The sequence below is a fragment of the Cervus elaphus genome, chromosome 17, assembly GCF_910594005.1.
Source record: "Cervus elaphus chromosome 17, mCerEla1.1, whole genome shotgun sequence".
Taxonomy (NCBI): Eukaryota; Metazoa; Chordata; class Mammalia; order Artiodactyla; family Cervidae; genus Cervus; species Cervus elaphus.
This window is the reverse complement of record NC_057831.1, coordinates 42,160,812-42,449,169: the sequence shown is the minus strand read 5'-3', so window position 1 is coordinate 42,449,169 and position 288,358 is coordinate 42,160,812. Positions and strand designations below refer to the sequence as shown.

At 39.8% G+C, this 288,358-nt stretch overlaps 1 protein-coding gene across 3 annotated transcripts; it reads left to right on the top strand.

The window, feature by feature from the left end:
* Positions 1-68,631: 68,631 nt before the first annotated feature.
* ADGRA3 (adhesion G protein-coupled receptor A3) lies at positions 68,632-193,031 on the top strand. 3 transcript variants are annotated; one of them, XM_043870819.1, is made up of 19 exons: positions 68,632-69,182; positions 102,923-102,994; positions 113,779-113,850; positions 118,517-118,588; positions 124,773-124,844; positions 127,649-127,809; positions 129,450-129,663; positions 134,123-134,287; positions 136,867-137,068; positions 138,316-138,471; positions 149,053-149,214; positions 151,845-151,970; positions 165,300-165,513; positions 165,722-165,930; positions 176,727-176,851; positions 177,899-178,022; positions 187,059-187,204; positions 191,225-191,320; positions 191,459-193,031. In XM_043870819.1, the coding sequence occupies exons 1-19, from the start codon at positions 68,944-68,946 to the stop codon at positions 192,699-192,701; spliced, it is 3,870 nt and encodes a 1,289-aa protein (XP_043726754.1). In that variant the 5' UTR covers positions 68,632-68,943; the 3' UTR covers positions 192,702-193,031. The 3 variants fall into 3 exon arrangements, with proteins under 3 accessions (XP_043726754.1, XP_043726753.1, XP_043726756.1); XM_043870818.1 differs by having other exon boundaries at positions 151,767-151,970; XM_043870821.1 differs by lacking the exon at positions 68,632-69,182 and adding an exon at positions 70,226-70,284 and having other exon boundaries at positions 151,767-151,970.
* Positions 193,032-288,358: the final 95,327 nt, after the last annotated feature.

Genomic DNA, 288,358 nt, shown 5'->3' with positions numbered 1-288,358 from the left:
GTGGCCAAAGTATTCGAGTTTCAGCATCAGCATCAGTCCTTCCAGTGAATATTCAGGACTGATTTCCTTTAGGATGGACTGGTTGGATCTCCTTGCTGTCCAAAGGACTCTCAAGAGACTTCTCAACACCACAGTTCAAAAGCATCAATTCTTGGGTGCTCAGCTTTCTTTATAGTCCAACTCTCACATCCATACATGACTACTGGAAAAAACATAGCTTCGACCTTTGTCAGCAAAGTAATGTCTCTGCTTTTGAATATGGTGTCTAGGTTGGTCATAGCTTTTCTTCCAAGGAGCAAGTGTCTTTTAATTTCATGGCTGTAGTCATCATCTGTGTGATTTTGGAGTCCAAGAAAATAAAGTCTCTCACTATTTCCACTGTTTCCCCATCTATTTGCCATGAAGTGATGGGACCAGATGCCATGATCTTAGTTTTCTGAATTTTGAGCTTTAAACCAACTTTTTCACTCTCCTCTTTCACTTTCATCAAGAGGCTCTTTAGTTCTTCACTTTCTGCCAAAAGTGTGGTGTCATCTGCATTTATGAGCTTATTGATATTTCTCCTGCAATCTTGATTCCAGTTTGTGCTTCATCCAGCCCAGCATTTTTCATGATGTACTCTACATATAAGTTAAATAAGCAGGGTGACAATATATAGCCTTGACGTACTCCTTCCCTGATATGGAACCAGTCTGGTTCTAACTGCTGCTTTTTGACCTGCATACAGATTTCTCAGGAGTCAGGTCAGGTGGCCTGGTATTCCCATCTCTTTCAGAATTTTCCACAGTTTGTTGTGATTCACACAGTCAAAGGCTTTGGCGTAGTCAATAAAGCAGAAGTAGATGTTTTTCTGGAACTCTCTCACGTTTTTGATGATCCAATGGATGTTGGCAGTTTGATCTTTGGTTCCTCTGCCTTTTCTAAATCCAGCTTGAACTCTGGAAGTTCACGGTTCATGTACTGTTGAAGCCTGGCTTGGAGAATTTTGAGAATTACTTTCCTAGTGTGTGAGATGAGTGCAATTGTGTGGTAGTTTGAGCATTCTTTGGGATTGGAATGAAAACTGACCTTTTCCAGTCCTGTGGCCACTGCTGAGTTTTCCAAATTTGCTGACATATTGAGTGTAGCACCTTCATAGCATCATCTTTTAGGATTTGAAACAGCTCAACTGGAATTCTATCACCTCCACTAGCTTCGTTTGTAATGATACTTCCTAAGGCCCACTTGATTTCTACTTCTGGCTCTAGGTGAGTGATCACACCATCATGATGATCTGGGTCATGAAGATCTTTTTTGTACAGTTCTTCTGTGTATTCTTGCCACTTCTTAATATCTTCTGCTTCTGTTAGGTCCATACCATTTCTGTCCTTTATTGAGCCCATCTTTGCATGAAATGTTCCCTTGGTGCCCCTAATTTTCTTGAAGAGATCTCTAGTCTTTCCCATTCTACTGTTCTCCTCTATTTCTTTGCACTCATCACTGAGGAAGGCTTTCTTATCTCTCCTTGCTATTCTTGGGAACTCTGCGTTCAAATGGGTATATCTTTCCTTTTCTCCTTTGCCTTTTGAGTCTTTTCTTTTCTCAGCTATTTGTAAGGCCTACTCAGACAACCATTTTGCCTTCCTGCATTTTTTTTTCTTGGGTATGTTCTTGATCACTGTCTCCTGTACAATGTCACGAAACTCCATCCATAGTTCTTCAGGCACTCTATCAGATCTGTTTTATAAATAATTTCATTTGTATCATTCTTTTTAGATTCCTAATCTAAGTGATATCAAGTGATATTTGTCTTTCTTGATCTAACTTACTTCATTCAGTATGACAGTCTCTAGGTAGGTCTATCCCTGTGGTAGAGCAAGTTATTTTTTATACTAATATCATTTGGAAATTTCTGGCCGATCCACAAAGGAGATATAGAACAAGCAGGACATGAACGTAACCCCTAGGATAGAAAAATCATAGACATTTTCTGAGTAGGGATCTCCCCACCACACCCAATGGGACCCCTTGCTGAACCTGTATTGACTTCCCTGCCTTATCAGTATTTTAAGTGGTAGAAATGGGACAGAGCACACAATAAGGTCATACTTTGGGGAAAATAGAGCAGTCTGTTGTTGTTGTTCTATTATCCCCTAGTGAGTCACTTAGTGGAATAACTGGATGAGGACAAGGAGCAGGGAATGAGACCTTGGGAAGCTTATCTGGGTATAGATAGAGTTTATGAACAGGGAGGACTACATGGCCTGCTGTGTGAACGTAGCCTTTGAAGACTTGGGGCCCCAATTTGTAGATTAGGCATGTAGGTGTCAGAGAACAAGATAAAGGTGATAGTGTAGAAGGATGATTTTCTGGGATGGAAGAATATTTGAGGCTAGCTCTCCTCAAGCTTGTCCCTTTTAAATACTACAGTTGGCTTATTCAAGAAATACAAGCTTCCTGGGTGTTATATAATTCTCATTACTTAAACTTTAATGCTGTGAACCTAATATCTTAGATGAGACATAACTGTACATGATTATTTCTTAAAATCATAAAACTGTAGTATTTAAATAGCCATTTCAAATTAGTTAAAAGATTGTCACTCTACTGGGCCAGATTCTCCCATTTATTATTAGTATATGCAATATCAAATAGGCACAGCTTCCATCTCTACATGAATATACTAATGCTAATCCTAAAAGTCTGATTTTCTTCAACACTTCTGTGCATGCGTGCTAAGTTGCTTCTGTCGTGTCGGACTCTATGCAACCCTATGAACTGTAGCCCACCAGGCTCCTCTGTCCATGGCATTCTCCAGGCAGGAATACTGGACTGAGTTGTCACGTCCTCCTCATCCCAATCCAGGGATTGAACCTGTGTCTGTTAAGTCTCCTGCATTTGCAGGAGAGTTCAAGGGCTTCCCTGGTGGCTCAGACGGTAAAGCGTCTGCCTGCAATGCGAGACACCTGGGTTCAATTCCTGGGTTGGGAAGATCCCCTGGAGAAGGAAATGGCAACCCACTCCAGTACTCTTGCCTGGAAAATTTCATGGACAGAGGAGCCTGGTAGGTAGTCCATGGGATTGTAAAGAGTCAGACACGACTGAGCAACTTCACAGTTCTTTACCACTAGCAGCACCTTGGAACTCTGAATCTTCTCAAGTTGGAAAAACATTATTTCACTACAGAAAACAGTGGTCATACTAAGTAAAACAGTGATCACTGACATCACTAAAAGAGAGTTATGCCACAGGATGTTATTTGTTACTCTGATGGGATTTGCTAAGCACAACTTTTACTTGTTACATCAATGATTTCATAACTCTATGAACAGTTAGCTCACTTTCACAGATTCAAATAATATACATGATCTAATTCTTCAGCCTACCAAAAGTTCCTGTATTTGAATTGGTAGATTTCAAGTTAAGTAAAATGTCTGTCTTCTTCCAACCTTAGAGACTTTGCACTTGATGGGATCCTGAGAAGTCGAACTTTAAATATTTTGGATCTGATGGCGCTTGCATTTTTTCATTCTTAGAACCATAAAATTCTTTGAAGTGTAAATATACATATATTCCCTGGTAGCTCAGCTGGTAAAGAATCCGCCTGCAATGCAGGAGACCCTCGTTCCTGACGTCGTTCGGGGTCAGGAAGATGCCCTGAAAGGCTAGGCTACCCACTCCAGTATTCTTGGGCTTCCCTGGTGGCTCAAGTGGTAAAGATTTTGCCTGCAATGCGGGAGACCTGGATTTGATCCCTGGGTTGGAAAGATCCCCTGGAGAAGGGAAAGGCAACCCACCCCAGTATTCTTGCTTGGAGAATCCCCTTGGACAGAGGAGCCTTGAGGGCTACAGTCCATTTGGGTCACAAAGAGTCAGACACGACTGAGCGACTAAGCATGTTACTTATACATTATATGATTGTATATTATGTATTGCTGATATAAACATATACATACACAATTTAATTTGAGTATTTTATCTCTGCTTTAAGGTCACAACTTTACTCATATTCCCTTTGATTCAGAAAATACATTTATCGGAAGCATTTGCATTTTTTGTAATGTTCTATCCTCTTGAACAGTATAACAAATTAGTCAATAACACCAACATGATTGAATAATAAGACTCAACACTTTAAGTTAAATTTTCTCTTTTGTACAAAATTATATACTAATGGTTTTTCAGATTTAATGGGTGTCAGTTGACCAAAGCCATTATCCTTTTTTTGGTGCTCAAATTGTCTCAAGTACACTTTAAATTGGTTCCTGTGGTCTTTTGACATAACACCATTAATCTTCAAAGGCTTCTAGCTTTCTGGCACAACTAGGTGCGCGAGCTTCTCACAGAACCCTCCAGCACAGACGTGGAATCAACCTTTTATTCCAAAAGGCTCCACGTTCCTTGGCACTAGAGCACATCACAGAATGACCTTGTTTCTGGGCCATGTCAGTGGACAGGGCTCAAAATGACATTTCCCCCACAGAATGGCATGAGTTCTTTTTTCCAGCTTTATAGAGGTGACCTGTTAACAAATTTCCAGCGCACAATGCAGTATTGTTAACTGTATCTAAACTACTCACTATGTCATACATTAGATCTCCAGAATTTATTCATCCTGAGTAACTGAAACTCCATAACCTTTGAACAATAATCTCCCTCTTTTCCCTTTCACCTCACCCCTGGCCACCATCACTCTACTCTCTGCTTCCATGAAACTATTTTGGATGTAACAAGTAAGTCTGATTATGCAAGTATTTGTCTTTCTGTGTTGGACTTATTTCAATTAACATAATGTCCTCCAAGTTCATCGATGTTGATGCAAATGGCAAGATTTTCTCCTTTTTTTAAAGCTGTATAATATTACATTGTACATAGAAAGGTATATAAATATTTGCATTCCCATATTCATTGCCTCAATACACACAATAGCCAAGATATACAAACAAATGTCCACTGATGGATGAATGCATAAATAAAATGAATAGTTTAAATAGGAATTCTATGCCATTAGAAAGATTAATACAAATTCATGCCTTTCACTATGGATGAAAAGGACAGACTTTTGTGGACAGCTAAAAGTCTCTGCCACAGTCCAAGCATCTGAACAATCATGAGTGAAATCATAGCTACTATGTAACTTTTCTTAAATTTAAAATAAATGATTCTTTAAGTGGGGAAATACTATATCCAAATATTGTTCTAATAGTATGAAAATAAAGGTAAGTAAATATTTCTGAAATGCTTTAATTTATACTTCTTTTACTAAACCAAAGTCTATTTTTCTGAAATGTTTATTGGAATATCCCTTAGATAATGTTCAAACTCTTTTCAGCTTAGTGGAAATTAAGTATCAACTGCAGAGATCTGTCACAAAATGGATTGCTTTCATACCTATTGAAACCAGCAAAACTAAAAAATATTTTAAAATTTCATGTTGACTAAAACAATAATTTTTTTTAATTGGCTTTATATGGGTAATATAATGTCAATTATTTAGAAAACTTTTATAGCCTATCATTTCCATGTAAATTGGTGAGCCATTTCACAAACTAAATATATTATACAAGTAAAAGAAGCAACAATGCCAAGATATGACAATGGAAATTGGTGACTGAGTACATCAATTCCCTAGGAGCCTTAAAAATGCCATTTCAATCTAATTCTGTTTCTGCAGCAACAAAAGTAAGTCTAAAATGAAATAAATCAAGAAAGGCTTAGGAATTTCCCTGGCAATTCTGGTGTTTGGGACTCTGCACTCCCAAAGCAGGGGCCTGGGTTTGATCCCTGATCAGGGAACTAGATCCCATATGCCACAGTTAAGACCTGGGACAGCCAAATAAATAAATATTTTAAAAGAGAAAGAGAGAGAAGGCGTAAAGATTTAATCCAGTAATGTGGTAAACTAAATGAAGGCACTGATTCTTTGATACCCTTCCCATAGATAGTCCAGTCCTGGTGGCTAAAGGCTGTTTGACCAATAAAATATGAGGAAAGTGACAATATGCTGATTTGTAGACCTAGAACTTAGCAGTTTCTACTTCCTGGTCTCTTAGAACTCTCATTTGTATAGCCTTGAGCTACCATGCAAGAAGCCTGATGCCTCTAATGGAAAAATTATGAAGGTAGGCCCTGAGGCTCCATGGACAAAGCAAATCAGCTGAGCCCAGACTTCCAGCTGTCCTTAACAAGGCACCAGGCATGTGAGTAAAACCCTCCTTGGACCGTCTTATCCAGACCAGACTAGCCTCCAAGTGAGCCCAGTTGGGACCGTACAGAGTAGAATTACTCAGCTGAACCCTGTCCAAACTCCTGACCCACAGATCATGAGCATAATAAACTGATTGTTTTTACAAACAAACAAGTTTGGAATACTTGTTGCACAGAAATAGATGAGGAGGAAAAGTAGATAAAGTCTTAGGTATTTAAAATGGGAAGTCTGCTTGTACTGTGCAAGCTACATATCTTATAAAACCTCTTGTTGCAAGAGGTTTGGCTAAAACTTTTCTAAAAGTATTTTAAATGCATAGCTAAGCTCACAAGAGAATACACATTCATAAGCGAAGGCGTCCACAACGGATCTGGACTAGTAAGTAACACTAAAGTTGGCAACTGCCCAAGGAAAGTGGTTCTAAAAAGCAAGAACCTTGGGTTTTAATGGCTGAGAGAAAGTTTTGGGCCATCACAAAATGGGGAATTAGAGCAGAGAGGCTGATTAAGCCAAGAGTCCAACAGGTTGCGCCTTGAATAAGAGACTGAATAGAAAAATGTCAGTCCTGCAAAGGGATATTATTGGGAAACTATTTTTGGCCTTCAGGGAAGGAAGAAACTAAGAAGATATTTATTCTGAGAATCTGCTAACAAAAGCAGTCCTCAAACGGATTTGGGATTCCAATTCAAAACTACCTGCATGTTCCAAAAGAGCTAAAAAATTAAAATGGTCTGAAATTGGAAACAGTCCTAGGTATCTAATTAAAATACAGGCTAGTCTCCTCTGAAGAATAGATTCCTGACATGATCAAGTTTGAATTTCTATAGATAAGGAAAGTAATGGGCTTGGAGCTGACTTGTGCCAACTCACAAAAGCCAAGTGTGTGCATTACTTCCAAACTCTGCATTCAACAGTACCAGGTTGATAGCCTGAAATTGGCTAGGGGTGTGGGGATTATTCATACCACAGAAATTAGCAAACACCACAAATTGGGGCTTTTTTCTTTTTTTTTTTTTAAAGTGTGCCACTTCATCAGCACAAAACTAGATAAAAGCTCCATAAACATGAGTTATTAGAAATATCACAACAAACCACAAACAGGAATCAGTAGAAAGCGGCACAATTCAGCTCCTGAAAGCTTCATATGATTGAACTGTAAGATAGGAAATACAAAATAAGAGTCTTTTGGATGCTTACAGCAAAGAGATTCACAAACATAGGCAAAAAATGAAAGATTATAAAAAGTGATTAACAGATTTTAAAAAGGTTTCAGGTATCTTTGTGAAGTATATTTATTGTGATTGCCAATCTTTTTTAGTATGATATAAAGATATGACTTTTATAAATTAAACCATATCTTGAGAATTTGCTGAACTTATTTACTAGCTCTAGAAACTTCTTGATAGATTCCTTTGGACTTTGCACTTTTAAGTTACCACCTACATGATTATGACATGAGACAAATTTCTTTTCTGATTTATATGCCTTTCCTTTTAGACTAATACTTTCAGTACAATGTTGAATCAAAATAGTAAGTAGATATTCTCATCTTATTCCCAGTCTTAAGATGCTGCATATGTGTATTTATTCTTTTACTATTAGTGATGTCAAGAGGTTTTGTTGTAGATTGCCTTCTATCGGGTTGAGGACGTTCATTCCAAATTTTCTGAGATAGGTTTAGAATGAAAGGGTACGATTTTCATTAAATTTTTCCCTATACCTAAGGACTTGATTATACAGCTTTTCTCTTTTGCTAATATGATGAATTTAATTGATAGATTTTTTTAGTATTAAATCAATCATGTACTCTTGCATCATACTATCTTGTACTTTTATATATTGTTAGATTCAATTTGCTAGTGATTTGTTGAGGATTTTCCTGTCTTTGTACATGATAGGTATGCTTAGTTGCTCAGTTGTGTCTGACTCTTTGCCACCCCCTGGAGTGTAGCCCGCCAGTTTCCTCTGTCCATGGGGATTCTCCAGGCAAGAATACTAAAGTGGGTTGCCATTTCCTCCTCCAGGGGTACATGATAAACACTGGCAAATAATTTTCTTTTTTATAATGACTTTGTGCAGGTTTGCATCATGGTAATGCTGATTTAATAAAATGAGTAAGGAAGGATAAGTGAGCCAATTCAGCATTTAGGAGTTGAATTGTGCTGTTTCCTACTGATTCCTATTGGTGGTTTGTTGTGATATTTCTAATAACTCATGTTTATGGGGACTTTATCTAGCTTTGTGCTGATGAAGTGGCTCACTTATTTAAAAAAAAAAAAAAGTTGATGAAGCCCAAGCTGGAATCAAGATTGCCAGGAGAAATATCAATAACCTCAGATACACAGATGACACCACCTTTATGGCAGAAAGTGAAGAACTAAAGAGCCTCTTAATGAAAGTGAAAGAGGAGAGTGAAAAAGTTGGCTTAAAACTCAACATTCAAAAAACTAAGATCATGGCATCCGGTCCCATCACTTCATGGCAGATAGGTAGGGAAAAAGTGGAAGCAATGACATTTTATTTCCTTGGGCTCCAAAATCACTGCAGATGGTGACTGCAACCATGAAATTAAAAGACACATGCTCCTTGGAAGAAACGCTCTGACCAACCTAGACAGCATATTCAAAAGCAGAGACATTACTTTGCCAACAAAGGTTCATCTAGTCAAAGCTATGTTTTTTCCAGTGGTCATGTATGGATGTGAGAGTTGGACTATAAAGAAAGCTGAGTGTCAAGACTTTATGCTTTTGAACTGTGGTGTTGGAGAAGACTCTTGAGAGTCCTTTGGACTGGAAGGAGATCCAACCAGTCCATCCTAAAGGAAATCAGTCCTGAATACTCACTGCGGGGACTGATGCTGATGTTGAAGCTCCAATACTTTGGCCACATGGTGCGACAAGCCGACTCATTAGTAAAGACCCTGATGCTGGGAAAGATTGAAGGCAGAAGGAGAAGCAGATGACAGAGGCAGAGATGGTTGGATGGGAACACTGACTCAACAGACATGAGTTTGAGCAAGCTCCGGGAGTCGGTGATGGACAGGGAAGCCTGGTGTGCTGCAGTCCATGGGGTCACAGAGAGTCAGACACGACTGAGCAACTGAACTGACTTAACTGAAGGAAGTACTCCCTCATTTTCTTTACTGAAAGGTTTTTGTTTTTTTTTTTACTGAAAGGTTTTTTATAAGATTGGATTTATTTCTTAAACACTTGATCACATTTGCCAATGAAGCTGTTCGGAACTGGAACCTGTGGTAATATGGAATTTGTCTATTTTCCCTGGGTTGTTCAGTTTATTGGCAAAAAATTATTCATAATATTCCTTTATTTTTGTTTCAGTGTCTGTATCCTTGTATTGGTATCTTGTTCTTTATCTCTTTTACCCTTGGTTAGTCTAGCTAGAGGTTTATCAATTATATCAGTTTTTGTTTTTTTTTTTGAAAACCAACTTTTGGCTTCATTGGGTTTTAACTTTTTAAATTAACTTTTACTCTTATCTTTAGTATTTATTTCCTTCTACTTTGGGTTTAACTTGTTCTTTTTCTTGGTTGCTAAGAGGATGCTTAAAACATTGATTTTAAAGCTTTCTATTTTCTTAATAACTATACGTATCACTATGAATACTGTACTGACTACATGTCATCAATTTTGGTATGCTTTTTTCTTTTTCATTCCATTCAAAATATTTTCTAATTTCTTTCATGATTTAGTCTTTGATGCATAGGCTGAATTTCCATATATATAGGGTTTTTCTGTATGTTTTTTATTATTATTTGCCCACGTAAATATCACTTTAATGCTTTTCATTTCCTTGTGTTTTTCAGATTTCTATAAGATACTATTTATCTTCCATCCAAATAATGTCACTTAACATTTTCTATAGTGCAGGTCTGTCTACAATGCATTTTTTTCACATTTTGTTTAACCAAAAATTTCTTATTTAGCCTTCCCTTTGAAGGAGATACTCACTGAATATAAACTTGTGGGTTCAAAATCTGTCAGTGTTTAAAAACGCCCTTGTCTTCTGTTTGGCAAAAGTTTCTGTTAGCTCTTATCTTTGTTCTACTGTACTATCTGGTTCTCTTTTGCTCAGCCTGCTTTTAAAATTTTCTCTTTTTCACAAGTGTTCAGCAATTTGATTTTGACGTACCTTGATATAAGTGAGGTGATAGGTTGTTTTATCTTTCCTTAGGTTCACTGAGCTTTTTTAGCTGTGTGTTAATATGATTCATCATATTTGGAATTTTCAGCCATCATTTTTTCCAGTGTTTTCTATCACACACACCTCTCTTTAAAGAGTCCAATTAATTAGATGGCTTGGTATTTTTTCACTGGCCACTGAGACATTGTTCATTTCCTTTTTTAGTTTATTTTTTCTCTGTGTGCTTTATTTTTTAGCAATTTTTTTTCCTAATCTTAAATTCACTGATCTTTCTACAGTTTTTTCTGTTAATCTCATCTAATGAGATTCTTAAAAAGATGGGAATAGCAGACCACCTGACCTGCCTGCTGAAAAATCTGTATGCAGGTCAAGAAGAGACAGTTAGAACCAGACATGGAACAATGGACTGGTTCCAATTTCAGAAAGGAGTATGTCAGGGCTGTATATTGTCACCCTGCTTATTTAACTTATATGCAGAGGACATCATGAGAAATGCGTGGCTGGATGAAGCACAAGCTGGAATCAAGATTGCCAGGAGAAATATCAATAATCTCAGATATGCAAATGACACCACCCTATGGCAGAAAATGAAGAGGAGCTAAAGAGCCTCTTGATGAAAGTGAAAGAGGAGAGTGAAAAAGTTGGCTTAAAACTCAACATTCAAAAAACTAAGATCATGGCATCCGGTCCCATCACTTCATGGAAAACAGATGAGGAAACAATGGAAATGGTGACAGATATTATTTTCTTGGGCTCCAAAAACTCAACATTCAAAAAACTAAGATCATGGCATCTGGTCCCATCACTTCATGGAAAACAGATGAGGAAACAATGGAAACGGTGACAGATATTATTTTCTTGGGCTCCAAAATCACTGCATATGGTGACTGCAGCCGTGAAATTAAAAGACGCTTGTTCCTTGGAAGAAAAGCTATGACCAACCTAGACAGCATATTCAAAAGCAGAGACATTACTTTGCCAACGAAGGTTCGTCTAGTCAAAGCTGTTTTTTCCAGTAATCATGTATAGGTGTGGGAGTTGGGCCATAAAGAAAGCTGAGTGCCGAAGAATTGATGCTTTTGAACTGTGGTGTTGGAGAAGACTCTTGAGAGTCCCTTGGACTGCAAGGAGATCCAACCAGTCCATCCTAAAGGAAATCAGTCCTGAATATTTATTGGAAGGACTGATGCTGAGGCTGAAACTCCAATACTTTTGCCACCTGATGTGAAGGGCTGACTCATTGGAAAAGACCCTGATGCTGGGAAAGATTGAAGGCGGGAGGAGAAGGGGATGACAGAGGATGAGATGGTTGGATGGCATCACCGACTTGATGGACATGAGTTTGAGTAAGCTCCAGGAGCTGCTGATGAACAGGGAAGCCTGGCATGCTGCGGTCCATGGGGTCACAGAGTCGGACACGACTGGGCAACTGAGCTGAACTGGTAAGATCTGTGTTCCTGCAGTAACTCCCACTTTTACTCGAGGTTATTTGTGTACATTTGTGTTCCTTAAAAAATAAAGAAGGAAGGGGAAGAATAAGAGGAAAAGAAAGAGGAGGGAAAGAAAGAGAGATAAAAAAGCTAATACTAGCATGGGCTTACTATGTACCAAGCTCCACTCTAACCTCTTTCTATGTAATAACTTGGACATATCTGTAAACAATGTGACATGAGATAGATATTATCATTTTATTCACCATTCAGGACATGAAGGAGAGCATAGACAGGTTAAGTAATTTGCCTAAGTTCACATAGTAAGAAATGAAGTGGACATTTTAATTCAGGCAATAAATCATCTGTTATCTACATTTCTAATCACATTATAGTCACTTTCTGCAAATATCGCTATATTCATCTGCTAACACTGCCATAACAAAACACCACAGACCAGGTGGCTTAAACAACAGAAAGGTATTCCTTACAGTTCTGAAGGAGATAAGATGTCCAAGAACAAAGTGTCAGCAGATTTGGTTTCTTTGGAAACTTCTCCTTGCCTTGCAGAGAGACATCTTCTTACTATGGCTCCATATAGCTTTTATTCTGTGCCCATGTGTACCTGGAGTCTCTTTCCAGGCTCCTCTGTCCATGGATTTCTCCAGGCAAGAAAACTGGAGTGGGTAGCCATCCCCTTCTCCAAGGGATCTTCCCAACCCAGGGATTGAACACGGGTCTCCTGCATTGGAGGCAAATTATTTACCATCTGAGCCACCACAGAAAGCAGTCACATTGAACTAGGGCCCCATTATTTTGACCTTTATTATCTCATTTGACCTTTATTATCTCTTTAAAGGCTCTATCTCCAAAGATAGTCATATTTGGGATTCCAAATTTAGGGACACAGTTCAGTCCATGCGTCTGTGCATGCATGCTAAGTTGTTTCAGTTGTGTACTATTCTGTGACCCTGTGGACTGTAGCCCACCAGGCTCCTCTGTCCATGGGATTCTCCAGGCAAGAATACTGGAGTGGGTTTGCCATGCCCTTCTCCAGGGGATCTTCCTGACCCAGGGATTGAATCAGGTCTCTTACATCTCCTGCATTGGCAAGTGGGTTCTTTACCACTAGCGCCATCAGGGAAGCCCAATTCAGTCTGTAAGAAGAAGAAGAAGTGAAGTCGCTCAGTCGTGTCCGACTCTTTGTGACCCCGTGGACTGTAGCCCACCAGGCTTCTCCATCCATGGGATTCTCCAGGCAAGAATACTGGAGTGGGGTGCCATTTCCTTCTCCAGGGAATTCAGTCCATAGCAGTCTTTAAATCTTCAGATGGAAACCAAATCTTGGAAAGCTGGGTTCACGATGCCAGAGTAAATCACTTGGGTAAAACAAATGCACCTGGCTTACCTGTAGACCTGACGGTTTATTGCAACTGAACTACAACTAGTTATGCTAATCATTGTTTTAATTTTCTGTTCGTTTCCAAATTGTTTACGCTTCGTGTTTCCCTGTTGCCCTATAACTTTGTCAGTGTTACTAGCTGTACTACTTATGTCCTGGCTATTTTACAAGAATGTTTGCTCTTATAGTACCCAATGTGTAATCAGACCTCCAAAAGACTGGTGATGGCTAAACATCTTGAGGAAATAGATCACATTTATGATTTTTACAGAATGATTGTAATAATATGGTTCTAGGTATGAGAAGGAGCAAAAAGGGAAAATATCTGCTGGGTCATAATTGACTAATAAGAGAGAGGGTCCAGAGAATCTTTAATTAGCAACAGGGCTTGATCCAGAAGTTGGCACCTGGAGTGGCATATCAAGAATTTTTGCTTGATCTGGGAAGAGACTCTCAGCACCGAGGGACAAAAATTAGTCATGAAATATCTCCCAAACACAGGTCGAATTTTGGACCAAGAAAAGGAACTGAGAAATAATATATTGCCCAGCATATCAGTAAGCAAAGGATGGTACAGTCAGCAATTGCAGCCCTCCAGGGCTCAGCTGGTGAGCCCTGAGGGAACTCTTGAAGGAATCCAAGAAGACCTGCCATTTGGCAGCCGTCAGACTACAACCACTGTCAATAGTGAGTCTTGAGGAAACTCAGGATATGAAGACACAGGATACAGCCCTGTAGAGCTGAGGCACATATCAAAGGAATGATTGGAGTGAGCCCAGACTCGCATCTTCCCACACATAGAAAAGCGCTGAATTCCTTTAGCTGAGATATTGTTTTCTTTTATTAAAATAATCTTTTGTTCCTACTACCTGCGCTTGATTGCAGAACTCCTGTATATTATAGGTCTCCTCTTGCCTCTTCAAAGCAGTTTTCTTGGGAGTTACTTGAAAGGCTGCTTCCTGGGCTTAAAGTCCTCAGTGGTGGTGGTGGTTTACTCACTAATTTGTATCCAACTCTCTGCGACCCCATAGACTGTAGCCCTCCAGGCTTCTCTGTCCATGTGATTTTCCATGTAAGAATACTAGAGTGGGTTGCCATTTCCTTCTACCAAGGATCTTCGAGACCCAGGTATTGAATTCATGTCTCCTGCATCGCAGGCAGTCTCCTGCTTAGTATGTCTGCCAAATAAATCATAAGTCTCAAAAAGAAATGCAGAAACTAATAGAAGACACACACACCCACACACAAATACCCTAATTCAGATGTCAGAGTAGATAATTTTAGTTATATAAAAGGTAAGACAATAAGCATCCACTATGTATGCTCTAATAACTTAAAAGTGGATTGAGGATCTTTCAGAACCTATAACCTAGAAAAGCATCCTTGCTCTATTTACATCAACATATTTTTGTGAAGATGAAGAATAATTAGCTAATGGTGGCTCAGATGGTAAAGAGTCTGCCTGCAATGCAGGAGACTGGGGTTTGATCCCTGGGTTGGGAGGATCCCCTGGAGAAGTGAATGGCTACTCACTCCAGTATTCTTACTTGGAGAATCCTGTGGACAGAGGAGCCTGGCAGGCTACAGTCCACGGAGTCACAGTGTTGGACAGGACTGAACAACTCAGCACACACACACACAAAACACATCTAACATTGTATGTCTTCCTTTATCCCCCATACTCCAGCAAGAAGCACTAATTTGTAACTGGACATTCTTCTATGCCTATAAGAAGGGAGAAAAAAAAGAAAGAAAAATTAATTTCATGGTCTACAAGATTTATTGCACAGAAAATTTGAGTCAAATTGTAAGCTTACAAAATTATAATAAGGTTCATAAAACCCTATTATTATCCTGAGTTATTGCCCTGAGCCTCAAATTTTATTTTTTAAAAATCTGTGAGGTATGAGGAATATTTTTAGGAATAACCTTAATTTGTTTATAATTTTTAAATATGTATACTGTACATATCCTAACTTTACCCATTGATTAGTAAATTAGTCATTTATACATTCCAAAATGTGCTTGCCCTAAGGGCTGACCTTAACACTTTGATCTTGTGAACCTCTGAATGTATCATTTTCAATAGAGATTTTATTTTAAATAAATGCATGATTTTCTATTATGAACAAGTAATGCCAATGTCCAAAAATGACAAGAAGAAAAAAACTCAATGCATCTATTTAAAGCCAAGTCTGAGAATATGTCATTTCAAAGTCATTTCAAGTAGCTAGTAACTACAATTCTAAAATTAAGTAAATTTACATAGTCTAACACATTTTCCCTCTTTAAAAGAGTTATACAAAGAAATTGACTCTTTGGAAAATGTCACGCTTTGAACAATCATTTAAATTAATGTTCCATAAATCACAATCTTATTTAGCATATTAGTTCAGATAATTAGTTTACATACACATGATTGAAACAATAAAATGTTCTGAGTTATATAATTGTTCATAATTAGAATATTAAATTACTGCCCTAGTTTTTAAATTTTCAAACAAATTGTCTCATCATTATTTGGTATTTATTTAGCTTATGTTTTATTGCTAAACTTGAGTTTCTACTTGGCAAGCTCAAATATAATTTGTTTAATGGAGTGAAGAAGATAAAACATTTAGGTAAATGTCAGTATAGCTGAATATGTAAATTTTAGAAATAGATGCAAAAGATTTGACTCCTTTCTGACAGCACCCTAAAATATAAAAAGGAAAATATATATATATACACATATATACATATCATTTTAAAAGGCTTATCCATGCCGAACACAGACTTATTACAGTTTTGTTTGAATCTGACTTTAAAATCTATGGTAATTCTATATCATTTGTCTGTGACAGTCATATCACCAGGGAAGAATTAATCTATCTGAGTTGCTGTCTGTTTCTCTTCTTTCTCTCCTCTATCTGCTGCTATTATTCTTTCTCCTCCTCTCTTACTTTCCACTTTCTTTTTATCCTTTTCTTTCCTAATGCCAAAAAAACTTATTTAATTAAGCCACAGCTACTATGCCTGACCTCCTAGAATTCCATAATTAAAAGCTTTATCGACATAGAAATAATGTGTCTTAGAACACATGGTAGTTCTAATCTAGAATGTTCCTAGCATCCAATAAGAATAATCAAATAACAGAATTGGTCATATTTCAACTTTATTTCATGAATAAGGATTAAATACTGAAAACATGGAGATGTCATTTTTAGGGTCCATTTTAAGGCTCTACATGAAAGCTTTAGAAAACAGTTTGATTCACTTCTCAGAAGATAGCTATTATGGAGTCAGTTGTGTCCTCCCACATTCATATATTGAAGTCCTAACTCACAGTCCCTCAGAATGTGACCTTATCTGAAGATAGGGTCTTTATAGGGGTGCTCAAGTTAAATGACATTAGGATGAGCCCTATTCTAACATAACTGATGAAAAGGGGGAAACTTGGAGACAGACACCACATTCACAGGGAACCCCTATGATATCAACACAGAGATCAGGTGATGCACCTATAAGCTAAAGAACCCTAGAGATTGCCAAGCAAACCACAAGAAACTCGAGGACAGATATGGAACTGATTCGTCCTCAAAACTCCCAGAAGGAAAAACCTTGCCAAAGCCTTGATCTTGAGATTCTGGCCTACAGAACCATGAGACAATAAATGTCTGATATTTAAGCCTCAGTTTGTGGTATTTTGTCATGGTGGCCTTAGAAAACTAACATAGTATCTAACTTTTGTTATTTGCACTTGGTAGCTTTGTGGCTTCTAATTTTGATAATGTTTTCATTTGCGTTGAAGACTCATTGATACCAGAAAAGAAAAAAATCAGAATGATAGGAAAAGTGAAAGCGTTAGTCCCTCAGTTGTGTCTGACTCTTTGTGACCCCATGGACTGTAGCCTGCCAGGCTCCTCTATCCATGGAATTCTCCAGGCAAGAATACTGGAGTGGGTTGCCATGCCCTCCTCTAGGGGACCTTCCTAACCCAGGGGTTGAACCTGGGTTTCCTGCATTGCAGGCAAATTCTTCACCAACAAGTGAATCTCAGTTCACAGTTGGATTATCAAATATATCCTACATTCAGACTGGAAAGGCTCAACAACCCATGAGTATAGAAAAAGTTCTACTACATTATTACAGCAACTAGTATTACTGATGATTCAGCACTGCAGTGACCAAAAAAACACAGGTTCAGAACTTTAAAACAAGACTTACCCCAGGTTGCAAGGTTGATGTAACATCGAAAAATTAGTTAATGTAATAAGCCTATCAATATAATTAAGGACAAAAACCAAGCAGGCATCTCCATAGACATAGAAAAGTCATTTGACAAAAATCAGCAATTTCTCATAAGGACAATCAACAAACTAGGAATAGAGGGTAACTCCCTTAACTAAATAAAGGGTACCTACAATAAAATCACAACTAACATCATACTTAATGATGGTATATCGAATCATCACACTCACAATTCCTAATTTCAAACTTATTATGAAACTACAGTGATCAAGACAATGTGACAATGTGAGAGTAGACATGTACGTTCTTGGAACAGAATAGAACGTCAAAATAAATGAACACCCATATTAGTGGTCAATTGATTTTTAATAAGTGTGCCAAGACAATTCAATGGACAGTGAATTGGATACCCAAATGTAAATGAATGAGGTTGGAACCATTCCTCACACCATATACAAAAATTAACTCAAAATGGATCACAGTCCTAAGTATAAGAGCTAAAACTATAAAAGTACCAAACTATAATGTAAGACCTTGGGTTATGACCTTGGGTTAGGGAGAGCCTTCTTAGATATGACATCAAAATCACAAGCAATGAAAAAAGAGATAAATTAGACTGCATTACTCAGGATTCTCTGGAGAAATATAACTGACAAGATATATACACATATGGAAAGAGATATCTATACATATATAGAAAGAGAAAGAAATGGGCTCATGAAATTATAAAGACTAAGGCATCTCAAGATCTTCAGTCAGCAAACCAGAGAATCTGGAGAATAGATGTGTTAAGTTCCAATAGCTCATACGCTTGAGACCCCAGAACATTGTTGTTTTGGTTTGAGTCCAAAGGCAGAGAAAGATTAATGGACCAGCACAAACAGTTAGGCAAGAGGAGTTCCTTTTACTCAAAGGAGGGTCAGGTTTTTTTGTTCTATTTAGGTCTTCAACTGATTAGATGAGGCCCACTCACAGTAAAGCTTTTCCCTGATAGCTCAGTTGGTAAAGAATCCGACTGCAATGCAGGAGACCCTGGTTTGATTCCTGGGTCAGCAAGATCTGCTGGAGAAGGGATAGGCTACCCACTCCAGTATTCTTGGGCTTCCCTTGTGGCTCAGCTGGTAAAGAATCCGCCTGCAAATGTGAGAGACCTGGGCTTGATCCCTGGGGTGGGAAGATCCCCTGGAGAAGGGAAAACCTACCCACTCCACTATTCTGGCCTGGAGAATTCCATGGACTATCCTTGTGGTCACAAAGAGTCGGATGTGACTGAGTGACTTTCACTTTCACTCACAGTAAAGAGGGTAATCTGCTTTGATCAGTCTCAGAATGTTTGACCAAATATCTGGGCAACCCCTCCACCATGACCTAGTTAAGTTGCTATGGTATTAACCATCACATAGACTTTATTGAAATTTAAAATTTTTGTGCTATAAACATTAAATTAAGGAAGTAAAAGATGAGAGAAATGAAAGAAAATTAGAGAAAATATTTGCAAATCATATCTCTGATAAAGGTCTTTAAATCCATATTAATTAACTCTATTATTACAATAGTAAAAAACAAAATTAAAAATAGGCAAAGTATCTGAACAGATAATTTACCAAATAAGATATACAAGTGTCCAGTTAGCACATGAAAAGATGATCAATAACATTAGCCATTAGGGCAAATGCAAATCAAAACTACAGTGTGATATTTTATAGCTACTTTTGTTGTTGTTTAGTTGCTAAGTCATGTCCATCACTTTTGTGACCCCATGGCAGGTTCCTCTTTCCATGGGATTCCTCATGCAAGAATACTGGAGTGGGGTGCCATTTCCTTCTCCAAGGTATCTTCCTGACCCAGAAATCAAACCCGCATCACCTACATTGGCAAGTGGGTTCTTTACTACTGAACCATTTACACCTGCTAGGATGGTTATAAAAAAGTAAAAGGAAAATAATAACAAGAGTTGGAGAGGATGTGAAGAATTTGGAACTTTCATAAATTGCTATGAAAGAGAAATTTGCTCAGTTGTGTCCAACTCCTTGCGACCCTAAACCATACAGTCCATGGAATTCTCCCAGGTCAGGATACTGGAGAGGGTAGCCTTTCCCTTCTCCAGGGGATCTTCCCAACCCAGGGATGGAACCCAGATCTCCCACATTGCAGGCAGACTCTTTACCAGCTGAGCCACAATGAAAGCCCTCAGGGAGTGCAAAATGATGCAATTTGGCATTCCTTAAAATTTAAATATAGAGTTACACCAGGTGACCCAGAAATTCCATTCCTAAATCCATTCACACAAATGTCTCTGGCAGCATTATTCATAAGAACATTAAATGGAAACAACTCCAATTTACATCAACTGATGAATGGATAAATGAAGTAAATACATCTATATGATAAAAGAGTATTCAGAAATAAAAAGGACCAGAATACTGACACATGCTACAACAGAGGAATCTTGAAAACATATGTTAAGTGAAAAGAATCAGTCTCAGAAGACACTTATTGCGCAATTCCATTTATATGAGATGTTCAGAACAGGCAAATCTATAGACAGAAAGTAGACCAATGATTGCCTAGGGCAGAGGTGGGTTGGAAAGGAATGGGAATTGATTGCTATAGGGAAGGAATTTCTTTCTAGGAAGACAAAAACATTCCAAAATTGATTCCGGGAATGGTTTCCCAACTCTGTGAACATAATAAAAGCGACTTAGTTTTGCACATTAAATGAGTGAATTGTATGATCTGTAAATTATATCTCAATAAAGTTGTTAAAAATTAAAATAAAATTTTAAGACATTTGAGGTTGATTTGTCCATTTCCAAGAATAGTATTGAAGAAGGAAAGTGCTCATCCAGGACCATCTCCTAGTTTTTGAACACACCAAAATTATAAACTTTTTTTTAGTACCTTCGTATGTCCAAGACCCTCTTCAACATCTGTCTTGTAGTCTGCAGGAGAGAGGGTCTCTGAGATACTCTGATGCTTATCAGGGGAAGGGAAAGTTAATCATATCCTCAAGAATTCTCTGATTTCAAAAGGACGATTTTAACATAGATTTGAAAGAAGTCACAGGATTTGTCCAGGGAAGTAAAATTGTTACTCTTTTTGTTATTTGAGATTTTCAAGTATTCTACTTGTAACTTTGTTGTTTATGAGCATTCTGATAACCCTGTCAGTCTCCCCACTGGAAGTGTACAGATACACATATTTTACCATATATTCTTTTTTTCTATATATTCTTTAACTGTAAATATGTCTTTCGAAGCACTGTCGTTTCTCACCATCATTTTAAATGTAGCTTGAGGAAATTGGGCGTGGGAAGAGGTGGTAGCGGCTAGGGAATGTTTCTGTAGGGAACAGCAAACTACAAATGCAAGCAAGGTAAAGACACGTCATGACATCTCCAGTGATTTTCTGAAGTAGTTGTAGGGGGCTTCTCTGGTGGTGCAGTGGATAGGAATCCACCTGCCAATGCAGGAGACACATGTTTGATCCCTGATCCAGAAATATCCTTCCGACCGCGGAATAACTAAGCCCTTGCACCCCAACTACTGAACCTGTGGCTCTGGAGTCTGGGAGCCGCAACTTCTGAGCCCATGTGCCGCAGCCACTGAAGCCCGTCTAGAGCCCATGCCCTGCAACAAGGGAAGCCACTGCAATAGGAAGCCTGCACACCACTAGGGAGGAGCCCCTACTCTCCGCAACTAGACAAAACTTCTTTGCCCGTGAGGCCAAGAAGACTCAGCACAGCCAAACATAGATAAATAAAATAATTTCTTTAACTAAGATTAAAAAAATAAATAAAGTAGTTCTGAGGTTAATTCTGCTTCATCAACAGGTAGGTCTTTGAAAGCTGGGCTAACTACCTGGCAGCCTTTCTTCAAGGCTAGAGCTATGTGCTACACAGAAGTGAAAACGTGGGGATTTCCCTTCCAGCACTGGCCTTAGGCCGGGGCAGTAGGACCCTTGCCCTGTGTTTCATGGTTTAGCAGACGGCTATAAAACACTCCAACCCATGAAAGAATGAGAGAGAACCCGGGCCCTGCCTCACTTAGAACCAGAGTCTTACTACTGCCAGATGCTCAGCAGCCTCTCTTGTGAGTAACGCCGCTCAGGGCCCAGGAAAACACTTTTCTGTACTTCCTCCTTTGTGTTCTTGGTGGTAGGGATAAGGATGAAAATTTGTGATTGTAAAGCTGATCATATTGAAGACAGGCAATGCTTCAGTGTGCAAGAAGGATTTCCTATCAGGGAATCAAATTAATCTGTCAGATTCTTCTTCTCAGTGTGAATGCCATAGATACTCCCATAGCAAAGTACCATTTCCAGTCAGTGTTCCAATATGTGCTTCAGGAAGTACCCAGGAATTAATTAGTGTAGTATTTGCAACATTGCAGAAGGCAGCTGATGGACATTTTATAATAGTAATTAATACTGCTCTCAAAATTGCATTATATAATTTGAGACTCAAATGTGTGAAGCTTGACAACTTTACATTAGAAATTTGGTGGACAGTGAACACAAGGAGTGTGAATAGTTTTATTTTTATAAATGTATTTAACATGATATATTTTCAAAAATTAATACACTTCAACTTTAGTAATTTTGAGTTAAAATATTGATGCTTATTATTATTTGGATTTGTATTTTGGTTTTAAATAATCTAAGCCTAAAGTAACTTTTTGAAAACTTACAAAAATTATTTAAAATATTTGATATTTATTTTTTTATTAATATGAAAATATACTGAAATGTATCCATTTTGGATACAATGAAAGTGAAAGTCGCTCAATCGTGTCTCACTCTTTGTGACCCCATGGACTGTATCCAGGCCAGAATACTGAGTGGGTAGCCTATCCCTTCTCCAGCAGACCTTCCCAACCCAGGAATCAAAGCAGGGTCTCCTACAATGCAGGCGGATTCTTTACCAACTGAACTATCAGGGTACAATAGAATTGCTTAATCTTTTATTTAACTGCTATTAATAGACTATAACTCAAGGGAGAAATAATGATTATAATAACAAATTATTGATATTGCTGAAATGGAGGCAAGAGAAAGAAATTTCATGGAAGAAGTATATAATAATTTATAAGTTTTAATTTATTCAGTCATCCAAAGTCACCATTCAATCAGCATAACACCTAGATGCATACAATTAATAGTTAAATTGAGTTGTCTTCACTCTTTGGCTAAAATCACATAAAAACTATAGTTTTACACATATATTTGCTTCTTATTATAAAAGTGTATTTATCAAGATATGTGACTTAGCAGCAGCAGCAAGATACGCAATTAGAACATGTTTTATATAATAGCTGGTTGGCTTAATTTAGGACTTTTACATCTTTAAACCTATGGTAAGTAGAACTAAAATTGTGCTTCTGGACCAGGGTCCCGAAATGTTAGGGGCAAAACAATTTCCTTCTAAAGTTTGGAGGTCATAAAAGTTACTTTTTATTTGCACATTGTTTTGGTGGTGGTTGTAACATGTGTGTGTGTGTTTAGTCGCTCAGTCATGTCTGACTCTTTGTGACCCTGTGGCCTGTAGCCCACCAGGCTCCTCCGTCCATGGAATTCTTCAGGCAAGAATACTGGAGTGGGTTGCCATGCCCTTCTCCAGGGGATCTTCCCAACCCAGGGACTGAACCCAGGTCTCCAATATTGCAGGTGGATTCTTTACCATCTGAGCCATTAAGGGGAGCCCAGTGGTGGCAACATAATTTGCCTAACTTTCCATGACTTTCTTGCTCATTACACAGAGCAGACTTTTCAATGACATTTATGCATCCACAGGCATGATCAGCTACACTATATAGTTCTGGGAGTTCATAGGGCCCAGCTGACTCAGGGCAAGGCAGGTATCTCTAGAATTTTTATTGACATATACCTTGGCTGCAGACATGTGTCAATTTGGAGTTCAGAGTTGGCCAACCCACTCACATGCTGAAAGTGAACTTGGACTGACAATGCATGTCTGACAGGGGCCACAACCTGCCCGCCAGTTGTTGGGGGGAAATAGTGGGAATACATGCTGAGGCCCCTCTGGTAATGACTTCATATAGTCTGAGGCCCATCGTCCCTTAAATTGCATTTCCCATGTTCACCATGTTAGTTGGAAGTACTTCAAGCCTTTTACAGTCTGGTTTTTGTGGGGTTTTTTTTTTTGCAAAGTTACTTTGTTTCCTATGGTTGCTATCATAAATTTGCAAAAAACTGTGTCATACAGCAGAAATTTCTCTCTCATGGCTCTGAAGGCCAGCAGTTGGAAATCAATAGCACTGGACCAAAATCAAAGTGTCTTCAGGGCCCTCTTCCCTCCAGAAGCGAGAGGGGAGAATCTGTTCTTGTCTCTCGGTTTCTGGTACCTGCTAGTACACCTTGTCTTGAACCACATGACCAGCTTTATGGCCAGCATCTTCAATGCCCTCTCTGCTTTGATCACACAGCTTTGTTCTGTGTGTAATAAAATCTCCATCTGCCTCCTTCTTTCAAGGGTATACATGATTGTATTTAGAGTCCACATGGATAATCCAGGATTCTCTCCTCACCTCAAGATTCTTCATATCATCCCATCGGCACGGACTTTGCTATAATAAGTAACATTTATAGGTTTCAGAAATCAAGACCTGATATCTTTGAGGAAAACAATTTTAACCAACAACAAGTACACAGTCCTTTCTTAATATCATTGTTTCTCTATTCTACTTTATCAGAGTTTTTAGGGTAGTATGAGGTTCAGTTCAGTTCAGTCGCTCAGTCGTCTCCGACTCTTTGCGACCCCATGAACCGCAGCACTTCAGGCCTCCCTGTCCATCACCAACTCCCGGAGTCCATCCAAGCCCATGTCCATTGAGTCGGTGATGCCATCCAACCATCTCATCCTATGCCGTCCCCTTCTCCTCCTGCCCTCAATCTTTCCCAGCATCAGGGTCTTTTCAAATGAGTCAACTCTTCGCATCAGGTGGCCAAAGTACTGGAGTTTCAGCTTCAGCATCAGTCCTTCCAATGAACACCCAGGACTGATCTCCTTTAGGATGGACTGGTTGGATCTCCTTGCAGTCCAAGGGACTCTCAAGAGTCTTCTCCAACACCACAGTTCAAAAGCATCAATTCTTTGGCACTCAGCTTTCTTTATAGTCCAACTCTCACATCCATACTTGACCACTGGAAAAACCATAGCCTTGACTAGACAGACCTTTGTTGACAAAGTGATGTCTCTGCTTTTTAATATGCTGTATACGTTGGTCATAACTTTCCTTCCAAAGAGTAAGCGTCTTTTAATTTCATATCTGCAGTCACCATCTGCAGTGATTTTGGAGCCCCAAAAAATAAAGTCTGACACTGCTTCCACTGTTTCCCCATCTATTTGCCATGAAGTGATGGGACCAGATGCCATGATCTTAGTTTTCTGAATGTTGAGCTTTAAGCCAACTTTTTCACTCTCGTTTTTCACTTTCATCAAGAGGCCCTTAAGTTCTTCTTCACTTTCTGCCATAAGGATGGTGTCATCTGCATATCTGAGGTTATTGATATTTCTCCCGGCAATCTTGATTCCAGCTTGTGCTTCTTCCAGCCCAGCGTTTCTCATGATGTACTCTGCATATAAGTTAAATAAGCAGGGTGACATTATACAGCCTTGACATACTCCTTTTCCTATTTGGAACCAGTCTGTTGTTCCACGTCTGGTTCTGTTGCTTCCTGATCTGCATACAGGTTTCTCAAGAGGCAGTTCAGGTATTCCCATCTCTTTCAGAATTTTCCACAGTTTATTGTGATCCACACAGTCAAAGGCTTTGGCATGGTCAATAAAGCAGAAATAGATGTTTTTCTGGAACTCTCTTGCTTTTTCAATGATCCAGCAGATATTGGCCATTTGAACTCTGCTTCCTCTGCCTTTTCTAAAACCAGCTTGAACATCTGAAAGTTCATGGTTCACATATTGCTGAAGCCTGGCTTGGAGAATTTTGAGCATTACTTTACTAGCATGTGAGATGAGTGCAATTGTGTGATAGTTTGAGCATTCTTTGGCATTGTCTTTCTTTGGGATTGGAATGAAAGCTGACCTTTTCCAGTCCTGTGGCCACTGCTGAGTTTTCCAAATTTGCTGACATATTGAGTGCAGCATCATCTTTCAGGATTTGAAATAGCTCAACTGGAATCACCTCCACTAGCTTTGTTCATAGTGATGCTTCCTAAGGCCCACTTGACTTCACATTCCAGGATATCTGACTGTAGGTGAGTGATCATACCATCGTGATTATCTGGGTCATGAAGATCTTTTTTGTACAGTTCTTCTGTGTATTCTTGCCACCTCTTCTTAATATCTTCTGCTTCTGTTAGGTCCATGCCATTTCTGTCCTTTATTGAACCCATCTTTGCATGAGATGTTCCCTTGGTATCTCTAATTTTCTTGATGAGATCTCTGGTCTTTCCCATTCTGTTGTTTTCCTCTATTTCTTTGCACTGATCACTGAGGAAGGCTTTCTTATCTCTCCTTGCTCTTCTTTCAAACTCTGCATTCAAATGGGTATATCTTTCCTTTTCTCCTTTGCTTTTCACTTCTCTTCTTTTCACAGCTATTTATAAGGCCTCCTCAGACAGCCATTTTGCTTTTTTGCATTTCTTTTTCTTGGGGATGGTCTTGATCATTGTCTCCTGTACAATGTCACGAGCTTCTGTCCATAGTTCATCAGGCACTCTGTCTATCAGATCTAGTCCCTTAAATCTATTTCTCACTTCCACTGTATAGTCATAAGGGATTTGATTTAGGTCATACCTGAATGGTCTAGTGGTTTTCCCTACTTTCTTCAATTTAAGTCTGAATTTGGCAATAAGGAGTTCATGATCTGAGCCACAGTCAGCTCCCGGTCTTGTTTTTGCTGACTGTATAGCACTTCTCCATTTTTTACTGCAAAGAATATAATCAATCTGATTTTGGTGTTGACCATCTGGTGATGTCCATGTGTAGAGTCTTCTCCTGTGCTGTTGAAAGAGGGTGTTTGCTATGACCAGTGCGTTCTCTTGGCAGAACTCTATTCGCCTTTGCCCTGCTTCATTCCGTACTCCAAGGCCAAATTTGCCTGTTACTCCAGGTGTTTCTTTACTTCCTACTTTTGCATTCCAGTCCCCTATAATGAAAAGGACATATTTTTTGGGTGTTTGTTTTAGAAGGTCTTGTAGGTCTTCATAGAACCGTTCAACTTCAGGTTCTTCATTCTTCAGCATTACTAGTTGGGGCATAGACTTGGATTACTGTGATATTGAATGGTTTGCCTTGGAAACGAACAGAGACCATTCTCATAGTTTAAACTTATCTTTTGGGTCTATGTGCATAGTTATGGAAAATTTACCATTAAAATGAGAATCTTGGTCTTGTGCTATGTTACAAGAAACTCTCCAGCATGTATTCTTGGAGTTGTTTTTTTTTTCCCCTACACTAAGGCATTTGCTTTTTGACAGGAAAATTCTTGTGGCCACTCAGAGAACAGGTACATGATAACTAGGACATGGGAGTATCCAACCTACTAGGGAATATTAGTCAAGTTAATCTGTAGGTGGACAAGGAATCCTACCTACCTTTCCAATGGTTTCTGCATAAGCTTTGGTCTGATCTCTCTGAGTTACACGCAGCAAAGTAAGGTAGCATGCACACATATCGGAAGAGCCAGGCCTGGATCCATCATCTTCTTCTTCTTCTATTGTCTTATCTCTGCCTATGGGTGCCACTAGCTTGAATGCCTGGGTGAGGACAGGAATGAAGGTCTGGGAAGTCATGGAAAGACCACGTGGGAATAGCCAGACATCCGAAAGGTAGACAAAACTGGCCTCAGACATCCAGGCAGCATTTATAAATCAGTGTCCATTTCATTCAATTATTCAGTGTTGGTTTGTTTGGGCTGATAAAACTCATTCTGATGGCAACCCACTCCAGTATTCTTGCCTGGAAAAGTCCATGGACAGAGGAGTCTGGTGGGCTGAAGTCCATGGGATTACATGACTGAGCATGTGTGCACAAGGGTGGAGGGAAATGGGTTGGTAGCAATAAAGTGGTAGAACTAAAAAAAAAAAAAAACAAAAACTCATTCTGTAGTAACTGTACTTACCACTATAGCACCAATAAATTTCCCAGTATTTTAGGTCAGATTTTGAAATATTAATATAAAACATATTTTTCCAAGTATCCAAAGTTGAAGTACTAGTTGTAGAAAATAAAAGAGATTCAAAAATGAGTCATTTAACCAAAAAGAAAGTTGGTTTGATTCAACACTCCCCTTTCCCTACCTTTTATTCTAAAATCTGAACTTCTTGCTATTAGGTAAGATGGTTTTCTCTTTTTTTTCATTTTTTCTTGTGGTAAAACACACATAACATAAAATTTACCATCTCAATCTAGACAAGATTTTAAAGCGTCATTTTTTCATTCCTTGTGTGACCCTGACTTTCAGTCAAACCTTTTATCCATTAGTTACTGTATGGTTTATTTTTAGCTGCCAAAAGTTAAATTTGTCATGTTTGAGTTTAAAATTCTGTGAGAAAAATAGAATACTGTTTTAAAAACAGTTTATTTCCTATTGATTTAGTGTCAGAGAAACAGCATCTTACCATGTGTGTACCTCAATTCACATCCCAGTTTAACACTTCAAAGCTAAATTATTTTTGTTTGTTTAGTTTTGGGGATTTTTCTAATACCCAGTGTATTCAAGAAGTCCCACTCCCTTTTAGATCTGCCTTGTAATCAGCAGAGGAGGAGACCTCATGACCCTCAGAAAGTTGAGATTTTGTGGCATTCAGCAAGGGATGGGGAAAGAACTTATTGTCATGAGCACTTTTAAACTTCAAAAGACCATTTGAAAGGAGTGTTGGCATATATTTGGAAAACTGTATAATACTTATTAAGTAAAACAGGATCTGTAAAGGGATTATAGTATTTGTACACTGAAATAAAATATTGAAGATTTAAGAGTTGCATGACTGTCCAGGGAGCAAATAATTAGGGATCTTTATTCTTTGAGTTTTTTAAATTTTAGAATATGTGACACCAAGTTTTTTGATTATAGAGTGGCTGATTTTCTCTTGAGTGTTGTCTGTTGAGTTTCACTTCTGCCATGCTGATTGTAACCTACTTAAAAGTCTTTGAACCCAAAGGCTTCCAACATGGACTATTAAAACCAACAAATGCAGGAGTATTCAAACAATGTATAACTTAAGTCTGATTCATGTGATATATTAGGTACTCAAATACTACATTAAATAGCGTCCATGAAAATACTTAGGGTCTTAGAATAAAAAACAATCTGGCTTCCCCTGTTGAGGAGTCCAACTCCTGGTTAAAAATCAGTGTGTGATTTTTCAGTTCTGATCACAGCCTATTATAAGGGTCCTACCTGGCAGGTCTCATGGGGGAGCGCTGCCTGCCCCATTCCAGACTAGGTGCACTGCCATCTTTCAAAGGAGATACAGTCAAAAACTCAGGCACCCTCTGGTTGGTCACGCTTTTATGTTTGTCTACATTCTTAGACCAGGCTCCTATATTCCTAGGCTTCTTTGTTTGAAGCCTTGGGCTGAGGTCCTTTTAGGGTGCCTCTTCCAAGGTCTTCTTAAGAAGCGAAAAAACAAGCCTTGAAGACATTTTATTTTATTTATTTATTTTTTGACATTTTATTTACTCTTAGTATTCAGTAATTTCCCCACTGAGGTCTATAAAAATGATAGAGCCTTTTTGTTCAGGGCTTCCTTAACAGTCTTCCGTTCCACTCGGCTCTGGACCATTGCACCAATTCATAGGGAAAATGGGACAGGAGAAGTTGGCAGTTTCTCTGAGTTTAGCCTCTTTGCTTACATTATCTCAGAAACTGGTTAAAGACTTAACTCTTTTATCTTTCCTTGCTGCCTTAAATTGGCTACTCTGATACCTACGAGCTCAGTTCTCTTTTACCCAGCTCAGCTGAGCTTCTGATGTCCCTCTGGGGCATTCAGATTATTATATAACATAAGCAACATTATTAAATCAACTTGAACATCCTTTACTTGAGTTTGTCAAGGGTGATTCTTCCTAATAAAGAAACCAGAATGGACACTGAGCAAGAGCTTATGATGAGCAAACCTGGCCACATAGTCTATGGAGTTGATTTCCTAGTGTGGCTTTATTACTTATCTTGCAATACTATGGATCAGACACATTTGTATTCAAACATAAATACCAAGACATATTTCTTGTAGTCACAGAATCTTACTTTCTCTGCCACACATTAATATGAATAAGTCAGAATGGTTTTGGTCTCAAGTAAAAGAAAACACAGGGATTTCCCTAACTGTCCAGTGGTTAAGAATCTATGTTCCATTGCAGGGGGTGCCAGTTCAATCCACATGCTGCACACAACACACACACACAAAGTGACCAAAGGACATTTTTTGACTGCTCTAAATGACAGACCATCAGATTTGCAGCCTGGAATATACAAGCCTGGACTAAAAATTCAGACAAACTAAGAATAAAAGCATGACTGAGTTCTTGACTGCAACTCCCTTCACAGAGTGCAATGGCCATGCACCAAGTCTGGTGTGTGGAGGGCAGCTCTCTCCCTGTGAGACCCGCTAAGTAGGACCTTTGTAATTGGCTATGGTCAGGCACGAAAAATCACACACTGATTTTTAACCAGGAGCTGGGCTTCTGCTCTGTCATTTAGAGTAGTTATGGTTTGCTTAAAATGTTATCAGTCTATATCTCAGTCTTACTGTGATTCCTTTACCCTTTCTTTCTCTGTATATCCCTCTTTACTTCAGATCAGCGTAGAATCTTTACTAAGGAAACAATATGGCTTCCAGAGTTCTAGACTTTGTATTTGTGGGTCATTCCACCCAAAGGAAAAGAAAGTCTTAGTTTTCCCAGCATTCTCTCTCTTTAATTATACTAGCTTTGATCATATGCCAACTCCTGAGCCAATCTTGGTGGCAAGGGGAGTGCATTATTCCAACTGTCTTGGTCAAGGTGATGTGCTCTATTCTTAAAGCTGATGGATGGAGTTATCATCTTTCCTAAAACTGCATGGAATCCCAAACAGAAATCAGGAGTTACTGAGAAGAGGTGAATGGGTACTGGAGAGGCAGCTGCAACTATCAAATAAATTGGGTAATAAAGAATTGACTGCACTTTTTAATTTGATCCAGAAATTAGCATAATAATCACAAATTCTCTTACTACTTCTAGCTTGCTTAATTAGTACATTGCATTTTGCACAACCACTATTTCAGAACCATATTTAAAGTAATGTACATCAAAACTCTTTTTAAGGAAAATGCCTTTGCCATCAACAAATTACAAAGCACATCATCATTGTAATTACTTTCTGGGGGGGAAAAATCTTTAAATTGTTAAAGTGTTATTGGATAAATTAATGTAAATAGGATTATAGCAACTTCAAAAGTATCTCAGTTGCTTCCATTGCTAAAAATAAGTTGGTGATGAGAGATGACTTGAAATACTCAATAGATGACAGTGTCAATTGTATGTGGATTAATCTATGTACAGATTTGAACAAAAATAAGTAGCATATGATATGTTTGCAGTATGTAAGGCAAGAAAAATTAAAGGAACAGCCTCAAGACCTCCATAACGTCTTTATAAGCTTGCCCTAAACACGGAGTACTTGCATCTCCCGCATTGGCAGGGAGTTCTTTACCTCTAGCGCCACCTGGGAAGCCCCATATGTAGATCTAGTTTCCAATAAAGGATATTACCAGCTACTTCTTCCAGTTAATGCTGATGGCATGACATTTAACCAATTTTAAGTTGTCTTCGGTATAAAATATATAACCAAATTATTATTCTTATTCAATCTATCTAATTCAAGGATTTTCACCTCACAAAAAGCTTCAAAATATACCTAACATGTCAATAAACAAGGACAAGTAATGCCATCCCTAACGAAATTGAAAAAATGTTGTCAACAGGTAGCCCCCTTTCATATAGCAATGGTTCACCTGTATATATATATTTTTAATCTGAATCAGCTATGTGAATGATTTTATCATTTGTAAAAGCAGATATTTATAAAATATCTCAATGCAGTAACACTGGGAATACAAAGATAAACAAGGCAGTTTCTGAGTTTAAAATTCTTATAATCTACTTTTAGAAGCAGAGATGTGAGTAGAAATTGGTCCCAAGAGCCCAGGAGATGAAGATACTAGTTTTACCTAAATTTATAAAAGCCACACAGAGGAGGTAACACTTGAACTAGGTCTTAAAGTATGGGTAAGACTTTTACAGTAAGAAGGGAGAAGGAAGGCAGGGCATTCTAAGAAGAACGATAAACGTAGGCAAAGAAAAGGGAAAGTCTGGAATTTCTGCAGCAAAGGATCCTTGGAGATTTCTGAACACTGAATTATGTTGGAGTCTGAAAAAGACAGGTCAGTTCAGTCTCTCAGTCGTGTCCGACTCTTTGCGACCCCACGGACTGCAGCACACCAGGCTTTCCTGTTCATCACCAACTCCCGGAGCTTACTCAAACTCAGGTCCATCGAGTCGGTGATGCCATCCAACTGTCTCATCCTCTGTCATCCCCTTCTTCTGCCTTCAATCTTTCCCAGCATCAGGGTCTTTTCCAGTGTCAGTTTGCATCAGGTGGTCAAAGAATTGGAGTTTCAGCTTCAGCATCAGTGCTTCCTATGAAAATTCAGGACTGATTTCCTTTAGGATGGACTGGTTTGATCTCCTTGCAGTCCAAGGGATTCTCAAGAGGCTTCTCCAACACCACAGTTCAAAATCATCAATTCTTTGGCGCTCAGCTTTCTCAAAGTAATGTCTCTGCTTTTGAATATGCTGTCTAGGTTGGTCATAGCTTCTCTTCCAAGGAGTAAGCGTCTTTTAATTTCATGGCTGCAATCACCATATGCAGTGATTTTGGAGCCTAAAAAAATAAAGTCAGCCGCTGTTTCCACTGTTTCCCCACCTATTTCCCATGAAGGGATGGGACCAGATGCCATGATCTTAGTTTTCTGAATGTTGAGCTTTAAGCCAGCTTTACTCTCCTCTTTCACTTTCATCAAGAGGCTCTTTAGTTCTTCTTCGCTTTCTGCCAAAAGGGTGATGTTATCTGCATATCTGAGGTTATTGATATTTCTCCCGGCAATCTTGATTCCAGTTTGTGCTTCCTCCAGCCCAGCATTTCGCATGACGTACTCTGCATAGAAGTTAAATAAGCAGGGTGACAATATACAGCCTTGACATACTCCTTTTCCTATTTGGAGCCAGTCTGTTGTTCCATATCCAGTTCTAACTGTTGCTTCCTGACTTGCATACAGATTTCTCAGGAGGCAGGTCAGGTGATCTGGTATGCCCATCCCTTTAAGAATTTTCCAGAGTTTGTTGTGATCCACACAGTGAATGGCTTTAAAGCAGTAGATATTTTTCTGGAACTCTCTTGTTTTTTTCAATGATCCAATGGATGTTGGCAATTTGATCTCTGGTTCCTCTGCCTTTTCTCAATCCAGCTTGAACATCTGGAAGTTCACGTTTCAGGTACTGCTGAAGCCTGACTTGGAGAATTTTGAACATTACTTTGCTAGAGTATGAGATGAGTGCAACTGTGTGGTAGTTTAAACATTCTTTTGCATTACCTTTCTTTGGGATTGGAATGAAAACTGACCTTTTCCAGTTGTGGCCACTGCTGAGTTTTCCAAATTTGCTGGCATATTGAGCACAGCACTTTCCAGCATCATCTTTTAGGATTTGAAATAACTCAACTGGAATTCCATCACCTCCACTAGCTTTGTTCATAGTGATGCTTCCTAAGGCCCACTTGACTTCACATTCCAGGATGTCTAGATCTAGGTGAGTGATCATACTATCGTGATTATCTGGGTCATGAAGATCTTTTTTGTACAAGAAAAAAAAAGACATCGAGTGTCAAATCATTAAGGCTTGAGACTTGATTTTATATGCAGTGAGGGTCAATAAAGTATTTAAGAAGGAAATGGTACAATTGGTTTCGCTTTTAAGGATGACCTCAGTAGAGTGTGACTGTCAACTGTAGTAAGAATGGAGACTAGCCAGGGCCAAGTTTTAAAATTTAGGTGAGAGATCAGCCAGTTTTGCATTAAGTCCATGGCAAAATTCAGCAAAGGGAGATTAGAATGCAGAGATACTTCTGAATTTACAGCTAATAATACTTGGTGAATGAATGAAGAAGGAACATTGAGTAGAAAAAAAGAACACTTGATTTGCAGCCTAGAAGACCTGGGTTGACTTCAGGTTCTGCCATTAATTTGTTTTTTGACCTCATATATTATTTTACCCTTATTACTTATAAGATAGATATAACCATACCTCTCAATGGCTTATTGTGATGATTAGATACAATATTTATAAATCTCCTTCATATCATTAGTTTTGTTATGATTATTAATCATAGTATGAGAGGGAAAGAAATTCTGAGATGCCTTCTAGGTTTTTGACAGAAGAATGAATGATAAGGTCGGGAATTTAAAAAGTGATAGAACAAGTTCTTGAAAATAAGATGGAATTATTTCCATTCTCTGTAGGACTCCAGGTTGAGGTGCCCAGGCATAGTTATTAACATGGGCCATAAAGTTGGGAAAGAAAGTGTGAGATTTAAAATACTGTTTCTAAAATTTATCAGTGTGTATATAATGTTTGAAGTGAAGTAGTGGATGAAGCTGGTCAAAGAAAGAAGAAATAGCTATAAAGAAGAACTTTGTGAATTAAGATTATGTTATATGACCTTGAGTCCCACCTCCTCCAAAAATTATCTGTGAAGTTCATAAGAAAGGTCTGTCACTTCAAAACTTCATTTTATATTAGCATAGGCTTGCTTTTGCCTTTAGGGAATCCAGACTCTCAGTTTGGGTAACTACTAGCTAGAAAAAATGCAAAAGTGGAGCCAAAGCCCTGTTCTGGTAGTTCAGGCCCTTGAGAAGCCAGACTGAACTGCATAATGTAAAATGTTGTCCTAGTTGGGTGCAAAGAGATGACTGCAGAGATAAATAGAGTGCCACATGGTCTTTTTCTTCAGAGGAAACTCTGGTGGAGGTCTGTAGTGGTCCTAAGTTGCAAATAGGTCATCTGACCTGGATATATTGGCAAAAGACTAATCAAAGCATCTAGTAGCTGGTTCCCCCTGAAGTCTCCCTCAGGATAGCTGGTGCTCTCGCAAGAACCATGCAGTTTTATCTGATTAAGCGAATGATTAGAGGTCTTGGGCTCCAAGCAATCTCAACCAATTCTCCAACTTTAAATGGGTAAGAAGCCTGGCTCACTGGTGTGGAGTTGGGCATGGAATGCAAGTGCCTAGTGGGCCACTTTTGGTCTTGGAGGACTCTTCTCATCAACTGAATCCTTTTGATATTCAAAGAGCCTGATATGCCACTGAACTGAAGAAGAGTCTCTCTTTGCCTAGCAAGTCTTATCTCTGGATGTAGGTGATGTGGCCGATGAAGTCTTGTTTCACAGTGACATGTCTAAGTGCTTTACAATCTTTCGGATAGTTTGGAAACACTACCTCCCCACCCCAAGTCGAATGAAAGGTGGGAAGACTTGTTGACTTAGAACGCACTTTGAGATAAGATACAGAGAGTCCCCGAAATAGCTCAAGTGAAACTGAGCCTCACAGGAAAGGGATTGAAGCTAGTATCAGGGGGATGTCCTAACTGACCTTCATGCCAAGGCAGCAACAACAGCTTCTTGAAAGATGATTATTGGGGGAAGGGTGCGCGCGTGCATCAAGTCTGTTCTGTCCATTCAACATTCAACAAATGGTCGGGGCTATGGGAGGTTCCGATATGGTTGCTGGGCCAGCTACTAAGGTGGTCTCCATTTTTCTCAGCCAAACTCACCCCACCCAGCCACCCACTCCTCCCTGCCTTCCTTCACCTTCACCAGACATGGTGCCTTTAAGGTGACTCTTATTGTAAATAGACGTTGCCAGGAAGATTTCTTCAGTCTGACCTGCCATTCCTATAACCCTGGGGTGGGGAGGGGATTATTTTTGTCCCCAAAGGCCTCAGACCTCCTCTTTCTCTGGACCCTCTGAATCCTGGCCACTGGACTTCATTCAACCGCCATTTAGTAAGGGGGTCATTCAAACATTCTTGGTATGGTAGGTATGCTTTCTGGGTGGGATGAAGCCTTCCTGCCTTCATTGCAAGCTTTAAAAACCAGATAAACAGACAACAACAACAACAACTAAAGGCAACAGTGTTTGCCACTTGGGGTATACCTTCCGCAGTCTCCAGTGATCAAGACACCCGCTTCACTGAGCAAATCCTAGGAGCCCTCACAAAAGCTCTTGCAAAATTCTTTGGAACCATCACTCTGCCAATCACCCTCAGTCATTAGATGATATGTACAGAACCGATGGAAAAATTGGACTCCAAGGAGAACAAGGATGACTTCCATGGGGATGGATGAACTGATAAGTAGGATGATAAAATGTATGGCTTTTTGTCTAAAATAGGGTTGAGTGTGAAAGCAGGGGCAGGGCGGCTAATTTAAGAGGTTGGGATGAACATATACGCATAACGATACATGAAATAGATAATCAACAAGCACCTACTATAAAGCACAGGAAGTATACTTAATACTTTGTATTAACCTATAAGGGAAAAGAATCTGAAAACCTGAAACTAACATGATTCTGTAAATCAACTCTACTTCATTTTTTTTAAATCCCCTAACCTGAGTGAAAAGCGAGAGAGGGACAGACAGACAGACAGAAGAAAAAGAAAGAGGTTGGGATGAACATATACACATAACGATACATGAAATAGATAATCAACAAGCACCTACTATAAAGCACGGGAAAGTATACTGAATACTTTGGATAGGATCTACTGTTAAATCTTTTGCTTTCCAGATACAAGGAAAAACAAATGACCAAAAGAATACAACTTTTAAATTTTTAATTTTGAAAGATGGACATCCATTTGGTCACTTAATACCCCTGGCAGCAGAATGGAATCATTTATCTTTTTCTCCTTACCTGGTCCTTCCAGACTTCAGAAACTCTCAGTGAAGATTCTCATCTCCTTGGCAATAGTTATTTTTATACGTTCCTTAGGGGCCCAAATGATGTTTCCATGAAACGGGGATACACACTTCTGAATAGGAGATTCTGGTGCTATTTGCTTTCCTTTGTGTGCTGTTCTTAACCTGAAAGCACGAATGTATCTTAAAGTTTTCCAAGTTCCCTCCAATATCTGGATACAATCTTCTCCATGCACATTTGCCATTTTCTCTTACCCTTCTGATTTGGTATCACAGAGAACTCAAAAGGCCCGGTATCTAAAGTCCTGCGAGTAGAAGCTAGAGGACCTGGTGAAATTTTCTGAGAGAGCTTCCCTGGTGGCTTACACAGTGAAGAGTCTGACTGCAATGCAGGAGACCCAGGTTCAATCCCTGGGTTGGGAAGATCTCCTGGAGAAGAAATGGCAATTCACTCCAGCATTCTTGCCTGGAGAATCCTATGGACAGAAGAGCGTGGCGAGTCCCAGTCCATGGGGTCATGAGGAGTCGGACATGACTGAGCGACTCACACTTCACTTTTGGTCTTTTTCATCTGTGAATTTATCATAGAAATGTTTTTCCCTAGGTTAGCACAGTCTATAGAACTTCGGGCACACACTCTGACTTAGTGATCACACCTAGTGTCATGGCTTTGAATACAATGTAAACAGTGATGACTTTCAAATTTTTATTTACAGTCCTACTTCTACATAAGCTCCAGACTCCTGTATCCCACTGCCAAATCAACACCTCACATGGATGTCAAAGAGGCATCTCAGAGTCAACATATCCAAAATCTGAGTCCTCAGATTCTACCTCTTGAGTCCTTTCTCCTTCAAACTCTTCTCCTTGCAGAGTCTTTTCCATTAATAATTCAGAAAATGATAAGTCCATCTTCACAGCGGCTCATACTAAAAAAGCCATCCTTAAAAAAAAAAAAAAAAAAGCCATCCTTGATTTGTCTTTCTCTCACAATCCATAGCCAATGCCTCAGTAAATATTATTAGCTTGAATTTCAAAATAAATTCAAATCTGCATGAGAAGCAGAGCTTTGGGAACTATTTAGCACCCCACACCATAAACTGCAGAAATATCAATAGCCATTAACAATGCAGCAGTAGCATCCTAACTGAACTCCTTGTGTCTGTCTCTCCTATGACAGCAGCTGCTGGTATGGCTCCAAATTATCCCACTTCCTGATAGCCATGCCCACATGTAACCCCCTTCCCTTGATTGTGAACTGGACCTACCGGCGTGCCCCAACCACAATAGATAAGCAATGGGATGGATTGCTCCTTCTGTGATTAGGTTACAAAGACTCTGACTTCCATCTTGCTGAGATTTCTGTCTCTGGCCCTTCGTGCTTGCTTGCTCTGATGGAGAGGACTCCCTGGCAAGGAAATGAGGATGGCCTCTGGCCATCAGTCAGTAAGTAACCCAGGCACTCATTCCAACAGCCCATAAGATACTGAACTCTCCTCACAGCCACTGAATGAGTTTGGAAGTATATCCTGACCCAGCTGACCTTGAGATTACTGAAACCCTGGCAACACCTCGACGACAAGCATGGGAGACCCTAAAGCAGAGGCCCCAGCTAAGCTGTGTCTAAATTTTTGACCCCTAGAATCTATGTGATAACAAATGTGTGTTGTTTTAAGTTGCTAAATTTTGAGACAATTTGTTACACAGCTAACAAATCTCAATGAAGTCAATTCTGAAATAGCAGCCAAACTGACTATTGTGAAAATCATGTCAACGCACTCCTCCCCTTAAAATCATTCAATGGCCAGAGATGGATCCACACACCTACGGACACCTTATCTTTGACCAAGGAGGAAAAAATATACACTGGAAAAAAGACAATCTCTTTAACAAGTGGTGCTGGCTGTTTACAATAGCCAGGACATGGAAGCAACCTAGATGTCCATCGGCAGATTAATGGATAAGAAAGCTGTGGTACATATACATAATGGAATATTACTCAGCTATTAAAAAGAATGCATTTGAATCAGTTCTAATGAGGTGGATAAAACTGGAGCCTATTATACAGAGCAAAGTAAGTCAGAAAGAAAAACACCAACACAGTATATTAATGCATATATATGGAATTTAGAAAGATGGTAATGATGATCCTATATGCGAGACAGCAATAGAGACACAGATGTGAAGAACAGACTTTTGGACTCTGTGGGAGAAGCCAGGATGGGATGATTTGAGAGAATAGCATTGAAACATGTATATTACCATATGTGAAATAGATCACCAGTCCAAATACAATGCGTGAAACAAGGCACTCAAAGCCGGTGCACTGGGACAACCCAGAGGGATGGGTTGGGGAGGGAGGTGCAAGGGGGCTTTGGGAAGGGGGGATACATGCACACCTGTGGCTGATTCATGTCCATGTATGGCAAAACCCACAATATTGTAATTAGCCTCCATGAAAAACTAAATCATTCAATGGCTTCCAATCTCACTTGGCATAAAAGCCGACATCCTGCAATAGCCAGTATGATCCTACCCGATTAGGCCTGATCCTACCAGACCCTCCTTCCTTAGCAGCCTTTGTTCTCTGACTGTCTGTGACTAAATCTCCTATGAGTCTTTCTCCCTCTTGTCTCTGCTTCACACTGACCTCCTGGCTATTTTTGAACATGCAAGCATCCACATTTATTCAGAGTATTTGCATTTGTAGTTTTATCTGCTTGGAAGGCTTTTCAAATATCCACATCCTTCTTTCCTTCAGTCTTTTCAGTCTCTTATTCAAAGGTCTCCTTACCAATAAAGGCTTCCCTGATGACCCGACAAAGTGTCAACACTGATTACCCTCCCCTGGCATGATCTACCTTTTTTCCATACTTAAAAAAATATATTATTATTGTGCTAAGGTCACATAATATAGAACATAGTATTTTAACCATATTTAACTATACACTTCAGTGGTACTAAGTACATTCACATTGTTGTACAATTCTCACCACCATCCATCTCCTGAATTTTTCACCTTCCTAAACTGAAACTCTGTCCTCATTAAACACCAAGTCCCCATTCCCCTTAACAACCCCTCACCCCTATACTGTTTGTCTACCTATTTATAACATGTAACCTATATCTTTTGGGAAGATCCCCTGGAGAAGGAAATGGCAAGCCACTCCAGTATTCTTGCCTGAGAAATCCCATGGACAGAGGAGCCTGGCAAGCTACAGTCCGTGGGGTTGCAAAGAGTTGGAGATACCTTAGCAACTAAACAACTGCCTACACCTTTACTTGTATATATCATCTGTCTCCCCTTAGTAAAATAAAAGCTCCAGGAATAAAAGAACTGATTTATTCACTGCCATATCCCCAGCACTAGAACTAGGCTTAATGCATAGTTAGCATTCGGTTTGTCAAAAAAGCTTCTGGTCCTTTTGCAGTAGAATTGGTACATTTGAAAGTTGTAAATGTTTAATGGGAGAAACACGAGGATGGCTCAGGGCTCTACTCAGGAAATGCCTAGCAAACAATACATAAATAGCCATAGGAACATGAATTGCTATGAACAACATATCACTCATTAGGATACAAAAAGAAAGAAAGTGTTAGTCGCTTAGTTGTGTCTGACTCTTTGCGATCCCATGGACTATAGCCCACCAGGCTCCTCTGTCCCTGGGATTTCCCAGACAAGAACACTGGAGTGGGTTGCCATTCCCTTTTCCAGGGGAATTCCCAACTCAGGGATCGAACCTGTGTCTCCTGCCTTGCAGGCAGATTCTTTACCTCTGAGCCACTATAGGCATTAATTTAATGCTATTACAAGCTAGTAATTTTTCACAAAAAGAAAAAAAAATTGGTTCCACAATCACAGACTGTACCCCTAACCTTGGCTAATCATCTTGCAAATGCCTGCGATTAGTCACATTAGGTAATGTGAAGGGGAGTGCCTGAGGTTCAGGCAGCACCATCCATCACCAACACAGGGGACATAACTCACATTTCGTGTCCTATTAATGGCAGGTCCGTTAGCATCAATTTTGTACCTGAAGGGCAATTCAAACCAAATTCCTTAAATGCACCAAAATTTTGATAAGTATTCTCTGCTAATACTAACATTATCTAGCAAAACTTTAACCTGGGAAGAATTTGTAGCTGTTGGGAAAGCAACCAAATTAAAAGTGTAAAAAAACAAATCACGCAAGGCAATCTTGCTAGTTGTTTTGATGGAACATCAAAATGTAATGGCTATTTAAGGGAACAGCATGTTATCAAAATGTCAGAAAATCTTACTCATTTTTTTTAATGGATACTAACAATTTGATTCAAATTGCCCTTCAATACAAATACCATATATCGAAAATGGGTCAAAAGGTATGATATATAGCCCTGTGTAGAATTACCATTGCATCTACTTTAGGGTGTAACATTTTAAGGCTGGTGGGTGAATATAAAAGAGTAAGAAGAACCTCTAAGAATACTCAGCAAGGTAAAAAACGAAGTGAATCAGGGTATCTACAGACATTAAAAATGACAGAAAGGAAGTTTTCAATTGTCGAGAACAAGAAAAAATGATGGGATGGTCTACTATTTAAAGAATGTAATGCTAACAGGTGATAGAACACTAAAATATTTCTATTCAGTTTCCTTCAACGTGGAAAGGTCCAATTTAAAGAAAGAAATTATAGCTCAAGATAGTTGAAAAGATAGTAAAAAGGGCATATAGGCACTTAAAGTGAATTTAAGTTTCTAAGACCAAGCAAATTACATTCTCAGAAGCTGAAGGAATTTGTAGATGAAATCTCAGGACCACTCTTTGACATGAAGAAAGGGGTAGAAGCCAGACAGTTGAAGGCAGCTCTATGTTGCTCTGTTTTCTGAAAAATGAGAAATACACACATATGTGTATAGACATATATTTTTTAAGTGGTAGACAGAGACACAGAATGTGGGCAAAATCCAAGAGTGGATTTATTAAGTACAGCCATTTTAAACCTGTAGAACATAATGCAGTGGTAGATGTGCTGTAGCCAGAGTTTATAAACCCATGATCCAAATTGAAGTGATTTGAATTATTGTTTTGCTTTTTTTCTTTTTTTTTCTTTTCAGAGGTTTCAGGTTTGCTAGAAAGAGTTTTGGAGGCAGAGAGCTGATAGTGGATATAAATGCTGGTTCTACCACTGTCTTCCTGGCATCTCTTGGGGAATTCTCTTCACTCTCTCTGAGTCTTGTTTACTTATAATACTGCCTCAAAGAGCTATTATGAAGATCTTCAGGCTATCTATTGCACCTTGCATAGAGGACTTAGTGTTATGTGTTAGTGCAAACCCTCCATTTCTGTGCTTCTCTATTTCCCTGGAGAGAGACCAGCTATAGCAACTTTCCTTGCCTCTCATCCTGTCCTTATTCCCCTTATTTGCATACATGGGAGAAGGAAGTGGGCCTGTCCAGTTCAGACACTTCTTTTTTCTCTTTTGGAATCAGAATATTGAAGGACACATGCATTCTGGTCGCCTTTTCTGCCAAGAAGAAAGCTTATTCAGGCAGGTTTGGTTTGTACAAAGGGGAGGCAGGTGATTATCCAACAATGCCTGTGACTAGGTGGGTACCATGACCTATTGTAGAGATTAGAAGACCTGGTGGCCGCAGATTAAAACACACTCTTTGGTTCAGTTTTTCCAACAATCAACTTGATATTCTGATCTCCATCTAAGTCTGATTCTTGTATCTCTGTCATTGGGGGAAATTTTTAAGGTTGGAGATGAAGAAAAAAGTGTTAGTTATCATCCCACTAGAACCTCAACAAGATGATGACAACAATGGTGAGAAAACAAGTCAATCGGGACACTAACTCTTAGGGGTTTTATACTTGGATCCCTATTCCTTAAATGACAAAATCACCTGCTGCATTTTGATGAAGAAAATTGTTAAATGTCTGTTAACTAGGTAAGTAATAATTCTACCATACCAAGAGGATTGATTAAAAATAAAGAATAGTTCCTTAGCACTTAAGGAACCCTAGGGACTAAGTTCTTCACATGTACCACCTAACTCCTCTCTGCAGTCACATGAAGCAAATATTATACCTCATTTTATAGGTGAAGAAAGGAGAGTTCAATGGTTAAATGATTTGTCTAAGGTCATGCAGTTAACAAGTAGAAAAATAAGGATACAAACTCAGATCTAATTCCCGAGTTCAAATACTGATCCAGGGCTTGGCAAAACCCTATACCCTGCAGGCCCAATTCAGCCAAGACCACTTGTTACAGATTGATTATGACTATTTTTGCACTATGATGACAGAGTTGAGCAGTTGTGACAAAAAGCATATGGCCTGTAAAGCAGAAAATATTTACTATCTGCACCTTAGTAGAAAAAGTTTGGCACTTCTGCTCTAGTATAAAACGTTGTGCAACATTCTTTCAATTTAAAATCTTGAGGGTTCCCATCTCATGCCAAAAACATGAAGTGAATGGTCCTTCACTTAACAATGGGAGACAAGGTTAAAGTTGAGACTCTCTGAGGTATACTTTTCTATTCAGAAATTTTAATTTAACAAAGAAATGCAATGGTCCTATAATGTTTTAACTTTTTCTCCCTAGAGCCTCAGCATTGTTCTTAAATCCCAATAAATCTCTTAGCAATATCTCTTGATTATACCAGATTTGACCTTTTCAACAAACGAAGATCATTCCTAAACAGTACAGCTGTTAGGAACAGCTTTCAAGTAGCAGGTAGAGTTTTATCTACTTTATATTAAAAAAATTTTTCACCTATATACAAAAGTAGAGAGAACAATACATTAACATTCCTTGTATCTATCACCCAGCTTCAAATTACCATCTTCAAGGCTAATTTTATTTCACCTATAAATCCTTCCTTCTCCCTAACTCCCACCAGACCATTTGAAACAAATTGCAGACATCATTATCATTTCAGCCACAAATGCTAAAAATGGTTTTCAACACAGAGGCAGGGAAAGTATGCTAATAGGATACCAGCACATAGAACCATATAATCCTTATATGGTTATATATGTAATTATAATTCTGCTCAAGTTCAGAGTTTAAACTAATTCTTTGCTTATAGGCACGATGTTTACTACATTTTTTTGGTCAAAACAAGATAACATGCTATTCAAACTCCATTAAGGAAAAGAGTTCAGGAACCATGATAGCAGTTTATGTCATATGGCCTCAGCTAATCGCAGTCATTCACCCAGCAGTGAATATTCAGAGGGTCATCAATAAGACAGAGTCCATGTAATAAATGAACATCAGGGCAAGAAAGAGGTCAACCCTGGTCATGGTATGCCAACAAAAATAATAAATATACTGCCTGCCATATATTCTTGAAAGATCCTCTACCAAGGTTACTGAAACCATTCATTATATATTTTCAAGATTACAATAATGCAACTGTTGCTGTTGGAAGCTTGCTTTTAAGTGTGTAGGGAGAAGCTATACTCTGTTGTTTAAAGAGGTCAGCACAAGTCAGTCATTTACAAATGTTCTTGAAAGCTACAGGTGTGATCTTACTCTATGCAAAACAACAGAAAAGAACTTGGTCAATGCGGATTCCTCCAGTGTCCCCAAATACAATTTGTGAGTAGGAAAAGCTGAGTATTTTGTTTACCATATTAATAGAGAACAGGCCTCCATGAAGTTTTGGTAATGTCTCAGTAGGCAAACAAAGTCAGAATTAATCAAGAATTGAGAACTGGAAGTTTAGTTCTTAAGTTTAGGTTTTTCAGTGCAAGAGGATTTGGCAAGAACTGTGTAAGAAGTAAGATGTAACAGTCCAGTATTGTTGAAACCAGGAAGGCAAGGATTTTTAAGGTATGACATTGAGAACATCTTAGAGTACAAACGGTCTGTTGATAATTTCTGTTGTAGAATGGATGAGTCTTTTGAAGGTCGTGCTGATGAAGGCAACAGAATAGTAAGGCCATTTTAAAGTAAACAGCTGTGGGGAGTGTATAGAGTAAGCATTTTAATTCCTCAACATCAAACTGTGGGTAAGAGTTGGTAGTTCCAGTTCTCAACTTTCATTTCCAAATTAGAAGTGTGCATGCGTGCACACTCAGTCATGTCCCACTCTGTGGCCCCATGGACTGTAGCCGACCAGGCTCCTCTGTGAATGGAATTTTCCAGGCAAGAGTACTGGAGCAGGTTGCCATTTCCTTCTCCAGGGGATCTTCCCAACCCAGGGATCAAACCCATGTCTCTTGTGTCTCCTGCATTGGCAGGCAGATTCTTTGCCAGCTGAGCCACAGGAGATATAGATAGTAGATAAGCTATGTAATGAGAGATACATCAAGAATCTTTATATATACATATTTGTTTTAATATAATGAAGTCCATATAGTGTTCTGTCTACCATCTGTTTAAAATGCCAGTAAAGAGACTTTGAATATGATTCATTAGGCATCTTTCTTCTTTATTTTGGAGTTCTGCCAATCATTTTTTGTCTGTGTGTCTCCAAGGGTGTAGCCATTAATATCCTTCATCAGAGGCTTCTTGCCAATTGGGAAGAACATCCAGTATTGACAGAAAACTTTCAAGTCTCTGCATCTGTACTTGCTCAAAGTTCAGATGTTAATGGAGATGCATCATCAACTGTAACAAAAGCTTGGATCTTTAATTTAATTCTTTCCTTCTAAAGTTTGCTCCTAGCACTGAGAACCCAGAAGTATATTTTTATTCCTTTGTGTTACACAGAATTTCTGAGATGTCATGGATATTAACACTATCAAACATTGTGCACAAACACAGCAGTTTAAGGCTTAGACCTCGGTACTTCTATTTAATATTAAGCCCATATTTCTACACTGAATTTCCGGTATTAACAGATGACAAATTACAGACACATTTGAGAGACCCTAAATCATTTTGGCATATCAGTTATGAATGGGAAAATTAAAAAAAAATTTCCAGGGTCATTTCTTTTAGTTAATGTTCACCCTTATTCAAGATTCATTCAATGTATATTCCACCTACCTTGAAATGAGAAAATTCCAAACTTTCCTTAAGTTGTTAGCATTTTGGTTTCAAGTCCAATTCATTGGCTTCAAGTCCAATTCAGCTGGAGGATTCAGTCTCTTCAATCATGAGAGAACTAACTCCTGAAGTGGGACTTTTACTGATTTCTGAACTAACTCACTCTACAGCCTCCAGTAAAGGAAGGTACTGCTTACTGCGAATGCCTCCCACAGCAGCCCCTTTCAATTGCCTTACCTGACTAACCCAGCTTCTAGCTTGATAATCTTACCCCCATTAATAGATCATACTTTCACAGTTATCGTGTTCTGTATTTATCCTGTACAACCTCTCAGTGTCCCTAATACTCAGAGCATGCTTCCAAATCAGTGACTTTTCCTTACCGATTGAATGGTTGGTCTTGACTTTCCTTAAAAGGAAAAAAAAAAAACAATTCTCCATGTAAGGAGACACCAACTCTATTCTTTTCTTGTGTAAGGAAACCATTTTTATTTGTAATAAAATCCAAATTCAGCTCACCTCAAACTGTTGATTTGGGAATAATATCTGATGGGGCGAGACAGTCATATCTCAGAGACTTGGGTCTTGTTCTTGGAGGTTTCTCATTAATTCCTCCTGCCACTTAATGAGAATGCTGCTCCCTCTTTGACATTTTCTTTCAGGATGGAATACAAGACTCATCCCTTAATTCTCCATAGCACAGCAAGAACCATGTTGAAAGATTAAAAATAATTTACTAAGTACTAAACAGGTACAGAAATACCAAAATTAACTTGGTACAAAATAATCAATATTCCACTATATAATCTATTTTCTACTGGGGCTTTCTTGTAGAAATTAGTCCTTTATTCATTCCTAGTCCCTGTCTAGCCCCAGATTTGCATCAAGGGAACAAAAGTAATTTTCTCCTTGTTTGTCTTGTTAAGTCACTAAGTTGTATCAGACTCTTTTGCCACCCCATGGACTGTAGCCCGCCAGGCTCCTCTGTCCATGGGATTTCCCAGGTAAGAATACTGGAGTATTCTTGCCATTTCCTTCTCCTTGAGATCTTCCTGACCCAGGGATCGAACCAGTGTCTCCTGCATTGGCAAGGAGGTTCTTGACTACTGAGCTACAAGGGAAGCCAAATTTTCTTCTTACTGCCTGGACAGATAATTCTAATGCATGACTATATTCTTTGGAGACCAAAGCCAAAGAAAGGTGAAATGCTCCTTCACACCTGTCTAAGACCCATCAAAGACAAAAACTGGACAAGCAGGGAGATTGATTTTATTCATACTATTGCAACAGGGAGAACAACCAGATCTGAAGATCAGAGCTTCTCATCAGGAGTAGTAATCAAGTATCAGAAGGTCATTTACAGTTGAAATTGTTTTATGGTCAAGGAAAGTCAATCAGGTGAACAGGGAAATGTTTCTTGTCCAGTTAGTTTCAGAGGATATACATATTTTTTTAATTGTCAATTTTTTTTAGAATATGTTTTAAAATGTGTTTACTTGACTGTGCCGGGTCTCAAATGCAGCACAAAGCATCTTTGACCTCCACTGCAGCACGCAGGATATTTAGTGGCAACATGTGGGATCTAGGTCCCCTAACCAAGGATTGAACCCAGGCCCCCTGCATTAGAAATGCAGAATCTTATCCCTTGGACCACCAAGGAAGCAGAGGATACATAGTTTTAACCTTGGCTAATCACTCCTAAGAAAAAGAATGGGAAGTTAGCAAAGAGGGCAAGGTCTGTGTCTGGCCTTGTTAGCAAGTTCAGACAACAGGGGAAAGTTGTGTTTGGCCTTGCCACACTTCTTTCCCCTCTTGTTGAAGACAGCCATAGATTGTCCTTAAATAGTTAGATCTGGAAACAAGGAGATAAGGAATGTCCAGCTCTATACCATTGTCAGTCCAGTTTCCATCCTGATGTATAAAAACTTCTCAGCTTCTGCATGAGAAGTCAGTAGGAAGTGGAGTTGTTTTTAACTCTGATAGATCATAATACACTGCTGAATTTTGTTTCAAGATGATGGCTGCGCGATAGTATTAGGACTTAGAACTCTGAACAAGATTCATCACCCAACTGCAAGGCATAAGAGTACAATCAAAAGGACTGATAATCTTTGCAACATACCTCAAAGCCAAGATCCTGCTTTCCATTTCCTGTCCAGGAGAACATGTTCTATTGGGCATTTGACTCAACCTTAGAGAGCTGAGTAGCCTTGTCATTCAGTCTAGTAATGGATGTCTCTACTTGGTCTGTGACGCTAATCCAAGTGCATCAGGAGGTGTTGGCCATGAAGCAGGCGCCTCACAAACTAGAAGGGAGAAAGTCAAGTGCTACGTGATTGTCTATAACACCGGCCAATGAGTTTAGACTTATCTACAGTGCTTCTACCTGTGGTCCTATCTGGGTTAAGGAGAGAGTTCTTTTCAAATTGTGTAATTTTGTACACAATTTTGTGTACAAATTGTGTAATTTTGTGTAAAATTGTACACCTTTTCAAATTGTGTAATTCCCAGAAAGGGCACAATGACCCTCACAGCACACATAAAGAGAGAATGGATGACGTTTCCTAGGAGTTTTCCTGAATACCCTGTAGTTTCCTCATCTGGAAATAATCATTTAAATCTCCAGAGGGACACATGGTCAACAGGTGGGCTGGTGATTTTGAATAAGTGCAAGTCCTATAAAAGAGTTCCCATATAAGGTAATGACACAGGAAAAACTGGTATATGTGGGAAAGGCAGGGATAGTCTTGCTGACAAACAGTAATATCTGGGGAGGAGGTGTCCATAGACAGTTTGGGGGAGTATAGAAATTATTAATAATACCTGGGGTTAACCATGGGGTATATCCCTCAGGAAGGCAGAGTCTTGCTTAGAATTAAGCAAAATTTGTAAGCCTGGCTGAAAAGTGGTGGAGGAAAAACTGGTTATTAGGGATAAAAAAAGTGTGTTTTTTCCTACATCCTGAGGAATTAAAGCTGTGAAGCTTGGAGACTTCAAGAGAAGCATTAATTACACTGGGAATTAAGTTTCAGTTAGTATCTACTGAGAGGTTGAGGTTGGTGATATGGGGGTAGTTGAAATGCCAATATGATCATTAAGGGGGAAGTCTCCCTGAGATGTGTTGAAGGGAATGACAACTGGGTGTTCATCCTGGTGTCAGGTGGGGGGATGAATGGAGAATGTAGAGATAGTTTGAAAGAACTGAGCCGACTTAACAAAGGAGTTTGCTGTTCCTGTGATGAGGATGCAAAGGAGGGAAAGGACAGAGCAAAGAATAGCAAAGTCATTGGTTTGTATATTTTTTAAATTATGAAATATGAACCCAAGATTATACTTCTTGTAGTTTTGTAGCAATATCGGTAATTTGGAGAACAAAGGTGAGTCCCTTCCGCCTGGATTCAGACTCAATCTTTCAGGGCTATCTTTTCTGGAAGACTAGGTCTCCAACCTGAAAGTCATGTAAGAGCTGTGGTGGGATGTCCAGGAGAAAGACAGAACTGACCTGAATGTATTGAATAAATATGAATATATGTAATAAGACCTTGGCAGTGTTGAAGTACAGTGGACCCTTGAACCATATGGGGGTTAGGGGTGCCAAACTTTCGTGTACTCAAAATTTCCTCATATAACTTCACATTTGGCCCTCCGTATCCCCAGTTCACGCATATGGATTCAACCAATCTTGGACTATGTAGTACTGGACTAGGTGTTTATTGAAAAATTCAGATTTCCCTGGTGGTTCCAGAAGTTAAGAATCCACCTGCCAATGCAGGGGACACAGATTCAATCCCTGGTCTGGGAAGACCCCACATGTCATGGGGCAACTAAGCCCTTGGGCTACAACCTGCTGAACCCGTGTGCCAGAACTAGAGAAGCCACCGAGAGTTGCCCCTGTTCGCTGCAACAAGAGCCAGCCTGCACACCATGTGGAAGACCCAGCACAGCCAAATAAATAAATAACTGAGAAAAATCCATTCCGTGCATAAGTGGACCCTCAGAATTCAAACCTGTGTTGTTCAAGTGTCAACTGTACCCTAGAGTCTCCCGAGGTGCAGGGTGGGAAAGGGATCTTCCTTGACCTGTTGTAATTACTTCACAAGGGCCCGAGCAGGAAAAGCAAATGATTATCAGGGCTAATGGCAACACTTTGAGCCAGGCAATTTGAGTTCCTCAGGGAATCTGAGGAACCACTGAGAACTGAAAACAATCCATTTACCAACAGAGACTTGCCAGAGGGAGCTGGCTCCCATCCTTGTTTCTCCTTTACATGTTTACCACGATTGTGTTTCTGGTGGATGACGCAAGTTGAGATTACCTGCCAATATGAGAGCTGACGCAATCTCATTATGATTTCTGCAGGAGACCTTTAAGATTTCCTTTGCTATACACGGTAATCTTACAGGGGTTTCCCAGGTGGCTCCAATGGTAAAGAATCTACCTGCCAATGCAGGACACACAAGAGACGTGGGTTCGATCCCTGAGTCAGGTAGATCCCCTGGAGGAGGAAATGGCAACCCACTCCAATATTCTCGACTGGAAAATCCCACGGACAGAGGAGCTTGGCAGGGTGTAGCCCATGGGGTCACAAAGAGTCGGACATGACTGAGCAACTTAGTAAACATGTAGTCTTACAGAGTTGTTGGTGTTCAGTCACTAAGCTGTGTCTGACTCTTTGCTAGCCCTTGGCCTGCAGCACACCAGTCTTCCCTATCCTTCACTGTCTCCTGGAATTTGCTCAAACTCATGTCCATTGAGTCAGTGATGCCATCCTACCATCTCGTCGTCTGTCGCCCCCTTCTACTCCTGCCCTTAATCTTTCCCAACATCAGGGTCTTTTCTAATGAGTCAGCTCTTTAGATGAGGTGGCCAAAGTATTGGAACTTCAGCTTCAGCATCAGTCCTTCCAATGAATACAAAGGGTTGATTTCCTTTCGGATTGACTGGTTTGATCTCCTTGCTGTCCAAGGGACTCCCAAGAGTCTTCTCCAGCAGCACAATTTGAAAGCACTCAGTCTTACAGAGGCTATGGGCTAGAGTTCAGCTGAGAGACATAAAGAGACCAAGCTGGTGTCTCCAAAGATCACTGACTGGATAAAAATCCATCCTGTTTGCAGGTAGCCTTTCCAGCTTCAGGTACTGACAGTTGTTATGCCTTAAATTCCCTAAGGAATTTAAGGAGTTTCTGTGATCAAAGGAGGTTGAACAAGGCGAATTATGTTGAGGAAGCGTTTTCTTGGAAGCAGTTCCTTAGCATATAGTCAGTCAAGGAGTTTTCCTTAGCTTCAGGAGCCTGGCTACTAGTCTGAGGTTCAATTTTATAAATTTTTCTTAGAAATTCTGGAAATTACAGATTTTTATTGTGCCCTTGTCTTCAGAGTCTGAGGACCTCTTAATGTTTTTGTCTTTTGACTGATCCTACTACAGAATTACTTTTGTAGAAGACCCCATTTTGGTCTATATCTCAAATTAGGTAAGGACTGGGAATAAGAAATAAAGACTTGATCCCAACTCATAAGTTATTTTTACATAAAGGATAAATTTTATGGAGAAATAATGTTGATTTTCTAAACGAGGATCATCAGATCACCTTTGGAGTAAATGTTCAAAGGAAATTTGAATGGTCTCATTGCTTGAATTTATGTCAGGTAGCCTGGAACAAGCACAGATCATAAAAAGACTGTAAAAAGAGATGAATCACATTCTATCCTACTTGACATTATATTGGCCTGAGGTCCCTTCAGGTTGAGGGCTCCGGAAGCATTTAAAATGCATTTCAGAGATCCATGTTGATTTTTCAGGCTGATACCAAAAGAACTTTCTGGGTTAGACTTCCTTCCAAAACGGCTCTAAGTGCTTATAATTACATTTCAAACATCTGCTGCAGCAATCAGCTAGTTTTTGCAACACATGGATTGACAGACAATTGTTCTGATTCAACCTCAGTTTGAGTGGTGAGAACTTGTAGTTAGAAGACCTATCTGAGCTGTCACCATTATGTCTTATCAACTCCAAGCAGATGACCATCCCTGGATGTTACAGACCACTAAAACTGTCTTAAATAAAAATGTTGGAAGAATTGTTTCCAACATTTGCCAGATTTATTTTTTTTGTCCCCTGGGTTTAACATTTCCATTTTCAACAACTGGAATTGAATTTTCTATATTAATTATTGTGGAGAGGGAGGGAGGTGGTGACAACTCAAGTTAAGACTTGCTGTGATGGTCCTCGTCTAAAGCAGAGGTCACCGCATCATCCAAATTTATGGTGCCCACAAGCTAAGGTAGTTTTTGCATTTTTTAATGGATGGGGAAAAAAGGATAACATTTCACAACACATGAAAATTATATGAAATTCCAACTTCAGTGCCCATAAATAGTTTAACTGAAACATGGTGCTCTTTAATTTATGTTATTTATCACTTTTTTTTTTCACCACAGTAATTGTAACAGAGACTATAGAGCAGACCCAGGCTGAGATATTTACCATCTGGCCCTTACAGAAAATGTTTGCAGACTTTTGCTCTAGTGTTAAGTCGCTCAGTTGTGTCTGACTCTTTGTGATTCCATGGACTGTAGCCCACCAGGCTCCTCTGTCCATGGAATTCTCCAGGCAAGAATACTGGAGTGGCTAGCCATTCCCTTCTCCAGGGGATCTTCCCGTCCCAGGGATCAAACCCATGTCTCCCACATTGCAGGCAGATTCTTTACCATCTGAACCACCAGGGAAGCCCTTTGTTCTATATTGCTGAAGAAAAAGACTCCTTCTGGAAATCAGCTCTAATATTGTTACCTACTTTTGTCCATAGGGAAAAATTTTGCGGGAGACTTGTAAAGGACTAGACTAGATATTCATCTTTAAAAGACATCAGTGGGCAAAAGATGGCCCTGATTGAATGATTGATTAAGTATTTTTCCACTATGGCTTGATGACAACAGAATCCTTAGAGCACCATCTGGCATGGAATTTTTAGCTCTGTCTCCAAAAAACGGAGTTGAGACACAAAGAATAGAAAATAATAATTCTTTTGATTCCTGCAACAGCTGAAGAGAAGCCAGCTGGAATTTCCATACTTGCTAGGGAAACTCAGAGCGATCTCAAAAAGTTGTACCACCAACAGTAAAGAATTATGTAGCACAGTGGTGGGGCTGGGGTGGAGGATAGCGTGCTGCTGGGTTTGGCAGATAGAACAGCTGATTTTCTGCTTTTAGTGTTGTTTTTTTTCTTTGGTATTTAATTTTGTGTTCTGGAAGGCAGTTTAAGAAGAGTTAAATTAAAATAGTAGATCTTGCTCCTGATAAAATTTTCTTCAAATCTTATCTGTCACTAAGTGATCACTTAGTAGAACAATAATTAAATGACCTTTGGATTTATCACCAATCACTTATGACACCATCAGTTTTGAAACGCCCACCACTTCAGTAAACAAAGGATATTCCAGCCACTAAGCCTTCAGCCACAGCTCCCCCTCCATGGTGTACCTCCAGGGGAATTCAGGATGTGGAAACACAGGATACTGGCCCTAGATGGTTAAGATACACATCAAAGGAACAATTTCAATGAGCCCAGACTCTTGCATCTTCCAATACTTAGAAAAGCTCTAAAGTCATTAACTTGAGGTGTCTGTTTTCTGATTACCAGTAATCTTTTGACATTTGACGACATATTTGTTTTCCCAGCAAAAACTCTCCTGTATCCTGGTTTCTCTCTTACCTTTTTGGAACAGTTCATCAGAGTTGAGAGGCCACCTTCCTGGGCTATGTGTTTGTTAGTTGCTCAGTCATGTCCAACTCTTTGCAACCCCATGAACGGTAACCCACCAGGCTTCTCCATCCATGGGATCTTCCAGGCAAGAATACTGAAGTGGGTTGCCATTTCCTTTTCCAGGGGATCTTCCCAACCCAGGGATTGAACCTGGGTCTCCCACATTGCAGGCAGACTACCGTGTGAACTACCAGGGAAGCTCTTCCTGGGCTATAGTTCTCAGTACAATCCCAAATGAAACATGAAAGTGAAAGTTGCTCAGCCTTGTTCAACTCTTTGCGACCCCATGTATTATACAGTCCGTGGAATTCTCCAGGCCAGAATACTGGAGTGGGTAGTAAGTAGCCTTTCCTTTCTCCAGGGGATCTTCCTCAAACCCAGGACTCCCTCATTGCAGGTGGATTCTTTACCAGCTGAGTCACAAGGGAAGTCCAAATGAAATGTAATTCTCAACTTTTAGATTTTGCATTTTTTTTTTTTCAGTACAAGTGACTTTCTCTAGTTACTCTGGTGCCAGCTTTTCTTATTCCTTATCTGCTGCTGCCTCCCCCTCTCCCAATATTTAAAAGCAGACTTTCTTTAGGACAGATGCCTGATAATCCCTATTCTTTTCTCTCTCTGACTTTTCTATTTAGGAAATCTCATCCTCACCTATGCCTCTAATAAAATTTATAGGCTTTGAGTTATGGACTTCCTTGGTGGCTCCAATGGTAAAGAATCTGCCTGCAATGCAGGGGTCCTGGGTTCCATCCCTGGGTCAGGAAGATCCCTGGAGAAGGGCATGATTATCTATTCAATATTCTTGCCCAGAGAATTCCATGGACGGGGAGCCTGGCGAGCTACAGTCCATGTTGTCACAAATAATCAGACATGACTTGGCATTCACACACATTCTTGCCTGGAGAATTCCATGGATAGAGGTGTCTTGAGGGCTACAGTCCATGAGGCTGCAAAAGGTCAGACACCACTGAGTGACTTACACTTTCACTTTCCCTTATGTTAAAAAAAAAAAAAAATCAGTGGGAATGACCTGGCAGTCCAATGGTTAGGACTCTATGCTTTAGTTACTAATGGTAAGGGTTCAATCCATTGTCAGGGAACTAAGATTCCCACAAGCCATTTCTTGTGGCATATATATATATATAATTGGTCTCTCCAGCCCTTGCTGAAAACTCCAGGTGCACATTCAAAGCACCACCTGAATGACTAAAACAAACCTCAGTCTCAACATGTCCCAACAGCACTCGGGATCCTCCCAGGCAAACTGCTCTGCCTCCAGGCTTTCTTGTCTTGGTGAATGGCATCATCACACACTCAGGTAAACCAAAACCTGGAAGGCATCTTTGACATCACCCCTGTCCCTCATATCCTGAACCAAACAACCACAGAAGTGAGTCCTGTGGTTTCTTAATTACAGTGTCATTCATATGTATCCTCTTTTCATCTCCATTCCCAACATCGTGGCTTAAGCTACCAGAATAATCTCTCACCTCTGGCTAAATCACCTAATTATTTCCCAGAATCTAGTCTTCTGCAGTCCCCCATTCTCCAAGGTGTAGGAGCCAAAGGAAGTACATAAAACTGCAAATTTTATGGTGTCTTCCCTCTGCATTAAACCCTTCAATGGCTTCCAAATGTTACTAAGGTGAAAAACAACATTCTCTCAATGAACAAAGCCTCAGTCCCTGCCAGATCTTACCTTTTCTTACCTCACCAGTATCATTGGCTGGCTCTCTTCCTTCCATTTGAGGCCCTGCTAGATTTGCCTTTTAAATTTTTCCAAATGTTCCATTTTCTTTCCAGCTGCAGGCGCTTTCCACAGGCAGGTCTCTGCCCTCTTAGTTCAGTTCAGTCACTCAGTCGTGTCCGACTCTTTGCGACTCCACGGACCACAGCACGCCAGGCCTCCCTGTCCATCACCAACTCATGTCCATTGAGTCGGTGATGCCATCCAACCATGTTATCCTCTGTTGTCCCCTTCTCCTCCCGCCTTCAATCTTTCCCAGCATCAGGGTCTTTTCAAATGAGTCAGTTCTTTGCATCAGGTGGCCAAAGTATTGGAGCTTTAGCTTCAACATCAGCCCTTCCAATGAATATTCAGGACTGATTTCCTTTAGGATGGACTGGTTGGATCTCCTTGCAGTCCAAGGGATTCTCAAGAGTCTTCTCCACCACCACAGTTCAAAAGCATCAATTCTTTGGCGCTCAGCTTTCTTTATAGTCCAACTCTTACATCCAGACAGGACTGTTGCAGGAAGGGGGACCCCTTCCAGGGCCCGAAACTGGGCTCTTGTCTAACACTCGGAAATGAATTGTCCGAGGAGGCACATGCTGACAAAGCAAGAGATTTTATTGGGAAAGGGCACCCGGGTGGAGAGCAGTAGGTAAGGGAACCCAGGAGAACTGCTCTGCCGTGTGGCTCACAGTCTTGGGTTTTATGGTGATGGGATTCGTTTCCGGGTAGTCTTTGGCCAATCATTCTAATTCAGAGTCTTTCCTGGTGGCGCACGCATCGCTCAGCCAAGATGGATGCTAGCAAGAGGGATTCTGGGAAGTGGATAGACACGCGGTGTTTCCTTCTGACCTTTCCCGAACTCTTCCGGTTGGTGGTGGCTTATTAGTTCCGTATTCCTTATCAGGATCTCCTGTCATAAAACAACTCATGCAAATGGTTACTATGGTGCCTGGCCAGGGTGGGCGGTTTCAATCAGTGTGCTTCCCCTAACAGGACTACTGGGAAAACCATAACCTTGACTAGACAGACCTTTGTTGGCAAGTAATGTCTCTGCTTTTTAATGTGCTGTCTAGGTTGATCATAACTTTCCTTAGAAGGAAAAGCATCTTTTAATTTCACGACTGCAGTCACCATCTACAGTGATTTTGGAGCCCCCCAAAAAAGTCTGTCACTGTTTCCACTGTTTCCCCATCTATTTGCCATGAAGTGATGAAATGCCACGATCTTAGTTTTCTGAATGTTGAGTTTTAAGCCACCTTTTTCACTCTCCTCTTTCACTTTCATGAAGAGTCTCTTTAGTTCTTCTTTGCTTTCTGCCATAAGGGTGACACATCTACATATATATGAGGTTATCTCTGCCTGTCTCTGTCCTCTGAGTTGCACTAAATACTACTTAAATGCCTGAAAAGTACCAAAGTCCTTTAGAGACTGAAAGCCTTTGAGCCTTGGAGAGGGGCTTCCCTGGTGGCTCAGATGGTAAAGAATCTGCCTGCAATGCAAGAGACCTGGGTTTGATCCCAGGGTCTGGAAGATACCCTGGAGAGAAGGGAATGGCCACCCACTTCGGTATTCTTGCCTGGGGAATTCCATGGACAGAGAAGCGTGGCGGGCTACAGGCCATGGGGTTGCAAAGAGTTGGAAGGGACGGAGCGACTAACATTTTCACACACTGAGCCTCAGAAAGGTGCTGGTCTTAAGAGCCTGCATCCCTAGGTGTCCAGGAATCTTCTTTGTTCCTATGCAGATTTACTCACCCTTCCCCGGTGACCTGATCTACATTTGAAGGGATATTTAAAACAGACCTTTTGGTCATAAGAAAAAGGCCTCCCTTAGGGCAATGGGTACCTGCTTGCTTTATAGTGTTTACACTTACATAATCATACTTTTTACATTTACAAAATTAAGAGGATTTCTTCAAGAAATTTTTACTGGAAAAAATAGGACATACTTTGATAATTTGCAGTCTACTAATATCAAAAAAACTGAATGAAAAGTATATTTACAATTTTTGCTCTCAATCTTTAAAAGCATCTTGCCTTTTAATTAAAGAGTAAACGGGTGGCAAAGTGGTAAAGAATCCTCCTGCCACTGTAGGAAATGCAAGAGACGTGAACTTGATCCTTGAGTTGGGAAGATTCTCTGGAGTAGGAAACAGCAACTCACTCCAGTATTGTTGCCTGGACAATCCCATGGACAGAGCAGCCTGGTGGACTACAGTCCATGGGGTCGCAAACAGTGGGACATGACTGAGTGTGCAAACGCGTGCACGCGCACACACACACACGCACACGCACACACACACGCACACACACACAGGTAGAGATTTTTAAAAAATCAAATAATAAAAAAAAGTATAATGAAATGTAAGTCTCCTCACCAACAGTCCCTTTCTGAGGTATTCCATGTACTCATAGTGCAAATAGACACACATACACACATTATTTCTAGAAATGAGGATCAATAGCTTCTTTCACAGATCAACACACAGAGATCTTAGTCTCTTTCCTCAGGTCTTCACTTAAGGTGACATGCCCCCCATTTGTAATTTGTTATAATTTATTGAACCCATTTTTCCATTCAACTTATTAATAGACATATTATTTCCAATTTGCCATTACAAAAAATGCACCAAGTTGTATCACTAATTTAGAGCATAATGATTATAGCTAATAATAATGTATCATAGATTATACAGCCAAGAGACTAAATCTTTAGCATTCTCGCTACAAAAAAAAAAAAGGTAACTATGTGATGACAAAGACAGAGGTAGTAGCTAATATTTAGTAATAATCATTTTGCAATTTATAAATGTATCAAATCAACATGTTGACACAAATGTACACAATGTTATGTGTCAATTATATCTCAATAAGTTGGCAGAAAACAAACAAACAAAAAAAATTGTATCAATTTGTATTGCCTCCAACCATGTAGGGAATTGTTCCCTTCTCCACACAAGGAAGTCATGATAAATTATTTTATTTATTTCAAGAAATGCTATTTAATTTTTTCCAATTTGATGGGTAAAAATTAGTATTTAGATTTTTGTTGGTGGGTTGGTTTGCTTGCATTTCTTTTTTGGGAGGCTGAACATCCTTCCATATTACACCTTTTATTTTTCCCTCTCTGAGCTAGCTCTTCTCTATTTTTCTTAAGTAATTGAAGGTTTTCTTACTTATTTGTAAGCTTTGTAAATATAATAAAGAAATTATTCCTCTACCATATACGTTGCAAACCTTTTTAGCAGCTTGACTTTTGAATTTTTTTAATAGTATTTGTTCAGGCAGTATTTGTAACCTTATGAGATAAAACTTACCAATTCAAGCTTTGTGTCTTGTGTCTTGCACACACACATATACATCTATATGATCATATATATGCATATAAATACAATGTTTTAAACACTTTGTGATTATATTTTTATATATTTAAACCTTTGATCTTTGTTGCAGAAGAGAGGAATTTGGTGATAAGCAGTGAGTAATAATAGCTGGTGAGTTTTAAATAGTAATTATCCTTTGCTGAAGGAATTTAAGGACCTTTACAATAGTAATTAAAGGATTATATATTTGTCCTCCCCATCTGACAACAAATGCCTTGAAGGTTTTACCAAAGGCTTTTTTGCACAATGCAGCAAGCCAGACACTGAGAAGCCAAGATTTGCCTCAAAGCGAGGATTTATTCAGGAGGCAATCAATGGAGGAGAAAGAATGCATCTCAAATCTGTCTCCTCAAAGGCAAGGGTCTTGGGGTATTCCTGGGATAAAGCTGAGGTGTGGGGAGAGGGGAAAGGTGATTAGAGTTAAGTAAAGGCTGAGCCAAACATTCTGTACAGGCGCAGCTAAGCTACCTGCTTCTCCATGGGTTTTTTCTACCTTTAATAACATATTTGGAGAGAATTCCCTGGCGATCCAGTGCTTAGGACTCCAAGTTTCCACTGTTGGCGGTCTGGGTTCTATTCCTGGTTGCAGAACTAAGACTCCACAAGCCTCAGGACACAGCCAAAAGAAAAAAGAATGTATTTGGAGAATTCAGCTGATTCTATACCTGTTTCCGAGGTATGTTTTCAATTCAGACCAGGCAGTCAGAGGACTTCATTGTCCCCACCCCTTCTTCAGGGATGCGTGGCACAGACAGGCCAGTTATATCCCCCACTGGGAGCCCTGTGTGTGGAGGGGGGGGTTGCTGTTTTTGTTTTGTTGTTATTTTTATCTTTTTGCTAGGATTTTACAATGTGAGGATGATGTATAGGGGAAGCTGCCTGTGACTCTCCAATTATGAGTAATTCTTGCCAGAGAACGAAGCCAATAAAGTGCTAAGAAATGAAGAGAGAAAACTGGGGACATCATTTCAGCTCCTTGATCCAGCTATGCCTGAAGCAACATTCTAGCTACATGAACCAATATATTTCTTTTTGTGTATAAACTATTTGGAATGGTGTTTCTGTCACTTTCACCTGAAATGGTTTTGACTAACGTAAGACTCGTTTTGATAGCATTTCATGGTGCTTTGGCAAAGGATCTATGAATGCCTGACTCTTGACTCCCTCCTTTCAGAGTTCAAGTGCAAGAAGGAAAGGAGGGGAATGAATATGCATAGAAAATGAAATAAAAGCAGGAAATATTCTTAGCCAACTGAGTAATGAGTAACCCTGCAAGGCTCAAGTGGGGTGAGATACAGTGTGGAACAAAATCACTCTCTCCCCTTAAGACTCTTTGTGTCTTGCATTATTTTCCAGATAAGCTGTTTTATTACATATGCCCATCAGAAGGGGCTGAGTTTTATATAATGAAGATTAGAGAAGCTAATTAAGTGAATTTAGAATTTATATACAAAGTTTTCACAGCCATATAGGCTTCATATAGATGAGTAAGTTTCCTGATGGTGAAAGACTGGAGTCAGACTGTGGGTTTTTTTTTTTTTTTTTGGCTGCGCTGGGTCTTGGTGGCTGCGCATGGCCTTTTTCTCTAGTTGCGGCAAGTGGGGGCTACTCTCTAGTTGTGGTACTCGGGTTTTTCATCGAGGGGGCTTCTCTTGTCACGGAGCACAGCTGCTAGGGCGCGGGCTCAGCAGCTGTGGTGAGTGGTCTTAGTTGCCCCATGGCATGTGGGACCTAAGTTCCCAGACCAGGGATTGAACCCGTGTCCTCTGCATTGGCAGGCGGATTCTTAACCACTGGACCACCAGGCAAGTCCCTGTGGGGGTTTTTAACATTTATAATCTATATCATCAAACATTCACTTAAGGAGTAAGTGCAAGTATGAGAAATTTCAATGCAGCCAATTGAGCCGAGAGATGAGTTCATAAACATAAGTTTTGCTTGACTTACCATATAGCAAATAAGTTATGGTTATTTGGCGGTCATGAAAAGACAAATTAATGAGTGGAAAAATATTATCTCTTCTTTTGTTCATTCATTCATTATTCATTCAACAAATATTTATGGAGTGCCTATTGCATGTGCGGCACTGTTCAAGGTGCTAGGATATAGTAATAAACAAGGCAAAAGCTTTCCCTTCATGGCAAGTACCTAAAGAAGCATCTTGATTATACTGAACTGAACTTAGAATATATATACACTAATCTGTATGTGTGTGTGCTCAGTTGCCCAGTCATGTCCAATTTGTTGTGACCCTGTGGCCTGTAGACCTACAGGCTCCTCTGTCCATGGAATTTTTTTAGGCAAGAACACTGGAGTGGGCTGCCCTTTCCTCCTCCAGGGGATTGAACCCAGTCTCTCAAGTCTCCTGCATCGCAGGCCGACTCCGCTGAGCCATCAGGGAAGTCCATCAATCTGTACAGTGACAGTTATTCACTTGCAGAGGGATGGGGATGATTGAGGTAATTACTGGACAAATAGAACTGTAAAAGTCGGGTAGGATGAAGAAAGTCGGCTGGCTTCCTCCTGAATTTTCTGTATGATTACCTCAATTCTCCATTTTGTCTTCCTAATAGAAGCATTGTCTGAGTGTTCACAGTGTTTATTTTGGAGGAATTTAGAGCTCCAGAGATGAAAGGAATTGATACATATATAATTGTAGTGTTATTAAAGATGAAATGCTTTTGTAGCTTCTGTTTATAACGATATGCTATAATTACATAGAACGTTTTTCCCAGCGATTTCCTTCACACATCACACATCACTTCTTTACATTTCCAATAATACTGGAATGTGTGTGTGTGTGGAGGGGCAATTATTAGTTTCTCAGTTTTGCAGGTAGGGAAACAGATATTTAGCAAGTGATGTTTAAATCATAACTCATGACCAGGTTTATAAGAAAGCTTGGTTACATGTTTACAAAGGAAACCAACTACACCTGCAAAGTCTTCCCAGCTCGCTGGTTTAGGCTTTCATGTGAACAAAGGGTTTGACCTTAGATTCATTTAATCTGCCTAGATTTCAGCTTCATCTGGAGTATGAGGCAATGGGCTAGATTCAGGATCAGCTAACCTTCAACAAATACTTACTATGTGCAAGTCGTGTGTTAGGAACTTTCAATGTAATCATAATAATTCATATTAAATTTTAAATTAAATCCTATAACAGGTGAAGAAATCTAGGCCCCAAGAAATTAAGCAGTTTGCTTAAGTCAAAGAATTAATTTGTATCAATAATGATTAATTTAAATCAAAACAATGTAAACTAATTTATTTAAGTATAAACTAAAATACATTAATTAAACTAATTAAAATTTATTAATTTGGATTAATAAAAATCCACTTGGATTAATATATTAATCCTATCTCCTGACTTAAAAAAATTAATGCTTTTCCCTCTATACTTTCACACTTTCCTCTGTATTTTAGCATTATATACAGTTATGGAGAAATGTATATGAGCTTTGATTTATTGATATATAAACTAAAATATTCCTATTACCCAAAATACACACAAGTAAAATAATTAATATATCTAAATTGAAATTTTGAAGTTTGACTGAGTTTATATAATCAAATTGCTTGACTTACTAGTGTTTGAGGTTTCTGAGTGACATGAGAATGTGTTTTAAAACATATTACAGAAATCCAAACAGCAAGATACTCCATGTGTTATCAACATACAGATTCAGAGATTGAGTCAAAGTAGTGAATTCTTGATTGAGAAATGCATAATTTCAAATATACATTCTCATTCTGTTCAACTCAATGAGTGGATTTTAATATGTTAACTGACCCTAAGAAGGAAGAAGACTACTATTTTTTAAAAAAAATTTTAGATGGAAATTTCATGATTGGTATATCTGCTATTGTGTCTGTCATTAATAATTACTAGTTGGTTGATAGATTTTAATCATTATATTGGCACATAGGAATACAATTTATAATAGCACAGCTGATATAACAAGACATACATCACATTTGGGAGATAAATATTCAGGAAATACTGCTATTTGGGAAAGCAATATACATCTCTGGTGTGGACTCTTATTTCTAAATTTCCCCAAAGTCTGCTGTTTCCTCTATTATGTACTGTGTTTTATGTTGTGCACTATGTTTTAAATATTTTAAAACATATAATTCTGCTATAAAAATAATAGGCAAAAAGGAAGGAGAATTGATGACACTAAGTAGAGAAGCAAAGACCGTGTCAGACATGGCACATACAGAAAAAGAAAGTAGAGTACATGTGTGATGAGCAGATAAAAATGATGGGACAAAAGAGAAAACCAGTTATCTAGAAAGGATGAAAGGATAAATTTTTATGATTCACTAAATATGTATATGGCATATGAGACAATATTTATCAGATTGAAAAACAGCTGCTCATTTGTGACATCAGATTTGACCCCCTGTTCCCTCTCTCCAGGAAGCACAAATAAAGTTCATAGCTGCTTATTGGGCAAGTTATAATCGTGGCCAGGTATAACTGCCCCTGCATCTCTAACAAAGCAGTGAGATGTTGGTCCTAGACATCTTAAATCTGTTTGGTCACCTTGCTTAGACTTCAGCTCTGGTCCTTGGAACTACACCAGCAGTGGGGAAAGTTGATGTGTCTGAGTTGGAAGAAAGGTAGACAGATGGACTAATTCAGTTCAGATGTGCATTGTAAATGTTGAGGTGATAGGTCTTTCATCTGTTTGCATCCTAATCCTTGTGGGTTAACCTAACTCAACTCTTTGCCGGCTTCTCACTGGTCCATATATTTTAAATGGATACAATAAACTGTGTGATTTGAGCATCTTAATTTGCACTGTGAGTCTTCCTGTTCCACCACCTCTGTGCTAACCTGCCTGGTCATGTACTTGGAGACTCCTATTACATCAAGGTAATTCCCCACATGGCACTGCTGGCCAATTTTTGCCTCATATTTCTTCTTTATATTTACAACTGATGGTAATTACACTGCAGTGGGTAGAGAATATACCATTTCAGAAAGATATTTGGTCATCTAAAAAGAGCATTTAACTGTCACAGTGATACATTTCAATAATAGTCTGGCTGCAGCAGACAAACAATAGAAGAATTCATGGTTTAGCAGGATAAAATCAGAGCACTTTAAAGCTGGTTCCAGTTCAAATTCTCATTTCAGAAAGACGAGATTTAGTGGCTTGCTGAAGGTCACTATTTCTAGTAACTAGTAAGCCAAGAACAGGAGCCAATGCTGTCTAAAGAGGCTATGGGGTTATTTGAGCTCCTGGTGTTTCTAGCTGGGTTCTGGGTAATAACCAAGCATGCATTCCAGTACATGCCATGTAATGACTAAAAATATAAACTACAGCTGTCACAACTAATAGATTAACATTAAATGATGCAAAAATAAACAGAGAATGTCTGTTTATTAACAGGGTTTATAGAGGTGTCACTGAGATATTTCAAGTGCTAAAAATTGCTGTTCTTTCCATGTCAGTTTAATCATGACATTACACATTTCCCTTTGATTCTGGAAGACAGGACATTAGTCAATCTTCTCAACACTCACTAGCTAATATATATGAAGAACTGTGTTAGATGTTTGCCACATAAAAATGAGTAAGGTATAAACTATGAGAATCAACACTTTAGACTCCCTTCCATGTGTCAGGCACTGTTGTAGGCACTAGAAAACCAAAACAACAGTGGCTTAAACCAGAGAACATTCATAATAAAAATAAGTCCAGAGGTTTGAGAGGCAGCTCAACCATGACCTCGGGGATCCAAGTGTTTTCACTGTCTTTCCATTTCCTCTTATTATTTGGGAATTTTCCTTTGTTCCTTTTGCCTTGTGGTTTCAAAAGACCTTGCTTCAGCTCCATGCCTCATGTCCTCACCATACCATTTCCAAAGCAAGAAGGATGAGGGTGGTGAGACAGATCTTCTCTTGTAAGTCCCTATTTATCAAAATTTATCAAAATTTCTCTCCTGAAGTTTCTCGGCAGACTCCCCTCAGATTGGTGTTGAAGAGTAGAACTTTCTGTGAGTTGAAACTCTTCCATAATTTGTGCTGCCCAAAATGGTATCCACCAGCCACGTATAGGTAGTGAGCACTTGAATTATGACTAGTGTGACTAAGGAATAGAATTTTTAGTTTTATTTAGTTTTAATTAATTTGAGTTTAAATTTAAATACATGTGTCTAATATCCACCATATTGGACAACACTGCCTTTGACTCTTTTTGGGTAGAACTACAATATGGCCACCAGTAGTTTCCATATTGTGTAGCTTTTTCAGCCTTCAAAGGAGAAAAAGTTGGGGAATGGCTCTTTGGCAACAACTAACAGAAGAAAGTGAAACTGTTAGTCACTCAGTTGTGTCCAACTCTTTCCCTCCAAGGGAAAATGACTGCGTAGCTTTTTCAGCCTCCAAGGGAGAAAAAGTTGAGGAAAGGCTCTTTGGTAGTAACTAACAGAAGAAAGTGAGTGTTAGTCACTGAGTTGTGTCCGACTCTTTGCGACCCCATAGACTGTAGCCCACCAGGCTCTTCTGTCCATGGAATTCCCCAGGCAAGACTATTGGAGTGGGTTGCCATTCCCTTCTCCCTGGGATCTTCTGGACCCAGGGATCAAACCCAGGTCTACTGAAGTGCAGCCAGATTCTTTACCATCTGAGCCCCCAGAGGAGCCCAGAAACTAACAGAGTCTGCCTTACAAAGCAAATAAGACAAAGTGTCATAGAGCTGGTATTGTAATGGGGGAGGCTAACATCATAAACCTATAAACACACTTTTAAAGGTAGCCATCTTCAGGTTGGAACAAGCCATGTTATCTAGATTCAGTCTAGATGACTGGTCTAGATTTTAGAGTGATGTAATAGGGAGTAATTGAAGGTGGGAGGGAGTAATTTAAGAAGGGGTGGGAAAAATCTCAAGAAGCTCATCGTCTGGTAGAAAAGGAAGACGACGGCCATATAAAATTAAATTGTTAATAAATAGGGCGGTATATATATATATATAAATCCATGTATTTATTGCATAATAAATATATATGCATATGTATTTACTCATGTACATAGCTAATACAGAGTCTATACCAGGAGGATAAACAAAGCATCTTTGAATGTTTCCGTGGTATCTCCTACAAGCTTTACATAACATAGCAAGACAGGATTCGCAGCATAGAAGCCTTGGAATGTGGTCCATCTACCATCCTTAAAGCAACAGTTGACACAACACAACTTTACGGGACTTTGTGTACAGGAATAAGGTTAATGAGTGATTTCTCAAACAGTTCCTATAGGATGTTCTAAAGTGGGATAATTAACAACACAGTGAGGACTTTGAAAGGACCTATTAAGTCCTGTGACTTCAAAAGGTATAATGTTCTTGATGCCTGAGCGGGGAATCAGCAGTAGGTAGACCTGTCTGACAAGACAGTGTCTGGGCTGGGGTAGCTTAATTAAAGTGAAGACTGTGGTGTGACTGAGGGTAAATGATGGTAAATTTCAGACAGTGTCATCCTCAGAGATCTTCATAACTGGGGAAAGGACCATTTACCAAGTCCTTGTGCACCCACGCTGGTACAGAATGGTAACTCAGGGTTGTGTGCTTTCCAAGGACTACAGGGTTGAAAGAGACTTTCTAAAGCCTTTTCCAGTTTTAACAAACTGTATTATTATTTTGTGATTTGTAGTGATTTATTTCAAAGACAGAGTTAGTGATTTCTGTGCCAGAATGGTTTTATTACATCATCCATGTATTAAAACCTGTCCTCCATATTTTTCCTTGGACTCAGGATATTACTTGAGATATCTCTTTGATAATTCTGTGCTTTCTACAGCTTTCTCAACTACAGTGAGGTAAAAAAGAGGATATGTATCAAACTGGTGTTAATACGGTAAACTAATTTCAAAACAGACATGGAAATTTATTTCAACCCTAGGCTGAAGTAGAGTGTGTGAAGATACTCACCGATTCCGAGTTCCCATGACAATTGTAGCTCTGACAACAGTAATATGGCTAATAAACTTCCATTTTGCTAAGAAGTTTTCATCTTTGTAGAGAAAACAGATGACAGTGATGATGATTGTGTTAGGGAATAAGAATTCTTTAAATAAATTCAAGAGAATTTATTTAATTTCACCACTTAAGTTTATTTATAGGTTTAAAGCTACTTAATGGTGATGATGATATCCCACTTTTTCTATCCATCAGTGTCAAGAACTGCACAGTTCAACAAGGTAGTCACTAAGCACCTTGGACTTGAAATCTGAATTAAATTAAACTGAAAAATTCTCTTCTGACCTCACACTAGCTACATTTCAAGTGTTAAATAGCCACCATACTGGACAGTGCAGATCTAGAATATTTTATTTCAGAATGCACTCTTAGCAATAGACACCTTCGGGTTCACGTCGTTGGTTTTCAAAAAACGTTGATCAAATGAAGCGCTATTCAATTTAACACAACAGTGTCTGTTAAATAGACATCATTTATTTACTATTGAGAAAGTTCTAGTCATATAGAGATTCCTAGGAACTGGTGCCTAAGATAGATTCTGTAAGGGCCTTAGTCAGTAATGACCTGAGACTTGGGGAAGAAAAACCCCTTTCTGGCTCTGCATGTTATTTTATTTTTGGCTTTATTTTTATTTTTTGGCTGTACCTGGCAGCATATGCGATCTTACTTCCCCAACCAGGGACTGAACCTGTGCCTCCTGCAATGGAAGCCAGGAGTCTCAACTGCTGGACCACTAGGGAAGTACCTGGGTCTGCGTTTTAGAGGGCACCAACCAAGCTCTCCTCCCCAAAGGGTGAAAAATCTCCAGGGCCAAGGGACTTGTTCCCTAAGAGCCCGTGTCTCCTTTCTGTCACTAGACCTTGTCCAAGGAGCCCAGGCCCCTGGAATTCAGTGACTGAAAATTCCCAATGCTACTTCCAGGGCCTGTGTGCCAAATCGCTTCAGTCTAGTCCAACTCTTTGCGACCCTATGGACTATAGCCCGTCGTGCTCCTCTGTCCAAACCATCCTCCAGGCAAGAATACTGGGTTGGGTTGCCATGCCCTCCTACAGGGGAACTTCTCCACCTAGGGATCGAACCCGCCTCTCACGCAGTCTCCTGCATTGTTGGCAGATTCTTAGCCGCTGCTGCCACCTGGGAAGCTCTATCAGGGCTTGAGTAGGCCTCTTTCCAGAATTTTCCTCTTAAGGGAGGGCCAAACTACTGGTATTTGCACTCCTAGGCCTGAAGGGCTGCCAATACCACTTGAGGGTGCGCACGCGCTGCTTGAGGGTGTGCATGGAGCTTTGTTGAGGCTGCGGTGTCCACAAGCGTGCAGAAAGCTCCTCTTGTTCATGAATGGAGCGGAGACAGGAAGTTAAAGTCACGTTAAGTGTTAGACCAAGTGCTGGGGTGTACTTCCTTCTTCTCTACCACTTATGAGGTGTAACTCCAAGGTATCTGCGAGCTTGGGACACACACCTGGCTTTCCAGGTTGTTATTGAGGAGTATTTCTCAAGATGGGCGCACAGAATATACATTTTTTGAAGGTTTGACATACTCCTTGTAAATATTTAAATATAGGGTAGGTGAGCCCCGGTGTTGCAAATATTAGCGCGGGGTTGGCAGCACTGCCTAGAAGAAAAATAGATTCCGCTTGAGTTTCTTGGCTAGTTCGCTCGCAGTTGATCTAACCGGTTATATCTGAGGTATCTTTGGATACCAGAGGGAAATTTCCTTTTCCAAAGGCTGCCGGTCCATCGAGGCCCCAATGCATCCTTTGCAGAGGTTATAAGTGGAATTGCTGAAGGCCAGAAACGGCTTTGGAGGGTCCTTTTTCTGGGACAGGACCCTGTTCCCAGCTCGGCTGTATCTGGGACAAATGAGACTACGCAGTACCTAGAGGAGGTTAGAGATCTCTGCAGAGAGGAGGGAAGGCGATTCCTTTGAAGTCTGTTGGTTTGGGGCACTCTTTCTTGGGTTCTCCAAAGAAACTGAGCCCTGCTCTCCTCCCCCTCCCCAAGCCCAGGACTGGGGCTCGCCGGGAGGAACGCGCGGGCCCCAGGGACACACGGGGCGCCTTTGTCTGGAGGCGGCGGAGAGAATTGCGAGAGTGACCACTGTGGCTGGAGTTTGGACTAGAACTTTCTTCCGCCCTCCCCACGAGTTACGGCACTCCCGCTGCCCCACAACTCCGGCCCGGAAGCCGGGAGCGCCTAGGTACCGGGGGTCCGGCCCCGCGGCGGGCGGCGCGGGTCCCGGAGCACGCCCCTCCTTCCTGGAGCCGCGGGCGGCGAGGGGAGCGGAGACGGCGAGGTAGTGGAGGAGGAGGAGGAGAAGGAGGCGGCGAGGGGAAGGGGCGGGGGCGGCGGGCGGGGAGGAGCCGCCGCGGGCAGTGGCCGGGGGAGGCGGCGGCGACTGAGGAGGCGGTGGAGGAAGCGGCGGCGCTCCCGCCCGGCCGTAGAGCGGCGCTGGGACCCACGCGGCCGTGACCCCGCGGCTCCCCGGAGGCCGAGCGCGGCAGCTGCGGACAAAGGAGCATGTCGGCGCCGAGGAGGGCGCGTCCTCCGGCCACCACGAGACTCCGGGCGCCGCCGGGCCCGCGCTGCGCTCCCGTCCTCCGGGCCACCGGGGCGGCCCGCTAGGCCAGCGCTGCGTCGCTCGGCCCGCAGGCCCCGGCCGGCCACCCGGCCCGCAGCATGGAACGGCCCCGGCGCCCGCGGGGCCCCCCGCCGCCGCCCCTTCTGCTGCTGCCGCTGGCGCTGCTCGCGCTGCTGGGCGGCGAGGCCGTGGCTCTGCCCCCGGGCTGCAAGCACGACGGGCGGCCCCGAGGGGCCGGGAGGGCGGCGGGCGCCGCCGAGGGCAAGGTGGTGTGCAGCAGCTTGGAGCTCGCGCAGGTCCTGCCCCCGGACACGCTGCCGAACCGCACGGTCACCCTGTGAGTAGCCCGCGGGGCGCCCCTCTGTCCTGGCGCCGGGTCTCCTCCGTCCCAGCCGCTTTCCGTCGCGCCGCTTCTCCCTTCTCGCGACTTGGAAGAGGGTCCCGCCGCCACCCCCGCGCCTTTCTGTGCGTGCAGTCGCCGGCGGGGGTGATGCTGGGGAAGCCCCGGGGGGGCTCTGCCTGGAGGCGTTTCTGTGGCTGGCGAGCGGGTGTGTGCCCGCGTCGCTCCGCTAGTTTGCAAAGTAAAAGTTTTAGGGTTCCCCCGCGCGGTCCCGGCGCAGTGCTTGTGAGCTGCGCGGTGCCACGTGAGGATGCAAGTAAACACGCAGGCGGCGGAGTTAAAGCTCATTCATCCTTTGCTTGGGCGGCAGGAAAACAGAGCTGGGCTAGAAGGGCCAGCCCTTCAGCTCCTTGCACAAGTTATTTGGACGCTAGTTTGCAGGATACTAAAGCCACACAGGGACTTTGAACGCCACTGTGTGTGATCTCCAAACTTCCAGACTGTTGGCTTTGCTTTTGCTAGCTGAGTTTTATTACATTAAAGAGCACCTTGGAAAATAAGAGTTATTTTTAAGGGCTCAGAAATATATTTGAGATGAAATCGTGCACCTTCGACCCCCGGGTTCTTGGGTATGAGAGCTTATCTTTACAGCCGAGAACTTCAGATTTGCAAACTGGGTTTGTTGAGTCTTCCAACTCAAGGGATTTGATTTTCGGATTGAGTTTCCACCTGGAAAGAAAAATTTTTGGTCTCCTAACTCTGTGCTACGATTCACTGTCCAGTTTTGCAAGCGTGGTTCTGCCAATTCTGGATGAACTCTTGGCCCCGGTGACTCTTGATTTTATTTTCTGAACGATGAATTGGTTTGGGACAGTTTAAAAGTGTTTCTGATGGGTACTTTGTGGAACTGAAATATGAGTCCCTCGGCGCCTTGTGTTGTTTTGGTTGGTTTCCTAAAAAAGAATCAAGGCTGCCACTATAAAAACATGAAGGCAAGAGGAACAGCGTGACCTGTGAAAGAACTTAAAATATGGTTTTTAATTTAGCCCAGAAATATGGTTTTTAATTTAACCCAAATTAACCCTAGCAGGATTTATGGGTAAGTACAGATTTCATTACTAACACCTTTGTTCTTTCCATTTGTTTGAATTAGGAAAGGTTTAACACAGGGAAACTGGTGTGTTTCTGTTTATGGAGGCCTGAAAATGGTAAAAGAGTTTTTGTTTTGTTTTGATTCCTTTACCGGCACTTGACCACTTGGTAGTGGCAGCAGCTGTATTTATTTCTTAGCCAGATTCTTTGAAGTGGAAATCTTGAGTATGGGCCCATAATTACAGCCTGGAGTCTAGTGGAGGAAACCTTTGTTTTGGAGATATCCCTTGTTACTCTGAAGAAATTAGTCATATATTTGGCTTCTGAATCAGTGACACTTAAGCTGATTCAAGTTTAGGTCGATTTTTCCTCAATTGTCAACAGTCCCAGCAGAATTAAAGCAGCTACTTGTAAATTGTTGATTTCGCAGGGGAAAAAAAGTTGATATTGTAGAAAATAACTTTTCAGCATATGATCAAACTATTTCATTGAATTTTAACGAACTGATTAAAATATGTGCCTTTGAAATGTCATTTTAATCCTTTTTTTTTTTTTGCACCCGAAAGCCCTTTAAAATAATTTAGTGAATGGGAAGAATTATAATTAAGGATCAGATCAAGTTGATCTGGATGAAGTTGGTTTCAGAATGGTGGGGGAGTGTTCTGGGCCAGTTTCCTCATTTTCCTAGAGAATAAATTAGAGGGTCATAGTAGATAAGTGACTTGCTCAAGTTCCAGTGATAAACTTATAGCGAGGGGGTCCGTGCCCTGGATTCTTGCCCTGCAGTTCGCATGCTTTTTCATCTTCACTCCCTGTCTTCCTTAGTTCAACGCAGTTTTTTTTTTAAATTAAATCATTTCTAGATCATTGGCAGTATGTTGAGGTTTGGACTAGGTGTTATTTTCCTAGGACTGTGGTAGATTAATCACTACTTTGATGGCTTAAGACAGCAAATTTCTTCTCTCACCATTCTGGAAGCCAGAAGTCCAAAAGCAAGGGTTTTAGCAGGGCCATGTTCCTGCCAAGGCCCTGGAGAATCCTTGCCTCTTTTCCGCTTCTGACTTTCCTTGGCTTGTGGCAGCTCAATTCCAATCTGTTTCTGTCTTCCAGTGGTCTTCCCTGTGGTGTCTTTCAAGTACTCTCCTTTCTCTTATGAGACACCAGTCTTTGAATTTAGGGGTCCACTGGAAGTCCAGGATGCTCTTTTCTCAAGATTCATGACTTAGTTCCATCTGCAGAAAAACCCACAAAAACCAACCCTATTTCCCAGCAGGGTTCTTTTCAGAGGTACTAGGGGTGAGAACTTGGGCCTTTGGTTTTGGGGCACACTCACTTTTCAGTTCATACAGAATATAGACAAAAACATCATCTTTCTTCTCCAGGAACTCACAGAGATTTGAGGAGAAAGTTTCATGAAGTCTCAGGACAGTATGGTAAACACTCTAATATCAGGGAGCACAATTAGCAAAAGGAACCCGTAAGAGGGCAACCGGGGTTCCTCTGGGGCATAGTGGGTGGGGTCGAGGATCTGAGAACCCATACCCAGTTTGAGAAGTATGAGAAAGATACTGTGGAGGAAATGAGGGGGTGAGAGGTGGGAGGCCCCGGCAGGCCCAGGGTAGTGGAGATGCTTGAGGAGTTGTGCATTTGAAGTTGCTGGAGTGTCAAGGACACATGTCTAGTGCTTGGAATGGTGGTGATGGTGGTAGGGGTTTGGGGCGCTGTGGGGACAAGTCAAGGACAGGTGGGCTCTCTAATTCCTTCGTTGTGGCCAAGCGTTTTCAGCTGAGTTGTGATGTGGCTGCCGAATGGAAAGTTGGGGGTTGAAAGGATGGCAAGAATTGACGTTTTCTTTTTCTTTAATAGTGAAAAATAAGGTTATTTCTTCTTAGTGGATGAACTGGACTTCAATGTAGCATAAAAAACTGCTTCTGCTGCTGCTAAGTCGCTTCAGTTGTGTCTGACTCTGCGACCCCATAGAGGGCAGCCCACCAGGCTGCTCCGTCCCTGGGATTCTCCAGGCAAGAACACTGGAGTGGGTTGACATTTCTTTCTCCAATGCATGCTAAGTTGATTCAGTTGTGTCTGACTCTGTGAGACCCCATGGACAGCAGCCCACCAGGCTCCTCTGTCCTTGGGATTCTCTAACCAAGAATACTGAAGTGGGTTGCCATTTCCTTCTCCGTTAGATCCTTCTACTATCTTAGTGAACAGCGCTTATTTTCATAGCCGTGTTTCTAGAGAGGTTTGGCAGAAATCCTCAGCTTGACCACTTTTGTTCCTTGTATCTTATGTAGCCTTTCGCATTAAAGGATTACCTTCTATTTATTATTTTTACGCACAAAGTGAATACAAATTTTGTTGGGAATCTGTTTATTCCTATGTTTCATGTGAAATTCTCAATGTTAAGTTTTAAAAAAATCTGAAGATGTCAGTGGTAGAAGGTTTCACAGATTTAGTCCTGGTATTCCATAGTTAGTGTTTTCCTGGTGATGCTACATGGTGATTCTAGATAAAAGGTTTCTTTTAAAAAAAATTTATGATTTATTAAGTAACTTTGGGACAAAATCCAGATTTTTTTCAGACTGTTTAACAGACTAAAATAATGCTCGGGTTTGGTTTTTACTTTTATAAAATGTTACGTTCTTTTGCTGTCAGAGGACTGATAATTGGACATCACCGGTATATGCAGCTCAGTGCCAGGTACACAAAAAGAAGTGCTGGTGTTGTTTGGAAACTTCAGTCTGGTTGGAGAGGGAAGATTTGCACCAAAGCAAAGCAGACATCTAGGGAACAATCTCAGAATGTCTGTAATTAAGTAATAAATTCTGTACTGCTGATTGCTTAAATGCTTTAGGAAGCCTGTTAAGAGGAGAGAGCTGTGGGGCCGTGGAGGCCTGGGAAGGTATTAAAATTTTCCTGGAGGAGTTAAGACTTGAGCACGGCCTGAGGGAAGGGAAAGGTTTGGGTTTTGAGCCAGGGGAGAGAGGGCGCTCTGCCGTGGTGATGGACTGGCCCCGCTGAAAAGCAGAGAGGGCCATTTTCAGAACCATTGGTCTGTCTGTGGTGTTTCAAGCACCAGTCTGATCGAGGTCAGTTAGGGGAGTGTGTCCGGATGGGAAGGAGGAGGGGCCCAGGCTGAAGTCCCCTGGAGCGGTGGAGGGGCCTGAGAAGGAAGGAGCAGCTGGTGAGGTTGGGGGGCAGCGGCTGGGGAGTATTTGGTCATAGAAGCCAAGGGGAGTTCAGGTTTGAAGACAGGAATGGGGGCGCCCCAGTGAAAAGATGCTGCGAGGTCGGGAACAGTAAGAACAAGCTAGACTTGACAGCTTTGGTGCCCTCGGCGGGCCAGAGGCTGCAGGAGGCAGGTTGGGGTGGATTAAAGGGAGAACTGTGTGAGGATGGTGGTGCTGGTACCTTGATGAGGAAGAAGTTTGGTGTGAGGAAAGAGAATCTTTGCATCTTGCTGAGTATGGTTGGGAATAGTTGGGGAGAAATGGGTGATGGAAAGTGAGATATGATGGGAGCTGGAGCCCAGGTGGGGTGTTAGGCTTTTAGATGGAGGGGGCTTGTCCCATTCCCAAGTGGTGACAGGAGGGAGCTCGGGCAAAATGGTGGGTGGGAGACCCCCGAGGAGGGCATGTGGGATGAAGAGGGCTTTCCTGACCCCTGGCATGCATTTTCTCAAAGACCTAGAGGCAGGGTGAGGGAAGAGGGTGAGGAGATGGTGTGAAGAGGAAGTGAAGGAAGAGTGAAGTGGCCCTTTTGGAAAGGACCTGGGGATTGTAGAAATGTCACCCAGGTGGAGTGGTGTCCGTTTTTGCCTTGTGATCCAATTCAGAGGGAGATGGTCAGCATGTTTTTTTTTTTTTCCTTCCTCTCCAGTTGCTTTCAGCTTAGAGATGAGAACAGTGGATATTAGCCAGGCTGCTTCACCAGGTGAGGACAACAGAGGACAAGAAGGAGCAGGGAGATTTTAATGAACATCACGGACAGCTGCTGTGGTCTGAATTCATGTGGATCAAGGTTTTTATCTTTGAATGAAAGGTCGTCTCTGTAGCCATATTTCCCCATTCTCAGCACAGCCTTTTTTCCCCATGCACATCTATTGAGACACTATTAATATTGTACGCACAACTCTGAGTGCCAGGGATGGCTCTGAGTGCTAGGGGTGGCTAGAATAAGCCATAGTTCTTTCACCTGAGGATCAATAATATACTCAAATTCCCTACTTCACCACAGCATGCATCTCATTGTCCCCTGAGCAGGTTTTTATGTATTTTGCTTCCTGTATGCCTCGGCTAAGTTTGCCACTCTTGCCTGATGCCCCCTTCCTGGTAAAAATCTGGGTCCTCATTAATCCAGCCCAATTGCTGTGGACTCTTTGGTGTCTCTTCCAATACTCTGATCCTTCTTTTCTCTAAACTTGGAAAGTGCTTCTTATCTGTGCTCTTGTGTCACTTTATGGGATTCTTGATGCCTTCCTAAAGCATGTCCTGTCCCCGAAGGAAGGGCTCTGAGACCTCAGTGGGTGGGGACGTAATCACTCTTTATTGATAAAAGTAATGCCAGCAACGATAGGACTGTGTGGTGGGAGGTCAGGACAAGCAGAGGGATGTGAATTCAAAATTTTACCCTTTTATGGCCAGTGAGAACATTTCTTTAGTTTAGGTCAGCATTTCATAGCTGTTGGGTCCCTGATTCAAGAACAGATATAAATATGGGCAGTTACATTTGACGTACATGATCTTATGTGTGTGGTAAGCACACATTGCCAACATCCATTGGATCATAGAAAAAGCAAGAGAGTTCCAGAAAAGCATCTGCTTCTGCTTTATTGACTACACCAAAGCCTTTGACTGTGGATCACAACAAAGTGTGGAAAATTCTTAAAAGAGATGTGAATACCAGACCACCTTACCTGCCTCCTGAGAAATCTGTATGCAGGTCTAAAAGCAACAGTTAGAACCGGACATGGAACAACGAACTGGTTCCAAATTGGAAAAGAAGTACGTCAAGGATGTATATTGTCACCCTGCTTATTTAACTTCTATACAGAGTACATCATGCAAAATGCCGGACTGGATGAAGCACAAGCTGGAATCAGGATTGCTGGAGAGATATCAATAATCTCAGATATGCAGAAAGTGAAGAAGAGCTAAAGATCCTCTTGATAAAAGTGAAAGAGAAGAATGAAAAAGCTGGCTTAAAACTCAATATTCAGGAAACGAAGATCATGGCATTCAGTCCCATCACTTCATGGCAAATAGATGGGGAAACAATGGAAACAGTGACAGACTTTAATTTCTTGGGCTCCAAAATCACTGGAGATGGTGACTGCAGCCATGAAATTAAAAGACGTTTTCTCCTTGGAAGAAAACCTGTGACCAACCTAGACACCATATTCAAAAGCAAAGAAATTACTTGGCAGACAAAGGTCCATATAGTCAAAGCCATGTTTTTTCCAGTTATGAATGGATGTGAGAGTTGGACTGGAAAGAAAGCTGAGCACCAAAGAATGGATGCTTTTGAACTATGGTGTTGGAGAAGACTCTTGAGAGTCCCTTGGACTGCAAGGAGATTAAATCATTCAGTCCTAAAGGAAATCAGTCCTGAATATATTCATTGGAAGGACTGATGCTAAAGCTCCAATACTTTGGCCACCTGATGCGAAGAACTGACTCATTTGAAACACCCCGGTGCTGGGAAAGATTGAAGAAGGAGGAGAAGGGGACAACAGAAGATGAGGTGGTTGGATGGCATCACCACCTCGATGGACGTGAGTTTGAGTCAGTGGACATGAATTTGAGCAAGCTCTGGGAGTTGTTGATGGACAGGGAAGCCTGGTGTGCTGCTGTCCATGGGGTTGCAAAGAGTCAGACACTGACTGCGTGACTGAACTGAACAGAAGCACATATGTAAAACCGTGTTTTCGCAGGTTGATCAGAAATACTGAAGAATTTTGGACAGACTTAGGCATTTGGTCTATGAATGCAAGTCTTGGTGGTAGTGGTTTAGTCGCTGAGTTGTGTCCGACTCTTGCGACTCCATGGACAGTAGCCTGCCAGGCTCCTCTGTCCCTGGGGTTCTCCAGGCAAGAATACTGGAGTGGATTGCCATTTCCTTCTCCAGGGGATCTTCCCAACTAGGAATCAAACCCTGGTCTCCTGCATTGCAGGCAGATTCTTTTCCAACTGAGCTATAAGGGAAGCATTTTTCCAATCTGGTGAGGTTTTGCATGACCCAGCCACTGAGTCCTGTTGCTTCTTATCTGCTTTGGAGTCCTCCATCGGGGGTATTTGATGAGAAGATGGTGGGTTTGGCAGTAAATCAGAAATAAAATACTAGAAAGAGACATAGGAACCTTCCAAGCCTATAAAGGTGTTTTTTTAAAATAGGTAAAAATAAAGGAAGTAAAAACTCCTGAAAGTAATCAGAAAATAACACAGGGTGAAGTTTCTTTGAGTAGTATTTAGGACTTTTTTTTCCTTCCTATTTAGTTGCTTCTCTGAAAATAGTTGTTTTCTGTATTGGCTGTCCTCCTATGGAGGAATTTTTTTTTTTTTTAATTATAGCAGCTCTATTTAGCTTTGTTAAGTCTTAATTGTGGCACACAGAATCTTCACTGCATAAGGCAGATCTTCTGTTACAGACCACTGGCTTCAGTAGTTAGGGACTCATTTGCTCTGCTGCCTGAGGGATCTTGTTTCCCCTGCCAGGGATCAAATCTAAGTCCCCTGCATCGCAGGGAGGATTCTTAACCACTGGGCCACCACGGAAGTACCTCGCATGGAGAAATCTTAAGTCCAGAGAACGTATCTAGTTCATCGTTGTCAACATTTTTCTCAAAAACAGACAAAAAATAGGATACAGGATTCTTAAAATTTTAGTAACTTATTAAGTCAGTTTTTCTTTTGCAAAAATTAGGAAGCTGTAGATGCAGACTTGCTCAATGAGTTTTTAATTGTTGCCTAACTAAATTTATTTTAATACAATTTTTAATGGTTTATGCATGGTTTAGCTTGTTTTTATGTTCACGCGCAGACAGTTTTAGTCTGAAGAGGGAGTTTTAAATTAAGCAATCTCTCCCAAGCTTTTTTTTTTTTTAATTTTGCATGTGTGGTGAGGGAAACTCCTGCATGTTGGATGGGACAGAACAGAGCTGTAGTTGTCACCCCACAGAAGGGACATGTCTGTCCTGGCCACTTTTAGTGCCATTGCACCTTGCAAATACTGGGCTTTTCACTCAGGTAACCTTTTCTTGTCCTCAGAGCCTGAAGGGAATGAACGGAAGGGATTGGTATGAGAATCATCTAGGACTTCCCCCACTCCCCTGTGCCCACTCAGCTTCCCCTCAGCACCCTTTGTCTGCAGGCTGCAAGCCCAGGTGTAAACCTGCTTTCCCACACACAGCAGGGGCCTTCCGAAGACCAGACTTTTGGTAATCCCTCTTCTCTAGTGGCTGTCTTCGTAATTCCTATCCTAGTTTTCAAAACTGCTTGCTTTTGTGTTCGCTCAGCAAATAGTTATTCACTGCCTGCTCTGCCTGTTATCCACGTAATTTAGGTGGGCCTGTGTGACTGTTTTTGGCCGTTAGACCAGTTTTATCCTAGTCTCGTGTGCTTGTATTCCTTTCTGGAACTCCACCTCTTGCCTTCCAGAAACACAATATCTCCCTGGCCTGCCTCTTTGTGACCCAGTTTAACCGGCATCCTCTTCCTTTGCCACACTTTGCAGTGAGAATTGGAGATAACAGGTTTGGGGGGGAGGGACTGGTGGACTTTCAAAAATTATTGTAGTCGTTGAGGTTTCTAAAGATATATTTGCAAGACTGGTTTAGGAACAGCGTAGCCAACGGGACTGATAGACCATGGTGGGCAGTGACCACCTTTGCTTTCCCCTCACATCTGCCTGCTGGGCACAGAATCTTTCCTTCACCTCATCTGTCTCTGATTTCCTGTAGCACGTAATCACCTCCAGTACTCAGAGCAGTTCTTTCTGAGGAGTTTCATGTTGTCTCTCACACACACACACACACACACACACACACAGTGGTAAGGTTTGTGTACACACACACACACACAGAGTTTCATGTTGTCACACACACACACGCAGTGGTAAGGTTTGTGTATACACACACACACACACACACACACGCAGTGGTAAGGTTTGTGTACACACACACACACACACACACACACACACACACACACACACACACACACACACACACACACACACACACACACACACACACACACACACACACAGTGCTAAGGTTTGTGTGGAGGGTACTGCAGGCGGGAGCCCCACTGAGCCACACCCTGCATCCCAGCCCAGCTTGGGGAGGGTTTGGGGGAGCAGTTATTTCCACTTTCCTGTAAGCTGGCTGCTGAGTTTGCTGTTGAGGCTTTTCACCTTGATTTGAATCACCTGGGAGGATTAAAAGCTCAGGTGCCGGGTCTCAGGATCTGACTTGACTGTTCCAGGATGGGGCCTGGAGGTTGGTATTTTTCACAGCTCTGCAGGTGATGCTCTTGTCACCTGGGCTAAGAACCTGTTTTCTGGGTGTTTTCTTCACCACGTGTCATCTGATACAACAAAAGAAGGTCTAAGAGCAGTGGGGCAGGTTGAGGATAACTGCCCCAAGGGGAAGGGGGCTGTTCCAAGTGGAGCAAGGATGGACGGAAATCAGGAGATGTTTTTAGGACTGAGAACTGAGAGCTTTAGGTTGGGGCCTTATTCATAAGAGAGGAGAAAAATGACTGTATGTAAAGTGGGGAATGATATGCTGAACTAGGATTTAATATCAACTCATGGGGTTAATGGCTTCCCAGATGGTTCAGCGGTAAAGAATCCGCCTGCAATGCAGAAGATGCAGCTTTGATCCCTGGATTGGGATGATCCTCTGGAGAAGGAAATGGCAACCCACTCCAGTATTCTTGCCTGGAACATCCCATGGACAGAGGAGTCTGACGGGTGACAGTCCGTGGGGTTGCTACGAGTTGGACACGACTGAGCACGTAAACAGCAGCAGCAACAGCGTGGGGCTAAGGGCTGTACGGTTGTGGAGACGCGTTGTGGCACTGGAAGGACGAACTGAGGGAGTCTAAGGGCAGCAAACCAGTAGTTGAGGGCCTGATGCTCAGGTGGAGCAGACAACAAAACGTAATAGCCCCTGCCTTGGTCTGCCTTTAATCCTTTCTGTACATTAAATTTAAAATAGATTTATTTCTGATAATAATCCATTATTAATTTAAATACTAACAAAAGTATAGAGAATCCATGAAAGGCCCAATTCCCCAAGTATCTACCTGCTGAGAATTTTTTGTTTGGTCTTTACTTGTCTGAGTTATTTAAAAGAGCTTATTTTAATTTACATCCTCATTATAAGTCAAGTTTCATATATTTTGACACATCTGCAGAAGGGTCATTTGTATTTGGCCGCCTTCTCTGTACATTTTTAGTTTCCAGTAGTTGTTTTCACCACCAGTTGACACTTAGATTTTTTGAGTGACCACTCATCATCTGAAAATGTAGTACTTTCCTTTTTTTCTTGCTGCTTTGGCTGGGACTGAGGAGGCAGGATTGTGGGTGCCTTTGTCATGTTCTTGACTTGATAATGGACAGACGTGTTGGGCAGATGAGGACAAGAGATATTTCCTGGCAGGACACTTGATTTTGTTGAGAGGCTAAATCCACTCATATAGCAGGCATTTGCTAGTTGCTTTTAGCTCTTTATCAATTCACATGACTGACATTCTTGGTTCTTAGGTAAATAAAAGATATCTTTTGCCCTTCTTTTCCTTCCCATATTTTGCCTTGTTATGTTAAATTATGTAATGGTTGAATTGTACACATTTGAAATCTCTTCTTCCTGAATAATCAGTATTGGGGGGGGAGGGCACGCCTGTGAAATGCAGTCTTAACACAAAGAAGGCTCAATTGTCAGTCATCCTCACTCTCTACCTCTTAGGCTATTTTTATTAAATTCTTTTGGATGACAGTGGCATGAGCATGAAGAAAATCTTTTGGCAGGATTGCTAGCTCTAAAAGCAAAAGCAGTGCTTCCACTTAGTAGTCAAGAATTGTACAGTAATCCTCCTTTATACTCAGTTTCAGTTACTCGTGGTGAACCGTGGGCCACAAATATTAAATGGAAAATTCCAGAAATAAACAATTCATAAGTTTTAAATTGTGCGCTGTTCTGAGTTGCATGGTGAAATCTCGCTCTCTCCTGCCTGGGATGGGAATCATCCTCTTGTCCAGAGTATCCTCCTGTTCGTCACGTAGTGGCCACCTGGGTTATATAAGGCATCAGATCGACTGTCCTGGAAGCTCAGTGGCTTCTGTTCAAGCCACCCTTATTTTACTTCATAACGACCCCTCAAGTGTAGGAGTATTGATGCTGGCGATTCAAAGGTGCCAAAGAGAAATCTGTAAAATGCTTTCTTTAAGTGGAAAGGTGAAAGTTCTAGATTTAACACGGAAAGAAAAATAATCATATATACTGAGGTTGCTGAGATCTACAGTAAGAACAAATCCTTTAGCCATGAAATAGTGAAGAAAAAAGAATTCGTGCTCATTTTGCTGTTGCCCCGCAGACTGCAAAAATTATTGCCACAGTGTGTGATAAGTGCTTAGTTAGATGCAGATGCAAAAGACCTTTTTGATATGTGCAGTGAGATATTTTGAGAGGGAAACCATCTGCATGGAACTTTGATTACAATGTGTAGTCGTAATTGTATTAGTTTATTACTGATAATCTCTTACTGTGCCTTCTTTATAAACTAAACTGTATCAGAGAATGTATATATTGGAAAAAAAATAGTAAATAAAGGATACTGAAGTTGGAGGCATCCCCTGGGGGCCTTGAAGGTATCCCCTGTGGATAGGAGGGACTCCTGTACTTGCAGGCCAAGATGTTTCCCCAGAATAGAAACAAGCATGTCCGCCACCCAGGCTGGAGTGGGTGGGTAATCTAAGCTCCCCAAGCTGCACCCCCACCCCGCTTCCCTGCATCCTCCCAGTATGGGACATAATATACAGTAGGTGATTGTGAGTTAAATTCACTCCCTATATGAAGACATTTCTGAATTAGAATACATAGTTCCATCTATGTGATCTTGCCTCCCCTAGATAATGGAGCTTGGAGACTTTTTTGTCCTCTCCTGCCACTCTCGCACCTAGAAGAGTGGTAGGCTTTTCATTGGCATTTCTGTGATCGCCTCCTATTGTGAGCTGGATAGAAAGCAGGTTATAAATTGTGTTGGGGATGACACTTCAGTCTAAACCCTCCTGAGATTTAATTGAAGAAAACTTAAAGCGGGCTTTGGAGATGCAGCTGTAACACAGATTCTATAATGCAGTTGTTAAACTTCTCTTTCTTCAAGACTGCTTGAATCTAAGTCTAATTAAATTGATTCATTTCCCATCAAGATAAGACTTAAAAGCATTCTTTGTTTTATTGTGCAATTCTTCCCAACTCTTTTCTCTTGAAAAGGCAAAGAGAAATTGACTAGGGGTGTATTCATCTCTAGTACCATGTTTAAGGCAGATGGGCTTTCTATTAGATTAAAATTTTTTTTTAACCTTCCTTTTGTTTGTTTGAAACAAGCCCAAGTGTAAACTCTCCCTTGCTGGTGAAGATTTGATTAGATTTCTAAAGTCTTTCCAATACCATGGTACTTGCAGTCCACCTTGGTAATCAGTAGTAGGCCGGCTTCTCCATTCCTTGTACCCACATCCTGCCTCACCTTTGCATGCATTACTGCAGCTGTCATACTCTTTGGAATTATTTATTTACAATCCTTGCTGTCTTACCAGATTGTGAACTTTTTTTTATTTTTTATTTTATTTTTTTGTGAACTTTTTTTTAAATTGATGTATGTATAGTTGGTTTAGTTTCAAAATGTCCAGCATAGTGGTTCAGTATTTTTGTAACTTTAAATGGAGTATGCCTGTGTATACTAAGCACTTCAGTCATGTCTAACTCTTTGCGAACTTATGGACTGTAGCCCGCCAATTTCCTCTGTCTATGGGTTTCTCCAGGCAAGAATACTGGAGTGAATAGCCACGCCCTCCTCCATGGGATCGTCCCAACCCAGGGATCGGACTCATATCTCTCACATCTCCTGCATGGGTTCTTTACCACTAGCATCACCTGAGAAGCCCTTAAATGAAGTGTAATTTATAACAAAATAATGGCCGTATTTTTCTGTGCTGTACAATATATATATCCTTGTGGCATATTTACTTTATACATAGTGGGTTGTATCTCTTAATTTCCTACCCCTATTGTGCCCCTCTGCCCATTTCTTCTCCCCATTGGTGATCACTAGTTTGTTCTCTGTATCTGAAAGTCTGTTTTTGTTTTGTTACATCTATCCCTTTGGAGATCAAACCAGTCAATCCTAACGGAAATCAACCCTGACTATCCATTGGAAGGACTCATGCTGAAGTTCCTATACTTTGGGCACCTGATGCGAAGAGCTGACTCACTGGAAAAGACCCTGATGCTTGGAAAGATTGAAAGCAGGAGGAGAAGGGGACAACAGAGGAAGAGATGGTTGGATGGCAGCACCGACCCAATGGACATGAGTTTGAGCAAACTCCCGGAGATGGTGAAGCACAGGGAAGCCTGGCGTGCTGCAGTCCATGGGGTCTCATAGAGTGGGACTCGACTTAGTGACTGAGCAACAATGAGTGATAGCATGGAGTGTTTGTCTTTCTGTGTCTGACTTATTTGTCTTAGCATGATATTCCCTAAGTCCATCAACTTTGTTGAGTTTCCTTCTATTTTGTGGCCTAGTAATGTTCTTGTATATATGTACCACATCTTCATCTATTCAACTGTTGTTGAACACTTAGGTTGCCTATCTTGGCAATTATAAATAATGCCACTACAAACGTTGAGTGCATGTATTTTTTTAAATTAACGTCTTTGTTTTCTTCAGGTGTAAACCCAGCTGTGAAATTTTTGGATCATGTGGTTCTGTTTTTTATTTTTGAGGAACCTCCATAGTGTGTTCATAGTGGCTGCACCAGATTGTAAACTCTTGATGGTGATATTTACCTCTGTATCCTCGGTGTCTATCACATAAACACTTAGTAAGTCTTTGTATAAATAAGGCCCATGTTCCCCGCTGTTTTTCTTTTCTTCCTCAAGTAGAACTAGAAGAAGAATCTTGCATTATTTTTAACACAGGATGATGAATCTATCACTGATAAGCTTCAGAGTCTTCAAAGCGGAGTACCCAAGCTACAAGGTCAAGGCTTAAACTCCCACTCTGTATTTGATAGTGAAAAGCCTTTCTCTCTTACACATATTACTTTGTTGTTTTCTCTCCTTTTCTTGATCCACTTCCCTTCTTCTTTTGGAGAGACTGTCACTTACCTTTTCTGTGTTTTACGCTTCTCCCCTCCTTTGTGATGTTTCTCCTTGGCACAAATAGCCTCTGTTCAAACAGACAGACAACAACAATCTCGCCTCCCTCACACCACCCTTGCCGCAGCACCGTGTAGTTACTCTTCTTCTTATTTCACAAATAAACTTAAAAAGGAACATGAGTTCAGCCTGGCTTTTTCTTACCTTATTTCAGTTTCAGTCCATTGTCTAGTTTCTATACTGCGCTTTGCCTGAAATCAGCCTAAACTCAAAGATCTTTCATTCCTCCATTGCATGTGTCGTCTTCTCCTGGTCACCGCCTCTGTTACCATGTTCACTTAATTATTAAATTTCATCAGTTTGACGTGGTTTGGGCTCAGCAGCTCCTATGAGGAAGTGGCTAGCTTGGCTGCCTGTTTTCCTGCCAAGATGACCACAGAGAGCAATACCTCCTTAGGGGATGGTGTTTTTTGAAGGCAAAGCCCTACGGAATGCATATCGTCCACCCTGAACCACCATAAACAGAGATTGTCTACTTGAGATTATTGCCTACTTAGAGAAACCTAGTTAACTGTCTGCCATGGCTTGATTTTTTTTCAGGGATCCTTACTAGGGGCGGGAGGGGAACTGTCTTTGAGTTCTTCCCCCAGGGATAAAGTTGAAAAACTTGTCCATCAGCTTAACTAGAACAGTTTAGCAACCACAGACTGGGGCCATGATGTAAGGACTTTGTCAGACTTTCCGTTTTTAAGCTTTGTTAGTGTTTCCATTATTTTTCCTTTTAGTGTTTCATAGAACTTTAAAAATTGCAGATGTTTTCTTGTCACCACATGGAGCAGAGATGAGGGGGGATTTTGGAGGCTTCCTGTACTAAGTCTTACTTACACTAAGTCTTACCCCATCTTAGAGTAGATGGTGACAGCTTATAAATGGAAAGAAACTATTTTTCTGTTGGGAGGTTGATAGTAAAGCCAATGTGAAGAACCTTCTTGTTTCAGGAGAAATAGGATTTCAGAAAACTCCTTAGCTTAGCTCTGTTGAGATTAATTTGGTAAACCTGTTGTTTCTACTTCTGTTGTAGCTGTAAAGAATCCATGATTGAGTAGCTAATGTAGGTGGTTAAAAACTTTTAATGCTTGTTCAACTTTCTCCCAAAACCAGCTCGATAATTGCCTTAAACTACTGTGAATAGCACAAACTAAGGTGTAGAACTCTGTAGAACTCCTTGGCCTCCAGAACTTTATATAGTTGACCCTTGAACAACAAAAATTTGAACTTTGTGGTTACACTTACGAGTGGAAGTTTTTCAGTAAGTACCATAGTACAATGTAGCACTCAACGTTCAGAAAACTAAGATCATGCCATCTGGTCTCATCACTTCTTGGCAGATAGATGGGAAAAAAGTGGAAGCAGTGACATTTTATTTTTTTGGGCTCCAAACCCACTGTGGACAGTGACTGCAGCCATGAAATTAAAAGACTCTTGCTCCTTGGGAGGAAAGCTATGACAAACCTAGACAGCGTATTAGAAAACAGAGACATCACTTTGCCAGTGAAGCTTCATCTAGTCAAAGGTATGGTTTTTCCAGTAGTCATGTATGGATGTGAGAGTTGGACCATAAAGAAGGCTGAACTCCAAAGAATTGATGCTTTCGAATTGTAGTGCTGGAGAAGACTCTTGGGGGTCCCTTGGACGGGAAGGAAATTGAACCTATCTACCCTAAAGGAAATCAACCCTGAATATTCACTGGAAGGACTGATGCTGAAGCTCTAATACTGTGGCCACCTGATGCGAAGAGCCAACTCATTGGAAAAGACCCTGATGCTTGGAAAGATTGAGGGCAGGAGGAGAAGAGGGTGACAGAGGATGAGATGGTTGGATGGCATCACTGACCCAATGGACCTGAGTTTTAGCAAACTCTGGGAGATACTGAAGAACAGGGAAGCCTGATGTGCTGTGGTCCATGGGTTGCAAAGAGTTGGATACATCTGACTGACTGAACAACAACAATAGAACTACATGATCTGAGGTGGGTTGAATTCATAGATGTGGAGGAACCACGTATAGTGAGAGCTGACTATAAGTTGGATTTTCCACTGGGTGGAGGGTTGGTGCCCTAACCGCCATGTTTTTCAAGGCTCAGTTGGGTATCAGTGCCCTTAACTGATGTCGGTTCAATTCAGTTGCTCAGTCGTGTCGTGTCCAACTCTTTGCGACCCCATGGACTGCAGCACTCCGTGATTTCTCTAGAGCTGGCTGACTCATGGAGAAATAGAATAACTGAGACTTCTCTTTAAGTACTTACTGTGTCCTAGTAACTCAAGTTCTAATGGCGATACTTATCATGTGCCGGGTACAGTGCCAAATGCTCCACATACACATCTTAGTTGTTAAGATAACTTCATAAGCTTGGCATTCTCCCCATTTTTCAGGTGTGCCATCTGAGCGTGGACAGGTAAATTGATCCTCTCAGGTTACATGCTGTGTAGGCTCTGGCCCAGGAATGTGGCCTTTAAGCTTGTAATTCTCACTCTTGTTCTGTTCATAAAAGTCACTGACTACCTAAATGCTCATAATGGCAGCAGGGGTTGAGGGGAAGCCTTTGCAGAACAAAAGAGATGGGGAACTTCTTTACTTTGAACCATTTCTTTAGAGTTGGCTGACATGGGAAAATGGAATAACTGAGACTTCTCCTTCAGTACTTATTGTGTCCTAGTAACTCAAGGACAAATGTAGTGTCTCGTTTTGCTATCAGCAAGTGGTTATGGGAATGATCAGAGCGTCATACTTAGGACTACATTGTAGTATTATTGATTATTAAATAGTCCTCTTGCCTGTGTTCCTGAGATCAAAAATTTTATCCTAGAGTGATATCTTCGAGTAATAAATGACCAACCTCAGGCGTTGCTGCCCTGTTAGGGTGAAAGGAATAATAACCTCATAGTGGGTAGCTGCATTTTTGACGGGTCTCCGTGGGACGTGAATCCGTCACACACACCTCTCAGGGAGCACTCACATCTACCTGTCAGCGTTATGCCTGAGTAAGCAGGGAGCTGGTGTGCCTATTCCATGTTTGACAAAAATGCCCAGAAAGCAGGAAACAGAGGAATTAACATCAAGACTCAAAGTGTTCAGGGGCTCTATTAGCTTTGCTACTGAGTAGAATGTGACCTTTTACACATCTTAATTTTTCTGGGTATCACTTTCCTGAAGAGTAAAATAAGATTTTGAACTAGGTTATCTTTAAGTATCTTTAACTGCTGAAATTCAAGATTATTGAGATATATTTTAAAATCCTCAGAGTTCATATGTACATTTGATGAAGCTCAAATTGTGTATTAGAAGGGGCTTGTTGCATTATAATAGTAACTAAGCGCAGGGCTGTTTTCTTGGCGGATGTTGGGTCTGTGCAGTCCTTAGTATTTGGCCGCATGCCTTTTCTCACCACTCTTAGGCTGACTGCCCCTCAGTTGCGGGCTGAGACCTGCCCTCGTTCCCTAGGGCTAAACCACCATGGAACTTTGTGCTTTCATCCTGTTAGTCGATTTTTTTTTTTTGTCTCTGAGTTAGATCTGAATCCTTGAGCTCTAGCACTGAACTCTGGCTATCTCTCAGTAGATCCTCATTCTTTTCCTCCTTTAAAGAAATAGAGATTATTAAGTCCCAGCCCAGTTAGTCTACCAGCCTGCTTATCAGAGTTTCTGAGTATCACAGGAATGTACAAGGTGTCCATAAAGTTCAGAAGCATACTTTTTTTTAAAGCAACGTGAAAATGCTTTTTTTGACTTTATACATACACAGACACATGGATATTTTCCCCTTTATTTCCAGACTGTATGGATATGCTGCAGATTTTGTATCACGTGATGATTTTTCTTGCCTGCATGCTCCCCCCACGCCCTTACTGCTTTGCCCAGTCGCCACGTATTTGTTTTGCATCCTCTGATGCCACTGTTCTGACCGATTCTGCTTCACAGCACTTCCCTGTCGGCTCTGTACACAGTTCACCTTCAGTGGGCAGGTCAGTTCCTGGTCACGATGCCTCCACCAGTTATAAAACATACGTTGAGGTCGTAATTGCTGTGATAGAGTTTCTGTTGTAGAACCAGTGCGGTAAATAGATGCCTTGAATGACAACATGTGTGAATTGGGAGCAGCCGTCAGGAGTGTTGCCTGAGCTCATCAGGAAAGAGCCAGTTCAGATGCCTGCTCTGGCACAGGATGGGGAGGTGGTGGCACACATGCCCTTTTTTGCCAATGGCCCCGGAACCCCAAAACTCGGTTAATGACTGGATTGTTTGGTTTTATAATCTTGGGGTCACATGGCTTTTTGTATATACCCAGGTTGTTTCCTGTTTGATACAGTTTCAACAGCTACATGGAAAGAGTGTCTCTGAATTTTACAAGAGTCTTAGGAGATTTCTTTTCTTTTTTTGAGGCATGTGGGATCTTTGTTCCCCAAAGTATGAAAGTCTTAGTTGCTTGGTAGTGTCTATCTCCTTGTGACACCATGGACGGTAGCCTGCCAGGCTCCTCTGTCCATGGGGATTCTCCAGGTAAGAATACTGGAGTGGGTAGATACTCCCTTCTCCCGGGATCTTCCGACCAAGGGATTGAACCCAGGTCTCCTGCATTGCTGGTGTATTCTTTACCATCTGAGCCACAAGGGACACCCCCTGCCCCAGGGATCAAACCCATGCCCCCTGTAGTGAAAATGCAGATTCTTAACCATTGAACCTCCAGGGAGGTCTTTCTTACCAAAAGAATTAGACAATTCTTTGCTTAGCAGCAAGCACTGTGCTTGTCAGAAATAATGATTTCACTCCTTGTAATAGTTTCCGAACTCTAAGTCTCTTCTAACAGAGACTGGCACCCAGCATTTGGGCCAGCTGCCTAAGAATTTTTGGAAGATCATATTGGAAATTGCTGGTTCCCATGTATTAAGAACCTCCTCCAAATTAGAAGAGACAGATAATCCATTCGAAATGTGGGCCAGTAATAATCGGTAATGTTTGTTGAGTGTGCCAGATCCTGTCTAAGTGTTTTTAAGGGTTGTGTTGTATTAGTTGATTCTCATACTTCGCTCATGAGGTAATTATTATTATGATCTCGCTTCTGTGCCTGAGCAGGGGAGGCATAGAAGCTCGTTAATTTTCCTGAGGTCACCCGGGCAGTAAGAGGTGGAGCCAGGCTGTGAGCTGAGGCAGTCTGACTTGAGAGTTCACACTTAACAACCAGTGTGTTATAGTGGTCAAAGGACATTTGCACACATTCACAGGAAGGGAACACAGATTCACAATGGGAAGTGGAAATTACAAGGTACCACTTTTTTTTATACTCAGATTGAAGCATGACTCTGGCAAGAATATTTCACGGGTGATGTGTGCACTCATTTCCCTCCTTCCCTCCACCCCATTCATTAACTTAGGGGCATCCCCTCTATAGGTACCCAGGTTCTCTGCAGCCAGCTCCCACCCTGAGCAGAAGACCCACACGCTCTGAGCCTGAGCTTCTGACCTGCAGAGCTGTGTGCTAAGTAATAGGTGTTGATTTAAAGCACTAAGTTTGTGGTAATTTGTTATGCAGCAAAAGAAAATATTACAGAGAGGTTATCTCTGTTTAAAAGGATTTTCCCCTTCCTGTCTGCACTTTGAATTCCTCCTCATTTAACAACAAAGTTCAGAAGTGTTTCCCTTATTCATTTGCGTTTCTGCAACATTTAAACTCTGTATTTTCTTTGAATCATACAGTCCTCTTGTAGCACTTTATACCAAGATTAATGTGTTGTATTAGTCCTTGAGACCTATTATTGTGTCCTTTAATGTAACTCCCAGCACACAATAGATGCGCAAATACACTTGATTAATGCATAGTAGGTTCATCGTGAATTTCAACTTAAAAATCAGACTCAAAATCCTAGAAGAAACTCATTCTGGTCCCAGGAGAAAGCTCTCTATTTGATTAAAATGCCAAATAAGCATGCTTTTATTGTATTCATAAATATTAAGTGTCCAGTGTTCTTTATGATGTTAAAGACACCTTGAAAAATAGGCTTTGTTTTCTCATTGAGCTAATGTGTTCCTAAGGTAAAATGAAGTATTATTTAATAAGCAGTTTTTCATTTTAGGCATTTTGGAAACAATCAGTTCAGTTCAGTTGCTCAGTCGTGTCTGACTCTTTGCGACCCCATGAACTGCAGCACGCCAGGCCTCCCTGTCCTGCACCAACTCCCGGAGTTCACCCAAACTCATGTCCATCAAGTCGGTGATGCCATCTAACCATCTCATCCTCTGTCTTTCCCTTCTCTCACCTTCTATCTTTACCAGCATCAGGGTCTTTTCAAATGAGTCAGTTTTTCACATCAGGTGGCCAAAGTATTGGAGTTTCAGCTTCAACATCAGTCCTTCCAATGAACACCCAGGACTGATTTCCTTTAGGATGGACTGGTTGGATCTCCTTGCAGTCCAAGGGACTCTCAAGAGTCTTCTCCAACACCACAGTTCAAAAGCATCAGTTCTTTGGTGCTCAGCTTTCTTTATAGTCCAACTCTCACATCCGTACATGACTACTGGAAAAACCTTAGCCTTGACTCGACGGACCTTTGTTGGCAAAGTAATGTCTCTGCTTTTTAATATGCTCTATAGGTTGGTCATAAACTTTTCTTCCAAGGAGTAAGTGTCTTTTAATTTCATGGCTGAAGTCACCATCTGCAGTGATTTTGGAGCCCCCCCAAATAAAAAGTCTCTCACTCTTTCCACTGTTTCCTGATCTATTTGCCATGAAGTGATGGGACTAGATGCCATGATCTTAGTTTTCTGAATATTGAGCTTCAAGCCAACTTTTTCACTCTCCTCTTTCACTTTTATCAAGAGGCTCTTTAGTTCTTTGCTTTCTGCCATAAGAGTCGTGTCATCTGCATATCTGAGGTTATTGATATTTTTCCTGGCAATCTTGATTCCAGCTTGTGCTTCCTCCAGCTCAGCGTTTCCCATGATGTACTCTGCATAGAATTTAAATGAGCAGGGTGACCAAATACATCCTTAACATACTCCTTTCCCTATTTGGAGCCAATCTGTTGTTCCATGTCTAGTTCTAACTGTTGCTTCCTGACCTGCATACAGATTTCTCAAGAGGCAGGTCAGGTGGTCTGGTATTCCCATCCCTTTAAGAATTTCCCACAATTTGTGGTGATCTGCACAGTCAAAGGCTTTGGCATAGTCAATAAAGCAGAAATAGATGTTTTTCTGGAACTCTCTTGCTTTCTTGATGATCCAGCAGATGTTGGCAATTTGATCTCTGGTTCCTCTGACTTTTCTAAAACCAACTTGAATATCTGGAGGTTCATGGTTCACATATTGTTGAAGCCTGGCTTGGAGAATTTTGAGCGCGTGAGATGAGCGCAATTGTGCAGTAGTTTGAGCATTCTTTGTTCTTGCCTTTCTTTGGCATTGGAATGAAAGCTGACCTTTTCCAGTCTTGTGGCCATTGCAGAGTTTTCCAAATTTGCTGGCATATTGAGTGCAGCACTTTCACAGCATCATCTTTCAGGATTTGAAATAGCTCAACTGGAATTCCATCACCTCCACTAGCTTTGTTCATAGTGATGCTTCCTAAGGCGCACTTGATTTCACATTCCAGGATGTCTGGCTCTAGGTGAGTGATCACACCATCGTGATTATCTGGGTCGTGAAGATCTTTTTTGTACAGTTTTTCTGTGTATTCTTGCCACTTCTTAATATCTTCTGCTTCTGTTAGGTCCATACCATTTCTGTCCTTTACTGAGCCCATCTTTGCATGAAATGTTCCCTTGGTATCTCTGATTTTCTTGAAGAGTTCTCTAGTCTTTCCCATTCTGTTGTTTTCCTCTATTTCTTTGCTCTGGTCACTGAGGAAGGCTTTCTTATCTCTTCTTGCTATTCTTTGGAACTCTGCATTCAGATGGGCATATCTTTCCTTTTCTCCTTTGCTTTTCACTTCCCTTCTTTTCACAACTATTTGTAAGGCCTCCTCAGACAGCCGCTTTGCTTTTTTGCATTTCTTTTTCTTGGGGATGGTCTTCATCCCTGTCTCCTGTACAATGTCACGAACCTCCGTCCATAGCTCATCAGTAGTTTGGCATTAAAAAAACCCTTTAGTTTTTCTTAATTAACCAAATGCTATTTGATAACATGCGAACTTACTGCTTAATGCAAAAACAGAAAAATAGATTTCCTTCCTGCTTATAAAACTACTGAATTAAGTGGAAGAAAGGGGAAGTGTTAATTTGCTCAGTCTGCTCTTGGCAGCCCCACAGATTGTAACCCACTAGCCTCCTCCGTCCATGGAATTCTCCAGGCAAAAATACTGAAGTGGATAGAATTCCCTTCTCTAGGGGATCTTGCTGACCCAGTGGTCAAACTCAGGTCTCCTGTTTTGCAGGCAGATTCTTTACCATCTGAACCACCAGATCACCCTTTTATTTATAAAAGTACTGAATAAAAATTGTGAAATAATTATAAGAAAAAGCAGGCCTTAAAATGTCAGATCTTTGATAGAAATGCCTGGAAACGTGAAAGGTTATTTAATGAACCATTTGAGTATTAAGGATGACCATGTGCCCGGGTTAACACCTGTTGTCTTGCTGTAATTATTAATGTGAATGTAAGCATCAAGTGTCTGGTGATAAATTATATTGTGACCCTATAATAATATGTTAGCTGGTGATATCTTTGACTTGCTGTTTAATTTTTAAAAATTATTCAGGGACTTCCCTGCCAGTCCAGTGGTTAAGAATTCGTGCTTTCATTGCAGGGGGCGCAAGTTTGATCCCTGTTCAGGGTATCAGATCTCGGTCTCCTGCACTGCAGGGGCTTGCCTGGTAGCTCAACTGGGAAAGAATCTACCTGCAATGCAGGAGGCCCTGGTTTGATTCCTGGGTCGGGAAGGTCCCTTGGAAGAGCGCATGGCAACCCACTCCAGTATTTTTGTCTGGAGAATCCCCATGGACCGAGAAGACTGGCGGGCTACAGCCCCTGGGGTCACACAGAGGTTTATAGGACTGAGTGACTAAGCACAGCACCTCACTGCAAGCAGGTTCTTTACCGTCTGAGCCACCAGGGAAGCCCAAATAAAGCCAGCGAGAGCTTTTAAAGTTGTTCAGTTGAGCTTTTTGTCTTTTACTAGTGGCCAGGTCAGGGAACAGAATTGCAGCTTCCCTCTGGCACCCCCTGCCCCCCACATGACTCCCCACCCTTGCTCAGCCTTTGGCGGTTGGATGCTGAACCAGATGGCTGTAGCGCTCACGGATGGGTTTCCTCAGCGACATCTGCCTGTTTACAGGGCACCTGGAGCTTTACCTTTGGTGGACGCATGAGGCATTGTTTTAAGCAGGTACCCTTGTGATTAAACGTCATCGTTCTGCTAAGTGAAAGGTGGTTGAGATTTTTCTATGGGTTTTGGCGACATAAAGGGAAAGGCTAGCCTCCCTGTGTGCGGGGCCGGGATGGGCCAGACAGGAAGCCTGACCCCAGTCAGTAGCGTCTAGAGAGGATGCAGGAGAGGAAGGGAGCCCTCCCCTCTTAGGAAATGACTCTTTTACAACCCCCTCAGTGGATATCCATTGAACCACACTTGTTTACTTTTTCTCCTTTCCTTCCAAAATTCTGTTGGAAACGACAGAAGAAACATGAAAATATGAGCAGGCCCATAACTAATGGGGCTGAAAACTGAGAAAGGTGCTGCAGTGCTCCGGGCGCACTGAGGATGCAGTGGAATAAATAAAACAGATGGGATCAGATTGATGGTGAAACTACACGGCGTGGGAACTTATAACCCAACAGAGACAGAAGAGGGAGTAACTACGCAAATGAATTTTTCTTCACAGGATCCTGGACGATTCCCAAGAATTGACACTCCAGGGAGTGGCAGCAGAAGTGAGGAGGAGAGTGGTGGCCAGGAATGAATAGCCCTGAACCAGCTCTCGCTGAGTTTGACTCAGCGGGCTTGGTGGTAGGGTTCGCCTCTGCAGCAGAGCCCTTTAGTGGAGTTCTCAATAAGCTGGGAGATTTGTCCAGGCAGAATACCAGCAGGTGACTGTAGCCAGAAGTTGATGTTTTTGTCATTGAGGACCCCAGGTTTGTGTCCCTACCTTCCAAGGATTATTAGACTTTGTGCCTTGAGATGAACGCTTTTTGCTCAGCTCCCTTTCCTGCTCATTCCCCATTATTTTCACATGTGCCCAAGAAACCGTCTGCAGCGGGGAATCTGCATTGGTCCAGACCCCCATTTGTAAAGATGAGCAAGCAACCATGGGTCGTCAGGCATGCGAGAGGAAATCAGCAGGATGATCAAGGAGAAGTTAATACAGGAAATGTCTAATTCCTAGTCTCAGATCCAAGAGAAGGACAAGTCTGGAAAGCAGCAGCTGTTGAGGGAAAGGAGTTGTTGAGAAAAGGAGGCAATTGGAGACGTTAACCCTGGGGTTGTAATGTTAGACTGTGGCGGCTGGGGGTGGCACATGGGCTCGAGATTAAAATAGGAACCACATCAGACAGAAAATTAGTGGTCAGGAAAACTGAACCGAGGATTTCTTCTAAAATTCAAAGCAGAAGGTTTAAGAATTATAAAGAAGAATTGAGAGATGTGAAGGATGGGTCTACAAGAGCCTGTATCCAACCAACTTGAGGAACAGATGGAGAAGAAAAAGCAGCCAATATTTGCTGCTAAGATGCCATCAACAGTCAGATGCCTGTTTCCAAACAGCCTTTTTCTAAGGGAGCTAATTTCTCAAAAATGTCAGCGTTTTTTCCCCACAGCATGAAATACCACTTCTTCAGTACTGAAGTGGACACCCAGCCATCTCATTTAGAGATCTTCTGAATCACTTGACCATTCTTGTCATGCATAGTATCATTTTAATACAAAACTTTTTATACTGTTCTTTGAAAATAATTTCAAACATGAAAGTTGAAAGAGTAAGAATAATGGGCAGAACCCTCATATTTTATACACAGATTTGCCAGTTTTGACTATTAATAACATTTTACCCCTATATCAGTCCCCTTTTCTTTTCTGTGTATAAATGATAAATGTACTTTAAGATATTGGACAGCATGGTGCATGTATTGTAAACTACTGAGCTTTTTATAAAAGTGATCTTGACTTTTTCTTTTGCATCTTTAGACTTGGCAGTATGATTTGGCTGTTTGTTAAGAATATTAGGGTTTTATTTGCACTTTTTATTTGGTTAATTTAACCAACTTCCTCCACCTCCATTGAATCATGTTTCATTGAAGTTTAACTGCTTCCCTTATAAATTAGCTGGCAGCTTATGAGAGATGTGAGCTGCTTGAGTGATCATTCTCCATGACACATGAATGAATCCCACCAGCCTCTCCTAAATGTTAAATTCTGGGAGATTTAACATTTCTGTTGCCTTTAATTATGCTGACTGTCATATAATATGCAGTCTCCCATTATATGACTTTTTATTTCAGTGCTGTATCGTAGTGAAACCTTAATGTATCAACATTAAGCCTTCATTAAGGATTCAGACTTCACATTCAGCCACAGTTTGTGTATTTGCCAGTAGGGACAGCAACTGATAACTTATTCCTTTTTCTAGCAGCTGGACATTTCTTTTGATTTCCATTTTAAGATGGTCCTAATTTTAGAAGGGTTAAAATGTGGGAAAAAGTATATTAAGACAACTTTTACTGCAATATTAAAAGAGGAAGGGGCTTCCCAGGTGGCTCAGTGGTGAAGAATCCTCCTGACACGCAGGAGATGTGGTTTCAATCCCTGTGTTGGCAAGTTCCCTTGGAGGGGGAACATGGTAACCCACTCCAGTACTCTTGCCTGGGAAATCCCATGAGCAGAGGAGTCTGCAATGGGTTGCAAAGAGTCAGACACAACTGAACACACATGCACACAAAAGAAGAAATCTAGGCATATTCTGGTAGATTTTTTTTTTTTTTATTCCTGGCCCCGCCACCTCCAGAGTTTTTTCAATAGGTCTTGGAGAAGAAGGAATGAGCATGGGACTGAAATTTGTGTCTCATCTGTATGACTAGGTGCTTGGATATTGTAGATGCTGTATCATTAATTCCTTATAGAGGGGTCTTTGAACACAGAACGTTAAAACCAGCCGTAATTTTATTTCCCTCATTTACCGAACAGATATTGTGGGTGTCTTGTCAGTTGGGTCCTCTGGGAAGCACATGCCGGAGTGGGGTTAGAAGAATAACTCCGGGAACTAACTCGGGAGGTCGGGGAAGAAGGAGATGAAGCAGAAGTTATGGAAAGCCTCTGGATTGGGATGCAAGTCTAGAACCTGTGAAAAGAGAGGGAAGAAAGGATGATTGGGTGGTGCAGACTCCCTGCAGCCATGGGAAAGTTTTGGCCGGCCCGGCCGGAAGCTCTGGTGCAGAGCAGAACCGCTGGGGACTCTGTACTGACCAGGGATGGAGAACCTGCTTATCACTGCGGAGCTCAGTCCTGGACTGGCATTGCCTCAAAGTGGGTGGCCTCTGCTCGGAACTGAGGCGGATCTTCTGGACAGTCGCAGCCGGAAGTGGTCAATTGCCTGCTCTTCTGCACAGGTCTGTCGGGAAGGGAGATCTTAGTACTGTACCCCCCTTAGCCCCAAGAGTCTCTAATGTATCAGGCACTGTTTGCCTCTTCAGTCTGCTACTTGGTCTGAATGTGAATCTGCGCAAGTTGCCCAGCTTGCAAATTTTCTGTTGTTACTGTCTTTGAAAAAACAATAGTGCCTGTTTCATAGTGTTCTTGTGAGGAATGAATGAGTGTGTATCTACATAGAAAAGAATGGCTGCAAGACAGACTCTCTCCAGTTGTTCACCATTATGATCTTTTTTGTGGGTATGTGGTGACAGTCAAGTTGAAAAAGATCCCCTGTGCTTTATGGATTTTACCTTGTCATGGGAGACATATAAATAGACCAATATCTGAGCAGAGTAATTTCAGATAATGAGAAGTGCTGTTAAAACAGGATAATGTGACAGACTGAGGACAAAACATTTTTTGACCACCCAGAATTTTTTCTGCAGGAATGAATGAATGCATCCAGTTAACAAAAGGATGCATTGATGAACAGACTGATAACATGCGGGGCAAAATGTGTGTAATTGCTGATGCCTTGCAGAATTAAATGTGATTTAAAAATAAAGATTATTCAGATTGATGGAGAGTTTTGAAATCCAGTAGATACTCTTATTCTTACTTGGTAGGAAGAATTCATTTAGAAATTAGCATTTCATTTGCCTGAAAACAGAGAATAAGCTGAGATAGGAGCTGGCAAACTTTTTCTGTAACAGGCCAGACAGTAAATATTTTAGACTTTTCCTGGCCAGCCTCCTTCAGCACTGCTCAAATCTGCTGTCATAGCATCAAAGCTGCCATAGACAATATGTGAACAAACGGGCATGGTCGTGTTGCAGTAAAACTTTAAGAACACTGAAATTTGGATTTCATAGATTTTTTTCATGTATCATAAAGTATTATTCTTTTGGTTTTCTTTCAGCCATTAAAAAACATAAAAAACCATTCCTAGAGCCCATGGGTTGTCAAGAAAACAGGTGGTGGGTTGTATTTGGCTGCCCCCAAGAGAACATGGGAAATAACCAGTTTTCATTAATGGGATAAATGAAGCAAAGTACTAAACATTCACTTTTGAGGAGTTAACATTTCTGATTTTAGCTTATCACAGGTGGCCCTAAAGGTTTAGGCAGTGTGCCCGTTGTGTAAGTTAGTGACTCAGAAGCGTAACCTAGCCATATTGTCTATTTTTCTTGGACTTGATAAAGATGTAGCAATAACAGGTGCTCTTCTACATGATAAATCTAGTAGAAAATCAATTTGTAGTATTATTTTAGCAAAGCAAAAATGTCAAGAGATGGAACCGTTTAATATGTAAATATATGCCCTCAGTCTTCAGTATGTCTGATCTGTGTGAATAGCTAAAAGCTTCCTTGCCACCACCTCCATGCCCCCACACCCCCATTCTGCATGGTATCCATTTAATGGATGACTTAAACCAATCCCATATTCCTGGGACCAACTTAAATATTCAGTAATTAGCTTTTATAAACAATAGAGCAATGAATAATTTTGTTATCTAAATATATAATTATATAATATTTAACGTGTACTATATTTTATACATTTGCAGCTTTGTCTTTTGGAGAAGGAAATGGCAATCCACTCTAGTATTCTTGCTTGGGAAATCCCATGGACAGAGGTGCCTGGTGGGTGGGCTACAGTCTCAAAAGTGTCAGTCATGACTTACTGACTAAACAACAGCAACAAAGAATGTCTTTTGGGTAAATTTCCAGAAGGGGAATTAATGGATCACATATTATATATGCGTTTGTACTTTTGCCCTCCATAGTGCTTGTACTAATTTATAGCTAAATAAGTGGCTGTTCCCCTCTGAGTCCAAATGTGTTACCACATTTTCCCCCGTTCTGATAAGTGATTATGGCGTCCTGTTTTAGTAAGCTGCATTTCTTTTGTAATTGTAATTCATGTGGTTATGATCCACCAGTGTCTACTTTCATGAACTATCTCTTGGCCTTTGCTAGATTTTCTATTGGGGATTTTTTTTTAAAGAGCTCTTTAAGTATTTGGGAAATTAGTCCTTTGTCTTTGATAGTGATTGTAAATATGTATCTTTTAACATTGCTGTGGATTTTAAAAAGTAAAAAAATAAGCTTTAAAAATACACTACATTTAAGAAAATAGTTTTGTTTGCACTTTTCCTTAGATCTGGAAAATCTTTGGTTATTATGCCTGTATATTAGGTATATCTGCCTACCTTCCATTTTCTCTTTTTCCTCTTTCTGAGGCTGCCCTTGTTTTCACATGCCCCTCTGAGTCCTCTTTTCTTTCTCTTCTGGGACACTTGTTACTCTGTTTAGAGCCCAGCCTAATCCAGGACTGTCTTATCTTGAAACCTTAACTTCATTGCAGATACCTTTATTCTAATTAAGGTAGCATTCACAAGTTCTTGGTATACCGTTTGGAGTCTTCCCTGGAGGCTCAGTATGTAAAGAGTCTGCCTGCAATGCAGGAGACCCAGATTTGATCCCTGGGTTGGGAAGATCTCCTGGAGAAGGGAATGGGCAACCCACTCCAGTATTCTTGCCTCCAGAATTCTGTGGACAGAGGAGCCTGGTGGGCTACAGACCATGGAGTGACAAAGAGACAGATGCGACTGAATGACTCACACTTTCACTTTCATACATTTTTGAGGAACACCGTTCAACCCACTCTATTGACTCTATTTATCTTTTTTTTTTCTTATTTATCTTTTTTGACTATCTTTTTTTTTTCAGGAAATTATGTTGATTTTAAGAGTTATATTCCTAATGTTTGCTCTGAATATTTAATGCTCTTGAAATATATTTTCAGTTCCTCTCAAAAGGAAAATGATTCTGTTGTCTTCTGCCATTCTGGGAGTTGAAATGGCATGCAGCTGAGAAATTGTAAGGCTGAATTTTTATTTCTTGCTGCTCCGTAACCTTTTGATTAAAAAAAAAAAGTCTACATTTTGTCTTATTCCTTTTTTCATGTTTCAGGCATAAATTACACACCAAACTAACTTGTTTCTGGGTTAGATGGTACCAGTGAACATCAAACTCTCTTTGTGTTTGAATTCCAGAGGCATGAACCCATAAAAGCATTCCTGAGTGTTGTCTGTAGATCATGTGGTGGTAACATCATTAGTATAGAACAGAAATGAGTATATATAAGCTTTATAACTCTGGTCAAGTTTTACGTTTTTCATTTAGTTACCTCCTAGAAAGTTTGAAATTTCAAAGGTGTCAGCAAAAATATTGATTATGAATAGGTTTTAGGTTTATAATGATACATGATATTATGCACTTGCTAGTTCCACAGTCCCTTTGTCTCAAAATTGAATATAAAAACTGTCTGCAGAGTAGATTTATTCATACTGATCCTGTTTTCTTGCAAAAATCCTTAAACACATCAAATAATATGTAGACTGAATATATTAACATGAGGTTGTAAACTATATTTTTAAGGTTACAGTTATAACTTTTTAAGTGTGATAAAATATCTTCCCTTTTACTCTCGTCAGTAAAGTCTGTCATTTATCGTACTAAAGCCTTTATGACTGAGCAAGTGACAGGCCTTTTGCTGAAGCAATACCAGATCTCACTGAGAGTAATTCAGTCCCCATCCTGGCAGTTTTTCCCAAGCTACTTCAGTGTGTAGGTTTCATTCTCCATTCAGAAACAGCATAGTGGTGGCACTGAGCTTGGTAGCTTTGTGTAGTTTTCCTTTATTTCCTTACTTTTGGTTCATTGCTTGTAAATTCTCAGTTACCATCAATTTCTTCAGCTTTGCTTGTTACAACATAAATAATTATAAAAAATTAAAAGAAGTTAGAAGGTGCTTGGGGATCATTCTTGCCTAATCTTTTCTGTCTTAAAAATGATGAAACTACGTAGAAAACTGAAGTCTACATAGAAGAGTGAAGTCTACGTAGAAAAGTGAAGTGACTTGTCAGAGACTGAGTCATTTATTACTGGTGAGGTCTCAAAAGCTTGAGATAGCAACCACGTTGTTCTTTGCACTGCTTTTACTGCCTTTTAAGTTGCAGTCACTACATAAACCTTTTTTGAATGTAATGTGAGCTTTTAATCTCAGCAGAAATAAAGTATTCCTTACTTCAATGTTTATTTCTAAGATATACTCAAAATTAGCTCAGTTTCAAGCTATACTTGGTAATTAAGATTCTTAGGTTTATCATCAAAGTCTGTTTCAAAGAGAAGAGTCATTCTAGCTATTTCAAAATACTGCAAGAATATAAAGACTGAGAGAGAAGTAGGAGCCTCATCATCAAGATAGTAATCATTGTGATATATTTCTTCCAAGTCTTTTTTGTCTCTACATTATATTCATTCCAGTCAATAGTGTCAGTTTTGTTCTTTGCTTTTTAACTGATTATAAGCATTTTCCTTTTTATCAAGTTTCCTTTAAAAGGATCATTTTTTTAACGGATGTGCACAATTTTGTTGTTTGGTATACCATCATTTGTTTACCTCCCCCTCTTACAAAAGCTGAACTCTTTGGTATAAATCATGCTTAAATTAGATCATTGAATATATTTCTTGTTCGATTTGGTGACTTATTAGCCCAGGACCCCTGCCTGTTTAGGAAGGCAAGGTTGGTAGCTCTTGGGTGTGGACTGCCGGAGAAATGCTGTTACAGTGACCTTTGTGGCCCAAGTCCAAGTCCATGTTTGCTTTTGCACATGCCTACTACTTTGCTTAAAGTCCTTTTGCAGCTTTAATTAGAGAAAATGATGTTTTAATTGGCATGTTCTTGATCACCATGTTTTTCTTGGTTCCAGTAGTTCAGGCCTTATCCTTGCTTTAGGAACAGGTTGGAGGAGAGGGGAAGTACTACCTAGTGATATGCTTTGATTGCCAGATACATTTTGACTTCAGAAACATTAAAATGAGGGAAGATGTGTGTCTTAGAACCAAGGAAATAGAATCTGAAACATTATACTCATTGAGTGTGTTAGGTGTTTTCTGCTTTCTTTCTAGAATTATATGAGGTATCAATAGATACTATTCTTCCCATTTATAAATGAGGAATTGTATTACAGAGAAATGGAGTGACTTGCTCATGACCAGTGTAATTGAACATGGTAGAGCCGGACTTCAAGCACACATAGCTTGACTTTATCACAAAAATGCCGTGAAATGTTAATCTACATTAGCTTTTTTTTGTTTTTAACTTCAAGCTAAAGAAAATCAGTCAAATGGCTGTTTCTTTTTGCTTGCTTTCATACACCTAATGGACTCTTGTTTTAAAGAAAGATGAGAGTAAACAAAATGAAAATGAGTGCCTGAAACCTTTTGACCCAGGGGTGTTCTGTTAACATTTGTATGTACCGTGTTGCCCGTTCTGGATGGGGGCAGCCCTCAGCCTGTACCCAGTGTGAAGGGTCTGCCCCTGAAGTTGTACAACACCTTGTGGGATGGAGAGTTTTCTGCCTGAAATGCCAGTAAGGGTGTCTCTTGACCTGCACTGGTGGTGTATATTGAAGAACAGGGGGTTTGGAGTGAAGTGTACCAGGGTTCCTGTTCCAGCTCTGCCGTTTCCTAGTATGGTCTTGAGCCATTAATTTAACTCTTCTAAGGCTGGTTTTTTTCATTTACTTTATCTCATTGTTTCCGCTCCTCCAAGTAAGGTAGCTTTAACATTTTCCCCTTCTATGTGGAAATTCCTTATTGGCATTCTAGATGCAAAAGGAGCATAGTTACAAAGAAAGACCATGTGCACACTGTCTGCTCTTAGGCAAGTTGTGCCATGGTGGTGGCTCGACCAGGACTTCTTTTAAATCATTTTTTTCTTTCCAGTTTTTTAAAGAACATCATCGTAATCCATGAGTTGTAGTATTGCAGCACAGCTGCCTGTGTCTGTGAATGTGTGCAAAAAGTGTAATATTTTCACACATACAGATATGTACATAGTTAAGTTGCCAATAATATTCAGTATTATTGAAACGGCATCTAGAAGATGTTGTATTTCTCTTTCTAAAATGGTTTTTATTTACTTACTGTTATTGGCTGTGCCGGGTCTTTCTGTGCAGGCTCTTCTGTAGTTGCAGTGAGCAGGGGCTACTCCGGATGCGGTGTGTGGGCTTCTCATCGCGGCTGCTCTTGTGCGGCACGGGCTCTCGGGCACGTGGAGGCTCAGGGGTCGTGGCTCATGGGCTGAGCTGCTCCACGGCATCTGAGCTTTTCCTCCATTAGGGAACAAGCCAGTGAGTGTCCCCTGCTTTGGCAGACCGATTCTTTACCAGTGAGCGACCAGGGAAGCCCTGTATTTCTTTTCAAGTCAGTACTTGGTAGAGCTCTTTTTGTATTAAGTTTCCAGTTTTTAAGTAGGTATTCAGTTTATATAAATTAATTTTGTAAATGTATATGACATTCTTTATTCTTACGCTGGACTTAGAGCTATTTTATGTTGACTTTTTATTTCAAATGTCTTGATTTAGGGTGACGAGAACAATTTAAGATGTGACAAGATGTGCAAATTAGCTATTTTGGGTTATTTCTCAAAGAGAAGGAAGCTTCCATTTTTTCAGGCATCTCAAAAATTCTTTGGGTAATAAGTGACTTCTTAGACTACCTATAGTAAAACGTAACAAGCTAAGTTACTTTGATATTGATGATGTACATATATTAGGCAACTTACCTTTTTTTTTTTTTGTCATTTTTAGGATTCTGAGTAACAATAAAATATCCGAGCTGAAGAATGGCTCATTTTCTGGGTTAAGTCTCCTTGAAAGATTGTGAGTATTCTTTTATTATCATCTCTTATTGGTATTTTGTTTACTACATTTCCAATGTAAGTCTGTTACTAAGCTATCAACTTTTCAAAATAAAATTGTTTTCCCAATCATGAAACATCTCAGAATTTTTTTTTTTTTTCCAGAATTGAATTTTAAAAAGCAATACATTAAAGCAGAGGAGGGCAAGCTTTTGGTAAGGGCCAGATATTAAATAATTTAGGCTTTGTGGGCCGTACGGTCTCTGTCACTGTGACCCAGTTATGCCACTGTCTGGAGAAAGCAGCCGTGGACAGTGCATACATAAATCAGTGTGGATGTAACTTTGCTTACAAAGATGGACTCTGCAGCATAGTTTGATGACCTGTGGCTTTTATTTTATTTTTTTAATTAATTAATTAATTAATTAATTTTTGACCTGTGGCTTTTAAAGCCTCAGTGCTGTTTTGAAATTCTGTCATGAAATGTGTGTACCTTTTAAGTTAGTTCAGTAGAATTAAAAAAAAACCTCATCCAAGGGGAAGTACTTTTGTATAAACTTACTATTTTATTCAGCCATCTTTGAATATGATCCTTTTGTTTTGCCTAACAGTTAGGTCTAGTTTTGCTTCTGACCCAGATGTGTGACAGGTATCACTTATTTTTTGCCTTGGTGATTTTGCACAGTGGATCTTTAATTTGCTTGTGTGCTGAATGCTACTCTAGGATCATGTTTCCAGTTCCCATGTTACTCATACCCTTCAGATAACGTTTCAGATACAGCAGGGAACTGGTCACACAGTGAGCATCTCCGTTTCTGTTGGATAACAGACTTTCCTCATTTTCTTAGTTCTCATTTCTTCCCTTTCTCTATTTCCGTGTGGCCTTTCCTTGACCATTTCACTTGGTGTCTTCTCCCACAACTGATTCCCACAGGACTTTATTGCTTTCATCTCAAATGTGTTATTTAAGCACATAGCATCTAAAATTCTTTGTCTTTTTGGATATGTCTCTATTCCTTTCATTGAGATCAAATGTCTTTAAATTAGGTTATATTAGGGCCTTCCAGCTCCCCTCTACTCATTTACATATGCATATATAGCAATGTGTTTACATTAACCTAACAGTGCATTCATGTGTGCATATAATTGTGTATATACACACATATGTGTACACATACACACCTATGAAATGATCTTTACACAGTAGTGCTTAATTCTCAGATTTTTTTTTTTTTCCTGTTTTCATTTGAGGCTTCCTGTCTTGTTCCACATTGTCCATTTGCTTCCAAGGATGCTAGCCGCACCTCGTGTCCAGGCCTTTCCTTGAGAGAACCATCCACACACATTTCATGGTCACTGGTCCAGGAATGGGTATCTGACCCAGTTGAATCCAGTTGAGTTTTGCTTGGGGCTTTGGGGAGAGGCATTTCCTCCCCGTCCTCAGAAGGATGGTTGTACTTCTGGTACAGAAGCCGCCATGCTGCGGGCTTGGGCCAGAGCTGATGCACAGAGAGTGGGGTCTGCCCGTTGGGTGAGCGGAGGGGAGCTGGCACGACCTCCCTAAAGCGGGACTCCCTCTGGACTGTTAAGAGTCGTAAGAGGCGGCGTGATCCTGTTTAGTTTTCTGTTACTTGTAAGAAAAGTCATCGTGCCTGACGGATACCCTGTCTCCCACGGCACAGTGTCAGGCCCTGTGTATGGGTGCTCAGTGAGGCGGGGTCTGCGAGGTTTGCCCTTTCCAAGGGAAGGGCGATGGGCACTCCAGGGTGCTGTGGTGGGCCTGTGTTCAGAAGCACGAGTTACTTGTGGCCCCAGGATCGCTGTGGTGGTTCATGCACATCAGAAGTGTGGACAGCATTGTGGTACCGGGGGGTTTGACCTCAACATAGCAAATCCGGGGGTACACAATTCAGCCTGTGACAGTGATGTAGTGTTTTAGATTAACCCATGTATATTTTCCTTCCTTGTTTCCTAATTGCTCTGCCTCAGGAGAATGGATAACAGAACAGAAAAAAGGACTGTTCTGACCAGTGAGTTCCTGAAGTCCTGGTCCAAGTGTAGAAAAGAAGTTTCAAAAGATGTGAAAAATTATTCCTTACCTTGATGCATACTCTGTGGGCTAACTGGAGAGTTAGAGGGAGTGTAGGCAGAGCTTACATGTTGGTGGGTCCCCAGGAAAGGGCTCTGTCTTTGCCTTCCTCCCTGTTCCTACCTGGGATGAGGGGGAGACAGGGAAAAAGATCATGTGAAGTCAATATAAGGTTCTGGATCCAAAGGGTCATCTGAGGCCTCTTTCCTGGGGAAGCAAAATCCCAGATTTTCCAGGATCCAGCATGATGTGGAGCAGGAGAGCTGGTCGTGTAGCCACTGAAGTGTGTGGGCTAGGACCATCTTTCTAAGGGTTTATCGAAGGGTTTCCCCAGGGAGCGGCAGGATAGGTTTGGGGTTTGTCAGCAGAGAGAGGGCGCTGTCTCTGCAGAATCCTGCTGGTTGCCAGGAGGTACTTTATTTTATTTTATTTTTTGCCAGGAGGTACTTTAGAGGTGTCCTGGGCTGCTTCTGGGAACCCAACTTAAGACCGAGCTAGCTGGATAAATGACTTCTTGTTTGTATAAATGACATCATTTTCAAATCTTTCAAAAATTACCTGAAAACACTGTAGCAGACTTCTTCCTTTAACACTTCCCAGAATGGGATGTGGTGTAAAAAGCAAGTGGTAGGTCAAGGAATTATTCAGACTAGGGCCAAAACTGTAAAAGTCTGGCTTAAAATTCCTGTAGCCAGGCCATGCAGAATAAGAGATGGGCTTAGTAGCGCTGGGTAGGGTGCATGGGGTAGAATAGTAGGGGCTGGCTGGGTTGAACTAGCTAGCATGTGTGCCCCAGAGATGGAGTAAAACCTGCAAGGCAAGCCGTCTTGGCAGTTCTTTTGGGTTGAAGAGTGGATTTCTTTAAGAGGATTAGTTTTCTCTTTTTTTTTCCCACAAAGTAAAACTGGTGTGGGTGGACACACCCCTTCCTACAAACTCCATCTAGAATGGAACCTTTTTCTTTAGGCTTACCAGATTGTTCTTCCAAATGCTTGGTTTCCGTTTGGGAGCTTTCTTGTTTTCCATCATTTGTATTTGCTTTTGTCCCTCATAAGAAAGTAGCAGAGTGTGTGGTGTGTGTGCTTTTCTTTAAACATTTTTATTTGAATATAGTTGATTTTCACTGTGTTAGTTTAAGGTGTACAGCAAAGTGAATCAGTTATACATATACATACTCTTTTTTTTTTTTTTAGATTCTTTGGAGTTTTTCTTTAGGGCTTGGGGTTTTTATTTTTAGGACATAATACCTCTTTATGACATCTTGGAAACTAGTTTCCTAGTTATGATCTACTTTTTTAAAAGATTAATTTGCATTCTTTTAAAAGTGTGTGCCATGGATAACTGATGTAGATTGATTGTATCATGTTAATTAAAATCATTAAAAAGGTAAATGGTCTGATATCAAGGCTTGGTACAAGTATTGTCTCAATCATTATTCTTTCCTGAGTAGCTAATCTAAATTTGTTCAGCAGATATTTATTAATTGCCCACACTGTCTTAGGATTGGGATTGTTGTCAAAGGTCCTGTCTTTAAAGAGTTTTTGTTGTGATGGGGAGAAATAGAATAAACATAGCAAGCAAATTAATAGCATAAGTATAGGTCCCCCTGCTCCAGGTTCCATCCTGCATGGTATGGAGGACTGACTCTACTATACCATTTTACATGAAGGACTTGAATGTCTGGATATTGGTGTTTGTGGGGGTCTTGGAACTAAAGGAATGACTGTACTATGGGTAAACAAACATACAACAGGGAGTGGCATTTGCACACCTATGCACTATGTATGTGAGTTTTGTATGGTGATAGTGTGAAGGCCTAGAGCAAGTGATTGAACCTTGAGGAAAGAATATTATAGGCAGCCGGACTTTTAGGTGCAAAAGCTGTGCTGTGAAACGTGTTGCTTGTGTTTGAGGGGCAGCAAGGAGACCAAAGTGAGGCCAAAGACGTATTGGTGTGACAGATTCTAGAGGGTTATTGTAAGGACCTTGGCTTTTACTATGAGCTACTGTGAGCAGTAGTCATGTATGGATGTGAGAGTTGGACTGTAAAGAAAGCTGAGCGCCGAAGAATTGATGCTTTTGAACTGTGGTGTTGGAGAAGACTCTTGAGAGTCCCTTGGACAGCAAGAAGATCCAACCAGTCCATCCTAAAGGAAATCAGTACTGAATATTTATTGGAAGGACTGATGCTGAAGCTAAAGCTCCAATACTTTGGCCACCTGATGGGAAGAACTGACTCACTGGGAAAGACCCTGATGCTGGGAGGGATTGGAAGCAGGAGGAGAAGGGGACTGCAGAGGATGAGATGGTTGGATGGCATCACCGACTCGATGGACATGAGTTTGAGTAAGCTCCGAGGGTTGGTGATGGACAGGGAGGCGTGGCGTGCTGCAGTCCATGGGATCGCAAAGAGTCAGACACGACTGAGCGACTGACTGTCTTCCCAGCCCCAGAGGGGCTTCCCAGGTGGCGCTGGTGGTAAACAACCCGTTTGCCCGTGCGGGAGACAAAAGAGATGCAGATTTGATTCCTGGGTCCGGATAGTCCCTTGGAGAAGGGTATGGCAACCCACTGCAGCATTCTTGCCTGGAGAATCCCTTGGATGGAGGTGCCTGGCAGGCTTTGATTCATTGGGTCTCAAAGAGTCAGACACGGCTGAAGTAACTTAACGCGCACACACTGTACGCAGAGGATGCTCTGGCTGCTGGAATGAGGGGTTGGGATAAGGGGGAAGTAGGGAAGTGAATGAAAGTCACTCAGTTGTGTCCGACTTTTCGTGACTGTATGGACTATACAGTCCATGGAATTCTACAGGCCAGAATACTGGAGTGGGTAACCTTTCTCTTCTCCAGTGTATCTTCCCAACCCAGAGATCAAAGCCAGGTCTCCTGCATTGCAGGTAGATTCTTCACCAGCTGAACCACAAGGGAAGCTCAAGAATACTGGGGTGGGTAGCCTATCCCTTCTCCAGCAGATCTTCCCGACCAAGAAATCGAAACAGAGTCTCCTGCGTTGCAGGCAGATTCATTACCAACTGATATATCAGTTCAGTTCAGTTCAGTCACTGTCCAACTCTTTGCAACCCCATGAATCACAGCATGCCAGGCCTCCCTGTCCATCACCAAGTCCCGAAGTTTATTCAAACCCATGTCCATTGAGTTGGTGATGCCATCCAACCATCTCATCCTCTGTTGTCCCCTTCTCCTCCTGCCCTCAATCTTTCCCAGCATCAGGCTCTTTTCAAATGAGTCAGCTCTTCGCATCAGGTGACCAGAGTATTGGAGTTTCAGCTTCAGCATCAGTCCTTCCAATGAACACCCAGGACTGATCTCCTTTAGGATGGACTGGTTGGATCTCCTTGCCGTCCAAGGGACTCTCAAGAGTCTTCTCCAACACCACAGTTCAAAAACATCAATTCTTCGGCGCTCTCACATCCGTACATGACTACTGGGAAAACCATAGCCCTGAGTAGACAGACCTTTTTGTTCTTGAGCTATCGGGGAAGTGTTAAATCTAAGGTAATTTAAAGCCCATAATCTCTGTTTAGAGACTAGTGCCCTCATTTGGACTGGTGGTTGTCCAACTTTGTGTGCAGTAGAATCACTTGGGAGGACTTGATAAAGCACAAACTAGAGCTCCTGATGCTGTGTTGGTTTTTGAGGTGGCTGTGAGATGTCCAGGTATAGGTGTTGAGTCAGACTGCTGTGTATGCAATAGGGAACTCAAGGGAATGGTGAGCTTGGGCTGCAGATACAGTTGTGAGCAGAGAGAGGGGTGGTGATGATTGCCTCAGAGAAAGTAGTTGTGGCACCCAGGCTTTAGTTGCCCACGGGGTATGGTATCTTCCCAACCCAGGGATCGAACCTGCGTCCCCTGCATTGGCATGCAGATTCTTATCCACTCTCCCACCAGGGAAGAAAGACTTAGCTCTTTTAACAACCATTAAGATAGTCCTTTAATTTTGTTTATGCAATTCTTGTGTGCCTTTTCATTTATATTTTAATGAAGCAACAGTCAGATTTAGCTGTATATCCCCAACTTAAACTCATGTTCACTAGGGAAGTTGTGGGTTGGTAAAGGCAGGGAGGAGGAGGGCAGTATTAAAGAATTTGACTATAAATATCTTTTGGCAATGCCTGATTAATATGGCTATTATTAAATATTATATAATATGTCAAGGATTTTTTATTATTGAAGAAAAAGTGCATCTTTAAATCATATTATAGTCCTTGGTTATTCATGAGAGGTATTTTGTAGAAACACATGCAGTACATCATTGACCATAAATTTATGTACTGCTTTAGCTAAATCACTTCCTGTTGTAGATACTCTTTAAAATCTGATAAACGAAACATATGTTTTAAAAAAAATAGAACTGACATCGTATATTTCTTTTTGCAGAACTTTTTTGCTTATATAGGTCAAAAACATTGATTCAGTTTTTTCCTAAAATCATATTTTTGCAATAAAGAATTGGGGTCAGTTGTGGCGGGGGGCTGGGGCAGGGAGATGAGAACTAATAAATTGAGCCTGAGGACTAGTTGTAATTCATGGGACTAAAAATAGTGGGAACAAAATTTGTTTTAAAAATTTCAACATACAGAAAATTGAAAGAATGATGTAGTAATCTCCCACATTACCAATTTACCTACTCAGTCATTAATAACAACATGCCATTATTGTTTTCCTTTATATTGGAGTGCGCCTACATATACATGTTTGCTGAATTATTTGAAAGTCAATTGCAGACATCATGACCTTCTACTTTTATTGAGAAATATTAGTGCTTATGCTGTGAATATCCTAATGATTTTGTGGCTAGCTCTAATTGACTGAAACGGCTCTATGGTGAAGGTCAGGTAGTGTAATCCTGTCTCTCAGCCATGGTTGACTTTTCCATCCATTTATCATCTGTCTCAGCCCGTTCTGGCCGCTGTAACGAGATGTCATGAGCTGGGTGGCTCATGAACAGCATCTCTCAGTTCTGGAGGCTGGAGTCCAGGATCGAGGCTCTGGTAGGTTTGGTGTCCGGTGAGGGCCCACTTCGTACTTGGCCGTCTTTTTGCTGCAGTCTCTCTCATGTGGTGGGAGGGGAAGCGGGAGCTGTTTGAGTCTCTTTTTTACAAAGGCATTAACCTCACTCATGAAGTCTCTGCTCTTAATGACCTATCCACCTCCCAAAGACCCCATCTTTGTGGAACATAAAATCTGAGTTCTGATTAATGAAATACTTATTAAGTAATGGTAACCAGAATTGACCCTATACTATGTTTAAAGAATGTTTCCTATCTTTATAGAATTGCAAGGTACTTGGGGGTTCAGTTTTATTTAGAAGAACCTGGCTCTGATTTGTAGGGTGGGTGGAGTGGGATTGCAATTTTGCTGCTAGCTTGCAGAAGAATATTTAATGCATAAGGTTGGGAGTGAGACATGGAGAAGGCAGAACAGGGTTTGTCGGCGGATGTTTATGTGCCCAGGATTCACTGGTTGTGCCTCCAGAGAAGCGTTCTTGAGAATTTCTGGTCAACCTCCGTCGCCTGGTATGAAACAGAATGGAGAGCGCAGGAAGCCAGTGTGGATGGCACCTGGGGAGCGCTGGGTTTGTAGCAGGGGCTGACCAGTGCTGTGAGGGGCAGAGGGCCGCTTTCATCAGGCTGTTTTGTGAAATTGCCAGGAAACATGCCTACGAACCAGTCCTAGTGGTGCAGCTTTGTCTATATTGATAGTTAGAATGAGCCATTAAGGAAGAAGAGCATGTTATGAAGTAGGCCATACAACGGTGAGTTTTCATCAGCCTATGTCAGTAAAATTGAATGTGCCTCCCTCACTGGATGACAGGAAGCACATGGATCTGAGTCCACTGCAGTAAGACTTCCTCGGTGTCCTTTTCTTCAGCACCAGTAGACCAAGCAGGTCAGATGCTTGAGGAAGTGAACTGAATATTTTTCTGTTGAGTAGTTTAGGCTGCTTCTCACAGGCTAGACTGCCCATGATAGGGCAGGAGTGACAAATGATCCCAGAGACATGTCACCTCAGTGTTGTGATAACAGGCGGCACCAGTGGTCCAGGATCTGCTTTCAGGAAAACTTTATTTCTCAAATAAGTAAGGTACTAAAGGACCCGGGAGGTACACAGTACCCTGGGTTTGTATTGCCCTTTGCTCTGCATTTCTGCATTGTTTCACCAACTGCGTGTGTGCGTGTGTGTGTGAGGGGGTGCTGTGGGTGGGTGTAAGTCACTTTAGTCTTGTCCAACTCTTTGCGACCCTATGGACTGTAGCCCATCAGGTTCCTGTGTCCATGGGATTCTCCAGGCAAGAATACTAGGGTGGATTGCTATGCCTTCCTCCAGGGATCTTCCTGACCCAGGGATCAATCCTGTATCTCTTATGTCTGCTGCATTGGCACGCGGGTTCTTTCCCACCAGCGCTCCCTCGGAAGTCCAATTATGAGAATAATGATGGATATTTAGGAGGGTTGATGTCAGAAGCTCACACATACATGGAAGGGGGAATGTTGCCTTTGTTTGGGAAAGACTCCCAGGTGAAGAGAAGTTGGGAGGGTTTCTGTTCACAGTCTGACCTGAGGTGCTCTGAGAGATGACCTGAGGCCACACAGGCCTCCCGTGGACAAGGTTATGAGTGAGTCCTGATGAATGGGCCCACTTTGGGTGTGTAGTAGAGTTGAACTGCGGGCCAGCCATTGGCTGGCCTGTGGGAAGTAGGCCACGAGGATTGCTCTCTACAGATGTTAGCTGGACGCTAGTGTGGGGTGACTGGAGAGTTTCAGCTGAGCCCAAGCAGAACCTTTGAAAGTGAAAGTCGCTCAGGTTTGTCCAACTCTTTGTGACCCCATGGATTATACAGTCTGTGGAATTCTCCAAGCCAGAATACTGGAGTGGGTATCCTTTCCCTTCTCCAGATCTTCCCAACCCAGGAATTAAACCCAGGTTTCCTGCATTGCAGGTGGATTCTTCACCTGCTGAGCCACAAGGGAAGCCCAAGCAGAACCTTCAGTGATAGGCCAAATCTGCCCTAGAGGAAGGCTCTGGCTGTGATGCTCACTGCTGCCCCTAGTGGTCATGTGCTGGCATGGAAGGGCCAAGCATCAGGGGAGAATGGGGATACAGCAGCCCCCGCCCCATCCGAGGTTTCGGTTTCCACAGTTTTATTTACTCATGGTCAACTACAGGTGGAAAATATTAAATGGAAACTTACAGAAATAAACAATCCGTGAGTTTTAAATTACACACCGTTCTGAATAGTGTGATGAAATCTCACACCATCCCACCCAGGGCGTGAATTAACCCTTTGTCGTGCATATCCTGCTCCTCAGTCCCTTAGTAGCCATTCCGGTTATCAGATCCACTGTCAGGATATCACAGTTTGTGTTCAGGTCACCCTCATTTTACTCAGTAACAGCCCCAAAGCATGAGAGTACTGATGTTGACAGTTTGGATGTGCTGAAGAGAAGACCTGACACTTGATTTAAGTTAAATGGTGAAAGTTCTTGACGTAATAAGGAGAGAAAAAATCTGGATGCTGAGGTTGCTAAGATCCGTGGTAGGAATGAATCTTCTCTCTGAAATTGTGACCAAAAAAAATTGTACTAGTTTTGCTGTTATATCTCACACTGCAGAAGTTACGGCCACAGTGTGTGGTAAGTGCTGAGGGAAAAGGCATTGCGTGCATGTTAAGTCACTTGGTCGTGTCCGACTCTGTACAAACCTATGGACTGTAGCCTGCCAGGTTCCTCTGTCCGTGGGATTTCCCAGGCAGGAATACTGGAGTGGGTTGCCATGCTCTCCTCCTGGGGATCTTCCTCACCCAGGGATCAAACCCTTGTCTCTTATATCTCTGATATTGGCAGGTGGGTTCGGTACCACTGGGAAAATGGAAAAGGCATTGCATTTGTACAGTAAGATATTTTGAAAGAGAAAGACTGATTTTATGAACTTTTATCCTATGGTTATATTTGTTCTATTTAATTATTGTTGATCTCTTACTGTGCCTAATTTATAAATTTTGTCATAGATATGTAAGTATAGAAAAAAAAACATAGTATATAAAGGATTTGGCACTATTTTCAGTTTCAGGCATCCAGTGGGGGTCTTGGAATGTATTCCACATGGATAAAGTGGGGACTCCTGTCAGTTGTGATTGCTCTCAGATGCCATTGCATAGAGGACTGGTGGATGGATCTTGGTTTTGAGCTATATACCGTGAAATAACACACTGTTTTATAGAAAGCCTAGCCGTAGAAGTCTTGGGAGGATAAAATATTAACAGTGAAATGACATGAATTTTAGAGTGTATAGTGTTGAAAACGATTTGAAAGTTTTTAATTTAATTATGCTTGTCACAAATACAGTCTGATTTATTTTGATAGCTAAAGTGTAACATACTAAGGAAGAGACTATAAAAATAATGTATGAGATTGTCATTTAGTCATAACTTTGAGTTGGAGTAATATTAGGATGCACATCTTTTTGACATATACCTTTATTCTATATTGCCCAACACAAATGGCTGCAGAACCAGATTTCTTGATTTCGAATTCTTGCTTTGCCACTTACTACTGGGCTGATTTTAGTTAGTCTGTTTGGCTTCAGTTTCCTTTCATTCCTTTTACTGTCGTTGCTGTTTTCTGTATAGCAGGTAAGTGCAGTATGCCTCAACAGTGTTGAGATGTAAGTAACTTTTATTTTGTCTTTAACAGGGACCTCCGAAACAATCTTATTAGTAGTATAGACCCAGGTGCCTTTTGGGGACTGTCATCGCTAAAAAGATTGTAAGTGTTTGAATTGCTGGCTTATGAATTTGAACCATTCCTTTTTAAGTAACTGTTAACCTACTTCAAACTTTAACATGATAAAAAAGTGGCTTTTTAATAATTTTTAGAAATTCATCTAAGATAGAAAAGCAGACTGTTTAATGTAAGTAGCTCAGAAGGCAGTTTATTTATACAGCAGTTTGATTTGTTGGTGGTAGATGGTTACATCCCTCTTATGGTAATAAAATCATTATGGTTGGCTTTGCCAGCGGGCATAATCTGTAGATGACTTTCAACTTACGAATGCATTTAAACAATCTATTGTAAATGCCCTAAAAATTGAGACCTCTTTGTATTTTTTTTTTTTCATTTATTTTTATTAGTTGGAGGCTAATTACTTTACAGTATTGTAGTGGGTTTTGTCATACATTGACATGAATCAGCCATGGATTTACATGTATTCCCCATCCTGATCCCCCCTCCCACCTCCCTCTCTACCCAATCCCTCTGAGTCTTCCCAGTGCACCAGGCCCGAGCACTTGTCTCGTGCATCCAACCTGGGCTGGTGATCTGTTTCACTATAGATAATATACATGTTTCGATGCTGTTCTCTCGAAACATCCCACCCTCGCCTTCTCCCACAGAGTCCAAAAGTCTGTACATCTGTGTCTCTTTTTCTGTTTTGCATATAGGGTTATCATTACCATCTTTCTAAATTCCATATATATGTGTTAGTATGCTGTAGTGTTCTTTATCTTTCTGGCTTACTTCACTCTGTATAATAGGCTCCAGTTTCATCCATCTCATTAGAACTGATTCAAATGAATTCTTTTTGACGGCTGAGTAATATTCCATGGTGTATATGTACCACAGCTTCCTTATCCATTCATCTGCTGATGGGCATCTAGGTTGCTTCCATGTCCTGGCTATTATAAACAGTGCTGCGATGAACATTGGGGTGCATGTGTCTCTTTCAGATCTGGTTTCCTCAGTGTGTATGCCCAGAAGTGAGGCCTCATATTTCTATTAATGATTTAAAAATCTTGCCAATTTCCTATATATTTTATCTATATGTTATTTCAAAACCTGAAGACCAGTTTTTATTACTTCTGAGACGAAGCACTCTTGCTTTCCTTATCGTGTTCTGGTCACAACTGCTTTGTGAGAGTGCTCATATTTTAGAGGTCACCCGGTGCTTCAGCCATGTGGACTGCCCCACTACCCTTGATTCCTTCTGAATGCATTTATTGAGTGCTGACTGCTTACTATGCTTGGACTTCCCCGGAAAAACTCACAGACTCTTAGGGGCAAATAGATAGTGAAAATGCATCCTAAATAATAATAATAATATTACTGCCAGGGAAAGGAGGACCACCTGAGATAGGAATGACCTGCCATGAGAGCAGCCAGCCTTTTGACTTGACCTTGCTCCTGAGGGGTGAACATGTATTGAAGAATAACAGAAAGAGCTCTGTAAACAGAGTGGACACAGGTGTGAAAGAACAAATGCTTTGACCAAAGCATTAAGTAGAAAGGGGAAAAGAACATTGGAATGTAAGGTCAGTCAGGAAGAGACCAGGCTTTTGATGACCTCCTGCCATGTTGAAGAATTTCAAATCTTTTAGACAGTGGGGGACTGGCAAAACTTTTTTTGTTGACGTGATCAGATTAGTGACATCAGAGCTGCAGTGGATCAAGCTAGGTTTAGACTTCAGTGAAAGTATTATCAACGTATAGAGATGTCACTGAAGTGGAAAGACAGATCAGCATCAATTCAGTTAAACAAACATTTATCAAGTCCATCCTCTGGGCCCAGGAGTGAGCCGGCCTCCAGAGATACAAAGGGAACTAACTCAGGAGCCCCTTGGAAGGTTTGCAGTCTAGTGGAATCATGTATACCAACCAAGATCTTGGATATGGGTTTGGAATATACTCCCAGAGAGATAGGGCAATCGCTGGTGTTCAGCTGTTACGGGTCTTTGAAGCAGTGGGGACTTGCCAGGAGCGTGGAGCGTGGACCAGGGCCATCAGCAGGCTACATGCATCTCCAGACACAGTCCTTAGGGAGTGGAGGGCAGCAGCTCGCTGAGCTTGATTTGTAACAGTGAGTCATTTTCTCTGTGCTTCTTACTAGGACAAACTGATACCTTGTTTGGATGGAATGTGAGTCCTCACATAGGGAGAAGGAGTAGGAGTGTAGCTGCTAGAGCTGCCCTATCAAACTCTGGGGCTGAGGCCAAAGCATTTTTGTTTCAACTGTCCCTCCTGGTGATTCTGATGCTAAAGCTGGAGAATTACTAGAACTAGTTTTTGCAAGAGGAGGGAGGAGTGTGGTATCATGGCCAGACAAGTCCACTTATTCTCTCCTTCTGTGATCCACGTGACCGTCCATGTTCTGTTTTCTGGTAATAGGGAGCTTAATATGATAATATCTGCACATTGAGGTAGGGATTGAAGGAAATTTGACTCTTAATAAAAAGCAGCTTCATCAGGATCTTTCAAGGATACTGCAAAATATCCTACGTTCTCCATCAGTTCTTTATCCTTCAGTAAATAATTTTTCACATATTGCTATCCAAAATAAAATTAAAATTTTCTTGTTCAGTAGCACTTAATTTAATTACCATGATTGTCCCAGATGTTGCCTTGGCATTTTTTCATTGCATTACACATTAAGTAGTCTTTGGTGTTCATGCCTAGGAAGGTAATTGTCATTTATAATCTTCCCACTAGAAAATTCGTTCTTAATTCCAAACAGCTAAGTTGGCATACAGCTTGCACGCTGAGAGAGTTCTATATGAAAACTCAATGAGATAGAAAGGTATTCTGCTAGTCACTTCTTAACTACAGGCGCTTTTTCCTATGAGGCCTTAAATCATTCAGTTGTGCATCTCACTCAGCAACCACATATAAAGTGTTTTTGTAAGTGTCCCGTGCCTTTGCCTTTATTTTATAGATAATTTGGATCAGGAAGATTAAGTCAGTGGCTTTCTGAAGAATAAACTACCAGAAGTAGGTAAAATCTAGACCCATTCAGTTTTTCTTTTGCTTTATCAACAAAATTCAAGCTGATTCTCAATTCAAATGAAAACTCATTATCAGTACCTAAATTCCATTTTAAATAGGTATAACTATAATGAAATTGTTTCCCAAAGAATCAATGGTAATTACACAATTTAAAGCTCAGAACTGAGACAAGATAATGAATAGAGCTCAGAAATGCTTGTTTAAGCAACACTTCGCAAGATGATGCCTCATTTTCTTAAAATAGTAAAGCCCAGAAATAGAAGGAAAATCAGCCAGAATAAAGAAAAGTCCCACACAATTAAATACTTAGTTTTAATATTCTGAGGAGCTAGAGCATAATGAATGTAGTTAAAAACTTGTATTGCTTAAGATTTTTTTTAAATCAAAAGTTGCCCTAAGAAAGGGGAAACAGGGCTATGAAATTTTTGAATTCCAGGGGTTACCTAAATTAGCTTTCAAAATACCTAAAGGAAAAAATTAATGAGTCAGTACTGAATTCAAATATGAAGTCTTTGTAATTTCTATCAGACTAATACCCCACCCCCCATTACCAAGTGTATAATTTAGAATCTGACAGTTTTAGTTTAGAAACGGTTGGTATAAGTCTCTAAAGAGTAACTCAGTGAATATGTCCTGGTCTATTACAGAGAATAATATGGACAGTGAAGAAAATATGATAAAAATATTTTTTAAAGTTTGGCTTAGAAAGCTTGTTTTACTTCTTCTATTGAAATTAAAAATGACCAATAATCCCAAATCTTAACAACTGATAAAAACAAAGGTTCATTGTTTGAGGGCTTCCATACTAAATCCACTGATGGGAAATGATGAAAGCTATGCTCTCTTATTTGAAGAAATAGTCAATTATCTCCTAATTAAAATAAATCTAATTGAAGTGTAAAAGTGTGTTCACTGTGCTTAGTGTGAAGAAGTATAGTGTAGAAAGAACAAAATACTAAAATTATTACAGAGAAAAGGAAAAAAGTTACATACGTTGAGGAGGAGAAAAAAAATGATTTCAAAGTAGCATTTGATAGGAACTATAAGAAGTTTAGGAGTGACTGAAAAAAAATGGGCCATTACCTAGATATTGTTATAAAGTAATTTGGCTTGGAGCCTAAATGACAGATTTGTAAAGTAAAAGCTAACTCAGTTGTTTTTTCATTACAGTCAAAACTTCTGAGTATTTAAGGAATGTAACAAGTTAGCATTAAGTTTCACTTGTTCTTGAGGAAATAAAAGTTTTGGCATTGTGATAATGTACCCTTTTACCCATTGTCTCTTGGATGTTGCCTTATATCAGCCCTATTCCCTAACTTACCCAGAGTGATTAGCTGTGTATATCATCACAGGCAGTAAGATAGATTGAGTCTCATTTTTACTACTTTGGTTTTATCTTGAGTCATTTTACAGGAGTAAATGCTTTAAATATCGAGGGCACTGTAATTAAACAGCGTTTAGTTTGTATGTGCCAGAAGTAAGTGAAAGCAAGGATTATTTCTTCTCTCAGCGCTGCACTTGAGATAAGTGAATATTTTAGAGATGCTTAAAAGAAAAGTCTTGCATGATACTTGGGTGCCATTCTTGAATATCAAATGTATGAAACCTTCATTAACCAAGAGAACTAATTGAAGATACTTTTCCCCTTTCTTCTTAGGGATCTGACAAACAACCGAATAGGGTGTCTGAATGCAGATATATTCCGAGGACTCACCAATCTGGTTAGGCTGTAAGTACCTCTGTCTTTTGTATTATAATACAAGGAAGCATTTGAACCAGTACCCAGATTTTTATGACCACTTATATGTTTAAAATAGCAACTGTAGAGGTTATAGAACTGGTAGGGGGATAGTTCAGTTCAGTTGCTCAGTCATGTCCTCTCTTTGCGACCCCATGGACTGCAGCATGCCAGCCTTCCCTGTCCATTACCAGTTCCCGAAGCTTGCTCAAACTCATGTCCATCGAGTTGGTGATGCCATCCAACCATCTCATCTCTTATCATCCTGTTCTCCTCCTGCCTTCAACCTTTCCCTGGGAAAGATTGAAGGTAGGGGATAAGGAGCTGGAAATTTAATCATGGAGATATAATGTCATCAGAATATAATAATGCATTACATCCACTGCTCCACACGTACATGCACACACGCAATGTAGAGAATAGGTCCATATTGAGACACATGATCAAAAGCTTTGATGGTTTGGGAAAATTTCTTTGAAGAGGTGAATCTTGAGCTAATGGTCCAGATCTTTAGAAAGGAAAAGAAGTCAAGCAAATGATACAGGGAGGTAGGAATCAGAGCGAGGCCAGTTTGTCAAGGTGAAGGCAGATAGTCTTATGCGTAGATTGACTGTTTAAGTCACTCCTCTGACCTTGTGGTTATAGGTGACCTGTTGAGCTTTTCTGTTTTTCACTTATACAGTAGGATTAATAGTACCTCAAAGTTACTATAAGGATTAATTAGCATTTGAATTATCTATAACTTTGTTATAATTTGTATCTAACATAAATGGAGAACTTTGTGTATACCGTCAAATATGTTTTAGTGTTATGTTAAGAATCTGAGAGTAACTAGAAATAAGGACAGTTACCTGTAATAGAGCTTTATACAAGAGTGTATGAAAGGCAGACTGAAGCTTAGAACTGATTCAGTCCTAGGAGGCCGCTGGAAGACGTTGATGTGGGGAAATGGCATAAATCATGCTTTAGAGAAGAGCAATCTGGAAATAGGGTATAGCATGGAAGGCAGGATTTTGAGGTAGAAGTTCTAGTTCTGAGATGGCCTATGCTTGGCTCTTTCTCTCTGTAGCTTTTTATGGTGTTTCATCTGTTTTGTTCAAGTTAACTTTGAAGAAGCCATGTGGGCTTAAGTACTGAGATTATCTCATCTCTGCAGTAAGTGAGGGGTCTCACTTGTCAGAACAGAGCTAAGTACTCCTGCTTCTCAGCCAGCAAATTGTATTTCTCAGTGTGCCCTTTAGCTCTGGGGGAAAGATAGATGGCCCAAGTTTATGTTTTTAAATAAAAGATTGATTTGGTGTACAGCTTTACTCATTGCTAGAAATCAGTTAAATCTATTACGGTTTTCTTTTTTTGTAACTGGATTATAAACAGTTTTGTTTCAGTGCTTTTATTATCTCGAGATTTTTTTATTTTTGGTTTTGAGGAATATGTAAAAATTGGCAACCTGAGTCATTTATGGAGAAAAATTTGTTATGTTTTTGAGTAGTGATGAATCAAATAGTGAAAGAGGGAATCTGAAGTTTACCATTTTCTCGACTTTAGTTCCAGATGGATTTAGAGCTTTGGTCTAGGGATTTTTGACCCAACAACAAAAGTTCTTTAGGCAAAAGTGTTGTTCTGGACATTATATTAAACAAGGTTACTATACACTTATTTTTGGTTTTTGCCTCCTGCCTTAAAATCTAATGTTTTTGCAAATTTTAAAGCCTGGATTGTCTCTTACATTTTTACCAATTCTCTGATACCTGTTGTGAGAATTTACAGGACGTAGAAGATAATGGACATATATCCAGGTGAATCATTAAAGCATAGAAATAATACTACCAAGTTTCCTACTTTGTGGTTGATTGAGATAATTTTGTAGTCCATGTAGTAGTAGATGATAGCCCTCTTAAATGCAACAGTATGGCACATATAGAACCATACCTGACATATCCTTTAAATACTGTTCTAAGAAAAATTAAGGCTTCCCGCGTGGTTCATTGGGTAAAGAATCTGCCTGCAATTCAGGAGACCCAGGAGACATGGGTTCAATCCCTGAGTCGGGAAGATCCCCTGAAGAAGAAAAAGGCAACCCACTCCGGTATCCTTGCCTGGAAATGTCCATGGACAGAGGAGCCCGGTGGGCTACAGTCCATGGGTCGCAGAGTCGGACATGACTGAGCGACTGAACTGAACTGAAGAAAAATTACCAGTACTAAACATAAACACATAAGAAAAATTAGCAGTTGTGGTAGCTTCTTAACTTTCAGGAGTGCACTGCAGTGGAGTTGCCCGTGATCATCTGGGGGGACATAGTTCTCGAGCATTGGATCAGGAGCCTTTGGATGGGTGTTCTGTGTGGGCCACACAGCTTTCTGGGCTCTCTCAGCCAGGTTGTATGTTGCTTGTAAAGGCTGATAGCATTTGGTATTTCACATATGGAGAATAGCATCTTCATTCTAGCAAGTGGAAAAGAGAGTCTGATTAGTTAAGGGACAGGTAGTACATTTTTAGGTTAAGAGTCAGAGAAGCTCTGTGTTACTATTTCCCACCCTATAGAGTAAACGTGCAAAAGAAGTCCGTCTAGAGTAGATTACTGTTCTAGCTCTTTCCTCTGCTACCTCTTCCGCTCAACTCTGTGGGTTACCCTGGAACTTTGGACCCTCAGACTGACTTGGCCTCTTAGCCAGGGAGTCTGGAGACCTTGGCAGAAGGCCTGTGGTGTTCCCGCCCAGACCTCTCATTGTGCTGAAACAAGTCTGGGCTTTGGTGATTTAGTGTAAAAATTGAAAAATGACTTTGTAAAAATACGTCAGAGTGTTCAGTGGACTTGGGTGTGGTAGGTAAATTGATTGAATCTGTGTATTGATCTCTGCCTTTATTGATGGAGAACTTCTGGGAAGTGAAGCCATCCTCCCAGAGGTTCCCACTCTAACCCTGGGAATAACTGGCAGAAAAAAGATGGAACTAATAATGGACTTTGGTGAAGTCTGTATCCTTCACTTAGGAAGTTAGCTTGCAGAGTAGTTGTTAGGAGATCAAAAAAAAAAAATCAAAACTTTCCTTATGAATTTTGATCAATTTAAAACCTGTGTTTTCCCCCTAAGAATTATACCTTTAATATTTTTCTGTCAGTTGAGTGATATTTATAAGAACTTCCTTTCTATAATTTAAAAATTATTGATGTTGTTAAGTAATAAAACCATATAGAAAGGTATGCAGGAAAAGTTAAATTTCCCCTTCATCTTTTCAAACACACCCCTCTGAGATAGCATATACTGTCCAGTGTATATATTCTGATTTTTCTATTGCCACTGCACATGTATAGGCATCCACACAGGGCTTTAAAAATGTGCTCTACTCTGGACTTCCCTGGTGACCCAGTGGTTAAGACTTCACCTTCCAGTTCAGGGGGAATGGGTTCGATCCCTGGTTGGGAAGCTAAGATCCTACATGCCTTGTGACCAAAACCCAAAGCATAAAATAGAAGCAGTATTGTAACAAATTCTGTCAAGACTTTAAAAATGATCTACATCAAAGAAAATCTTTAAAAAGTGTGTTCTACTTGACAATTTACTTTAAAAAAATTTACCAAGGTACCATTATCTTTTTAGGAGAATATTTTTTTAGTAGAATACCATTATCTTTTCTGGAGAATGTTTTTTTTCATGCTTCTGACTGGCTAACAGAGTACTCCACAAGTATAGAGCAGTGTGCTGTGCTTAGACGCTCAGTCGTGCCCGGCTCTTTGCGACCCCATGGACTGTAGCCCTCCAGGCTCCTCTGTCCATGGGGATTCTCTAAGGCAAGAATGCTGGAGTGGGTTGCCACGCCCTCCTCTGGGGGATCTTCCCAACTCAGATTGAACCCAGGTCTCCCACACTACGGGCGGATTCTTTACTGTCTGAGCCATGAGGTGAAGAACAGTATGATTTAGTCAATTACTCCTGGGTGAAAGGAGGTACCGTTTGATTCATTACCTCCTCCTTTAACAAGTCTGCCCTGGTAAACACGCCTGTATATACACAGATGCTGCATCATATCCATTTAACTCACAGGAATGCAAATATCTATTTAACAAAAAGTAAATGAAAATTAAGTGAGAGAGTAAGAAACAACATGAGTGGGAGTGGGTGGGTAACTCACCTCTCACTCCATCGAGTGAGCTGTATTAGGACATGAGAGAGTGACTTTGCTGTGAACATTGTCATTCTCAATTCCATGATGCTTTTTTTGGTATAAGTATCTCAGAGTTGGAATGTGATTTTAATGTTTAAAAGTATGTGTGAATTTTTATGGTCATCAGCCAATTACTTCACTTGGTGTCTAGCCAAACAGTAGTTTGTTCCAACACCGGAGGAAAAATTGGTTTGTGTTGGGATTTACTGGGCGGATGGCATGTCTTTCTCCAATGTGATTCCTTCCTCAGTGATTTCCAAGGAAAAACAAATTAATATACCTAATAATTACCATAAAGTTACCTAGCAATTAGAATCTAATGGTTCCTGTAAGATACAGTCGTTTTATTTATACTTAAATCCTATACTTGTAGTATATATTTTTATTTCCAATTACTACAGACTCTTTCAGACATCTAAAAAAAAATTACAGATAATTGTACAAGGAATCTCCCTGTACCCATCAGTCAGTTTCAGCACTTAGCAACTCATAGCCTATCTTATTTTAGTTCCACATCACATCTGTCTTCCCACCTATATTATTTACAGTAAACCCCAGTAATCTTATAATTGCACATAGGGTACCTTGATAAAAGTACAGTTGTTCATTTTAATTACATCCAGGTTACTTTCTTAAAATGTTATGATTTGTACTCCGTCAGCCATAATACCCTTTTCATAACCATATTCAGTATTCACTCTGATAGGCCAAAAAAGAAAAAGGCATTGCTTTCATGATTCTTTTAATGTGCAAGTATTCTTTTTATTTTTTAAGTTCCTTGGCAATTCTTTTATGAAGGTCAAAATTATTTTACCCAGCCTCTTTTCTATTAAAAAAAAAAATCCTAAGATATATGTAAAATGAATTCAGTAGTGTTTTTACTGAAGTCCATTATATACTACTTTTGAGGGACTGGTGTTTGTGCAGTGTTTAGTCTTCCCATCCAGAAATATGTCGTTGCAGGTGTCATGGAAACAGCTGACCTCTTCCCCCTTCAAGTTTCTTCCCTCTCCCCACTGGGGAATCCTTCCACCCAGTTGTCACTTTCTTCCACACTTAAAGGATTTAACTCAGCCTCTGGAGGAGAGGCAGGCCTCCTTGCGGGTCTCAGGACTTCTTTCTTGAGAATTCTAGGTCCAAACTATAACATTCTTGATACTATAGCAGGCACTGAACAGATCTTGTGGTGGTTGGGTCATGCTGCCATTTTCCTGGAGCCCTTGGTAGCACCTCCTAAAGCTAGGGTCCATATTCTGAACAGCCAGCCACTGCAATTGAGCACTTACTGTATACCCTGGCTTGCTACCGGCTACCAGAGGTACCCAAGTAAGTAAGACACACAAGTCCTTTCTGTCCTGGAGCTTATGAAAGTCGAGCATGGAAGAAATCACAAAAAATGATTTGTTCGAACTACTCATATAGTAGCATAAGGTGTTCTACAATTTATAGCAAACTCTGCAAGCATTTATGTACTTATTAAAGCCACGATACATGGGGAAACCAGAGAGGTTAAGTAATCTGCTCAAGGGCAACACTGAATTCTATCCCAAGTCTTTGATTAAACCCTGGCCCCATTTCACTCTTCCGATATATTTTAGTGGGTGACTGTCAGCTGCTGCTGGTTGTTCGTACCATCCTTTTCTTCGTTTTTTAATTTTTGTTTCCTTAAATGAAACTGAGTGAACTCCTGAAGAACAGTTCTAGTTGCAATGAGAGCATGATTAAAAATCAGGTTCAGGAAGGTAACTTGGAGGTTCTACGTGTTATTTAACAGAAAAATCCTTATCCAGCAGTAGTTTTAAGTAATGTTATGTATTGCTTTATATAAGGTTAATTTTCTTCTTCAACTTTGGAGAAAATATTTATTAGATATTTCTTTCTATGAGGTTTAAAACAACTTTCATAACTTCTTAATAACAGTATTTAATGATAGGATGTTTTAGGAATTGTAATATAAAATGATATATAATTGTTTGCCTTTCTTACAGTGAAGTTATTTCCTTTTTTCCAGAAACCTTTCAGGGAACTTGTTTTCTTCATTATCTCAAGGAACTTTTGATTATCTTGGCTCATTACGATCTTTGTAAGTAAGAATTTTTTCTTCCTGTTTTTGTAAATGTATCTTAGTGTCTGAAAATTAAAAACAGTTATTATACGGCTTAAGAGACTTCATGGGAAAATCTTGTGATTTTGCAGTAATTAGAATCTCACTTGAGAGTTGGCATTCACATTGAAAAACATACCATAAACCTTTATAATGTGTGTCAGGAAAAAAAAATAATAATGTGTGTCAGGCTAGAGCAACCATTTTCTTCTTAGAATACTCTTATCTCTCTAATTTATATTTAAATAGGTTGGTAATTTTTTTCTTTGTGTTTCCAAATTAGAGAATATTTTGTTTATGTAATTAAATCCCCAAAGTATAAAATAAGCCAACCTTCTTATGAAGAGTTTATAGTTAAGACTTACGTTGTGCTTTGAGAGCTTTCCTGGTGGCTTACGCGGTAAAGAGTCTGCCTGCAATGCAGGCGACCTGGGTTCGATCCCTGGGTCGGGAAGATCTCCTGGAGAAGGAAATGGCAACCTGCCTCTAGTATTCTTGCCTGGAGAATCCCATGGACAGAAGAGCCTGGAGAGTCTCAGTCCGTGGGGTCACAAGGAGTCAGGCACCACTGAGCAACTAACACGTCATTCATGTTATGCTTTAGAGATTAATTCTATCCTGTGACTCCATCCCCAAACTGAATTCACAACTTATTACTGCTATTTTTGGTCATGCTTACATAGAATGCTTGCTTTATGAAGTCAGTGTATGGTCATATTTACACAATTCTCTGTGGCTTTAAAATTGGCTGAGTTTTTTTTTTTTACACCCAAAACCAGTTTTGTTAAGTGAGAGATTAGATTGTCTAGGAGTTACTTTTGAAGCTTACTGTATTTTCAGATAGACCTTAATATGTCTCAAAGCATAACTTTTACTGATTCCTATTGGAATTACAGTTAAATACAATGGTTTTTCAAATTTTTATTGCATGTGACATACAGACTTGAGTCTCTTTTTCCAGTGAAAGATGTCTTCTCTGCCAGATGCCTGTTTGATGTATGCTCACTTCTTATCTTTCCTCCCTTCCCTGCCCCTTTCTTTTTCCTTTCCCTGCCTTCCTCTTCATCTTTAGTTTTGTAAATTTATCATTTCAGTCTCATTTAGCATCTTTCATTGGAATAAAGCCAATAGGTTAGGTGCTCAAGGGGCTTCTCACCATCATGGCAGATATATGTATGTACTTCTAGAATCCCTGCGTCAAACTTTTTTTTTCTTTTTTTAAATTTAAATTTAATTTTATTTTTAATACCCAAAGTATTTTTTTTTATTGAGATATACCTGATTAACAGTGTTGTGATAGCCTCAGGTGAACAGTGAAGGGACTCAGCCATACGTATACACGCGTCCATTCTCCCCAAACTCCCCTCCCATCCAGGCTGGCACATAACATTGAGCAGACTTCCATATGCTTTACAATAGGTCTTTGTTGGTTATCCATTTAAAATATAGCAGTATGTACATAACTTTCCCAAAGTCCTTAACTATTCCTTCCTCCCAGCAACCGTGAGTTCTGTTTTCTAAGTCTATAAGTCTCTTTGTGTTTTGAAAGTAAGTTCATTTGTATCATTTCTTTTTAGATTTCACAGTAAGGGATGTCATGCGATATTTCTCTTTCTCTGAGATAGATAATATATTTTTTTGACAGATAATATTTTCACATGCTTAAAAACTTGCAGTCATTTTTCAGATCAAAGTAAAAGCCACTAACTTGGCACAGTGAACAAGGCTTTGGATCATCTCGTTCCCTGATCTCAAGTCCAGTCAAGTCCCCCTCTTCCATAGTAATCCTCCAAGATGCCAGGCAGACATGCTTCTTCTGCCTCAGGGCCTTTGCAGTTATGGGGCCCTTGGCCTGGAAAACTCTTCCACCAAGTATCACCTATGGTTCTGGGACTTCCCTGGTGGTCCAGTGGCTAAGAGTCTGTGTTCCCATTGCATGGGGCCTGGTTTCAATCCCTAGTCAGAGAATTAGATCCCACATGCCACAACTAAGAGTTGTGGCTCCTGCACCCTGCATCAAACTCTTACCTGGTCTTTTTGGTACTATTAACGTTCTTACCCAGAAAACTGCTTTTTAGTGAAAACATCTCCTTATAGTGGGCTTATGTCAGCCATTTCTGTGAAGTTTAGGAGATAAAGACTGCAAAAATGGTCTGACTTTTGAAACTCTAGATAGCAGGAATGTAGGAAGTATTTTCATGCAAAAGTTGAGCAAAATTGTCAGTGTTTATAAAAGATAAACTCACCAGAAGGTGGTTCTTAGGAATTAGAAGTTAGTCATCGTAGTCAGACAAACAGAAGGTGACCATGCGAAGCAGTCATATGTTGCTGTATGCTGTCAGAATTAGCAGAGTTTGCAGACATTTAAGCCAAGAACATGGCGGTGATGCTGGAAGAAAGGGGGAAAGCTTCAGTTTCCAGTAATAGCGCCATAGACTTGATGACAAATCCATAGAAGTTTGATAGACAAAAGGAACGTGGATGTGATATTCCAGTACCCTGGGCTTCAGAAATGTGTTTCATAGACGAAGAATCGATTTTGTTCACATACCATCTTTGATTGAAAGCAGAGTCAGTCCAGGATCAGGTGGGAAGGGATCTTGGGGTCAGACATTCGACATCCTCTCACTGGGAAGGAAACCACAGCCAGTTGATGGTACTGTATGTGCTCTAGGAGAGATTGAGCAGCTGTGTGCTTCCACACAAAGGCTGAGCCAACGTAAAGCAAAAGTGCAGTTTAATTCACTTGCCATCCTGTCTAAATTGCATTTTGTGTGCCGCAGAGAATTTCAGACTGAATATCTGCTGTGTGATTGTAACATACTGTGGATGCACCGCTGGGTAAAGGAGAGAAACATCACGGTGCGGGACACACGGTGTGTTTATCCCAAGTCTCTTCAGGCCCAGCCGGTCACAGGTGTGAAGCAGGAGTTGTTGACATGTGGTAAGGAAGAAAAACTGAGAAAGGGTCAGCTGTGTTTTACTTGCTGCCATGTGCTTCCTGACAAACTTCAGAATTCTTTTTATACATTGGAACTGATTGTAGCCATCAGTCTTCATGAATTTGATAATATTTAGTTTTTGTCAACAGTTAAGTCAGTTGGATGAAAAAATGTTTTTTTCAATTGGTATTTAAAGTTCTTAGGTTCTGAACAGCTTTCTTAATGAAATTCAATTTCAGTAAATAGTATAGATCTTCATACTTTCTAATAGCAAATCAGTGATTTGTTGATAGTACTAAAATCTCAGGATGCAATCATGCATTTTATTGATAGGGTATGAATTGATACAGCCTTTTTGAAGGGTGGCTTGGCAGTATATATCACTATTCTTAAGGAATTGATATAACTTGATAAAGCTAATTCTGCATGTAGGGCTTAATTCTTCAGAAATCATCAGCTTGTATGTAAATCTTCAGATTTTATATATGAACATATCTTAAATTCTGAAAAAGAGGGCATTGGCTTACTTATGGCAGTCCATTCAATGAAATAGCGTAAAGCTGTTAAATCATGATTTTTTCAAGAATATCTAAAGACTTGAGGGAAATAATACATTTACCATGTGTTTAATGAAAAACAAAACCCAGAAAAAACAAGAAACAGTCCTTAAAATGATAGAGGGAGCTTCTAGTTTTGTCTCTGTGCTTGGAAATAAACAACCCTATCAGTTTTTTCCTTTTATTGTCATCATTATTATTGTTGTTTCACATGTGAAGTGTGCTCATGGAATTAAAGTTTTATGAAAAGAAATAATGTGTACACATATGAAATCACCTTGGTGTATACTTTAAATATCTTATAATTTTGTCAATTATACCTCCATAAAGCTGGGGGGAAAAAATGAAAAAACTAAAAGAAAAAAAACAACATACTTACATTCTTATCACTCATAGGTAGCAAAGATACCTTGGTGTACATAACAGTTTTCTACCTTTTTATTATGTTTTATCCAAAATACCATACTCTGTTATTTTGTATTGTTTTTAAACTTGAAATAATGTAAACTTATTTCCTCATCATATTGATATGAAAGATGTATACCAATTCATTTATATATATATATATGTAGCCATAACTTTTATTTTTTCATTATAGGGATATAGCCACAATAATTTCCTTATTACTGCATATATAGGTTGTTAATTTCTCACTCCATAAACATGAACAAGATGAATTTCCTTACGTACATCTTTACGTATTAGCTATTTAGGATAGCTTGCTACTAAAAGTAGAATTATTGTGTTAGAGACTGAATATTTTAAAGGCTTTTAGTGAGCCATGATATTTGTGTACGTTTTTGCATATGTAGTTTAAGATTTCCCTTTTATTTTTCTTATTGGGAAGAAATATATCAGCTTTGTAAAAGTGACATGAAATGGTTTAATTTTAATTTTAGTTAATGGTGTTTCCATCTTGGATCCTCTTAATTCAGCAACATCTTTGTTGATGGTAAAACTAGAATGCTGGTTATTGAGGAATATGTTTTTCCATTTTTAAGATTTCAATTAGAACTTCTATAATTTTAAGTTCTGTAGTGTGAATATAGGATTTGTTTACTGAGTCTTTATTCCACTGTCTCCAGATCCTCCCCTTGAATTACCATCTTTCTACATGACTCCGTCTCATCGTCAAGTTGTATTTGAAGGAGACAGCCTTCCTTTCCAGTGCATGGCGTCATATATCGATCAAGACATGCAAGTGTTATGGTATCAGGATGGGCGGATAGTTGAAACTGATGAATCGCAAGGTATCTTTGTTGAAAAGAACATGATTCACAACTGCTCATTGATTGCAAGGTAAACTTTTTTAGATGAGGAATTGTCTCTGTAGATTTTATTTATCATCTCAGGAATTGTAATGTTTAGTTGGAATTTAATATTTTACCTTTTTGCATTTAAAAGGCAAATGTCTGACATTTCTTTTTCTGATTGTTATTTATTTTCAAAAGTTAAATAGACATCTTTTCCATCTAGTTTTGGAGGGGAAAAAAGCATAAGGTAGAAGGGAAACACTTTATAAGTTGGAGACATTTTGTTTAAAGTTTTAAGAGGAAAAAATGTAAACTTTTTTTTTTAACCAAACTTAATTTCCAATAATTTCCTGCTGCTTTTAATAAGCTCGGAATTTCACTTTTAGGAATCAGCTAATTTTTACTGTCTTATGATTGATGTTGCATTTTAAGATACTGCCTTTTTTCATCCTGTTAGTATAAAACAGTATACCACCTGTTAACCTCATGTTTGGTGCAAGTGCCACAATAGTTAGTTCGAAGAAGTTAAAGTACAAAAAACAGGATAAAAATAAATATGTTATCACTCATTGTATTTTATTTTGGTGATATGTTAATCTGCAGGCATTGAATTTTCTTTTTCCTTCTTTCTGCCTCTGTCTCTGATTATCTCTCCAAGCCTTTTCTGTGTTTCTTTCTTTCCTTTTTATCAATTTGATGAAGTTAGACCTCAACTTGGATATTTAAGGATAGAGCTATGATTTCTCAACTTTCTACTGAGGCACTTTGTGTAGTATTACCAAAGTACCATGAAAAACAACCAAAAAACTAATAGTTCTCTGAGTTCAGACTCAGGTCTGGGAATTTTGAGGTTTGAATATTGTATTTCATAATTTCTCTTTCTCTTCTGAGATTTTCTTAGAAGCATATTTTGATTTATGCTTTGAACTTTTATAGTAGAAACCCTTAAATCCTTGCCTCTTATTTTAGTATCTGGGTCACATGGGGGTCATCACCCTGCTTATTTTTTATGAATATGGTTTATATTTTCTACTTTAAAAAGTATTATTTATATGTCTGGTAATGTGGGATTGTATCCTAGATAATGTGAATGATTTGCTGTGGAGAAGCTGACAAAGTACACCTTATGGGACAAATCTAGCCTGTGAATTTTTTTTTATAGTTTTAAATAGTTACCTTTCAAATGGTTACACAGATACCTTCAGTATTACTTCTTGGTCAGCAAAACCTGAAGTATTTACTTTGTGGCCTTCAAAGAAAACGTTTGCTGAACCCTGACTCTGAATTCTTTTGTATTCTTCTCAATGAGCAATTAACTTTCGGTTAAGCTCAAACTCCTAGATCTGGCTTTTGTATGGTAGGCAGCCACTGAAATCTGGGTGGTGTTTGCCCTGTCTGCATGTAGGTCAGGGATCAGTTAAAAACTGGGTAAATTGTATATGCACAAGTTTGGGCTTTTAGCCAGGCTCCTTTTACCTCTGTCCTTTGATTTTTTAACCACTCAGATTTTGAGTTTCTATTTGAATAATGCCTGCCCTTGGGCAAAAGTCATTAAAAAAAATTTCCTGGTTACTCCCCAGTGCCAGTCTCTTCTTCCTAAAGTCAGTTTCTTTTTGGCTTCTGCTGGCTTTGGATCACTCGCCTGTGTTCACATAGTTGCCGTACTGTAGTTTGTCTCCAGCTTATAGCTGTTAATTGTAGGGAGTGTGGTTTGATAGGAACCAAGAAAGGAATGGCAGTCCACGCCAGTATTGTTGCCTGGAGAATTCCAGGACAGAGGAGCCTGGAAGGCTGCAGTCCATGGGGTCGCAAAGAGTCAGACATGACTGAGTGACTTCGTTTTCACTTTCACAACAGTAAAGCTTTAAAAATGTCTGAATAAAAGCTTTAATTTATTTTTTAAAATTTTACTGTAATTTATAGTGCTGTGTTAATTTCTGCTATAGAGCAAAGTGCCTCAGTTATATATATATATGAATATACTTTTTCAGATGCGTTTCCATTATGGTTCATCACAGGATATTGAATATAATTCCAAGAGCTTCAATCTAGGCTTCTTAAATTTTCTAACAAGTAACAAGATTTACTTTATAAATTCATTTCTGTAAGTCATGTTTAACTTAATCTAAATTCCTTTAGCATTAAAAAAGAATGAATTCAAAGGATAGTAACTTCGCATAACATTTTTCTGTTGGTAGTAATACTTACCAAAGTGAAAGTCTTTCGTATGAAGACTGGGAAGTCCTTTACCCGGAGTTAGCTCCAGAATAATAGAAAGTTGTAGGAGAAGGAAATATGTGGTTCTTGGATTGGTTAACTTCATAGACCTCTCGATTCTTCATTGGTCTTTGCATGTCGTTGGGCCTTCATTAGTGAGAACTGGAGTTTGTATTTTTACTGCTCACTGAAACTGAAGCTACCCCTGTCCTTAAATCTCCTAACGTGTTGTGTTGAGGATTCTTGAAAAGTTTATTCTGCTAATTGGTTTTAGACATTGAAGGTATTGCTGAAAGTTATCTTTAAATAATGTTAGGATCATTTTCCCCAGAGGGTGTGCTGACATGCTCTGGGATACTGCGGTGAGCGTACAGAGGTGCTGTGGGGTATTTTGAGTGTTTGAGCATAGTGATAACTGGACATTTGGGGACATCTCACAGCTACCAGCTCCAGGCAGTTAGGGTGTTGACATTACATCATGCTGCATCCCTTTGGTTTGTGTCATCTTAGATACTGGTATTTTGACAATTACTGTGGTGCAAAACAAGTACTGTATGAAAATCATTTTGGAACAAGAAATAGAGATATCATTGTCTGATCTGTATCTGATTAATTTTGGAGTGCTCAGTAAGCATGCACAACCCATTAGGAAGCAGTTGTGATTATGTAAGAATGAAATATTTATTTTAAATTGATTTTTTTTTTAATGGCTACTAAGGTATTAGGACGTATATACACAGTTTTAGGACGTATAGTCATTGCAGTCACCGTAGGTGTTTCTTTTAGGCTAGAGGCACTGTGAAAGTTATTCTAGTTATGAAGGTACCATGAACTGAGAAAATATGGGGACTTCTGGTTTAGAGAATGCTTTTTATTGCCCAGAATTTTTATATACTTTTTCTTGGTTCAGTAGAGTCATATAAAGTAGAATTCCAGTTGACAGAGTTTTGGTTATTTAAATTTAATGTCAAACTCTGCCGTGTCATTTTACCTTGAATATATTTATTTCAATGTGTTAATTTGTTTAACTTAGTAAAGATGATAAACATTTTATTTGGTTCAGAATCACAGTCCCTCAAAGTCTTTATTAGAGCATTTATTGTTGTGTAAGCCATTAATGATTTAAGAAGCTACAAAAGTGTGTATTAACTTCAAGGCATTCTTTAGTGAGTTAATTAAAATGATACATGCTTTATGTGTAATGATTTATCTGTATCTACATAAAAGCAAAGTATAGTAGATCATGTTGGGTGGAATAAAGGCTAATTGAAGATTCTGCCATTTGCTCTTTAATTAATAAGTTTTATATTAGAGAATTATGATGTCATCTTGAAAGTTGAATTTTCTGACAGCTGTTCAGAAATATAGCTGTTATTATAAGTTGAAGTATACTTTTAAATGAAAAGATACTTTTTTAAAAGCCTTAATTGGTAATTTATTAAATCTTTTTAGAGACTTGATAGCTTTTCACCCCTTTTCCATATTTCATTTTAAATATTAATTACACATTTTATATTATTCTACTTCATGCTTGAATATTTTCCTTAGAATCTGAAAAGGTAGATGTAACTTGGAAACTTCTCCATTAGTTTTTTTAATTGTTTTATCTTTTTTCTTCTTTTTTTTATTGCAGTGTAGTTGATTTACAATGTTGTGTTAGTTTCAGGTGTACAACAAGCTGATTCACTTATACCTCTGTGTATATATATATATTTTCCAGATTCTTTTCCCTTATAGGTTGTTACAAACTATTGAGTAAACTATTGCTATACACTAGGTCCTTGTTGGTTACCTGTTTCATGTATAGTAGTAGGTATATGTTAATCCCAAACTCAATTTATCCCTCTTCCCTCCTTTCCCTTTGAGAACCAAAAGTTTGTTTTCTATGTCTGTGGGTCTGTTTCCGTTTTTATCCCTCATATGTGAGATCTAAAGGAAAAGATAGGAACGAACTTGGACGCAAAGCGGAAAGCACACGGCCTCTCCGTTAGTCTTGCTGAAGGCAGTGCCGTGATGCTTCTGTCTGGCTCTCGGTTTCCCTCCGTGGCGTGGCCCGCTCTGCCTTTTCTTGGAGTCTCGGTGCCACTGCCCTCCATTCATTCTTACGTTACAGCTCTTGACTTGGCTGAAGCACTTAAACGGAGGGATCATTTTTTTAATTCATTTTTATCTAGCAAGCGCTTAGCCTCCAGTGCACATTCATGTTTGCTAAATGCATGATCGAAGAGCACGTTGTCTCCCTTCTTGCCTAACCATATTTTCTCTCTTTAAACTCTTTCTTCATGCAGTGCCCTAACCATTTCTAATATTCAGGCTGGATCGACTGGAAATTGGGGCTGCCACGTCCAGACCAAACGTGGGAACAATACAAGAACCGTGGATATTGTGGTCTTAGAGAGCTCTGCGCAGTACTGTCCTCCTGAGAGGGTGGTGAACAATAAAGGGGATTTCAGGTCAGTGACTTGGAGAGTGCTGAAAGGGGCTGATTTGCCCCAATTCTTTTTATTCTCAAAGGCATAGATGTAGGTAATTGGTCTCCTGTCGTCAGTAAGAATTTGAGAAATGTATTCACATGTATATCCTTATATATCTAAGGACTACTCTTTAAAATGGTGATTTCAGAATCATTTATGGAGACTAAAAGTAAAAACAGGTGCCTGAACTTTATCTCAGATCTACTGATTGATGAGTCTCTGAAGGTTGAGCCAGAAGTGTTTATTTTTATTTTGTACTTTTGTTGTAGTAGTTAAGAACCACGATTTTAGGAAACATTTTGGAAATTCCACTCAAATAGTGTGAAATTCAGACGGATTAACAGCATTTCCTGTTTCTAAGGGGATTTTTTTTGGATGGCCTTTGGAAGGTTTTGTTGTGTTAATTCAGTTTTAACTGCAGACAGTTGGTAGACATTGTACTTAGCAGAAACACACACCCAATTTCCCTCCCCTGTTTGGTTCTTCTAGCAATTAAACAAGGGGACTTTGAGAAATGAAAGCTGTTGGGTGGCCTGAAAGCTGGGAAGCCACTGGTGCTGGACTATGTTAGGATAAGCAGACTGAGTTAAATGCTGTGTTTTTGTTTTTGTTTTTGTAGTAGAAAGTTTAGAATTTGTAAGCGATAACAACTTTTACTTTAGACTCCCCTTACTTTCAAAGTTGCTTTAAAAACATTATGTTTAAACTTATTTATCTAAAATGCTTTATGTTCAGAATTTTAATAATCAGTTTATAGTTAATATAAATGAAGAGAAATATGTAGCTCTTTAAAGCAGCATAGAGATTTTTGAATACACAGTTTACACTGTCTGTGATTGGTATCACTGCTGCCTTGTGGCTGTAAGTCTGATTTTTAAGGATAAGAAAAAAACTCTTTGTTGTTATTCTTTCAAGTCCAAGGTGAAGAAACAATAACAACTTTAGCTCAGCTAGTTCTTCATTGATTTTTTTTTTTTAAATTGCCTTTTGACATTCCTTTCTCCTCCCCCATTTAAAATTTTTCTGGATATGAGTGTGTGGAAATCATAATTTATTGTTGCCAACAGGTAAGTCTTTTATGTGGATTAACTGTTAACTTGTAATACTTTTGCAGTATACTTTGAAGTGAAATAGATACCATTTGTTAATTTTGTTACATTCAATGCCTTTATTAAATAATCATAGTATATTTTCTATTTATGCTGTATTGTCTGTCTTTACTCGTAGTTTTGGAGTGTTTTCATTTTTAAAAATAGAAGAAGGATTTGTTTAACTGATTAATGAATTATTTATTTTTTGACACTCCTTAAGATATAATACAGTTAGAACTTCCACTGCATTAATAAGATTTAGTTTAGCATTGCTTAATCTATTTATAAAGTTTTTGATAATGCATTCCATTTTGGTGTGGCTGATATTATAATTTAGAAGTTCATATGTTGTAAGTCATCTGTAGCTTTTATTAAATACATTATTTTCCTTCCCAGTTTTGGAGAAATAGAGCTCAAATAGCAAAGATTTCTCCCAGTCCAGTTAGTGCTGATTTCACGCCAGCAGGTTGGTGTAGTCACTTGCCCAGTACCTATGCAATTTATCTGGGCTTCAGTCAGATAAATTCGGTTGTATATGTTATTGGAAGTTTTTAAGACCACCCCCAAGTGCAAAAGTTTGTTGAAAGGACTCACAGGACTCAGCATGCAGCTGTGGTCACAGCTCAGATGTAATGATGTAGTAATATACCTAGCCGGATAATAAGGGAAAAGACACAGATGGATTCTGGGGCGATCAGTGTGGAAGTTCTTGATTATCTCTGCCTCCCAGGAGGCTCATGCAGAGCTTACTCCTCCTCCAGCCTTGAAAAGGCAGCAGCCTCTGTATAGTGTTTCTGCCCAGGGAAGCCCATTCGAGTCTCAGCATCCAAAACTCCTGTTGGGAAATGTTCGTAAAGGCAACCTCTGTCTATCTCATTCCAAAATTTCAGACCCCCAGGATGAAAGCAGGTGCTCAGCGCACACCATATGGCTTTCCCAGACTGTCTAGGTAAAGTGAATCACTCTTACCAGTTAACTGTGAACACAAAAAGCCCCAAATTCCTGGGTGCCACCGAAGGGCCAGCATTGCCGGCAGGCCTCTTTAAGGATGTCAGTCCTTTCTGCAAGTATACTAACTCTCTGTGAAAGGCCAAATTCTATTCATATTGGAAAAGATTCTGACCTTATATACCTAATGGTTATATAAGCCAATGATAAGTAACAGTAAGTAAAGAAACAAGACCATTTGGTGCACCATTTTTCTTTTCTGCTTGATAAGGTACAATTTCCGTGTTTATATTTGGAATATTTTAGGAAAATATTCTGTTATGGCATTAAAAAATTTATTCAGCGGATAGCTTACAATGGTTTTAGTTCATTTTAACTTTTTTTGTTTTTGTCTTTTTTATTAGAGGAGTATTGTTTCTCCTTGATTTTCCTCTGAGTCTGCGTGACGTGTCCTGATCCTTGATTTCCCCTGCTGTTACTTATCTCAGTGTAGGTTCTCTTGTGTCTTCGTCTCCCTAGGTGGCCCAGAACGCTGGCGGGCATCACCGCGTACCTGCAGTGTACTCGGAACGCCCACGGCAGTGGGATCTACCCTGGGAACGCCCAGGACGAGAGAAAGGCCTGGCGCAGATGTGATCGAGGGGGCTTTTGGGCGGATGATGATTACTCCCGCTGCCAGTATGCGAACGATGTCACTAGAGTTCTCTATATGTTTAATCAGGTAACTGGAAAGTCTTCAGGTCTGCTGAGGTTGCTAATAAGACGTGGTGCTCACACCAAATACATACTTTTTTTTTTTTTTACTACTAGTGTAGCGTAAGGATTTGGTGTCTGTGCTTTCCTGGACTGTGCCTTGGGGATCAGACCTATTCTTCTCAACCAGTATCCAGGGCCCTCTCCGGCATTACTCTTCCTTTCCAGGCATGGCCTGGCTTTATGCCTTTACTTGAATGCCTTGTCATCTGTATCCCCAAACAGAATCCCAACCATTCTTCAAGAGCACCCGGGAGGCCCCCTCTTCAGTTCCTTTTACAATCTCTTTGTCACAAGAGATCCCTGTTATGCTGTCCGTTTAGCACGCCTTGTCTCATCTCTGCTTCTCTGTCTTTTTTTAAACCTTAGCCGAATATAAGCACCTGGCAGGTGGTTTCTTTTACACATTTTCTGACGCCTCTTTGCACCTGATCTACACTTTTTGTAATGATTGGTGCTGGGTTGTGTTTAAGTCAATAATAAACAAATGTAAAACATCACAGGCCGTGCATGGCAGTACAGATAAGTACTAAGTAAGTGGTTCGTACTCCCAAGTGGCAGGAGTTCCAGGGGAAATACTGATCCCTCCTGGCTGGAATACTTGGGAAAGGTGTTACTAGGCAATTGGAATTGAATATATATAGGATTTAGATAGATAAAGATGAAGAGATGGTGCAGGCTATGTCCCTGATTTTTCTTTTTCTTTTTAAACGTTTAACTTTGTTTATTTTTATCTTTTGGCTGTGCTGTAGCATGTGAGATCTTAGTTCCCTGACCAGGGATCAAACCCACATCCCCTGCACTAGAAGCACAGCCTTAATCACTGGACCACCAGGGAGGTCCCTCCCTGATGTGTTTCTATGTATTGTTTTATTTCATTCTAAGTTAAAAAATGAAAATTCCTTCAGTTAGTTTCCAATAAAATTTGTCTTCTCAGTTTTGGAAAAAGCATTTTAGAAAGGTCATAGTGAATCGGTGATAAAGAGTTTTGAAATTGCCATGTTTTGAAATGCAAAGGTGAAATGCAATGTGGGAGACCTGGGTTCGATCCCTGGGTTGGGAAGATCCCCTGGAGAAGGGAAAGGCTACCCACTCCAGTATTCTGGCCTGGAGAATTCCATGGACTATACAGTCCATGGTGTCCCAAAGAGTCGGACACGACTGAGCGACTTTCACTTCACTTGCTAAGTACTTCTTTTTGCCTTTTTAATACAGATGCCCCTCAATCTTACCAACGCTGTGGCTACAGCCCGACAATTATTAGCTTACACTGTGGAAGCAGCCAACTTCTCGGACAAGATGGATGTTATATTTGTGGCTGAAATGATAGAGAAATTTGGAAGATTTACCAAAGAGGAAAAATCAAAAGAGGTATTTTCTGGTTCAGATTTGTAGCAGATAGTATGTCAGCAAGTGGTTGTGTGATAGAGCTGACTCTATTTTTAAAGCTTATTTATGTTTCCTGTATTTGAACTAAATATACCTTTTAATTTCCAAAATTGTCATTGAGAAACCTATGCTCCCATCTGTCATGTGGACTTGTTGGGAGAAATAGAGGTGGATTGTTATTTCTTGGAAATAAGGTACCAGGGTAGGGCAGAACCAGCCCATGAGAAGGCAGCTTTTTCTGCATCCATGGTATGTGTGAGTCAGGCTGCATCTCTCAGGCTGCCTGGGATTTCCCTTCTCCCCACTGGTGTGTTTTCATCCTTCTTTGTTTTTTTTTAAATCACCACTTAAATTTATTGGTTGAAGAAATCTTTGTATGCTTAACAATTTACAATAAGTAGAATCTTTTTTGTTCTTTTATTTATTTTTTAAATTTAATTTTAAATTAGAGAAAATGTAAGACTATTTTAGCACTTTTAAAACAAAATTCCAAATGATTAAGATACACGAGGCATGAAAATTTATAGTGACTTTAAAAACGGGCCATGTTAAAGCTATGAATTCCTGTCCACATGATACCCTTTAGGCGAAGACATTGACAACTACTGTTTTCAGAATGAGTGAGCAGCAAATAATGTTTTGAATAAGTTTTTAGCTGCAGATTAACATATTCTTAAACTTTATTTCCAGCCAGGTGAGAGCTTTATATAAACTGTTTCTCTTGTGATGGAATCACATAAAAATGAATTTTAGAGCTAGAATAAACCTAGATTAGGTCATACACTGAAGCCTAAAGAAAATTAAATAATTTACCTAAGGTTTTAGAGCTAAATTGTGCAGGGCTGAAAACAACCCAAGAACTTTGGCTGTCTAATCCAGCAGTTTTCAACTGTATTACATTTACTTTCTAGAAGAGCTTTGCTCTGTCATGGTATTCCAAAAGTACTGTGGGGAAAACACTTGACTAAACAAAGTCTTAATATATTTCTTTATGTGGGGCATCTCAGATTCATCAATGTGCTAAAAGATGATATTGGTTTGGCCAAGAAGTTCATTCAGCTTTTTACGCACAGTGGTATGGAAAAACCCAAACAAACTTTTTGGCCAACCCAATAATATCCCTTGTTTCTCTACATAATTAAACCAAGGGAATTTTTCGCATGTGGTATCTATTAATACCTTGCATTTTGGTGATAAGTTTTGAAATTGTGGCTCTAATACATTAGGCACTTTATTTGATGTAGTGTAGCTGATAAAGAAAATAGTGACATGTTTATAAATGGCATTCAGGACACCAGACCACTTAATGATGACATGGCATTTCACAGTTGTTATCTGAACTTTGGACCTTAATTTCCTAATGAATTGTTCCCTTGCTTGATTGTGTCCTTGGGCCATAGCCCGCTTCCCATGATGAATTTTTCTGGTGCTGGGAGGAGCCGTGTGAATCCTGGCCCTGTGGTAATCCTGCTTTCCCTTGTTGAGTATAATCACATGTTGCCACCCACTTGATTAGAAGTCATTCATGGAGCCGGATGTTTCAGGTCACTAGAGTAATTGGAATGGGATTTGGAATTTGGACATAGGGAAAGGTCCTATCATCCTGTGATAGACTGAAGTTTATCCCCTTGCCGCCCTGTTCTGCTGTGAAGGACTTCTGTACACCTCCCAGCTCGGGAGCAGCAGTGTGATGCCCTGAGGTGTACATTTCATTGTGTTGCTGCTGTGAGGGAAGAATGGTCTGGATCTTTGTTGCTTTGTCATATTCTTAGGGGGAAGCATCTTGTTGAGGATTGGAAGTGGACCTGGTTTGTGAGTTACTAATCATGGACCCTTTATTTTTAAAATGAGACATGATGCTTGCCCTGTTTAACTTGCAGAGTGTACGCAAGTGAGAAAATATAGGTGAAACTATTTTTATCATTGCAAAGCTAGGATATACTTTTTATAGGGTTAGAAAATTAGCATTCTTTTTGTGCGTGTGAGGAATTTTGTGCGTGTGAGTTATTTATTTATTTTAATTGAAGTTGAGTTGATGTGCAATACTGTATGTTACAGATGAACAACATGCAGGTGCAGTTCAGTCACTCAGTCGTGTCCGACTCTTTGCAGCCCCACGGACTGCAGCGCGCCAGGCTTCCCTGTCCATCACCAGCTCCTGGAGCTTGCTGACTCATGTCCATCAAGTCAGTTAGGCCATCCAAACATCTCATTCTCTGTTGTCCCCTTCTCTTGCCTTCAGTCTTTCCCAGCATCAGGGTCTTTTCCAATGAGTCAGTTCTTTGCATCAGGTGGCTAACATATTAGAGCTTCAACTTCAACATCAATCCTTCCAATGAATATTCAGGACCGATTTCCTTTAGGATTGACTGGTTTGATCTTGCAGTTCAAGGGACTCAAAGTCCTCTCCAACACCACAGTTCAAAAGCATCAATTCTTTGGCACTCAGTTTTCTTTATGGTCCAACTCTCACATCCATACATGACTACTGGAAAAACCATAGCTTTGACTGTACGGACATTTGTTGTATATATGCAACACAGCCATTCACAATTTCTTTTTTTTAAAAAAAAGACATTTTTATTTATTTGGCTGCATAGAGTTTTAGTTGTGGCATGTGGGATCTAGTTCCCTGACCAGGGATCGAACCCAGCCCCCCTGTATCAGGAACGCAGAGTCTTAGCCACTGGACCACCAGGGAATTCCCACAATTTCTTTTTTTTTAATTTACTTATTTTAATTGGAGGATAATTACTTTACAATATGGTGATGGTTTTTGCCATATATCAACATAAATCGGCCATAGGCTTACATGTGTCCCCTATGAAAAGTAATATTCTTATGGTCTCAGAAGCTGAGAGAGAAGTCCTTTAAAAAAAAATCACCAGACTGCTTTAGTTGCTTATCTAAAAACTTAATTTGAAGGAGATTGTTGTCACTGTCACTGGCTGACGTAGAAGGTGGAATTTTAACTATCTTTGGAAACAAATGATGGAAACCCATTAAGTATAAATAGAAAACCAGACAGTCATTCAGGATTGAGCAATCGAGATATAAATGTGCTGCTACCTTTGATGCAGTGACAGACATTTGATTCTTTGGGAGCTTAAAATTGCAGGCCAAAGGTTTCCCTGTTTATTGCTATGTTAAGAAGAAATCATAAGGCTTAAGGGCTCCATTTTAAGTTAATTAACACTGCATAAAATTATGCTAAGGTATCTTAAAATGCATATAGCATAATTGGACAATTAAATTGATTTTTTGTATTATATCCAAAAAGTTGTTGTGCTGTGGAGTTTTTCATAAACAACCTGTGATTGAGTCTGGCCAACACAAGCTGGTACTCTTGTTGTCTTAGCATGGGTGCTGAAAACTATCAAACTGCCAGATCTAAATGAGGTATTTACCGGGTCTTTTAAAAAGAGCTGAAGGTTATCTGTCAGGTAGTGTGTGTTCCATATTTACTGTAGTGATTTCTCTTATGAAAACAAACATATATCCGTTTTAAAAGATGAGAACATTTATGAAGATTAGAGTTAGTTATGTGTTATACTTTTCTTACTGTGCTCCAGTTTTAAATTTGTAAGGCATGCACCTCAGATTTTTATGTACAGAATTTTTAAAATTTAAAGTTCTTTCATTTTTTCATTTTAAGGTATAATCACGTCTGTACTGGTGAGTTTTTTATTTTCAATATTTTTTAATGTTTTTTTCCCTTGATCTTACTTGTTAGACTTCCTGATATTGTTAACATTTTCAAAGACCCAGCCTCTGGCTTTTTGATCCTTCTGAGAACATGGTTTCTCAAACTTGCATGGGGCCCATGAATGCTACCAGGTACCAGATGCGGGAAGCCTGAGGCTTCACATTTCCACTAAATTCCAGGTGATACTGGGCAACGTCTTTGGCACAGGCTTTGAGCACCACTGTGAAGTGAAGTGAAGTGAAAGTTGCTCAGTTGTGGTGTCCAACTCTTTGCAACCCCATGGACTGTAGTCCATGGAATTCTCCAGGCCAGAATACTGGAGTGGGTAGCCTTTCCCTTCTCCAGGGGATCTTCCCAACCCAGGGATCGAACCCAGGTCTCCCACATTGAGGGCCGCTGTAGTATATTTCTTTTCTATCCTTACCTCTTTTTAAAAAAAATGTTCTGTTTGGGTTTAACTTTTTAAGAACTTTTCAGACACTTCTTTTAAATTAGAAAATTCCTAACGTGTAGGAGAAGGAATATTATTATTAACACTTTTGTTTTACCTTTCATTGAGTTTCAACAGTTCTCAGTATTTACCAGTCTTGCTTCATCTCTCCTGTCCACTCATTTTATGTTTTCTGTCCCTCCTTCCTTCTCTCTTCCCCTCTCCCCGCTTCTCTGTGTGTGTCTCTGTCTTATTCTGTGTTTTTCTGTCTTTCAATGCTGGAACATTTAAGAGCACATTTTAGGTGTCATATTTCATCCATAATTTCTTTTAAAATTGTAAGCAACTTTAAAATAGAACCATGATATGGTTATTATATCACCCAAATGAACTCTAAGTCCTTAATATTATAAAATATCTAATCCGTGTTCAGTTTCCCTTGATTATTGTTTTAAACGTGGACCTTGTGTCTGGTTTCCTTATGAAATTCATTCATATAATTTTCTAGTTGGTTTTGTGGGATTTTCTAGACAGACGGTTTTGACTGTAGACAGTAGATAACAGTTGGCTTGTCTGTTCCCGTATAAAATACATCCTGTTTTTCTGGTTGTACATCGGTGGGGACCTCCAGAACTCTGCTGATTCGTGTTGGTGACGAGTGGCCTTCATGAGAATGGTATGATGTGTCATTACTAAGTGTGATTCTTATGTGCTTCTGCTAGGTGCTGGGGGTCTATATCAGGCTTAGAGGGAAGTAGTTCTCACATTGGAAGTAGTTCTCAGCTTGAGGTTTCTCAGACTACAGAACTCTGTTCTCAGTCCTGTGTGAAGGTCGACTTGTGTTGACAGATTGACAGGGAAGAGATTTTTTTACCTCCTACCTTGTGCCAAAGTCAAGATGAGCAAGTTTCAAGTTTCCTTGATGTTCCCTTCCTTCCAGGAGGCTAGTCTAATGCTGGTTGGCCCTGACCCTGTTGGTGTCCCCTTTGGCTTATCGGCTTTATGCTGTGGTTTTTTCCTGTTAGCCTGTGTTGGCAGGGACTGGGTCTTGCATGGAAGTCAAAGCATCGTCTGTGGTCAGCTGAGCTCAACCTCAGAGCTCTTCAGATTCCTGTTGTTTTGCTGTTGGTCTCTTGTGGAGCCTTTGTTTTCTGAATGGTCAATGGTGCATTTAAAAGGTAACTTTTTTTTCCTTTACCATTTTTCACTTTTGTCAGGAGAATTGTCCATAGTACTTAGTCCTCCATACTTCCAGAAAGGGAGATGCATGTCCATTTTTGTCTTTGGAAAAAACAAGATCTGCTTCCAGTGGGAGAGTTGGAGGGATCGTAGAAATTAAGCCTTTCCGTTTGTTGTGAAGGTATGGCTGAGGGCGTTGCGCATTTCACTTGGTATCTCTTTAATAGTGTTCTTCACGTGTTCTAAGAATTTTCTTTATGAAAGTGACTGTCTACTTGGAGGAAATATTCTCCTTTTCGTTAGTAATTGAACAGTTGTCTTCACTGCCTTGACTAGAAACATGTCAAGAATCAGTTTTTCCCCAGTCCCATTAACTCTGCCATTGATGTGTATTTTAACTCATTTGAGACTTTTATTAAGCCTGTATTTCCCAGCAGGACTTCCCTGGTGGCTCAGACAGTCAAGAATCTGCCTATAGTGTAGGAGACTGTGATTCTATCCCTGGGTCATGAAGATCCCCTAGAGGAAGGAAATGGCAACCCACTCCAGTATTCTTGCCTAGAGAATTCCGTGGACAGAGGAGCCTGGCAGGCTGACATGACTGAGTGACTAACACACTTTCTCACTCTCTATGTATGTTTTAATTTAAAAAGAATTATCTTTTAAACTTTGCTAGGCTACTTCAGATACTTTCTGTAAGGCAATAGAGAATAAATGCAACTTTTATTCCCTGTGACATTATTTTCAATCCTTTCCGCTTCCCACTTGTTTTCCCATTGTCATCCTCTTTATTTTTGCACCAGAGTGACATCAGAGCTTTCATCTTTACCATAGTCCTGATGACCATCACGTTTGGACCTTTTGAACACTGACTGCTTATCAAGTTGAGCAGGGTTCAGCCTGGGGTCCCCAGGCCCTCAGGATGCTGAAGCTGGTTACTAATGCCATAAGCACAGTCTTAAAAGTTGACTTTCACAACAGAGCATTTCCTTCGTTAACGTAATCAGGGCAATATAGCATACTTTGAGATGGGAATGATATCAATACGCTTATTCATAATTAGGAAAAAAACATGAAGTTTCCTTGAACTAAAATTATGACATCAGCTGAGTTATTATTTAGTCAAGTTTGAACTGTGTGTCAGTTCTGTACTTTCCCTCTCCATCTCGGCTGTCCCCAGACAACTTCCCAGCTTACTGCCCTGTGGTATATGTGTCTCTAATTCTTGCTTCTCTGGTTATTAGAATTGCCGAGGTACCCCCTGCTGACTTTGTGCTTGAGACAAGAATGTGGGATGGGGACTAGATTTCTTGGCTTTTCTCAAAAACTGTATGTATTGCTTAATGAAGATATTTGCCTTCTGTTCTTTCTCCTCTCTCTCTCTTTCTTTAAGTTTATTCTGAAATGAGACATTCCATGCAGTTTTCTTGGTCTCATTTTGCAAATGGGCAAACAGAGACTTGGAGAGGATAAATAATTTGCTATGGACATTTAACTTGTAAGGGATGGTTGAACTGTTAACCCAGGAGAACTTAACTTCAAGGCACATAAGCATTCCCGCTGCAGTGTTATTTTATACTCCTGTTACATTAAAATCAAATACCATCAAGTTGAGTTTATGTATTGTGTGTTTCGTGAACCAACATCAGACATTCATGAAATTTACAGGTGATTTTAATCTAATTTTGCCTGGGATTGCAAACATAAATATTGAAAAGAGCATGAAATATTTCTGCCTCTTACCACAGATGACATTTAATAGTTTCATTGTTATCAATGTGGTGTTTTCATTTCGTTTCCCTTTTATCCTGGATGAAGTGCGTTCACAGTGTTTTCATTTGATCCTCACCCTTTGGTGTGACAGATGGCAGAGCAGGTGCCTGACTCCTCCGACCCTTCCGTGGCAGGCATGGCCTTCAGGGAATGTGGTCGAAGAGAAATACAGTGCTTCCCAGCACACTGGTTGCAGTTATTAAACTGTACCTGCGTGTCACATTTCAGGGGTGCTTTTTTAATCCAGTGTGATTTTTCATGCACTGTTATCCTTTTTGTGTCCTTTTTTGCCACTGTGAAGGGTTCAGAACTACTTCCATAACCAAGCTCCAGAAGCATGTGTTGTTTCATGATTGCTTGCTAGAGGGTATATTTTGGCTACAAAACCGTTTCTTTAATTCATAGCCATTTATAATGAAATAATGGGGGACAAAAAAAAAGCTTATCTGCGACTAGGGCAACCACTTATATTAGCTCTATACCTTCTTAGAGATACTTCCTTTTTTTCTTTTTTTAACAGTTATTGACACATGTCAGATTCCTTGGCTGGCATTAGCTAGTGACCCATAGCTGTAGTTCCTTGATTAAAAAATAAACAGCTTTTCAAAAGAGATGATGTATCAGTTAGGTCTCATGCTGGATTTTCATAAAGCCCATACATGTAGAACTTGTAAAGAAATTTCCAAACTAGTTGTAAAATTGCTGATTCTTTTGAATAACTTTGTAAATATTTGAGGAGTGCCTTGGAGAAGAATTGGTATTTTCTTGTATTTTATCTTTTAAATTTTTGCAGGCAATGGCCATTTCTTTTCTGATAGCTATAGAACATACCGTACAGTGTCATCCCTTATTTATTTTGTATACAGTTTTGAAAATACAGATTTGAAAAGTAAGAATAAGAGGTAAAAATGTAACCAAATTCTCTAGCTTCTCTGAATTCCCATTAAGAGGTGGTAGTTATTGTTCCAGTTGCTGTGTAAGTGGCTGATTCACACATGCAGGGGTCACCACCCATCTTCATGACTCCAGAAATAAGCATTTCTGTTAAAAGTGAAATTTACCCCCATACCTATTATTTTTAGGAATATATTCTGAGGTGCTGGTGTTTTCATGAAAGTGAAAAGAAAGTGAAGTTGCTCAGTTGTGGCTGACTCTTTGTGACCCCATGGACTGTAGCCTACCAGGCTCCTCCGTTCATGGGATTTTCCAGGCAAGAATACTGGAGTGGGTTGCCATTTCCTTCTCCAGGAGATCTTCCTGACCCAAGGATTGAAACCGGTTCTCCTGCATTGTAGGCAGACGCTTTACCATCTAAGCCACCAGGAAAGTCTGGTGTTTTCATAAATTGTATCAAATGAACAGACTCAGGATTCTACATAGTTTGATTATAGGTTCTTCTTAATTCTTTGGCAGCTGATCTTGTTCATGTCTCGGGTTTGAATGAGTTGCCTCTTGAGAGAATATGTGAGTCCATTAAAATTGGGTTTTGCAGTTAAATTCTATCTGTCATTTATTACTCTGTTTATTTCATCTCTTGCAGGTATCACAACCTAGTCACTTAAAAAAAAATGTATTTACTTGCTTGTTATATATTTTCCTGATAGATATAGACTCCAAAATAGACCTTTTATGTTTCTCTCACTACTGTATCTCCATTGCTTGGGATAGTGTCTGGCTCACCTTGGTCCTCAATAAATATTTAGTCAGGGAGTGAATGGGTATTATATAGCTATTGGCTTTTATACGAGGAGTTACACTAATGAATGAGTATGAATATAAGTAGAACATTGTGCTGTCCCTGCCCCAACATGTTTATATTGGAATTAAAATAAGGACAGAGTTGTGACACATGATGGTAACGGCAGTATGAAGTCAATTAACTGTATTTGAATTGGATGAGGTGATGGGGCTTTACAGAGGAGCAAGAGGCAGTTTTGCCAGGTACATTGTTCCTCTTTATACATGAACATATAGACTTTAAAAATGTACCCCTCTTAACACTTCTTCTAGAACCTGTCATTCTCAAAGAGACTTAGTTTGGGATGGAAATGAAAAAAAAAGAAAAAGAGCAGTAAAATTAGAGCTGTGTTTTGAATGCCTGCCATGTGCAAGGCATAGTTTGAGGAGCCTTATAGTTATTAGTGGAGCTTAATCTTCACAACATTCAGAAAAGACAGGATGGTTATTATCCTTGTTTCACAAATAAAGCAAGAAGGTATGGGAGGTGCCAGCCCTGCTCCACGGCTCGGGGGTGGAATCCGGCAGATTTCCGCAGGCTTGTCTCCTTCCTGAAGTGAAGCATGGGTGGGAAGGACTGATCTTTTTCCAGACCCACCTGAGCCCTCATAATTACACACCCCCGGAAGAGTATTGGAGGCAGAACAGGGTGAAAAGCTCAGCTGGGCTCTTCTGGGGTGATGAAAAGACATCTGCTGAAATGGCCTTGGCAGTCTGGCTTGGCTTTGGGGCTTTTGAGGCTTTTTTCTTGGTTAGAGGACCTGCCAGCTTGTCAGTCCTCCAGCGCTGCCTCCAGAACGCTGGTGTGCTCTGGCTCTCGTGAACATTTTGCTCAATAGGAGACCCTCCCGGCAACGGGCTGCCTCCTTATCCTGGACTGTTCAGTGCACTTCTCTGATACGAGACGGACAAGTCACCAGCAACGGCAGCCCATCGATAGTTCACTGGTGTTGCCTGACAGATGTTTACATCTGTAAGTTACGAACTGAGCTAATGAAAAGAATTCAGGAAATGAAACAAACAAGCAGTGGGAAAGTGGACACTTTTGGGGATTCATTTCTTTTTGTGACCATCTGAATCTAAAAGCATCCCTTGAGTTGGGAGACAGGGAAGAAGTGGCTCATTCAAGATAAAGAGAAGGGGAATCATGTGTGCACAGACTCATGTGATGGCCCAGCGCATACAGAGAACTCACAGTAGTTGGACAGACCTAGAGTTTTAAACATGACAGGATGCTAAAGAGGTCGCCAGTATATTCTTTTATTTTTAGTTAAATTTAATTGAAGTATAGTTGATTTAATGTTGCGCCAGATACTTCTTGATCGTATTAAGTAACACTTATGCAAAAAGAAGGTAAGTGTTTTTCCAGACAGAGTTGAGATCTGTTTATTCTGAGAATCATGTGATTTTCTTCCCCTTGATTAGTATAAATGCCTTCCCCCGACTGCACCCTCCACCCTCAACCTGTCAATTTGAGTACTACATGTCGCTCTTTTCACTGATGATTTGGTGGTTACGTGAGTACACTGTTTTGAGCTAAATATTACCAAATGGTTATAATGACTGTGCTCTTCCTGTCTGAAGATGCCTTAATGAGAAATGAGTGAAGTGCCTGGTGGGTTTTCCTGTGAAAATTTAGACTGAATGCCCATCTTGGTGTCTCATTAAGATTTTGATGATGTAAAGCCTCCTGTGTGGGCATTAAAGATCTTCCTTTTCTTTCCTGCACGCCTGCTAGCTCGGCGATGTGATGGTTGACATTGCAAGTAACATCATGTTGGCTGATGAACGTGTCCTGGGGCTGGCGCAGAGGGAGGCCAAAGCCTGCAGTAGAATTGTTCAGTGTCTGCAGCGCATTGCCACATACCGACTGGCAAACGGAGCTCATGTTTATTCAACAGTAAGTGTCACGTTATCCTTGGTTTCTAAGGATAAGGTTCATTGAAATCAGCTCTAACCTCAAAATAGATAGGTCTCATCCCCACTATGGGGTGGGGATTTTGTTACTGCTGATTATTACAAAATTTCCTGTTTTCAGACATTTAAAAAGACAGTTTTGCTTCTGAATAGTCTGTTTTCTTGGTAACTGGGCTTAATTTGTAATTTGAACAGTTACCACCATCTCATCCTCTGACACTTTCCGCAACACAAATAAGAACTCCATAGCCTTGCCCTCCTATCCTAGCTGATACTGACTTCAGGGCCCTGAAGGATGTTTTGAGACAGTGCTTGATTCCTTGCCCAGGTTTCAATTTCAAAGGGAACTAGGATTCCCCCCAACTCTTGTGAACCTATTGACATTTTTCAGTCAATTCCACTTTGGGGGAAGTGAGTTTTTTATATGTAATAACCACTCTTGGGCTTTCCTGGTGGCTCAGTGGTAAGGAATCCATCTGCCAATGCAGGAGATGCAGGTTCGATCCCTGAGCTGGGAAGATTCCCCTGGAGAAGGAAGTGGCAATCCACTCTAGTATTTTTGCCTGGGAAATCCCATGGACAGAGGAGCCTGGCAGGCTACGGTCCAGGGGGGTTATAAAAGACTTGGACACAGTTTAGTTGACTAACCAACAGCAATGATCACTCTGTTAAATAATCTTAAATTTTGTTTGTGCGGAATTTCTTGGTGTACTGCTTACTTTTTTGGTTCTAAAATGTAGATATGATAAATGTGGGAACTATGATAAATAATGCTTTATTTTATTCTTTTAGCAGTCATACTCTGCTCTGGCCCATGCTTTTCATTTTCTAACTATTTTAGTGGGTTCGTTGAATGTTTTCTACCTCCTCCTATGATTTTATACAATTCAAAATTACTGTCTTTCCATTAATTGATGGAACCTTTTTGATGAGGCTGTGTTTTATTGATCCTTTTGTTCAGTTAAGTTTAGTATTACTTTCTTGAATAATAAACAGGATGGAGGCCTAGACTGGCTCCTGTGAGGACAACATAGTATAGGGTAGGTGCTCTCTGTGACCTTACTTGAAATGAGCTTGCCAGTTTGAGGGCCACACTTGGTCCTCCCAGATCATTTAAACCCATTTTCCATCCTGTGCTTCAGCCTTGCTTATTACTCAGCACAAAGAGTTTCCTTCATTCTCCTGAGAACCCACAGGTATAATAGAGGTCATAGTGGGTATTTTCACACCATTTCAAAGTATAAAAAAGTTCCTGAGAAACAATATATCTGCTGATGACATGGCTTTAAGGGCACTTCAAAATGGCAGTTTTCTTTCAACTGAGGTTTCACATATTTATCATAATCATAATGTGTCTTTGAGTAATAAAAAATTTCAAATACAATTTTCAGGTAAGTATGATTGAATTTAGTAAGATTTTTCACACTGTGTCATCTGTGGGGCAAAACTAAATGCAAAGATTTCTTAATCTTAAAAATTTGGGGAACCGCCAGATATTCTCTACTATATATATGGTACTTGAAAACATTCTACCTTCTTATATTTAAAAATTTTAATCTTCCTGATAGATTTTGGACATCTTACATGAAAGTCCTATGTTTAAAAAAAAAAAATGTTTAAAGGAGAACTTTGTCCACATATGGCACTTAGATTGGTGCCCTGCCTCCATAGTAAACATAGAATTCACCATCCTTAAAGGAAGGAGATGCCATTTTGTCTGGAATTTACAGCACATCCTGTCATCTTGCTGGATGTAAGAGAAACCGGTCAGCCTGCCACTTCTCATGTTGGCTGGTCGTGGTTCTGACGGGTGGGAGCGGTGCCGGAAGCTCCTGGACATGGGCTGGATGGTCGGTTGTATCGGCAGACCACAGGTTTTGGTAGACTGTCAAGTTCAGTCACACTCTTGCATTGCTTAAAATTGTCAGGACAGGTGCCATCTTTTTCAGGTGACTTTTCTGGCCTAATTCGCCCTTCAAAATCTGTTGATTCATTTCTATTTGGACTAGCACCTCCCTTCCTCTTCTGAAGAAAACTTTGCCATGAGTCTGTATAAAGATTTTATTGGTGAAACTTAATGCCAAGTGTTGATGTTCCTGTGAAAGGAAGAAGTGTAAAGATGTTATGAAGCGTTGAGTAAGGCAGCTTTTAAGTGTACTAAGATCATTAAGGGGGTCCACTGATTTCTCTAGCTGTTTTTTTTTTTTTTTTTTTAATCAGGATACTTACATTTTCAGCTTATAGATTCCTGCAACTCCTTTTCAAATTATTAATCGACTTCTCATTTATATCTGGCCTTCCATACTTCGTGAGTTACTCTTTTCCTCTTCGTGGGTATCTTGTTATTTTAGGACATCCTTCTGTAGCTGGCATCTTTTTTGATTCTGCCAGTTACCTGCACAGTGTCTTTGTTTAGTAAGAGCTCAAGCTTTGTCTTCTAGTTTATGTAGTATTTTGTGTTTAAAAGTCTTTGAAAGTGCTTTTTCCCCCCATGTTATAAATCTTTTGTAACTCCTGTTTGATTGACTTTTGAAGTATTCACCCAATATTGCTCTGGAAGCTTATGTCATCAAGGCTACTGGCTTCACTGGGATGACATGTACCGTGTTCCAGAAAGTGGCCGCCACTGACCGGACAGGCCTGTCCGACTATGGGAGGCGAGACCCCGATGGGAACCTGGATAAGCAGCTGAGCTTTAAGTGCAACGTTTCCAACACGTTTTCAAGTCTGGCTCTGAAGGTATGTTATATTCTGTGGTCATTTAAGACTTTGTAGTTAGATTAGAATACAATACCTCCATATAACCCAACTGCAGATTGAAAATATCCAATTTAAAAAAATATCCTGAGAAGTTCCAAAAAGCAAAACTTAAATTGCTACATGCTGGCAACTATTTGCATAGGATTTACAGTATATTTACAGTTGTTTGTATAACACCTGCAGTAGGTGTTATAAGTAATCCACACATCATTTAAAGTAAGTATACCAGAGGGTGTGCCTAGGTTATATACAGATATTATGCCATGTTAATTAAGAGACTTGAGCATCCACAGATTTTGGTATCCGAGAGGATCCTGGAATCAGTCCTTTGAGGATATGGAGGGTGACTGCACTTAAATAAATGCTCTGCTTTGCAAAAATAATTTTATTAAAGTTTGTTCGGAGGGAGAAGTGTATTAGAATTGGCCTTTGTTCTTGTTTTGAAAGAAATTCAGACCAAGAAGGAACACATCATGGCCTTCATGGACCTAGGCGTTTTTGCCCTCTGGACCCGTTCTGCATATGAATGTATCAAAATTTAATTTTATGACTGGAGTCTTAAAAGCATGAATATATTAGTTACATATTAAGACATTTTCTTTGACTTTAAAGTTCATTTTTATGCTGCTGATTTTAAAGACATGAAGACATTTTTGTAGACTTCCTAAAAGTATTCGGTGCCCGTGGCTCTGTGCTCCTGGGCCTAATGGGAAAGTCCAGGCATTTAATCAAGCCAGCTGTATATCAAGATTTTTTGCACAGAAGTGCACACACGTGTGTGTTTATAAATTGGGCCTCCCCTGGTGGCTCAGAGGGTAAAGCGTCTGCCTGCAATGTGGGAGACCCAGGTTCAATCCCTGGGTTGGGAAGATCCCCTGGAGAAGGAAATGGCAACCCACTCCAGTACTCTTGCCTAGAAAATTCCATGGATGGAGGAGCCTGGTAGGCTACAGTCCATGGGGCTGCAGAGTCAGACACGACTGAGCGACTTCACTGCAGCAAGCAAAATTAAAAGCATGTTTATTGGTTTTTACAATTGGGGGTTTAGGCGTGTTTTATTAAACTACATTGAAGCAAATGGTGGAAGTACAGTTTTGACACCCTAATGGAACTATATTTTTTCATTGAGTTTTTTGTGGCTATGTGTAATTGTGTTCTTGGTGGTTTTTAATTACACAGTACTTTCTTTTTTTATAGTTCGTTTCTTAATTATATTGCAAACGATATTCTAGGCATTCCAGTCTTGATGCCTGCATAGTAATCAAATAGGTCTTAGGTGTCCTGGAACACAGGAAGCACAATAAATACTGAATGGATGAGTGAATGGATAAATGAAGAATTAGTATATTTTATCATACTTTAGTGGTTTAGTATGGTGGTGGTTTAGTTGCTAAGTCGTGTCCGACTCTTGCGACCCCGTGGATTGGGAATCTACCAAGCTCCTCTGTCCATGGGATTCTCCAGACAAGAATATTGGAGTGGGTTTGGAGTCATGCTTTACACTTGTGACCTCCATAAGGAGAGCCAGTTTGCCTAATTTAGAAATAATCTTAACTTCTCCCACTGCCCAAGACAGCTATCTCAACTGTATCAGGATGTCTAATGATAATGTATTTACTTGATGCCGTATATTCAGAGGAAAATTAGCAAGATATATTTATCACTCTTGGCTCTTGGATAGTGTCTGCACCTAGCCGTGCAGCTCCTTAGTGTCTCCTCCTTTGTTCAGAGTGTAGTATTGGCAAAAACATAGTGCAGAAGGCGCCCACAAGAGAGGGGTGTGTGTCTTTGAGGAACACTTAAAATTGATGAACCCTTCTATCTTAGATGATCACAGTTGGTAGGAACGGATTAAAAATGATGAAACTCAACATTTCATCAATTTCACAACCTACCCCTCTGGGTAAGGAGAGTTTACCTGCTGAAGTAGAAAGCTTTAAATGAACACTCTTAAATTTGTCAATTTCATACTGTTCCATCATTTTAAGATCATCTTGTGGCCACAAACCAAGGATGCATCACACTATTATTCATGCTTCATAGATGGACATGCTTACACCGAGTGAATAAGGAACATATTCTTCATGACGCAAAAGTCAGTTAAAAAATTTTGCATTGACAATGCAAAATGCCTTAGCATTTTAATGGAAAACTTTCACATTTTAGACTTTATATGATGGCAGTTTTTACTCTTCTTTGCTTGTGCTTTTTTTTTTTTTTTAATGCCATCAATGGACTAACTAGACATCTTGAACATGTCATAATTGATTGTATTGCCCTTGGATGGAAGAACATGCTAGCATATAAAGTTAAACCCATAAAAAGGCAGTCCTTAGCTGTAGGAGCCTGACTGGAGTTGTTTTCTGCATATTTTTTGAATCCCTATTGTCCTGTCTTTACTTTCTTTATTACCATCACAGCCCAGTTTGGGCTTTCATCCTGTATTGCCCATACCATCGAGAGCTTCTGTTTAGTCTCTGTGTCTCCAGGTTCTTCTTAAAAATCTATGCTTTTCTGAAGCAGGGCACCCAAAACTGGTGCTCTGTGACAACCTGGAAGGATTGGGTGGGGATGGAGGTGGGAGGGGGTTTCAGAAAAAGGTGGGTAGGCATGTATGCTACTGCTAAGTCACTTCAGTCGTGTCTGACTCAGTGCAACCCCATCCCTGGGATTCTCCAGGCAAGAACACTGGAGTGGGTTGCCATTTCCTTCTCCAATGCATAAAAGTGAAAAGTGAAGCCGCTCAGTCGTGTCTGACTCTTCATATATGACAGAATCCATCAAAATATTATAAAGTAATTATCTTCCAATTAAATTGATTAAAAAAATATCCATGCTTTTCTTACAGGTTGGTCTGCCTAGGGCAGTATTCAGCCGACGCACACCAGTCCAACCATGGCAGTTAGTGAAATGTTGACGTGCTTCCTTACCCTTCAGCGAATAGCTGTGCCACCCCCCACCCCCCATCCCCCTGAGTGCCTCCACAGCTGACATTCTGGTCCTTTTTCTGGGAACACTCTCCAGTCTGTCCACCCTTTAGCAACTGAAGGCCTGCAGAACCAAGGACCTTTAGGACCTTCCCCTCTGTTCACACTGTTTGATTGTGAACGTTATCCCTGGATCTGTCCAACATGGAGGTGACCTTGTAGATCCCACGATAAATTCTTCATGTCGTTTAGGAGGCTGGCTGTCAGTTAACTTAATAATTTGGCATTTATCTGCTCTTGTCTATAAAAGAAAGCTTCCTTTATTGTCTCTTCCAACCACTGACCAGTTTTACTTAGGCCAGGCTCATGCTAATTCTTCTACTAGAATCCCTGCTCCTCTATGCCCCTCCCTTCCCTAGCTGCTTGGTTCTGTGATAACACCCAGCAGAAAGATGTAACCTTCGAGAATCCTAACTAAGTCCATCTGGTCAGTCCTTGCCTCTCCCATTCTCATCTCCATTTCTCTTCCTCGCTTTGCACATAGCACTCTGCTCATCTCTCTGCCATCGCATGTTACACACAGGGGCCCAGTGGGCTTCTTATTCCTGCCCTGGATTGAGGGTTGCTTGAGGTCAGAGCTGCTCTTTATGTCACTGATGACCTCCAGTGCTGGCCCACAGCCATTCAACCATTTGGAGATTGAATTAACCTGTGGTATGACTCTTTCAGCACCCGATCTAAATTTTTTCTTTATCAGATGCTTCCTTCCACTGTTGGTACCATAAGTCAGATTCGTTAGCATCACAAAATATTGCCTTTTTTTTTATTAAATATTAAGAGCTTTTAGTAACTGTTGGTGTTTTGAATTCAGTAATGTAGCCAGAAGGAATTTGTTTTTCAAAATTTTCTTGGCAGGAATTTGGAAATCAGGTTTTCTTTATGCATCCCACGTTTCTGTCATCCCATCGGGGGCTTTAGCCCAAATGAAATCCTTTTCATTTCCAAGCCAGTCATGTACATTCTCACACTTCCTTCCTTCATATGTGCCCCTTTTCATGCCCTTAGTCATCACCCTGCTCAGGGAGATACCTGTTACTCTCTTCTAAGAACCAGTTCAGATGGCAGCTTCCTTTTTTTTTCCTCAGACAGAATTCATTGTAGCCGTTAGTTCCATAGTGCTTTGTTCATTGTCCAGAATAAATAGAAGCTGATATGCTGGTGAGTTGAGTTATAGTGAGAAGCTAGAGGATATGGCTACTAAAATGTGTTCATGTTCTGCTCCCCCACTTAAAAGCTGTGCAAACTTGGGCAAGTACCTTAACCTCTTTGAATGTCAGTTCCTTTCTCTTACATAGGGATCATGAAATGGTGTTAAACTCAAAGGGTTATTGAGAGGGTTTAATGAGGCAAATATGTAGACATACACAACAGTGCCTGGTACAGGCAAGCACTTAATACATGTTAAGCTTGTATTGGTTTATCATTGTTGCTGTCTCTTCCTTGCTAAATTTTGAATATTTGAGGTCAGGGACCATAGCTTATTTCATTATCTCCAGATTCTGCACAGTGCCATGAGTAGAGGAATGAAACATCCAATAAACATCATTGAATAAAAATTAACAGCCAAACTTAATTAGTAAAGTCAGTTAAAAAAAATTCTAAAAGCAAGCATAATCCTTGTTAATCTTCAGCAGTGAGACAATCAAAAGGTAGAATGCAGTTAATAACTAATTATACATAAGAAAATAATTAGGATGTATCTGAACATCTATCTGCTTAAAATCCGGTGAGTAGATAGTCAAGAAAACATGAACAAATTACTGTTTCAGTCAGCTAACTCTTTGACCCATTCTAATTTTATTGCTAAAATTCTAGAAATTTAAACAAAATTAGGATTTCAGAAAATTTTAAATTATCAATTCTGTAGTTTTCGGAGTCCAGGTTATTTCACAAGGAATGATAAAATCTAGTGGAAATATTTGAGTTAACACCCCTTAGGATACTTACCATGTTATTCTTAGTGTCATTCTAAATAAGCAGAAATGCATGCAAATAAATTCATGATAAGAGCTCAGTGATGACATTAATTTCATGTGTGTTTATAGTTTGTCAGTTTTGATTATTTAAGTTAAAACTAATTCTGAACTGTGGAAGTCAGAACATGAAGTTCTAGATGGTAATTCAGTTACTTTAAGGCATTTTCTCTCCCCAGGCTTCAGATAACACCTGCCACCCTACAACAGTATAGGCAGATCTCCGAAATATTGTGGGTTCGATTTCAGATAATTGCAGTAAAACAGATATTGTAATGAAGCAAGTTATATGAGTTTGTGGTTTCCCAGTACATATAAAAGTTACATTTACACTATACTTGGTCTATTAAATGTGTGATTGATTATGCCTAAAAAATAGTGTTGTTCTTCAGTTGCTCAGTCCTGTCCATCTCTTTGCAACACCATGGACTATAGCATGTCAGAGTCCTCCCCTATCTCCTGGAGTTTGCTCATATTCTTGTTCCTTAAGTCAGTGATGCTATCTAACCATCTCATCTTCTGTCATCCCCTTCTTTTGTCTTCAGTCTTTCCCAGCATCAGGGACTTTTACAGTGAGTTGGCTCTTTGCATCAGGTGGCCAAAGTATTGGAGCTTCAGCATCAGCCCTTCCAATGAATATTCAGGGTTGATTTTATTTAGGATTGTCTGGTTTGAGCTCCTTGCAGTGCAAGGGACTCTCAGGAGTCTCATCCAAAACCACAGTTCAAAAGCATCAAGTCTTTGGCGCCCAGCCTTCTCTATGGTCCAGCTGTCACATCCATACATGATTGTTGGAAAAACTATAGCTTTGACTATACAGACCTGTCTTAGTAAAGTGATGTCTCTGCTTTTTTTTTTAATATGCTGTCTAGGTTTGTCACAGCTTGACTTCCAAGGAGCAAGCATCTTTTAATTTCATGGCTGCAGTCACCATCCACAGTGATTTGGGAGGCAAAGAAAATAAAATCGGTCACTGCTTCCACTTTTTCCTCTTCTGTTTGCTATGAAGCGATGAGACCAGAAGCCGTGTTCTTAGTTTTTTGAACGTTGAGTTTTAAGCTAGCTTTTTCACTCTCCTCTTTACCGCTCATTAAGAAACTCTTTAGTTCCTCTTCATTTTCTGCCATTAGAGTGGTATCATCTGCATATCTGAGATTGTTGATATTTCTCCCAACAATCTTGATTCCAGCTTGTGATTCATCCAGCTTGGCAATTTTGCATGATGTACTCTGCAGAGACGTTAAATAAGCAGGGTGACAGTATACACCTTTGACATTGTCCTTTCCAAAGTTTGAGCCAGTTCATTGTTCCATGTAAGGTTCTCACTGTTGCTTCTTGACCTGCATACAGGTTTCTCAGGAGACAGTTAAGGTGGTTTGATATTCCAGTCACGTTAAGAATTTTCCATAATTTGTTGTGATTCACATAATCAAGGCTTTCATGTGTTCAGTGAAGCAGAAGTAGATGTTTTTTTGGAATTCCTTTGATTTTTCTGTGATCCAGCAGATGTTGGCAATTTGATCTCTGGTTCCTTTGCCTTTTCTAAATCCAGCTTGTACATCTGAAAGTTCTCAGTTCACATACTGCTGAAACCTAGCTTGAAGGATTTTGAGCACCATCTTACTAGCATGTGAAATGAGCGCAATTGTATGGCAGTTTGAACAGTCTTTGGCATTGTCCTTCTTTGGGATTGAAATGAAAACTGACCTTTTCCAGTCCTGAGGCCACTGCTGAGTTTTCCAAATTTGCTGGCATATTGAGTGCAGCACTTTCACAGCATCATCTTTTAGGATTTGAAATAGCTCAGCTGGAATTCCATCACCTCCACTAGCTTTATTTATAGTAATGCTTCCTAAGGCCCACTTGACTTCACACGCCAGGATGTCTGCCTGCAGGTGAGTAATGACGCCATCATGGCTATCCAGGTCATTAAGATCTTTTTTGAACAGTACTTCTGTGTATTCTTGCCACCTTTTCTTAATCTCTTCTACTTTTTTTAAGTCCTTATTATTTCCTTCGTGTATTGTGCCCATCCTTGCATGAAATGTTCCCTTGATATCTCCAGTGTTTTTGAAGAGATCTCTAGTCTTTCCCATTCTGTTGTTTTCCTCTGTTTACTTGCATTGTTCATTTAAGAAGGCCTTCTTATCTCTCCCTGCTCTTCTCTGGAAATCTGCATTCAGTTAGATATATCTTTCCCTTTTTCCCTTGCCTCTCACTTCTTTCCTCAGCTATTTGTGAATCCTCCTCCTGACCACTTTTGCATTCTTGAATTTCTTTTCTTTTGGGATGGCTGTGTTCTCTGCTATGGCTATACTCCTGTACAACATTAGGAACCTCTGTCCACAGTTCTTCAGGCACTCTGTCTCCCAGATCTAATCCCTGGATCTATTCATCACCTCCACTGCATAATCACAAAGTATTTGATTTAGGTCATACCTGGAAGGCCTAGTGGTTTTTCCCACTTTCTTCATTTTAAGCCTCAATTGTGTAATAAGGAGCTGATGATCTGAGCCACGGTCAGTTTCAGGTTTTGTTTTTGCTGACTTTATAGAGCTTTTCCATTTTCGGCTGCAAAGAATACAATCAATCTATTTTTGGTATTGACCATTTGGTGATGTCCATGTATGAAGTCGTCTGTTGTGTTGTTGGAAGAGGACGTTTGCTATGACCAGTGTTTTCTCTTGACAAAACTCTGTTATCCTTTGCCCTGCTTCATTTTGTACTCCAAGGTCAAACTTCCTGTTACTTCAGGTGTCTCTTGACTTCTGCTTTTGCATTCCAATCCCCTGTGGTGAAAAGGACATCTTTTTTTTTTTTTTAAATGTTAGTTGTAGGTTTTGTAGGTTTTCATGGAACTGGTCAACTTTAGCTTCTTCGGCCTTAGTGGTTGGGGCGTAGACTTGGATTACTGTGATGTTGAATGGTTTGCCTTGGAAACAAATGAAGATCATTTTGTTGTTTTGCGATTGCTACTGCATTTCAGGCTCTTGTAGACTATGGTGGCTGCTGCATTTCTTCTAAGAGATTCTTGCCCACAGTGGTAGGTAGGTTGTCTGAATTAAGATTCACCCATTCTCGTCCTTTTGGTTGACTGATTCCTAAGATGTTGTTATTCACTCTTTCCATCTCCTGCTTGACCATGTCCAGTTAACTTGGGCAGCCTGGCATGGTACAGTTCATGGGGTCTCAAGAGTTGGACACAACATAGTGACTGAACAACAACAATGAACCTAACATTCCAAGTTCCTATGCAATATTATTCTTGATGGCATTGGACTTTACTTTCACCACCAGATGCATCCACAGCTGAGCGTTGTTTCTGCTTTGGCCCAGCCTCTTCATTCTTTCTGGAGCTATTAGTAATTGCCCACCAGTCTTGCCCAGTAACATGTTGGACACTTTCCGACCTTGGGGGTTCATCTTCTGGTGTCTCTTTTTGCCTTTTCATACCATTCATGGGGTTCTCGTGGCAAGAATATTGGACTGGTGTTCCATTTCCTCCTCCAGTGGACCACATTTTGTCAGAACTCTCACTATGACTCGTCCATCTTGGGTGACCCTGCACGACATGGCTCTAGGCTTCATTGAGGAATGCAAGCTCCTTTGCCTTGACAAGGTCATGATCCACGAAGGGGAAAAAACAATGTGCATATTTTAAATGAAAAATACTTTTTTTTGCTAAAAAATGATAACCATCTGACAATGTAGGATTGCCACAAACATTCCATTTGTTAAAATCAAAGCAAACAACTCCTCCCACCCCCAAAATGCAGTGTCTGTGAAGTGCAATATAACAAGCTATGCCTGAAATGATGATAAAAACACCACCTTTCCTTGCCTTTCATGCTTGTCATGGTTGTGATCCCACTTGGTCCTCACAACTATTGGTTAGGAAGGTCATTAGGTATATGTAACAAATGCAACTCAGAGGGTAGACAAAATCTTGCAGTGTCTAGCCACTACTTCCTGGTGACGCTGCGACCCAAATTCTGGTTTCTTGTTTCAGATCCCGTGTTCCCCCCCAACCCCCCAGGGGTGGCATATAGTCTTCAATAGATATTGTAATAGACACCAAAAACTTGTCTTTCTGAAAGAGTTTTTTTTTTTTAATTGAAGGATAGTTGATTTATAATTTGTGGTAATTTCTGCTGTTCAGCAGTCATTCAGTGATATAAATATATATATTTATATTCATTTTCATATTCTTTTCCATTATGATTATCACAGGATGTTAAATGTAATTCCTTGTGCTATACGTAAGACCTTGTTTACCTAGTCTGTATATAAGGTTTGCATCTGCCAACACGGAAATCCCAGTCCATCCTTCCCCTAGTCCCTTTGGCAGCCTTAAGTCAGTTCTCTTTGTGTGTGTGTCTGTTGCTGTTTCGTAGGTAAGTTCATTTGTGTCCTATTTTAGATTTCATATGTAAGTGATATCTATGATATTTGTCTTTCTGACTGACTTCTCTTAGTGTCGTAATCTCTAGTTCCATCCTTGTTGCCACAAATAGCATTATTTTATTTTGTTATGACTGAGTACTATCTCATTTGTGTGTATATACCACATCTTCTTTATTTATTCATCTCAGTGGACATTTAGGTTGTTTGCATATCTTGACTATTGTGAATAGTGTGCTATAAACATAGGAATGCAGGTATCTTTTTGAATTTTGTTTTGTTGGATATATGCCCAGGAGTAGGATTGCTGGATCATATGGCAACTCTATTTTTTAATTCTTTAAGGAACCTCCATACTGTTTTCCATAGTGACTTCATCAATTTATATTCCCACCAACAGTGTAAGAGGGCTTCCCAAGCCTTTTGAAAAGAAACTTTTCTAATTTAGTAGCTATAATTTATATGTTTTGTATCAATTTCCATTTCTGTAATCCATACATTTTATTTTATTTTATTTTTTTTAAAGTCACTCTTTTTTATTTTAATCCTTTTATATTGTATTAGGTATATATACATTAGGTATATATTATATATACATTATATATATAATATTATATGTATATATACTATATACATTATATATGTAATATATATTGTGTGTATATATATATATACACACTCTACATACATTAGGTATATATACATTTTAAAATGAATATATGGTTAAATGAAAATATTACCTTTGTGTTTTTGTTTTCAGGCTAAGTGGCAAATGTATAGTCACAATAAATGTATCAAATATGTCCCTTAGTTTGGATATGCCACATAGCATGTGGAATCATAGTTCCTCACCCAGGGATCAAACCCTCACCCCCTGCATTGGAAGCACAGAATTTTAACCACTGGACTGCCAGGGATGTCCTCCTTGGTGAATTTTTTCATTAGATTTACAACCTTTCTATAATAAATGATCAGTACTTCTTTTAGAGAGATTAAATATGCAAGTGTTACATATCTACTATAAAAATATTGTTGATACAGATGAAGTTTGCTTTTCCATCTCCCCTAGGCTACCCCAAGGGACCTATAATTATTATTTGGCAATACTCTTTACTGGACTTTGAAGGTTATCTTATAAATTATAAACATGTAACAGCCTTGAATTTGTAGCTCTCATCTCTCAGGGATTTTTCCTTACTCCAGAGTTTTTTAGATTTTGTTGTTGGGTTGGTTTTGCCGGTTTAAATTTGTACAGAAAAAAAATTGGACTTGTAGAAACTGTAATTGTCATTTCCTTTTTCAGCTCTCTTTTAGAAAGTAAAGTATGACTTTCTTTATTAAATTAATTTGATTTATCATAAGGAATACTTTCCCAGAGAACTGTGCTTTGTTTTCAAGTTATTTTGTGTTCATAATAGAATTATTTTATGGACTTTTAAATACTTAAGTTTTGATAAATGTCCAGCATGTAACATTTCATCAGGATTTTGACCTTCTAATTAAATCGATCTGTTTATGTTTTTCTTTGGCATGTATCTTCATATACTTAGGATAAATTTATATACTTAATAGAAATTTACTCTGTTAGTGAATGAATTGGTAATATCTTTGTTTTCCTATCAAGCTGTATTTGTGAGAATAGTAGAAACCTTATTATATGTTTTCTTAGATGTAATATTTCTACTAAATGTTTTCTTGTCATCTGCAATTTAAAAGTAATGTTCACCTATCAATATTCAAACTTCAAAAATGCTTTCAGCAGATATTTATGGTTATCTGCTGTGTTACAACACTGTTTTAAGCACAGTAGTTAAGAACTAATTCCTAAGTCAATCATTTGCTTCAGTAGAACCCTAAAAATGCCACACAGACTTTCATTAATTTCATAAACAATGGGCTACTTTTATTAATGCTAGTGCCAGGAACTATTATTAACATAGGCAGTCCCAAAATAAATGAGATTATCTACATTCGAAAGTTCTCTCACCCTGGTTAAGAGGAGTAGACAGTCAGTTAGACTGCAATACTTTAGGGCTTTAGTTATGCTATGCTGTGTGCAGAATGCTGCCCGAGTCCAGAATAGGGAGCAGTACCTGGAGTAGTGATGTAATTAATCACCCCCAAAAGCCCTATTAATAAAACCTTGCAAAGACCTTCTCTTCTTGGCTGCCAGCCTTTCTCATCCTGATCCATCCTTTGCAGGAGCAGCAGAACTAACTTACTAAAAATCAGAATCTGAGCAGTTTGAGCTTACCAGATAAGAGAATCATGGGGCATTTCAGCCAGAGATAACTGGCACGTGCACGGTGGCATTTAGGAATCAGGGGATGGGGCTTCCCTTGTGGCTCAGTGGTAAAGAATCCGCCTGCCAATGCTGAAGACACGGGTTGGATCCCTGATCCAGGCAGATGTCACATGCCATGGAGCAGCTAAGCTGTGTGCCGCAAGTATTGAGCCTGTGCTCTGGGGCCCGGGAGCTGCCAGTGATGAGCCCGTGGGCGCCAGTTACTGAATCCTGAACCTATAGAGCCTGTGCCCGGAACGAAGGGAAGCTACTGCAGTGAGAAGCCTAGGCACTGCAACTGAAGAGGAGCCCCCGCTTGCCACAATGGAGAAAAGCCTGTGTATCAGTGAAGAGCCAGCACAGCCAAAAATAAAGTAAAATAGAAAAGGAAAAAAAGCGGGGATGTCAAAAAGTGATAAACTCGAATCATGTGTATTATCATATATGAAACAGATCGCCAGTTCAGGTTCTATGCATGAGGCAGGTGCTCAGGGCTGGTGCACTGGGATGACCCTGAGGGATGGGATGGGGAGGGAGGTGGGAGGGAGGGTCAGGATGGGGAACACATGTACATCCATGGCTGATTCATGTGAGTGTATGGCAAAAACCACCACAACATTGTAAAGTAATTAGCCTGCAATTAAAATAAATAAATTAAAAAGTATATATATTTTTCTGTCAATGTGACCCCCACCCTCCCCCAAAAAAGTGATAAACTCACTGTGGCCCAGTCATAGGTTATGGTGTAGGGAGTGTTAGGAGATGAATTTGAGGCAAGGATTTTAGCCAAATTCTATGGCATTCTTGAGAATTTTTGGCCGTATTTTCTAAACATTTGGGAGCCAAGGTGTTACTTGAACTGAAATAAAAACAGATTTGTTGAAGAGGAAATTCTGTTGGCATCATGAACATTGGGTTGGAGAGAGAGGTTGATGCCAAGAGAAAGGCTCTGTGATGAGTCCTTAAAATAGGGAAGTTTTTAGATTATTATTTGCCTCCTTGGGGTACAGATTTATTTTTCATTAAATGCTGAATAATTTATAACTTAAAAATCCCTAATAAAGAAATCTGAAGAACATTCAATGCCCAGCCAGCATTTTCACTTGTTCCTCTTTGTGACTGTTTTTGTAAACCTAATGTATTTCTGAGTCTAAAGTTCTGTTATGTTTTTGTGTAATTTCTTCTGTTCTTTGACAGTCGGAATCTATCATAAATCACCTTAAAGTTTTCATAAGCCCAAATTAATTATACTCACATTTGTGATATGCTCCCTTTGTGCTCATTCACCATGTTTTGTCATTGTAAAATTCATAGGCAGAGTGATCGCTGAGATCTTTTTCTGTTTAATGCTGTTTACTTCAGCAGTATACAGTATCAGGGGAAAATTCACTTTGAAATAATCCCTTGCTTACTACTTTAATGCTTTGAAATAGAGTTTGCATTTCTCTTGATTTTCTACTTCTTTTGTTCTGCGCTGTTAAATGATCTTTACGCATTTCACTTAATGAATAAATTGTTTTAACTACTAAATCTCACTCATATATTTAAGACCTGTATTCAGCATATAACTAGACAGTATTCATAGCTGTCTAAAATGTTTCTGGTTTTAACCTACTAAGATAGCAACTTTTCTGTTTTTTTTTTTTTTTTAATATATTTTCAGAACACTATTGTGGAGGCTTCTATTCAGCTTCCTCCTTCCCTTTTCTCACCAAAGCAAAAAAGAGAAGTCAGACCAAGTGATGACTCTCTCTATAAGCTGCAGCTCATCGCATTCCGCAATGGAAAGCTTTTTCCGGCCACCGGGAATTCAACAAATTTGGCCGATGATGGAAAACGGCGTACAGTGGTTACCCCCGTGATTCTCACCAAAATAGGTTTGTCTGTGGCATATGTCTTCCTGTAGTCACTGGACAGCACGACTCGATCATTCCCTGCTCCTAAAGATGCTTATTTTTGTTCCTTCTCTTTTTAATGAGTCACTAGAGGAAAAAAGATATTTGCAGAATGCCCATTCGTGTATGTTGACATTTAATTGTTCATGAAATTTGTTTCAGAAATATTTTTATTTCCCATTTCCTCCAGATGGTGTGAACGTTGATACCCACCACATCCCCGTTAATGTGACGCTGCGTCGAATTGCGCATGGAGCAGATGCTGTGGCTGCCCAGTGGGATTTCGATCTGCTGAATGGACAAGGAGGCTGGAAGTCAGATGGGTGCCATATACTCTATTCGGATGAAAATATCACCAGCATTCAGTGCTACTCCCTTAGTAACTATGCAGTTTTAATGGTACGGCAGTTGTTAATGTTAATGCATAAACACTAAGCGTTCGAATTTCTTCCCTATGCACAGTTAAGCTCAAATGATTTTTTTTTTAACTTTTAACGTAAATTGCTGCCTTTAATTAAGGAAGAGGTGACATTTGGTATCATTCTGATTTTAAAGGGAAATTGAGTTACTACTAAGTGAAATATATGGGATTGAATTGGGTATGGGAATTTTCAGTAAACTTTAAGCCAGTCAATTCAACTAGACCTTGACCTTAAAATTGGGAGACATGCTGTCCAACTCTTAATCAAGAGCGATTCATTTGCCCAAAGATACACAGTAAACTGGGCTTCCCTGATGGTTCAGCTGGTAAAGAATCCGCCTGCAATGCCTGAGACCTGGGTTCGATCCCTGGGTTGGGAAGGTCCCTTGGAGAAGGGAAAGGCTACCCACTCCAGTATTCTGGTCTGGAGAATTCCATGGACTGTATAGTCCATGGGGTCATGAAGAGTCGGACACTGAGCAACTTTCACTTTCACTTTCTTCACACAATGATGGGGCTTCCCTGGTGACTCAGACGGTAAACAATCTGCGTGCAATACAGGTGACATCGGTTTGATCCCTGGGTCAAGAAGATCCCATGGAGAAAGGAGTGGATACCCATTCCAGTGTTCCTGCTTGGAGAATTCCGTGGACAGAGGAGCCTGGAGGGCTACAGTCCATGGGGTAGCAAAATCAGGCACAACTGAACAGCTAACACTTTGCTTTCACACAATGAATAGTGAGAGATTCTCCTACTTTGCTATTTAGTGCCTCATCCCACTACACATCATAATTTTTTAGATTCCTTTTTTGTATTTAGAGTAATGGTGATAATTTCAGTTTAGTTGCTGCAAGCAGCAGCACTGACACAAATGTCTTCAACTTTAATGCTAATCAAGTTAATGTTTTCTGTTATTTACTATTTTTGTGTTTATTAATCTTTTGTGAAATAGCTACTTATTAACATATCTTTTTATTAATGGATCATTTATGTGAATCTGATCTCTTGAGTTGATAATTATGAAATTAGCTGTGCTAGTTTTTATTGCATATTGTAGTTATTCTAATATACTAACATCCTGAAGCATGTAGGCATGCATTTAGAGCAGAGTGGAAGAAATTACTGATGAACATGAAGGACATTTTTTAGCAATGGCTTGAGGCTAGCCTGGGAGTAAGGACGCTTCCATTTTGATTTCTGCCACCAGCTCTGAATCTGTTATCTAGACAACATTTTATCAAAGCACCAAGTAATCTTGAAACATGATATTTACTCTAAGTGAATTTTCTTTTCTTAAAACTACAAAAGAGCATTTTCACTGGAAATGGTCTTGAAGCATGCTTTAATTGGAGTAGATTTTCTTCAGCTTTATATTTTGGTTTTCTCTTTGCTCCTCAAATTAGGCTACCTACCTAGTGTCCCGAACAGGCAGAGGAGTAAGTAGATTATCAAGCAGGGCAGAAAGATTAATGTGTGTGTTATTTAGCCCAGCAGACAGTGGGTGGGGTCTACACTAGGAAAGGACTCAGCTGTGTTGATGTAAGTCATCTCTCCTTTTGGGTTTAGTGTTAATAGTATAGGACTCTCTTCACAAATAGATGTTTGAGTTCTTTAAGTCTAAGTCTGGTTTCTGTAAGTTCACATTTTATTGTTTTATAGTCAGCTTTCAAAGAATGCTTGAAGCAGTAATTAAAATATGAAGCATTTACTCTTTCAGTTTGAAAGTATTTTCTCATTCAGGTTTTGATTATAAAATAACGTGGAACCGAGAAGTACTGAAGGAGAAATAAGAGAGATGTAGCATCATTTGCCTGGAGAATCCCAGGGACGGAGGAGCCTGGGGTTGCACAGAGTCAGACACGACTGAAGCGACTTAGCAGCAGCAGCAGCAGCATTTGAAATTTTTTTAGTAGTTAACTAGAAAAAGTTGGGCAAGAGAAATGAAATGCAGACACACAACGAAAGGCATTTTATAAACTTCAGTGTTTAAGACATGATAATGTACCATGTGAAACTTTTATTTTTATTTAATACCAGTTAAAACATCTATTTTTGAACTTCCTAGCTGTTCTTCTCCACAGTTTAAATTAGTATAATCCTTTTCTTGAAGGAATAAGCTATTCTTTTATCTTTCATACTTTTAATCTTTTAAAAAATGTAATACACAATTCTTAAAGCTAAAATACAGCACTAGGTTTTTTTTTCTATTTTCAAAGAATATCCTTTCTCTTTTCTTAAATATAACTGTGCCACCTAGAGGTAGCAAGGTGAAAAGGATTTGAAATTGTTGACAAAATTGTCAAAGTTAGTATACGGCATTTTTAGAGTTGCTGATGAAACATGAAGGCAAAGTTAATGAAATCATACCTACTCTTAAATAAAGTCATGTCTGAGTTAGAAAACATAGCTTTAAAAATTGGAAGTCAACATCTTTTTTTCTTTTCCTGACACCGTTTTGAATAATAGATAAAATCCTATTTTTTTTTGAGAACTGCTTTAATGTAGGATTTTATTTAGCAAGTGTAAATTCCTTTATTGGCAGCTAGCTCATAAAGCTTTTCCTGCTGTGGTTTTTTTCAAAAAATGTGTATTTAGGAAATGAAATGAAAAGAATATATTTGTTTGAAAATCTCAAATAGATATTCATAGTTCTAGACAGATAACATAGGTCAGTAGGCATCCTGCAATAACCATGTATATTCCAAGTTCTCAGAGGAAAAAGTTAGGTAGAAATTGAGTTTGTTTGAATTACGTGATCAGAAATAACCAGTTGACCAGAGGTCAGTAGGGAACAAAAAAACTTAATGAGGAGGGCCAAATTATTCTTGGTAGTACTTACTATTTAATTGATATTAATAGTGAAGATAAAATAACCACTGTATCTTGATTCTCCTTTGTTATTATATTCACCTAGAAACACATGAAACCAGAGAGCACTCATTTGTTTTTACATCTCTAGTTTTTTTTCAAGGCAAACTGTGGTTTCATTTACTCTATAATTGAACATGAATGTTAGCATTGTTTATATAATTCTTAAGTAGGTATTATACTCACATGGATCAAATGTTTGAATTATTTCTAACTAATATACAGTGAGAAATTAAACTGACACTCTTGTCTCTTCTCCACAGAATAGATAATTGTTTTTTTTACACATTATTGAAGGACTTTCACATATATTACAACAAAATGAATACATGATCCTGTTTTCTTGCATTTTTATATGAAGGTAGCATGCTACAAACATTCTAAACCATGCCTGTGTCCATGAAGCAGTATATCTTACGTCAAGGATGATGATAACCATGGAACAATATATCTTAACACTGATGACGCTGCCTTCTGTTGGTGATATTCTTAGGATGATATGAGGGTAGTGATGGCAGTGGTTAGTTTTTATTAAGTACTTAATGCACTGGGTTCTCTTAAATCTTCACCTACATTAACCTATTTGGTCATCATAACCACATCATGAAATGTGGCGCTACTATTATTACCCCCCAGTTTACAGATGGAGAAACCAAGGAAGTGAAGGGCCATGACCAGGTTGACAAAGGTAGTTAGTGTGGAGTTGGAGTTCAGACTCCACAAATGTCTTCTTAATCCCACTACTGGATTTCCTTTCTGAAAACTTCAGTGTTAGAGAGCTTTCTCATTCTTTTTTGTCTCTGAATATTACTTTATGACCTCACCATCATTTATTTGGGCATTTCTCTATATTGTTTGTTTCTAATAATGTCTGTGTATAGAATGGTTTTACACATTAGAAAATCTGTATCATAAATTATCTGAAGTAGAATTAATAAAGGGAAACCAAAACTTTTCCTTTTTTCATTAAATTGAGCTATTGATTGATGTTCACAGATCTTAACTATATAGCTTAGTGGTATTTTTACCTGTGAACCTACATGTTTAGCTGCCATCAAGATAAAGACTTTTATTTGAGCATTCGGAAGCTCTGGTATGTTTCTTTCTAGTAAATTTTCACTGTCATTTCAAGAAATAGCCTTCTGATGTGTATCACTAGGTAAGTTTCATCTGCTCCTTAATTCCATATAATTGGAATTGTATAGCATGCACTCTTTGTATCTGGTTTCTTTCCCATCATTATGTCTGTGATAGTCATCTTTGTTTTCACATGTGGTAGCAGGTTATTGTTTTTTCTTTTTCCTTCATCATAGCCCATTTTGTGGGCTTCCCAGGTGGTGCTAGTGGTAAAAGGACCTGACTGCCAATGCAGGAGATGTAAGAGACATGGGTTCAATCCTTGGGTCAGGAAGATCTCCTGGAGGAAGGCATAGCAACCCACTCCAGTATTATTGCCTGGAGAATCCCATGGACAAAGGAGCCTGGTGGGCTATAGTCCATGGAATCATAAAGAGTTGGACACGACTGAAGCGACTTAGCATACACACAGGCCATAGTAGGAAGATATCAGAATTTGTGCATTGATGGATTTTTGAGTTGTTGCGAGGTTCTGGATATCAGGAAAAAACTGCTGTAAATATTTGTGGACGGTGACTGCAGCCATGAAATTAAAAGATGCTTGCTTTTTGGAAGTAAAGCCACGACAAGCCTAGACAGTGAGTTAAAAAGCAGAGACATCTCTTTGCTGACAAACGTCTGTCTAGTCAAAGCTATGGTTTTTCCAGTAGTCAGGTATGGATGTGAGAGTTGGACCATAAAGAAATCTCAGTCCTGAAAAATTGATAATACTTTTTTTTTTTTTTTTGATAATACTTTTGAACTGTGGTGCTGGAGAGGTCTCTTGAGAGTCCCTTGGATAACAAGAAGATCAAACCAGTGAATCCTAAAGGAAATCAACATTGAATATTCATTGGAAGGACTGAAGCTGAAGCTCTAATACTTTGGCCACCTGATGTGAAGAGCCAACTCATTGGAAGAGAGCCTGATGCTGGGAAAGATTGAGGGCAGGAGGAGAAGGAGATGACAGAGGATGAGATGGTTGGATGGCATCATTGACTCAATGGACATGAGTTTGAGCAAACTGTGGGAGATAGTGAAGGACAGGAAAGCTTGGCATGCTACAGTCCATGCGGTTGCAAAGAATCAGACACGACTGAGTAACTGAACAACAACAACATATTTATGAACATGTTTTTTGATGGACATGTGCATACAGGAGTGGAATTGCTAAGTTGTAGGCATCTGTATGCTGTGAAGTAATGCCATGCAAATGATCAAACTGGTTTTATTGGGTTACAGTCTCACCAGTAATGAGTGTTAATTGCTCTATATCCTTGCCAGTGCTTGGTATTCTCAATCTTTAGTTTTGGTCTTCTCGTGGCTGTGCTGTGATAGATCATTGTGGTTTTAATTTTTTAAGTTTTTTCAGTTTTTAAATTTTTAAAAAATTTAAGATAATTAAAAAAAATTTTTTGTTTTTCTTTGGTAACTGGTAATATTGAGTACCTCTTCATTTTCATATTATGGCTTGGGTAGCCCTTTTGTGAAGTTATTGCTCAAATCTTACGTACTTTTAATTTGATTGTCTGTTGCTTTCTTACTGGCTCATAGGAATTCTTCACGAACTCTGAATAGGAGCTCTTTGTTAGATGTATGTGTTGCAAAAATCTTCTCCCAGTCCATGACTTGTTTTAATCAATTCAGGCTGCTACAACAGAGTATCACAGTCTAGGTCATTTACAAACAGAAGAAATTTTTTTTTTTTCTCATAGTTTTGGAGGCTTAAGTCCATGATCAAGAAGCCAGCAGATTCTTTGTCTAGTGAAGGCCTGCTTCCTGCTTCATCAATGCTGACCTTTCTCTGTATCCTCTTGTGGTGGAGGGGGCAGGGGAACTCTCAGGTGTCTCTTTTATAGAAGGAAAAAGGACACGAATCCTGTTTATAAGGGCTCCACTCTCATGACCTAATCACCTCTCAGAGGCACCACCTCAAGATAATATCACATTGGAGGTTAGGTTTCAACATGTGAATTTTAGCTGGGGGACACAAACATTTAGTCTATGGGCATGCCTTTTTCCTTTTTTTCTTAATGTTGTCTTTTTATAAGCAGAGTTTCTAATTTTTCTAACATTTTTTAGTAGTTAATGGTTTTTTGCGTCCTAATATTTAAGAAGTCTTTGCTTACCCCCAAATTATGAATTTATTTTCCTTTATTTGCGTTAAGAAGCTTTAAATGTGTTTTATCTTTCACATTTAGGTCTGTGATTCAGCTGGAACTGACTTTTGTGTATTGTGTGTGTTTTAAGGATTAAAATCTTGAAATTATTCCTTGTTTCTTAGGGGAAAAATTAAAAGAAACAGAGACATGGTCTCAATTTTTTTAAAGACACTTTTTATTTTAAATCTATTCTAAAATTTTATTTTATTGTCAAACTCTTTTTAAAATACTTATACTCTGACAGACAGAGGGAAACTGAGATGTTTTTCTTTGTCTTCCTTCCATTGTTCAGATCCTGATGAGTTTAAATCATAATTAATTTATAATTATTATTGATATGATGCCAGTGAATTATTTAAAACTGCTGGTGATTTTATATTTAGTAATTCTCAGGCTAATCTATTGTAAATGTATGAATCTTTATCAGGTAAATAAAAATTTCAAAAGCTCTTCTTCCATTTGTTTGGTTCCTTAATAATAAGTACTTCTGCAGTTTTTAACACACTTTTACATGTTTTAATATTCTCTGAATTGGTGCAGTTTATTTTGGTGACCCTTACTTTCCACTTCCTGGCCTGTTTTCTTAAACTTAGTAGTAGTAGTAATAATACTTCATTTGTGTCCGACTCTGCAACCCCACGCACTATAGCCGACCAGGTTCCTCTGTCCATGGGAGTCTCCAGGCAAGAATACTGGAGTGGGTTGCCATGCCCTCCTCCAGGGGATCTTCCTGACCAGGGATTGAACACTTGTCTCCGCTTTGCCCACTAGCGCCACCTGGGAAGCCCTTTCTTAAACTCTGCACCATGTATAAGAGTGACTAAGATCACCATTTAGTGATGGACTGTGGTTTAATAAGCACCAGAGGCAGACTTTTCCTCTGTTATGTATCACTATATTGCAAATGTGAATGCCACTTTTTACTTTTCTTCCATGGGTGTCTCCTAGTGGCCACTGATGGACAATGTGTTTGGTAATTTTTTTGTGATGGAAATGATTTGATTTATAAAAAGAGAATAAAAGCAAGAATCATGGGTTTCTGTGAAATTAAAGAGCTTGAAGTCTTTTGATATGTGTCTCCCTGAACAGGTAGATATTTTTTCAGTAGAGGTATGATTGGCATACAACATTTTATTAGTTTCAGGTATACAATGTAATGATTCAGTATTTGTGTATGTTACAAAATGATCACCACAATAAGTCTAGGTAACATCCATCAGTATACAGTTACAAGTTTTTTCTCTTATGGCAAAAACTAGCTTTACTCTTTGAGCAGCTTTCAAACTTGTATATTATTAGTAACTGTAGTCCCTTGCTGCATCTCCAAGGCTTCATTTATTCTATATCTGGAAATCTGTACTTGTGGACTCCTTTCATCTATGTTTTTGTTACAGTATCACAAAGCCTCTATTTGTTGATGGATATAATTGAAAATAATTTTGACTTAAGATTTCTACTTTACCTCTTTTGTTGTAGTCTTTAACTTCTCTTAACTTCTTTCCTATCCTGATCTTCTCAGTTGTCTTATACGGCCTTAAATTCTCTTATATTTTGTCGTCAAGATACAAGATCAAGTTTTTATTAACTTGATTTGTCTCCTTTACACCGGGCAGGGAGTCTGCAAACCCTGGCAAATATTTGATCCACAGGCCTGTTCCAGTCAGCTCTCTTTTGTTTGTTTGATACTCTAAATGCTGGAAAGCTAGAAGTGGTTTCCACATTTTAATGGTTATATTTTAAGTGGTTAATAAGTACCTGCATAATAGCCTCAATTTTGCTTTTGGCCTGCAAAGCCTGAGGTCTTTATTCTCTGGCTCTTCACACCTTGCCAGGGGTTCCCTTTCATTTGGAAAGGTCTGTTTGTTGTGACAACAAAAATGCCCCCACGCAACAGTCAGTAGTACTTGCTCCTTCCTCCAGGACTACTTTGGAGTTTTAACAGTCTGGGTACTCTGTGTCAACATCCAGCTTCCTGCTCGTGCTATGTCACATTCATTGCCTTTTGAAAAAACTGAATTCTTTTAACCATGCGGCTGCTGCTGCTGCTGAGTCACTTCAGTCGTGTCCGACTCTGTGTGACCCCATAGACGGCAGCCCACCAGGCTCCCCTATCCCTGGGATTCTCCAGGCAAGAACACTGGAGTGGGTTGCCATTTCCTTCTCCAGCGCATGAAAATGAAAAGTGAAAGCGAAGCCACTCAGTCGTGTCCGACTCACAGCGACTCCATGGACTGCAGCCTACCAGGCTCCTCCGTCCATGGGATTTTCCAGGCAAGAGTACCAGAGTGGGTTGCCATTGCCTTCTCCGTTTTTAACCATAAATATTGTATAAGATGTAAGAACTGAACTGGCACTTTGTCTGATGTTTTGCTGGATAATATCCAGCTACCTGTGTTTTGCTATTCTCTACAAAGGCCTGTGGAAGGCAGGCATACACAAGTTCTGCCCCTTCCCCAGGCCCTGCCGGATGGGATGACTATGATGTCTCCATTTTACTGTGGGGTAACTGCCCCAGATCATATAGCTAGTGGTGGCAGAGTATTCTTGAACATTTCCTGAAGGACTGGAAAACAGGCAGTGCATAGAAGGAGTGAAGAGACCACATCCTAGGCACTGAAAGTTTGTCCTCAATTATTTGGTCTCCATGGGAGTAGAAGCTTTTCATAGAAACGAGGGAGAATCTGTCTACTCCAGCTAGTGTCTAACTGGCTCTCATTGCCCCAGTCTTCTTTGAATATCTCTTCTAACATTCTGGATTTTTAGCAGAATGCAAGTATTGATGCGTTGAAACTGTGTTCTATAGACTAGTCCCATGGGCATCTTACAAGGACAGGTTGTTGAGAATGGTGGCTGTAGGTTTCTGTCTTGTATTTTCCCTTTCAGGTCTTAGTTTATAGACCGTCAGCCCCCAAGGGATCCTGTGTTTCCCTGAATACCCGGTACTTGGCATAGTGCCTGGCCATGGTGGTCACCCAGTTGGCATTTAACAAATACGTAGATGAAGTGCAGGCTTGTGACTCCTCTGACTGTGGGCTGGGGTGGAATTTCCCCTGTTGTACCTCCAGTTTCTCATTAACTCTGACTTTTGTCAGGCTTTGTGGCCTGTGTTAGTCATTTGTTAATGGTGAGGGACTTGTGAAGGTGTTCTGATAGATCTTTCTGGGTGTGTAATTATGCCCTGTTGACCACTGATTCTTCCCAGGAACAGGTTCTGCTTCCTTCCCTTCTTCTTCCGTGTTGAGCCATCCTCAGTGTCCTCTTGTGTCTGTCACCCATTCCTTCCTGTCTTCATCATCTTGGTGTTTTTAGTTTCAAGAATTATCTTAATAACTTCATGACTAGACGTGCATCCCACTGTGAACTGCTTCCCACGTCCAGCTGTGATTTTGTAGCTTTCAGAATCAGTTTAGAAGGAGAATTTGGTGACAGGGCCTGGTGAACCTGCAGCCCTGGTTGTCTGGCGTGGTGTCCGGGGCCCAGGGAGAGACATCTTCCAAGCCTGCCCCAGGCCTTTGTCAGGAAGGAAGCCTTCAGGTGAATGATGTTTTCATTTTAGGAAGTCACTGTCTGGTTTGTTTTAGGAAGCAGAGCCTTGGCAGCCACGAACTCTTTCAGATCTGATCTTCCCAGCCATTAACCTCTTTGTGCCTCAGTTTTTCAAGCTATAAAATGGGACTAACAATATACCTAGTTTATAGGGTTATTCTGTGTAGGGTGCTGGCATGGTGCCTTGTTTATGATAAATGCTCTGTGAGTGATCTGCTGTTGTTATTATTTATTATTACTGATATTTGATCTCTTAAGTTCTCAGTCACAGGCCTGCCCTTATGTTGATCAAACAATTGTTGTGATCTCATTGCGTGTCTGAGGACTCTTTGACTTCTCAGCTCTTCTAGAGCGTAAATCATGGGTTAGTGGGTTAGCGTCACATCCCTGTCCTTTCCACAGTGTCTGGCCCATTCATATTTGTTGAACTTGACTGCGGGAGGTTAGGCTTTATTGACTTGGAGATACTGCTGCTGTCTTGTACCTTATTAGCTGGTGAATGTGCGGAGTGATACGTTGGGTGAGAATGAAGTGTTAGTCACTCAGTCACTTCTGACTCTTTGCAACCCCATGGACTGTAGCCCACCAGCCTTCTCTGTCCATGGGATTCTCCAGGCAAGAATACTGGAGTGGGTTGCCATTCCCTTCTCTAGGGGATCTTCCTGACCGAGGAATCAAACCTGGGTCTCCTGCATTCTTTACCGTCTGAACCACCAGGGAAGCTGAGGGCATTAAAAAGACTGTAGTCTCTGGTTGACCTTCTAAATCCCTGCTTTCCCTCTCCACTACCCTCAAAGGAGAGTCAGTGTTCACATTTATAAAGCAGATGGCCCATGGTAAGAAGAGTGGGTGTGTATGTGTGCATGTATGTGTATATACATACTACATGAGTAGTGACACAGTGCAAGTTAGGAGGGCATAGTAATGTGTGAGGAAAATAGCGTGAAACATAGCCCTTGGATACAATGAAGAGATCCAAGGGCCAGAGTTCTCTTTATCGGTATATTTTAGTCCCTGAGGAAATCCCAACATCTCTGTCCAGAGAAGCACTCCTAGAATAATGCTTTCGTTCTTCCCTTCAGGATCTGACGGGGTCCGAGCTCTACACCCAGGCGGCCCATCTCCTGCACCCCGTGGTCTACACTACGGCTGTTATTCTTCTCTTGTGCCTCTTAGCGGTCATCGTCAGTTACATATACCATCACAGGTAAGAACGAAAACTGACTGCTGAGGCCTGTGGACATCATTTCACATGTAATTAGGATAAAATTTTATTCTAATTTAATACCATGCTGTCCTTCCAAAGTAAGGGCAGTTACTTCAGAATACCCCCAGGCCTTCTTCATGCAAGTCAAGACATAAATAATAAGTGCATGTGGTAATAAACTCATCTTCTGCAGCATTCAGTCATCCTGCTGGGTTTGTACCTGGCAAAGAACGTGGGAAGTATGTGTTGGGGAGTGGGGCATGGGGGTGAGGTAAAGTGGAGCCTGGTTACCTGCAGAGGTGTCTTCCAGAACCAGACTGTGGTATTATTTCTATTTCATAAGTTTTTGCCTGTTGTGATAGTCTCTTTTACAGATGGCATTTAAGAAAGCTTGTGGCATTTAAGTGTGGGATATGGTTTTTGTTAATTAGAGGCAAAGGTACAGAAATTTTTATTTTATGGTGAGATATAATGAACTGAAAGGATTTGCTAAGCAGAAATACACTTTCAAGAGGTTTTGCTAGAATGTATTTTCCTCTTTAAGCTGGACATATATGACATTTCTTGACATTTAGTTAGGAAACAAGGAGATTTTGATATAAAAAAGAAAGACTTGAGCATTTCATTATGAAAGGCCACGAGGAAATGCATTGGTTGTTTAGACCGTGTTATCCTAGTAGGTCAGGAAAAATAGAGATTGGCATCTTGCAGAAATTTCTGGGAAGCAAAACAAGTAATCCATCTGTCATAAGACATCATAACTAACAAAAGTGGACATATTTCTTATTATGGAGAATTTGTGTAGCCTTTAGTGGATGTAGTAGTTCCATTTAACTTGTCTTTTTTAGTGTATAAAGTTAAATGTTAAGAAACTGTATTGTGTTGAGGGATTTCTCAAAACCCGTGTGTGTGTGTGTGATAGTATGTTTTAATAAAATGTTTACACATTTACATTTGGCTTTGTATGAATTAGGTATGTTAACTTGGAGATGTCCAGCTTCAAGTATGTTAACCTGAGTGTTAATTTTTTCCCTTTTCTTTTAACAGTTTGATTAGAATCAGTCTCAAAGGCTGGCACATGCTTGTGAATTTGTGCTTTCATATTTTTCTGACCTGTGTGGTCTTTGTGGGAGGAATAAGTCAAACTAGAAATGCCAGCGTCTGCCAAGCAGTAAGTGAAAAACTAAAATAAAAAAATATAAACTGGTATTAAAAAGTAATTTCATATGTTTCATTAACTGTAAAGGGAAATTGTTTCTTTAAAGCTTTTTTTCTTTAGCTAATTAAAGTTAACCTGAATGTTACTTAAATAATTCAGCAGTATACTTCAGGTTCTGAATTATCATTTCACAACTGCATATATGACTTATGGAGCTTGTCTTTTTATCTTTGGGAATTTTGTGCTACTTGTTATATCTGTTATAATGACAAACATTGAATTTTAAAAATTTGTAAAATTCTGATATAGCTGAAAGAAGTAACATTTTCTGACAGGATTTTAAAAATTATTCTATCTATTTATGGAAATAGGAATTATAAAAATTTTAACTGTAAGATATAAAAACAAGAAACTTCCTAGGTGTGGTAAATACGAAGAATTTAAAAATCTTCAACTCTTATTTTCAAGTAAATGATTACATATGTAGCATTAATAAACAGTATTCTTATAGTTTAAGTATAAAAAGCAAAACTTCTTAATATATGAGTAGGAAATACATAAAATTATATTTATTTGCATCTTATTTTCTATATGTATCATAGCAAACAGTCTCACATAGAAATTCAGAGTGCAGACTACCTGGATTTGGATGTCAATTCTGCTTTTTCCAGTGTTTTTATGGGCAGTTTGTTTAACTTTTTTTAATCGCAGATAATGAGATCTACCCTCTTAACCAGTTTCTAAGTGTGTTGTATGATGATTAACTCTAAGGACGTACAGATCTTTCGAACTTACACATCTTATGTGGCTGAAACTAGACCCACGAAACGGCTACCTCCTGTATCCCTTCCCCTCACCTCCTGGCCCCACCATCTACTTTCTGTCTTTGTGAGCTTGACTTCATAAATACCTTATATAAGTGAAATCATGCAGTACTTTTCCTTCCATGATTAACTTATTTCATTTAACATAATATCCTCAAGGTTCATTCATGGTGTGGGATGTGACAGGATTTCTTGCTTTTTAAGACTGAATACATATGTAATTGTATATATACACCACATTTTTTTTATCCATTCATCTATCAGTAGACATTTAGATTGTTTCCAGCTCTTGAATGTTGTAATACTGCCGTGAACATAGGACTGCAATTTGATCCTGATATCAATATTTAATATTTCAGTGTCTCAATTTTCTCACCTGTAAGTTGGGAATAATAATTGAGTTGTTGTCAAATGATGTGACTATTTACATTAGAAAAGCTAAAGTAATTTACAGATAAATTATTAGAAAAATAGGAAAACTTAGTTTCCAATGTATGTATTTTTTTTTAATGTAGTTTAATATACAGAAATGTGCTTCTAGTATGCAGAAATGTAACCAAGAGAAAACGTAATTAATGAGAAGGTAACATTTATGTAATATCAAAAAATATCAAGTACTTAGAAATGATAAAAGATATTTAAGATTTGCAGGTAAAATTTCAATGCACATTAAAGAACACCTAAATAAATGGAAAAATACTCTAGGCCCAAGGATAGGAAAAGTTAAAGTCAGAGAGGTAGCAGTTCCTCCTAAATTAATCTGTAGATAAGAGAATTTTTCATGAAACTCAATAAAATGGTCCTTAAATTTATATGAAAGTAAAGAAGGACCAATGATAGTTAGGACACTTCTGAAAAATAGTAGATTAGGAAGTCTTCTTATCACCAAACTGTTGAGTCTGTTGGAATTAAAACTGTGGAGTAGAGTAGGGATAGATAAATTGACCAACACAGTGGAGTAGCAGCCGTGGAAGCAGACGCATGCAGAGCTTTGGTTTGAGACAGATGTTACGTGTCTCATGGCTAGGTAAAGACAGACCACTGTCCAGTTAAGGGAGCTGGGGAAAATCCATGTGGAAGAAAGATTAAAGTGGATCTGTACTTCATACCACGTTAAAAAAGTCAGCTTTGGGTAGATTAAATATTACAAGTCCAAACGAAAGTGTTAAAATTTCTATTAGAAAATATCATAATCCTTGGGATAAGGAGGGATTTCTTAAATATGACTAGAAAAGAAAGGATGTACTCTTGACTAAATTAAAAATAATATCTTTTTCTTAAAAAAGTGAAGATTCCTAAGGAAAAGGAAAAGACAAGTTCCACATCAGAAGACACTAGTCTCAGTACATATGGGCTTTCCTGGTGGCTCAGATGGTGAAGACTCTGCCTGCAGTGCCGGAGACCTGGGTTCAATCCCCGGGTTGGGAAGATCCCCTGGAGAAGGGAAAGGCTACCCACTCCAGTATTCTGGCCTGGAGAATTCCATGGACTGTGTGGTTCATGGGGTCACAAAGAGTCAGACACGGCTGAGCGACTAAGCACATCACAGCACAAATTCTCAATACATAACCACTGACGGAGCATTAGAATTTAAAAAAATACATAAATATATTAAAAACTAATCAGTGAGACTGCCACAAACAGCCCAGGTAGAGAAGTCGTGAGAGTGACAGGCATTTCATAACAGAGTAGACGGAGGGCCAGGGTACATGGCATTGGTGGTCACGGAGATGCAAGTTCAGATCGCTATCATATTATGCCTTTTCTGCCAGCAAAAATTAAGCCCAGCAGGGCCACGTATGGAAGAACATGTGGATCCACATATTTTATACATACTGGGTAGGAATATAAGCGGATGACTCTGGGAGGCTTTACCTTCTACAGGTAAACATTCACACAGTCCCACTCCAGGGCTTAGGGTGAGTGCCTGTGAATATTCATAGCAGCACTCTACACGGTAGCAGAAACCTGGAAGCCACCCAAGTGCCCATCACCGAGAGAGTGAATGAATAAATGGTGATATTATGCAAGAGTCAAAATTAATGAATTACAACAAGGCATAGCAGTGCGAGTCAGTCTCAGGAATATAAGTGAAAAAAATTAAGGCCCATAAATTACATTCACCCTGATATCTTTCTTTATAAAGTTAAACATAACTAAAATGAAACAGCATACTTTTAATGAAAATATGTGGGTGCGGTAAAACTGTATAAGAAAGCAGGCAAAGGGATGATAAACATAGGATAGATGGTGATGATTACCTTGGGTGAAGGGCTTCTTACGTGCTGATAGAGGCTTTTGTCAAGATCTTACCTTTTGTCTTATTGATAGATTCGTAGCCACTAATTATTAATAACAACTATTTAAGTAACTAAATAAAGGCAGGCCACGCTTGCGTGCTTGGCTCAGTCATTAGAATGTGTCATTAACCTACGGCTGTTGATGAATCCAATATTTTCTTCATGTAAAGCAGTTTCAAATATGTACGTGTATATATAAGAATTGTTGAGAGAATTAAATGACTCCAGAGTAGCAGGTATACAGTAAGTGCTCAGTAAATGTAAGCTATAACTACGACTGTTATTGGTATAATTATCTCTTAGCTGTGCAGAATATTCCCCTGTATTAGGGCCATTACGATACATCTGTAATCAAATTTGTTTGAAGCCTACGAGAAGTTAGGTAATGGATCCCAAATCAACTTAATACGTGTACAAAAGATAGTGCTTCTCTTAGTATTTTCTGCCTTCTTCACCTGGGTGACTGCCAGTTTCTTTGTAGGTCTCAGTTTACTGTTTTAGAGGTGCAGTCGCTCCACCTCTTCCCCTCATTATCCTCTGCTGCTGATTAACATTCCATAGTGCCTGCAAAACTTTGTAATTGACTGGCATTTACCTATTTGTTGTCCCTGGACTCGGAGCTCTACAGGGACGGGGATTATACCAATTCAATTCACCACTGTTCATCCAAGAATCAGTATAAGACCTGACGAGTAGTAGGTGCTCAGCAGATACTGACTGGGTAGATGAACAAAAAAGGCCTCTGTTTGCAAATAGTAGAACTCATTCAACCCTGGAGTTGTTTTGAACATAGACTATTAGTGTACTCAACACACAATGGTGGTAATAGTCTCAATTCTGTCTAAAAATACTCATTGATTTCTGGAAGTAGACACATAAATTTATTTCACTAAGGAAATGAACAGAAAGAGGCCATGGTAGAAATGACTGCCTTTCATCATCCTGAATGGTATTTTATACCTTTTCTAGAATGAAAAGGATAGGAAAGTACACTGAGTTTTCAGGGCCTCAAGAATGAATGTCTATTAGGTAAAGAATTACCTGAAAAATGTGGGGTGGGCAGACTTCTAGATGTTTTCATATGTTGTTTTCTTCTGTTTTTTTTTTTTTACAGTGTTCTTCCTCTGTGAAAGACATAGCATCATTCTTATTATTTCTGACTCGGAGATGGCTTGCTTCACTTTATTTTTCTAATCCTTATTCAGTTAGTAGCCAGCTGTGTCTGCCAGAATGGCCTGTGTGACTCGTCTCTTAACCTCGGTTCAGTTCAGTTGCTCAGTCCTGTCCGACTCTTTGCGACCCATGGACTGCAGCGTGCCAGGCTTCCCTGTCCATCACCAACTCCCAGAACTTGCTCAAACTCATGTTCGTCATGAGCAAACCTAGAGGTGGTGGCTTGTTCATTCAGTTGTGTCTGGGTGTTTGTGATGCCAGTCTCCTCTGTCCACAGGATTTCCCAGGCAAAAATGCTGGAATGGGTTACCATTTCCTTCTCCAGGGGGTCTTCCCAACCCAGAGATCAAACCTGGGTCTCCTGCATTTCAGGCAGATTCTTTACCTACTTAGACACCTGGGAAGCCTCTTAACCTAGTAGGGGCTTCATGTTTCTTCTGCAAAATAATGGGGTGGGCTCATCTTCCATCTCTAAAACTGAACCCTGAAGCGTACATCTTCTACATGCATTTCATATGTGCACATGATCAGTGTCATCTTTGGCATATCTCCCTTTTAGAGCTCATGTATTTTATGAGTGGTGTCTATAGGTTCTAAATGCAGTTTCTTCCCTGAAGTAATTGGCTGAGGTTATTAATGGCCCCACCAGCCAGACACTTCCCACTCTGGTTCTTATGTCATCCTTTCTGGGTGGTGCCAGGGGTGCATGCTGTAGCCTTGAACTTTCTTTTGCAAAAGGAGCCAAAGGGGACCTAAGAAGTTGAGTGATAGCGTAGAAGAGGCTGTTGACTCAACAGGGTTTGGAAGAGATCCGGGTTCTGGGTCAGGATGTACTGCCAGATTAACTGTGTGATCGTTAGTTTTCTGGTCCTTGGTTTCCTAGCTAAGCAGTGAAAGGATTTGGCTGCAAATATTCAGGATACTGTGTTGCTCTACCACTCCATGATTTCATCTGTTAACTATCGTGCCAGCTGACCTTCTCAGGTGTCTTCTGCTCTCTGTTGTCCAGAGGACTGCTGCAGGGGCACATAGGATACACAGGGAAAGATTCAATCCATGGATGTTAAGAGCTTTCTACTTGCCAGCTACTGCAAGTGTGTTATCCTAACTTTCCCATTAACCCTAGGAAGTAGTTCTTACTCATATTTTATTAGTACAGAAATTGAGTCTTAGAGAATTGAAATAACTTGCCCCAAGTCTAGGGCCTTTGGGTGGCAGAGCCCTGATTCAAATGACAGTCTCTCTGAGTATTCCTTGCCAATCCCCACCCTTAACACTGCCTTCTTGTTATTGAGGACCAGGATGATGTAATAGAAGAGTCGCAGGCTTTGGGTTTGAGTTGCTGCCCCACCACTGACCATGTGACCTTTGGAGGATGATTTAACTTCTTTTAGCCTCCATCTCCTTGTCTGTAGCACTAAACAGATGGTGACCCTAAGAGGATAAAATTGGAGCACATACAAAATTGTCCAATACATTTTGGCGTACATTTCAGGCATTCAGTAGTGGATGCTCTTAATTTTTATATATATTCATATCAGACTGTGAGTATTAAAGATGACTTTTTTGCACACTTGCTGTGTATGCTGCACTGTTGTAGGTTTTGTTGGTGGTTAAAAACCCATCTGTTAAAATGTCTGGTCTCTGATATGTGAATGTTTATGGTTAGGTAACATATAAAGTCCAACTCTTCAAGATAATTTTTTGTATCCATTTTGCAGCTTTGAAAATTGATGTCTTGAGGTAAGGTGACTTTCTTAAGTTCTCATCTGTTGCATTTAATGAATCGTTTATATGCCCTATAAATTAGATTATTTCCAAACTATTTACAAATTTTCCACATGTATCTGATTTATGTGGCAGAAATTGTGACAGTGAGGTTGTATTTCAAGTATAGCCCAAGTGTCTGATGGAGAATAAAATAGGAAGCATGTATGTGTGCTCAGTTGCATCCAACTCTTTGTGACCCCATGGACTGTAGCCTACCAGGCTCCTCTGTCCATGGGATTGTTCAGCCAAGAATGCTGGAGTGGGTTGCCATTCCCTTCTCCAGGAGATCTTCCCAACCTAGGGATCAAACTTGCATCTCCTGCATTGGCAGGTGAATTCTTTACTGCTGAGCCACCTGGGAATCCCAAAATAGGAAGGAACTCCTTCCAAAAGATAGGAACACCATTGCTGCTAGACTAGATCTCAGTGCCTCCTTTATTCCGTCTTATGGAACATTTGGTGATTTGCTTATGTGACTACTACCAGGTGCTGTCAGACCCCTAAAATTTCACTATTGGTAATAATTGTTTAACTGGAAGGCTTTAGTATTTTTAAAGTATGAACACTTCTCTGCAAATTTTGAAATGCCATAGGAAACACTTCAAAATCTAAAGGTTGAGTTTCACCTCTTAGATCCAAAACAAGAAAATTCTCCATCTTGCACCTCCTGTGTTGAAAATATTTTTAACTTCTGTTTTGAAGCTTATTTACAACCTTGTCTCATTCTTTTGACTTCTACATCAGAGAAAACTGTAGAAACAGTAGAGGATACCATTTTGAATCAATATCATTGATTGGTTTTGAATGTTTTGGTTTTTATGCACCAAATCCAATTATACTATTTTTATTTACAACATTTGATGTGACTCCAGATAGCTCAGAGAGTTATTTTATGCTTTTTGTTCCACTTACATCTGTAAGCTTTGCTTTTATAGTGCAGTGAATAAAACTAATAGGAACCACGGAGCAAGTTTTCTGCTTAAGAAGAAGATACTGTGGGGACCTGCCCGGTGATCCAGTGGTTAAGAATCCATGTTTCCATTGCAGGGACGTAGGTTCGGTCACTGACTGGGAAACTAAGATCCCCTGTGTTGCACAGCACTACCAAAATATAAATAAATAAAAATTAAATTAAAAAAAAATTGTTTAAAGATGAAGATACTTTGACCCTCTGGTTCGGCCAGGCTGGATCACCCTCTAACCCTTTCAGTCATTGAGAGGACAGTGACTTCCCTGGACAAGTGACCACCCTAGTTTTTGCCCTGCAAAATAATCTGTGTACTTCCATGTCCCCAAGTTTGAGGTTCATGTCTTATTAACATGAACCTTAGACAGCAGTCTAGATGCTTCTGTTACTTACCTAGGATTGATGATGTCGATCAATTTGATTTTCTTGAGATTGGAGAGTTATCCTTTTTGAATTAAAGTTTTTTTTTTTTTCCTTGAAAATTTTCGTTAATAGAATTTTACCTGTAATCATTGTGTAAGAAGAAAGGATCAAAAGATAGAATTAGATAAGAAAATTGAATTATGTCCTTGCTGCTCCAATGACCCATACATTTATTTTTCTTAAAGTAGATTTTAAACCCCTCTTACCCCATATTTATCTTTATGTAGAATTTTATCTTTAACTGCTGTTGCTTCAGACACAGTTCACAAGGTAAACATGCCCCCCGTCATCCCCCTGGGAGGGAACTCAGTGTCATCATTTACCTGTATTGCAGTTCTCCATCGTCTTTCCAGTACTTATTATGTCCCAGATATTGTGCCCTTTCAGTCCCTACAAAAACCCCTAGGGATGCTTATGGATAGTCTTTCTACTATTCAAATGAGGAACATTCATTTCAAGAATGTTGACGTTATTTTCTTAAAACCATAATCCTAATAATAATAAAAATATTGCTGTATTTTTAATCACATATTATGTACCAGATTAAGTGCTAAATGCTTCATATAGGGTGTCCTATTTAAAGCCTTATGGTACTATAATATTATCCTCAGTTTACAAATGAGAACAGTGCTTGAGATATTCTGCGAGTTTGCTAAGGTGTCACAAGGGGTAGATTCTGGTTTTAAAACCAGGCAAAATTGTTAACTCCAGAGCTCACTCATTTCAAATAATCACCAATCTGTTACACTGCTCACTTGCCATCCAGTTTGGTACATAAAAGCTCTGAATTAGAACTATTCAGGTCTGTGACTCCAAAGTTTATTCTCTGTGTGCTGTGACTTTTGCCCTCCGGTTATCCTTGATGTCCGCCTGATAGCTCAGTTGGTAAAGAATCCGCCTGCAATGCAGGAGACCCCGATTTGATTCCTGGGTCGGAAAGATCTGCTGGAGAAGGGATAGGCTACCCACTCCAGTATTCTTGGGCTTCCCTTGTGGCTCAGCTGGTAAAGAATCCACCTGCAGTGCGGGAGACCTGGGTTCAATCCCTGGGTTGGGAAGATCCCCTGGAGAAGGGAAAGGCTACCCACTCCAGTATTCTGGCCTAGAGAATTCCGTGGACTGTATAGTCCATGGGTCGCAAAGAGTCGGACACGACTGAGCAACTTTCACTTTCACTCTCACTTACCCTTGACGTCTTCATTCCTCCTTAAAACAGACTTTAGGAACTCACCTCTAATTTATAACATAGCATCTATGGGAAACATGGCTTTGGTTTACTGTTGTCCAGGAATGAATTCTATGGCATGTTTAGTATCATCTTAGCTATAAGTTGTAGTCCATGGGCCTCCTATATTCAACTATAGATTCAGTCCTCTATTATACGTCTCTCAGAGTGCTTTTTTTGTTCATTAGCAGGCAAAGGAATGGATCCTTAGAATATACCTTCATACAGTTTTCAAGCCATATATTCAAAGTAACTTACCAGTCTTTTTGAGGAAGCTTACTGGCAATTATTGTATTTTGATTGTTAAGGGGAATTTTTTTTTTTTTTTTAAATTTTAGTTCATGTATTCTTCAATCTTCTCTCTAGGTTGGAATAATTCTTCATTATTCCACTCTTGCTACAGTACTATGGGTGGGAGTGACAGCTCGGAACATCTACAAACAAGTCACTAAAAAAGCTAAAAGATGCCAGGACCCTGATGAGCTGCCACCTCCACCAAGGCCAATGCTCAGGTATCTAATATCTTCGTGTACTATCTTCTGTTAAATGTCCACACATATTAAATTAAATGAAGTATGGTCATAACAAAAAATTGCTGAGTGAGCTTTGGAACGAGAAAGAGTAGACTTGTAAGCAGCCTTGCAGCTGGGAGTTCTTTGTGAAGGTCTGTGTCCTCTCTTGTCTTTCTGTCTCATCTAGAAGGCGACAGTGATTCTCTTTAGAGTTGTTGTGGGGCATAAGTGACTTAACGTGTAAAGCACTTCAGATGGACGGCACTGGCCGTGGAATAGACTCTGAAAATATTCGTTGTTTTTATTTCCTTGAGGTCATGTAGTAGATTTCAATCTTCTCAAGTACGTGTCAGTGTTATTCTCCATGAAAGAAAAAGCAGTTTTGGTGTCGTGCCGTTCCTAATATCATAATTTAAATCAGTTGTCAATGAGTTATTATTCTGGATGAGTAGAAGTCAATGGGTAGAAGACCTGTCCTTGAGATCTTTACAGTTTGAGAGGAGACAGGTGTGAGAAGAACTGCTGCAACTGTGTAAGAGCTGGAGTGGAAGTACATTCTCTGAAAGCGCCAAAAAAGAACTGGAATTCTGAGGGGTCAGGGAGAGTGGGGGGCTATTAAGAATTGCCTGACTACCACATAAAGGGCAGAGGTGGCACTTTAGATTCAGGATCATATGGCAAGCTGAACAGATCTGAGAAGTGCGGTTTGACTGTGGCTGGAGCCTAGGCTTTATGGTGTAGAGTAGCATGATTCAGAGGGAAAGCTGAGTGTCCGGCTTTAGAGGGCCAGGTTAAACTGTGGGCTATGCATTAGAATGCCCGAAGGCAGGAGGCATCTACAGATAACTCCTCTGAGGTCATTAGGAGAGCCCCATGAGTACTGCTTAGGGTCTTCTACTCATTTCAAAATTGGGAAAGAAGTACTTCAAGGCTGTGTATTGTCACCCTGCTTATTTAACTTATATGCAGAGTACATCATGTGAAATGCCAGGCTGGATGAAGCACAATCTTGATTGCCAGGAGAAATATCAATAACCTCAGGTATACAGATGACACCACCTTTATGGCAGGAAATGAAGAACTAAAGAGCCTCTTGATGAAGGTGAAAAAGGAGAGTGAAAAAGCTGGCTTAAAACTCAACATTCAGAAAACTAAGATCATGGCATCTAGTCCCATCACTTCATGGCAAATAGATGGGGAAACAGTGGAAACAGTGGCAGACTTTATTTTCTTGGGCTCCAAAATCACTGCAGCTGGTGACTGCAGACATGAAATTAAAGATGCTTGCTCCTTGGATGAAAAGCTATGACAAACCTAGATGGCATATTAAAAAGCAGAGGTTTTGCCAACAAAGGTCTGTGTAGTCAAAGCTATGTGTTTTCCAGTAGTCATGTACACATGTGAGAGTTAGACCATAAAGAAGGCTGAGTGAGAAAGAATTGATGCTTTTGAACTGTGGTGTTGGAGAAGACTTTTGAGAATCCCTTTGACTGCAAGAAGATCCAGTCCATCCTAAAGGAAATCAGTTGTGAACATTCATTGGAAGGACTGATGCTGAAGCTGAAGCTCCCAATACTTTGGCCACCTGATGTGAAGAACGGACTCATTAGAAAGACCCTGATGCTCGGAAAGATTGAAGGCAAGTGGAGAAGGGGATGACAGAGGACGAGATGGTTGGATGGCATCACCGACTGGGTGGACATGATTTTGAGCAAGCTCTGGGAAATGGTAAAGGACAGGGAAGCCTGGCGTGCTGCAGTCCATGGGGTCCCCAAGAGTCGGACACGACTGAGTGACTGAACAACCAGCACAGTGTCGTGGACGTTAGAGAGGACATGTGTTCAGAAACTTGGGGCAGTTTCTCTAGGAGTGTTGACTGGCTGCATCTGGGAACTCTGTACGGGAATTTGAAGGTGGCTTGCAGGTTGTATGCTCCAGTTCGCTAGGGTCCTTCTGCAGATGGTGCATCCGTCAACTGAGAAAGTCACAGAGGAAAAGTGGGTGGGGGGACCCAGGGAGGGTATGCACAGGGGAAGTGGGCTCACCCATACTTTCTCAAGGAAAGTTTACATTTTGGGAGTCTGGTGCTCAGCAGAGAGGACACAGCATGTGCCCTTTGGACGGGACAGGAGATGTGTTCACATGTGTTCACTGAAGCAGTGATAAGGAATGAGCTCTCCCAGGGAGAAGTCAGTTAAGAATGATCCCTGGGCATATCAATGTTGAGTAGATAGGCCATAGCAGATAAAGGGAAGAACCAAAGAGAACAGTGAAGATTGAGGGGAGAGTGGTTCAGTGAGCAGCAGGGGACAGCAGGAGTGCTCGGCCACAGCCAGAGTCTTGGATGCGATTTGATACCCCTGTCCGTGGTGTTAAAGGGCCTGAGGGGGATAGTGTTTGGCTAAGAGACAGGAAGAACCCCGTCCTCATGCAGCTGTTCGTTTCTGTTGGGTTTCCTTTCTGTTAGGTGATTAAAAGCACAAAGGCTTTAGTAAAAGGCAGCCTCAGCTCCAAAGCCTGTGCAGTCCCCCATGGCCGGCAGGTACGCCCTTTGCTTTAGACGGTCAGGTTTACCGTGTAGGCCGCCCTCCTTCCCCAGGCTCTGAAACTTAAGGAAACTCAGCATCCGGGCTGCGTGGAGGATGGGCAGGGACTTGTCTTGAGCCTGCTGGCCCCAGAGAGGGCAGTTTCAGTAGCACGGTAGGTTGGATGCAGCGTCATCTCACAATAAAGGGGAGGCACATACATGTTGGTGCTATTGTTTCCAGGTGTTTGTCACCAAAGGGAGCAAGAAAGAAGTTGGTAGTTGAAGGAAAGTTTTAGAAGATGGAGAAAACGTGAACATACATACAGGCTGGAAGGAAGAAGCAGTGGGGAAGTAGATTTAAAGCTTTAAAATAAGGATGAGTTGGTAGCAGGCAGTCCTGGAATGGAGGTGGGGAAGGAGTGGCAGAGAGTACTGTGGAACGCGAGACAAATGTGGGTGAACTGATGCTTCTTCGTCAGGTCAGAAGCAGCTATGAATTAGTTCAACAGGAAGAACGGCAGGGTCACAAATGTTGGCCTTCCTCTAATCTGTGGAATAAAAGACATGACTATCATTTTATGGGAATAATTAGCTGTCTTTTTCAGCAGTAATATCATATTGAAGATTTTTAGTACCCGTAAGCATGATTAAGAAGAAAACATATGGAAAAATACGTTGTGGACATCGTCCTTTATCCAGCCAATTCAGCATGTGGACTGTGTCTCTGAATCTGGCAAATGCAGAGTTAAGACTGGCTGTACCCAGGGGCAGCTCGCCAGGCCAGGAAGTTCCCTAGGATCTTTTCAGAGAACTCAGAGAAGCTGCTCCCCTCTGACCCAAAAGTTGTTCTTCAGAGGACCAGCCAACACTCTGTCTCTCTCAGCTCCTCCCAGCTGGTCTGTGGGCAGCTGGTGAGGAAGGGCCCAAGCGCTGTGGGCAGCTGGGATCCAGGTACCTTCCTTACCCCCATTTCAGCTGACTGAGGATAAGCATACACAGCAGCAGGACATTAGATCTAGCAGGTCCTACTAAGCATTAATATGCAGGTCTAGCCGGGCATTGATGAATAAACGACATTGTTACATTTTTAGTGTGAACAGTGGCACAGTGGGATCTTCAAGTCCATTTTGCAGTGGACAAACTTTCTGCTCCACTGGCTGAATCTAAAAGAAACAAGTATAAATTAAAGCCCTACCTGCAGGAACTGGGTGTTGCGTCGCCTGCCCACAGGGTGGCAGAAGCTGATCAGCTTTGCTTCGACTCAAACTTGGTAGATCTCCCGCTTTTTTAAACTAAAGAAATCAAGAATAAATACAAACTTAAAAAAAAAAAGTTACTGTTAACAAAGGAGCCTGCAAATGTTAACCTCTCCTGAATTATTGAAGTAGTGATTAATCTTTAAGGAACAACTTCTGCAGAAATGAGATCCTACAGTGTGTATACCTAAACAAATTAGATTGACGAGCTGTTCTTTCCATCGTTGCCCCTACTAGGTTCTACCTGATCGGCGGTGGTATACCCATCATAGTTTGTGGCATCACTGCAGCAGCAAACATCAAGAATTACGGCAGTCGGCCAAACGCGCCCTAGTGAGTATTCAGTGTTCTCTTTGTACCTGAGTTGGTTGCTTCCCCTTGAACTGTTTCCCAGGCACTAACGCTTACTGCAACTTAAACAGTTTCTTGACACGTGGAGCATCTGAGCTGGTTCTCCATTTTCTTTCCTAGTTGCTGGATGGCGTGGGAACCCTCCTTGGGAGCCTTCTATGGGCCCGCCAGCTTCATCACTTTCGTAAACTGTATGTACTTTCTCAGCATATTTATTCAGTTGAAAAGACACCCTGAGCGCAAATATGAGCTGAAGGAGCCTGCCGAGGAGCAGCAGCGGCTGGCAGCCAATGAGAACGGCGAAGTCAATCATCAGGACTCCATGTCTCTGTCCCTGATTTCCACATCAGCCCTGGAGAATGAACACACTTTCCACGCCCAGCTTCTGGGGGCCAGCCTCACCTTGCTCTTGTATGTCGCCCTGTGGATGTCTGGGGCCTTGGCTGTTTCTTTGTATTACCCTTTGGACTTGGTTTTTAGCTTCTTTTTTGGAGCCACGTGTTTGAGCCTCAGCGCGTTCATCGTGGTTCACCACTGTGTCAACAGGGAGGACGTCCGGCTGGCGTGGATCATGACGTGCTGCCCGGGACGGAGCGCCTATTCAGTCCAGGTCAATGTGCAGCCCCCCAGCTCCAGCGGGCCGAGCGGGGAGGCGCCCAAGTGCACCAACAGCAGCGCAGAGTCTTCATGCACAAACAAGAGCGCTTCGAGCTTCAAAAACTCCTCCCAGGGCTGCAAATTAACCAACTTACAGGCTGCCGCGGCCCAGTGCCACACCAATTCCCTACCTTTGAATGCCACGCCTCAGCTCGACAATAGTCTGACAGAACATTCAATGGACAATGACATTAAAATGCACGTGGCGCCTTTAGAAGTTCCATTTCGAACAAATGTGCACCCGAGCCGCCATCATAAAAACAGAAGTAAAGGGCACCGGGCCAGCAGACTCACGGTCCTCAGAGAGTATGCCTACGACGTCCCCACGAGCGTGGAAGGCAGTGTGCAGAACGGCCTGCCGAAAAGTCGGCTGGGCAGTAATGAAGGACACTCTCGGAGTCGGAGGGCGTACTTAGCCTACAGAGAGAGACAGTACAACCCCCCCCAGCAAGATAGCAGTGATGCCTGTAGCACGCTTCCCAAAAGCAGCAGGAATTTTGAAAAGCCTATTTCAACTAGTAGTAAAAAAGATGCGATAAGGAAGCCCACTGTAGTTGAACTTGAAAGTCAGCAGAAGTCTTATGGCCTGAACTTGGCTATTCAGAACGGACCAATCAAAAGCAGTGGGCAGGAGGGCCCCTTGCTGGGTACGGATAGCACTGGCAATGTGAGGACTGGGTTGTGGAAACACGAAACTACTGTGTAGACTTGGTGGGCTTCCTGGGTAAGAAATCCATATAAACTGTGATAGTCACATTCCTTTAAGCTATGAACGTGTAAAAGCAGACTGTTTACAGCCACCTTAGGGATTCAAAAGAATTTTGAATAAACTTTTAAGTTTTGGATTTTGTGTATTTTATATCCCCCAAGTGTTGCTTTTTTATGAATTTTGGAAAAAGCCTCTAAAACAATGTTTCAGTTGTCAAAGCACCAGCAAGACATTTTGGGAATCTGAAGTGTAATTTTCTTGAAATCTGTAATATCTACTTAATGTTTCAGGCTTGTATTTAATATAATAAATAGGTGTTTGTCATTGTGTCAGTCTTAAATTTTTACATTTTACAGTCCCAGAAGCATTTAGTTCTAATTTAATGAAGTTTGTGCATTGGGATGGTTTAGCCAGAATTATACATAAATCAGTTATCAGATTTTTTACATGATTAGCTTCACTGATGATGGCATGTGAATCAAACGGCTTCTGGAGTGATGTATTTTGTAAATACTATTTTGAGTACTGTAAGTTTTTTTTTTTAATCAATTTTTTTTGAAATTGCAAATGCCTAAAAACTTTTCCTAAATTACATTATTTTCACCCTATCACTTTGGTCTTATTAATACTTTTTTTAAAATATTTTTGTGGCTTTTCAGTGGTTTATATATTGGTTTACTTATTCTGTTTTTTCAAATACAAGTTATTTTTTTTCTTTTTTTAAAAATATTTATTTGGCTGTGCTGGGTCTCAGCTGTGGCACGTGGGGTCTTTGGTTGCTCTTTGGCTTCGCTGGGTCTCAGTTCCAGCATGCAAGATCTTCAGTTGTGGCATACAGACTCTTTAATTGCGGCATATGGGGGTCTAGTTCCTTGACCAAGGATCAAACCCAAGCCCACTGCACTAGGAGCAAAAAGTCTTAGCCACTGGACCACCAATGAGATCTCTGTTATTTCTTGTTAATTGAAGTATAATTTGACTTACAATATTGATTAGTTTCAGGTATACCACATAGGGATTTTATATTTTTATACATTGCAAAGACAATGATCACCACAGTAAGTCTAGCTACCATTTGTCATTATAAAAGCACTTAAAATGTTATTGATTTTATTCCCTATACTGTACATTGCACCCCCACGACTTACTTGTTTTTTAACTGGAAGTTTGTGCCTCTTAATCCCCTTCCCATTTATGAAACTCAATGAAGAAGAGTTATCATATAAGGTTCACATTCATTTATTTTGGATTCTTCAGTGTTGGCTCTTTTGTGTTGGCAGTTACTTTGTCCTTAAGCAGGTAAAGTTCCTCAGGTTCATGCTAAAGTGCTAATTTCTAAATTCCATCCCAAGGGCAAAAACAGGTCTGATGCAGAAGTTATCATTGGTTGTTGATGCACCCCGGTCCTTAATTGTCTCTTGTCTCAAGTCTCACTGCAGTCCTTCTTGCAAAAGTTAGAGGGTCTTCTCTGACTCCTTTGTACATGGGCTTCCCCCGATACGCAAGACATGCCTAAAAAGATTGGCATAACTTAGATCTGTTTTTGGCAGCAGTCTCAAGGTTTGAATCAGATTAGATTAAAAAGTATTGGGTGAGCCAAGAAGTTCCTTTGGTTTTCAAATAAAAATATAAGACATTTTAAATTTTCATCAAGAACTTTATTAAACAACATATTCACTGTTTTGTTCTACCACCTTCTGCCATTTTTCTGGCAACTTCACAGTTCTATCTTCTTTAGAAAGATTTTTTATCTTCTTGAGCAAAGAACTGTTGCAGGTGCCTTTTGCAGTCTTCCAGGGAATGGAAATTGGGATCCCACTCCTGGGCATACACACTGAGGAAACTAGATCTGAAAGAGACATGTGCACCCCAATGTTCATCGCAGCACTGTTTATAATAGCCAGGACATGAAAGCAACCTAGATGCCCGTCAGCAGACGAATGGATAAGGAAGCTATGGTACATATACATTATGGAATATTACTCAGCCATTAAAAATTCATTTGAATCAGTTCTAATGAGATGGATGAAACTGGAGTCCATTATACAGAGTGAAGTAAGCCAGAAAGATAAAGACCAATACAGTATACTAATGCATATATATGCAATTTAAAAAGATGGTAGTGATAACCCTATATGCAAAACAGAAAAAGAGACACAGATGTACAGAACAGACTTTGGGACTCTGTGGGAGAAGGCAAGGGTAGGATGTTCAGAGAGAACAGCATTGAAACAAGTATACTATCAAGGGTGAAACAGATCACCAGCCCAGGTTGGATGCATGAGACAAGTGCTCGGGGCTGGTGCACTGGGAAGACCCAGAGGGATGGGATGGGGAGGGAGGTGGGAGAGGGGATCGGGATGGGGAACACATGTAAATCCATGGCTGATTCATGTCAATGTATGGCAAAAATCACTACAATATTGTAAAGTAATTAGCCTCCAACTAATAAATGAAAAATAAAATAATGAAAAAAAAATTTTTTGTAAAGACCAAAATAAATTGACATTTGAAGGCGCAATGTCTGGTGAATATGGTGGATGAATCAGAACTGTAGCAGTTTTTGCCTGATTATCAGTGCTTGATTTGGATATTTTGAGTGTGTTGGTTATCTCTCGCATGGTATAACATTGATTGTTTTCTATTGATGTCTCGATTGCTATCAATTTCAACTGGTCTACCCGACCGTGGGGCATCATCTTATCAGGAAATCTCCAGCGTGAAACTTCACTAACCACTTTTGACACAGTCAGTCACAGCGCCTTCTCCATACACTACACAAATCTTGTTTTGCATTTTAATTGCGTTTTTACTGTTCTTGAAATAATAAAGCATAATATGCAGAAAATGTTTCTTGTTTTCTTCCATCTTTGATATTAAAATGGCTACACAAAAATCCACAAATTTTGATAGGTTTTTGTAAAATGCATGCTGATAAGACGGCTGTCACAATACAACCTACAAAATTGTTTCGAATGAGGTTAAAGACAAGCACTACTGGAGCCATCCTAGGAAAAAACTGAACCAACCTTTTGTCCAACACAGTATATATTCAAGAAATGCTAAAATCAAGCTTGATAAACCTCAAAACCTAAGAGACTTAATATTTTCACGCATCAAGTAATTCTCAGAGGGGACGACAGGCGATCACTCATTATGGTGAAATGTTCACTTTTCATTGAGCTACTACTACATTAGAAATAAATTATTTTGTCTTAAAATAACAAAACTGGTAGTTCTAAATAGGCCTTTTGCTAGCTGTTGGTTTTAAAAGCGTTCGTTTTGGTGGGGAAAACAAGGCAATTGAGTGGATAAAGTTGGCACCTGCTCATTTAACTACTTCCTGGCCCAGGGTCTCCAGGTAAGTTGATAAATTTGTGCAGGATGATGTTTAGAAATGACCAAGACAAACTAATAAGAAATGGAATAAATCTTATTTATTTGAATTGTTATTTAAATTTTGCTCTGTTATTTTGCAATATGTCATTCCAATGTTTAATCTGTTTCTTTGACCCATAGATCAAATAGAAAAACAAACTTTTTTCTGCTTTTTCCTTCCTCCACAGGAAGTGAGGAGTTGCCCTACCTGCAAGTGTTCACTATTCAGTAAGCATGTTTTAATTTAAACATAGCTTTTTGTAGGTAACAGAAGAAAGAGAAGCCTGGAACTTGGAGAGTTGGAGACTGGAGAGAATATTTAGAATGAAATGAGGATTCCACTAAAAATATTCAGTGTTCTGATGCACAAAGCATAGGTGATGAGCAATGACTTACTGCCTTATATTCTTAGTATTTGAATTGAAATTTGATGTTTACAAATAGGAAGCAAATAAAACATTGCATCCTCCACGTATTTGTCTTATAAAAGACAAATCTTTGACTTCTTGCTAGTTGAGATTTCTCTATTTTTCATAGAGTCATAAACTCATAATGTTTCAGTTTTCTTAAGAGATCAGGTCATTCATTTTCCTCATTTAAAATTTTTAGCAACTGAGGCTGTAAGGGTTTGTGACCTGCTGAACATGCCAGTAGGTTATGCCACATCCAGGACCAGGTCTATGTTCCCTGATGCCGTGGCCACTGTTTCTGCGCGTTGACTGCTTCTGTGAAGGCAAATACTCTTGCTCTTCACAGTGTCTATTAGCTATAATTTTACTAGACTTCTTTCTCATCCCGATTATTTTGAGTTAATTTCATATTGTGAAAGTGAAAGTTGCTTACTGGTGTCTGACTCTTTGCCACCCCATGGATTATACACTCTGTGGAATTCTCCAGGCCAGAATACTGGAGTGGATAGCCTTTCCCTTCTCCAGGGGATCTTCCCAACCCAGGGATCAAATCCAGCTCTCCCGCTTCTCAGGCAGATTACCAGCTGAGCCACAAGGAAAGCCCCATAATAAGGTTTAATTGGTTATATTCAATTTAAGGAAACATGATATATTTCATAAAAGTTTTTTCTAAAAATCTGTTATGTAAGGTGTATAATAGGCACATTATATATATATATATATATATATATAAAAAATGATGTTTTATGCTAGTATGTGCTAATCTATTTTTAGGCAACAGATTTGTGTGTGAGTGTTTTTGTGATTTATGTACATGTGTAAATGATAACATTTCAGGTTGGTATTATGTGGCAACTAATTTCTAAATCTCAGGCTATTTTGTACATGTGTCTTAATGTAACTACATCTATGTTTAATCTACTTATATAAATAGGTATAATCTTATAAAGAAGGCAATTTATGTGTAGATGCTAAGGTTTAGGTTGTATTCTTTATTGAGAAATAACAATGTTAAGACATTTAGACTGTGTTTCAGGCATTTAATTCAAATTCCCAAACTGAAGTTGGTTGAGACCATAAAATTGAGGAATTAAAAAAATTAACTGAATGTATTTGATTCAGGAATTAAGCTAAATCATCAAGGAAAGTGATGCATACACAGCAATCAGAAGTTTAAAACAAATGTTAATTCTGTTTTTCCTTTCATATTCCCAGAATAATTTAATTTAATATTCAATTCAAAGCTCTTAGCTAAGAAATGAATTTATTATTTATAACTACTTATGATATTTTCCAGACTTAAGTCATTCTATCAGTTTTGCCAATTTTGACATATTTTCCCTAAGTTTACATTAATACCATCATCTGGGTCAACTCACATTTTCCCACTGAAATAAAAAAATAAACCAAAAGATTTATTTGTATAAATAAAGCACTCCTGAAAGAAATGTGTAACTTTATAAGTTTGTTGGTAATAAGAAATCTCTGACTGTTGCTTGATTTTAGACAAAGATGAGATTGCAATAAGATTTTCTTTTATAAGTTTATATTAATTGAATCTTCTTCCCAACCTACCTGCAGGTTTCCAGTCTAGAACTATCCATTAGAGGCTTCAAGCCAGTGGTAATTTTGAAATTCTGGAGGCATCAATTGAGAAACACAAGTGGTGTATTAACTTAATCATTGTTGGTTAATGGGTCCTGTCTTTCTAGCTTCTCTGGTATACTCTTCTCTGTGTGTGATGAAGTCTCAGGCAGCCTGTGGTTATAGATTTCTTCCAGCCTCTTCACTGGGGACGTCAGTGCCTCAAAGGTGGATACTGAATGTGAACTTACAGAACCATATTATTAAGAAACCCCCATTTATATGGTCAGCGATGGACCCCCACCTTTGTTTATAGAGTTAGATGCTTAGAATTAATTCCTGGCCAAACCCTTGTTAAACTTTTGTTTGAAACCCATACTGTCCTTCTGTGTCCTGTATAAAACAGTTTTCAATAGAAGGAAACAGTTCAACCTGTTACTACCATTTAGTTTGAGCAGATACTGATGAAGACTTTGATCAGAGTATTCCAAGTATATTCAAAAAGTTCAAAATCTTTTCAGAGGGCTCTTCATATTCATTTCCAAAGAGGTTGTTTAAACAAGGTAAAGAATTTTTCAGTTTTGCAATCATTGTGTTCATTCTGTCTTGGCATATACTATTGATGAAATTTTGTGTGTGCAGATAAATTGAATGTTCTATGTGCAGATATATGCAAGTTATGATTGCTTCCAAAGCCAGGTATACTCACATGTACCAATTCAGGCTGAAGATTGTGGCCAGGAAGATACTTCACGTGAAAGCAGTGAACTTGAGTTCTAAGCAGGTATTTTGTTAGCAGTGTTATGAAACTGAGTAAAAATGTTAATTTAGTGGTTGGCTATGATTAACAATTTTTTACTGCTTAGTTTTTTTAAATTTTCATGTTGAATCTGGGTAAACTTTTTAAAAAAATCAACATTTTAGAGGCTTAATGCAATAAAGATTTCTTGCTTAGTAGTCTGGCATGTATGTTCCTAGTATGGCAGCTCTCCCGGGAGTTCTCACCCAGATTTCTGCCCTTCTCTCAGGTAATTTCTCAGAAGATGGAGGATAGCACATGGGAGGATTTTAAAGATCAGGCCTGGAAATGGGATATATTCTTTCAATCCACAAGTCATTCACCAGAACACAGTGTGGCCATACTTGACTGCAAGGAATCCAGAACATGTAGTCGAGGTATGTGTCCAGGAAGGAAAGATAGATGGTTTGGTGAATGATTAATCAAATTGCCACAGGGATAAATTCCTGGTATGCATAACAGTGAGGTTTATTCCCACCTAGTCTTCATGCTTTTGTTGTTGAGTTGCTAAGTCATATTTGACTCTGCAACCCCATGAACACCAGGTTTCCCTGTCCTTCACCATCTCTGAGTTTTCTCAAACTCATGTCCATTGAGTCAGTGATGCCATCCAACCATCTCATCTTTAGTCACCCCTTTCTCCTCCTGCCTTCAATCTTTCCCAGCATCAGGGTCTTTTCCAGTGAGTCAGTTCTTTTCATGAGGTGGCCAAAGTATTGGAGCTTCAGCTTCAGCACCAGTCTTTCCAAAGAATGTTCAGAGTTGATTGCCTTTAGGATTGACTGGTTGGATCTCCTTGCAGTCCAAGGGACTCTCGAGTCTTCTCCAGCACTACAGTCCAAAGTATTAATTCTTCAGTGCTCAGCCTTCTGTATGTCCAACTCTCACATCCTTACATGACTACTGGAAAAACCACAGCTTTGACTATATAGACCTTTGTTGATAAAGTAATATCTCTGCTTTTTAATATACTGTCTAGATTTGCCATAACTTTACTTCCAAGGAGCAAGCATCTTTTTATTTTGTGGCTACAGTCACCGTCCACAGTGATTTAGGATCCCAAGAAAATGAGATCCTCTGACAGTTTCTGCTTTTTCCCCTTTTGCCATGAAGTGATGGGACCAGATGCCATGACCTTAGTTTTTTGAATGTTCGGTTTTAAGCCAGCTTTTTCACTCTCCTGTAGTTTCACCTGTAGTTCCTCTTCGCTTTCTGTCATAAGGGTGGTGTCATCTGCATATCTGAGGTTATTGATATTTCTCCTGGCAGTCTTGAGTCCAGCTTGTGCTTCCTCCAGCCCAGCGTTTCTCATGATGTACTCTGCATATAAGTTAAGTAAGCACGGTGACAATATACAGCCTTGATGTACTCCTTTCCCAATTTGGAGCCAGTCCATTGTTCCATGTCCAGTTCTAACTTGCTTCTTGACCTGCCTACAGATTTCTCAGGAGTCAGATAAGGTGGTCTGTTGTTCCCATCTCTCAGTATTCACACAAAGGCTTTAGCATAGTCAATGAAGCAGAAGTTAATGTTTTTTCCGAATTCCCTTGCTTTTGCTATGATCCATTGGATATTGCAATTTGATCTCTTTATGAGTACCAAACAAAAAAGCTAGGTTTCATATGTCAGTTTGCAAATTATATTTCCTCATGAGTCCTCTCATTTTTAGATGGCCACCTTGTTACTGTGTTCTCACATTGTCTTTCTTTCTGCACATCCCTGGAGTCTCTCATGTATCCAGATTTCCTCTTTTAAGGACACCAGTCAGATTGGACTAGGGCCCATTCTGTTCATCTCTTTAAAGGTCCTGTTACCAAATGCAGTCACAATCTGAGCTACTGAGGGGTCAGAGCTTCAACATAATGAATTCTGGGGAACATAATAAAGTACATAATAATTATTTTGGTTACTTGGGATTACTTGAGATTCCATATGACTTTTAGGATGGATTTTTCAATTTCTGAAAAAATATGTTTAGATTTTGATAAGGGATTGCACTAAATCTGTAGGTCACTTTGGGTGGTGTTGACATTATAATAGTACTGATTTACTAATTTTTCACTAAACATAATAGAATGGGAAAGACTAGAGATCTCTTCAAGAAAATTAGAGACACCAAGGGAACATTCCATGCAAAGATGGGCACAATAAAGGACAGAAATGGTATGGACCTAACAAAAGCAGGAGATATTAAGAAGAGGTGGCAGTACATAGAAGAACTACCAAAAAGATCTTTATGACCCAGATAGCCATGATAGTGTGATCGATCACTCACCAAGAGCCAGACATCCTGGAATGTAAAGTCAAATGGGCTTTAGGAAGCATCACTATGAACAAAGCTAGTGGAGGTGATGGAATTCCAGTTGAACTATTTCAAATCCTAAAAGATGATGCTGTGAAAGTGCTGCACTCAATATGCCAGCAAATTTGGAAAACTCGGCAGTGGCCACATGACTGGAAAAGGTCAGTTTTCATTCCAATCCCAAAGAAAGGCAATGGCAAAGAATGTTCAAACTACCGCACAATTGTACTCATCTTAAATGCTAGCAAAGTAATGCTCAAAATTCTCCAAGCCAGGCTTCAACAGTACGTGAATTGTGAACTTGCAGATGTTCAAGCTGAATTAAGAAAAGGCAGAGGGACCAGACATCAAATTGTCAACATCTGTTGGATCATAGAAAAAGCAAGAGAGTTCCAGAAAAACATCTGCTTCTGCTTTATTGACTACGCCAAAACCTTTGACTGTGGATCACAACAAACTGTGGAAAATTCTTCAAGAGATTGGGATATTAGACCACCTGACCTGCCTCCTGAGAAATCTGTATGCAGGTCAAGAAGCAACAGTTAGAACTGGACATGGAGCAACAGACCGGTTCCAAATTGGGAAAGGAGTATGTCAAGGCTGTATATTGTCACCCTGCTTATTTAACTTATATGCAGAGTACATTCTGAAAATGCCAGGCTGGATGAAGCACAAGCTCGATCAAGATTGCCGAGAGAAATATCAATAACCTCAGATACTCAGATGATACCACCCTTATGGAAGAAAGTGAAGAGATCAAAGTTTCTCTGATCATGGAGAAACTTTCAGTTTTTCACAATCAAGCCCGATGCTATCTGTGGGCTTTACATATATGGCTTTTGTTATGTTGAAACAGTTTTCTTTTATTCCTAGTCTGTTGATGGTTTTTTATGAACAGGTACTGAATTTTATCAAGTGCTTTTCCTCCATCAGTTGAGGTGATCCTGTTTTGTTCCTCTTTATTTTATAAATGTGGTATATTACATTGATATTCATGTATTGAATCCTCCTTGCATTTCAGGAATAAATTGTACTTAATCAATGGTGTATGTTGATTTTTATGTGCTAGTTTTTTTGTTGTTGTTAGTATTTTTTTGCAGATTTTTACACTGATAGACCTCTAATACTTCATCTTTGGATATGCCATTGGATTTAGGTATTTTGTAAATAGCTTTTATGATATTAAAATTTTTTTCTTACCCCTCATTAGCCGAGTTTTAACATGAATGAGATTTGGATTTTCTTAAGTGTTGAAATATTTAAATTATTTTCTCTTTATTCTGTTACTGTAGTCAAAGACCTTGACTGAATTTTGAATGCATTTCTGGAATAAATACTATTTGATCATAAAATATTATCTTTCCAATATATCACTGGGTTTTATTACCATATGTATTTTTTTATTTTTTGCATCTGTGTTTACTAGAGAAATTGGTCTCTAATTTTCTTTTAATAATCGTTGTTGGGTTTTGGATGAGTATTACGCGGTCCTCTTAAGATGAGTTGTGCTACTTTAGTTATCTCTATTCTCTGAATGAGTTTTTATAAGATTGGTATTAGTTGCAGGTCTTTTTTTTTTTTTAAATTTAGTTACATGTCTTAATTTGGCAGAATTTTCAAGTGAAGTTATCTGGGCCTCAATTTTTCTTTCAAGGGTAGTTTTTTTATTATAGATTACATTTTCTGAAAGATACTGAGTTATTAAAGATTTTCTATGTCTTCTCATTCAGTTATAGTGAGCTGTATAATTTTCTTTGGAAAATGGAATGGAATCTGTCCATTTCACCTGAGTTGATACACTACTTACCATGAAGTCCTTCCTAATATCCACTCATCCCTTAAGGTGTGTGCTAATTTCATCTTTCACTTCTGATAAAGCTATTTTGTGTTTGCTCTGTTAAAAAAATTTTGCCACTTGTGTTAACTTTCTCACGAAATCAACTCTGGTATTGTCCATTTTCTCTGCTGCGTGCTTGCTTTCTACTGTCATTGTCTTTTATTTATTATTTCGTGTTTTGTGGGGCTTACAGTGCTGTTCTCTCTCTAGCTTTTTTAAATGGGGTTAATTCTGTAATGTACACTTAGAACTATATGTTTCCCCATGAAAGTTGTTTGAAAACTGTGAAGACCAAAAGATTATCCATCTAAACCTTGTAAACTGTACATAAAAGCCTTCATGTCATTTTCTATTTTGTTTGTTTATTTTGAGGAAAATATTTCTCTTTCTATTTACCCTACTTAGAGTGAGAAATTATTATTTAAAGTTTAATTCTTTATTTCTATTTTTAACCCTCCTGCCTAGGATCCTCTTATCTGCTTAAATTTCATAACTCCTTATTTTGGTAGTTTTTCTTCCAAGCTGTTAGAAATTACTGGGGTGGGGGGGCTGGATATTCCATGGGTTAAAGATGCCTGAATGTGTTCCTATTTGAAGATACATTGTGTAGGTGTCTCCTCAGTTAGGCAGGACGCTAAGAGACTATCTTGCTGTAGACCAATTCTAACTGGGTTTCTGGAGACATTTAGATCATCTTGATATAGAATATTACCTGAAATAGCAGCTTTATGAGAAGCTAAAGAAAACCCTGTAACTTTATAAATTATAATCAACAACAAAAGGAAACCTTAAAAGACTGATTAGAGTCAAGTATATAGATTTTATATTACAACTTAAGTGTTCCTAACATTGAATGCAAATTGTGTTTGAAGTGGTTTTTACATGCGATTTCCATACATTTTACTGCTTTCAGGGTTAAATTGGCAACCTGATACCATGACAGGCCTGGAAGATTTGGCTGGTTGTGTTGACTGAAGGACTTGGCATTCATATAGAGATAGGACAGAAGGCCTGGTGCTTAGAGAGATAGGGATTTGCAGCCAAGATGACTACATGAAGCTGAACCCTTCAATGTGCTACATCCACAGGAAGAAATCCCACCCACATTTAGAGACACAGGGTAGGGGAGTTTATCAGCTGTGACCTGGGCTGTGGTTTGTTGCCTCTGAAAGTTGATAGCCCATAGCTTTAGTGTTTACATTTTTATTTCTTGCATTCTTCTATGCTTCTCCCCAACAAGAGATGGTAGTATAAAAGCATGGCCTTGCTGGATGCCACTTCAGCAGATGGAAGAACACGCATCCAATGACCTATAGGTTTTATGTGCACAGGTGTGAACTGTCTCTTACTTAGGTACTCAGCATCATTCTATCTGAACACTTTTGGAATGACCTGCTATTGTTGTCTTTATTGCACCCCTCCATTTCATAGATACCATCTTAATGCCGTGGGACCTGCCTGTAGTTAATTATTCCAGAAATGGATACATGGCCCCAGCCAGGGCAGGCAGTCTCTTCCCTGGGAATTGAAATGAATACGTTCCTCCCTTGATAATTTGAAGACTCAGGATCCTTTGGCTGTTGTATATTCTGCTGTGTAGCCCTTTTGCCAGAGAAAACGATGCAGAAAACCAGAGGGAATGAAGACAAAAAAAAAAAAAAAACGTTTCAAAGGCTTTGGAGTGCTTGGGTTTAGAAATATCTTGAAATCTAGTTGCATTCCCTACTTCCCAGGTGGCGCTAGTGGTAAAGAATTCTGCCAATGCAGGAGATGCAAGAGGCAGTAATTTTGATTCCTGGGTGGGGAAGATCCCCTGGAGTAGGAAACAGCAACCCGCTCTAGTATTCTTGCCTAGAAAATTCCATGGACAGAGGAGCCTAGCAGGTTACAGTCCATGGGGCCGTAGAGAGTCAGACACACACCCGTGATTTCCATGACATCCATCCTATCACCCAGTTCTTCTACCACTAGGTCCCTCCCACTGCCTTTTTTGTTTGTTTGTTTGTTTGTTTTTGTCATTTTTCAGTCGCTAAACCATATCCGACTCTAAATGAAGCTATAGTTGATTTCTGTTACTTACATTTCAGAAGAGTTTAAGCTAATATATCAGTAGAGCCTCCATCTCATTTTTTGGTGTACTCTCAAAGATTAGACATCTGTTTTTGATGGAATGTTTGGAAGAAATACTGCAGATCTGACAAGCAAAGGCTGAAGCTGCAATTCCATTTTTGGATAAACACTAATTCATTTTCATCATTTGAGTAAAAATGCCTAAAAATAATGTGAATGTATTTTTTGGCACCATTATTTTGTGGATTTTATAAGTGAGTTTAGCCATTATACTAATAGAAGTTTAAGAATGAAAAAATACATTTCTTTGGGCAAAATAGTGTGCCAACATCACGTTGCACATTTAATATTTTGCAGGTGAGATTTGCTCTCCAGCTAAAATTATTCTTTTTCATATGAACAGAAGATTGGTTGAGTAATAGTTCTTAATTCAAGAAGGAACATCATAACTGAAAAGCTATTCAGAAGCAAAAATACTCTCCTAAAAATATTTTTGCATTCTATTAAATGTTGTTCATTTAATATTCACCTTTGAATATTGAAGCTCCTTTTGACTCATCAAATATATTTATTCTGCCACAAAATAAGACATGCTTTAAGAATTTAACAATTCTTGAAGGTCTGGTTATAATTTAATGTTTCTACTTGAGGGAAATAGGATATTAGAATGGAACTCTCCCTGCCTCAGTTTCAACTAAGGTGCCAGTTTGATAAATTAGGATACTAAATGGAGTGAAAGCATCACATGTAAGTTTTATTAAAGAACTGTAAAGAAATGTGTTCCACAACTCTATATCCATTTGACAGACTTAAGGATCAAAGAAAAGGTCAGATAGGCATTTGCGAAGAGACTGGAGAAGAGATCTTTGGGGACTTGTTGCCATCCTTGGACAGGGAGTGGAGTGTGCTACCATCCATACCTGGAGCCTAGTGGGAGTGATTTCCATGAGGAAACCTAGAAAGGCTACGTTAGGATCCAACTCACCCTTGCCCCTCAGAAACATAGTAGACAGAATGCATCAACAAAGTAGTGGTCCTCCTAAAGATGTCTACATGCTAATCCCTGGACCCAGTGAACATGTTACTATACATGGCAAACAGAACTTTGCAAGTGTGATTGAGGATCTTGAGATGGGGAAGTTATTCTGGATAATTCGTGTGAGCCAGTGTAATTAAAAGGATCCTTTGGAAAGGGAGGCAGGAGGATCAAAGGAGGTGTGATGATAGAAGTAGTGTGACATGAGCCAAGGAAGGCAGGTAACCTTCAGAAGCTGGAAAAGGCAAGAAACTGGTGGTCTGTTTCCTCAGCAACTTCAGAAGTATCACAGCCCTGCCAGCACCTTGAGGTTAGTCCTGTGAAACTGATTTTGGACACCTGACCTCCAGAAGTGTAAAATCACAAATCTGTGGTAATAGGAAACTAATGCCCAGAGCGATGCTTTGGTGACCGAGTTCAGAGAGTTCTGCTGCTGTGAGGTGGGTCAGCAGGCTCAGAAACCGGGGGGCGGGGGAGGGGTGGCTGAGTATTTCCCGTGGACCAGATGTGGGCTTCATGGGAGGGAGACCTGGGTGAGTATTTCCCATGGACCAGATGTGGGCCTCACAGGAGAGAGACCTAGGTGAGTATTTCCCGTGGACCTCACAGGAGAGAGAGCTGGGTGAGTATTTCCCGTGAACCAGATGTGGACCTCACAGGGGAGAGACCTGGCTGAGTATTTCCCGTGGACCAGATGTGGACCTCACAGGAGAGAGACCTGGGTGAGTATTTCCTGTGGACCAGATGTGGACCTCACAGGGGAGAGACCTGGGTGAGTATTTCCCGTGGACCAGATGTGGACCTCACAGGGGAGAGACCTGGCTGAGTATTTCCCGTGGACCAGATGTGGACCTCACAGGAGAGAGACCTGGCTGAGTATTTCCCGTGGACCAGATGTGGACCTCACAGGAGAGAGACCTGGGTGAGTATTTCCTGTGGACCAGATGTGGACCTCACAGGGGAGAGACCTGGGTGAGTATTTCCCGTGGACCAGATGTGGACCTCACAGGGGAGAGACCTGGCTGAGTATTTCCCGTGGACCAGATGTGGACCTCACAGGAGAGAGACCTGGGTGAGTATTTCCCGTGGACCAGATGTGGGCCTCACAGGAGAGAGACCTGGGTGAGTATTTCCCGTGGACCGGATGTGGACCTCACAGGAGAGAGACCTGGGTGAGTATTTCCCATGGACCAGATGTGGGCCTCACAGGAGAGACCTGGCAAGGGGTTTTCATTAGACTTATCCAATAGTGCCCTCTGTAGGAGCAAGGCAGTCTCAGCAGGCAGAGTCTGGAGTATACCATTGACTTCCTGTTATTAAGGAAGGAATTCCAGATGACCATGTGCATCTATATATCAACAAAACTGTAACAGAGTAGGGCCCAGACAACTCAAGGCCAACATATGACAGTTCCAATTAAAATTTTTCTTGTCCCTTTCCCCGATGTGTCATTTCTGATAAAAGCTAAAACAACCTTCAGGTAGATGGGGAAGATAAGGTGCAGAAATAGAGAAACTGGTCTTCAGTCCTTTCCTATTGCTGGCTTGGAACTATTGTAGTTACAGTCAACCTGGAAGAGAGTAGCGGAGAAGGCAATGGCAACCCACTCCAGTACTCTTGCCTGGAAAATCCCATGGATGGAGGAGCCTGGTAGGCTGCAGTCCATGGGGTCGCTAGGAGTCGGACATGACTGAGCGACTTCACTTTCGCTTTTCACTTTCCTGCATTGGAGAAGGAAATGGCAACCCACTCCAGTGTTCTTGTCTGGAGAATCCCAGGGACGGGGGAGCCTGGTGGGCTGCCGTCTATGGGGTCACACAGAGTTGGACACAACTGAAGTGACTTAGCAGCAGCAGCAGCAGAGAGTAGAAGATTAGACACTAAAGCAAATTCACAGCTTTACTATCTTGAACTGGACTTTCTGGCTACTTAATGAAGAGTTGTTAATGGTATAAAGGGACTGTAGAACCTTCTAGAGTTTTCTTTCAGGGAGTAGTTTTGTTTCTCACCAAATAAAGTGTAAACAAACAATAGGGAACAAAATACAGTTACATCTTTTAAATTTTATGAAAGCTTCCAAACATGTAAAAAATTAGAAATAATAGCATGAATTCCCTCTATGATGGACTGAATTGTGTCTGCTTTTCCCCTGCCCTGCAAAATTCATATGTTGAAGACTAACTCCAATGTGACTGTATATGATAATAGGATTTTTAAGAGGTAATTAAGGTTAAATGAGGTCATAAGACTAATATCTTAGGACATTAGATGAAGAGAAAGAGCAATCCCTTCCCTGCCTTACTCTCTCACTCCCTTCCCCTCTCTCTCTCAAAATCCTCTTTCTCTTTCCCCGACCCCCTGCACACACTTGGAGGAAATTCCTGTGAGGACACAGTGAGAAGCTGGCCGCTTCCAAACCAGGAAGAGCTCTCTCCAGAGAGCAACCATGCTTCATCCTGATCTCAGATTTCAGCCTCCAGAATTGTAAGAAGACATCTGTTTGCTAAGTCTCCCGATCTGTAGTGTTCTGTTATTGCAGCCCAAGCAGATGAGTCCACTCTTTAATCATCCCTCAAAATCAGTTATCATTAAATGTCATGATTCCTTCATTGACTTTTCTCCATTTTGTACCCCCTCATCCCTACTGCCCATTTTATGAAGACTATTTTTGTATCAAACTTAGACATTATTGGGCTTCTCTGGTGGCTCAAGGGAAGCCACCTGGCTGCAATGAGGGAGACCTGGGTTCGATCCCTGGGTGGGGAAGATCCCCTGGAGAAGGAAATGGCAACCCACTCCAGTATTCTTGCCTGGAAAACCCCATGGACGCAGAAACCTGGTGGGCTACAGTCCATGTTGTCACAGAGTTGGACATGACTTCACTTTCACTTTCTTTTAGCCATCATGTGATATTTGCTTCTAACATATGCATCTCTAAAGAATAAAAGTGACTTACCATCCAACCCTTGAGGCATCATCCTTGCTATCCGTTAGGATCTTGCTTCCCAAACATGCTGGATATGCTGGTAATAGAAGTCAGTGGTGGGCATGCAATTTGTTTTCACTTCTGAAATGAAAACACAAGTAACATGTATCAGGTAGCTATTACTGTGTCATAAACCACGCCAGAATGTAGTGGCTTAATAGGCATTAATTTTTTTCACAGTTCTGTGGGTTGGGTGGGCATTTCTTTTGTTTTGAGACAGTTTGGCCTATCTCTGTGGTCAGCCGGCAGCACTGTGTGTGGCTGGATGGTGCAGGAAGTCCCCAGCTGGCGTGATCTGTTTGACCATATGTTCTTTCCTATTAGTAGACTAACTTCAGATTCTTCATAGTGTGGTTCAAAGAGCATTAAGAGAAAGTAACCTCCAATGCAGACGTGGTTTTGACTCCTTTTGATCAATTTACTAATGTCCCATCCACCAAAGTAAGTCATATGGCTGAGCCCAAATTTAAGGGGACAAAAATAGACTCCTTCTCCTGTTGCAAAGAGCTACCGCGTCGTCATATTTCATAGGAGTGTGCATACAAGATGAGAAGAGTTAATATTGTAAAGCAATTATCCTTCCATTCAAAATAACTAAAAAGATGGGAAGAATTTGTGTCCATGTTTGTAACCTACTACAGTAGTGTGAGACTCTTCCTGAGTGATAATTAACTGAGGGTTTTGTTCTGCATACAGTACGTGTGAAGTCTGGATAACAAATTAACATTTGTGAATTGGTAGTGGAACAAAGCAGAACAGTGTTAAGAGGAAAGAAAGAAAGCTTTCTGACTATTCATTGATAGTATATAGAAAAATTGTATGGATGTAGTTATATGTATATTCCTGAAAACTTGCTAAATTTACTTAAAAATGTTAGTAACTTCCTTGCGATTCCTTAAGATGTTCTATATACCTGATCATGTGGCCTACAAATACAGTTTTAACTCTAATGTGTATGTGTTTACTTTCTCTTGCCTCATTTCTAGTATAAAGGAAAAGCATTTAGTCTTTCAACATTAACCATGTTAGGTACACAGTTTTAATAGTGCCCTTTATCAAGTTGAGACTGTTTCTGTCTGTTCTTAAGGTGGAAATTTTGTTCATTGATATTATTTTTTCTTTTTTCCTAAGCGTTTAGAGCTACAGTTTCTTCTACATTCTATTTTAGCTTGTTCCTCACAATTTTTATGTTTTCTTTCATTTTTAGTTGTTTAAAAATACTTTAAAAATTTTTTCTCATCATTTCTTTTTTGACCATGTGTTCCAGAGAAGTGTGTTGGGAGATTTTCCAGGTATCTTTACTGTATTCCTAATCTAATTCCTTTGTCATCAGGGAACACACTTTGTATGTCTTCAGTTCAGTTCAGTTCAGTTGCTCAGTCGTGTCCGACTCTTTGCGACCCCATGAATTGCAGCACACCAGGCCTCCCTGTCCATCACCAACTCCCGGAGTTTACTCAAACTCATGTCCATCGAGTCAGTGATGCCATCCAGTCATCTCATCCTCTGTCGTCCCTTTCTCCTCCTGCCCCCAATCCCTCCCAGCATCAGGGTCTTTTCCAATGAGTCAACTCTTTGCATGAGGTGGCCAAAGTACTGGAGTTTCAGCTTCAGCATCAGTCCTTCCAATGAACACCCAGGACTGACCTCCTTTCGGATGGACTGTTTGGATCTCCTTGCAGTCCAAGGGACTCTCAAGAGTCTTCTCCAACATCACAGTATGTCAAATTTGACTTATTTTATACTCAGCATATGATATGTCTTGTTGAATATTTAATGAACATGTGTAAAGAATGTACATTCTACTGCTGTTGGATAAAGTAGTCTATAAATGTAAATTAGGTTAGTTAGATTGGTGGTATTTGAGATGTCTATATTCCTGATTTCTGTCTTATTGTTCTATCACTTGCTGAGAGAGGGGTATTGAAATTTTAACCGTGATTTTGGATTTGTCTAATTTTTTCCTTTCTGTCATTTTGTTGTTCATGTATTTGAAACTTTGTAATTAGGTGCATACACACTTAAAGACTTGTATTTTCTTTGAATTAATTTGTTATAAAATATTTGTGTTTTTATTTCTGATTACTTTTATGATTTTCTTCTGTCATTGGTTTTCAGAAATTTTATTATATGTTTGGTGTGGTTTTTGTTGTGTATATATTTGTTGGATTTGTGCACTTATTGTGTTCATAAAATGAATAAAATCTGTAGCCTTATTCCTTTGAATATTTTTGTTTGTCCTACGTATAAGCTAGCCCACAACTGCCCCCAAATCCTCAGAGTTCTGTTTTGTTTTGTTTATTTTTCTCTCTCTTCTTCAGTTTGGATATTTTCTATTGCTTTATCTTCAAGTTCACTGATTTTTTTCTTCTAGAGATTCTAATCTCTCTTAAACACATCCAGTGGATTATTTATTTTAGATACTGTATATTTATCTCCAGAATTTAATTTGATCCTTCTTTGTATTTTTTCATTATGTGTATGTTTTTCTTTAAAATATTAATTATAATAACTCTTTTAAGTCTCTGTAATTCCATCCTGTGAGTCATCTCCAGTGATTTTTTTTTCTATTGACTGACTGTTTTCCTAGTTTTTGAAGTACATTTTTCAGCTTCTCGGTTTATAAATTTTAACTGAAGGTTGTGCATTGTGATTCTTTGCTGTCGAGTGTTTGATTCTTTTGTCTTTAGGAGCATTCTTTTTTCTGGAAGACAGCTACATTGCTTGTAGGTTTGTTCAGTTCTTTAGATGGTGGTTTGTAAGGGCTTGTCTAGTGTGCTCCTCACTGTAAGGCCTCTGCCCCTCAGCAGTGGCCCCTCTCAGGTCTCCACTCTCAGCGGGCAGAGCTCTCAGTGGACAAAGTGGCCTGTCTACACTGGCAGGTTACACTCACACATCTCTCAGTCCTACACAAGATGTGATCATTCCTCAGTTCTTTCCTGATTTGGTGAAATTTCAGCCTAGGTGCCTTGGGGTCTGGAGAAGATTCCTATGCAGATTCCTGAAGCTCTTTCTTTGTGTGACACCCTCCCCTCTGGTTCTTCCCAGAGAAGGAACCGTATGAGCTTCTCTGAATCCCCATCTTCCTTTCATGAACCCAGTGACACTCCTGAGCTCTACTTGGGGTCTCTCTTGCCACGTGGTCTGTAAATGCCTCCAGACAGAAAGCTGGGGTGACTGTATTGCTCACTTTGTTTTTTCTCTTTTGGGGAAGTCATAGTTTTATGCTTTATGTTCTCTAACATCCAGAAACAGTTGTTTCACATATTTTATCCCCTTTTCTAGTTCTTTATTATGGTAGACGAGTCTGATCCTAGTTATTCTAGTGTAGGTAGAAGGGAAGACCTCATTCTATTAGACTTTAAGAGAACTTATTAAGTGTCTTTAAATTTTTCTCCAAGGTGTATCAAACTGCTCAAAATACATTTACTATTCATAAGTAAAAATTTTGTCAAGTCTTTTAAAAATCAGAGGAGCTATTTATGATAAAGTTACAAATCTTACAGTAGAAATGGAAGTCTCAGTAATTATCAAAAATGTTTTTATTAATGAGACAAAAGCATATAATGAAGTACCATTAGACTGGTCATAGAAGCATAACTGTTGAGGATCTGTGTAATTTTGCTATTCTCATCTGAATTTATCAAAACATTTTTTTTTCTATTGTCCATGGGGATTATAATAATGTCATTGATTTTCGTATTTTTTTAAAGGCTGAACTTGGTTATATTTGGGGGACTCATTAATTCTTGGTTTACATGGCTTTTAGAAACATACTTTTCTGGATAAATTTGACTAATTTGAATTGATATAAATTTCTTTTCTCTTCTTTCTTTAGTTTTATTTAAAGACCCTAAGGGGACATATTTGGAATTATTCATTCATTTAGAGGAATCAAAGAAAGTCTATGAGAGATTTGGTTTCTTTTCATCTTTAGTTTTAGAAATTGCATTTTCACAGATTTTGATGATATTGGACTCTTAGTAAGTGAAAATATACAAGACTAGAATTTTTGTATGAATTTTAAAGCAAGTAGAATCTTTAAAGGATGTTACTAAAGATATAAAAAAAAAACATAAACATTAAGAATGCTAATAAGCATACCAGATTCTGCATTTCTTATCATACTTATCCCTGGCATCTCATACCCAATAGAAATCCCTTAATGAACTGACTGTAATATTAAAAACCCACCTTCTACACTGCTGCAACTAGTAGGGACACAATCACCCAAGAACAATTGAAGCCAGAATCAGGACCAAACTCAGCCAAGAATCGGATTTTGCACTCTCCAATTGCCCAATTATTTAACCTGTGGCTCAGTACAAGGAAGCGTGTGTGGAAAAATCATGTATGTGACTTTCAGGGTGCAGAGTGAACCCAGATAATGTTTAAAGGGCATGCACATGCAGTAAATATCTTCAGATTTGGGGACTTCTCATCTTCCACAACCACATGTACCAATTCTTTATAATAAATTTCTCTCTCTCTCCCTTAGAGAGATACAGAGACATAGTGATGGATATATATCTATATATCATATTGGTTCTGTTTCCCTGGAAAACCAAGGGTAATGATAGCTTACAGTGAACGACGTTGGATTTGTAATCTCCGCAGAAGATTTAGCTTCAGGACCAGGGACCAGTTTGATGACTCAAGAGCTTTTGTGTAGCAGAGTTTTATTAAAGTGAAAAAGGGACAGAGAAAGTTTCTGACATAGACATCAGAAGGGGGATGGAGAGTGCCCCCCTCACTAGTCTTATCAAGGCCTTATATGCTTTTACCAGACCCACTCCCACAACATACATCTTAAATTAACAAGATTAGAACTGACAATAGAAAGGTCTTACCAGACCCATTCCCACAGTATAACAAGTTTTAAGATAACAAGATTAGTCAGAAGGTTCTTGTTAAGGAGAAATATATCCTTGAGCAAGATACATTGTTATATTGACTAAGACCAAGCAATGTAGGAAAAAAATGTTTGTCTTTTTCTCCTTCTTGAGAGCCTTGTACCCCTTTCTCCTTCTCCAGGGCCCTGGACCCCTTTCTTCTCCTCAGGGACCAAGGACTTCTTATCAACCTGCCTAGGAATTGACTCTCTCAGGAATGCAAGTGCCGAGCCACTTCTGAGTATTAAGATTAGGGCCATCCTAGGAATGGCAACGGAGAAGGCGATGGCACCCCACTCCCGTACTCTCGCCTAGAAAATCCCAGGGACGGGGGAGCCTGGTGGGCTGCAGTCCATGGGGTCACTGAGAGTCAGACACGACTGACCGACTTCATTTTCCCTTTCATGCATTGGAGAAGGAAATGGCAGCCCACTCCAGTGTTCTTGCCTGGAGAATCTCAGGGACGGGGGAGCCTGGTGGGCTGCCGTCTATGGGGTCACACAGAGTTGGATACGACTGAAGTGACTTAGCAGCAGTAGCAGCAGGAATGGCAAAACACCAAGACAAAAGGACCTGGAATCACCATATTACCTTGTGAATCTGAGATTCCTACCTACCCTGGATCACTTGCCACCTGAACTGCTATATGACAGAGCTGGAATCTTCTGTTTTGTTGAAACCATTGTTTTTGCTTCTCTGTTAGAGTTGCTTAGCTTATGCTCCAACATGGTGCTAACAGTCAACCTGGGTACATTTGTTTTTCTTCAGGTTAGTATTTTTCTTCCCTTAAGTTTGCATCTTTGACTACAAAAATTGGGAAATTAGACTAGCTATGTGTCCATGGCCACTTTGCACAACTCCGGTACCCATTTGGATAGCTATAGTAAATTTGTAAAGAAATTCATGATGTGTTCACACAGTTTGTAATTGTAATTCATGTACTTATTAATTCACACTTCCAGTGTATAATCATAAGGGATTTGATTTAGGACATACCTGGAAGGCCTAGTGGTTTTCCCTGCTTTCTTCAATTTAAGCCTGAATTTTGCAATACAGAATATATGATCTGAGTCACAGTTGGCTCCCAGTCTTGTTTTTGCTGACTGTATAGAGCTTGTCCATCTTTGGCTGTAGAGAATACAATCAATCTGATTTAGTCCTGACCATCTGTTGATGTCCATGTGTAGAGTCTTCTCTTGTGTTGTTGGAAGAGGGTGTTTGCTATGACCAGTGCATTCTCTTGGCAAAATTGTGTTAAACTTTGCCCTGCTTCATTTTGTACTCCAAGGCCAAATTTGCCTGTTATTCCGGTATCTCTTCACTTCCTACTTTTGCATTCCAGTCCCCTATAATGAAAAGGACATCTTTTTTGGGTGTTATTTCTAGAAGGTCTTGTAGGTCTTCCTATAGTGGATTATACAGTGGACATGACAAATAAATTCAAGGGATTAGATCTGATAGAGTGACTGAAGAACTATGGACGGAAGTTCGTGGCATTGTACAGGAGACAGTGATCGAGACCATCCCCAAGAAAAAGAAATGCAAAAAGGCAAAATGGTTGTCTGAGGAGGATTTACAGATAGCTGTGAAAAGAAGAGAAGTGAAAGGCAGAGGAGAAAAGGAAAGATATACTTATTTGAATGCAGATTTCCAAAGAAGAGCAAGGAGAGATAAGAAAGACTTCCTCAGTGATCAATGCAAAGAAATAGAAGAAAATGGTAGAATGGGAAAGACTAGAGATCTCTTCAAGAAAATTAGAGATACCAAGGGAACATTCCATGCAAAGATGGGAACAATAAAGGACAGAAATGATATGGACCTAACAGAAGCAGAAGATACTAAGAAGAGCTGGCAAGAATACATGGAAGAACTGTACAAAATAGATCCTCATAACCCAGATAACCACAATGGTGTGGTCACTCATCTAGAGCCAGACATCCTGGAATGTGAAGTCAAGTGGGTCTCAGGAAGCATCACTACGAACAAAGCTAGTGGAGGTGATGGAATTCCAGTTGAGCTATTTCAAATCCTAAAAGATGATGCTGTGAAAATGCTGCACTCAATATGCCAGCAAATTTGGAAAACTTGGCCATGGCCGCAGGACTGGCAAAGGTCAGCTTTCATTTCAGTCCCAAAAATGGCAATGCTAAAGAATCTTCAAACTACCACACAGTTGCACTCATCTCACACTAGAAAAGTAATGCTCAAAATTCCCCAAGGCAGACTTCAAGTATGTGAACCATGAACTTCCAGATGTTCAAGCTGGATTTAGAAAAGGCAGAGGAACCAGAGATAAAATTGCCAACATCTGTTGGATCATTGAAAAAGCAAGATAATTCCAGAAAAACATCTACTGCTTTATTGACTATGCCAAACCCTTTGTGTAGATCACAACAAACTGTGGAAAATTCTTGAAGAGATGGGAATACCAGACCACCTGACCTGCCTCCTGAGAAATCTGTGTGCAGGTAAGAAGCAACAGAACCAGATGTGGAACAAGAGACTGGTTCCAAATCGGGAAAGGAATATGTCAAGGTTGTATATTGTCACCTTGCTTATTTAACTTATATGCAGTGTATATCATGTGAAATGCCAGGCTGGATGAAGCACAAACTGAAATCAAGATTGCCAGGAGAAATATCAATAACCTCAGATATTCAGATGACAGCACACTTATGGCAGAAAGTGAAGAAGAACTAAAGAGACTCTTGATGAAAGGGAAAGAGGAGAGTGAAAAAGTTGGCTTAAAACTCAACATTCAGAAAACTAAGATCATGGCATCTGGTCCTGTCACTTCATGGCAAATAGATGGGGAAACAATGGAAACAGTGAGAGTTTTGTTTTTTGGGCTCCAAAATCACTGCAGATGGCGACTGCAGCCATGAAATTAAAAGACGCTTACTCCTTGGAAGAAAAGCTATGAGCAACCTAGACAGCATATTAAAAAGCAGAGACATTACTTTGTCAACAAGGGTCCATCTAGTCAAAGCTATGTTTTTTTCCAGTAGTCATGTATGGATATGAGTGTTAGACTATAAAGAAAGCTGAGCACTGAAGAATTGATGCTTTTGAACTGTGGTGTTGGAGAAGACTCTTGATGTCCTTTGGACTGCAAGGAGATCAAACCAGTCCATCCTAAAGGAAATCAGTTCTGAACATTCTTTGGAAGAACTGATGCTGAAGCTGAAACTCCAATACTTTGGCTACCTGATGCAAAGAACTGACCTATTTGAAAAGACCCTGCTGCTGGGAAAGATTGAGGGCAGGAGGAGAGCGAACAACAGATGATGAGATGGTTGGATGACGTCACTGACTCAATGGACATGAGTTTGAGCAAGCTCCGCGAGTTAATGGATAGGGGAGCCTGGCTTGCTGCAGTCCATGGGGTTGCAGTTTCTTTTCATTTGAAATATATTACAAACTTCCAATTTATATGCATTCATGGAATAGGGCCACAGTGTAAGTATCCTAAATTCAATTCAACTGGTGTTAATTGGGTAAGTAAAATATGCAGACATCCAGTTGGTCCTGTTGGGGACACAAAGTATTATAAAATAAATCTCTCATAGGGAGTTAATATTTTAATGAGGGAGAAAGGATATTCATAATTTTACTATAATTATCCCAAATGGATATTTAAATTAAAATAATAATAATATTCAGTTTTAGAGGGAAATGGACAATGATAATACATTATCAGAAAATGATGCAAATGTTATTTCTATACAGTTTTTGGAATGCATGAAATTTTCATGGAATCACATGGAAATTTTTAAACCTGGGTGCATTCAGATGACACAGAGAGGGAGATAGAGAGTTGCTCTATGAAGTGTGAAAAATTGCTATTAGGGGCTGTAGTTGTTAACTGAGAGTTAACTTGTTTACCTCCATTATAGCTTTCTTTCTTTCATTCTTTTTTTAGACATCTGTATCATCATACCTTTCTTTAGTAAAGTTTTGCTATTCAAGTACTATGAGTAAGCCTTACTCAGCCAGAAATGATATACAGAATAATTAGCTTAGAGTTAGAATATTTTCTTTCTGATTTCATGAGAAAGAGAAAAATAATTCTTATTAGAATCACATCTGGATCGGTAGAATCCTCACAATGCCTCAAATATAAGAAACGTTTGTGGTAACACATTATTTTGAATGCAGTTTTTAACCTATAAATTTTCCTTTCTTCCTTTTGTCTGGTGGTATAATGGTGAGTGAAGTTTGCATATGCAACAAAGTCTATATGGTATGAAATTAAGTTCAAAAGGATGAAAAGAAGGCAAGTAGCAACAATCAGCTGCTATCAATTATAACTTCCTGGCCACAGTGACTTGCAATGCAGGCAACTAAAATAAATTGTGAGTGAACCCATCAAACTGATGTTTGAGGAATTCTGAGGAATAGAAAATTCAGGAAGAATCAGAGTTGGGTGAGTTTATTTCTGATTTTTTTTTTTAAAATGAGATCCACACACTGTCAAGCTTACCCACACTCAGAAGCCAAGGAAAAGCCAAGACCTGACTGATCAACCAGTCCAGATACAATGAGGCACTTTTAGGATTAGACCATCTATTACTTACAGACAGTAGGGAGCTGAATAAGCCAAGGGGCTGGCTCCAAAGTCTTTGGCCCTGCACCAAAACAGGAAGGGGCAATGAGTCCATCTCTGGGGTACTCCAGTGCTAAGTTGCCTGTGCTTCATGAGAACCCAGGAGATGATGAAAATCTGTCTCATAGTATCCTTTCAGGGAGATAGGGAGGTAAGTGTGAGATGGCTTCATAACAGCTCATTAGAGGCATCCCAAATTTTCTCCATTCCAGGACGGCATTCAGCCAGGACTCAGGTTAGCTATAGTCCAGGCTTTGTTTATACCAGTTCTTGCAAGGTTGCCAGGGCAAAGCTGTTCTCTGCACAGATCAATACACTTGGATGGGTCTAGAGTAAAATCTTAAACGTATTATTTGTAAGTGAGATGACTTGTAAACACAAAGATAATGATGAGATGATGATGAAGATGCTGACAAGGTAAAATTTAATATAAGTAAGTATGTAATTGTGGTTTTGTTTCAGGGGACTGACCTTCCAAACAGAATGAGAATGGGTTTAGCAGAAATCCTCGGAGAAAAAGACTTACAGATGTACTGTACTCAAGGGTTTTACTGGATAACTTAATAAGAACATATTGTGATCTGAGTGCCAAGAGGGCAAATGGGCTCTTAGGTCCTAGTATTAGGATATTGTTTTCAGCCCCTAGTATTGTTTGCAGCCCCATGGGAGTGATACACTTTGTCTAACTCATGTACAGGAAGATGACTAGGGGATCACTTGAAGAACACACAATTCAGGTTAAGCGGGCTGAAACCACATTAGATAGGAAGTAAGGATTTTGTAGTTCAGAGGAGAATCAGGAGGAGTTATTATCGTTGTTGTTAATTAGATTCCTAGAATGAAAGCCTCACAGTACCAACAATGATCATTATTATCCTCATTTTCCACGTGAGACAGTGAAGACTCCATGAGGTTAAATGGCTGCCCAAGGTTACCACGATGTTAACTAGTGCCTTAGCTGGGATTTGAACTCTGGTGGACTACCCCAGGTTCACACTGTTATGCAGTATACTGTGATATCTCACCGACACTTTCCAGTATTTGAAGGACTTTAGTATTTAAATGGAGTATTAAGGACTGAATGGTGTTCCCCCCAAATTTTTATGGTAAACCTCTAACCCCCAATGTGATTGTGTTTGGAAATAGATCTTTAAAGAGCTAGTGAATGTGGAGTTCCTAAGCCAATAGGACTGATGCCCTTTTAAGAAGAGGAGATTCCAGGGGTCAGCACACAGAGAAGAAGCCATGTGAGGGCACAGCGAGAAGGTGGGCTCAGCAAGCCAAGGCCTCAAGAGACACCAAACCTACCAACACCTTGATCCTGAACCTCACCCTCCAGAGCTATGAGAAAATACATGACTACCGTTCCAGCTACTGAGCCTGTGGTGTTTTGTTATGGTAGGTAGAGAACTAGCATGAGGGGTTAGATGAGTTTCATAGTTGACAAGCAGTGAGCTGAGAGTATGAGATAGTATGATATAGGGGAGCCTGGCCCTTGATCTAGTGGCCTACAAGGACCCCAAGGAAAATGCCAAAGTGGAAGCTGTAGAGAGACAACTTTAGACTCTATAAAGGGAAGAACCTTCTCTAAAGGGGCTCCAAAAATATCCTTATTAAGTTGCCTTGGCTTTGAGGTATTTCTGACTAAAATGCAAATCAATTGTATTTAGCCTGAATGAACTTTTATAGGTGATGTTGATGAAAAGATTTCAATGTTCAGCAGTTTTTTGGACTAGATAATCAGGGCTTCCCTGGTGGCTTAGTCAGTAAAGAATCCACCTGCAATCCAGGAGAATTCAGGCTTTCCCTGGGTTGGGACGATCCCCCAGAGAAGGAAAGGGCTGCCCACTCCAGTATTCTTGCACAATCCAATGGACAGAGGAGCCTGGTGGGCTACAGTCCACGGGGTTTCAAGAGAAAGACACAACGACTCTACCACCACCAGATAATCTCTAAAATCTCACAATTCATGCCTCTCTTATCTTTGCACTTTGTACCCACTGAGATTTTTTTAGAAAGATATGTTTTGTTAAAATACTTTTAGATTTAAGAAAAATTGCAAGCACAGTACAGAGTCCCTTCATATCCACACCCGGTTTTCCCTTGTGTTACTATCTTACATCACTATGGTATTTGTCACAATGAATGAACCAATATCCCACCGAACTTCCAAAGTTCTTTTTTTTGGAAAAAATTTCAACTTTGACTTTAGTTTAATCAAATGGAATCTTTTCTTTGTATTGAAAATAACTATTGAAAATACAGAAATACCGGTTGCTTCTGAGAGTTCTATCTGGGCAAAGAAAATTTGAGGAAAAAAGCAAAAACTCACTCCCCAAATTTTAGCCAAGTGGGCAGGACAAAAGCTTTAGAATCTTGAGAATTATTAGATAACCTCAAAAATGGAGACTGGGTAGAACTTGAGAAATATATACATTGGAGGGGAAAAAGCAACAAAATGCTGAGAGTTGCTCCTCTTCTTTTTTTTTTGGTCATTTGTTAAAAAACTTAACCTTCATGGGAAAGCCAGGTTTTATTTTGCTTTCTTTGTGCTTAGGATAGCAGTTGTCTCCCCCTAAGGAAAGGGGGAGAAATCTGGAAATTCTTCCTGATTGGCAGCAGCCGCTTCTCAGGTTTTGGGGGAGGATTTCTGACTCCGGGCCCTGTCACACACACTGCAGTTCCTGTCATGCAGGTTCTGTAAGTCCTTCTCTGGACACCAGTTACCTGACACGCCTTGACACATGAGGTGCCTATTGCAGAAGCAGGAGCGTAACTGTCTGACTCTTCCTTTTAGCACCATTTCTGTAGTAAGGATTTTTAGAATTAAAAACTATACAAGGAAGGATATAAAGATTTCACCCTGTGATTCACTTATTTTCCTAGATGATTAAATTATCTCTGAAAAAAGTGTTTGAAAAATTATCACTGTCTCTCTACAGGTATTGGCATGTTGAAAACGTAGCCTAAAATATGGTATACCCCCACCTAAAAAATCTAATCTATAAAATCCCAAAATGTTCCACAATACTAAAAACATATTTTTCATCACAAACTGCATCCCCAAGAAGCAGATCTTAATGCAATTCTGTGTCATAAAAGAAGCAACATGGTAACATTAACTCAGCTCATGAAACCCCTAGGAGGAGGCTACAGTATGTTTAAATGGCAGCATCCAGTTGGGCAAGGAATTATGCGACACGTCTTAAAGTAAAAGCTTTCTGCCCACTGATGGAAACTCAGACATCACTCCATTTAGCAGCCTTTCTTTTCCTCTAAGGTGGCAACGCTATCTCTTTTTCATTTTGCCATAACAAAGATGATACCTGTTCCCAGGCGGTCACACTGGAGATGGCTAACCTGTTCACCAAGTTGGAAAACAGACACATTTTCATTCTACACAGACCTGTGCAGTAGCTAAGAAAAATATGAATAACCAGAATTACAGATCCATAGTGGTGGAAAACCTTAATGATTGATTAAGATAGTCTAAAAGTATTTTTACATTAGCAATCAGCAGAATCAGCATTCCCACCTATGAGACAAGATGGGAATTAGCAGATTCCATGAAACTAAGACAAAGAAAGGGGAAGATTTATGCATAACAAGGCAAAATCATGCCCCCAAACTCACCTGGATACAATTTTCATTAATCCTTGAATGAGGAGGGATTAGATATTAAACATAGCTCCTAAACATCTACTGTAAACATATGTTCTTACATTCACTATTGAATAAAAGGCAAGTAGTGAGTTCATTCCATATTTCAGATTCAGTCCTTCTTAACTAATCCTTGTACTGGTTTCCAAAATCCCTTCATTGAATCCCTCAGCAACGGTTGAGAGAGGTCCCTCCACTGGGTGCTCACAAACTTACCCATCAGTCAATGGCTGGTCCGCAGAGTAGGCAGAACCAGGTACCTGGCCATCTGCCTAGGTGCTCCCTGCGCAAAGCATCCATGTCAGGACACCGCCATACGCCGCTCTGACATCTTTGATCTGCGTTTCCCAGATTGTGGTGGGCAGATCATGTGCATCAGAACTCCCAGAGGGGCTTATTTAACATACAGACTCTAAGTCCCCCTTCCTGCATCCAGAGTAATGAATCAAAATCTCTGGGAATGTCATTGTAAAGACAGTTAACTGCTTTGAATGAGCAAGCGAGATTGAGACCTACTGTTTCAGATTCTGCTAACATTAAAGGGAATGAATTCTATATAGAAATTCTTTGGGAAACCAAGAGATAATTGCCAGTTTTTAATATTTCCCTGGGAACTCTTCTATTTGTATCCATAAATGATTTTCTCAGGAAGGCTTCACTTGAATGTTGAAAATATTTATAGTATGTGTAGGGAGGTTAACTATAATTACTTACCTGAGAACCCATATGACAAAACCACGCTGTATATCTACAGAAAAATTTTCTAATTGCTCAAGCAATGTGGAAAGCACTTACTTAAAAACTAAATTGAAGTCATACAACTGAGACAAATCTATTTTGTTGGTTCCCACATTTCTCCATATATCTAAACCCAGTACACATTTCCACAGCAAGTTACATGTGGTTTTATAAATCATTAATGTAAATCAGATGTACTAATGTTGTTCCACTCAGAATCTTACAGAAAATATTCTCTATGATTATGTTCACTTGATTATGTTCACTTGACATCAACAATTATACTGTGTACTTTTGTATCTGGACCAATATATAAACCAAAAATCTTGATTTTTAATTCACTGACTTGTATGAAATAATCTTTCTCTACAAGGTCATAATATAAAATTATATATGTATTTTGAAATATAATCCAAAAGTATTGTGTTAGAAGAAACAGTATTTCAGCAAAACTAAAAATATATTACTGAAGTATGGTGTGATGATTAAGAGTATAGACTGTGGAACTAGAATTTCTAGACTCAAAATTCCAGTCCTCACACTTCTTAGCTGAATACCCTTGGGCAAAATAACTTCTCTATGCCTCAGTTTTCTTATCTGTAAAATAGCAAAAATAATTGCACTTCTCTTATTGGTTTGCTGTGATGGTTACTTGAGTTTTATATATAAGACCAATAGGGCTCAAAGTTAGTGTATTATTATTATTATTAATCTATTTGATGACCTGCCAAAATTATGCTTCAAGTCATTAATCCGTTTTCAGGATATTTTCCTACCCCATTTTGCTCTTGAGGGTTCTTTTCAAAATTTTTGAAATTAACAACATAACATTGATTTCAGATGTATAATGTTATGATATGATATTGTATATATTGCAAAGTGATCACTGTAAATTCAGTTTGCATCTGTCACCATACATAGTCAACAACATTTTCCCTTGTGATGAGAACTTTCAAGAGCCATTCTCCTAGCTACTTTCAGCTACTCAAATAGTGAAAGTGAAAGAAAGTGAAAATCGCTCAGCATGTCCAACTCTTTGCAACCCCATGGACTATACAGTCCATGGAATTCTCCAGGCCAGAATACTGGAGTGGGTAGCCTTTCCCTTCTCCAGGGGATCTTCCCAACCCAGGGATCGAACCCAGATCTCCCACATTTCAGGCAGATTCTTTACCAAATGAGCCACAAGGGAAGCCCAGGCAAGCAGTAATATTATTAACTATAGTCACAATGTTGTACTTTTCATCCCCCTGACTTATTCATGCTGTAACTGCACATGTGTACTTTTTGACCCCCTTCACCCGTTTCACTCACCCTACCCCCACCTCTGGCAACCAGCAATCTGTTCTCTGTGTCTTATGAGGGTTCTCCCCCCACCCCTTCAGCCCATATCAATGCTGAAAAAAAGATTAAAAGTTACCACTGCCTTGAATGCTAGAGAAGGATTCTTGGGTCAGTTTTTATATTCACTGAGAAGCTTGGGGCTGGGCAAAGGCCATAATGGTGACTAGAGGGAAAGAATTGGAGGAAGAGATTGGGAGTCCGCAGAGTCGGAGGGAAAGAAAAGGCCCTTCATCTGGAGACGACTCCCAGTGAGCACACCATCCATTGTGGACACCTGCCCACTCGCATCCCACAGGCAGACAAACTGCTCCCCAGAGTCCCTGACACATAGAAGCTTCTGCTAACAGGCTGGGGAACCTGGCCACTTGCATGGGTTTAGGCGTTTGAAGGGAGAACTTCAACCTTGCAGACTCAGTTGTGTATTGAGCCAGTGGGGATGTCCCTAAGAATGGAGCAGTGAACAGACAATTGCTGTTACAATTCAGATACATGCATCTACCTACGCACTGGGAAAATGCTACATTGCAAAAAGGTCAAGCTGGAGTTTGGGTGTTTTTAATTTCCATATTCTAGAATTATGAGAATTAGACGGCTACACTGATTAATTATAGAGTAGTTTTGAGTAGAGTAAAAAAAAAGTTCCTGCTCAAATAATTCTTCTCTAGAACTTTTAATATTTCCCTCTTAAATGAATCATTTCCCTTTGTCCTTTAACAAAAACAGGCTTTAAAAAAAAATCTCACAAATTTCTTTCTCATGACATAAATCTCAAACCTCCCACCACCAGTTACCATGTCTCATAGCTTTTATTTGCACTTGGGATGACTAGTATCACACTGCTAGTTTCATATTTCCACTATTTATTCCCTCGTACGTCTATGCATAGACATAAATGTAGGAGTATATGTATATATTACATAAGTATGATAATGTTTGGAAAATTGCATTTTCCAAATTAATTAAGCCCTTACCTGTTCAAGTCTATTTCATTCATTGCTTTCCTTGACTTTTCAGAAATATCTGGTACCAATTCCCTTGTCTACTTTCTTGAAATTATCTTCCTTTCCAACATAGTAATATGATGATTTTCTTTCTTTCCTTGTAACTCCTTTGTGGAATCTTAGGGGTCATCCTTGACCTCAAGAAACTTATAGTCTAGTGCAAAAACCAACTTCTGGTGGACACTGCTGAGTGGCTGAGCCAGTCTCAGTGCATAAACCTCTTCTCCTCAGCCGTTTTCTTTTATATAATCTACTAGTACACAATTAAGTATGAAATCTGTAAGCAGTAAAACTATCTACCAAAAGAGCAGGGATGGGGAGAAGTCATTTAAATGGCAGAGATGGGGAAGCTTTCTTTAGGAGGTGACACCTGGGATGAACATCTGAAGATGGAGAAATTTCAACAGTAAGAAGTAAAGATATTCCACATGGATGAAACTACTAGAGCAGTGGCGCAGAAATAGAAAAATATTAAAAATTCTTAACAGTTCTAGGATGAAGAATGATCACCAGGATGAAGTGACAGATGTGAACCATGGTAGACTGCGGCGGGGTAGGGGGTGGTGGTGGTGTGGGGAACACGTAGATCATAGATAAATGCTATGGAATCTGGCTGGCTTTATTTAGATAAAAGGGAGTCTTTGACAGTTTAGAGAGAGGAGTATCATGATAGAGCTATGTATTAGAGAGCCTGAGTATCAGTGTGGAGAACACAGTGGAGGATGAGAGTAGAGGTGGGGCATCCTTTTTAAAATATCTCATTTAATATCAGTCATACATCGTTCTCCCTATTTCTATGCTAAATATTTCTATGCTAAATATTTATTCATGCTGTGCCTTCTAGGATCGTAAGCTCTTTAAGGCAGGAGCCTTATCATGTTTTTCTTTCAAGTATACTATCCCAGATATTATCACCCTGCCTTCTATATTATCTTCATAATTTTCATTGTTATATTAAGTAACATTGAGCATTTGCCACATACCAGTTGTTTGTTGTCTAGTCACTAAGTTGTGTCCGACTCTTTTGCTTCCCCAAGGACCATAGTCTACCAGGCTCTTCTGTCTGTAGGAATTCCTAGGCAAGGATACTAGAGTAGGTTGCCATTTCCTTCTCCATATACCAGACACTATGCAAAATCAATTACATGCCTTATCTCACTTAATCTTTAAATACGATTGTCCCCAATTTACACATGTGGAAATAGGGACTTAGAGAACTTAGTTCTTTGCTCCAAAGCATAGAGATGGTAACCAGTAGAGCCAGGATTCAAAACAAGTTCTCTGTGACGTCAAAGTTACTAACAACGATGTTAAATGGACTCCCATGGTGGCCAGTCAATGAATACTTTTAAATGGCTGGGTAAATAAAAATGGTGGATCACAGAATGAAGACATCAGCTCATCATTTGAGTTGATCTATGTAGGCAATTAAACATATCTATTCATATAGGGAATATAGCATTTGAATTGTGCAAAGTATCTCTCTCCTGTATTTTTAAAATAATAAGGTTAATAAACAATGGTATAAAATATTACTTATGTAAATGAACATCATTAAGGAACCAAGTAGTAAATAATGTCAGAACTGTATCCATATTCCCTAACGTCTCTTTTCCTGTTCCTGTGTATCCCCAGACTTTAATATGCTTTTATTCCCATCATTCCATAAACTATAGCAATTTGGGATGGGACTTTTCTTCAATCTACTGGTGGTTTCTTTGACTAAACACGTGGGAATTTATGTCCTCCAGGGTTGAACATTTGCTGATGACTCTGCCAATGAATTTGAAAGTCAAGCACACTTGACTCAGATAACTCTAAAGAATAACTTCCTTTCTAAATAGCACTGAAATGTGTATATTACCATATGTAAAATAGATGACCAGTGTGAGTTCGATGCATGAAGCAGGGCATTCAAAGCTGGTGCTCTGGGACAACCTAGAGGGATGGAGTGGGAAGGGAGGTGGGAGGGGGGCTCAGGATGGGCAGGACACATGTATACCTGTGGCCAATTTATGTTGGTGTATGGCAAAAACCGTCACAGTATTGTAATTATCCTCCAATTAAAATAAATTAATTTAAAAAAAACTTCCTCTCTAGAATTTACCATAGGATCAAACTGAAGCTACCCTGTGCAGGACTTTGAGATCACACCTTTATTTGACTTCATTCCCTTCACTTCCTTGCTTTCTTCAGCCTTTTATTGGTTTTGCTAATGAGATTTCCTTGATAAATCACTTGCATGTGAACCTTCATCTCAGGATCTGCTTCTGGGGATATTGACATAGGAAAAGTGATACATTAAAATCTACTGAATATATTAATGTTTCCCTTTAAAATAAATAATGGTTTCTTTTCAATACTTAACATGGTGCCTTCTTCCTTTTAGGTGGGAAAAAATCAACAGTATCATGTTAGGATGCCTTCTGTTATCATTTAACTTTTCATGAGATTTGATTTTACGTATGATAATTTTTGTAGCAAACTACGTGGAAGAAAAGTTTTCTGCTGTGTTCCTGTATAAAAGTGCAATTTGTAGACATTTTGTTGTATGAAAACTAGAAATTGCCTTAAAATTTTCACTATTGAATTTCTAGGAGTTTTAAATTCTAAGTTCTTAAATTATATTCCAAATATAGCAAATGTGCTTTAAGTAGGTACGTTTTGAATTCACATGGTTCATATCATTCCATTTCTTTCTGCCTTATGAGCAAAACATTAATATGTTTCTTTTCTTCATTTTCCAAGCTGAACATTTTATTTCCTCCAGCAGGATCACAGATAAGCACATCATTCCAAATTTAGTACACTGGAAACTTCTCATGTTTAAATCATAGATGGTTTTCATGGGCTTTGTACCTTTTGCTAATTTATACCACATTTTGCTTCAGGTAACATTCTGAATGATAGCAGTTTCTTCTGCATCCAGACTGGTGATGGTGTTGAAATCTCCAAATGGTCAGGTCATAAATATGTCTTGTATTCTTTAAATAGACTCAATAGTCCTCATGATTCGCACACTCACTGGCCCCTCTTTCCTCCAGTTACCTTCCTTAAGTTTTGACTCATGTGACCCCATCTTCATCTAATCCTACTTATTTGACTGACTACTGCTGACATGGAATAAAGCTACCTAACCTAGAAATTCTCTTCGAACTTGTAATGAAAATAGACATGGGAATTTTTAGCTGAAGATATATTTTTATATTTAAGCCCTTTGAAATACATCATGTTAGCTAATTCCTGTGTCTTGGAGATTATATATTGAATCCAGATTAGAGTCTACTGTAAAGCCTTTAAGTGGAGTAAATTTTCTTCTCTTAAGTGTTAGCTGACCCCCCAGATAGAAGGCCAGGGTGTGGGAATGCAGAGAAGCTACTGTAAGATGGAGAAGCAGATGGAAGACAGAAGATTGATATGCAAAAATGACCAAGGAGAAATCTGTCTCCAAGTTCCAGGGCCTATTGCATGCTGGGCAAGAAAGATGAAGCTAAAAGGGCAGAAACTGAGGAAAAGGTGAAGGAAGTAGCAGGAATGAGGAAGGGTTGGACTTCTCCAGTGTTCTAAGCTGAGATGACTGCCTTCTGATGCCTTGGTGGTTTGATCCATGTTAAAACTGCGGGATCAGGCAAACAAGTACTTTATTAAAATCCTCTTATACAACAATTAAGAATGATTCACTCTTTATAATTGAAGGGCACTGCAGTAGGCAACGGGGTTGCAAATAATAATAATGATCATCATCATCATTGTGATAATAGTAACAAAAATAGCTCGCACTCCCATAGAGCTTACTTGTATGGTGTATATTATGTGCCAGATTCTTCCCTAAGGGCTTCACATATATTAATTCCTTGCAACAACTCTATGGGGGTGCTTCCATTCTCTTATTTATTTACTTTTTTGTTTTTCAGGTGCTACTGTTCTAATTACCATCTTATGAATGATGAATCAGAAATACAAAGAGGTGAAGCACTTTGCTCAGCGTCACTCAGCAGGTAAGAAGCAGAGCCACAGTTTAAATCCCAGGAAGTATGGATTCAGGATCTGCAATAAACTGCCTTCAAATGAGGTGCTGTTAGATGGAGAGGCAGGAAATGTCCATAACCATATAAATGACCATAAAACCCATTTTGTCCTAAATATTAAATTAATGCTACACACAGTGGATGCCTCAGAGGTCTGGAGCTGGGAGCCTGTGTTGTGGGTGGCTACTTGTATAAGTTATAGAACATCCAGGAGTCAAATACCAAACCCAGCCTTTCAGAAACAAAGGGGGTTCACTTGTGACATAACTTAAAAACCTCAAGAGTTTTGGCACGACTGTCATAGAATGCAAATGATGTTATCAAAATATTCTCTCCCTTATTTTGGATTTTTTTTCTTCTGTCAGCTTAATCTCAGCAAAGTCCTCTTCATGTGGGCCAGATTACTCCTAGCAACTTCAGAATTACATTCTGCCTGTTTACCAGTAAGGAGGTTGTCCTCTTCTGTGTTTCTAGAAACATTTCCAGGATTGATACTCACAGATTCTAATTTCCATGGCTTTAGTGATGTATCTGCTTCCTGAACCAATTACTGTGTATGTCTGGGTTATTTATTCATTCCTCATACCAGAAGTGTGCTCCTCTGAAACTGTGTGGATTAATAGCCTAGGAGAGGTGGTTTCCCAAAGGCAAATCTAAGTGCAGTTGCTGAAGGAAAGGGAAATGATGAACTTTGGAAGAAAATAAAGCAAAACAACAGATCCATTGTCCCGCAAAGAGTTGGACATGACTGAGTGACTGAACTGAACTGTCCCTATATTACCATAGGGTGTTTTGACTAACCAGGTTAAGTACACAGATAACTATAGAGAAAGTAAAGCTGAAATTTTTTATTTTGACCAGATTATGGAGAGACTAAGATATATGTAGATTTTATTTTGTAGGCAATGGATAGATAACCATTGCACGTATTTCTGCAGAGATGTAAGTAAATCCAACACTAATGTAAGAGAATTAATCTAGAAGAGATGGCTAGGCAATCATGGGTTCCCAGATCATTTACTAATTTCATGAGATTTTTAGAGGAAATCACACAATATATCAGATTGGTATATTGATAAATTCATGTTCATCAAACTCAAGTGGATACACAACACTGCTCGGAAAATCTAATTTCACTGTCTTGAGCAACGGTCACTTTCTGAGATGGGTATTTCATACCGTTCCCTCCATCGTCTAAGCTCTAATCCTTTCCCTTGCCCTCAGGCCTTTCTGAAGGCCTCCATCCTCACTGCCACCACATTAGTTCAAACTCCCTTTCACTTCACTTGAACTGTTGCAGTATCTCATTAGAGGTTGATGCCACCCTTGTTTCGTTTTTGCCCCATTCCATGGCTCTAGCCCATGGTGATGGGTACCAGGTCCTAGGGGTGATGTGGTGGAGTCGGTCATTAAAAAATCATTTAATGAAGTCCCACAGTAGAGGAAAGGAAAGGAACAAAAAGGTGAATGAGGGAATATTGAGCTTGTTTTTTGACTGAAGAGAGGAAACCAGTAGAGAGAATTATGATGCAAAGAAAAAGAAGGGGAATAAGTAATGGACCAAGGCCCCAGAGTGTAGAAATGTATTTCGATAAAGATATCTTCTTACTCTGAAACAGGTGAGAAGTAACAACAACTTGTTGAGTGTTGTATTGACAAATGAATGCACTTACCTGTTCTGCTGGCTTCCTACCCTGAACTCAAATCTGAAGATGCTATGGGGGTGAGTAGGTACTAGACAAATTTATTCAATACTTTCTTTAATCACTTCTAGGCCTTTCTATGCCTATTGGAATTTGTGGCCCACTGAATGTGAATTATTGTAGAGTGTACATTGTATTAGAAACTGAAAAACTAAAGGAAATTTAAGTCAAAACCACAGTGAGTTATTACATCTGTCAGAATGGCTGTCATCAGAAAGAACACATAACAAATATTAGGGAGGATGGAGAGGAAAGGGAACCCTCCCTCACTGTTGGTAGGGATGGGAATTGGTGTAGTCACTGTGTGAAACAGTAGAGAGATTTCTCAAAAAACTAAAAATAGAACTACCATATGATCCAGCAACTCCACTCCTGGGTATATATCTGAAAAATGCAAAAATAATAATTAAAAAGGATACATATACCCAAATGTTCATAGCACTATTGTTTACAATTGCAATGAATTGGAAGCAAACTAAGTGTGTATCAACAGATGAGTAGATAAAGAAGATGTATTATGACAATGGAATACTACTCAGTCATACAAAGGAATGAAATCTTGCCATTTGCATCAACATGGATGGACTTAGAGTTCATTATGCTAAATGAAATGTCAGAGAAGAACAAATACTGTATGATATTGCTTATATATGGAATCTAAAAAATACAACAGACTACCCTTATTAACTTGATGGCTTATTGTTTATGCCTGAACCATTGCAAAGCTCCAAGCCCACAGATTCAGTTCATCTTTGGGCAGGGTTCTTGGTATACTGTTTTTTGTAAACAACATGCATGAACCTTTAGTTTTGGAGTAAAAGTTGTAATGTTTAAATGGTGCTGAATTTCAGCTTAGTTTGGGAGCATTGAACATCAGAAGCAGGCAAAGAGATTGGGATCAACAGCAACATTGAATATAAAAGGACAATAGAATTGTAAATCCACTCTACTTCAGTTTCAAAAATGACAGGTAGTATATTAGTACATGTTTCTTAGAAACTTATTGATCAAACAGACATTAGCAAGCTAGAATGTTTGAATAACATAGTTAATATATCTAGGATAATATATTTATACAGAAATAGAAATGTAGAATATGCATAGAAAATTTTTAGCATTGTTAAATCATCATAAAACATTAATAAAACTGTATAAATATTATGTGACAAAGAAATTTCAATAAATTAAAGAATACCACACAAAATAATTCAATCAGAAATCAATAGCAAACAGAAAAATAGAAAATTGGCACATGTTTGGAAAGTAAAATCATACCATTCAATATCCTTGTGTAGATATTTCATAATTAGAATAATTATGAAGTATCATTCATAAATTGTTAGTATTAATAATTTCATAATCAGAAAGAATATATGAAATTGTTACATGATAAAATTTATGGTATATAGTTAGAGGTAGTATTCAGTAGAAAATTTAGAGCTTTAAAACATTTGCTACAGTAAAAACAAAAGTCAAATGCACTGATTGGTTTTCTATAGAAAGAATTAACAATGTATGAAAGAGTTAAGCCTGAGTAAGAAGTAAACAAGAAAATTAAAATTATGACAATAATTTTTATATGTAGCATTTACTGACCCATTTTAATGTTTTACTCACTTGAGTCACAATAATAAAGACAAATGCAGAAATTAATGAAATTGAGTAGAAATGGTAGAGAACATTAATCAAACCAAGTTTAGCCATTTAAAAATATAAATTAATTTAAATTGAATAAAATCATTTTTATGTTGAGCTTTATCAAGTTATCAAGGAAAAGATAATTCCTACCCTACTAATTTTTTTTTTTAGAAAGCAGATATATGCCCAATTAATAGTATAACTGGCTAGAAAAACCATGCTTCCAAACATGAAGATGATATGAAAAAGAAAATTTTAGGCCCCTTGCAGTTAGAAATGTAATGGCTAAAATGTAATAAGATACTAATTAAATCTAACAATGTAACGTATCATGATTAAGTAGAATTTATTCTAGGAATTCAAATGTGATTCAATAACAGAGTTTCTATGCTAATGGATTAAAGAAAAAAATCACATTAATTGAAATAAAAGTGTTATAGGAAATGTATTTGATAGCATCCAATTACTGTTTGTGATTTAAAAGGTCTGGACAACTAGATATAAATGGAAAATTATATAACTCAATAAAAATCAATAAACATTACTTACGAAATTCCCCACTTTCATCATTACTCTTCGTCACTGTATTGGAAGTGCTGACCAATGCCCTAGATAAGAAAAATAAGAGACATGTCAATCAGGATAGGTTAGATTATGCTGCAAGTCATAATAACTAAACATTTTAGTTACTTAAAAGCCACAAGAGTTTATTTCTTGCTCATGCTAAATGTTCTTTATGGGTTGGCAGAAAGCCTGGACTCATTGACAGTCAAAGAGGCAGGTGGTGGGATAGCTACCATCTTAAACATTGCTGGTCATTGCATCTGAGGGAACAGGGCAACCTGGGAGAGTCTGGTGAAAGTGTTAGTCACTCAGTGGTGTCCCACTGTTTGCAGTCCCATGGACTTTGGCCCACCAGGCTCCACTGTCCATGAAGAGGTCTGGTATCCACAGATAAATGTTCTGATTACAAAGTGATAATGTGTCACCTGTCTCAGAGCTCAGCTGGCCAGAGATAATCATATGGTTCCACTCAAGAAGGTTCAGAGAGGTAAGATATGGAAATACTGGTGGATATTACTAATAACTGCCACAGAAGGATATTAATTGAAAAAGAAGACAAAAGCTGTCTTTTTGGTAGATTTAAGAGTGTTTACATAAACTGACAAGAAATATAAAAAAATTGACAGTCCAATTATCATAACTAATAAGATCTTGTAGCAATGTTGCTGAAAATACATGATCAATTTACAAAAGCAAATAGTAGTGCTAAACATCACCTGTGCATATGTCCATTGCCTTTTCTCCGCTAACTGTGGATGAATATTTATGTTTCATGGCCACTTTAGAGCCATATTCTAATTTCTCTCACTTATTCAAACAGATTACAACTCTCTATTTTTATTCATTCTGGACTATTTCCAGAACTCAAGCATTCTACAAGTTCTTGCAAATCTTAAAATAATCAGCAAAGTTCTCAAACATTCTACAAATGCTCACATCTTAAGAGTAATCCTCTGTTTGTTGATTGCACATCCACCTCTAACTCCCGTCCCATTTTATTGTTACAGTTAAGAGTAAAACTTGAAAGAGCTGTCTGTTCTTCCTATCTCCAATTACTCTTCTTTCTTTTTATCCTGAATCCATAATCTTTTACCATTCTTTCCATGATGGTTAATGGCTTCTATGTGGCTAATCCAGTAGTTACTTCTCAGGTCTTTACTAATTTGACCTATCATTGGTATTTGATAAAATGAATTACTTCCTCCTCTAAACCTCTGTTCACTTGGCTTCTACAAAATAGTAACCTTCTAAGTTTACTCCACCCTCACTTGTCATCTTCTTAATCTTTGTTCATTTTCTCTGCATCTCTGGAGATACAGATGTGGGAGTATGCCAGGATCAGACCTTGGACTTCTGTTTTCCCCTTTTCTCTGTTCCTTGGTGATTTACTATAGTCTTTTAAGTTATATGGTAATGTTACTCAAATTTATATCTTAGAGACAGATCTTGCCTCTGAACTCCAGACTCACATATACAACTGTCTATTCCAGTCTCACTTGAGTGTTTAATGACATCTAAAATGACTTTTTAGATCCCTTTTTAAAAAGACATCTAAAAGATGAAGGGAATTTTTCTGCCTTAATTTGTTCTTTAAGTAGTCTTTCATTCAGTAAATGGAAACTTGATCCTGTAAGTCATTCAGGATAAAAACTTTGAGGTCATCAATGATCCTTCTTTCTCTCCCATATTCCAGCTGATGAGTTGTCAATGAATCCAGAATCTGACCCCTTCTTTCCTCTTCCATCGCTACTAAATCATCCAGATCACCATCATCTCTTATTTACCCTGTTGAAATTGTCTCTAACTGGTCTCTTTTTTCCTACTCTTGCCCCACTTACAGCTTAATTTCAACACAGTGTCCAAAGTAAATCTGTCATGTGAATCAGTCATGGTTCTCCTCCTATGTCCCAGCCCATTCAAAGGGAGTGCAGGGCAGTGTATAACAGCGGAGGCTCTAGAATTAGACTGTTGGGTTGGACTCGCAGCTCTGTCACTCACCTGCTGCATGACCTCAGGCAGGTTCCTTAAGCTATGAATGTATGTGCGTGGTTCCTTCACCTGTAAAGTAAGGAATGATAGTAGTAACTATCTCACAGTGTTGTTGAGGGGATTCAGTTCAGTTCAGTCGCTCAGTTGTGTCTGACTCTTTGCGGCCCCATGGACTGCAGCATGCCAGGCTTCCCTGTCCATCACCAACTCCCAGAGCCTACTCAGACTCATGTCCATCATGTTGGTGATGCCATCCAACCATCTCATCTTCTGTCGTCCCCTCCTCCTCCCACCTTCAATCTTTCCCAGCATCAGGGTCTTTTCAAATGAATCAGTTCTCCACATCAGGTGGCCAAAGTACTGGAGTTTCAGCAGCAGTCCTTCCAATGAATATTCATTTATTTCACTGATTTCCTTTAGGATGGACTGGTTGGATCTCTATGCAGTCCAAGGGACTCTCAAGGGTCTTCTCCAACACCACAGTTCAAAAGCATCAATTCTTCGGCTCTCAGCTTTCTTTATAGTCCAACTCTCACATCTGTACATGACTGGAAAAACCATAGCTTTGACTAGATGGACCTTTTTTGGTAAAGTAATGTCTCTGCTTTTTAGTATGTTGAGGGGATTAGATAAATTAAAATGTTTAAAAACCTTAGAATAATGCCTGGTAAATAATACAGGATATGTATTAGCTGTTACTGCTATTTTAATAAATGCTTATATTGACTTTTAAGACTTTATACCATCTACCAATACTAAGACAAGCTCTGTGGTAGTCAGAAACTTTTGTCTGTTTCTCCAGTACACAAAATAATGTCTGTTTAATAAAAGGTGCTCAATAAATATTTGCTAAGTGAATTAATGGATAATAGAAGAAATGAACTCAAAAGGGCCAGTTCAATATAATGGAGATCCCAGAGTCTAGTCCTTATTAAATACTATAAATTGCACCATGAATCACAGGAAACAGAAGGACTTTTTAATTAATATTGTTGAAGGCATTGGCTTTTTATGTAGAAAAAATGAACATTGGTATTTTTAAAACCTACACCAAGTAGAAACCTAATTTTAAAAACCGTGATTTTTTTAGATAAACCCCTAAATCACAAACCCTAACAATCGAAAGTGGGTTGGGCAAAACTAGCAAAAGTAAGAAAATAATGATTAAAGCATAGGTAAATAGAGAATAGAAAATGGTCGGAAAAAATAGCAGTGAAACCAAGAGCTGGTTCTGTGAAAAGATCAGCAAAACTAACATTGAGTAAAGTCACTGAGGAATCTTGGGACAGGAGACCTAAGAAGGAAAATTGTATGTTCTGTTGGTGTTAGTTGCTCAGATGTGTCCGACTCTTTATGACCCCGATCTGTAGCCCACCAGACTCCTCTATTCATGGAAGTCTCCAGGCAAGAATATTAGAGTAGGTAGCCATTCCCTTCTCCAGGGGATCTTACTGACCCAGGGATTGAACCTGGGTCTCCTGCATTGCAGCAGATTTTTGTCTGAGCTACTGAATAGGATTGGTGTTATTATAATTTGAACAATAAAAGAAAACTGATTTTTTTATACCCAAACTGATGAGGGAATACTTGTTACTGATCTTGTGAGTCATTTTATATAAATAGGATCATAATATGCATACTGTTTTATAACTTACTTTTTTCCTTTAACAATATGTTGTGAACATATTTCCATGAAGTAAATATATAAATGTGAAAAAATTAAGGCGCTCAGAAAAAAAGTAGGTTGGATTGACTACATTTAAATTTAAGAGTTTTGTTTGTCAGTGAAGGACATTGAAGGTAGCAGACAACGGACAAATTGGGAGCTGAGAACCATAATCAGAACACTGGAAACCAAGGGATTATTATCTAGAACATAATAGAAATATCTGAGTATCTTTGGATCTGCAGTTAAAATAAAATAGAAAATAATTCACAAACAAAGAAATCTGAATGTTTTATAAGAGATTCTTACCCTCATTAATAATCAGAAATACAAGTTAAAAATGATATAATCCTTTATACTTTTCAGATTGGTGATATAATACTGATACCATCATTAAAACTCCTCAGATTGGTAATTAGACATTAGGGTACTAGCAAACACTGGTGGTGGTAATGAAATGGGAACCCTCATATTCTGCTGGAGAAAGTATTCAGTTCAGTTCAGTTGCTCAGTCGCGTCTGACTCTCTGCGATCCCATGGACTGCAGCATGGGGTCCATGGGGAAGGTATAAATTGGTAGAAACCTTGAGGGGAAAGAAATCTGACAATAGCTCATGAAATAACACATGTGTATCCTCTAAAACTCCTACAACCCTGTTCTTGGTTACAGACTCCTCTTCAGCATGTCTAAGGATGTTGCCTGCATCAGTCACTATTTGTAGTGGTGGAAACAGGAGGAAACTGTCACTGCGGAAATAATAGGTAAAATGTGGCTGATGCACAAAAGGATCTGTTGTGTAGCATTTAGGAGCAATAATTGAGTAGCTATCAATCGATCTATCTATATATACACATATATATTATATATTTACCTATATGTTATAGTTATTTTATGTATCTATGTATTTTGAAAGCATATTATTGAGTGGAAAATAATAGACCCAGATTCAATGCAATTTATCTAAAGTAAAACCATATATTCACATGAAGTAATCCCCATTATCATATAAAAATATATATGTATCCAAGGTAACATGTTAGAGATGCAGAGGCCAGAGAAAGGAAAAGGAATGTGGTGAAGGGGAAATTCCTAAGTTGAGAAAGCCCTTTGGAAATCTATGGTGATGGCAAGGTGTATACATCTACTGTGGAGGAATGAAGGGAAAAAATGAAGATCATCTCATGGCATTAATTCTCCTGATGCTTCTTCAGTGATTTTGCACCTGACTACTTCCCACTGTGTGTATGTGTGTGTGTGTGTGTGTGTGTGTGTGTGAGAGAGAGAGAGAGAGAGAGAGAGAGGAGTGGTGCCTCCAACACTGGACCAGGCTGCAAGGCCAGTGCTGTATCTGATGTGCTTATGGCTGGAGACATGAAGACCATTGAGAAGACCTCTGCCCATCAGTGCAAATAACACACCTGGATCCTCCAAATGCCTTAGTCTGGAATTCCTTCAGAAATGAGGATAAGAAGTACAGATTCACAAGAAATCACATTCCGGGCCAGAAAAGAAATTGAAAGCATAAGGAAAAAAGACCTCTACCTTTTCATGTAAGTAATTTAAAAGGGCAACAATTTCAAATCTTTACAAAGTTCAGTATCTAAAAACACCACCACCATGTCTTAGATTTTTCACATCAGACATTAACCACAGTTTTGGACTTTATCATTCTTAAGATACAGCCACTATTGCTTAAATTCTTACTGTGCTCTGGGATACACAAGCTAAAAACCATCCCTTCTGCCCATATTTCATTAAAATCAATGTAAACAGTTCATAAATTGCCTAGAATACCTGTCAGAACACGTCTCTGCCAGTTTGACCTATGATTGGGCCTGTGTTTAAAAATTTAAGTCCCTAGTATTATAGGCAACTCTCAAATTAAATTGATTTTATTTCAAAATTTATTTCATGACCTTATTGTTTTGAAATGAGATTGTCTTATCAGAGAAAAGGATTGTTATAAGTGGTGTAACCCACTTTCCTGGGCACCGGGCCCACTCTGAGCAGAATTCTGAAAGTATGAATCTTGCAGTGCCCCTGCAATAGTCACAGGTGATGCTTCACGTGCCTGGCACACCCATCCATGCACACACCTACCCAAGGGGAAATCACACCGATGCTTCAGCTAAGGAGCTATTCTGGAGGAATCGCAGGTGAAGAAACGGGATGTCCTGTTTTTCTAAATCCCTGGATCTCAATCCTGCCTTTCAAAAGAGGAGATCAGAATCCTGGCAGGTGGGTGTTAGTTGCAGAAGCTGCCCAGGTGATTCTGGGTCTCACCGTGTTGCTGGTCCCACCAGCACCAGTCATCCCGACACTGTTCTCTTTCCTCCACGCCTCTGGTGTCCACCAGGGCTGCAGGAGCAGCAGGCAGCTCCGGGGGCCTCTGGCCTGAAAGCCGATGTGCAGGGGAATTTAGGACCTCACCCTTACTGGCTGTGGAATCTGTTATGGGTCCAGAATGACAAACTCTTATCCACAACTTTACCATCACTTTATTGTCTAGTATAACACTGAGGTTCTCAGAACACAACACCTTCTCTGGTTTCAAAATAGGTGATCAAGATGTGACTTTTGTTTCTTTTTTCTTACCTTTTTATTGGAATATAATTGTTTTACAATGTTGTAAAACATATATATCCCCTCCCTCTTAAACTACCTCCCTCCCACTCCACTCTCCCAGCCTTCTAGGTTATCACTGCAGGTTCCCACTAGAAATCTAGTTTATGCATGGTATTGTATTTATGCCAATCCTAACCTCCCAATTCATCCCATACTCCCCATCCCCTTGCCCCCATGTTCACAAGTCTATTCTCTACATCTTCTCTATTCCTACCCTGCAAGTAGGTTCATCTGTACCATTTCTCTAGATCCCACATATATGTGTCAATATACCATATTTGTTTTTCTCTCTCCGACTTACTTCACTATGTATGACAGACTCTAGGTCCATCATTAGAGTCTGACCTTTGATTCTGATGAGCAGAAAAAAGAAAAGTCAGACCACATTGTCCGAAATGAGAGGGAAGGGGTCAAATTCTGATACGGGCTCCCAGTGGACAGCCAGGTCACCATCTGTATGTTCATTCATGCAGTCTGTCAACAAGCAGTGAGATAAACAAAAAGTGCTCTGGCCAAACACTTCTCTAGGTTCTGGCAATATGGAGGGGAGCAAAGCAGATGCAAGTCTGCTTGTAAGTAGGTAAAATAGGTAAAATATACATCAGGCAGCACTAAGTGATAAACAGAAAAATAAGAAAGGGCCTCAGGAATTTCCCATGTGGGTGGGGGGAGTGATAAAGAAGGCCTTGCAAGAGGGTAACATTTGTGTAAAGACTTAAAAGGGTGAAAGTGAGCCATGTTGCAAAGGCAGGCGGCATGTCTGGTATAGGGGAGGGCCGTCAAGGAACCTGGAGTGGCCTGAGTGGGAGTGAGTGAGGAAGAATCTGAATAGAAATAATGAGAAAGGAGGTTTATTTGATTCTGAAAAAAAAAAAAAAAAACAAAACCCTGCCGTGACAGCGAAAGGACACAATTCCCTTTCTCTTGCCACTATCTTGAGTTCTGGAACTTTTGCAGCAAGACTGAGATGGTCTGCATCCCTATTTCCCCATCCCCTGAAAAGGCACTGTATTAGTTTTTACCAGGATTTAAACTTTCTTCCTCTAATACCCCCATATCCCCAAATGTTTTCTTCTCTTCACATTAAACAATGTTCCTTGCTTCCATGAAGATGAAAACAGCTACATGTTAGAAGAAACCAGTAAGATAGAGTTCTCACTTATGAGCTTGTCAGTAAGAATAAATCTCTAATTGATGTACCATCCAGCACCAGGAGGAACAGAGTCCCTGACCCATTGCCTTCACCCGTGAGTTGTTTCTGAATCAGGGGCTGTAGTTGGTAGTTCAGTGTATTTTCCTGTTGTTTACTCTGGAACCCCCAGGCTCATCAGGAACCTTGCTTGATGTCTTTTGGAAGTGATGGCATGCATTTTGTGGTGGGACGGGACAAAGATGACAGGCCTTGGACAAAAAAGGAAGCTCAGCTGTCAGTTGGCATTTGCCGTTTGTTGTCTCCTGTACTTGCCAGGCTAAAGCCAGGGCCTAGGGGAATTCAGGGGCCCATGCACCTTCTGAGAGCAGGCTTTCCAGAAGAAATGTCCTGGACCTTTAATGTTACGGTGGTGAGTCACGGAGCAGGAGGTAGGGGCCACAGCTGGGGTGAAAGCAGAGAGGATAAATTAATCTGGGAAACAGCAGGCCAAGGTTTCCAGAGGAGCTGCTACTGCTGCCCGCTGCTTTGAAGTGAAAGAAGGCTGACCAGAGTCAGATGGCTCAAAGGGACCCAGAAGTGAGAGAAGAAACATTCTCAGGAGCCTCAGCACCAAAATAGTTGCATTCAGGATGACCCAACCCAGATTTAGAGTCAGCCAAGTCACACCTATCCCTGCCACACACACACACACACCTCACTCTCTTCCTCTCTTCTATTATCTATCAGTTGTCTGTCTGTCTGTCTATCTACCTACCGACCTACCTACCTATCTATCAAGCTATGAAAAGACATAGTCAAACCTACATTGTCAAACCTAGAATGAGAAATAGGTCAAATCCTGAAATCTGTTCCTTTGGCGTCTAGACTGGAATTAAGAGATTCATTTTCACGTCAACTAATATTTATTAAGTGACTAGTGCATGTCAGTAAACACACACACAAAGATACATCACTTGTCAGTATGATATCAGTGGAACACACACACATTTATAAAGACTCAAGGTCAAGAATCCGCCTGCAGTGCAGGAGACCTGGGTTTGATCCCTGAGTTGGGAAGATCCCCTGGAGAAGGGAAAGGCTACCCACTCCAGTATTCTGGTCTGGAGAATTCCACGGACTGTATAGTCCATGGGGTTGCAAAGAGTCGGACACGACTGAGCGACTTTCACTCACTCAAGGTCACTTCTGAGTCTCAAGTGAAGAGCCATTTTCCTAAATTGGATTTTAAACTCAAGGCTTTAGCCAGGTTAATCAGAGGGCTGGAGGGACACTGCACACAGAAATGAAGACATTTCAGAGCCTTATCTTCTGGGGGTGTTGTGAATTATTAGCAGGAAACACACTTGGGGTTTGTGATCTAATCTAATAATTTGGGGAAAATATATGAAATGTATGGAAGGACTTTTGATAATGAGAGAAAAAAAAATGTTGGAAGATCGTAAGTAAACATACTGAACAGTTGTTTTTCATTATAGTAGAGGACTGTTATGCATTAAAAACTTTAGATTATTCACAATACCTAATAACAGATTTGAGGTAAGAAACTTGGTTTAATTGATTTCCTTAATATTCCCCCCTCCAACAAACTTCTTATCCAGAATTCCATACTTTGAATAGAATCTCTGAACTTAATCTAAAAATGCAGCCTCACCTCAGCAGTCAGGCGGTGAACGTGAAGGAGGGGACAGGGGCACAGGCTGGAAAGCTGGGGGCCCTCATGTGCTGTGGCAAGGAGTGGGCATGACTTCCCTGTGATACCTCGGAAAACGGACCACATCTGCCTAAGCCTGCAGCTTTAGGGAAAAGGAAAACGTTCAGAATTCTGGTGTGTGTTCCTGTTGGTCATTTCAGCGAAGACCTGCCAGCGCAATGCACCGAGGCCAGAGCATAGCGCGGGGAAAACGCAGCTCGGGGAGGGGAGAGGTGCTCTTCCCGCAGATTAAATCCTCGGTGAGAGAGCTAACTCATGTGAGGTGCAGCAGAGTGCCACACCTCAAAGGAAACAGTTAACAGGTGGCTCTGAAGAGTTTACTGAGCCGCGCTGGGGTCCCTAACCTTCTCCCCAGACCTCTTGTTAAAATCTCTGGAAGGCCAGATGAGACAAGCTTGCAGCAAACATCAGCTTTAGGAAGCTTTCTTTTCTATCAAGCCTAATTTTTCACGTAGCCTTTGGGTGCTTAGTCGTTATGGGCTTTGGGTACCCACATGAAAAGCCAAAGGGCCAGAGAACAGCCAGATCTTAGAGTCTAGCAAATCAAAGGGCAGTGCTATCTCTGGTGGCTCAGAGGGTAAAAGCGTCTGCCTACAGTGTGGGAGACCTAGGTTCGATCCCTGGGTCGGGAAGATCCCCTGGAGAAGGAAATGGCAACCCACTCCAGTACTCTTGCCTGGAAAATCCCATGGATGGAGGAGACTGGTAGGCTACAGTCCATGGGGTCACAAAGAATTGGACACGACTGAGTGACTTCACTTTCACTTTCAATCCTGATACCTTGTGAAGATACAGGTGGCTGTGAGAGGGGTGTTTAATCGACTTTGAAATTCAGGAATGTTCTGATACTCCGTCCTTTTTCCACGTCTAACTTCTTGATGAATCAGTGCTTGAGCTGAAACCTGAAAGACAAGTTATTAATAGAAATTAGCCAAGGAAAAAGTAGGAAGAAGGCTTTCCTGGCGAAGGACATACTGTAAAGAGGGGCACACCTAAGACCCGAGACCTCCAGCGTGTTGGATTTTATTGTTGGTTCTGGTTCTAAGGCTGGATGTGGTCTAGTGCATCACCGTGTCTTTGAGAGTGCTCCCCGTCCTGGAAGACTGGGAATGGCACAAGGATTTCAGATAACTATGACCGTTGGCCAAGGTCATAATTTTCACCACTTCAATATCATCATCTGTCAAATGGTATAGTAATAACTATCTTGTGAGTTTTAAAGGAAATTACATGAAGGGTGCAGAAAGGTGGAAGGTTCATAGCAGCTGCTCAGTAAGTGTTGGCATCTTTTTTTTTTTTTTTGCTTGGTTGTTGCGAGAGCTTTCTTTAGTTGCAGCGAGCGGGGGCTACTCTCTAGTTGCGATGTGCGGGCTTCTCATTACGGAGGCTTCTCTTGTTGCAGAGGACAGGTTATAGCACACAGGCTTCAGTAGTTTCGCCACATGGGCCCAGTTGCCCCGCGCCATGTGGGATCTTCCCAGACCAAGGATCGAACCAATGTCCCCTGATACCTTTATAATATCACCCATCCCTACCCATTTTTCACAGCCAAGGTGAATCTTACTGCTTTCATAAATCCTTCCTTCTCTGATAATTCCAGCTCCTTTAAACTCCTCTTTAAACTCCAGCTCCTTTACCCCCTCTTTAAACTCCTGTATTCCCTTATCTTATTGTCAACAAATTTCATTTTTCTTCATACTTCTTTTTCATTAAAAAAGCTGATGGAAGTCTGAAATGTGCAACATAGTGATTCGGTGTTCTTATACTCCATTTAAAGTTATTGTAAAGTAATGGCTTTATTCCCTGTGCTGTAGAGCTTCTTAACATTAGCCTTTATTCACCAATATGATTGTAACCCTCTAAGAAAAACTTGTCATAAACTCCAGGGCACCTAGAAAGTTAATGAGCACAGAGTGGGTGATTTATAAATTTTCAGGGCTAGAAAGACCCATAATAGTCTGGTTGTTGAATTACCATAAATGCTGAACTTCATGGTTCTCATATAGCTCTCAACCAGAGTTCCTGAAAAATGGACCAGAAACACACTCAGAGAATGCATTCCCACAGAAAATATTTTGGTGTGAACATGTATGCATGCCTGCTCAGTCGCTAAGTTGCATCTGACTCTTTGTGACCTCATGGACTGTAGCTTGCCAGGACCCTCTGTCCCTGGGATTTTCCAGGCAAAAAATATTGGAGTGGTTGGCTATTTCCTCCTCCAGGGCATCTTCCCAACCCACGGGTCGAACCTGCATCTCCTGCATTGCCAGGCAGATTCTTTACCACTGAGCCACCTGGGAAGCCCCGTGAACTTCTATGTGCACGTGTTTGTGCTTAGTCACTTCGGTTGTGTACGACCCTTTGGAACCCTATGGACTGTAGCCCTCCAGGCTCCTCTGTCCATGGGATTCTCCAGGCAAGAATGCTGGAGTGGGTTGCCATTTCCTCCTCCAGGGCATCTTCCCGACCCTGGGATCGAACCCGCACCTTTTTTGTCTCTTGCGTTGTCAGGCAGGTTCTTTACCACTAGCGCCACCTGGGAAGTCCTGTGAACATGTATACATAGATGTTAAATGCTACAGACATTTAATAAATTTGGGTGGAGAGGAAGAATAATGTTATCCATTCAAACATATGGCACACAGGTAACAGTGGACTCCGTTACACTGAGGGGGTCTGCTTACCTAATCTGCCCCTCTGGGAATGAGAACCTAGCTGCCATGATCAGGTGGGTTAGCTCATTTCAGGTGCACATGTCAATAACACCCCAAATGGAAGTTTACTTGATACCTTATAAAGACAGCAAGGATTAGTTGAGAAGAACTGAAACTAAACTTAGAAAGAAACTATTTACTGAATAAATAAATGAATCACAGCAAGTACTCTAGCACATGCCTGTTCTCAGGATGGTTTACTTCTCGGAACTGGTAAAACCCTTAATATCTGTGGCTAAGGGTGGTGTTTCTATTCTGATTGTTGCTTGGGCCCTCAGACACAATTTGTTTGTGCATCATTCACTACTTCAGGGTATTGTATTTGGATCCAGGTGTATTTGTGTTTGGATTCTGGCCTGCCTTTTACTAGAAATTTAGTTTTGAGCAAGTATATCCACCATTTTTGAATTGCTGCTTCTTCAGTCATAAGTGGGAGAAATAAATTTACGTTATGGGATGATTGTGGGGACAGCTTACAGTGATGTGTATGATACAAAGATCATGTTTATACAAAGATCTGATGAATGATGCTGTTGTTTATTATCATTGTGGTTGTTCCTTTCCTCTTCATCCTTTTCTGTGGCCCACCTACTCCCTGGTAGACCAGTCAGATCCTGATAGACAGGAAAGTAGCCTGTCTAAAGGTAAATCACAGCCTGATTTACTCATGTTTCCACCTCTTAACCACAGAGTCATCATCAGCCCTATTTCCCCATCTTGGCTCTTGTATTTCTTGTCCCTTAACTACAGTGATGTTGACACTAGAAGAAGACCAATATTTTTTTAAATGTGTTCCCTACTGCAATCAGGTAATTATTTCTCTCTGTGCTTTCTGGTAGTAGTTGTGTGAGAGGAAATTTTATAGAACACTGTAGGACAGGGAAGGGAAAAAAATCAAGCTTGCGTGCTACTTCAAAATTTCTCCCATTAATCAAAAACTGACTTATTATTTATTTCAGTATCACACTGCCTTTTATACCTGTCAGCTGAACCTCCTGGGATTTTGTGGTTTAAACATTTCATTTTCTTATAAGTCAGAGGTACAGTGAAGTATAACAACAACAAAACCAGTAAGTTACACAGATGAACACCATGCTGAAATAGCAAAGGCAGTATGGTTCCAGAAAGTACAATCTCCAGTGGTCAATTCACATGAAAAGCGATTGTTTGACTTGAGGACACAGTGGGGGAAGGAAAGGGTGGGACGAATCGAGAGAGTAGCATTGGAACATATACATTATATTACCGTATGTAAAATAGACAGCCAGTGGGAATTTGCTCTAAGACTCAAGGACCTCAAACCAGGGCTCCATGACAACCTAGAGGGGTGGGATAGGGAGGGAGGGAGGTTCAAGAGGGAGGGAACAAAACTCTGTCCATGGCTGATTCATGTTGGTGTATGGCAGAAACCAATGCAACATTGTAAATCTATTATCCGCCAATTAAAAATAAATTTATAAAAAATGTTTCCTTATAAGGACCTTTCAATATAAATGGCTCTCTCTCCCAATATATTAAATTCCTGATATTTTAATAGTTTATTCCAAAGGATTCTGTTCATATATAATTTTTATAGACCAATGGAGACTTTCAGGTAAAATATTCTTTTGTATTCAATCTCATTTAGTGAATAAATATGTATTGAAACCCTACTAAATTCTGAGGGACTAGCCTAAACCCCTATAGGGCTCCAAAGATTTCCTGTTCATAAACAACTTATTTAGTTTCTTCTCTACATGAAATACAGTCTATTTTACATATGAATAGAAGTTTTTTTTAATTATGGCACATCCAATTTGCAATCATAGCTTTTTTTATTTTATATAGCATGTATTTCCCAGGGTGAATAAAATACTTCATAAATCAGAGTAGAAGGATATACTCAATTATGCAAGATGCCACTTTTCCAAAAATGCAAGGAGTTGAATTTTAAATATTTTACTTCAATTTGTACATATATTAAATAAGTATATTTTAGCACCTACTATGTGCCAGACACTGATAGTATCTGGATTATGAATAACACAAATTCCTTACTCTTTGAGGACTCAAAATCTATTAAACATACAAATTACAGTTGGCTTAGATAGTAAAGAATCTTCCTGTAATTCAGGAGACCTGGATTTGATCCCTGGGTCAGGAAGATCCCCTGGAGAAGGGATTGGCTACCCACTCCAGTATTCTTGCCTTGAGAATTCAATGGACAGAGGAACCTGATGGGCTACAGTCCAGGGGGCCACAAAAGTTGGCCACAGTCTAGTGACTAACACTTTCGTACGGTATACACAGTAACAAAGTTGTGTTTAAGGTGTGGAGGAGGCTACTGCTGATATAGAAGAGAGAGTTGGGGAGGATCTCTTCATTTCCTGCTGCATCTTCTCCAAACAACCTAATCCTCTCTGGGTGTTCTCACTTGGTGAAGCCAAAAATCTAGGCATCATCTGTGAATCAGTCCTTTCCTTGATGTCCCATGTTTAGTCCACCAGATGGTCCAACCAAACCTTCCCCTAAGCTGTATTTTAAACCTGCCAAGATTTCTCTCTCCCAACTGTTTTACCCCTCAAATGTAAGCTCCCATCCAGTCTCCTCTGGTTCTCTTTAATAGCCAGTTTCCATGGACTCCCTGCTTCCATTTTTGCCATCTTACAAAGCATTCTTTACACAGCAGTAAACATATAAATCAAGTGATGTCATTCTATTGCCTAAAGTTCTTCAGTGGCTTCCAGTCACACTTGAAATTCAACCCAACATCAGACCTTGGCCTGCAAGACCCAACATGATTTGTCCCAAGCCTTCTTTGTAATAGCTGTGAAAGTTACAATTAGTGCACCATCTTGATTGCTATAAGATATATTAATTATTGTATTATTTTCATATATTAATGTATCTGTGTGCATCAACCTTCTTTCTGTTTTTTTTCATTCATTGAGCTTGCTCTCACTTCCAACATTTTGAATGAAACTCTCTTCACCAAATATGCCCGTGGAGGGATCTTTTTTCTTTTTTTTTTTTTTTGCAGATCTTAGCTCAGAAGTCACATCCTCACTCTCTCTCAACTCATTCTTTTCAATTCTCTGCAACACTATCTTTTATCTGAAAGTATCTTAGTCTATCATTTCTTTATCTTTTCTTCCTAATCCCTCCTTACCCTTACCTTCTACATATACACTCAAATATGATTCACCAGATCAAGGACCTCTATCCACCCAGTGCTTAACATTAGATATTTGTTGAATGAATAAATGAATGATTTCATAGGGAAGATGACATTAGAACTAGGTAAGATTTTGTTACCTAAAGGAAATCAGTCCTGAATGTTCATTGGAAGAACTGATGTTGAAGCTGAAGCTCCAATACTTTGGCCACCTGATGTGAAGAACTGACTCTTTGGAAAAGACCCTGATGCTGGGAAAGACTGAGGGCAGGAGGAGAGGGGACAAGAGAAGATCAAATGGTTGGATGGCATCACTGACTTGATGGACGTTGAGTTTGAGCAAGCTCCGGAAGTTGGGTGATGGACAGGGAAGAAGCCTGGCATGCTGCAGTCTGTGGGGTAGCAAAGAGTTGGACATGACAGTGACTGAACTGAACTAAAGATTTTGCTAGACCAAGAAAGTGGAGTGATCGAAAACTATGAACTGTTGTTTGTTTCCAAATTGCCTCATGAGAGAGAAATGTAAATGTAAGGAACTGGCAGTACCATGGCTAATATTCCAATTGGGAATAATTTCCTGATCAGTAGGCATAGTATTGATTGAAATATACTTCACTCTTAGCCATACTAAGAGTGCTAACACTTAGAACATTTCCATTTTTTAAAAATTTGGGGTGTTAGAACTGGAGTTTATACTTAGTAGTTATCACATGGTTAATATCTTTCCAATTATACAGTCACTCTCTGGTATTTTTTTAAAGTGAAATTGTAACTTAAATACTTTTGTGGGGGTTGTGTGTGTATGTGTGTTTGTGATTGAGAAAAGGGGTCATGAGCATTCACTGGCAAATCTGGTATCTATGGAACATACTCAATAACAAGATCACAAATTGTTTGCAAGAGTCTTGGAAATAAAATCGCAGTTAATTTTCTGTCACTAAAGCTTTTAACCTAGGGAGACTTGAGCTAACAGTGAAAAGAATCTGCAAAAAACACACAAAAAACAAAAAAACACCATTTTATTACATTTTCAGGGGGCCATTCCTGTTCTTAATTGAATCTTTCAAGTTTTATTATGATTTATGGGGCTTTTGGAAATAAATCAGTTTCCAACTTCTCATTGTCTTTATAGGGAGTTTACCAGTTTCGTAGGAATTGTGAGAATTTGTCAGGTAATTATGGAATCTGACCTCTTCCAAGTCCAAAGTGTTGAGCTCTCTAGAAATCATAAAATTAGAATGTGGACAACTTAATGAAGATGTTTTTCCCCCCTTTCAAATTAGCATTTACATTTACCCAAGAAATTTATAACCATAATAAGTGTCTGATGTTAATGGATGGCATAGACACTCTTATCATCTGAATTCTAATTATTCTATTTTCTTGTTTCTAGTAGATAATTAGTTATTGCTAGCTTTTAAATGTTTTCTGAGAGTTTGGGTTTGTCTCTGCATCCCCTCATCCATAGAGCTCATCCATTTTCAGAGCTACACACTCACTTCTGTCTCAATGACATTCTCAATTTTCAGGCCAGACTTCTTACCCAAGCACCAGACTTTAAATGACCTGGACGTTTTCATGCAAAAGCTCAACCACTGTGTAAAATTCAACAAACCCAACTTAACCAGAACTCCTCTGCCATTCTCCCGTGTTTATCTTTCACACCTTCATCCCCCACACTCCTCGCCTACATCACCTTCCATCGCTCCCTCGTCCCTTCTGTTCAGACTGTGGCTCTGTCTTACATAGTAGCTCTTGGATTTGCTTCTTCTCGTCCCATTGGGTACACACGTATACAGACATCATCACACCTAATTCAAGTCATTAATGTCCCCATCTGTCTCCCTGCCTCTTATTCCTTTGCCCTTCAAATCCAGATACATTTTAAAAAATAGCATATGCAGCATAAAAATGATAGAAAAGGATCCAAGAACTCTTTCACTTACCACAAAAAGGAGAACTTTTTGCATTATCTGTGAAAATAATTTTTAACAACTTATCATAGCACGTAAGGCCCTCTTCCCTCATTTTTGGCGAGCTTGCAATCTAGACAATCAGGTCTCTTTGCCGTCCTCTCCCCAACCTTTTCAGGCGATCTTGTGCCATTTTTCACCTTGGATGACCTCTCTCTCCTAATTACTTTTCCAAGTTTGCTTTTCCTTCAGGTCACTTTTCAAACCTCATCTTTTCAAAGAGTCTTCCCTGGACACTCTATCATCTTTTCTTTTTTGACAGTGTATTCTCATGTGTTGTTTTGTATGCCTCGATCTTATCTCCCTCCTAAGAACATGAGTTCTGCAAGGCAGAGATGTTATTTTTTGCAATCTCTGTGTCTTTCACAGTGCTAGGCATTTTGTTAAACCTTAGTAAATACAACAACAAAGAATTAGTCTAGTATGGAAGCTCCATGAGGACTGCGTCATGCCTGCTCTGTTTGCAGATACGTATCCTGTAGATAACATAACACCTGGCCCATAACAGGTGTCCAATATATATTTTTTCAATTGAGAGAATGAATGAATAAGAGCTGAGAGTGAGAATCACAGGTCGCTGTGAAAACCTTCCTATGCCAATTTTTACCCATAAAAATTGTAGAAGTTGTAACCCCCTAAACAAGTAAGGGTAATTAAGGAAAGAACACCGAGGATAGAATCTCAAATTCAAGGCTATGTATCCATGGGTTAAAATAGAAGCCACAGCATACATATGGGTTAAAAAACTACTGTAGTAGGATGACTCATGGCAGTCAGAATCCAGTCACTTCAGCAAGCTCCGAAACCTTGAGATTTCTGTTACCTTTGGTCTGTCATGGAGGACAAAATGTCACAGATCAAGAATGTACAGTTGCTTCAGGCAGTTGGAAACCAAGGGGTAGGGGAACTAGTTCCCACTGTCAGGAAGCAGGCAGGTCTTCCCACAGAGCAATCTCTGCAATATGTTCTTAACAAAGATGCTATCTGAATTTCCTTCTTCTCAGTGTCAGGTCCCCATGTTAGTAGCTGTCATTTCATACTACGTTCTACATTTGTTACAAATATAATAAGATGATTTTGTGTGTGTGTGTGCTGTTTCTTTAATATCTGTTATTCCCGAAAAGTGCAAGCTTCAGGAAGGCTTCTCGTGTCTCACATGCATGGACTAGAGCTCACAGCATAACAGGTGCTCAGTACAGATTTGTTAAATGAATGAGGAACTCTATGTCTGTACTCAAATGAGTGCGCATATGTGTGTATGTACGCTCATGCATGTGAGAAGCATATAGACAGATATTAAGGTGCTGGATAGACTTGAAAACTGTAGGATAGTCTCAGAGAAAAACACTGGAACCCATAAAGGGCATGGAAAAGAGCTGTTAAGAGAAGAAAATGTCACAGTTGACGCTGCAAAATTTAGAGATAAGAATGTAATATTAACATATTTCCAGTGAGGCAGCTCTGTGACATGACACAACTCTTAGCTGTCTTATTTCATTTATATTTATAAAATGGGTATAATAGCCATTTTTTCTTACATTAGAGTTAACTGGGGTTATGTATGTGAGGCGTTAACCCAGTCCCTGGTTTCTACACAAGAAATTACTCACCCTCTGGACAATTTTTCTTTAAATTGAAGTAGAGTTGATTTACAATATTATGTAAGTCTCAGATATACAGCACAGTGATTCATATATATTCATATATATATACATATATACACACACATATATATTCTTTCAGATTCTTTTCCCTTATCTGTTATTAAATATTGAGTATAGTTCTCTGTTCTACACAGTAGGTACTTGTTTATTATCTATTTATACATATTTGTGTGTATATGTTAATCCCAGCCTCCTAATTGATCCTTTTCCCACCCCCCTTTTCCCTTTGGTAACCATGAATTTGTTTTCTATGTCTGTGAGTCTCTTTTGGATTTGGAAATAAGTTCAGTTTTGTCGTTTTTTGTTTTTGTTTCTTTTCAGATTCCAAATATAAGCAATGTCATATGATATTTTTCTTTGATTTATTTTATTTAGTATGATAATCTCTAGGTCCATTTGTGTTGCTGTAAATGGCATTATTTCATTCTTTTTTTGTGGCTCAGTAATATTCTATGACTCGATGGACATGAGTTTGAGTAAACTCCGGGAGTTGGTGATGGACAGGGAGGCCTGGCGTGCTGCGATTCATGGGGTCGCAAAGAGTCGGACACGACTGAGAGACTGAACTGAACTGAATATTCCATCGTATATATGTACTATATCTTCTTTATCCATTCCTCTTTTGATGGACTTTTAGGTTGCTTCTGTGTCTTGGCTATTGTAAATAGTGTTGCTATGAATATTGGAGTGCATGTATCTTTTCAAATGGTGGTTTTCTCCAGATGTATGCCCAGGAGTGGGATTGCAGGATCTTATGGTAGTTCTATTTTCAGTTTTTTAAAGAACTTATGTACTGTTCTCCATAGTGGCTGCACCAATTTGCATTCCCCAAAACAGTGCAGGAGGGTCCCTTTTTCCTTCACACACTCTCCAGCATTTATTGTTTTCAGTCTTTTTAATGATGGCCAAAACTACCTCATTGTCATTTTGATTTGCATTTCTCTAATAGTTAGCAATGTTGAGTATCTTTTCACGTGCCTTTTGGCTGTCTATAGGTCTTTCTTGGAGAAATGTCTATTTAGGTCTTCTCCCCACTTTTTGACTGGGTTGTTTGTTTGTTTTTTGATATTAAGCTTTATGTGATGTTTGTATATTTTGGGAATTAATCACTTGTCAGTTGCATCATTTTCTTTCATTCTGTAGGCTGTCTTTTCATTTTGTTGATACTTTTCTCTTAATTCATAAACACATAGGCTGTTCTTTTTAAAAAATTATTTATTTACTTAATTTTCATTTTTGTCTGTGCTGGGTCTTCATTGCTATATGGGCTTTTCACTAGTTGTGGTGAGCAGGGACTATTTTCCAGTTGCAGTACCTGGGCTTCTCATTGTGGGGGTTTCTCTTACAATGGAGCACAGGCTCCAGGGTGCCTGGGTTCAGCAGTTGTGAGGTACGGGCCTAGCTGCCTCATAGCATGTGGTATCTTCCTGGACCAGGGATTGAACCAGTATACTCTGCGCTGCAAGACAGACTCCCAACAACTAGATCACCAGGGAAACCCCCATAGGCTATTGTTTAACAGAATATGATGAAACAAACCTGAGAAAAACAAAAAAGCAAGAAATACAAAGCACAGTGTAACTGAATCGATTGTACATATTTAAAACTCATTCAAAGCCTTGCAAAAAGGAACTAGAAAATGTTTCTTCTGATGTCATTGCAGCCTAAATACTATATCTGTGTGTCCTTATGTATCTATTTCTCCATTTATATCTCAGATAGCATGTGCCCATATCGGTTCATGTATTTTAATTAGTGGTAGAATTTTTAGCAACTGACATGGTAAATAAGTAAAAATCAACATTTTGTAAAAAAGTTGAAATCTCTTCCTTTTCTTCCTCCTCATTCATAGTTTTTTTGAAGTGACCAGATATCAAAACAGATTTTTCCTGTAACTTTGGAATATCTTACACTGTTTTGATGAATTTAAAATTTACCTTTAGGTATTAAGGGCCATGATGAAATTTTTAAAGTAAGTGCCAAGGTAACTTCTGCAGACTTTGATATCTGGTAAGTGCTGGGTATTTTCCTTTATTCACCAGCTGGGCAACTTTACTCTTCATAAAGATATTCCTCTATGACCCAAGTGCCCAGAGTGATGGTGTGAAACACCAGGTAACTGTTGACCAGCCACCTTCCAACAGGGAGCAAACCAGAACTTAGGCTGGGATCTTTTCCTGAAGTATATAGGCAGGGACTTGAAATCTCCCTCTTAAAGTTAAAATCATTGAATAAACGTTGGGGTTTATAAAAAGATCTCAGTGGTAAAACTGACTGTATCAATTCAAATCTCCTTTCTACCAAGGTCCCAAATGAAGCTCCATTGTGCTACCAAAACAACAATGTTTAGAGGTCAATCTTAGGAGAGGGTGAAATGTGAGCAAAACTTATAAAATAAGAACATTTCCCTTCTAATAGCTTCTATTAGATTTTGTTATGTAACAATAAGGTAACAATATTTATTGCACATATAACATGAGTTAGGAATTTTGGATATTATTTAACCTTTGCATCAACTGTATGAGGTCTTATCTTTCTTATTGGTCTTTTACAGATGAGTAGGTTAGGGTACTGTGAGGTCAAGAAACAGTCTCATGTAAGGCCAGTAAGTGGCTGAGCCAGGTTTTAAGTCCAGGTAAATGGGTTCCTTAGGCCGTGAGCTATGCAGGGTGCCATTGCTATTTCATCTCGGTAACAAAGTCTCTCCTTAGGACAGGGGTTACCAGTGGACTGATTATACATAAATGGGAGATTAAAATTTTTTTTACATGTATTTTTACTTTTTTTCTTCTAGTCTTATTGAGATATCATTGACATACAGCACTGTACAAGTTTAAGTTGTGCCTATGTCCCTGCCACTCCACTCCTGGATATTTATCTGAAGAAAATGAAAAGACTAATTGTAAAGATATGTGTACCCCTATGTTCTCAGAAGCATTATTTACAATAGCAAAGATATGAAAGCAACCAAAGTGGCCATCAACAGATGAATGGAGAAAGAAGATTCTATTCTAATAGAATCTATTAGAAGGGAAATGTTCTTATTTTACAAGTTTTGCTCACATTTCACCCTCTCCTAAAATGCTGGACTGGATGAAGTCCAAACTGGAATCAAGATTGCCGGAAGAAATATCAATAACCTCAGATATGCAGATGACACCACCCTTATGGCAGAAGGCAAAGAACTAAAGAGCCTCTTGATGAAAGTGAAAGAGGAGAGTGAAAACGTTGACCTAAAGCTCAACATCCAGAAAACTAAGATCATGGCATCTGGTCCCATCACTTGATTGGCAAATAGATGGGAAAACAATGGAAATAGTGAGAGACTTTAGTTTTTTGGGGCTCTAAAATCACTGCAGATAGTGACTGCAGCCATGAAATTAAAAGACGCTTGCTCCTTGGAAGAAAAGTTATAACCAACCTAGACAGCATATTAAAAAGCAGAGACATTATTTTGCCAACAAAGGTCTGTCTAGTCAAAGCTTTGGTTTTTCCAGTAGTCATTTATGGATGTTAGAGTTGGACTATAAAGAAAGCTGAGCCCCAAAGAATTGATACTTTTGAACTATAGTATTGGAGAAGACTCTTGAGAGTCTCTTGGACAGCAAAGAGATCCAATCAGTCCATCTGAAAGGAAATCCGTCCTGGATAGTCATTGGAATGACTGATGCTGAAGCTGAAACTCCAATACTTTGGCCACCTGATGGGAAGAACTGATTCATTTGAAAAGACTCTGATGCTGGGAATGACTGAAGGTGGGAGGAGAAGGGGATGACAGAGGATGAGATGGTTGGATGGCATCACTGACATCATGGACATGAGTTTGAGTAAGCTCTGGGAGTTGGTGATGGACAGGGAAGCCTGGCATGCTGCAGTCCATGGGGTCACCAAGAGTTGGACCTGACTGAGCGACTGAACAGATGTGAACTGAAAATTGACCTCTAACCATTGGGTTTTTTTTTTTTTTTTCATTTATTTTTATTAGTTGGTGGCTAATTACTTTACAATATTGTAGTGGTTTTTGTCATACATTGACATGAATCAGCCATGGATTAACATGTATTCCCCATCCTGATCCCCCCTCCCACCTCCCTCTCCACCCGATTCCTCTGGGTCTTCCCAGTGCACCAGGCCCAAGCACTTGTCTCATGCATCCAGCCTGGGCTGGTGATCTGTTTCACCCTAGATAATATACATGTTTTGATGCTGTCCTCTTGAAACATCCCACCCTAGCCTTCTCCCACAGAGTCCAAAATTCTGTTCTGCACATCTGTGTCTCTTTTTCTGTTTTGCATATAGGGTTATCGTTACCATCTTTCTAAATTCCATATATATGCGTTAGTATACTCCCAATGTTCATCGCAGCACTGTTTATAATAGCCAGGACATGGAAGCAACCTAGATGCCCATCAGCAGACGAATGGATAAGGAAGCTGTGGTACATATACACCATGGAATATTACTCAGCCATTAAAAAGAATTCATTTGAATCAGTTCTAATGAGATGGATGAAACTGGAGCCCATTATACAGAGTGAAATAAGCCAGAAAGATAAAGACCAATATAGTATACCATTGTTGTTTTGATAGTACAGTGGAGCTTTATTTGGGACCTTGGTTGAAAGGAGCTTTGAACTGATCCAGTTAACTTTTCCATTCATTTGCTGATTGCCACATTGGTTGATACACACACACACACACACACACACACACACACACACATACACACTAGGATATCACTCAGCCTTAAAAATAGTGTAATCTTTCCATTTGTGACAACATGAATGCACCAAGAGGGTATTATGCTTAGTGAAATGTCAGGTAGAGAAAGACAAATAATGTATGACTTCACTTATGTGTGGAATCTAAAAAACAAGACAAATGCACAAACAAAAGAAAATTGTAACAGAATTGTAGACACAGAGAACAAACAGGTGGTTGTCAAAGAGAAAGGAGGTATGGGGAGGAGAGAAATAGGTGAGGGAGATTAAGAGGTACAAAATTCCTGTTGCAAAATAAATGAGTCATGGGTATGAAATGTACAGTGTGGGGAATATAATAACAATGTGTGGGGAATATAGTAATGATTACTATGTAATGTCTTTGTATGGTGACAGATGCTGACTAGACTTGTGGTGATGATTGTGAAATGTACAGAAATATTGAATCACTATGTTGTGTAACAGGAACTAACATAGTGTTTTGGGTTGATAGTGTGATTTCTTTTATGATCCAGACAGATGACTGACATGTCTTCATTCACTTTTGATGGAAAACAGGTGTGTTTTCTCCTGAAGAAGGAAGAACCTCAACCTCACCAAAGGCTTTGTTACCTGATGTGGCCTATGTGATAATTTACTTTATTTTCACTTTCCCTGTCACTGACCTACAGTAATAGCACCTGGTTCTGCTCACCAAAAAGCAACAACTCATGATTAACTGCCTTTGACTGTTCTTTTCCCAAAGTTATCTGCGTCTGTGGTGCTTTGTAACTGGAATTTCCAAAAAGCAGCCCCTCTTGACATGGAAATCAAGTTTCATACAAACAGGAGTTCCACCTCCAGAAAGAAAATGAGTGGAGGGTGAGGGTGTAATAATTTAGTGCTAGATGTTCAAGGAAGTAGTACCCCAAATATCACATAGACTGAATCTGTTTAGGTCACTTACCTAAAACAGTATTTTAACAGATGAAATGACTTTCCTTTTCTGGTTTCCCTGAACATGTGAAGTTACTGACAACCATGTTAGAGTGCATTTGAGAATGTGGTAGTGATCTAATAGAAATCAGCAAGACCTTCCCAGAGGATTTTTGATGGAAGAGAACTTGTCAAGGCTAGAATGTGAGAGGGGTGATATGCTTTTAGGCAGAGGGAAAACAATGATAAAAAAGATAGAGATATGGGAAGAAATAAAGTTTTTGAAGGCTGGAATGCCAACTATGAGAGGTGGAGTAGCTAGCCAGGTAACTCAGAGGCAGCTTAGAAAATCATAGGCACTACACAAAGAAGCCTAACTTCATTCTTTAGGCAAAAGGAAACCATGAAAAATGTTAAGTAGAGTAGTAACATGATTAGTTTCAGATTTTAGAAAGCTCACTGGAATTATGGTGGCCATTGGATTGGAAAGAAGTAAGAATAGAATAAAGGAGGGCTAGTCAAGAGGTTATTGGAATAATCCTTGTAAGAGAGAATGCTGGCTTGAATTGAGACAGTAGCAATGAATTAGACAAAGGGGTGGATATAAGAGGTCTTTGAATCTATAAATAGGATGATTATATGTGGAAGTAGAAAAGCCAGTGATAACTGTCAGGGAATTTTTGACGGGAGGATTCCTACGTGCTGTCTCTCATGAGTCCTTTGTCCCTCTTCAAGCGGAACAGCACGCTGCTCTCAGGGACTGAGGTCATTGTGTGAGGCAAGCATGAGTCTCCTTTAGTAAACATTCTCCTTAGGACAAAACAGCTTAGTCTCCTTCCCCTTTCTTGAGATATGGATTGTCTCCTGACCTTGTGACTAACATTAGCCCTTGTTCCCTTGGTAACGGTTGCTGTACATTTGGTTTTCTGATCTCTATCATTCCCGAAAGAAGTTTCTTGTACTGCAGCCTATATATACTCATAGAAAAATCATTAAAGCACCTTTGCTTCATCAGAGCTTGGGTCCCCGGGTCTTTTTTGTCTCTCTCTCTCCCTTTCTCTCTCTCTTTCTGGCTGACTCTCTGGAACGTGGAGACCCGTCGTGCTCACTTTTCTGCCCGGGCTTCTAAGACCCCCTCGAGAGGGTGCCTGGTGCCTTCGTGAGCGATGCAAGTCCTGTATCTAGGACTTTATTGGTCCTCTGCATAAACCAAGGGACATCAGCCTCTTTCTCTCTTTCACTTTCTTATCGTCGACTCTGTACCACCAGGTTCCGGTCCATTAAAGGACCCCAACAGATAACTATTAGGTTTCTGACTTGGACACCAGGAGAGAGAGACTTGCATCTGTTTGTCTGCTAATAGAGCAAAGACACAGGGGTGGTGAAAATGTTGGGTAGACAGGATAGATGGAGGCTTATGTCTTGAGGTCCTGGAGAGGCAAGAGGACATGGGATGCCAATAGGAGGAGAAATACCCCTTCCACTGAGGATGGAGAACAGAAGATGAAGAAGAGGATGCAGGTAAGTTTGTGCTGGCTTAGCAGATGGGGTAGCAGTGCCTAAAATGTTGAAAGACTTTTTGAAATCTAAGAGGCAACAGACAAGATTTTTGGACCAACATGTTTGACAAGAGACTTGGAGAGAGTGAAGATTTGAACTGTTGGCACATGACAGGAATGTTGCCAAGGAAGAGACAGAGAGTGGCTCTGAAAGGGCTAAAGGAAACCATAAACTGGTGGAGGTATCATTCTGCTCAGTCCGTGATGCATAACTTGATCCTACAGTGTGTTATAACTATTATCATTAGGGCTGCAGTGATGGCGGGGACAGTGTTTCATTTAACCTGAAGACTCTCCGGTGTTCAGAAAGGGCATGATCCATATTAAATGCTCAATATACTTTTGTTGACTTGAAATCTGTGGAGCTATGGAGCAGTAGACATGAAATACTATTAGCAAACAGAACTTTTTTTTTCCAAGCGCATTAAATGGCAGTACCTTGGAGAACACTAAAAGCAGAAGAGTCAATATTTTAGGATGGTTCTCCCAGGAGTGATGGTTCTTTGTGTGAACAGGTGTATCTGAAAAGACCAATTTGCTGCCAATAGTCACTCTCCTGCTACAGACTCTGGGTTTAATGATTTAAGGTGAGACAGAACACCTGGCATTATTTACAGCCCTCTTTCTTCACAGTGACAATCTCAAAGGGTCTATAGTGATTTCAGGGAGATAAGTGAAGCGAATTGGAAAAATAGTGATGCAAAGGGATAACGAAGGAGAAGAGTGAGCTGAGGTCAAGTGCCAAGTGGAATGTTGCTGCCTGACACTTAGTATATACTTTAAGGCAAGAACACACAGCCAGACTTAAAAAAAGGAAAACATCTAGGTTCTAGTTTGAGCTCAACCTCTTAACTAATCATATCACCTATGATCTTTTATCAGTTTTCTGAGACTCAAGGATTTTTGTTATCCAAAGGGAGTCACACGTTTTGGATCAGATGACTCCTTTAATAAATATTTTGTAAACTGCCCAGCATTCTACAAATGTGTACAAGGCTACAGAGGAGAACCTTGATGCAAAGCTGGCTTTTACATTGCATGCGTGGGATCTTTGCCTCATGGCTTTAACTTTGCTTCTGCCCACCTCAGCCTAAGTTGTCTGTTTTTCTTTCTTAAATCTCTTCAGAATTTTATCTCCAGAATATCCTTATGTACAAGGAGGATTTATGTTGCCACTTAAACCTAATACAGTGTTTACTCCCCAAGGTATCCTTGTCAGTATACCCAGTATGATTATCGACACATCATTCTTCCAGTCTCTAAGTATTTGCAAATATGAGCTCTTTTGTCAATGCAATTCAATGAGTGCTTATTGAGTAGCTATTACATGCCAAGCCCTGTATTAGGTTCAGGGAATACAGGGATGAGGTACAATAGAAGAGACGCTTCTACTAATTCTACTCAAATGGATGCTAAATGTTCATATTAATGTAGATTAATAGAGACACAGAAGAGAAATTGACTAATTTTATCTAGGAGGTTTAGAGAAAGCTTTCTAAAAGCTGTGATATTTGACTTTGGCCATGAAGAATGAACATGATCGACACAATTTCACCAGATAGAGAAGGAGGGAAAAGACATTTCAGGTAGAGAAAACAGCCTGATTGAAGCCTAGAGGTGGCAAAGGGTGCTGTGTGTTGGGGGGAATGACAAGTGGCCCAGCCCTGGGCCGCTCATTCTTCAACAGGAAATTCTTTGTTGTTCAGTTGCCCAGTCATGTCCAACTCTTTGCAACCCAACGACTGCAGCATACCAGGCCTCTCTGTCCCTCACCATCTCTTGGAGTTTGCCCAAGTTTATGTCCATTGAAATTCTTACCAGAAGTTAGAAATCAGATATGGACACAGTGGCCTCAAAAAAATGGTTATTCCCATTGCTTTTGGAGAGTTATGGTTGCCAGAGACTTTGAAACTGTGGTACAGAAGTGTAGTGATAATTGCTATTAAACATATAAAAAGAGCTGTCATCTGGGAGAACAGAGATTGTGAAGGGCAGTGTTAATAACTTATGAACATATAACCAGAGCCATCCCACCAGCAGATGTTAACCTGACTCATTGTGGAGACCATTTCTCAGTATGTGCAAATATAGGATCATTATGTTGTACACCTGAAACTAATATAATGTTACATGTCAATTATACCTCAATTTTTTTAAAAAGTAGCATTGCACAAGACCAGTGGACTAATTAGTTCCGTGGAGCAACCAAAGATAGCTGAAGATTTGCCATGATTTAGGAAATGACTAACAAAGGAGAAGAAAGCATACAAGTTGATGTTTTATAGACAGCACAGGCAAATTCCTAATCATTTGAGATGTTCAGATACTGGCAAGGTGCATGAAGCCCTCTTCTTCCACCTAAATCTCATGGCTGTTGATTACCTAGCTATAACTTGTTTATAAGAGTCAGAGGGAAGCTGGCTTAATCACAGCCTTTGCTACTTGTTCTATGTGGAAACTTGGCCAAAGTATTTGATATCTATAAATACTGTAAATCTCAGTTGGTTCATCTGTTTGAAAAGGTGAGAATAAGAATATTTATTTCACGAGCTGACAGGATTTACAACGATGTACGTAAGGCAACCTGTAGAATGCCTTGAATTTGCAACATGCACACGATGAATGGTCCCCATTATTACTTTTGTCTTAATTCTATTGCCTTTTCTCTATATTTAAGTATTACGATGGTTTAATTTAGCAAATTTCACCACCAGATCTCAAGCTGTATTTTAAATGCTGTTATTCCCACCTAACTGGCCTTGTTGGAGCCAGGGCTCCTGAATAGAAATTGATGTGGGTAATAATTTTCTTGTGAGAAGATAGATGAAGAGTTGTGCTTTACCTATTTTATATGTGCCCACATTGAGGCAGAAACCTTGGATGTGTCCCAAGAAATTCAGACTCTGAACTAAAACTATAATTAAATGCCTTTATCTCCAAGCCTGCAGACTCAGTCATTTGCTTCTGCAGTCTTGTCCATACACCCGTAAGTCATCAGAGTGCCGAAAGGAACAACTCTCATAAAGCTGTCTGGGCACCAGACAGCACTGCCATGGCTAGCATTTCACAAAGATCGAGTCCCTTAGAAAAATCCAATTTGATAGGAGCAAGAGTAATAACAAAACAAGGGATTGTAATTTAATCATATCAAATCAAAGATATATATATATATGCACATATATATGCATGCATTATATGGTAATGGCAAAAGGAAAAAGTAATTCATTTTTGTGGTTCTAAAATTGGATTTTTCCCAAAGATCAGAATAGAGCTCAATTTTTTGGACTTGGGTTAACGATACTGTCGCTAACAGAGAATGCTGGGAGCAAAAGCTGAAACCATTGCATGTTGAATAGCTTCCCTAAAATTGATTGTCCCATTTATGCATTTGAAAATCTGAATTGTAAAAGAAATGATATATGTCTCAGTTAGGTATGGCCTTATATAAGATTTATTTTAGAAATTTATTAATATTCCTTAGGCAATTCTTCCTTTATGAGAAAGGCAGCTGTGGCATGGCATTTAATAAGTTTGCAGCAACATTAAGCTCTATTGATCTGAATTAGTATATCTGCCTTTTGCTTTGATAGTTTATTACCGTGACTCACAGGTAGAGAGATGTACCGTCACCCAGTTTCTATGGACTATGCTAGGAAATGTATTGCATGCCACTGACTATATTGCAAGTCTTTGGGATGATTTACAGGTGTATTTTGTTTTCGTATATTAAATTTTTTGTCCTGGCATTAATATCAGTACATAGACATGTAAAACAATGCTGTGAACATTCTGTGAGTGAATGATTGAGTTAATAGCTTGTATAACATCAAAGAAAGTAAGTGGTGGATTCAACCTTCAAGTTTTAAGCTTGAGAACATTCAAGTCTTCTGGCCAAGGAGAATGAGGTGGATTGGTTAGGCCAGAATTAAGCCCAGCAGCTCACAACTCAGATCTTGATGTACTCATTTTGGCTGTATCTCTTAATTAGTTGTTCTAAGTTGGGAGGCTGATGGAGTGTATTTGAATCAGATTCTCTGAGGCAGAATTAAAAGCTAGAGAGCAAAGTGATGGAACGTGATCCTCAATAAGAAACTGGACTTATGAACTGGGACCATGGTGCAACAGATTCAGAATTGCTTCATCTAGGAGGGTTCCAGGAAATTGCTGTTTGCAGAGGTGTGTGTTATAGTTTTTACTTCTTAATATATGTACATGGGTGGCAGAGGATGAGATGGTTGGATGGTATGAACTTGAGCAAACTCTGGGAAATAGTGGACAGGGAAGCTTGGCATGTTGCAGTCCATGGGGTCACAAAGAATCAGACACAACTTGGTGACTGAACAACAACATATGTATATGGTTATGTTCTATTGGCTGAAAGTTTATCAGTTTGCAATGGACTGAAAATGTTTAATTTAGGTTAAACAAATGATAATAATGGTGATTTCTATCTACCAGGAAGAGTTCTAGGCTTTTACATAGATTATCTTACTTAAATCTGGTATTGTCACCCTCATTTTTATAAATGGAGCATTGAGGCCTAGAGATTTTAGGTATCATGCACAAAGTAAGGAAAGTTATAGACTCAGGACTTGTATCTTTGGAACCTGATGCTAAAGTCTGGGTTCTAAACAAGCAGTCTACAAAAGTAGGGTGTACCATGGCCTCCTTATTGCAAAATTCAGACTTAAAGAAAATAGGAAAACCACCAGGCCATTCAGGTATGACCTAAATCAAATCCTTTATGATTATGCAGTGGAAGTGACAAATAGATTCAGGGGATTAGATCTGATAGAGTGCCTGAAGAACTATGGATGGAGGTTCATGATATTGTACAGGAGGCAGTGAGCAAGACCATCCCCAGGAAAAAGAAATGCAAAAAGGCAAAATGATTGTCTGAGGAGGCCTTACAAATAGCTGAGAAAAGAAGAGAATCAAAAGGCAAGAGAGAAAAGGAAGATACACCCATCAGAATGCAGAGTTCCAAAGAATAGTAAGGAGAGATAAGAAAGCCTTCCTAAGTGAACAGTGCAAAGAAACAGAGGATAACAATGGAATGGGAAAGACTAGCAATCTCTTCAAGAAAATTCGAGTTACCAAGAGAACATTTCATGTAAAGATGGGCACAATAAAGGACAGAAATGGTATGGGCCTAATAGAAGCAGAAGATATTTAGAAGAGGTGGCAAGAATACACAGAAGAGCTATACAAAAAGATCTTCATGACCCAGATAACCATGATGGTGTGATCACTCACCTAGAGCTAGACATCCTGGAATGTGAAGTTAAATGGGCCTTAGGAAGCATCACTACAAACAAAGCTAGTGTAGGTGATGGAATTCCAGTTGAGCTATCTCAAATCCTGAAAGATGATACTGTGAAAGTGCTGCACTCAATATGCCAGCAAATTTGGAAAACTCAGCAGTGGCCACAGGACTGGAAAAGGTCAGTTTTCATTCCAATCCCAAAGAAAGGCAATGCCAAAGAATGTTCAAACTACCTCACAATTGCACTCATTTCACATGCTAGCAAGATCATGCCCCAAATTCTCCAAGCTAGGCTTGAACATACATAAACTGAGAACTTCCAGATGTACAAGCTGGATTTAGAAAAGGCAGAGGAACCAGAAATCAAATGCCAACATCCATTGGAACATAGAAAAAGCAAGGGAATTTCAGAAAAACATGTTTCATTGACTACGCCAAAGCCTTGACTGTGTAGATCACAGCAAACTGTGGAAAATTCTTCAAGAGATGGGAATACCAGACCACCTGACCTGCCTTCTGAGAAACCTGTATTCAGGTCAAGAAGCAACAGTTAGAACCCAACATGGAACAACAGACTGGCTCAAAATTGGGAAAGGAGTATGTCACGGTTGTATATTGTCACCCTATTTATTTAATTTATATGTAGACTATGTCATGCAAAAAGCCAGGTTGGATGAAGCACAAGCTGGAATCAAGATTCCCAGGAGAAATATGCAAATTACATAATGTGCAGAAATTGTCAGATGTGCAGATGTTCAGAAATATGTCAGATATGCAGATGACACCACCCTTATGGCAGAAAACCAATAGGAACTAAGAATCGCTTCATGAAGGTGAAAGAGGGGAGTGAATAGCTGGCTTAAAACTCAGTGTTCAAAAAACTAAGATCATGGTATCCGGTCCCATCATTTCATGGCATATAGATGGGGAAACAATGGAAACAAGAGTCAGACTATTTTCTTGGGCTCCAAAATCATTGTGGACAGTGACTGCAGCCATGAAATTAAAAGATGCTTGCTCCTTGGAAGAAAAGCTATGACAAAGCTAGACGGTGTACTAAAAAGCAGAGCCATTACTTTTCTGACAACGGTCCATATAGTCAAAGCTATGTTTTTTCCAGTAGCCATGTATGGATATGAGAGTTGGACCATAAAGAAAGCTGAGCACTGAAGAACTGATGCTTTTGAACTGATGCTGGAGAAGACTCCTGAGAGTCCCTTAGACTGAAAGGAGATCAAATTAGTCAATCTTAAGGGATATCAACCCTGAATATTCATTGGAAGGACTGATGCTGAAGCTCTAATAATTTGGCTACTTGAAGCTAAGAGCTGACTCATTGGGAAAGACTCTGATGCTAGGAAAGGCAGAAGACAGGAGGAGAAGGGGACGGCAAAGAATGAGATGGTTGGATGGTGTCACCGACTCAATGGATGCCAGCTTGAGCAAGGTCTGGGAGATAGTGAAGGACAGGGAAGCCTGGCATGCTGCAGTTCATGGGGTCGCAAAGAGTTAGACACAGCTGAGTGACTTTTACTTTTACTTTTCCTTCTCTCACCAACACTGTCCCACCCCCTAAATATTCTGACTTTCTCTTCCTCTGAGATGTTGAAGCCTAGGACTATCTTAGACCTTGGAGCTACAGGTTAGAGGTTTTTGGTAAAAGGTACATTAACTTAGAATGAAAATACTGATGGCCTGTTGCTAAATGCAATCTCTGATGGGTATTTATTTGGCTCTGCAATTAATACAAATAATGAATGATTACTTTGCAAATATAATATAGAGGACTAAATATTTCAAAACCTATCTTCTTTGGAGGGAATACCCATCAATCAGATGAGGGCAGCTTCCATTTCAGTTTACAAGTTTTATTACTGCTCTCTTTCTTCAATCACTGCAGCTTTTGGCTTCAATTGGTGCTGGTTATTTGTCTGCCAAGCCGTGGAATCATAATAAAAGCTAGCACTGACAAGAAAATAGTCATAACAGGGTCATTTCTTTGTTGAGTTTGGGTTGACAACCCAGGAGAAGAGATTTTTCCTTTGCAGAAACTTTTATTCCAAACCCAGCCTTCCTGACATGGGTTTGTTTAGCTGCAGGCAGTTGTCAAGTACCAGCAAAGCCTCTGAAGAATGCTGACATGGACCCTGTTCAGGACTATCAACACTTAATGTTGAGCAGATGAAAATGGATTTTTTTTTTTTAATGTGTGCAGTTTGGCAGCAACTTTACTGATTGTCAAAGCTGATTTTTAGTTATTCATAAACTCTTTTGTGAATAGATAGAATGCATGTGTGTAGTATTTTGGGTTTGAATCTCTGATGAAATCTTATATTAGAGCAACTCAGGATAAAATAGAGAGCTTCCTGTCTCAGATGTGGTTGACAAGATGGATATCATAGTTGATGGAAAGGAGAGATTTTGGAGTCAGGCAAAAACTGACTTCAAAGGACAGACCATGTATTAGACCAACCTGCTTTGTAATCATGGGCAAATTGCTTAAATAAACTGCAGTTTCCTGATTTCTAAGAATCAGTATTGCAATACCTCCCACCCTGTAGTCTTCTTAGAAAGAATAAATGAGAGTAGATATGGGTAACAAGGTAAAAAAAAAAAAAAAAAAGAACTCATCCAAGGCTCTTAATTTATGGTTGAAAAAACTGCAGCTGACTTGTTTATGATGTGCACACCCAGGACTCCATCTTCCTGTGTTTAACTTGGAGCACAGTAGTCTTTCTGCTACAACATGCTCAAGCAAAGGAACTACTTATAAAGAGCACATGTTATGTAACATAACTATATATAACTGTGCTCAAAAGAACCCACATTAGCTATATCATTCTGGCTATAGGAAGCTGGATTCCAACAGGCTAAAAGGATGTAGGATGTGACCACAGCCAGCCAGGTTTCTAAATGATGCATCACGGACATAGGATGAGATAGTGGTTTGAGTCATGGCCTCCAAATAGATGTCTATGACCAATCCCCAGAACATGTGAGTGTCACCTTATTTGGAAAAGGCTCTTTGAAGATGTAATTAAGATAAGGATCTTGAGATAAAGAGAGCATCCTAGATTATCCAAGTCCTAAATCTAATGACAAGTATCTTAATAAGAGACAGAGCAGTGACACCAGAAGAAGGGGAGGAGGCAGTGTGACCACGGAGGCAGAGGTTGGAGTCATGCAATCCCCAAGCCCAGAAATGCCACAGCCACCACCAGAAGCTAAAAGAGGCAAGGAGCAGAAAGTTCCCTAGGTCCTCTGGGGGCGCCAGAGCCCTGCCAACATTTTGATTTCAGTTCTGTCATATGGATTTCAGACTTCAGGCCTCCAGAACTCAGAGAGAGTCCATTTCTGTTAAGTCACCAAGATGGTTTGAATTTTGCAATACATTATAGCAGCTCTAGAAAACTAATACAAGAGGTTAAAAATCTGAGACAAAGAATTGAAAGCAAGTTTTGTGCCAGCTAGGATGTAATTCACATGCAGACGGTGGCATGTGGAGAGGAAGAGAATGCCCTGTTTTTTAAATCTCTCCTTGTTTACCTACAAGACCTTTTGGAACTAACACCACCAAAAGATGTCCTTTTCATTTTAGGAGACTGGAATGGAAAAGTAGGAAGTCAAGAAACACCTGGGAGTAACAGGTAAATTTGGCCTTGGGGTACAGAATGAAGCAGGGCAAAAGCTAATAGAGTTTTGCCAAGAAAATGCACTGATCATAGCAAACACCCTCTTCCAACAACACAAGAGAAGATTCTACACATGGACATCACCAGATGGTCAACACCAAAATCAGATTGATTATATTCTTTGCAGCCAAAGATGGAGAAGCTCTATACAGTCAGCAAAAACAAGACTGGGAGCTGACTATGGCTCAGATCATGAATTCCCTATTGTCAACTTCAGACTTAAACTGAAGAAAGTGGGGAAGACCACTAGACCATTCAGGTATGACCTAAATCAAATCCCTTATGATTCCCTTATGATTACACAGTGGAAGTGAGAAATAGATTTAAGGGACTAGATCTGATAGACAGAGTGCCTGATGAACTATGGATGGAGGTTCATGACATTGTACAGGAGACAGGGATCAAAACCATCCCCAAGAAAAGAAATGCAAAAAAGCAAAATGTCTGTCTGAGAAGGCCTTACAAATAGCTGTGAAAAGAAGAGAAGCAAAAAGCAAAAGAGAAAAGGAAAGAATGCCCATTTGAGTGCAGATTCCAAAGAATAACAAGGAGAAATAAGAAAGCCTTCCTCAGTGATCAATGCAAAGAAATAGAGGAAAACAATAGAATGGGAAAGACTAGAGATCTCTTCAAGAAAATTAGAGATACCAAAGGAATATTTCAAGCCAAGATGGGCACAATAAAGGACAGAAATTGTATGGACCTAACAGAAGCAGAAGATATTAAGAAGAACTGGCAAGAATACACAGAAGAACTATACAAAATAGATCTTCATGACCCAGATAACCATGATGGTGTGATCACTCACCTAGAGCCAGACATCCTGGAATGTGAAATCAAGTGGGCCTTAGGAAGCATCACTATGAACAAAGCTAATGGAGGTGATGGAATTCCAGTTGAGCTATTTCAAATCCTAAAAGATAATGCTGTGAAAGTGCTGCACTCAATATGTCAGCAAGTTTGGAAAACTCATCAGTGGCCACAGGACTGGAAAAGGTCAATTTTCATTCCAATCCCAAAGAAAGGCAATGCCAAAGATTGCTCAAACGACCACACAATTGCACTCATCTCACACACTAGTAAAGTAATGCTCAAAATTCTCCAAGCCAGGCTTCAGCAATATGTGAACCATGAACTTCCAGATGTTCAAGCTGGTTTTAGAACAGGCAGAGGAACCAGAGATCAAATTCCCAACATCCGCTGGATCATCGAGAGAGTAAGTTCCAGAAAAACATCTATTTCTGCTTTATTGATTACACCAAAGCCTTTGACTATGTGGCTCACAATAAACTGTGGAAAATTCTGAAAGAGATGGGAATACCAGACCACCTGACCTGCCTTTTGAGAAACCTGTATGCAGGTAAGGAAGCAACATTTAGAACTGGACCTGGAACAACAGACTAGTTCCAAATAGGAAAAGGAGTATGTCAAGGCTGTATATTGTCAACCTGCTTATTTAACTTACATACAGAGTACATCATGAGAAACGCTGGGCTGGAAGAAGCACAAGCTGGAATCAAGATTTCTGGGAGAAATATCAATAACCTCAGATATGAAGATGACACCACCCTTATGGCAGAAAGTGAAGAAGAACTAAAGGGCCTCTTGATGAAAGTGAAAGAGGAGAGTGAAAAAGTTGGCTTAAAGCTCAACATTCAGAAAACTAAGATCATGGCATCCAGTCCCATCACATCATGGCCAATAGATGGGGAAACAATGGAAAAAGTGAGTTGACCATTTTTTGGGGGCTCCAAAATCACTGCAGATGGTGATTGCAGCCATGAAATTAAAAGACGCTTACTCCTTGGAAGGAAAGTTTTGACCAACCTAGACAGCATATTAAGAAGCAGAGACATTACTTTGTCAACAATGGTCCATCTAGTCAAGGCTATGGTTTTTCCAGTGGTCATGTATAGATGTGAGAGTTGGACTATAAAGAAAGGTGAGAGCAGAAGAATTGATGCTTTTGAACTGTGGTGTTGGAGAAGACTCTTGAGAGTCTGTTGGGCTGCAAGAAGATCCAACCAGTCCATCCTAAATGAGATCAGTCTTCAGTGTTCGTTGGAAAGACTGATGTTGAAGCTGAAACTCCAATACTTTAGCCATCTGATGTGAAGAACTGACTCACTGGAAAAGACCCTGATTCTGGGAAAGATGGAAGGCAAGAGGAGAAGGGGATAACAGAGGATGAGATGCTTGAATGTCATCACCGACTGGATGGACGTGAGTTTGAACAAGCTCCGGGAGTTGGTGATGGACAAGGAGGCCTGCCATGCTGTGGTTCCTGCGGACGCAAAGTGTTGGACACGGCTGAGCGACTGAACTGAACTATTGACACTCACCAAATCGTTGTATGCTTTATCGGAGCTCTGTACTGGTGCATTAATTCTATCAGTACTTGAGAAATATAGGATGCTTGCCTCCTTAAGTTATTGATCAGTGAACAAACCTACCAACAAATGAGTTGCAGACCACGAGCTGAGGGCACCCAGAGAGTGGTTAGGTGAATGCTGTGGGTCTCATAGAGAAGGGACGCTCAGGCTCTGATTAGGGCGGGGAAGCCCCCAGGACAGGCTTCTGAGGGGCATGGCTGTCTGAGCTGGACCTCCGCTTGGCTTGGAGACAGGGAGATTTTGCTGACAAAAGAAGCAAGAGTGCTATTTTCCCCCATCCCTGAGGTGGAGGTCATGAAGGCTAGAATTCTATTATTATCGTGTCTGCTTTCCTCTTCTCCATGACCTGGCATGTATATATACGGAATGCTGTAGGTGTTGGTGGAGTTAAGATAAATGTTAGACAAGGAAGTGTGTGGTTAATGCATGTGAGACAGGTGTTTTGGAAAGATAAGCTCAGAAGTGAGTAAGGACAATGTGGTTGGGATGCAGGACTTCCCACTTTCATGGGCCAGGTTGGGAGCATGTCCAGCTCTGAAGTCATCAGCTCTGCCAGTGGCTTAATTATTCCTGCCTCAGAGGCTCCCCCCACCGCCCCAGCTCACCTCTGACTGCCCTTCAATTCATCACCCTAATTCCTGAGAAGGAACTGAGCAGGGGAAAGGGAACAAACCTCTCTTTATGCATGATAAGCACTATGCTAATTTCTTTACATACATGATCTGATTTAGCCCTGGCCATATTCCACTGGGAAACGAATTCCTATTCCCATTTTTCATAAGAGGAAACCACTCTTAGGTGAAGTCACTTTCCTGGAGCTGAAAGGCATAAAGACCTTTGAAGACCTGGCTTTTGCTTACTTCTCCATCTTCAACACCAGTCATTCTCTGTCTCCAGAGTGACCCTCTGACTATACCAACCTGCTTCAAGCTCTTCCTTCCATGTTTAATGTGATGGCTTTCAACTGGGGGCGAATTCGCTCTCCAGGGAATTTGAGATTTGACCATGTCTGGAGATGTATATGTTTGTCACAGGAGAGGGAGGGGATGCAACTGTCTCCTACTGAATAGAAGCCAGGAATGCTGCTGCTAAAACTGAACTGGACAGGACAGCCCCTCTCCCAACCAGGAAAGAATTATCTGCCCCCCAAATGTCAGTGATGCTGAGCCTGAGAAACCCTGCCTCATTGTTTATCATTCCCTCCGCCTGATCTCTTCTTATTTCCTTCCTCTCTTGGCTGGAGTTCTCCTACTCCTTTATGACCCAGCCACTGTGTCATCTCCTCTAGGAAGCCCTTTCTCATTTCTCCAGGGCGGGCCGGGTGCTACCCTTCTGTCCTTCCATAGGCAGCCTACCTGTTATTGCACCTGTTATTGACTCTCTGCTGTCCTGTTCATGAATCTGAGGCTCCTACTGGGCAGGGAACCACATCCCATCTAACTTTATAGCCCTGGAAGATAGCGCAGATCCCAGCAGGTCTTAAAGGATATTGCTGCATGAATGAAGTGGTGATTTGAGATTTATACACTATATGGAAAGGGAAATGAGGAGAATTGAGATGGTTGTTCTTAGTGCCTAGTGACTGGCAGGAATTTCTGCAGAGATGGAGATGTATTTCTTACTGATTTTAGCTCTGTTTTCCTGAGTCAGAACAGAAAGAATCTCAAAACTCCAAGAAAGAGACAGAGGGCTTCTCAGAGAAAGGAAGAAGTAGCCAAATATAAAGATGCAAGTCCTTTTCTTCTTAAAATCCACTTGCTCCCCCAAGTTGTGAGAATTAAAAGAATGACAAAAACAACTTAACTTGAACTGAACGAAAATTAGGCCTGGCTGTTGTAGCTTGAACAGCTCTCAGATCCAGTGGAGGGAGCATGGGGAATGACAGTGTTTGTGCAAGGTCACGGTGCAAGAAAACCTAGTTGGCCCTTCCTTGCTTCCCTCAGTGACAGTAGCACTTACGCTGGCTGCCAAAGGAATTGGCTGAAAGCAGGAGATATTTGAGGCACTTGACATGCTATTTTTCCTCAAAGGGAGTGTCCCTGACAGCCTTCCAGCTCCTCGGCTTTCTTCAGCACTCGGAAGCAATGGCAATCAAAGAAAAGTTGAGGACAAATCCCCACTGCTTTTTATCTGCACAATCTTGGGATTTAGAATAGCATATGCATGGATAAAAAAGGTGGCTGCAACTGCTTTAGTCAAGCTCTTCTACCTGTAGCAGAAGAGACTCCAAAGATAAAACAGGACTTGCTTAAACATAAACACCCAGGAGTCTCCGCAGGTGCAGACTAAACTGAAATCTGGATCTAGGAATTCTTATAGTATTTTAAATGTAGGAATCTTTGGGTATTATCTTTTATATTTTAAATTCATTGCTATTTCTAAACAGGAGCTTAAAAGAGGAACATAAAGTGATCATTGAAAACTCTTAATTTAGTGTCAGAGCAGCCTGATGGAAAAGATAGATGAAAATGTGTATCTTTTCTCCCATACCGATTTTTCCCTTTGGTTCCAAATACACCACTTTCCAATATTATTTTTCCTCCTGAAGGAAAAACCTCATAGGGAAATTATTATGAGACTAGCCAAAACAATTCGTTCACAGACAATATGCTAGATGGAGCCGGCGCCGTCCAGCAGTCCTGAGAAGGAAATGATTATACAGTACGCCTTTGAGTGCCTTCTGTCAGGGAGGATGTTGAACCGTGTTGAGTGGGAAGTGCGTGCTGTCCATCTCCTATACAGTGGACCATCTGTCTTTATCATGTCGCCAGCCCTGAACTTAGTACTTCTGGGAGGACAGCGTTTGACAGTCTCCTCCCTCCCGTGGCACCGACAGGTCAGATCAGTGGGGCATGGGCTAAGTGCAGACACAGCTAAGTACAAGTCAAAGGGCAAAAGCAGAGTTTAACATTTTAATAAAAGATTAAAATTTTAATGTGGTTAATGTTTCAAAGTCTTCTTTAGGATATGCACTTTAAAAATCCGTCCATATCCCAAGTTTATGAGAATATTTTCCTGTATTTTCATCTAAATGTTTTGAAGTTTTGTGTTATCTGTGTTTTTAATTTACTGAAAAAGGGATAGGCTACCCACTCCAGTATTCTTGGACTTTCCTGATAGCTCAGCTGGTAAAGAATCTGCCTGCAATGCAGGAGACCTGGGTTCAACCCCTGGGTTGGAAAGATCCCCCAGAGAAGGGAAAGGCTACCCACTCCAGTATTCCGGCCTGGAGAATTCCATGGACTGTATAGTCCATGGGGTTGCAAAGAGTCGGACACGACTGAGTGACTTTCACTTCACTTCACTTTAATTTACTGGAGTTTGGGGGGTTTTTTGGTAGTGGTGATATAGTCATTTATTTATTGATGTATAGTTTATTTACAATGTGTCAGTTTCAGGTGTATAGCACAATGTTTCAGCTATATATATACATATATACATACATACACACATACATATATTCTTTTCCAGAACCTTTTCCCTTATAGGTTGTTACAAAATATTGACTAGAGTTCCCCTTGCTATACAGTAGGTTCTTGGTTATGTTGTATATAGTAGTGTATGTATGGTACTAGGCATCTATTGCTGTGCTGGTATGAAACTGCCTCAATTACTGTAACTTAGTAATGATGCTTTGAATGATTGCCAAACCGAGAGCAGAGAAATGCACTCATACTCCCATACGCCCTCCTCCATGGCTAGTTTGGAGTAAGCAATAAAATATTATTGTGTTCAAATGAGCTTTTTTTTTAAAGTTTCTTACTGCAGAATAAATTAGCCTGTTTGTTAATACAGTCAATGAACATGTCTCCATTGGATGATTCTTACTGGATTGAGCATGTAAGTCATTAATATTGTTCTCCTAGAGAATGTCCTTCCTCTTGGCCTCTGAACATCCTCCAGCCCATTTCTTTGTTCAATGAACAGTTTTGTGAGTCTTCTTCACTCAGTCTCAATTTCCTTCCTCTTCCATTAACTCCAAACCTAGTGGTCATTTCTGTTTTATTTAATTCTAACTCCTAGCAGAATTTGTAATGGTTGACCATGCTCTTTTCTTTGTTTTTCTTCTTACTGTATTGACCAGTTCTTCTTTATCTCCCCTGCTGGCTTCATCCCTTCATCAGATATCAAGATACAGATGTGACCCAGAGCTTCTACTCTTGGCTATCAAATTCATGTGATCTCATCCATGTCGGTGCCTCTAAAGCATGCCATATTTGTGCTAGTAGAATCCAAACCTATAGATTTAGTCTAAAATGCTAACCTGAGCACAAGATTCATATATTCAACTGTTTATTTAATATCTCTCTGTGGAGGCCTAAGTGGTATCTCAAATTTAACATGAACAAGACAGAACTATTAATAGCCCTTTCCATCATATCTGTTTTCCATCTCTGTAAATGGTATTGCTATTCTCAGCCCCTAAACCTAGGATTTCTCTTTGACTTTACTATAATTTATCTATTCTTTATATCCCTTGGTCAATTAACAATTTATCCCCACCATCATTCCTAACCAAACTATAATTCAAGCCACCCTCATTCTTTGATTTGAAAATGCTTCATAACTGGTCTTTTTTCTTTTTCATAACTGGTCTTGTTGCTTTCTTTGCAATTTCCTTAGGGCAGACAGTAGGATCTTTTGGAAAGAGAAACATATAATGTCATCCTCTTATTAAAGGTCTCTAGGATTCTCTGATTGTAACTAGAACAAAATCCAGATTCTTTACTTCACCTCACAGTGTCCTGCATATACTACCCCTGCCCTGACTTTCCACTCTCATCTTCCCCTGTTACCCCCCACACACTAAAGTTTAGTCTGACTATTCTTATTGCTGCCCAATCATGTCAAGTTCACTCCTACCTCAGGGCCTTTGCACTTCCTTTTTCTTCTTCATGGAATGATTTTCTTTTGGATATTTTAATGGCTTCATCCTTCTCATTATTCTGGTATTTACTCAAATGTCCTTGTCTAAGAGAAGCAAATAGGTGATCCTTGAGTCATTTTCTATGCTTTTATCCAGTTCTATTTTCTTTATAATATGAATCTGGACGTGAAATTATAATTATTTTTTTTAATGTGTGACTGATTCACTCTAAAGAGGTTTGGCTATATTTTAATAAGTGATACATTTCCACTTTTTATAATAGTTTTTTAAACTATTATATTAATTTTTATAAACAAGTAAAAGAAACTGGATATTTAGCTTTTCTGCTAGGAAATGTCAAGCAGGAGCTAAATATAATGAATGTAGCAGGAATTGAAAAGAGGTGCTGGCTTTTGTGTGGAGAAACTTATTAAAACACTGGTTCAAATCATTACTTAATTATAGCATGCCAGAGTTAGAATGCCCCCTGATTATGGCTCCATTTCAGTTTACCACCAAGCTTCTGGTGCAATTAGCATTTTGAAATGCCATTGCAGCATTGCCTGCTGGAGTATCTTATTCTTGGTGAAAAAAAAATTTTTTTTTTTTCCTGTCTGGTTGCTTGAGCACCACTTTCATTAAATTGCAATCAAGTCTTTGCCCTACACTGCATCTATTTTCAGAACCAGTCCCACCCTTTAAACACCCATCCTCTGCCTGGTAGAGCACGCTTTCTCACTCTTTAAAGAGATTTATGCAGCCTGTCTGTGACAGAGCTGTTAGGTCTGACTTAAGTGCCCACTCTCCTCTGTGGACCTCCCCGTTGGCAGCTCTTCCTTTTATTCCTATTCCTGCTTTTGTCCCCCACCCCAAGTCCTGATGAACATGTGGCTCAGTTTTCTCAGCTGCAGCCCTCTCTTGCTGGCCAGGTACTTCCAAGGGTATAGCACTGGTCTAGTCACCAAGCTCTTCTTTGTTACACCCCTGCCAATTCTCAAGCAGTTCCTACTGAACACACCCTGGAGGGTTAGGCTCAGAAATGGTTTGATTTTCAGCATCATGTCCTCCAAACCAAAGGCTGGGAACCTCATGATGACAAGGGAAATGAAAGTCTTTGGTGGCTTACCAGAGGACTGTTACATATGCTTTCTACAGAGTTCAGTCCATTCATGAGAAACCTTACTCCTGTGCTGGTCAGGAAGCTTTCAAAGATGTCAACTGGGCCCCAACGCCCAAAGAACTACTTTGCTTCTAGACTTCTTCCCATTTGACCAACCCACTTGGTGAAAGTCCTGCGTGTCTAATCCAAACTAGCGCTTACTATCCTTTTGAATAGATCAAAATCTTCTAAGTATAACTTTTAAAACTTGAATAATAAGTAGATCCACCTGAAGAATTCTTTTTATTCTTGAGAATGATGTCTGTATTTAGTTTGCTTGGGTTGCCATCACAAAGTACCACGGATCAACTTAAACTACAGAAATATATTTTCTCACCATTCTGGAGGCTTGAAGTTCAAGATCAAAGTGTTGGACTGAGTTGATTTCTTCTGAGGGCCATGAGGCAAGGATCTATTCCAGGCCTGTCTCCTTGGCCTATTAATGACTGCCTTCTTTCTCTGTCTTTCCACAGTCTTCCCTCTGTACATGTGTACATATCTGAGTCCAAATTTTCAGTCATTGGATTAGGGTCTACCCTAATAACTTTATTTTAACTTAATTATCCCTGTGAAAATTCTATCTCCAAATATAAGCATATTCGGAAGTACTGGGAGTTAGGCCTTCATCATATGAATGGGGGTATGTCTTCAGAATCCATCCCACTGTAAGACTTTTAGCCTTTTGAGAAACACTCCATCAACATTCTGTCCCATCATCACCTATAACTAAATGAGTGAAGGAATATGAGCACCTTAGTTTATTCCTGCTTGAGAGTGTTTCACTGGCTTTTTCCCTCACCTAGAAAGTTCTTCTCTACATAGCTATGTAGCTTGCTTCATCACTTTACTTAGGCCTTTGATTAAATATCACTGAAATAGAGAGGCCCTCCCAGGTCACCAAATAGAGCTCTTATCTTACCCCCATTGCCTTCCACTGTTTTGTTCATAGTACTTAGTACTACATGAAGTTTAGAACTTTTGTTTACTCTAAAGAATAAAGGGGCTAGCGATAAGAAAAATTATACCTAACATTCATTGAGTCTTTTCCAAATGTTAGACCCCTCTAAGTACTTTTCATTAAGTTTCATAGCAAACCTGTCAGGTTGTCATGATTTTTAACACTTTTGCAAATGAGGAAATTGTCTCATTGTGCTTATTGTCATACTTACCATGTTAGGCATTACATAATTTGTTGTGTGAATAAATTCATGATTACAAATACAAAGCTGAAATAAATAGAAAAGAACAAAGTCAGCTAGCAGGGCTTGGTTATCCAGATCAAGAATTAACTTAAAGAGTAATTTTTAAAAAATTTTATTCAAGTGAGACTACAACCTTAAAATTTCCTGGGTATCTCCAAGGATATCTGAGAATGTGTACATGAACTCCAGTGTAACAGGATTACTAAATTATGTGGTCAGCTCTTTTTTTTAAATTGAAGTATAGTTGATTTAAAATTCTATGTTAGTTTCAGATGTACAGTGAAGTGATTCAGCTTCAGATTTTTTTTCTTTTTCAGATTTTTTTCCATTATAGCTTATTACATTACTTATTTCCATTATAGCTTATTACAAGATATTGACTATTGTTTCCTATGCTATACAGTAGATCCTTGTTGTTTATCTATTTTATATATAGTAGTGTGTGTCTGTTAATCCCAAACTCCTAATTTATCCCTCCTCGCCTTTCTTCTTGGTAACTGTAAATTTTTCTGTGTCTGTCAGTCTATTTCTGTTTCATAAATTGTGTCACTATCATATTTTTTAGATCCCACTTATAAGTGATAGTAGTTCTTGATGGAGAGTGTGCATTGGAATCAACTGAAGAACTTTTGAAAACTCGACCTGCTTAGCTTCCAGGCCCATTGCTTAGAATCCTTTGAGGAAAGGTCCCAGCATGTAAGTTTTGAATTCTAGACTAACACTTCAAAATAAACCTAGGGGTAGAGAAACAAACTTTACCTCCTGGGAGATCAGGGTGATAAGAATTCTTTCTTGTTATGTAGAGCATAGAGTAGCATATCAGTACCAGCATGGATTTTGAAAGTCATTCAGACCAGGGTTCCAATCCTAGCTTTATCCTTATTTATGATGTAAATAGAGGCTTCCCAGGTGGCGCTAGTGGTAAAGAACCTGCCTGCCAATGCAGGAGACATGAGAGATGTGTGTTCTATCTCTGGGTCAGGAAGATCCCCTGGAGGAGGGCATGGCAAACCACTCCAGTATTCTTGCCTGGAGAGTCCCATGGACAGAGGAGCCTGTTGGGCTATAGTACATAGCGTCACAAAGAATTGGACACAGCTGAAGTGACTTAGCGTGTATGTGTGAAGCAAATAACTTAAACTCCCTAAGCCAAAGATTCCTTAAATGTAAAACAAATACAATGATTCCTATTTCATAATATTATTTTGAAGATTAAAATAAATTAAATACAGTTCAGTACAGTGTCTGGCCCAGAAGTAAGTCCTCAATAAAGAATCACTAAATAGAAAGCCCTTGGGAGAGTTAAGAACTTTTTTCTTTTTTTTTTTGGTAAATGCATTAAACCCAGAGATATTCAAAAGAAATTTCTGTGTCAGAATTTGGTACTCTAAGCAGATCACATCCTTCATGATGTCCCCAATACTGGTATCACCTGATCAGAGTTTTCAGCTATGGAATTATCTTTCTGGTCATTATCAATGGAATCTCAAATCTCACAAGAAGTCAGGAGTGATTTTTGTTCTAATTCAGAGATTCTTTTTCTTTCCAGTAGCAAAAGCCAGTATCTCCCCTTTAGTTAACAAAGACCAACGGTGGTTTCAGCCACAGTTGCAAGGTGATTACAACCACTTTTTTCACTTGGTCCAAGTTGAATAATTTGAGAAAGGTCATCAAGTATTATTTTATCAGCTGAATATCCCAGCAGAGGAAAAAGCCACCCATGAAGTAGGTTCCAGAGACGAACTCCTAGCAGCCATATTGGTTCTCCATCACGTGAGTGATCTATCAGGGCTCCATCCTCAGGACGCTGTCATTCTAGAACCCTGCAGAAAATCTGACCTCGTCAGCCTTGGCTTTCCTAGAGCGCTGTAAATGTGAAGGTGATTAACATGCAATTTGAATTGCTTACTCTTTCTGTTGCTCACTGGGCAGAGTTTAAATGGGAATCATTTGCATAACTGAATTTTCCCTTCTCCCGTGTTGTGGAGGGAGCTTCTCCTTGTGAGTTACTCCATAAGGTGAATTATCTTAATGGATTCAGTGTGTGAAAATTAACAGATGTTTGTGGAAGTCTAAATCTATTTTGCTTTGTTTAAAGATGTGATTTAAACTCATCTGTCTTCAAATAGCTCCTAAATGATTCAAATAAATAACTATCAACTATAAAGCATGTTACTAACAGAAGGCTCTGCCCTGAGAAAGGATGTATGCCAAATTGTATTTTAATTTTTCAAGGAAATGGATGACTTTCATTGTTTGAGGTGTTTACCATTTCTAAGGGAAGGCTTGCGCCTGTTCCCATCATTTTCTGTAGCTTCTAGAAAATTGAGAAAATGAATTTGCCAGCAGGAGCAGTGTTCTATATTAAGAAACACACAGGTTGGCAGATCGTCAAGGGAGTGCTACCTGGGTGCTGAGGGCCATTTAGGACTATTCAAATTTAAAGCTTCAGTTGGAGCTGAACACAGTTGAGCAATAAACCTATTTGTTGCATTTATGCTTGGCTGAAGTCAGAGGAAACGGGATACTGGTACTATCTGGTTATGGACATACACATTCGTAAATGGGCCATTGTTTGAAAGTACTTGGATAGTAATGAAAGTGTAATCTCGTACTGAAAGACTTAATGCAGATAATAATAATGATGTTTGTGTGTATGCGTACAGTCACTCAGTCGTGTCTGACTCTTTGCAACCATATTGACTGTGGCCTTCCTGCTCCTGTGTCCATGGGGTTCTCCAGGCAAGACTACTGGAGTGGGTTGCCATGCCCTCCTCCAGGGAATGGGATTGAAACTGCCTCTCCTGAATTGAAGGCAAATTCTTTACCATTGAGCCACATGGGAAGCCCAATAATAATAATGTTTATCATACTTCTATTGCAGGTATTTATTGTGTGGCTGGTATAACTTGGGAACAGGGTTATATAATCTAGGAAATTGTTTCACAGTATTTTATACATCTCCATGGTTGTACTGGCCTAGGAAATATATGCCGAGCACTTTTACATCTACAGAAATGAACAACCTACTTTTCTTTGAAAGCACATTTCTATTAGTTAGTCTATAAAAACTTCTGAAGCAAGCAGTTTAAAAATGGAATAGTTAGCTATTTTTTAAACCTTCCAAAATTAAAAAAAAAAAGGTTTTAAAGGCAATTCAACTGTATGTAACTAGGCAGTGTACCTTGGACTTTTTGACAATAATAGACAAATAGGCAATTGTGAAATTTACATTTAATCAAATAGCAATTTTTCATTTACCTCCTTCCCTGAACTGAACTGAAACATTTTCTCTGTTGTTTAGAGTTTATTAGCAATTTTATTAATATACTTAGTGTTGTGGGATAAAGGAAATTCAACATGTAATTAGATTATAACTAAATTTAAATTCTTTCTTCAGAAACACAAATATTATTGGAGCTGAAAGGAAACTTAATGGCTTTCTAGTTCAACTTCATCATTAGACAGATAAAGAGTGAATCACGGAAGGTCAAATCACTGATTAATGGCAGAACCAGAAGACAGCTCTAGGAGAGCCCGGATTAATTAGCATAATTAAACTTAACGGCAAAAACAAGGCCTATCAATAATTTTCCTGACAATATTTTATTCTATCAGCTTTCTTTTCTTGCACAAGTTTTATTGAAAAGCAAAATTACAATTGAGATCATCACAATGTCGATTGTAAAATCACGTGTAATTATATGAATGCATTGAACTAACTAGAATTCCTGAATAAATAAGGGTTTCTTAAGACATACACGAAAACATTATATTGAAGTGACATGGTTTCCTGATGTTGCTTTCTGGGGACTTCCTTCTAGACTTTTCTTTTCAAGGTGAGCACAGCACACTGAACAGCATCTTCAGGGAATAAGAGCCTGGGCTTGCCTGAGAGTTGGAAGGTTTGTATAGCACTATGAACTCTTGATAGGCGTAAAGGAGGAAGATGGACTCTGAGCTAGCCATGTCCGTGTGTGTGCATGTTTGTGTGTTTCTTCCCCTTTCCAAGGGTAAATACAGTAAATCTCTAGCCAAAGGGATGACCACGCTCTTAGAGTCCCAGAGTATACAGATTGAAGCTCATACAGTAACCCAGTCGCTGCACCCTCCACCAGTAACACTTTTTAAATCAGATTTTTCTCTATGTGACTATTTTAATATTATTCCACTCAGTATACATTTGGGATATATGTGTACATCTTTTACTTCATACGTGATTTGAAGAGGAGCCAAAAGATTGATATTTGTAGTGATTATAGCTTCTTGATGGACTGACCCTTTTATAATGATGAACTTTCTTTGTCTCTAGAAATAATTTTTATCTTAAAGTCTGTTTTGTCTGATGTTAATATGGTCACTTTACTCTCTTTTGGTAATTGCTTGCATGCTATTCTTTTACTTTCAGCCTATTTCTGTCTTTCAATCTACAGTGTATCCTTTATAGAAAGTCAAAAGTTGGATCATAGTTTTGTGTATCCATTCTGCCAAAGCCTGCCTTTTGGTTATTTATTCTATTTCAATTTAATGTTATTACTGTTAAGGTAGGGCTCACATTTGCCGTTTTATTTCTCTTCTATATGATTTATGTTTCATTTCTCTATGTTGCCATTATCTTCTTCTTCTTCTTTTTGAATACTCCATTGCTAGAAGGTAGAAGAAGCATGACAAGGTGAAACAGTTCCTTTAAAACTATAAATTCTTAGATAATTGCACAGTTAGAGAAAATTTACTTTGTCAGTAATTTATTTTCAGTGTTTTATAGTACATTTACATTTTAGTTCCATTATCTTTTATTGTTTCAAATAGATATTTTCTAGTAATGACTTGGTGATTTTTCTGTATATTTATTGAGTTCTTGTCTTAGTGGCACCTTTGGAAATCAGGTCCTTCCCCTACCTAGAGTTTGTTGTTTTTGCTGTTTGTTGTTGAATGCCTTTTCTGAAATAATTTTGTTAATGTCTGTATCCTTTGTTGTATGTGCTCATTCAGGTCTTTGCCCAGTCAGCCTAGGGGACAAGTCATCACTGGATAGAGATTTCCTTAAACACCTTTAGCAATAATTCTCCCTCTCTTTAGGTCGCTATGGTATGTCTTCAGCACTTTGGCAATTTATGACTCCACCTTATTTCTCACTTACTACTTTCAAAGAACCTCAAGGTTAGCCAGGGGTGAGAGCTTAGGGTTTCTCAGTTCTTTATTGGTATGCACATGGCAGTTGTAGATCCCCAGGAATATGTGACAACTTTCCAGAACCTTCTGTAGACATTTCATTCCCTAGAATTTCCTCTTACTTTTTTTGGGAAGCCTCTTATTTCCCAACTTACATCCCTGGCTCAGCAGCTGTGATGTTAAACAATTGCTGCTGATTGCTTTTGCAAATACTCTGGGGTTAGGAATTTTCCCTTAATGCAAGGTCACCTGGAGATAAATCCTGTGAACGGGCTCTTATAGGGACCTGCCAGAGAAGACAAATAGTGATAGTTCTTCAGGATGGGGCTTTTTGCAGTACTTCAAACACATTCTGCTTCCTCCAGGGTCCCCTAGGCTGCTGTGTTTCACAACTACCTTGGTAGTCAGAGTGTTATTAATATTTTTAAGGCTGCTGCAGGGCTAATGAGAGGCAGATGGGACTACATTAGCCAAGCAAATCTCACTGTTATTACTGATACCCCGATTCTGAACCCTCATTACATCCAGGGTATATCTTTGCTTAGCACTTGCCATATTATGGTGAAACGACATGTTTACCTGTTCCTGTTTTTCTCTCATTAGTCTGTAAATTCTTCTTGAACAGGGACAGCGTCTCATTACTCTTCATGGCCCTGACTCCTTTTGCCATGTCTGATTCATTTAACCTTTTCATTCGTGTTCTCTCCTTTAGGTATATGGTATCTTCCCTCATTCTAAAATCATTCAAGGCAAATAAGAACATAATGGTGAAGGTTAAAACAGATGTTTGAGGGGTCTTAAAACTAGGGAAATAAATTTAGGGCTAAGATTCATACTATATATGGCTGCCTACACTTATTAGGTTTAGAATAAAAGTTGGCCTTGAGATTCCTAGCTATGACCTTCTGAAAAATCTCTCTTCCTGGTTTTGAATGTGGGGTTATAAGTATAAAACACAAATATTTGAAAAGTATTGTAACATATCTCCAGATATCGGTTATCGTTTTTCGTGGTCACTTTAGGAGCTGGACTTATTTTCAGTAATATTTCCCAAGTTCAGATCTCCCTTGGGAACCAGCTCTTGCCAATATAGTCTCACTACCAAAAGTCCACTGCATCATCAGCCTTGGTTCAGATTGATTTTTCCCAGTTTCTTGTGCTCAGTCCTTCCCTTCAAAGGATGAATATTTATTTATGTCAAAGAGTTAGGGGTGAAATACATGTCATCTTAGACGAAATCTGTGGTCAAAGAGCCTCATGGGGGACAGTCGTCTAAGCTGCTCTTGGGGGCCTCTGCTCTGCCTTAAGTTGGGGGTCAGGAAGCTTTTTCTACTCAGAATGATATGCCCAAAACTGCTAAATACCTTTATCTTAAATTGGTGACACTAAATGGATTGCAAAGACATTAAGACAAAGTGAAACAAATGGGAAAAGGCACTTGCAGGAAGGCTTAATTTCTTATTCTCACACCAAACTGCATACTTATCTACACAGGAAGGCTACAGAGTTATTTTAATGGGTATAAAACCCTTTGAGATGCTGATGAAAGGATGTGTAATATGATCTGCCTTTATTTTGTGCAACCCTGGCACTGAGTTCAGCAATTCAGAACCTAGAGTCTGTCTTTTATGGAAAAATGGAAAGAATATAAATTAACCCTTTCCTTCTTTAGAGGAAAATTGAAAGGCTGGTGACTCAGAGTCAAGAGATTTTTTCCATTTAATAAAGACGACTAGCTGGCCACCCGCTATTCCATATCTCTTTAATGAAGCAGCTACAGTTTTTAGGAAGAATTCATGAGATGAGCATACAATCCCTTTGAATTTTCCTTTAAAGATCAATAGTACATAAACATAATGCTATACTTAATTTCCATTTCTTTTAAAATCAAGTTTTCTTAAAAAGTCATTACATCTCAAGCAGAATTCTCGATCTTCACTTTGAAACTATAATGAAACTGCCCTTGGGGTGAAGGATTAAGGAAATGCTTTTCTTATTAATAACAGCAACTGACAGGTTTTGGGGAGTTTTAAAACTCTTTCTCTTTGTTAATGGTAAGTGAGTTAGGTGAAGCAGGTCAGATCCAGCTAAATTTAGAACTATGTCCCTAATTTCTGTAAAACAGGATTAAAAATTGAAATAGTTTTATGTCTGGAACATTCTGAATATTTTTCTCTTTTTTACAGAAAAGCCTTGGTATGTTTGATTGACTGGAAATGCTTTTTTCCTTGGTATATAGCTCAAGGCATAAAACAAAGAAATGTTAAGCAGTAAACAATCTCTTTTGAATTTAGTAAGATCCAGAAATAAGACAGAGAACCAAGAAGAAAGGAGCAAGAAATCCAATGAGAAAGGAGAACATACAGCCAATTAAAATAGTCTTGTTTTCTCTCACATGAAAGATGATTATATGGTGACATTTCTCCAGTTCAGAGTTCACATTGTACCTGAACCAAATTCCAATGATGCTCTCTCTGTGTCTAATAATAATCCACAAATATTGATAAATGGTAAACTCAAGTAAATTGAATAGTTGAAACTCCCTCATTAATCCATGGTATCTCATTTTTCATATAAGGTTGTGGGAAGAAATTGTCACTTGTAGAGACAGGAGCTCAAAAAGAAGTGCTGTGATTATTTCAGATTTGGCCACAGCTGTGTCCTTCCTTGAATTCATAAATACTTGGGTACAGAGGAGTGATGAAGTGAGTCTATTTGTCTTAAGAGCAGGAGCACCTCCTGTGTAGAATTGTGATGAAGGAAAGAATACATGAGAAGTACTAGCTTGATTCAAGAATCATGCCTTAGAATTAGAAAGGAGGAGGATTTGGGGGGCAATATACTTTTCTCAAGTTCTCTTCCAGGCCAGTATCATGGACTCATGCCTGAGTGTTCTGAATAAAGGGCTACAAATAAGAGTCAGAAGAACAAGCTCATCAAAGCCTCACTCAGAAGTAGGGGCACTAGAAGCCCAGTATCAAGACCGACGGAGCTGAGTGTAACACGAAGCTGGTGAGAGCCAGTCCCCTCTTCATAACGGATGTGACAGCTGACAGCACTCTCTTCTAAGACTGATGGCCCATAATAATAACATGTACTAGGTTAAGAGAAAAAATTGGGGACAATTTTTAAACAGAAAAATAGCTGAACTACTGTAAGAATGTGGCAGCAGGAACCAAAGGCGAGAGAACTTGTAAATTAGCAGCATCTTCCGTATTTGTTTTAGGCCACTCTGTTCTCCTAGAGAGGTGACCCTAATAGTGTTGACAGCTTTGTGGGCCTTGGAGGCTTGGGAGATGACCAGCGAGGGGAAGAGAAGAATAACCACAGTAAAAGCAACCTACTGTCTAAAGGGACTAAACTGGTGAGCAGTCAGGTAACACCTCTGAGAAGCCCCCAGAAATTGATAAAGAGTTGATATCCAATAAGGGGAAATGGGAGTCTTATAACCATGGGCAGAGGCAGAATCAGAAGGCACATTATGAAGCTCTGAATGCAGCCATCCTCTTTTTAAAAAAAAAAACCAAAATATTTATTTTTTATTTGGCTGCACCAGGTCTTAGTTGTGGGCACATGGGATCTTTGATCTTCATTGTGGCATGCAAACTTCTTAGTTGCAGCATGGGGGATCCAGTTCCCCCTCTGGGGTTTGAACCCTGGCCCTCTGCATTGGGAGCTCCATTCTTAGCCACTGGACCACCAGGGAACTCCCGCAGTCAATCCTCTGTTTATCATCAGTATGATGCAGTCAGCGGAAACTGCAGAACTTAAGAAATTACTGTGCCGAAATCCCTACAGCTCTTAAACTTAAGGAGGAGTAAGAACTGGAAAAAAAGACCCTTTACTTATGAGTAGGGATCACTTTCACATTTAAAAAAAATTGTATTGGCATATAGTTGATTTACAATGTTGTGCTAGACTCAGGTGAATAGCAAGTCAGAGAAACACAAATATCCTATGATTGCTTCTATGTGAAATCTTAAAAAAAGAGTACACATGAACTTATCTACAAGGCAGAAATGGAGTTACAGATGTAGAGAACAAACTTATGATTACCAGGGGGTGAGGTTGGGGGTGGATAAATTGGGAGAATGGGACTGAGATATGCACAGTCCTATATATAAAATATATAACTAATAAGACCTACTATATAGCACAAGGCACTCTATTTGATATTCTATAATGGCCTATGTGGGAAAAGAATCTTAAAAAGAATATATATATATATATATATATACACACACACACACATATATATATGTGTATAACATTCACTTCACTTCTGTTTTGAAGCAGCCTTCACTAAGGGTGGTTTTAGAGTACTTATTATTATCATCACTGTTTAAATGAAGGAGATGGGCCTCAGTTGCCTCAAGGTCTTAAGATTTCAATGCTTACGAGTGGCATCAGCCTTCAGGGTTAACAAGTCTTCTCTGAGAAGCTCTGTTCTGGTAAATCCTTTGAGTCCTCAATACTGTCTCATCTGCAAGAGGGCAGGTGCCATTTGTTAGCCTGGGGCTTCAGGTTAGGGAGGAGTTTAAAATTTTCAAGAAGAAAGGAATAATGACAAAATCAGATTCTATTAAATTTTGCATGATGTTCTTTGAAAAGACCTGGGTCAGAAAGATCCGCTGGAGAAGGGATAGGCTCCCCACTCCAGTGTTCTTGGGCCTCCCTTGTGGCTCAGCTGGTAAAGAATCTGCCTGCAATGTGGGAGACCTGGGTTCGATCCCTGGGTTCAGTATTCTGGCCTGGAGAAGTCCATGGACTGTGTAGTCCATGGGGTTGCACAGAGTCGGACACTTTTTCATCCACTTCCCTTCTCTGGAGTTTGGAAGAAGAACCAGTGGGAGCAGTGGGCATGCCTGCTGGCCCCTGGCAGCCCCTACAGTGCAAGTGAGATGAGATGGGCAGTACTAGGAATTGTTGTTGTGTAGTCTCTAAGTCATGTCTGACTCTTTTGTGACCCTGTAGACTATAGCCCTCCAGGCTGCTCTGTCCATGGGATTTCCCTGGCAAGAATACTGGAATGAGTTGCCATTTTCTTCTCCAGAGGATCTTCCCGACCCAGGGATTGAACCTGCATCTCTTGCATCGCAGGCCGATTCTTTACCACTGAGCCACCTGGGAAGTCTGTGCTGGAAATAGCCTGGATTAAAAATTATCTCTTGGAAACAGAATCCTCACTCCAGGTATTTGTATCCACCCTGGAGTTACCAGCATGACATAGAGAGATTGAGAAATTTTAAAGAAATATCAGATCAGTATTTTGTTTCTGCTTTTGTGCCGGTGGCTGGCTCAGATGAAAGCAAGTCAGTACTGCATAGGCGATCCACCTTCTCAGGAGTCCTGAAACGCCAGATAAAGCCCACATCCCTTTCTGCCCTGTGATGCTGTCGCGGCCAGCTCAGCTTCGGCTGCTGTTTCTCATGGGGCTGTGGCTCGCTAGTGCCGTGGACTGCAGCTGGGCCCCTAGGACGGCT

Coding starts and splice junctions, on each gene's coding strand:
- ADGRA3 (XM_043870818.1), top strand. CDS start 68,944: ATGGAACGGCCCCGGCGCCCGCGGGGCCCCCCGCCGCCGCCCCTTCTG. Junction 124,845..127,648: donor CTTGGCTCATTACGATCTTT/GTAAGTAAGAAT, acceptor TGTGTGCCGCAG/AGAATTTCAGACTGAATATC. Junction 149,215..151,766: donor GAGCTCATGTTTATTCAACA/GTAAGTGTCACG, acceptor TGACTTTTGAAG/TATTCACCCAATATTGCTCT.